The sequence below is a fragment of the Schistocerca serialis genome, chromosome 10 (genome assembly GCF_023864345.2).
Source record: "Schistocerca serialis cubense isolate TAMUIC-IGC-003099 chromosome 10, iqSchSeri2.2, whole genome shotgun sequence".
Classification (NCBI taxonomy): domain Eukaryota; kingdom Metazoa; phylum Arthropoda; class Insecta; order Orthoptera; family Acrididae; genus Schistocerca; species Schistocerca serialis.
This window is the reverse complement of record NC_064647.1, coordinates 197762734-198051091: the sequence shown is the minus strand read 5'-3', so window position 1 is coordinate 198051091 and position 288358 is coordinate 197762734. Positions and strand designations below refer to the sequence as shown.

The following is a 288358-nucleotide window of genomic DNA, read 5'->3' as shown; positions in this document are numbered from 1 at the left end:
GAACCGTGTGCAACACGACCGTACTACTGCCAATGTACACTGAAGACCCAAAGACACTGGTACACCTGCGTAACATCGTGTTGAGGCCCCGCGAGCAAGCAGAAGTGCCGCTACACGACGTGGCATGGACTCGACTAATGTCTGAAGTAGTGCTGGACAGAACTGACACGATGAGTCTTGCAGGGCTGTCCATAAACCCGTACGTGGGGTTGGAGATCTCTTCTGTACAGCAAGGCACCCCAGATGTGGTCAATAATGTTCATGTCTGGCGAGTTTGGTGGCCAGCGGAAGTGTATAAACTCAGAACAGTGTTGCTGGAGTCACTCTGTAGCAATTCTGGACGTCTGGGATGTCACATTGTCGTGCCGAATTTTCCGAAGTCCATCGGAATGCACAATGGACATGAATGGGTGTAGGTGCTCAGACAGGTTATTTACGTACGTGTTACCTGTCAGAATCGTTTCTAGACGTATCAGGAGAGCCATATCACTCCAACTACACACGCCCCACACCATTACAGGGCATCCACCAGTTTGAACAGCTGATTTGCGGGGTCCATGGATTCGCGAGGTTATCTCCATACCATCCACTCGATACAATTTGAAAGGAGACTTGTCCGAGCCGGCCGCAGTGGCCGAGCGGTTCTAGGCGCTTCAGTCAGGAACCGCGCTGCTGCTGCGGTCGCAGGTTCGAGTCCTGCCTCGGGCATGGATGTGTGTGATGTGCTTAGGTTAGTGAGGTTTAAGTACTTCTATGTCTAGGGACTGATGACCTCAGATGTTAAGTCCCATAGCGGTTAGACCCATTTTTTGAGACTTGTCCGATCAGGCGACATTTTTCCAGTCATCAAAAGTCCAATGTCGGTGTTGACGGGCCCGGAGGCGTAAGGCTTTGTGTCGTGCAGTCATCAAGCGTACACGCGTGGGCCTTCGTCTCCGAAAGCCCATACCGATGGTGTTTCCTTGAACGGTTCCCACGCTGACAATTCTTAATGAACCCAGCATTGAAATATGCAGCAATTTCGGGAAGGGTTGCATTTCTGTCACGTTGAACGATTCTCTTAAGTCGTCGTTGGTCCCGTTCTTGCAGGATCTCGTTCGGGCCGCGGCGATGTAGGAGATTTGATGTTTTACCGGATTCCTGATATTCACAGTACACTTTTGAAATGGTCGTAGGGGAAAATACCCACTTCACCGCTACCTCGGGGATACTGTGTCTCATCGCTCGTGCACCGACTATAGCACCACGTTAAAAGTCACTCAAATCTTGATAACTTGCGCCAGACTCTTGTTATCTCATATAAGGCGTTGCCGACCGCAGCGCCGTATTCCGCATCATTACATATCTCTGGATTTGGATAAATGGCAGAATCGATCGTAAACATTTCAATCCTTTATTTTACTTTTTTTTTGGTCGGTTCCGGTCACTGTCTGACCATCTTCAGTGCTAAAAATACATAAGAACAGTCAGACATAAGGATCCAGATACAAATGTGGTCCAATTTATCAGACTGGCACCGCGCGACCGCTACGGTCGCCGGTTCGAATCCTGCCTCGGGCGTGGATGTGTGTGATGTCCTTAGGTTGGTTAGGTTTAAGTAGTTCTACGTTCTAGGGGACTGATGACCTCAGAAGTTAAGTCCCATAGTGCTCAGGGCCATTTGAACCATCTGGCCCAATTTATAACCACCGTCAAAAATACACGTGCAGATAAATTCATAGAAATATACAGATTCTCGTACATATTAAATTATTCGAACCTTGTAGGCGCATATCATAGTAGTACAACATTTTCTATGAAGTGTAACATGTACTTGTGGTGATTACTTTCAGCAGATATCTTCAGTTTTGCTGCATATAACAATTTTAAATTTACAAAGCAGCCTATCTTGTAACCATAGCAGTTAACGTCATCAGTGGCCGATCCAGTGTACAGTGAGTTCGTGGCTTCCACAGCCAAGTAACTAAGCTCAGTATAGCAAAGCGTCATCTTGCCCTCCATATTCCAAAGAGTACAACACGCAGACATCAAATACAACACATACCAGAATGAGATTTTCACTCTGCAGCGGATTGTGCGCTGATATGAAACTTCCTGACAGATTAAAACTGTGTACCGGACCGAGACTCGAACTCTGCACCTTTGCCTTTCGAGGGCAAGTGCTCTACCAGAATTCAAGTCTCGGTCCGGCACACAGTTTTAATCTGTCAGGAAGTTTCACAACACATACCATCAATAGAAAAACCAAATCTTACATAAAGAATAACCTTTAAAATCACATGACAATTTTTTTTACCGTCAGATGTCATAGTGGAACTTTAAAAGTGTATTGCAGGCATAATATAAAAAATATAGTAAACTTATCCCCTCTGTGGTAAAGTACAAATAAAATTTTGTTGGCATGTACCTAACATAAAAGCAGATACTAAATTCTTGAAAACCAATGCAGAAAATTTAACATCAGAGAGCGCCTTTCACATTTCGACAAAATTTTCAATTAAATGTAAAAACGTTAACCCTTTACAACGGTACGTTACGCACTCTTTTATCATATTCAAAGACTTGACCAACCTAATGACTGACATTGTCAGCGTAAATTGTTAACGTGCATTTACAAAATGTAATAAAGAGGCATTAACAAAAATACAGTTATCTCCCAAATGATTTACCAGATCTGTAATACTGCTATTTTTCATATGAGCAGCTGACGCTAAGTTTTAGTAACGACAAAGTGGGCTATTTTGGTAACTGCAATGAATAAACCGGCATATGACAAATATACGTTGCCAATATGGATCAAAAATAAAACTAATATTCACCTTTATGTGTCAGGAAACTTATTAAATACCTCATAGCACAATACTGATGAAGAGGCTTGCCTAAATGCGCACCAAGTTCAAGCTCATATCGTATACTAAAGGATTTCAATATTTACGACCGGTGATGCCATTGATCCAAAATGTGTCTCTTACTAACCTCATAAAGTCATGTGAATTTAATAAAATAGTTAATTTCGTGTTCCAAGGATCGTTTTCGCGATAGATCGTAATGATGTTTAATGAGTCATTTCACTTAATTTGTAAATGTGGCTACGAGCTGAACATGTATTAATTTTTAATTACTTTTATTTTTAAATATATTGAAGTGTGTTATTAATTCTTACGCGACACCTTTTACACATCACAGTAACATAAATGCCTCTACGGATTAGAAGCACTTGTCGAGGTGAAGCATTTTCAGTTCGTTCTTAAATTTTACTGTGCAGTCTGCCAGAGATTTTATATCAGTGCGTAAGTCATCAGAAGTTTTGGTTGCTGCAGTGTGCACTCTATTTTGTGCTAAAGAGAACGGTAATGTGGAGTAATGAATATGTGTTTTTTTTTCTTGTAGCATTGTAATTATACATATCACGTACACGTGTATACAAGGTAATCGTGGGTGAGCACCACATATTACTCTTAAAGGACATGTTTGAGCAGTGAAGACTTTCTTTCTCAAAGATCAGTCACTCCAGAGCATTACTCCGTACTACGTTATGGAATGAAAGAGTGCAAATTATGTTACAATGATTCTATGTGCAAATACGGCTGGACTAACTTGTTTTAGGAGTTCCAAAATGTGCTTTTCCTAGTTTCAATCTCCAAGGCTATACTGGGAACCACGTGCTGAGTTTGAGGGCTGGAGGAGGGGGGGGGGGGGGGAGGAGTAAGGAAGAGCTCTGAGGGGAGGATCCTCCCACCACACACCCACTGCTGCTATACTCCTGCAAATTCTGCATGAAGCATCCATCGCCCTGAGCGCCCCCACCCCCACTCTGCATCCAAATACGCTAAAGTATCTGGCCTGCTGAAAAACTTGGCGATAAGTGATGAAACAGGAATTCGTAATGTTGAACATAAGTTTTATGTTTAACAGTATCCCACAAACCCAGCAAGCGCAAAGTAAAACAAAATTCTATTTTACATCCCAGTTGCTCCTGTCACCAGCAGATGGATGCACTGAAAAATCGACCTTAGTTCAATCTCTGTATCGCACCAACAGATGGTTCTACTGTTAAAATCGTCCTCAGGTGGTCGGTTGTACCATGAGTCAGAAGTTCTCGCTGATACCAACGGGTCTACAGTAAAGAACACAAGAGAACTGTAAATTAATTATTTTCCACTTCTAAGATGTTGCAGTATTCTAAAATGTCTACAAAATATGTCAACAGAGCAACTCGCTGTAAGACTCGAGTGAATTATTGAGATGCCACAATACTGCAAAAATGTGTCCGCAACGTAAAAGGAAGTGTGAATTAGTTTCCACATATTGGCCAAATTAGTGTCCAAAATTCTAAACTATGCATCTTTCTAGTGCTAGAGTTCAACGTTTAATTACAACTAGCATTTCAGAGTGTAGGCCTAATTATTCAGTGTCGTAAAAATATCCCGACCAGGTTTATAACTGCAGAAATTTACGTGTTAGCTAAGCGGGCAAATAGTCTGAATGTAGCTGGTTACCTACTTTTGATGTAAGCTACAACGCAGGCACAGAGTATATAATTCCCCATGCAAATCGTTGTCAATTACTATTTTAAGATGGACAAAGAAAATGCATCATGTTCTTCAGAAAAAAAAAATATAAATGACGATGCTATTTATTGGCAATTACTGGTATTACTACAAATGACACAGGCCTATTGGAAGCTATGTAAATAACAACAGTTTGCTATCAAAAGGGATCCATAAAAGCTTTATAGTCTGTTATTTGTCCATATTATTGCGCATAATAATCTAAAAAAATACATCAGGAACATGAAAAGTACCATGTTTATTTTGTAATGGTATCTAAATGTGTGAAGTGCATATTCAATCTCTGCAGTTGCATTTCCAGAATTTATGACCTGAAATAATAAAACCTGTAACCAACTACACCGCCACAAACAGACACACAACTCAATTGGCTTTTTGTGGAAGGAAGGAAGGAAGGAAGGAAGGAAGGAACGAGTTACGTATCTTTTTATTACCAAATATTACTTAGACTACAGAAGAACACGTACAGCTTGCAAACACACGATCAGAGACAGTCACAGTGAGATATGTTACATTTCTGAAGACAATATCGAAGTCGATATCTCAGAACGATTACTTTCCATATAAGACCTCTCACAATTTGCTAGCACAAATTAAGTACTGTTACATCTAAATTTTCCGTGTAATTCTTTAAAAATACATGTTTATCGTAATATAATTAAAACTGCAACGAAAACTTGATTTCATACGCCTTGCCGGCACAAACAGCCATCATAATACGCCTGATACCAATGCAAGACACTGTATGACGACCATTCATTGCAATAAATGTTAAACCAATGCTGCAGCAAGTCAAGTCCTAATAAAAGAGTAAATGTATTCCACATATTTAAACCAAGCTCCATGATAGACAATATACCTTTAAGTGCAGCTACTGTGGTGTGTGGACGAAAAAGAAAAACTGGAAATGGAAGACATCGAAACCCAAAAACGAAAACTGGAGTATATGGTAAAGACAACTGCAATAAGTGAAGAATATAGACTGCTATTGGAAAAAGAGAAAGCTATTATGTTCAGGCAATGCATAGATATTGCTTCAAACGCACTGCATGGCGAAATATGGCTACGACTGGGGAATATAAAATGTCTGCGTTTACTGGTATTAGCACTGGTATGTGGCCAAAAATGATGAGTGGAGCATTTTAACTACATTAAAGAACATACGGAAAAATCTGTTTACGAAGCTTCATTTGCACCTGGATCTGCTTATAAAGTATGCAGTAATTAGAATAATGTTATCCTGACGATTCCTATGTGTGGGATATGTAGGGGCTTGTAGTATATTCCTAGAGTCAGCATTTAAAGACGGTTCTTGAAATCTTGTTAGTAGACTTTCTCAGGATACTTTACATCTATCTTCAAGAGTCTGCCAGTTCAGTTTTTTCATCATCACTGTAACACATTCCCGAAAGTCAAACAAATCTGTGATTATTTGCGTTGACCTTCACTGTATACGTTCAATATCCCCTACCTGGTCGTGGTCCCACACACTTGAGCAATATTCTACAATGGGTCGCACAAGCGATTTGTAAGAAATCTCTGTTGTAGACTCATTCCACTTCCACAGTATGCTACCAATAAACCGAAGTTTACCAACTGGTTTACCCACAGTAGAGCCCAGGTGATCATTCTATTTCATATCCCTACACTCAGGTATTTGTATGAGTTGGCTAAATATAATAGCGACTCATTGATATAGTCGTAGGATACAACTTTTTTTTGTTTTGTGAATTGCGCAGTTATACGTTTCTAAACATTTAAAGCAAGTTTCCAATCTCCGTCCACTTTGAAATCTTATCAAGATCTGACTGGATATTTATGCAGTTTCTTTCATACAGTACTTCATTATTGACAACTGCATCATCTACAAAAGGTCTGGTGTAGCTATTAATATTATCCACAAGGCTATTAATGAACGAAATTAACAGCCAGGATGCCAATACACCCAAAGTTATTTCTACATCTCACGATGGCTCTCCATTCAAGATAACACGTTGCGTCCTCTCTACCAAAAAGTCCTTAACCTAGTCACAAATTTTACTTTACACTCCGTGTGATCGATCTTTTGACAATATGATGATGAGGTCCCATACTCCGAGGAGCGTAGGGACGATGCGGGAGACCCGCACCGCCGTACTAAATGAGGTCCTAGCGGAGGTGGTTTGCCATTGCCTTCCTCCGACCGAAATGGGGATGAATGATGATTATGAAGACGAGACAACACTCAGTCATCTCGAGGCAGGGAAAAATCCCTGACCCACCGGGAATCGAACCATGGACCCCGTGCGCGGGAAGCGAGAACGCTACCACAAGACCACGAGCTGCGGACTTTTGACAATAAGCGCAGGTGTGGTACTCAGTTATATGCTTTTTGGAAATCAAATAGGTACTACAACTACCTGGTTGCCTTGATCAAAAGCTTTCAGTATGTCATGTGAGAAAAGTGTGAGTTGGGTTTGACATGATCGTTATCTTCGGAACCCATGCTGGTTGGCATCGAGGAGGTCATTCCGTTCAAGAAACCTCATTTTGTTTGAGTTTAGAATATATTCTAATATTGTACAACAAATGAGTGTCTAAGACACTGGACAACAGTTTTGTGGATCACTTCTGCTACCCTTCTTGTAGATGGGTGTTACCTGTGCATCCCCGGGTTCGATTCCCTGTGGGGTCAGGGATTTTCTCTGCCTCGTGATGACTGGGTGTTGTGTGATGTCCTTAGGTTAGTTAGGTTTAAGTAGTTCTAAGTTCTAGGGGACTGATGACCATAGATGTTAAGTCCCATACTGCTCAGAGCCATTTGAACCATTTTTACCTGTGCTTTCTTCCAACTATTGGGCTCGGTTTTTTGTTCAATGGATCTACGATAGATTATAGTTAGAAGAGGGGTCAATTCAATGTTGTTAGTATCTTAAATTAAACTGCTAATCGCATTCTGAACGATTAAGAGCCGTTGGATTCACGCATTTTAGAACTACGGAATCAGCAGCAGAAATTGCTAAAAGTCCCATTTGTAAAATCTAAGTTGATATCTCTGTGATTAATATAACTGTGAAAAGAGATTGTATGTCATTTATTGACTACTTTTCAAAATTTATTGTGTTGGAACAACATGGATGACAGGCTAAAATCGTGTCTCGCTCCCTTCTCAGCCGCTGCTTGAATTTCGTGTCCTTCGAGTCTTATAATAGCCACATAAACGTTCACGGTATGAAATGCTGTCGCTTTACTCAAGTAATGCCAGCCACAGGGGGAGACATCGTGTTTTCTTGGTGAAATGCCGTGCTAATAGCAAGTGTAAACAACCTGTGTTGGCAGGAACGAAGTACTACGCCCATGTGCGAAATTCGTCACAGTGCCGGCCTCTGTGTGACTTGGGCGTAGTGTAAGGGAGTTCACGATATAGGCGAAGGACGGAAGTCCGCGAATCATTTTGTCGAACACACCTGGCTGGCTTTAGAAGCGCTAGGACAGACGACGTCACTGGTAAAGGGTAAAGCTCTGCCGAAAAACCTCTTAGATTCAGCTCTGCATACCATGCGGACTAACGCCATCGTCCCACCTCATAGTTGTTGGTCTCCCATGGAGCATGGCATGGATGTGTGTGATGCCCTTAGGTTAGTTAGGTTTACGTAGTTCTAAGTTCTAGCCGACTGATGACCTCAGATGTTAAGTTGTAAGTAGGCTGTTTGGGTTTTTATGTTGGTAACGTCACGTAGCGCTCTGTATGAAAATCGCTGACTGCGCTGTGTGCAGTCTGCGGCCGGTCTGCATTGTTGGAATATTGTTATTGAAATGTTGGGCAGTTGGATGTGAACAGCGCGTAGCGTTGCGCAGTTGGAGGTGAGCCGCCAGCAGTGGTGGATGTGGGGGGAGAGATGGCGGAGTTTTGAGAGCGGATGATCTGGACGTGTGTCCACTAGAGAGAGTAATTTCGTAAGACTGGATGTCATGAACTGATATATATATATATATATATAATGACTTTTGAACACTATTACGGTAAATACATTGTTTGTTCTCTATCAAAATCTTTCACTTGCTAACTATGCCTATCAGTAGTTAGTGCCTTCAGTAGTTAGAATGTTTTATTTAGCTGGTAGTATTGCAGTAGTTCGAGTAACGAAGATTTTTGTGAGGTAAGTGATTCATGGAAGGTATAGGTTATTGTTAGTCAGGGCCATTCTTTTGTAGGGATTATTGAAAGTCAGATTGGGTTGCGATAAAAATATTGTGTGTCAGTTTAGTGTTGGTCAGAATAAGTAATGAGCGAAATGTCTGAGTAGTTTCAGTTCTGCTCAGCTGTTTGAAAATCAAATAATGCAAGAGGTTTATCAGCACAGTAATTCACTAATTTTTCTAAGGGGATGTTTCAAAGTCCCATAGTGCTCAGAGCCATTTGAACCGTTTTTGAGCTTACAAGGTACTGTTAATAGAAGGTACAGAGAAGATTGAACGAAGAAAACATAATGGATTGCTTGCCGCCTCAGGGTTACGTAGATGCTCGACAAACTTCAGTGGCAGGCGCTACAGGAGAGGCACTGTGCATCATTGGAAATCCAGAGAAGTGCATCTCTGGAAGAATCGGTTTACAAGTCATTTCCACTGATAGAAACCTCGCGTAATGGCCACAATGAGAACCGTCCGAAAAATTGGAGCCACTACATACAGGGCCCGACAAAAATTGTGAAGCGTCCAGAACGGGAGGAAGAAAAAAATGAAACCTTACGTATTGAGACGGTACTTGACACTGTTTTCGTTACTACAAAATCGAGTGATATTTGCTAGCAAATTGGCAGTACAAGCCCCGTTAGGAGTATGATGTTGGAACCGCTCTGGCGTGTACGGAAGTACTGATTCGGTTCAGGAGAGTGTGATGAAGCCGGTTTACCTCTCCTAGGCGAGTTGGCCCGCAGCTGTTGTTTACTGGTTTTCGATATCCTGTATACCAGCCGGTGTGTCTGCTTTAGCACAGACAAAACGCGAACATTATTCGTCAATCTTTGTTGCGAAAATCCAATGAACGAGAACATTGCTGATGTCGACAAAGTAGTCGAAACAAAATGCAATCTAAACAAGAAACTAAGTATGGATACCACTTTGGATCGTGTAACAGAAGAATGACAGAATAAAATGTTTTCCTCAGAAGTCTTTTGCTAGACAAAGTCCGCCAAAGAAAAGACGGAGTCAAAACTACACTCCTGGAAATTGAAATAAGAACACCGTGAATTCATTGTCCCAGGAAGGGGAAACTTTATTGACACATTCCTGGGGTCAGATACATCACATGATCACACTGACACAACCACAGGCACATAGACACAGGCAACAGAGCATGCACAATGTCGGCACTAGTACAGTGTATATCCACCTTTCGCAGCAATGCAGGCTGCTATTCTCCCATGGAGACGATCGTAGAGATGCTGGATGTAGTCCTGTGGAACGGCTTGCCATGCCATTTCCACCTGGCGCCTCAGTTGGACCAGCGTTCGTGCTGGACGTGCAGACCGCGTGAGACGACGCTTCATCCAGTCCCAAACATGCTCAATGGGGGACAGATCCGGAGATCTTGCTGGCCAGGGTAGTTGACTTACACCCTCTAGAGCACGTTGGGTGGCACGGGATACATGCGGACGTGCATTGTCCTGTTGGAACAGCAAGTTCCCTTGCCGGTCTAGGAATGGTAGAACGATGGGTTCGATGACGGTTTGGATGTATCGTGCACTATTCAGTGTCCCCTCGACGATCACCAGTGGTGTACGGCCAGTGTAGGAGATCGCTCCCCACACCATGATGCCGGGTGTTGGCCCTGTGTGCCTCGGTCGTATGCAGTCCTGATTGTGGCGCTCACCTGCACGGTGCCAAACACGCATACGACCATCATTGGCACCAAGTCAGAAGCGACTCTCATCGCTGAAGACGACACGTCTCCATTTGTCCCTCCATTCACGCCTGTCGCGACACCACTGGAGGCGGGCTGCACGATGTTGGGGCGTGAGCGGAAGACGGCCTAACGGTGTGCGGGACCGTAGCCCAGCTTCATGGAGACGGTTGCGAATGGTCCTCGCCGATACCCCAGGAGCAACAGTGTCCCTAATTTGCTGGGAAGTGGCGGTGCGGTCCCCTACGGCACTGCGTAGGATCCTACGGTCTTGGCGTGCATCCGTGCGTCGCTGCGGTCCGGTCCTAGGTTCCGGTGTGTCCGCTGTGCCGTGCGTGTGATCATTGCTTGTATAGCCCTCTCGCAGTGTCCGGAGCAAGTATGGTGGGTCTGACACACCGGTGTCAATGTGTTCTTTTTTCCATTTCCAGGATTGTGTTAGAGAGTGGTTAGTACAGCGTTACAACAAAGTTGTCCAGGGAGGGCAGATCACTGTTACACGACGTTCTTGAGTCACAGTCTGGAGCTACCACTCCTGACGATGCGAGAATACCAGCAGACGTGGATGTTGCGGCCGGGATGGCAGATCCCTATGTCAGGGCGGCATGTCGAACTGCCTTCTGGCATTTTTTTTTTTTTTCATATGCGTTATGTTACAATACAGCATCACCGGTCGTTGGCGGTCTCGTAGGTGAGGCAGTAAATTCATTCACAGGGCAGTGACACTGCGCCACTGCAATACACTTTGCCGGCCGCGGTGGTCTAGCGGTTCTAGGCGCGCAGTCCGGAACCGAGCGACTGCTACGGTCGCAGGTTTGAATCCTGCCTCGGGCATGGATGTGTGTGATGTCCTTAGGTTAGTTAGGTTTAAGTAGTTCTAAGTTCTAGGGGACTGATGACCACAGTAGTTAAGTCCCATAGTGCTCAGAGCCATTGTTTTTGCAATACACTTTGGAGGTGTGGCGGTCGGACATGGAGTCCCGTACCACCCTCGAACGGTGACAGTACTACATCAGTCAGGCAAGCAAACCCAGCCCGACATGGGCAGATGGGGTGGTAAAGTATTGGACGTACACTCGTGCTCATAAATTAAGGTTAATGCTGATACGTGGTGAAACAACGCTCTGGTGGGCGGTTTGCGGATTTAAATCACCTCGGGGTATGACCATGCGGTGCATTTGACCTGCGGTCGTCGCACGGCGGCGCTGGGAGCGGTCCACATATGCAGAGGTGAGCTGGTGCATGTCAGAGTGCGGTGCAGAGAGTAAGTGTGCAGACGTTATCAGACACGCTAATGGTGACTGTGTGTTGAAAATGGCTCATAGAACACATATTGATGACCTTATGAGGGGGCGACTGGAGGCTGGTAAAACACAGCAGGTCGTAGCACGGGCCCTCTGAGTGCCACAACGTGTGATCTCAAGAATATGGCATCGATGCCAGCAGATAGGAAACGTGTCCAGGCGCTACAGTACGGGACGGCCACAGTGTACAACCTCAGAAGAAGACCGATATCTCACCATCAGTGCGCGCAGACGGCCACGGAGTACTGCAGGTAGCCTTGCTCGGGACCTTGCCGCAGCCACTGGAACAGTTGTCTCTAGACACCCAGTCTGCAGACTACTGAACAGATATGGTTCATTCACCAGGAGACCTGCAAGGTGTATTCCACTGGCCCCTGGTCACAGGAGAGCCTGTAAAGCCTGGTGTCAAGAACACAGTACATGGCCATTGGCAAAGTGGTCACAGGGTATGTTCATGGGCGAGTCCAGGTATAGTCTGAACAGTGATTCTCGCCGGGTTTTCATCTGGCGTGAACCAGGAACCAGTTTCCACCCCATTAATGTTCTTGAAAGGGACCTGTATGGAGGTCGTGGTTTGATGGTGTGGGGTGGGATTATGATTGATGCACGTACACCCCTGCATGTCTTTGACAGAGAAACTGTAACAGGTCAGGTGTATCGGGACGTCATTTTGCACCAGTATGTCCGCCTTTTCAGGGGTGCAGTGGGTCCCACTTTACTCCTGATGAATGATTACGCATGGCCCCACCGAGCTGTCATCGTGGAGGAGTACCTTGAAACAGAGGATTTCAGGCGATTGGAGTGGCCTGCCTGTTCTCCAAACATAAACCCCATCGAGCACGTCTGGGATGCTCTCGGTCGACGTATCGCTGCACGTCTTCAAACCCCTACGGCACTTCAGTAACTCCGACAGGCACTGGTGCAAGAATGGCAGGCTATAACTCAGCAGCTGCTCCACCACCTGATCCAGAGTACGCCAACCCGTTGCGCGGCCTGTGTACGTGTGCATGGTGATCATATCCCATATTGATGTCAGGGTACACGCGCAGGACACTGGCGTTCTGTAGCACATGTGTTTCGGGACGGTTTTCTCAACTTATCGCCAATACCGTATGTGTTCCCTACGTGCCTATGCCATTAGCGCCTGTTTTGTGTAGTGTGATGTTGTGTGGCACCACAATCCGCAGTTATCCTTAATTTATAAGCATGAGTGTAGAAGTGGGGGCTAGTCCTGCAAAAGGATGCATCCGTGTTGGGCGTGCCCGGACTATCATTAGTCATGGTCGGAATCCGGTTCCTCTAGGATGGTTAGGGGAACCGGATGTCGATGCCAGCGGCGTGGAATTGCGGTTGCAACGTGGCGTAGCCCATGGACAGTGTCCCGCAGGGCACCCACTTTCTCATAGAGCCGCCACGCGTTGTTGCAGATGGTCGTCTTGAGGGGGATGATATCCGTTTCCTCACGGAGAGTCACAATTCCGTGAGTGCTGGGGCGTGCAGACTCCACGTGAGAGCCTTGTTCTGCAGGCCCTGCAACGTCCTCATCCTGGTGACACTAATCGTGGCACATGCAGCAGATCCATACGTGAGGTCAGGCAGGATAACTGCTCAGTGGATGCGGAGCTCGGTATGAAGGTTAAGTTCCCTACTGCGGAAGAGTGGGTACAAAGCCCTCGTCAGATTTTGCCCCTTGTTGGCGACGTACTCCGCATGACAGTGTAATAGCAACTTGTGGTCTAACTGTACCCCTAGATAGGCGGTCGTCGGGGACCAGGGGACCTGCACACCTGCAATCAAAATATTGCGGCGGAGGACTGGGTGCTGTTTCGTGAAATAGACTGCCATAGTTTTGGCGGCATTAAGAGCTATTTTATCTGTCCGGCACAAGGTGATGGTGACGTCCACCTGTCGTTGGGGGCCGGCCGGTGTGGCCGAGCGGTTCTAGGCGCTTCAGTCTGGAACCGCGCGACCGCTACGGTCGCAGTTTCGAATCCTGCCTCGGGCATGGATGTGTGTGATGTCCTTAGGTTAGTTAGGTTTAAGCAGTTCTAAGTTCTAGGGGACTGATGACCTCAGATGTTGTCCCATAGTGCCCAGAGCCATTTGAACCATTTTTTGTCGCTGGGGGCGGGCGACGACGTCGTCAGGGATAGGGCCAGTGGTATATAGTGCTGTGTCGTCAGCGTATTGTACCAGTTGGTACTCGGGAATGACTGGCATATCAGTCACATAGATATTAAAAAGAACGGGAGACAGCACCGATCCTTGTGGTGCCCGCTGACAATTGGCGAATGCCGGAATGCATTCCCCGTTGAGCCACTAGGAAGGAGGAAGTCATCCACAATCTTGACATTGATAACCGGTGCAGGGGTCTGCGTCAGCATCTTGTGCACGAGGTTGTCGTGCCAGATCTTGTCGTAGGCGTTCTGAACTCCAAAAAAAAAAAAAAAAGCAGCTGTCGACTTGGCGGTGTTGAAGCCTTTGCTGACGTGTTCAGTGATTCGTTGGACTTGAAGTTCGGCAGAGAGGTGCGAAGTAAATCCGAACTGTTCAGGTCGGATCGTCCCAGCCGCCACCAGAGGTTAGGAAAGTCGGTGGAGGATTACAGATTCAAGGACCTCCGCCATGGTATTTAAGAGGCTGATGGACCTGTTGTTGGTGGGGACCGTAGTGTCCTTGAACCGGTTGGGGATCGCAATCAAAAAATTCAAATGGTTCAAATGGCTCTGAGCACTATGGGACTCAACATCTGTGGTCATCAGTCCCCTAGAACTTAGAACTACTTAAACCTAACTAACCAAAGGACATCAAACACATTCATGCCCGAGGCAGGATTCGAACCTGCGACCGTAGCAGTCGCGCGGTTCCGGACTGAGCGCCTAGAACCGCTAGACCACCGCGGCCGGCGGATCGCAATCAACTCGGCTTGCTTGCACTGAGGGGGGGGGGGGGGGGGGGGGAAGCCAGACGTGAGACAACCGTTTAAAATCTTGATAAACAAGAGGAGAGGCGTATGCGGAAGGTGACAGAGGTGTTCATTTATAATTCCGTCCAATCCAGGGACTGTCCGGCCACGTTTCCCTCGTAGGATCCGCTGGACTTCTGCCATGGAAGTAAGGAAGGGGCAGACAGATGTGGATGGTTGAGGAAAGCGACCGCAGCTGTCAGGACATCGTGTTCCTCCTGGATTTCGTCCGGGGAAAGGTCCTGGACAAGGGGGTGGTTTTGGGCCTCAAACACGTCTGCCAGTGTTTCCACAATTTGGTGGGTGCCATTCGACAAGCCCGCTGCCGTGCGAGTCGCCGGCATAGAACGTCGCAGGGCGCGAAGGACAGCCCAGTCAGTCTTGTGTCATAGGAGAAAAGTGGATATGCTGTCCTGCCATTGTTCGGACCTCCAATTCGCGAGCTGGCTGCAATATCCGCGCTGGAGGCGCCTCATTTGGCGTTTGTCGTGAGCATCGCGAAACGGCTTCCACCGCTGGCGGTAGCGGTTCTTTTGCACCTCCAGCTTCCGTAACAGGGGACGCAAATCCTCCAGTGAGTGGTTAAAGCCCGAGGTATAGTGGAGGTGGAGAGCTTCAGCATTTTAGCTGTCAGTTTATCCACGGCACGGCAAGTCGTAGTCGTGTAGAGCGGTGTTATTAAGTACCCTAGCGAACTTGTCCCAATCTGTGAGGGTCACAGTGGAACGCCTTCTGGCAGGTGGTGATCCGCCTTATAAGGGCGGTTGGCGGATGGGTCTTCTGGGAGTATTTTCGGTCACGTAAGTGGCATAGAAAATAGTCCGCTAGTTGATCGCGACCTCTTGTGCTGCTGTCGATCTGCGGTGCTCGGATAACGGCCCTGGCGGCCGTTGGAGAAACACGGGCTGTGTTTTCGTCCCCGGCAGCGGCCGCGGTCGTACCGTAAACATCTGCTTTGGTTTCGCTTGCTGTAATGACGGCATCCCGCATGTCTGTTCTGTCATGCGGGATGCCGATGTCGCAGGAGGGCGGAACGGACGCTGCACTAGCTGGTCCCGCATGCGTTCCACTGGCGAGAGATGTGGAGATTTTCCTGTTCACGGGAGTACTTCAACGTCACGCGCACCGCAGAGATAAGTGCCGAATGTGGACGAGCATTGTCCTGCTGAAAAATGCTACCACGGTGGTGTCATGTGAGAGGAAACACACGAGGGCCCAGGGTGTCAACTGAGGTGCAGTGCTTCACATTGCGCCTATGTTGAGCAAGAGACAGTAGCGGGCAGACAGCTTCAGGCAGTGAGTCACAATTATAACATGATGGATGCACTATGATCGAATACCTAGCTGCAAGTAGTTACCCCTGAAAAGTGTCACCTTCTTACAGACCTTGAAATTATCAAGTTCTTAAAATATATTTTGGAACCAAAACTGTAGTTTTGTGATTATTAAAACTGTCCTTAATTATTTATAATTTGTTTATTAATGTGAATGACGGTGTGGATACAAAGTAAGATATAAAATCAGTATTGTTATCTCTATTGACTGGGTACCCATTAACGTGAAAACTGTGATTGTTCAGAGAAAGTGAATTACACTCTCAGGGGAATTTTAAAATGTATAAGTAGCCGGTTTATGAGACTGGAAAAACAAGAAAGATTTTACAATAATTCTGTTATTTAAAGAGGGACTTATTCTCATATTTGTAGAGTTTCGAAATTTATTCATTTAGTAAGTTGTTCATAAAAGCTATTATGTTGTGACTGGTGAAATGAAAAACACGCATGATTGTGTGGTTTAATACTGATATCTGCGAATGAGAGAACTGTACGTTCGCGCATTTCTTGTATACTAAAGTACTGCTTTGTGAAGTCTAAAGTTTTCTTTGGATGAGAACGTGTGAGAAAAACGAGAGCGTGAAATTCTGATTTTAATATGTAAACTGTGACTTTTGAATAACCAAAATACGTGTGGCATGTTATACAAGCTTTGATCGCTAACTGAACATTCTTAGTGTTCAAATTTTGCAATGTTTGAGCAAACATTCAGTCACAGATGATCCGTTTGGGAATACTTTTGGTAACGGTTTCAGTTAATTGACATTAGCTGGTTATTATGAGTGACTGTGATTTCGTGTGAGTGCCGAAAGCAGAAAATCAACACGGGCCTCGCAATGTTTTTGTATGAAACAAATGACAATATATCGAAGTTTTCACTCACAAGCGGGCCGGAGTGGCCGAGCGGTTCTAGGCGCTACAGTCTGGAGACGCGCGACCGCTACGGTCGCAGGTTCGAATCTTGCCTCGGGTATGGATGTGTGTGATGTCCACAGGTTAATTAGGTTTAAGTAGTTCTAAGTTCTAGGGGACTGATGGCCTCAGAAGTTAAGTCCCATAGTGCTCAGAGCCATTTGAACCAGTTTTCACTCACAAACTACCTATCGATCAATCGCTTCATTAACCTGATACTGAAAACATTTGTTGCACCTGTTGGATTCGTGTAATGTTACTGGTTCCACTTCACCTTTTCCACAGGAGGACCATCATTCGATTTTAACAGGGAAGACGTGTGGAATGAACTGCAGAAGAGGAAACTACCACAAGTTGAGTGAATATTATTTCTGTAGAACGAGCGCACAGAAACAGCGACTTTGCACCATAACGTACCGTCGTGCCGATAGTGTTCCCTCAGTCACCCTCAGCCGTGACATGAAGCCATACTGGATGGTTCGCAAACCATGACATCAGGTGTAACACCTCTGTGCCTCTCTAAAAATGAAAATGAAAAACCCATACCGAGGTCGCCACCATCTCCGCGAAAGGTGGACATTGATGTGGTGGGAACAGTTATTCGTCGCTCAAGAAAATGCGACGCCATTGGTGAGGAGTCCATGCTTCTCAATCACGGCACCACTCCAGACGCAGTAGTTTCAAGTCTTGCATTAGTGGCAGCCTACGTGTGGCATGGCAATTCCCTGGTCTGGCTGGAGCTAGCTTCTGACCAGTGGTGTGGGCTGAGACAGGACGCTGTATCGAGTCCATTATCTGACACGGCAGGGGCAAAGGTGAAGGGGGAAGAATGTGCTCGGTGGACAGCACGACGATCCTGGTTTGCGGTGATCAGATGTCACCGACAAGGACCTCGACGGCGAGTGTACCTGCCCTCTCGTTCCCACCGTTCCCACCTCCTCGGAACTTTCGTACTTCAACTGAAATGTTCGATTCCGTACAAATTCGGACCTGACTTCGGTTAATTTTGTATGAAACAAATGACAATATATCGAAGTTTTCACTCACAAGCGGACCTGACTTCGGTTAATTTTTGTACTGCAATTATACACGTAAGAGCCAAAGCAACTGGTACGCCCGCCTAATATCGCGTAGGGCTCTCCGTGCACGCGGAAGTGCCACAACACGAAGTGGCATGGACTCATGTCTGAAGTCGTGCTGGATGGGACCGACATCATGAATCCTGCACGGCCGTCCATAAATCCGTTATAGTACGAGTAGTTGGAGATCTCTTCTGAACAGCACGTTGTAAGACATTTCACATATGCTCTGGGGAGTTCGGTGGCCAGCGGAAGTGTTTAAACTCAGAAGAGTGTTCCTTGAGCCACTCTGTAGCAATTCTGGACGTGTGGGGTGTTGCATTGTTTTGCTGGAATTGCCTAAGTCCGTGGGAAAGCGCATGTGGACATGAATGGATGCAGGTGATGAGACAGGATGCATACGTACGTCTCATTTGTCAGAGTCGTAACTAGACTATCAGGGGTCCCATATCACACTAACTGCCTACGCCATCTTGAACAGTCCCCTGCTGACGCACAGGGATTCATGAGGTAGTCTCCATACCTGTACACGTCCATCCCCTGGGTACAGCTTGAAACGAGATTTGTCCGACCAGGCAGCATGTTTCCAGTCATCGATAGTCCAATTTCGGTGTTGAGGCACCCAGGCTAAGCGTAAAGCTTTGTGTCGTGCAGTCATCAAGGGTCCACGCGTGGGTCTTCCGCTCCGAAAGCGTGTACCGATGGTGTCTCGTTGAATAGTTCGCATACTGACACTTGTTGATAGCCCAGCATTGAAATCTGCAACAATTTGCGGAAGGGTTGCACTTCTGTCATGCTGAACGATTCTCTTCAGTCGTCGTTGGTCCCGTTATTGCACGATTTTTTTCCGGCCGCAGTGACGTCGGAGATTTGATGTTTTACCGGATTCCTGATATTCACGGAACACTCGTGAAATGGTTGTACGGGAAAATCCCCACTTCATCGCTACCTCGGAAATGCTGTGTCCCATCTCTCGTGCGCCGACTGTAACACCACGTTCAGACTCACTTACTTCTTGATAACTTGCCGTTGTAGCACCAGTAATAGATCTAACAACTGCACCAGACACTTGTATGATAAAGGAGATGTCGACCGCAGCTCCGTATTCCGACTATTTATATATCTCTGTATTTGAATACGCATGCCTATACCAGTTTCTTTGGCACCTGAATTACCATGAAAGGGTACAGTACCGCCCGACATTGAAAATAGGTACAACATTCTTCGTTATTCTTGTCAGTACAACATATTTTTTCTAATAATAACTCAATTTCAATTAATACAGCGACGCCGGATACCAATGTGGGAAAGAATGACAATTTATTTATTTAATTGATCACATGTGCACTCCCACAAAATAAATCCCTACATCCAGTTTGATGAGATCTGTGAAATGAATGAATGTATGGTCGTCTGCTAACCACAGATAGTGAATGTGAATATATGACATCTTTGAGACGGTCCTTTGGCCACCTTTGGTGGAACCAAAGAAATGAAATTTACCAGAGGTTTGAGCGCCTGAAATGTGGCTGACCAATACGGTAGCAAGGTGCTCCCCCACTTCGGCAGAGGTGCGAGAGGACCTGAAGAACGGCCATGTTTCAGCACTCTGCTGCTGGATCTTGTGTTGGTAAGACCTGTCTTAGGTGTGCTCCGTAATGACGAAAGAGTGGAGACATGGTATGCATGTGGAATATTTAAGAGTAGTTTGGAATAATAATTTCTCTATTTCAGGAACTTTTGTGGAGAGAATTAAATGTCAGTCAGGTAATATTAAGGTGGATAGTAGTAATCTTCGGAAGTGACCAACGGTTACAATGAAACCACGTGTAGCAATAAGTTCAAATACTTCCGTGTGCCTAAGTTAAGCTGAATTACTGGCATGTGTATTATAAGTTGGAAATATTTAAGAAATGGCGTGTGCAGGACTTGAAGTTAGAGACGAATACTTCCAGGTGGTGAGTACTGTGTGTGTCTCAATCTGTGTGTGAGACAAAGGATAAAGAGAAGTGCTCGTCCATGGTATCAGTTGAGGACTCGCGTGTGTGACGAATATGTTCTTAATGTTACTTTGCGTGTTATGTTTCCGTGTGACGCTGGATTCAAACTATAATACTCTGAGAGAGAAGCAAGGTGAGTCAGCGGTCTATCCAGCAACGCAACTTGGCTTGCATTGCACAGGAAGATGTGCATATAACCTCCAGAGTCCATAGTAGGAAAGAAAATTACGAAGTGGGGCAGTGTCGTGTGAAATTGGGATAAATAGTAATTGAAGTGGGAAAGCTGAAAGTGATGTGATTATAACGTTGTGACTATTCTTTGTATTGTATGTTGCCATGTATTTCACGAAATTTATGTATGTGTGGTTGGCATGGGAGAGTAACAAGATAGTTTCAGAGGCAGTGGGTTATGCATGTTCCTTTTTGTACGGCTCGGTCTGGAGGAAATTTTCGTAATGATGGGTGTGAGAGTCGAAGTGTGAGATATAGCAAAAGATCCACCATCCTATCCAGAAAGTGCACTGTAGCATTAAATAATTACGAGACCATAAGATAGAGAATCACCTATGTAAAGCCATGCCCACTGGGCGGAATTTCTCATATGTTATTGTTGTAGGTCATAGAATTTGTGTGTTTAGGTTACAGAATTTATCGGAATAAATAAGATAGTGGAAAGAAAAAGATTGGTGGCCTTTTCCTTCGAATAGTATGTTGTCATGATACCCAGAATGTATAATGTGTGCGCCATTCATATTCAGTGCGATGGCCACGGGTTGATCAAAGCCGTTAAATGAGAAAGAAAATGTGGTATTGCCAGTGCGTAGTGAACAGTCAGAGTTGTGTAAATTACTAACAGTCAGATGTGCGTTACCCGTTGCGTAATATTCAAACGGGAGAATAATTTGTAGCTTAATTGTGAGTACTAGAGCTCAGGCTACTTGATAAATAAGAGTGAATCCACTCGCTTGGCAAACCACTCATCTTGCAGGCCTGACTGCTTGATGCCACAGTATGAGCAAGGCATGTGGGTGCCTCTCAACCAAAATAATAGTTTTCTGATAATATATTTTTATTTTTCATATACATCTTTTTTTGGAACATCGATATTGTACCGTGAAAATTACTAATCACAATTATTAACTTAAGTGAGTCAAAAATCACTTTTAAAGTGAAGCTAATATTGTTACTCTTTAGTTTTCATATAAACAAAGTTTTAGTTTTCATTTTTAAATTTTCAAATTACTATCGATAATGCAGTGGACAAAGACAGGAAGCTGATAGTTTCCATATTGTCAACCCTTGAAGCTTTAATTATTAATTGTTAGGCGCATAAATCTTTGTACAAGTAATTATTTCCAGAAAAAATATGTAAATTATATCTAAAAGGTAATTTTCAGTAAGGCAGTCATAATAAAATTCATTTGAAGTACATCCTGTACTAGAAGGATCTGTAAGCTATGGACGTAGTACTTATAGAAAATTTAGGTGCCAGACGCGCGATAATAGTTTGTTGTTGTCGAGGTCGGTCACTGTAACTATCAAATTCTATTGTGTTGTGTTGAAATATTGACAACGCGTTTACTTTACAAGTGGTTTTGTAGAAAATGTCAGGAATTTATGAATTTTTGATGTCAAAAAGCAACAATATTCCAGCTACTCTTACTGAAACAAGAAACCGTGGGCCTATTAATTGGAAAGCATAAACAGGAACCGACAATCTAGACAACGAGACTCTCATTGCAAGATAAGTAACATTTATCTGCTAATATAATATTTCTGTCCTTATAAAATTATATAAATGTTGAGAACACTAGAACATTTAGAGCAATGTAGAATATTTACTTTCTGTACATCTATGTACGTTTTTGTACGGTAGTGAAGCATGGACTATGGAAAAACCGGAACAGAACGGAACTGAAGCATTGGGGTGTGGTGCTACAGACGAATGTTGAAAATTAGGTAGTCTGATAGGGTAAGGAATGAGCAGGTTCTGCACAGAATGGGACAGGAAAGGAATATGTTTAAAACACTGACGAGTAGAAGGTTCAAATGGCTCTGAGCACTATGGGACTTAACATCTATGGTCATCAGTCCCCTAGAACTTAGAACTACTTAAGCCTAACTAACCTGAGGACATCACACACATCCATGCCCAAGGCAGGATTCAAACCTGCGACCGTAGCAGTCGCGCGGTTCCGGACTGAAGCGTCTAGAACCGCTCGGCCACAGCGGGCGGCGACGAAGAGAAGGGACAGGATCATACGACATCTGTTAAGACATCAGGGATTGACTTCCATGGTACCAGAGGGAGTTGTAGGGGCCCAAACTGTAGCGGAAGACAGATATTGAAATATATTCAGCAAATAATTGAGGATGCAGGTTGCAAGTGCTAGTCTGAGATGCAGGGGTTGCCACGGGAGAGGAAGTCGTGACGGGCCACATCAAACCAGTCAGAAGACTGCCACATTGCAGTCTAACATCGGGCAACTATCACACTCGAATGCTCCAGAAACCTGGATACTGCACGACTGGACCAGCCGGACAAATGGAGATCCACAGTGAAGCCACTTTTCAAGTGGCTGAGTTGCTGATAACGATATGTCATATGAGTACGCTGCATCTCCGTGTCCGTCATGGTTATCGCTCAACACCTCCCGCTGTTCACGCCCCTCGTATAGCCTCTCAGGCCTGGTAACAATAGACCATAGACTGAAGCGCCAAAGACACTGGTATACGCATGCGTATTCAAATACAGAGAGATGTAAACTTGCAGAATAATGCCGTCGGCAACGCCTATACAAGACAACAGGTGTCTGGCGCACTTTTTAGAGCGGTTAGTGCTGCTATAATGGCAGGTCATTGAGATTTGAGCGAGTCTGAACGTGGTGTTATAGTCGGCGCATGAGCGATGGGACACAGCATCTCCGGGGTAGCGATAAGGTGGAGATTTTCCCGTACGACAATTTTACGAGTGTAGTGTGAATATCAGGAATCATGTAAAACATGAAATCTCCCACGCAGCTGCTGCCGGAAAAAGATCTTGCAAGAACGGGACCAACTACGACTGAAGATAATCGTTCAACAGAAGTGCCGCCCTTCCGCAAATTGTTGCAGATTTCAATGCTGGGCCATCAAGACAGGGACAGAAAGTTAGCTGAAACCAGACGTAAACAGTAATGAAATCCTAAACTCAGATTGGAATGTATACCGCAGAGACAGGCTGGACAGTGAAGGGGGAGGCGTTTTTATAGCGATAAGAAGTGCTTTAGTATCCAAGGAAATTGACGGAGATCCGAAATATGAAATAATTTGGGTGAAGGTCACGGTTAAAGCAGGCTCAGAAATGGTAATTGGATGTCTCTATAGGTCCCCTGGCTCAGCAGTTGTTGTGGCTAAGCACCTGAAGGATAATTTGGAAAATATTTCGAGTAGATTTCCCCACCATGTTATAGTTCTGGGTGGAGATTTTAATTTGCCGGGTGTAGACTGGGAGACTCAAACGTTCATAACGGGTGGCAGGGACAAAGAATCCAGTGAAATTTTTTAAATTGCTTTATCTGAAAACTACCTTGAGTTGTTAAACATAGAACCGACTCGTGGCGATAACATATTAGACCTTCTGGTGACAAACAGACCCGAACTATTTGAAACAGTTAACGCAGAACGGGCAATCAGCGATCATAAAGCGGTTACTGCATCGATGATTTCAGCCGTAAATAGAAATATTAAAAAAGGTAGGAAGATTTTTCTGTTTAGCAAAAGAGACAAAAAGCAAATTACAGAGTACCTGACGGGTCAACATAAAAGTTTTGTCTCAAGTACAGATAGTGTTGAGGATCAGTGGACAAAGTTCAAAACCATCGTACAATATGCGTTACATGAGTATGTGCCAAGCAAGATCGTAAGAGATGGAAAAGAGTCACTTGGTACAACAATCGAGTTAGAAAACAGCTGCGGAAGCAGAGGGAACTTCACAGCAAATATAAACATAGCCAAAGCCTTGCAGACAAACAAAAATTACGCGAAGCGAAATGTATTGTGATGAGGCGTTCAATGAATTCGAAAGTAAAGTTCTATCTACTGACTTGGCAGAAAATCCTAAGAAATTTTGATCTTATGTCAAAGCGGTAGGTGGATCAAAACAAAATGTCCAGACACTCTGTGACCACAATGGTACTGAAACAGAGGATGACAGACTAAAGGTCGAAATACTAAATGTCTTTTTCCAAAGCTGTTTCACAGAGGAAGACTGCACTGTAGTTCCTTCTGTAGATTGTCGCACAGATGACAAAATGGTAGATATCGAAATAGACGACAGAGGGATAGAGAAACAATTAAAATCGCTCAAAAGAGGAAAGGCCTCTGGACCTGATGGGATACTAGTTCGATTTTACACAGAGTACGTGAAGGAACTTGGCCCCCCTTCTTGCAGCGGTGTACCGTAGGTCTCTAGAAGAGCGTAGCGTTCCAAAGGATTGGAAAAGGGCACAGGTCATCCCCGTTCTGAAGAAGGGACGTCGAACAGATGTGCAGAACTATAGACCTATATCTCTAACGTCGATCAGTTGTAGAATTTTGGAACACGTATTATGTACGAGTATAATGAATTTTCTGGAGACTAGAAATCTACTCTATAGGAATCAGCATGGGTTTCGAAAAAGAAGGTCGTGTGAAACCCAGCTCGCGCTATTCGTCCACGAGACAGAGGGCCATAGACACGGGTTCACAGGGAGATGCCGTGTTTCTTGACTTCCGCAAGGCGTTCGATACAGTTCCCCGCAGTCGTTTAATGAACAAAGTAAGAGCATATGGACTATCAGACCAATTGTGTGATTGGATTGAAGAGTTCCTAGATAACAGAACGCAGCACGTCATTTTCAATGGAGAGAAGTCTTCCGAAGTAAGAGAGATTTCAGGTGTGCCGCAGGGGAGTGTCATAGGACCGTTGCTATTCACAATATACATAAATGACCTTGTGGATGACATCAGAAGTTCACTGAGGCTTTTTGCAGATGATGCTGTGGTGTATCGAGAGGTTGTAACAATGGAAAATTGTACTGAAATGCAGGAGGATCTGCAGCGAATTGACGCATGGTGCAGGGAATGGCAAATTGAATCTCAATGTAGACAAGTGTAATGTGCTGCGAATACATAGAAAGAAAGATCCCTTAACATGTAGCTACAAAATAGCAGGTCAGCAGCTGGAAGCAGTTAATTATCTGGGAGTATGCATTAGGAGTGATTCAAAATGGAATCATCATATAAAATTGATAGTCGGTAAAGCAGATGCCAGACTGAGATTCATTGGAAGAATCCTAAGGAAATGCAATCCGAAAACAAAGGAAGTAGGTTACAGTACGCTTGTTCGCCCACTGCTTGAATACTGCTCAGCTCTGTGAGATCCGTACTAGATAGGGTTGATAGAAGGGATAGAGAAGATCCAACGGAGAGCAGCCCGCTTCGTTACAGGATCATTTAGTAATCGCGAAAGCGTTACGGAGATGATAGATAAACTCCAGTGGAAGACTCTGCAGGAAAGACGTTCGGTAGCTCGGTACGGGCGTTTGTTGAAGTTTCGAGAACATACCTTCTCCGAGGAGTCAAGCAGTATATTGCTCCCTCCTACGTATATCTCGCGAAGAGACCAAGAGGATAAAATCAGAGAGATTAGAGCCCACACAGAAGCATACCGACAATCCTTCTTTCCACGGACAATACGAGCCTGGAATAGAAGGGAGAACCGATAGAGGTGCTCAAGGTACCCTGCGCCACACACTGTCAGGTGGCTTGCGGAGTATGAGATGTAGATGTAGAAGAATTATCAGCGTGCGAACCATTGAACGAAAGATCGTCGATATGGGCTTCCGTAGCCAAAGCTCGCTCATCTACCCGTGATGACTGCACGACACAAAGCTTTACGCTCTGCCTGGTCCCGTCAACACCGACATTTGGCTGGTTGGACGAGTGTCGTTCCAAATTGTGTGGAGCTGATGGACGTGTACGGATATGGAGACAACCTCATGTTTCCATGGACCCAGCATGTCAGCAGGGGACTGTTCAAGCTGGTGGAGACTCTTAGCCGGCCGCGGTGGTCTAGCGGTTCAGGCGCTCAGTCCGGAACCGCACAACTGCTACGGTCGCAGGTTCGAATCCTGCCTCGGGCTTGGATGTGTGTGATGTCCTTAGGTTAGTTAGGTTTAAGTAGTTCTAAGTTCTAGGGGACTGATGACCACAGATGTTAAGTCCCATAGTGCTCAGAACCATTTGAACCATTTTTTTGGAGACTCTTAAGTGTTGTGGGGCGTGTGCAGTTGGAGTGATATGTGTCCGTGATAGGTCTAGATACGACATTGACGGGTGACACGTCACTTTCGCTAGCGTATCTGGCATGCCTTGCAATGTGTTATTTGATCTCCACCCCACGTACTCTTACGGATTTATGGACAGCCCTGCAGGATTCATGGTGTCAATTTCCACCAGCGCTACTTCAGACATTAGTCCAGTCCATGCTACGTCGTGTTGCGGCACTTCCACATGTTCACGGCGGCATGACACGATATTAGGCAGGTGTACCAGTTTCTTTGTCTCTTCACTCACTGTATAAACAACACTAATTTACTTTGCTGACCGTTCTACTTGTCTCAGAGAACTGCAGCTCTGATCATTGACACACCCGCCGATGCTGTGCAGATATCCGAAGTTACATTACCGACCGACCTTGTTTTGCTGTGCAGTGTCGTAGGGAAAACAATTTATCCACAGAAGAAGTGGAATAAAAAAACGCGCGTTAGACCAATTCTTGAGTTCTGTTCAGGATCGTGGGACGCTTATCTAGTGAGAAGAGATGGAGAAGACTCACCCAAGAGCTGGTGTTGTGTCACGGAATTGTTTAGTTGGTGCGAGAGTGGTACAGAAATGCTAAAGAAACTCCAGTGGCAGGCGGTACGAGATAGTGTGTGGTCATATCGAAGAGGTGTACTCTTGAAAATGTGAGAGAGTACATTTGAGAAGAGCCGTGTAACGTAACACATCCCGTGATATAAGCCACGCGAAATGACTACAGCAAGAAAATCAGAGAAATCGAACGCCATTAGGGGCGTTACCGACAGTTGTTCTTCCAACGCGCCATTCGTGAATGGATCAGGTCAGAGGGGAAAAAAGATAGTGGTAAGAGAAGTACTCTCCGCCGCAGGCTTTCAGGTGGCTTGCACAGCTCCTTCACATTTCCGAAAGGGGCTTGACATTGTAAGCGCGTTGTCGACTGATGATCACTATAATAACTGAGGAAGTATCTACGCTAATATGTTGATCGGGTAAAAGAATTTTTGTGGTCATAGAGAGCAGTTTTTTTTTTTTTTTTTTTTCCCATCAGTCTACTGACTGGTTTGAAGCGGCCGGCCACGAATTCCTTTCCTGTGCTAACCTCTTCATCTCAGAGTAGCACTTGCAACCTACGTCCTCAATTATTTGCTTGACGTATTCCAATCTCTGTCTTCCTCTACAGTTTTTACCCTCTACAGCTCCCTCTAGTACCATGGAAGTCATTCCCTCATGTCTTAGCAGATGTCCTATCATCCTGTCCCTTCTCCTTATCAGTGTTTTCCACATATTCCTTTCCTCTCCGATTCTGCGTAGAACCTCCTCATTCCTTACCTTATCAGTCCACCTAATTTTCAATATTCGTCTATAGCACCACATCTCAAATGCTTCGATTCTCTTCTGTTCCGGTTTTCCCACAGTCCATGTTTCACTACCATACAATGCTGTACTCCAGACGTACATCCTCAGAAATGTCTTCCTCAAATTAACGCCGGTATTTGATATTAGTAGACTTCTCTTGGACAGAAATGCCTTTTTTGCCATAGCGAGTCTGCTTTTTATGTCCTCCTTGCTCCGTCCGTCATTGGTTATTTTACTGCGTAGGTAGCAGAATTCCTTAACTTCATTGACTTCGTGACCATCAATCCTGATGTTAAGTTTCTCGCTGTTCTCATTTCTACTACTTCTCATTACCTTCGTCTTTCTCCGATTTACTCTCAAACTAGACTGTGTACTTATTAGACTGTTCATTCCGTTCAGCAGATCATTTAATTCTTCTTCACTTTCACTCAGGATAGCAATGTCATCAGCGAATCGTATCATTGATATCCTTTCACCTTGTATTTTAATTCCACTCCTGAACATTTCTTTTATTTCCATCATTGCTTCCTCGATGTACAGATTGAAAGGTAGGGGCGAAAGGCTAGAGCCTTGTCTTACACCCTTCTTAATACGAGCACTTCGTTCTTGATCGTCCACTCTTATTATTCCCTCTTGGTTGTTGTACATATTGTGTATGACCCGTCTCTCCCTATAGCTTACCCCTACTTTTTTCAGAATCTCGAACAGCTTGCACCATTTTATATTGTCGAACGTTTTTTCCAGGTCGACAAATCCTATGAAAGTGTCTTTATTTGTCTTTAGCCTTGCTTCCATTATTAGCCGTAACGTCAGAATTACCTCTCTCGTCCCTTTACTTTTCCTAAAGCCAAACCGATCGTCACCTAGCGCATTCTCAATTTTCTTTTCCATTCTTCTGTATATTATTCTTGTAAGCAGCTTCGATGCATGAGCTGTTAAGCTGATTGTGCGATAATTCTCGCACTTGTCAGCTCTTGCCGTCTTCATAATTGTGTGGATGATGCTTTTCCGAAAGTCAGATGGTATGTCGGCAGGCTTCTGTTTCTTCTATCACATCAGACAAATCTTCCCCCTCATAGAGGCTTTCAATGTATTCTTTCCACCTATCTACTCTCTCCTCTGCATTTAACAGTGGAATTCCCGTTGCACTCTTAATGTTACCACCGTTGCATTTAATGTCACCAAAGGTTGTTTTGACTTTCCTGTATGCTGAGTCTGTCCTTCCGACAATCATATCTTTTTCGATGTCTTCACATTTTTGCTGCAGCCATTTCGTCTTAGCTTCCCTGCACTTCCTATTTATTTCATTCCTCAGCGACTTTTTGTTAAAAACTGCAAAAACACAAACAGAAATATTAACTTGGATGTTCCGAGATACTGTCATACTATTCGGAACGTTTTAAGTATTCATAAACTGTTTATTACGTAGAATCCGCAGTTTTATTACATTGTTCGCTGACGAAGCTGTTGGGTGCAGGAAAGTTTCATCGCTGTTGTAGAATGAAGGCTTTCACGACCGGGTGAAATGGCTGTTGATATACTTTCCGGGATGTGAGGTCGTGTTCCAAGAACTTTTCTGCTCCTTACGTTTCGTCCAGGACTGCGCTGAACTTCCTCAGAGGTGCTGCTCCGCTGAGTCTTGCCGACTCGGCAAGTTCTTGGAACACGACCTCACATCCCGGAAAGTATATCAACAGCCGTTTCATTGCTGTGTTACTATCGGGACATACAAAAGGAAAAATAGGAAATTTGCGGTAAGTTCTATGGGACCAAACTGCTGAGGTCACCTGTCCCTAGGCTTACACACTACTTAATCTAACTTAACGTACGCTAAGGACAACACACACACACACACACCGATGCCCAAAGGAGGACTCGAATCTCCGACGGGGGGAGGCGCCGAAGACCGCACGGCCATACAAAAGGACATGGACTGTGTCTGGTGTACCGAAGGCAGTTGTTCCTTACATGTGGCCCGCTACAGTGCAATCTGCTTTAAGAAGACACTGAACTGGCAGGTTAGCGGTACGTAGCTCCTTCGCTATCGCAGTTAAGGAATGGCGTATCCGTACCATCTTTTTGTGTACGAGTGTGTCTTTCGCGGTTCTTCTCACAACCAGCCAAATAACAGGCGGTAGTGGAGCAGAGAGGGTCTCATTTTGAGAACAATAGCAGATTTTACAAAAATGGCTCTGAGCACTATGGGACTTAACATCTATGGTCATCAGTCCCCTAGAACTTAGAACTACTTAAACCTAACTAACCTAAGGACATCACACAACACCCAGTCATCACGAGCAGATTTTACAGTTTTGTTTAAAATTGAAATTATGAAATTGTGTATACGATGGAAATGCAATAATTAAAGCGAGAAATTGACGGAGGAATGAAATACTTAGTAAAAGTTTTGTACTTTCTTGACTTTAGGTTGGCATCACTGGGATGAGTTGAGAACAGCTGACAGACGAAATCTATTTTGTTTATAGTCTCGACAATACTGCATTTAACGATGGCGTATCCACATCAGGTTTCCACATTATTTGAACGAAGTTCATCAATCCTCTTTTTGGCTTTGTGAAGGTGAAAATCCGACTACAAGCTTTTCTCGAATGATTTTACAGTACGGTGAAAGTTGCGTGAAACGCGGTAGATTTTATAAGAGGGTAGAAGAGTTCAAAAACAGTTGAATCTCGGTGACTGACGTCAAGGTGTGGCCCTGCCAGTTGAAGTTTCAGTTTCTTGTCTTGATGCCCTCATCGACGAAATTATTCGCTAAGTCCGACGTGTTACATTTGTACCTACAGCAGGAACATTTCCAGCAAGTGTTGACAAAGTTAATAAAGTCGCGGATCGTACTGCTACACGACACTGCTCACGTTCACGCCGTCCAGCTGGCCCAATAAACCATTGAAAAAATGTGGTTAGGAGGCATTACCTCATCGTGCCTACAGTCCAGTTTTGGCTCCCTCGGATTTTCATTTGTTTGGTACATTCAAGGAGGCATTACGTGAAAAAAAAATCAGCAATAGTGAGAAAGTGGCTCAAACAACACGCAAAGCCTTCTTTGGATCAGGTATACGAAACTTATGTCTTAGTTCGGACAGGTATATTAATATTGGTGGGGGTTATGTTAAGACGTAGTAAAAGTCTCGTTTTGTAAACATCCACAGTTTTTTGACATAAATTTGTCTTTTTAATTATTAAATGTCCCTCTTGTATATACCGGTTGCGGCAGTCTGTGAAACTGTCTGCGTCTGACCGTATGCCAAACAGTTTGTGCCAGGTAGAGTTTAAATTATGTCTTCAGCGGGTGTTTATGAGGTTCAGAGTTGGCTGTAATTATCGTATGGCAACAAAACATGGAAAATACGGTAATGCGTTAATGGCGAACCGATTTACACTGGAAAAAATGACTTCTCATTGTGGCCACCACGTACATATATTGCGCTGTAAATGCAAGAAAGCCGCACAGAAATATTTCCATATGTAATGGATTACAAACAGGACGTGGGCAGAAAAGATCAAACAACTGAGAAAGGCGTAATTTTGATTTTATTATTAGCTGCCGCTTACACAGTTGTTCGGTACTAGCAGTAGCGACCTTGGTGGAAGACTGAAGTCCCGTTGAGTGTCATATCCCTATGTGCTACTATGCAGAATATGGGACATTGGGATTTGAAATGGATGTCACGATGTACCTCCTATGTGTATGAGTCTGACTACTGGTGTAATTATGCAAGTTTCTGTAATACACAACTCTGGTGTTTATCAGCTGTTCTCCTGCTCTGTCAAGGTGGTAATCACAGATCTATACAAATATTGTTCTCTATTCGCTGCATTTAAAACAATTCTCATAGGCCGTACAAAGAAAATTTTATTCTTAATTTAGATACATAGTAAGTAATGTGGACTCGAGCGTACCAACGATTTAATATTTTATTATCGTGTTAACAGTAGGACTTGTATAATACCAGGGTCTATCCTGTGTTTCATTTTCATCTTGTTTACTCGTTTTCGTATACTCTGATTGTAAATTTTATTTTATGTCGAAGCAGTCCTTTGTTAGTCCTACATTACATCGTACAAGGGTACGACTTAATTTCTACCCCATTACTTGTCAAAAGCAGTTGTAATATGACATTTCCTGTGATTAATTAGCTGAATGGGCAAGTTCCGAAAGCCAATAACTTTAAAAGAAAGAAAAACAACGCAAGTGGTTTCGTGTCTGATGATGAAGATGAAGTAACTGTTCTCTTGGTCTACGTATTATCTTCATTTTCTCAAGATGCAGAAGGAGCTGCCTAGATTAATGTGTATTTCTCTGTTCTTCCTAGAACAAAGAGTCCAGGCGGAAGTAAAGATGTAGGGGCGGATCATTAGTCGAGGTCGGATAGATCAGTCAGTTCACACGAAGACACAACACAAACTCGGTGTGGGAGGAATATGCAGCGGTAAACTGAACAACAGTCTGGAGAAATATTAGCAATCTTATACTCAATAGTACCCGCACAGCACGACATTGTAAACGCAAAGGCCCCGAAGCGTGCAAACTGCGTAAGATTACATTAGAGCAGTAGTTCTCACCCTGGAGGTATTTACCCTCGGACGGATAAAATGAAATTTTCTGAGGGGCAAAAACTAAACGATTCGATTCTGTTTCAGTCACGAAACTAAATTATTTTTGAGAGACATTACTGTCATCGCAATTCTGTAAGACTAAAATACTGATTATATAAGTTATCAATAATTACTTTTTCTCAATTCACAGTATTAATGCGGTCAATGTTACAGGTTACTCACATAGTCCACCCAGTACACACTTATCTTCTGCTTTTTTCCGTACATCGCTGATGCCAACAGTGACACATATTCGTAACAAACGCTAAATGCCTCAAGAAAATGTCTTCTTCAGGTTGTAGATAATACATACAGTAGTCCAAAAATGGTTCATTACTCACTTCTAAATACATAAATGAATTAATGGACACCACGACACAATAGTAACTACATAAGGGCTACTATAGTGCTGTCATCATCATCAGTTATCTGCTATATTAGTAGGTCCTTTGCCTCTCCATTTTCTGCGATCCATTGCTTCCTTCTTGAGGCTGCTGTATGTTGTACCGTCCATCATGTCATCCAGTATCTGGAATCTCTTCCTTCTTCGCTTCCTTTTCCCTTCTACATAACCTTCTAAAACTGTTTTTATCAGTCCGTCATTCTTTCTTAATATATGCCCAATCCAATTTCTTTTTATTCTCTTTATTACATCTAGTAACTGTCTTTTCTCTCCCACTCTTCTCAGTACCTCTTCATTTTTTACTCTGTCCATCCAACTTATTCTTTCCATCTTCCGCCATGTCCAGATCTCAAAAGCCTCCAGCCTTTCTCTGTCTTTTTTCCTCATAGTCCATGTTTCAGCGCCATATAGAAGAACACTCCATACAAGACATTTTATGAGTCTCTTTCTGAGTTCTGTGTCCAGACCGCTGCAAAAGATTCTCCTTTTCTTATAAAACACCTTTTTGCCATTGCTATCCTTGTTTTAATTTCTGTGGTGCACTTCCAGTCGGTGTCTATCCTGCTTCCAAGATACTTAAAATTTTGCACCTGTTCTAGTGTTTCTCCATTCAGCACAAATTTTATTTCCTTATTTCCTCCTATTGCCAATACTTTTGTTTTATTTGTGTTAATTTTCATTCCATATTTTTTTCCGTTAGTTGCAATGGTGTCCACCAAATCCTGTAATTCTTTTTCCCCTGTGGCTAGAAGGACCATGTCATCAGCAAATCTCAAGCACCCTACTCTTCTTCCTCCAATTTCTACTCCTTTGTCATCTAATGAGCATTGGTCAATCATATTTTCCAAGTACAGGTTGAAAAGAGTAGATGATAAACAGCATCCTTGTCTTACTCCTTTCCCTAGTCCGATCCATTTTGTACTTTCTCATCTCACTGTAACTGAAACTTTTTGATTAAGGTACAATGAGTTTATAAGTCTTCTGGTTTTCCAGTCCACTCTCTTTTCCCTCATAATAGTCGCCAGCTTGTCCCAAACCACATTGTCAAATGCATTACACAGTGTTATTAATCACACAAAGCATTAACGGCCTGATGTCTTCCAATATTTGCCAGTTCAGAAGTAAGGAGTGCATCAATGAAGTGATTTACGAGCAGTAAGTATAGTTCACACATCTGAAATTGTTTGATTTTAAATGGGGTTGCAGTGTGCAGCTCAAGCAAGTGCCGCATTGGAGAAGAGTAATGCAGGCGAAGTATGTTCTGTAACAAGTGTCTACCGTCACATTGAATAGTTAGTTTTCTTATCTGAGAAGGAGTTATGGATAGCAGTTGCGATGCACGACGAATCCCTTCGTCATTCATTCTAACACACACACAAACTAAATATCATTCATCTTTCATCATTTTAAAAATAAAAGTGTTCCAAGGAAAGTCTTTCATTCTAAAGTTTAATTAGATGGTAAAATAGGTTCAAAATGGCTCTGACCACTATGGGACTTAACATCTGAGGTCATAAGTCCCATAGGACTTAGAACCACTTAAACCTAATTAACCTAAGGAGATCACACACATCCGTGCCCGAGGCAAGATTCGAACCTGCGACCGTAGCGGTCGCGCGGTTCCAGACTGAAGCGCCTAGAACCGCTCGGCCACAACGTCCGGCAGAAAGTTGGTGATAATGTTGAGTAGGGGGAGGGGTAACAGACGGCAGGGGAGGGGGGAAAAAGAGCGGGGGTATTAGCAAATGTCTAAGAAAGATTGGGGACCACTGCATTAGAACCTACTCGCCGCTGCCATTACTACCATTTAACAAACTTTGCAAAATCTGCAGAGAGCAATTCTAGACCTGGAATCGATCTAAAAAAAAGCTCGCGACCATTACTAGCACTACAGGTACTACCATAACACTTAAAGACGCACTTCAACCAGACTAGCAGTTTTTCGTGAAACAGAAAACAGCAGCTACGTTCGCATAGTTTTCGCATAGTTTTCTAACGAAGACGACAATACGAATACAAATCAATATGTCTAATAATCGTGTTGACTCCGCGATGATGCTACAAAGATTCAGGGATGATGGAGAAGGGAATATGTATAGATTTGTGATGAATGGGACTTGATTAGGAAACGGCCAAGTCGAAAGTTGTAAGCGGCAATCATTGTGAGGAATACCATGTAACACTACTGTTCTTAAGTTTGTTGGATATGTGACTTTCAGAGGTGGTGGTATGGATCAAAACAAGAAGAAAAATGTCTATCAAACATGGGCTGTGCCGACCGCGGTGGTCTAGCGGTTCAGGCGCTCAGTCCGGAACAGCAGGGACTGCTATGGTCGCAGGTTCGAATCCTGCCTCGGGCATGGATGTGTGTGATGTCCTTAGGTTAGTTAGGTTTAAGTAGTTCTAAGTTCTAGGGGACTGATGACCACAGATGTTAAGTCCCATAGTGCTCAGAGCCATTTTTGAAACATGGGCTGTAATATGCGTACCTTAAGAGCCATCAACACTTACTCATCTTCGGTACTGCGAAACACATCTCTTCTACCGGCCAAGTGCTCATTGTTGTTAAGGTACGCATTTTAGATCCTATTTTTAAAAATGGCTCTGAGCACTATGGGACTTAACATCTATGGTCATCAGTCCCCTAGAACTTAGAACTACTTAAACCTAACTAACCTAAGGACATCACACAACACCCAGTCATCACGAGGCAGAGAAAATCCCTGGCCCCACCGGGAATCGAACCCGGGAACCCAGTCCTATGTTTATTACAAATTTCTGTTTCTTGTTTTGGTCCATATTTCACCCCGTACCTTACAGTCTTAACAACAGCACTGGTACGTGTATCAGAACGATTTTCGCCTATAGCTTTCGACTCGAGCGGTTCTGCATCGGACTCCCTTACCTCAAACTGATACATTTACTCTTCTGCATCATTCCTGAAAGTCTGTAGCATCTTCCGGGAAATATCCTGTATAATAGATGGGCACCATAATGTTTGAAGCAGTACAAAGCACAAATCATTCGTTCAAAATGTTGTGCACTGAACTTTGCCGTAAGGAAGTGACAGTGTTTACCAACAGAGTTGCGAAGAAGTACGCATTTATTTTAATTAATTTGGTATAAAAATTTATGTTTTTGAAAATATTTATCCGGAGCACTCTAATTTCGACAGAAGTTAAATTTTTTTTTAGAAGTGTTGACTTTTTTGGCTTACAATTTTATGCACTTCGTTAAGAAAATAAGATATTTTTTTTGAAATTTAAATTAAAGCGTGAAGAATTTAACCTTTTGGTTGTAGAGAAGGAAAGTAAAGCCATTGAAGCCAGGTCGTGACAGTATGAAAAAACAAGTAGTCTTGGTGCCGTGATTATTTTTATTTATTTCCCGGTGACACGTTTCACCTTTATTTAGGCATTTTCGGATTGGCTGACATTTGGTAGCGATGGGGTACACGCAATTCCGTGCATAAAATATCGCAGTAGTTACATACCCCTCGTCAAAGCTTTACATACTCTGCGTGTCCTCCTCATTACGGCATATGGTGCAGTCCAACGGGATCTGGCCAACACTTAGACTAGTCATGCGGGCCTTGTACGTTTACATATCCAATGTGATGAGTGCAACCAGAACATGCGCTACGTCTGCGGTATGTTTACGATGTAAAAGCGTTACGGTAGGCCTGATCCTGTTTGGTTTGCATTGGACTCCGCCACATGACGTAATGAGGACACCGGACCCCCTTTGAGAAGGGGAATTTACCTGCTGGGACATTTTATGTGCTGTATCTCATGTACCCAACGCTACCAAACATCAGCCAATCCGAAGATGCCTAAATAAAGATGAAATGCGTCATGGGAAACAATTTTAACACTGTAAACAAGACTGATTGTTTCATGAATGAAATATTCATGCTACAGTGGAGTCTGCGCTTATATGAAACATCCTGGCAGATTAAAACTGTGTGCGGGACCGAGACTCGAAATCGGGACCTTTGCCTTTCGCGGGCAAGTGCTCTACCAAGTGAGCTACCCAAGCACGACTCACGCCCCGTCCTCACAGCTTTAATTCCGCCAGTACCTCGTCTCCTACCTTCCAAACTTCACAGAAGCTCTCCTGATTGTTTCTTGTTGCTGTACTAACCCCGTTATGAACTGGAAAAAGGTCGAAAAGGATTTTAAAAAATGCAAACGTGGCAGACCACTGTTCTTGTGATACGCAAAGGACTCAGGTTCGAGTCATGGTTCGGCAAACAGTTTTGATCAACAAACAAGTTTCAGTTTTCACAATTTCCATTTCTGTCTTCCTGCATAATGAGTTTCTATTTTTGGCGACCCTGACAGGAAGCGAGCGTACAATTCCCGATCACACACGGCTGAGTGGTCCTTATCTCCCGGTGCCTTCAGCGCCACGAAGCGTTGTCGCAGAGTTCTTTGCACCGGGATGCGAACCGCGGACCGCCGGCCCCACAGACGGAGACGAGCGCGCCGTGCAGCCGCAGAGACAGGACGGGCGAGCGAGCGAGCCGCCATGTTTAATGCATGAGCCGAGATGGAATCGCGGACCGAGTGCGCGCGCCCTCTCTAAGTGTATTTTAATTCAAATGAAATTCACCGTGAGCGCTTTACATAATAATACGGCGAGTATTACTGAGTAAATGATTAACATCAGCGCGCCGTCACGACGCGCCGGCGCCGCGCGCTGACTGGACACAAACTCGGGGCCCGGTAGTCGCCGGCGGTGGCTGGGGCGCGGGCCGGACGCCTTTCTGGTTCTGCCCGTGCGTGGGAGGGCCGGGTTGCTGACCTGCGGGGCTCTGTCCCTCCCTCTGTCTGTCTGTCTGTCTGACTGTCGCTCATCTCTGCCGTGCTCGTAGACTCTGCGGCAGCGTCGAGATGGGTGAGGGCCAGACTGCGCCGCACCACCACGGTGTCTGCTACCATCTGTGCACCGAAAACGTTCAGTCTGGCAGAAGATGTTCCCAGCTGCGGCACCGACTTTCAGAAACCATCTGTACGGTGATATACGTTAAGGTCCCAGATGTCACACCCTGCAGGCTTGCCCCTGGTGGGCCCTCGTTTGCGAATAGCTAACGAAGCAAATAATGGGAATTTTACGTGGCGTTAAATAGCGTTGAAAAAGTTATGTAATGGATAGGGTAGGGTTCTCGTGTGCAGAAGGTCATGGGTTCGAATATCCTTAGGTATTTTAAATCTTTTTATTTCTAAAAATTTATACAAATGACTTCGATCATTATTTTTATTCAGTTAATTGGTTTAAATGCAATTTTCTATTTCTGTTTCTTTTTTAATAATCGTCGTATGACGAGGAGTGTTGCAATTCGTCGAAATGAGGTAATGTCCATCCGCTCTACCACAACAACTCCATCACAACCTTGTGCCCAGCATAGGAGCACTTTGCAGAGCATCCATTGCCGTCCGTAGTGGTCACGCACCCTAATGAGCACGATGTGCCGCCTCTTGTATTGCCCTGGGCCCGTCATAGATCGCGTGACCTGTCATTGAATAAAAGTGTTATTTCTGTCAGTCTCATTACGTTTCTCTTTCAGTTACTTTATTTACTATACTGTAACAGTTCTTTCTATCTATGGTCCAACTTTCATCGAACTGCACTACTGGCCATTAAAATTGCTACACCATGAAGAAATGCAAATGATAAACGGGTATTCATTGGACAAATATGTTATACTAGAACTGACATCTGATTACATTTTCACTCAATTTGGGTGCATAGATCCTGAGAAATCAGTACCCAGAACAACCACCTCTGGCCGTAACAACAGAGCTTGGATGGCGTGTACAGGTACAGATGCTAATGCAGCTTCAACACGATACCACAGTTCATCGAGAGTAGTGACTGGCGTATTGTGACGAGCCAGTTGGTCGCCCACCATTGACCAGACGTTTTCAATTGGTGAGAGATCTGGAGAATGTGCTGGCCAGGGCATCAGTCGAACATTTTCTGTATCCAGAATGACCCAGACAGGACCTGCAACATGCGGTCGTGCATTATCCTGCTGAAATGTAGAGTTTCGCAGGGATCGAATGAAGGGTAGAGCCACGGATCGTAACCCATCTGAAATGTAACGTCCACTGTTCAAAGTGCCGTCAAAGCGAACAAGAGGTGACCGAGACGTGTAACCAATGACACTCCATACCATCACGCTGGGTGATGCGCCAGTAAGGCGATGACGAATACACGCTGTCAGTGTGCGTTCACCACGATGTCGCCAAATACGGATACTACCATCATGATGCTGTAAACAGAACCTGGATTCATCCGAAAAAATAACGTTTTGCCATTAGTGCACCGAGGTTCGTCGTTGAGTACTCCATCGCAGGCGCTCCTGTCTGTGATGCAGCGTCAAGGGTAACCGCAGCCATGGTCTCCGACCCGATAGTTCATGCTGCTGCAAACGTCGTCGAACTGATCGTGCAGATGGTTGTTGTCTTGCAAACGTCCCCATCTGTTGACCCAGGGATCGAGACGTGGCTGCACGATCCGTTACAGCCATGCGGATAAGATGCCTGTCATCTGGACTGCTAGTGATACGAGGCCGTTGGGATCCAGCACGGCGTTCCGTATTACCCTCCCGAACCCACCGATTCCATATTCTGCGAACAGTCATTGGATCTCGACCAACGCGAGCAGCAATGCCGCGATACGATAAACCGCAATCGCGATAGGCTACAATCCGACCTTTATTAAAGTCTTAAACGTGATGGTACGCATTTCTCCTCCTTACACGAGGCATCACAACAACGTTTCACCAGGCAACGCCGGTCAGCTGCTGTTTGTGTATGAGAAATCGGTTGAAAACTTTCCTCATGTCATCAAGTTGTACGTGTCGCCACCGGCGCCAACCTTGTGTGAATGCTCTGAAAAGCTAATCATTTGCATATCACAGCATCTTCTTCCTGTCGGTTAGATTTCGCGTCTGTAGCACGTCATCTTCATGGTGTAGCAATATTAATGGCCAGTAGTGTACTTCTTTAAATCATTTTTTTTTCACTCTGATTTTTATTTAATGCGAACCAAAGTCCATTTGTTATAATGTTCAAGCATTTGAAAATCCCGATCTATCAGTTAAAAACAAAAGACGAAATAATCTTTTTATACCGACAATGCAGTGGTGTCAAAAATATATGTTACGTTACAAGATGTGATTTTTTAATGGTAATGGTCATAGAAACATTTGAAACATATCGTAAATTCTTTTTGCACTACAGACAAAGTAACGCAGATGAAGATTTAACTAAAAAAGGGATTATAATTAAAACGAAACAAGCAAAATGAGGAATACAAATTATGACTACAATAAATGTTTAAATGTGTGTGAAATCTTATGGGACGTAACTGCTAAGGTCATCAGTCCCTAAGCTTACACACTACTTCACCTAAATTATCCTAAGCACAAACACACACACACCCATGCCCGAGGGAGGACTCGAACCTCCGCCGGGACCAGCCGCACAGTCCATGACTATGGCTGCAATAACACGGATGGAAAAATAGGACGATAAACGAAAGAAATTAGATAAAAATTAATACATAAAATTACTTAATAACACATCAACAAAGATTTCAAGGGGAAAAGAATGACAGGAAGAAGGATGAGAACAAATGAAAAATTTCATATAAAAATGGCGCTGAGCACTATGGGACTCAACATCGGAGGTCATCAGTCCCCTAGAACTTAAAACTACTTAAACCTAACTAACCTAGGGCATCACACACATCCATGACCGGGGCAGGATTCGAACCTGGGACCGTAGCAGCAGCGCGGTTCCGGGCTGAGGCGCCTAGAACCACTCGGCCACAGCGGCCGGCTCTCGTATCGTGTCCCTATTATTTTTTTTATTATGTTTTTAATTGGTCGTTCCACCTTCTATCAATCCTAGGTATTTCACGATAGTCACTCCTCGCAAGGATTCGTCGACATCATTGTCTTCATATAATATTGTAGATTACGTCCCTCGCTGATGCACAGTACATTCATTTACCTTGAGGATCAACACCAGTCTCTGCACCAGTAATCGATCCTCCCTACGGTCTCCTCCAAAAAATCGTAACACCTGACGCACACACAAATGTCATACTAACAAATGTAAATCCACCTGATTATGAGAGGTTTTTTGAAACATGTCGTAGAGATAAATAAACAGTGACTAGTAACTGTAAACTTGTTCCAGAATGAGATTTTCACTCTGCAGCGGAGTGTGCGCTGATATGAAACATCCTGGGAGATTAAAACTATGTGCCGGACCGAGACTCGAACTCGGGACCTCTGCCTTTCGCGGGCAAGTGCTCTACCATCCTTTTTTTTTTGCATTCTGTTCGTTGTTGATCGTTGTGTTTGGCCGTTGCGGACGTCACATGACATCCGGACAAGTTCGTTTGTTGATCCTTCCACTCAGTTTTTTTTTTAATTTTTTTTTTATTACAGAGGCCAACCAGCTCTATGACCGAACACGCTGAGCTACCGTGCCGGCGTCTACCATCTGAGCTACCCAAGCACGACTCATGCCCCGTCCTCACAGCTTTACTTCCGCCAGTTCGAGTCTCGTGCCGGCACACAGTTTTAATCTTCCAGGAAGTTTCAGTAAACTTGTTGTTCCATTTAATGTCAATAACAGTCACGGTAAAGCCTAACCTAAAATGTTCTCATTTAAAGTTCAACCTTCAACTAAGTTTTAAATTGATTTATGATTTTACGGTGTTGGTGCAATTACGTATTACGTTCTTGTATAACGTGTTAAACGAGCTGATTATGTATCATTTACATGCTGCACTCTGCGGTCGGCATGCAATTTCTCATCCCAGTTCAAGACAGAAGTGTATGTAGCAAAATATAGTCCCGTTAGTAGGATTAACAGAAATGTTATTTAAAAAAAGAGGCGCTGGCGACGTTTTGACTGCGTGCATCGTGGCCTAGGACAGGTAACTAGAACGCTGTATTCCATTAGCTCAGTGAGATGAGGCAATGCAGCGGCGAACAGAAACGCAAACTCGCCGATGTTTGACTCGCTTTGGCACCAAATATATATTTTTCCTGTTAAAGCATTAAATTGTATGCAGTTTGCATTATTGTAGTTTATATTATTATCATGTGCAAAGAAATTATGTTGCAGAAAGATGTCGAAGAAATTTTGAAAATTTGTGGCAAGTTCTATGGGCGCAAAACTCTGAGGTCATCGGTACCTAAGCTTACACACTACTTAATCTAACTTAAACTAACTTATGCTAAGGACAACACACACACCCCTGCCCGAGGGAGTACTCGAACCTCCGACGGGGATAGCCGTTACAAGGTGCCGAAGACCACGCGGCTACCCCGCGCGGCGATGTCGAAGATTAAGTGGACTGCCAGGGTAAGGAACGAGGAGATATCCTGCAGAATCGCTAAGGAAAGGAATACATGGAAAACACTGATAAGAAGAATGGACAGGCTGACATGGCATGTCGGCCGCTGTGGCCGAGCGGTTCTAGGAGCTTCACTCCGGAACCGAGCTGCTGCTACGGTCGCAGGTTCGAATCCTGCCTCGGGCATGGATGTGTTTGATATCGTCAGGGCCGCGCGGGATTAGCCGAGCGGTCTTGGGCGCTGCAGTCATGGACTGTGCGGCTGGTCTCGGCGGAGGTTCGAGTGCTCCCTCGGGCATTGATGTGTGTGTGTGTGTGTGTTTGACCTTAGAATAGTTCGGGTTAAGTAGAGTGTAAGCTTAGGGACTGATGACCTTAGCAGTTACGTCCCATAAGATTTCACACACATTTGAACATTTTTTTGATGTCCTTAGCTTAGTTAGGTTTAAGCAGTTCTAAGTTCTAGGGGACTGATGACCGCAGAAGTTAAGTCCCATAGTGCTCAGAGCCATTTGAACCATTTGAAATTCATCGTTTCCATGGTAGATGGGGCTGACAAATGACAGTTCCTGTGACCACGTGCTGTGCGTTCCTTGAGCGTCACAGACCGCGTGATTAACCCAGCGTACTGTAAGCAGCAGATTGGTCCGCTATTCACGTCGGGGAACAAGTCCAGATGGTGTTTTTGTACGGCCAAGAAGATGGAAACGGTCGAGAGACAAACAGCTGTACCAAAACCAGTACCCTCACAGACTCCAAACACGTCACACAAAATTTGTAGCCCTTTTTGGGCGTTTGTGCGACTATCGGTCCTTTCAGAGAGATGTCCAGTGAGGGCTTGAAAAGTTGTGTGATGTGGTTGGTGTCTGTGAGGATACTTGTTTTGGTATGCCTCTCGACAGTTTCCATCTGCTTGGCCATACACAAACACCTTCTCTGCGTGTTCCCGGCATAAACACCGGACCGTTCTGCTGCTTACGATATGCTGCGTCAATCACACAGCCTGCAACACACAGGGAACACAACGGCACGTGGTCGGAAGAAATTTCAGTTTTCAGCGCCATCTACCCCTCTATTTCCAGTTAGCAATCCGTCCCTGCAATCTGCCAGTTTTTTTTAGCCTTCACGCTGTGTACACAGTGATGTGGCAGACAGGGGAATCAGCAGTCTGTGGCTGTTTGCCGATGATGCTGTGGCGTACTGAAAGGTGTCCAAGCTGACTGAGTATAGGAGGATACAATATGTGACTCCGAAGGCTTTCCCGGCGTAATAATTAATAATATTCTTCTCGGGTACGCAGCCGGATCATAACGTCATCTTGACATAATACAGGGAGATTAAAAAAGAATACCACAACTTTAAAAATGTGTATTTAATGAAAGAAACATAATACACTTCTGGAAATGGAAAAAAGAACACATTGACACCGGTGTGCCAGACCCACCATACTTGCTCCGGACACTGCGAGAGGGCTGTACAAGCAATGATCACACGCACGGCACAGCGGACACACCAGGAACCGCGGTGTTGGCCGTCGAATGGCGCTAGCTGCGCAGCATTTGTGCACCGCCGCCGTCAGTGTCAGCCAGTTTGCCGTGGCATACGGAGCTCCATCGCAGTCTTTAACACTGGTAGCATGCCGCGACAGCGTGGACGTGAACCGTATGTGCAGTTGACGGACTTTGAGCGAGGGCGTATAGTGGGCATGCGGGAGGCCGGGTGGACGTACCGCCGAATTGCTCAACACGTGGGGCGTGAGGTCTTCACAGTACATCGATGTTGTCGCCAGTGGTCGGCGGAAGGTGCACGTGTCCGTCGACCTGGGACCGGACCGCAGCGACGCATGGATGCACGCCAAGACCGTAGGATCCTACGCAGTGCCGTAGGGGACCGCACCGCCACTTCCCAGCAAATTAGGGACACTGTTGCTCCTGGGGTATCGGCGAGGACCATTCGCAACCGTCTCCATGAAGCTGGGCTACGGTCCCGCACACCGTTAGTCCATCTTCCGCTCACGCCCCAACATCGTGCAGCCCGCCTCCAGTGGTGTCGCGACAGGCGTGAATGGAGGGACGAATAGAGACGTGTCGTCTTCAGCGATGAGAGTCGCTTCTGCCTTGGTGCCAATGATGGTCGTATGCGTGTTTGGCGCCGTGCAGGTGAGCGCCACAATCAGGACTGCATACGACCGAGGCACACAGGGCCAACACTCGGCATCATGGTGTGGGGAGCGATCTCCTACACTGGCCGTACACCACTGGTGATCGTCGAGGGGACACTGAATAGTGCACGGTACATCCAAACCGTCATCGAACCCATCGTTCTACCATTCCTAGACCGGCAAGGGAACTTGCTGTTCCAACAGGACAATGCACGTCCGCATGTATCCCGTGCCACCCAACGTGCTCTAGAAGGTGTAAGTCAACTACCCTGGCCAGCAAGATCTCCGGATCTGTCCCCCATTGAGTATGTTTGGGACTGGATGAAGCGTCGTCTCACGCGGTCTGCACGTCCAGCACGAACGCTGGTCCAACTGAGGCGCCAGGTGGAAATGGCATGGCAAGCCGTTCCACAGGACTCTACGATCGTCTCCATGGGACAATAGCAGCCTGCATTGCTGCGAAAGGTGGATATACACTGTACTAGTGCCGACATTGTGCATGCTCTGTTGCCTGTGTCTATGTGCCTGTGGTTCTGTCAGTGTGATCATGTGATGTATCTGACCCCAGGAATGTGTCAATAAAGTTTCCCCTTCCTGGGACAATGAATTCACGGTGTTCTTATTTCAATTTCCAGGAGTGTATAACCTTCTGTTATACATCATTACAAAGAGTATTTAAAAAGTTTTTTTTTCACTCAAAAACAAGTTCAGAGATGTTCAATATGGCCCGCTCCAGACACTCGAGCAATATCAACCCGATACTCCAACTCGTTTGGATAGCTGCTGTTATTTCTCGTTTCAAATCATCAATGGTGGCTGGGAGAGGTGGCCGAAACACAATATCCTTAACATACCCCCATAAGAAAAAATCGCAGGGGGTAAGATCAGGGCTTCTTGGAGGCCAGTGATGAAGTGCTCTGTTACGGGCTGCCTGGCGGCCGATCCATCGCCTCGGGTAGTTGACGTTCAGGTAGTTACGGACAGATAAGTGCCAATGTGGTGGCGCTCCATTCTGCTGAAATATGAATTGTTGTGCTTCTTGTTCGAGCTGAGGGAACAGCCAATTCTCTAACATCTCCAGATACTGTAGTCCAGTTACAGTAGCACCTTCGAAGAAAAAGGGACCAAAAACTTTATTGACTGAAATGGCACAGAAAACGTTCACCTTAGGCGAGTCACGTTCATACTGAGTTGTTTCCCGCGGATTCTCAGTGCCTCATATACAGACATTGTGACGGTTGACTTTCCCGTTAGTGTGGAAAGTTGCTTCATCACTAAACACAATCTTTGAAACGAAAGATTCATCTGTTTCCATTTGAGCAAGGATAAAATCACAGAAATCGATTCTTTTAATCTTATCAGCTGCAGACAGTGCTTGAACCACTTCAATAAAATTCTTCAGGGTATCAGACCGCATCGTCATAATTTAAAATGCGCCAACGTTTCGGCCCTGATGAAGGCTAGCTGCAACGCTGGCCGAAACGTTGGCGCATTTTAAATTATGCGGTCTGATACCCTGAAGAATTTTATTGAAGAAGACAACGGCCGCAGAAGCCTACGCTTACAGTGCTTGAACCAATTTCAGACGATAAGGTTTCATAACTAACCTTTTTCGTAGGACTCTCCATACAGTTGATTGTGGAATTTGCAGCTCTCTGCTAGCTCTGCGAGTCGATTTTCCTGGGCTGCTTTTCCCTTTGCACAAACACCCATTCTCTGTAAACTGTTTATACCAACGTTTAATACACCACCTATCAGGAGGTTTAACACCATACTTCGTTCGAAATGCACGCTGAACAACTGTCATCGATTCACTTCTGCCGTACTCAGTAACACAAAAAGCTTTCTGTTGAGCGGTCGCCATCTTAGCATCAACTGACGCTGACGCCTAGTCAACAGCGCCTCAAGCGAACAAATGTACAACTAAATGAAACTTTATAGCTCCCTTAATCCGCCGACAGATAGTGCTTAGCTCTGCCTTTTGTCGTTGCAGAGTTTTAAATTCCTATAGTTGTGGTATTCATTTTGAATCAGCCTGTATTTCAGCGGTCCAACTGGCCGCCATCCTCACGTGAGAGTGTGCTGCTCCGGCGAGATCCTGTACCAGCACTATCACGTGAAGATGGCGGCCAGTTGGACCGCTGAAATATTGTGTCAGGATGACGTTACGATCCGGCTGGACACCCGAGAAGAATAGTATCAGGATACAATATGACTTATGCAAAATTTCTAGTTGGTATCATGAATGGCAGGAGTCTCTAAATGCAGAAGAATGTAAGATAAACCAGATGAGTAGGAAAAACCCTCTTGTAACGCACGAATACACTATTAATGGTGTGCTGCCTGACGCAGTCACGTCTGTTAAAGTTGCAGGCGTAACGTTACAAATGGGACGACCAAATAAGGTTACTTTACAGTCAGTACCGCCATTAGACTGTTGTTTATTTACGATGTTATATTTAAACATACACGATCATGATTTCTGCTTCAAAGTGCCATTATCAAGTGTTTTAAGTGTTATAAATTGCCTGGGATGGCATACTGTAGTAGTTAATACGACAGTAGTAGTTAATACGACAGTATGCCATCACAGGCAATATACGAGGTGTGGCAAGAAAAAAACCGGACTAGTACTGGTGAAACAATAAAACGAATGCAATAAGGCTGAAAGTCGCGTGGCCTGTCACGTGACTCTCGCTCCGCCTACTGCTCGAGTTTCATCTGTCTCCTGCACTCAGTCTGCCCGTGGCGTCTGTTTTCAGTAGTTGACGTTTTGTCTGTGCGTCGGAAAATGTTGAGTGTACAGAAAGAACAGCGTGTTAACATCAAATTTTGTTTCAAACTAGGAAAATCTGCAAGTGAAACGTTTGTAATGTTACAACAAGTGTACGGCGATGATTGTTTATCGCGAACACAAGTGTTTGAGTGGTTTAAACGATTTAAAGATGGCCGCGAAGACACCAGTGATGACACTCGCACTGGCAGACCATTGTCAGCAAAAACTGATGCAAACATTGAAAAAATCGGTAAACTTGTTCGACAAGATCGCCGTTTAACAATCAGAGCAGTGTCTGAGTTAACAGGAGTTGACAAGGAAAGTGTTAGGCAGATTCTTCATGAAAGTTTCAACATGAACAAAGTGTGTTCAAAAATGGTTCCAAAGTGTCTCACAATTGAACAGAAGGAACGCTGAAGAATGATTTGTTCTGACATCCTGGAAAACATTGAAAGTGATCCCGCCTTCTTACAAAATGTTATTACTTGCGATGAATCGTGGTTTTTTACTTGTACGATCCCGAAACTAAACGCCAATCGATGCATTGGAAAACTCCTGGTTCTCCACGACAAAAAAAAGCACGAATGTCAAAATCGAAATTCAAGGCAATGATGATTGTTTTTTTTTTTTTGACATCAAAGGGATTGTGCACATTGATTGGGTACCAGAGGGACAAACAGTGAATCAGCATTACTACATTAGCGTCCTGGCTACCCTACGTGAGCGAGTACGGAGAAAACGGAACGATTTGTGGAGAAAAAAGTCATGGATCCTTCACCAAGACAATGCCCCAGCTCACAGTGCGTTGTCAGTGAAGACGTTTTTGGCAAAACACAACATTCCCATCTTAGATCATCCACCCTACTCACCTGATTTGGCCCCCTGTGACTTTTTTCTTTTCCCTAAAGTCAAGTCAGCTTTGAAAGGAACTAGATTTGAGACTGTTGAAGCAGTAAAAGAAAAAGCGACGGAAGTAATGTATGGACTTACCGAAAATGATCTGCAGCATTGCTATGAACAGTGGAAAATTCGTATGGAGCGGTGTAGAGACCGAGGAGGAGAGTACATTGAAGGAGATAACATGAAATTGTAAATAATTGTAAATAAATGTTTTTTCCAGCATCAGTCCGGTTTTTTTCTAGCCGCAGCTCGTATAACACTTGAAACACTTGACAATGGCACTTTGAAGCAGAAATCATGATTGTGCAAGTGTAATTGTAACACTGTAAATAAAAAAAGTCTAATGGCGGTACTGACTTTAAAGAAATATATTATGACTGTGGCCCCGCATTATGAAAAAATATCAAATAAGGTTGATTGAAGGAAAGCGAATGTTAGATTTCAGTTTGTTGCGAGAGTTGCAGGAAAATGTCGGTCATCTTGTGAAGAATGCAGGGTATAGAACACCAGTGAGACCCACCCTTGAGTATTACTCGACTGTTTGGGACCGCCACCGGGTCGGGTTACAGGGAGACATCGATGGAATTGGAAGGCTGTTGGATTTGTTACCGACAGGATTGACGAACGTGCGAGTATTACAAAGATGATTCGTGAAGTCGAATGGAAAATCCTTTGGGGGAGGAAGCAATTGAGAAACTTAAGAGAACCGAGATTTTCGATGGACTATAGAACGACCATACTGCGACCAATGTACAATGTGCGTAAGAATCGTCAACACAATATAAGCGAAATGAGGATTTGTGCGGGCAGATACAAAAGGCAGTCGTTTTTCCCTCGCTCAGTTTGGGGCTGGAACAGAAAACGGAATGGCTACCAGCAGTACAAGGTACCCTCCGTCAAGCACCGTATTGGGGCTTGTGGAGTATGTATGTGGAAGTATATGTATTGGAATAAAACGAGGATTTTATTCGTCGTCAAACTTTTTTTGTTGCAGTCTGGTAATAGTTCGGACATACAACGAAATATTTGGGATACGATACAGAATATCAAAGTTTATGAAGTGGAAACGAAATACGATCACTAGCAGTGGTGACTGTCGAAAACTTGCTCAGCAAAAATTCGTTCCCACACTTTCTCAGAGCGAGAGCTGTCGTGAAATAGGAGAAATATGTGGTCCGTGTCTCTCAGTGCGAAGTGCACAGTTTCTCGGTGTAAAGTAAACCGCGAAGGGGAGTGACCTGCAGAGAAAATGCCGCCATATTAAGAAAGCTCCATCTACGAGCGCCACCATATTAGCTGCTGTCGCCCAAGCAAGGACGGCTGGAACGCTTCGTGACCAAACAACACAAGGTGTGCTGCATTGAGCCCAAGTTCACCTCGCAGGTGTCTCCAAAAAACAATATTACGTTTCTTAATACCTTAAATCTGACGTGTACTCATTTATAGAAATGCTGCGACCTTGCTTGACGTCTGCAGGAGTAATATTTATTAGCCAGTTAGAAAGAAATACTCCGAATCCAAGTGAGACAACGTTTCAATGATTGAAAATGTAAGTTAGGTAGTCGTTTGTTGCATGGATCCCATTGATATTCAGTTGGATATGTTTGAACGACCAGCTGTTTATTTCAATGTTATTCGCGGTCCATAGTTGTGACTGTATTGGCTATGCAGTAGCCTCTATCTTCAACTAATCGTAATTCGTACAGTCTTTCGAAATCTGTCGGGTGAGTCGTCTAGGGGTGGTAGATTACATCATAGGGAACCTCTATTCTCTCTCTCGAAACATTAACACCGACTGGCGGGGTCTACTTGTTAATAGTAAGTGGCATGTTAATTTTAAGGGATGGCCGGATGCCCTTCAATTAATTGTTTTAAATGTAAATCTTTTTAATTTCTGTTACTTTCTCGCATTATTTTCAGCATCTTAGTGACTTGTTTCATTTTCTTCATTTTTTCTTCGTGTGATTCTTTCCTCGTTTGGAATCTGCATGTACTGCCTGCAACCAAGTGCCAGTGAGGACTGCTCATTGGTTGGTAACAGGGCATTCCGCAGGGGGAGGTAACCGATGACAGCGAGAAATTACAGTCTGCCTTTATCGCTGAAACTGAAATTTTTTTGCAGAAGATGGCTACAGAAACAAACATATTATGGAATTCTGCTGTTTTGAATTTGGTCGTAGAAGTTAGCCTTAAATATTGTAAACAAAGCGATCGTGATTTTAGTTCTGCTGCCTACTGTTGATAACCTTTTTCTCGGATACACTGCACGTCATGATGTCGTTAGCTTAGGAGACGAGTTTAAATTCTGCCTCAGTTCAGTCACTGGTCACTTCAAATGAACTATGGACAGAGCATCTCGCATTTCCGACATACCACGCGGCATTCACGTCCAACATTGCTCCTTGTTACACATTAACAGCGCTTGCGAAGTGACCCGCCGTGTTTGTGTGTATAGTGTCCCTTTCCATATATATGACATGAACGACAAAAGAACTATACGTGCGTAATGTTATGTGAACATTAATGCCTAATTGTGATACGGACAAAGTGAGGAAATAACTTTAAAGACAATTTATCGATTCTGATAATAGAAAAAATACATTATTCTCCGTGATATAAGATCATATGTGTAAACTAAAGAACTGAACACTATAATCTTTGTTATATTATAAAAGGATTCGAAGACAATGAACTTAGTTGTTTTCTGATCTTTCTTGTGTCTTAGCTATTATTTGAGTGCAGAAGGTACGATTGTATTGCTATAGCTTTTGTCTTGCTCTCGTTCAATTCCCAGAACATAATTGATGTGTAAAAGAGTTACGAAAATATAAGAAGCTAATCTGGAGATCAGAGTAATCATTTAAGGAATCCAAGCCACATTTGTTATAACGCAAGAGTTTGTGTAGCAATTTTTGCAGCTGCTGCGGAGCTAGCTGCGATCATCTTTGACTGAGAAAATTGGCCGCCATCACGTGGCGCATTTAAACTTTTTACTTCCACAGGAAATACGACGAAGCCGGAGCAGAAGAACTTATTTAAAAATACTATCGAAATTAATTAGCATCAAATCACAAGATTTATTTTACCAGTGACTAGTTTCAGTGATACAATTTATTATAGGTCAGGTGCCTCTTTGCATAAATTTTATTACGCTAACGCATCTGTTATCATTTGTAAGGAGCCTGGCGCTCGTTTTCAATCAGAATTTAAAGTTTAATTTGGCAACCTGCAAATATAATCTTGCTTATTTGTAATTGTTTCTTAAGAAGTTTTAAGGAGGATAGCTTTACAAAATTTAACTTCACGAACTTAATAGAATCCTCATATAACTTACATGTGTCGCCTATAACAGAGTGGTAGCCGGCAGCCGATGTGGCAACACTGTAGGGGCAAGTGAAAGACGCCAACTGTCAAGTAATTTTAATCAAACAGTAGTATGCCCATGAACTACGTCACGTCGTACTTCTCAGTTCTGAGTGCCCAGTGAGCAAATAATAGAGCTATCTAGAACAACAGCAAATACCGCGAAGTGTGAAATGCGTGCTGTCCTTCACTGAGTAGTTCCGCCTGATTGTATACGACCCGCATAACGTAACTGTCATGCGTGACTGCGAAATGCGGCAAATGCTGCAGGAACTGACTCCAGCCACAACGAAGACGTTCCTGCAGCATTTTGCGGTGGGAAGTGTTTGAGCACCCACCATACAGCGTAGACGTTTCATCTCTTTGTTCTCACATCAACCGCTGGCTGTGACAGTATTTTAGCACAGACAAAGAGCTGCAGACCGACGTAGAGAGTTGGCTGAAAGCATAGCCGGCTGCCTTGTATGACGAAGGTATTGCAAAGTTGGTACCACTGTACGACAAATGTGTAAATCGGAGCGGGGATTATGTAGAAACGTTGCTGAAAGGCGTAGAAAATATATACATATTCTACGCCTTCGAGCAACGTTTATATATGCATATATATATATATACGATTTTCACTGTGCGTCCGATCCGAGATTGGAAAAAAATAGCTCTTGTATTTAGGGAAAGTCACTGTGAAATTAAATTGGTGTGATCCGAAGAGGATTTGAAGCCCGTCTTCCCGAATGAGAGTCCCCTGCGTCCGTCACTTGACTCAGAACGTTGCATCTAGTGCGGAAAGAAACCGAAACAGACCCAGAGAACCGACATATGGAGGGAATAGCAATTGAATCTCAATGCAGACAAGTGTAATGTGCTGCGCATACATAGAAAGAAAGATCCTTTATCATTTAGCTACAGTATACCAGGTCAGCAGCTGGAAGCAGTTAATTCCATAAATTATTTAAAATGCAGTGGTTCAAAAATGGCTCTGAGCACTATGGGACTTAACTGCTGAGGTCATCACTCCCCTAGAACTTAGAACTACTTAAACCTAACTAACCTAACGACATCACACACATCCATGCCCGAGGCAGGATTCGAACCTGCGACCGTAGCGGTCGCGCGGTACCAGACTGTAGCGTCTAGAACCGCTCGGCCACTCCGGCCGGCTAAAATGGAGTGACCATATAAAATTAATCATCGGTAAAGCAGATGCGAGACTGAGATTCATTGGAAGAATCCTGAGGAACTGCAGTCGGAAAACAAAGGAAGTAGTTTCAGCACACTTGTTCGCCCACTGCTTGAATACTGCTCACCAGTGTGGGATGCGTACCCAGATAGGGTTGATAGAAGAGATAGAGAAGATCCAAAGGAGAGCAGCGCGCTTCGTTACAGGATCATTTAGTAATCGCGAAAGCGTTACGGAGATAATAAACTCCAGTGGAAGACTCTGCAAGAGAGACGCTCAGTAGTTCGGTACGGGCTTTTTTTGAAGTTCCGAGAACATACCTCCACCGACGAGTCAAGCAGTATATTGCTCCCCCCTACGTATATCTCGCGAAGAGACCATGAGGATAAAATCAGAGAGATTAGATCCCACACAGAGGCATACCGACAATCTTTCTTTCCACGAACAATAAGAGACTGGAATAGTAGGGAGAACCGATAAGAGGTACTCAAAGTACCCTCCGACACACACCGTCAGGTGGCTTGCGGAGTGTGGATGTAGATGTAGATCACGCACAGCGCGTTTCGATTTTGGAAACTGAAGTTCACAACGAACGCTCTCGCAACGTGTTCTGTGCGACCAAATATACGCAGCAGTTCGTGTGACTGGCTGTTTTTAACACCTGTTCGCGGTTTATGAAACCGGAACTCTGTACCTAATCTCGCCTCACAGACGCGTCGCTGGGTATAAACGTGGACCATTATCTCCGGTAATGCAATATCGGAATCTGTGTAGCTCGCTATTGAGGCGAGGGTCTCTGGAGAAACGATGTCAACAGCACGACAACAAGGGAAAAAAAGGGGAAACACGACGCTGGCCCAGATATGGGCCGCGAGGCGTGTTCACGCACGGAATCGCTTTAACCCCAGTGACACTGAGCGTCCATCATAATGCGCATTCGATATACAGAATGCTGCCTTACAACGCTCCCGAGGAGAAAGCTCGAAAGCTAATAAAATCTCGCATTGTGGACGACGCACGGCTTACTGTAGAGGGAAAAAAATACATCATCCATTTTGCGAGATATTAACTTTCACACTTAAGTCAGAGTTTAACGCCTGTTACGAGTATTGCTTTCGACATCCGAACCCTTTATGCCAGTTCCCTTTATCTGGGTGTAATGGAATTCAATTTTCATACCTTTCTCACTCGAGTTAAATGAGAGTTTTTTCACGCCTGTTACGAGTATTGCTTTCAATTCTCGAACCTTTTACGCGAGCTGTCCGTCTGGGTTTGATGGAATTCAATTTTCATTCCGTCTGTAACGTGTAAAGAGCTTCCTTGCGAACTCTTTTGCCAATAATAATCAAAAAACCTTTTGCTGAATGATGCAACTTATTTTTTGGGCATGTCGATGCAGATAAAAATGCGTAAGTATCCGACAGTTCTCTCAAAATACAGTACTGGCCATTAAAATCGCTACACCACGAAGATGACATGCTACAGACGCGAAATTTAACCGACAAACGTGCTGACATGAGGAAAGTTTCCAACCGATTTCTCATACACAAACACCAGTTGACCGGCGTTGCCTGGTGAAACGTTGTTGTGATGCCTCGTGTAAGGAGGAGAAATGCCTACCATCACGTTTCCGACTTTGATAAAGGTCAGACTGTAGCCTATCGCGATTTCGGTTTATCGTATCGCGACATTGCTGCTCGCGTTCGTCGAGATCCAATGACTGTTAGCAGAAGATGGAATCGGTGCGTTCAGGAGAGTCATACGGAACGCCGTGCTGGATCCCAACAGCCTCGTATCACTAGCAGTCGCATCTTATCCGCATGGCTGCAACGGATCGTGCATCCACATCTCGATCCCTCAGTCAACAGATGGGGACGTTTGCAAGACAACAACCATCTGCACGAATAGTTCGACGAAGTTTGCAGCAGCATGGACTATCAGCTCGGAGACCGTGGCTGCGGTTACCCTGGACGCTGCATCACAGACAGGAGCGCCTGCGATGGCGTGTACTCGACGACGAACCTGGGTGCACGAATGGCAAAACGTCATTTTTTCGGATGAATCCATGTTCTGTTCACAGCATCATGATGTTCGCTTCCGTGTTTGGCGACATCGCGGTGATCGCACACTGGAAGCGTGTATTCGTCATCGCCATACTGGCGTATCACCCGGCGTGATGGTATGGGGTGCCATTGGTTACACGTGTCAGTCACCTCTTGTTCGCATTGGCGGCACTTTGAACAGTGGACGTTACATTTCAGATGTGTTACGACCCGTGGCTCTACCCTTCATTCGACCCCTGTGAAACCCTACATTACAGCAGGATAATGCACGACGGCATGTTGCAGGTCCTGTACGGGTCTTTCTGGATACAGAAAATGTTCGACTGCTGCCCTGGCCAGCACATTCTCCAGATCTCTCACCAACTGAAAACGTCTGGTCACTGGTGGCCGAGCAACTGGCTCGTGACAATACGCCAGTCACTACTCTTGATGGACTGTGGTATCGTGTTGAAGCTGCATGGGCTGCTGTACCTGTACACGACATCCAAGCTGTGTTTTACTCGATGCCCAGGCGTGTCAAGGCCGTTATTAGGACCAGAGGTGGTTGTTCTGGGTACCGATTTCTCAGGATCTATGCACACAAATTGCGATGAAAATGTAATCACATGTCAGTTCTAGTATAATATAGGTCTCCAATGAATACCTGCTTAACATCTTCATTTCTTCTTGGTGTAGCAATTTTAATGGCCAGTAGTGTAAAATAGAGCAAAATGTATAGAATTTCTCAAAAAATGACTTTGTGCAAGAACAGTTATAATATGCAATCTCGTGTTATTACGATATGTTTACGAGTAGTGTTGATCGCAAACATATAGTCAGTGCAACTAATACAGGTTATATTCCGTCTTTTGCGACAGTAGCGAACGTCTTATTTAGACCATATGCGTTTCGCTTCAAACTGTCTTCAATGGTGACTGTAACAATGTCGTTTCTTTTATGGTTCCACTTGTTTGTCAAGATCGTAAACTATCTCATTTTTTATACTACTACCATACAGCAGTATGAAGTTTGGATTTTTTTGCTTCCTGCTGAATCGGTGACGTTCTTCCGTCCATAGCTGCTTCGCGTTAAGGAAAACTAAACTACTGCAGTGACAGAAAAAATTTCAGGTTGGTGCGATGAATGGCAGTTAGCTCTAAATGTAGAAAAAAGTGAGTTAACGCAGATGAATAGGGAAAAAAACTCATAATATTTGGGTACGGCGTTATTAGCGTACGCCTTTAGACAGTCACGTCGTTTGATTATCGGGTCGGAACGTTGCAAAGCCATATGAAATGGAACGAGCATGTGAAAACTGTGGTAGGGAAGGCGAGTGGTCGACTTTGATTAGTTCCAGGAAAGCGTGGCTCCTCTGTAAACGAGACAGCAGATAGGACGCTAGTGCAACCTACTCTTGAATACTGCACGAGTATTTGGGATCCGTACCAGGTCGGGTTGAAGGTAGACTCCGAAGCAATTCAGAGGCGGACTGCTAGATTTGTTACCGGTAGTTTCGATTGGTGTGCAAGTGTTACGGATATGCTTCGAGAGCTGAAATGGGAATCCCTGGAGCGAAGGCAACGTTCTTTTCGAGGAACACTATTGAGAAAATTTAGAGCCTGACATCTGCAAATTGTAAAGAAACTGGAAGTTTTACAGCTTGTAACGTAACGGACTACTGAAATTACCGATACCACCGGCTAGCGAGGTGTGTGGTGCCGTCAATTAACTTGAAGGAGCAAGTGAACTTTAACTACGTAACTGGCTGCAGAACGATTCTACTAACTCCAGCACGCATTTCGCGTAAGGACCACAAATGTAAGATACGCGAAATTAGGGCTTACTCAGAGTCACACAGATAACACTGTTCGACATGAGTTGTATTTCTGATATTAAAGTGTGTGCTTCTAGACCATTTTACCTTGGGAAATTCAAATATGTAAACAAAATATCGTTGTCAGGGATACTTTTTATGTAATATGTATATGTATGTATATTCACAATTGATGGCAAACACACAGATGTTATAGAGAAATACGGGTATGTTGCCGCATCCAGTAGTGATAGAACATGATAATTTCTTGTGCAACAGCAGGTGGGACGAATCAGACATCATTAGGTTATCCCCCGCTACACCTATGTCATTAAGACCACCTTAAACATCTCATTAACTCGAACGGTGACAGCCGGTCGCTGCCTCGGCAGTAAAGCTTCACGCCTCCTAGGGGCAGGTGCATCGAGTTCACAACAGTGGTGTTAGCCGCAATTTGTGTCAGTCTTAACGAGTGAGTGTTTTGGATGCCAAGTAACTGTCTGTCATATTTCCGAGCACGGTTGAATTTTTTAGTTCCTGTGTGTAAACTGATTGAGCCTGGTGCTGAAGGTAAAACGACTGCTTGTTTTTACACATCAGCGTTCCTCTAGTTCCCTACTATTAATTTAATACAGGTGTATCACCAAAGTGGTATTTTTAAATTTGCAGAAATGCCACGTCGTCGTGGATGTCGATATAAGCCGGACAACGTCTGCTACATCTGTGGGAAGTTCACTTTTGCCAGAAATAGGAAGAAAATTTCTTCAGTCATAAAGAAAGCATACAAACATTACTTTGGAGTAGAGGTAGGACACCAAGATAAAGAATGGGCACCACATTTCTGTTGTGCTACATGTTACTGCAAACTAATTCAGTGGTGGAAATCTTCCAGTATCTTCAAGAGCTCGAGGTCAAATTCCGAGTGACAGTGAAATAAGCAGTGCTGAAGAAATCACAGATGATGATTCTTTATATCACTGCACAAGTGAGTCATCACCACATTTGTTAACACAAGCAGATTTAAATGATTTAGTACATGATCTACGACTAAGTAAACAAATGGCGCAACTGCTTGGTTCAAGATTACAAGAGTATAATCTACTGCACCAAAGTACTAAAAACAGTGTGTTCAGGCACAGAGAACATGCCTTTATTTCTTATTTTTCAACTGACGCAGCACTGACATTTTGCAACGACGTTGCTGGCCTGATTTCACAGGAGTGGAGACTTTTCATAGATGCATCGAAAACAAGTCTGAAGGGTATTTTGCTCCATAACGGAAATAAAATACCCTCTGTTCCAGTAGCTTATGCTAGTTTGACAAAAGAAAATTACGAATTCGTACAAAGGATGCTAAATTCATTAAAATACAATGAACACAAATGGAAAATATGTGCAGATTTCAAGGTAATTGCTATGGTACTGGGAATGCAACAAGGCTACACAAAGTATGCCCGTTTCCTTTGCGAGTGGGATAGTCGAGACCGAAATTCTCACTACGTGAAAAAGAAATGGCCTAGGCGAAGATGGAAAGTTGGCGAAAAGAACGTACAACGTGAAAGTCTCGTAGCTCCTGAACATACACTACTTCCACCGCTTCACATCAAACTTGGCCTGATGAAACAATTCGTGAAGGCCATGGATCCAACAGGCTGTCAGTTTGCATATCTAGCTACCAAATTCCCCCGTCTTTCAGCTGCAAAAATAAAGGAAGGTCTATTTGTGGGCCCACAAATCAGGGAGCTGCAGAAAGATGCAAATTTTGAAGCATGTTTAACCGATAAAGAAAAAACCGCATGGGACTGTTTCAAGATGGTGTCAGAAAACTTCCTCAGAAGAAGAAGAGCTACTAACTACAAAGCAATTGTGAAGGACATGATCAAAGCATATCAGGATTTGGGGTGCAATATGTCTTTGAAGGTACATATGATGGACTCTCATCTGGACTACTTCACAGAGAGTTGTAGTGACGTTTCGGATGAACATGGGGAAAGATTCCATAAAGACATTTCTACCATAGAAAGGCGCTATGAAGGGAAGTGGGTACCTTCTATGTTAGCAGATTATTGCTGGAATATCATTCGAGAGAAGAAAGATTCACAATACAAGGCGCTATGAAGGGAAGTGGGTACCTTCTATGTTAGCAGATTATTGCTGGAATATCATTCGAGAGAAGAAAGATTCACAATACAAGAGAAAAAAGTGATGTGCATTACACGGCAGTGGCTCATTGTTTGACAATTTTCTGTAATTTCTCATGTCAAATAAATGCTTCAAAGTGTATACACAAAGGTTACTGTGTTATATGTTAGATCCCACCCTCCATTAATGTGATGAACTTATAACATCATAAAGATGTATATTTGTTTGTCGAATTTCACCTCACGTTTGCTGCACTATTTCAGAAACTGAAAAGAGAAATAAAATTGCGATTACTCATAAACTATCCCTGACAGAAAAAAACCAAAAAACGTTTTCAATTCAGCACTCAAAATACAACTAGGATCACAATATTTTTTATCAGAAATAGAAGAAAAGTTTTTTTTTGTAGAACAGTGTAATCGATTTTCCCCCGCACTGTTTGCGAGCGGAACAGGAAAGTAAATGATTAGTAGTGGTATGGGATACTTTCCGCCACGCGCCTTACGGTGTATCGCGGAGTATCTACGTAGTTTTAGATGTTACCACTGAAGACGCATTTAAATCGAGCGAAACGCGTGCGGTCTACTGACTTGGGTAAAAATATACCGAACAGAAGCAAAAATTGTCAACTGAAACAGGTAGTTTGTGAGACAGTTCTAGAATGGCTCTTGGCGCCGCCACAGCCTTCAGAATCAAATGCTGTGCTCGTTAGGACCCATGTACTTGGAATGTGAGCGTGTTTTTTCGACTAACCGCAGGGTAGGCTACATCACAATATAGAATACTTCAGGTCTGAAACAGCCAATAACATTTTTAATTGGTCAAGGGCTCGAGCACGTACGTGATATTGTAAAGTGACATTCTGACACAGAATAGAGTTGCACTTGTAACTAGCCCTCTGGAGCTGTGAAGATGCCTATGAAATGAATATTTTAACGTAGCACGTGTGTGCTTGAAACGTGGTACCCTTTCCTCCAGATGCATTAATTATATGCTTACTGCCGGCTGCAGTGGCCGAGTGGTTCTAGGCTCTACAGTCTGGAACCGCGCGACCACTACGGTCGCCGGTCCGAAACCTGCCTCGAGCATGGAAGTGTATGATGTCCTTAGGTTAGTTAGGTTTAAGTAGTTCTAAGTTCTAGGGGACTTATGACCTCAGAAGTTAAGCCCCATAGTGCTCAGAGCCATTTGAACCATATGCTTATGGGTAGGAGTGTTAATGAAAATTCTTCTAGAAAAAAGAAATGGACGTGTTAACTGACTGGCAACAATGATATTTGATAAGTCGAAATTGCAGTATTTCCATCTCAAAGAGGACAGCATTGAAACGCCCTTCAGCCCTTCTTTTACAAGTATTTGTTAAAGTTCAATACACGTATACCGGTACTACTGTTGCTAAAATTGCAGGGTAGATGGTAGCATAAACCAAAACAAGAAGAAAAATGTCGAGTAAACATGGGCATAAAATGAATGCTTCGCTGCTGCGAAACAGATCTCTTCTACTGAACAAGTGCTCATAGCTGTTACGGCCGGTGTGGTCATGCGGTTCTAGGCGCTACAGTCTGGAACCGCGCGGCCGCTACGGTCGCAGGTTCGAATCCTGCCTCGGGCATGGATGTGTGTGATGTCCTTAGGTTAGGTTTAAGTAGTTCTAAGTTCTAGGGGACTGATGACCTAAGATGTTGAGTCCCATAGTGCTCAGAGCCATTTGAACCATTTGAACTCATAGCTGTTAAGGTATGCATTTTAGAGCACATGTTACTCGACATTTTCGTCTTGTTTTACTCCATTCTGCAGCCTCCGAAAGTTGCCTACCTGTCAGTCTCAGCAACAACACTACTGATATACCGGGCGATCAAAAAGTTAGTATAAATTTGAAAACTGAATAATCACGGAATAATGTAGATAGAGAGGTACAAATTAACTCACATGCTTGGAATGACATGGGGTTTTATTAGAACCAAAAAAATACAAAAGTTCAAAAAATGTCCGACATATGGCGCTTCATCTGATCAGAATAGCAATAATTAGCATAACAAAGTAAGACAAAGGAAAGATGATGTTCTTGACAGGAAATGCTCAATATGTCCACCATCATTCCTCAACAATAGCTGTAGTCGAGGAATAATATTGTGTACAGCACTGTAAAACATATCCGGAGATATGATGAGGCATTGGCGTCAGATGTTGTCTTTCAGCATCCCTGGAGATGTCGGTCGATCACGATACACTTGCGACTTCAGGTAACCCCAAAGCCAATAATCGCACGGACTGAGGTCTGGGGACCTGGGAGGCCAAGCATGGCGAAAGTGGTGGCTGAGCACACGATCATCACCAGACGACGCGCGCAACAGATCTTTCACGCGCCATCTATCGGGCATTTGGGAACTTCGTTTTTCTCGGTTCTAATAAAACCCCACGTCATTCCAAGCATGTGTGTCAATTTTTACCTCTTTATCTACATTATTCCGTGATTTATTAAGTTTTCAAATTTATACTGACTTTTTGATCACCAAGTACAAGTAATGCACTGTCCGAGGTATCGCAATAATTTTTACTTACAGCTTTTGTCTCGGTCGCTTCCGGGCCAGGCTCCCAAACTTTTACCACTCTCCGTGATCACAGAATAGCCCTGTACAACACGATAGAGAAACGTATCCAAAACGATTTAATTAATATCGTCATTCCAGCGCGAACGAAGCATTTCATCAGGAACTTCCTCTGTGGTAAATGGAACGCGAGTTTAACTCCATGAAAAATTTCTTTGCGTTGATGTACCGCCCTTGGGCTTCTCTATGTCGCAACTCTGAAAAAAGTGGGCGAGGCAAGGGCGAGCTTCAGTTTGTTACTGTGGTGTGGCGGACGAAGCCCAAGGGGGCGAAATGGGCTAACCGTCAAATTATGAAATTACACGCTTTAATACACACATCAAAATAATTTTACATCACCCTGGTTCCCAGAATCCCTAAAGATAGACGTTAACTGTGGATATCGTATCACGGACACAGACCCTTTGACTGTTCAGAGATGTCACTAAACCCGCACATAGATATAAACAACCATGCATGAGCAGCGCCTATTAGACGGAGGGGGTCCGACAGCCGATCAGTTCCAGTCATTCCCCAGGGAAGGAGGTACATGGCTCGTGTAGTCTGTAGTTCAGCCATGCCTTGGCGGTCAATACCGCGGATCGATCACGTTCGCATTGTTACTTTGTGCCAGTAGGGTCCCTCAACAAGGGAAGTGTCCGGGCGTCTCGGAGTGAACCAAGGCAATGTTGTTCGGACATAGGGGAGATATAGACAGGAAGTGTAGATGATATACCTCGATCAGGCCGCCCAAGGGCTTCTACTGCAGTGGATGACCCGCTACCTATGGATTATGGCTCGAAGGAACCCTGACAGCAACGCCACCATGTTGAATTACGCATTTCATGCAGCCAGAGGACGTCGTGTTATGACTCAAACTGTGCTCAATAGGCTGCATGATGCTCAGCTTCACTCCCGATGTCCATGGTGGGCTGCATCTTTGCAACCACGACTCCATGCAGCGCGGTACAGATGTGCCCAACAACATGCCGAATGGACCGCTCAGGATTGGTATCACGTTCTCTTCACTGATGAGTGTCGCATATGCCTTCAACCAGACAATCGTCGGAGACGTATTTGAAGGCAACCCGGCCAGGCTGAACGCCTTAGAATACTGTACAGCGAGTGCAGCAAGGTGGAGGATCCCTGATGTTTTGGGGTGCATTGTGTGGGGCTGACGTAAGCCGCAGGTGGTCATGGAAGGCACCTTAACCGCTGTGCGATACGTGAATGCAATCCTCCGACCGATAGTGCAACCATATCGGCAGCATATTGGCGAGGCATCCGTCTTCATGGACGACAATTCGCGCCCCTGCCGTGCACATCTTATGAATGACTTCCTTCAGGACCGAGCGAGGTGGCGCAGTGGTTAGCACACTGGACTCGCATTCGGGAGGACGACGGTTCAATCCCGTCTCCAGCCATCCTGATTTAGGTTTTCCGTGATTTCCCTAAATCGTTTCAGGCAAATGCCGGGATGGTTCCTCTGAAAGGGCACGGCCGATTTCCTTCCCCATCCTTCCCTAACCCGAGCTTGCGCTCCGTCTCTAATGACCTCGTTGTCGACGGGACGTTAAAAAAACACTAACCTAACCTAACTTCCTTCAGGATAACGACGCTCGATTACAGTGGCCAGCATGTTCTCCCGACATGAACCCTCTCGAACATCCGGTGAAAGATTGAAAAGGGCTGTTTATGGACGACGTGACCGACGAATCGCCTTTGAGGAGTGGGACAATCTGGACCAACAGTGCTTTGATGAACTTGTGGGTAGCATGCCACGACGAATACAGGCATACGTCAGTGCAAGAGGATGTGCTACCACGTCTGAAGGTCTCGCTGTATGGTGGTACAACATGCAATTTGTGGTTTTCATGAGCAATAAAAAGGGCGGAGATGATGTTTATGTTGATCTCTTTCAATTTTCTGTACCGGTTCCGGAACTCTCGGAACCGAGGTGATGCAAGCCTTTTTTCGATGTGTGTACAACAGTTTACGCAGGAACATGACTTACCCTCAAGAAATTCACAGCGACCCGGCAGACATTCATGCAAAACACTAGAATACAAACAGGATAATATTTGCAGGAAATGTGCAAGTGGCTGAATGTCTGGGTATTCTCCCACTCGGTGCTGGCAAAAGTGAAAGACATATTGAAGCAGTCAGAAACCAAAGGACACCAAGAGAGAACTCATGTCCTGTTTTCAGTTACGTATCCATTCCGTTGAACTGCTCTCCCAATTTCTTTTTGGCCTTTCTCTGTCAGAATTACGATGTTATCGACAAGCTTGAAAGTTTTTATTTTTATAACCCACATTTTAATTCTCTTGCCAAATTTCTTCTTGGCTTCCTTTATTGCTTGTTCAGTCTAGAGACTGGATAATGTCGGGGACAGACTTCAATATTCTGTCTCGCTTCTTTCTCCTCTACTACTTCTGTTTCTCCATAGAGTCTGGTTACTGTACAGATTGTACATAACCTTTCGCTCCCTGTATTTTATCCCTACTGCCTAGAGAATTTCAGAGTTTATTCAAATCAACGTTGTCAAAAGCATTCTGTAAATTTAAGTATGATGTAAACGTAGATTTGCCTTTCGTTACTGTATGCTCCAAAATAAGTCACATAGGGTCAGTATTCCTTCTCGGCGTCTTACTTTTCGCCGGAACCGAAATAGTTCAGTAATTTTCACGAACGTCAACATTTCCTTCTTTAGAATTAAATTGGAATTATTGCATTGCTCTTAATGTATACTGTATAAATTGATATCTTACTATTGCTATATTTTTGTTAAGTATTTTTTTAAATATTATTATTTAGAGAACTTTCAGTGTGTTCAATGTATTCGTACGACGTCATTTAGGCGCACATGAGAGTAAGGAAGAGAAAACCGTTGAAACCGATACCGATATTTTAGTTGTGAATAACCGGTATATTTCGGTATTTGTTTGGTCTCAGTTATAACAGGTGTTTTCTATTTTGTAGTAACACCCGAGTAAAAAACCGGAATATCAAATACCAACAGCAGAGTTGAAATTTTTCGTTTTTAAGCAAAACATTTTTTTTAGAAAAAGTAGTACTTTCTGCTCATAAAAATTTGCATTGGTTTGAAGTATTGCGTTATTGTATAAAATTGGAAAAGCGATCAAATAAAAATTGCGACACAAACGAGCAACAAAGACATGGTTTAAGAATTGGTACGGGGTTGCTGACACAGTACTGTCCCTGCTGCCGTGTGCCGTGTCTTAACGGGAGGTTTACTATCCTTCGATTCAAAAAATCGATTTTTTAAAAATTGCATTTTTGCATCCATAAAAGTTTTAGAATCCAACCCTGAAACGGTTTTTCGGAGTACGGAACTGAAACGTTTGTTATTCGCGGTTAAACAAAAAAAAAATGCATCTGCCTGAAATCGGCCTTTTTCACGCACCATTTTCTTTCGGAGGACGAGTTATTGTGCCGGTGCTTTGGAGGAAACACACAAAATTCAAATTAAAGTTTGAACTAGTGTGTTTGGAAGTTAGCCCCCAAGCATTTACATTCTGGTGCAAAAACTGTGGAGACTGCGACTTTCCTGGCAGTGAGCAGCTTCAACGAAGGGTATTCAGCAATTCTGAAGACCATGACAACGATGGACGTCACCCTGGGACTCTATTCGACGCAGTTCGCCAAGTATTCGGACGACCACCGGATTCCAGCGGCCGAAAACCGCTTATCACCGGCCGTACGAGCGGCTCTGGAATAGCGCAGGATGGCCCAGATCGAGCAGAAAGGCCTCTGTGAGGAAAAGAAAGGACTAGTTTATGGATGCGGAATACCAGATTGAACGTATGTTGCATAATATTGTATTTATATGTAGTCAAACCTTCAACCGCGTTTTTCTCGTTATTTTTTTTTTTTTTTTTTTTTTTCGCGCTGTGTGGTAACATCGTTTCTACTTAACCGATTGGCATGATTCTTTGTTTCCGATGAAGCTAACTAAATTGTCTAGGAGTTGTACCACTGTTGTTCCGATCCATCAACTATAAATACGTATTTTTACTTGGTGACGAAGTCGAAAAATCGATGAGAAAACCCTATTTTTTCCAAATGGCCGCCATTTTGTTTCCTATGGTCGAAATAACGTAAGCGAGGTACAGCTCCTAAAGAATCTTATATACTTCGCTAACGTCAACTCAATTTTGATTTCAGACGACCCGGCTGACCTGTGACATACCGCGCGTGGAGGTCTACATCGAAATTTTGTTTCGTTCCGACGGTACTTCCGCCTTTGCTCTTCGACATTTACGGTCGAAAAAATTCCAGTTTGTACAAGAAATATCAATAAACATATTGACCAAATTTGAAATCGGTATCTATAACACATCCCGAGAAAAAAATTCTCAAAGAACCTGCTTTTTTCGGGCCAAAGATGGTAAACCTCCCCTTGAGTACGCGTGTACGTGTAGTGAGCAAGAGTTGGCCCCACCTTGTCTATATGGTAGTTTATCGCTGTCGTTGCTGGACACCCATTGTGTTGCAGAATGTCACCAACCCTAGTCTAGAAATATTTTTACGATGTGACGTAGCAATGAAGTTCAATACTTTATTTTCTTTAAAAGAGTAAATATGTGCTTACCATTATTATGGCATAATAAAAGGAGGGAGGAAATTATGGTAAGAGTAATAAGTTAAAATTAATAAATTAAAAACTCAGTAATTCGTTCATAGCATACAACCAAAAATAGAAAATAGCTGATAAGCTGCCTGTGTCTACATAATATGCCTTTATCTGCTTGTCGCCCTTGGAAACGAACAAATTAACACGAAAAACAGACTTCTCCAAACTCAGTTTTCATCCTTCACCACTGACTATTCGTAACGCCGAAATGGTGGCATGATCCTCGATTACAGTATGATTTTTGAGCAGAGTTTCTATAGTGGTATGATCCTCGATTACAACATGATTTTTGAGCAGAGTTTCAAAATTTAGAACAAATAGTGTAAGTAGGCTGTTTAGGTTTTAATGTTGGTAACGCCACATAGCGGTCTATATGAAAATCACCGACTGTGCTGTGTGCAGTCTGTGGCTGGTTTGCATTGCTGGAATATTTGCTATTGTAGTGTTGGGCAGCTGGATGTGAACAGCGCGTAGCGTTGCGCAGTTGGAGATGAGCCTCCAGCAGTGGTGGATGTGGGGGGAGAGATGGCGGAGTTTTGAGAGCGGACGATCTGGACGTGTGTCCATCAGAAAGAGTAAATTTGTAATATTGGATATCATGAATATATGATGACTTTTGAATATTATTAAGGTAAATACATTGTTTGTTCTCTATCAAAATCTTTCATTTGCTAACTATGCCTATCAGTAGTTAGCGCCTTCAGTAGTTAGAATCCTTTATTTAGCTGGTAGTATTGGCGCTCGCTGTTTTGCAGTAGTTCGAGTAACGAAGATTTTTCTGAGGTAAGGGATTCATGAAAGGTATAGGTTATTGTTAGTCAGGGCCATTCTTTTGTAGGGATTGTTGAAAGTCAGATTGCGTTGCGCTGAAAATATTGTGTGTCAGTTTAGTGTTGATCAGAATAAGTAAAGAGAGAAATGTCCGAGTACGTTCACTTCTGCTCAGCTGTTGAAAATCAACTAACGTAAGAGGTTTAATCAGTACCGTAATTGATAAATTTTTCTAAGGGGATGTTTCAATAGGACAATACTGGTATACTGGTGGTTTTTGTAGTATTCTACCACTTATCACTTTTTGAGAAAAGCAACAAACAGCGCATAAAGTTTTTTTTATTTGCTTATTTAATTTAATAGTTTAATTGTGTGTACCTTGAAACTAAGACAGTCAAAGTTTTCAGTCGTTGTTCGATTTCAACGTTTATTGCTGGGAATAATAGGAATAAAAAACCGGTATCGGTTGTTTCAGAAACTAGTTGTTTTGAACGCTTTTAACACTTAGATTAAACTCGCCTGCGAAAAAAAACACAATATAAAAAACAGGTTTTTTCACTAATAGCGCCATCCGCACAGGATAGTAGGTTGCCATAATGCAATAATTAAATTGACTTTCTTACATTCACTGCGTCCCTCTATTAGGTTGGAACATGACTCACAGCCTAGCGTGTGAGCGGGACCTGAAAGAGGAACAAAGATGTTTGTTTATCAAGCGGACAGAAACACAGAGTTTGTAGCGGGAGAAAAAAAGAAAAAAAAGAAAGATGAAAGAAGAAACGCGAGTCGGCATAACAAGCGAGCTGCATTCGAAGCGGGCAGTGACATCATCTGCAACGTCATCGTGACGTAACGCCCGATGTCAGGTTGGAAAGCGGAGAGCCGCATCTGAAACACAGGGAGCCGTGTGTGCATTGGGCTACCGACGCAAGCGGCTGAAGCACAGGGCGTTTCGAAAGTCTGCAGAGCGGGCCGTGTTTGTCTGCACACACACACACACACACACACACACACACACACACACACAGGGAAAGACAGAGAGGGAGAGAGAGATAGGAACATGGTCGTGTTCTTGTTAAGCGGGCTGGCTTAAATAAAAACTGGCCTTCTTTGAAAGTGCGGTGGGCACAGGAGCTGTGTGTGTGTCTGTGTTGGTTTGTCACGATGCATTGCGCAGTTTAGTTTATACATGCACGAGTCCCGACATACGTCCGAGACTGCCTCGTTGCACAATGTCAGTTCTGATTCCCAGGGATCCGCAGCTCGTGGCCGTGCGGTAGCGTTCTCGCTTCCCGCGCCCGGGTTCCCGGGTTCGATTCCTGGCGGGTCAAGGATTTTCTCTGCCTCGTGATGACTGGGTGTTGTGTGATGTCCTTAGGTTAGTTAGGTTTAAGTAGTTCTAAGTTCTAGGGGACTGATGACCATAGATGTTAAGTCCCATAGTGCTCAGAGCCATTTGAACCCTTTGAATCCCAAGGCAGCTTGGAAGCCACTCGTGTTGTATGGAGAAACGTGTGTGTTTGGCGTACCCGCGGCTAATTAAACTGCGATGTTCTTCGGAGCAATAAGATTCTCTCACAGAATCGGCACGAATTCTTACGTGACACCTCGCAAGCGGCTGTGTTAAGTATTCATTGGGGTACGTCAAATATATTCCCCAAAAAGATGCAAATTGTAACCCTCAAATACTACATAGAGGGAGCCTAACACTTCCCATGAAAAAGATATTTCAGGATTAACAACACGGTGGATTTCAGTAAATAATGTCCGCATCCATGCAACCTGCTTACCACTCGTCTTGTAAAACTGTTTAATACTCTTACCGAAAGTAATGCCTCTAATTTTTTTGTGGTGACTTTGGATGTCAGTGCCAGATGTCGTTCGTGTAGTACTAATGCTTAAACCTTCCTCTTTCATTTCCAGGTGGTTCAGTTGTGCTTCTGTCGTTCGTGCCTGCAGAGGAGTGTTCCAAACTGTAGTATGATATGGACGCACGTATAAAAGAGCGATGTGTGATTGAAATCCATCGTCGCGTGCTAAAGGTGTATGGGGCAATACAGTAGACGTGAGGAATGTGAGGCGATGGGTACGGCGTTTTCAAGGTTGTGAAAAGAGTGTGCATGACAAGCCACCGCCCGGTCGACGCTGCACAGCTGCCATCCCTCGCAATGAAGAGCGTCTTGATCAGAGATTTAAAACTTTCACGGCTTACAAATGGTTCCACAAAATTTCGGGCGAACTGCCGGATGTATGAATGCAGAGTCTCGCGCCGATAACATCGAAAAAAATGTTCTCGGGTTTCCAACCGCGTCAATTGCTTAAAACTACACGAGCTTTCGGCCAAGCACTCCTTGGCCATTGTCAAGTGTTATGACTGCCAGTGGGCTGTTGGTGCGCCCTTATATACGCTAGCTGCCGGCTGTGACGTCACTGCTGCCCGTGACATTGCCATATATATGGGCATGTTTTGAGTCGGCGTTCGATGTGCCCTCTTCAACCGCGCGATCGTTGGATCCCACGCAGCGCTGAGCTGCAAGCCACCTTCTCTATTCAGGGTGTTTGCAGTAATTTTTATTTCAATAGCTTGCTTTATTAAACTGTCCCAAAAGCCGTTAGTGCGAGCCACGACAGAGGTATCGTCAAATTTTATGTGATGACCGTTTTCTAACGCATGCTCAGCTAACGCAGATGTCTCTGGACAGCGTAGGCGATAATACCTCTCATGTTCTTTCCTGCGTTGTTCCACAGTACGCACTGTTTGTCCGATGTACTTCTGGCAACACTCACAAGGTATTTCGTAGACTCCAGGTGTTCTGAGACCTACTGCGTCTTTAACTGGTCTCAGTAATTGACAGATTTTCGTTGGAGGCCTGAAGATTGATTTGATCTTGTGTCTTTTCAACAGGCGGCTTATCTTTCCCGACACAGAGCCACAGAATGGAAGCAAAGCAAGTTTCTTTTCTTGCTCTTCGGCGGTGGTCTTATTCTGATATTTCCCAGAAATCACTCCTTTCACTTGATGGGCGTTGTAGCCGTTATTCCTGAAAACCTTGCGAAGGTGGCTCAGTTCATGGGGCAGGTTATCGTCGTCTGATATTACTCTTGCACGATGCACCAGTGTTTGCAATACTGTGCGCTTCTGTGCTGGATGACGATGGCTATTGGCGTGCAGGTACAGGTCTGTGTGGGTGGGTTTTCTATAGACGCTGTGGCCAAGGCACCCATTTCGTTTACGGTGGACAAGGACGTCGAGGAAATGCAGTGCATTATCTTTTTCCACCTCCATGGTGAACTGGATATTACTGTTGATGCCATTGAGGTGTTCCAAAAACTTGTCTAGTTTCTGGCGTCCGTGTGGCGAAATGACGAACGTGTGGTCAATGTATCGAAAGAAACACTTCGGCTTCAATGGCGCAGTATCTATGGCAATATCCTCAAAATTCTCCCCGAAGATGTTTGCAACAGCTGGAGCCGACGGGCTACCCATTGCTACGCCGTCTGTCTGAACCGAAATAAAATATTCAAACGTATCTACGTTCTGTATTTTAATTTAAAAAACCCACCTGTTACCAACTGTTCGTCTAAAATTGTGAGCCATATGGTTGTGACTATTACAGCGCCATCTATCATAAAGCAAAAAAAGTGGTCCAACTAAAACAGTCATATTTCTTTACGTACTACACGAATATGTAATAAAAAATGGGGGTTCATATTTTTAAAAAAATGCAGTTGATATCCGTGTGACCTATGGCAGCGCCATCTAGCGGGCCAACCATAATTCCATCTGGTTTCCCCATTCAAGCTAGACGAGTTTCGTTCTTTGTAGTTTTTTCGTTTGACGCTTATTTCGTGAGATATTTGGCCTGGTCACTATCATTAGACCACCCTCTATAGGACTTCGAGACCGACGAATCGTATGTAATCACTCTGTTTTGTTTTGTGACCTTATTTGTATCGGCTGTTTGAAAGATGTATGCATCGCGCGGTGTAGCCGCACGGTATGAGGCGCCTTGCCGCGGTTCGCCCGGATCCCCAACGCCGGAGGTTCGAATCCTCCTGCGTGTGTGGGTGTGTGTGTTGTCCTTACCGTAAGTCAGTTTATGTTAGGTTAATTAGTGTGTAAGCCTAGGGACCGATGACCTCAACTGTTTCATCCCAAACGACCTTAGCAAGAAAAAAGTGGATGCTGACGTCTTTCCTGTCTGTCTGTTGCAGGTGAGCAAGTAACACCGTAATGCCGCTACGGCTGTCGGTCAGCGGTTCCTGTCGCTCTTCACGAGGTAGGTCACGCTCGCGCCGGGCCACGTCTGGCAGCGTCGTCCCAGCTATGACGGGCAGAGCCGGAAGCCGCTCCAGACCAGACGAGACCAGGGCTGCGCGGCAGTCGGCTGTCCCACCGCCGACCGGGCGCCGTGATGGATGAGCCGTCAGGAGCGGCCGCCATCAGCCCGCCCTGTGACGTCACCACGCAGAGGCCGAGAGGGCACGGGCGCGGGCGGCGGCGGCGGCCGTGCCAATCACAGCCACCAGTATACGTCCCCCTCCCCCCCCCCCACCCTCTACTCCCTCCCCAGCCACCGACGATAGACGACCACCGCTTCTGTCGTTCTGCGTAATACGTCGTGTCGAAAAAAAGAAAAAAAAAGCACACGTCATCAGCAAGATCCGTATGCGTGCATCGATACTAGCGATCGGACGGACTCCACAATCCTGGATACGGTGGAGCGCTCGATACGGTATCGAGGTAGAGAAAATTTATGAAAATCGACGCTATTTGGCTTTGCTTATCACCATCTTTAGATACTGGCGTGGCTTACATCCCAACAGCTATATCTCGGTAACTGTAGCTGGGCAAACGACCGTTAATAAACCAAGTTACCTTTTCGAATAAGAAATACCTTTTAAGGGGCTCCGGAGAGGCTCAAAATCATGAAAAGTTCAATTTTTACTTTTTTGCGTTTTCTGAATCTGCAGATATAGATATAGATATAGATAATAGATATATAATTTATTCAATTCCGAAGACTACAACTATTTTTAATTTTTTATTTGAAATGTGTTCTACATGGGCGTGACCCGCTGTGGCGCTGTTAAACTGCTGTCAAATGGTGTTATTATTAACGTCCGTGTTCATCAGGTACAGTTTAGTGATGTGAGATAAAGTATGTGTTGTGGCTAACCTGTGATGGTTCAATATATATCGCTGGTGTGATTGTCGATTGTTTCATGTTTATTTACTCTGTCGCTATCTCGAAAATATTCGTAATTAATTCTGTTTCTTGAGTCTCTGTTTTGTTGAAGTATAATAATGAGTAAAAGTAAAGTTATTAGAAATCCTCTGAAGGCTTTTAAGAAAAGGAGAAATGTTGGAAAGCCAAAGGTATGTGTTATTACTGTAAACAATAAAGACGATAACCAAGTGAGTGAACCTAACCTCTCAAGTACACCTGCCCATAGCAGTCAAAGTGGGAAAGAAAATACTTCACAGAAGAAGCTTGGTTCAATGAGTGAAAACTATGAATGTTTTATGGGCGAATCGGACGTGAATGAAATATTTGATATGTCGGTTCTCAAAGGAATTTTTTCAAACTGTGTAAGATGTATTCATTGTAGTGAAGTTGGTCTGGAACTCTCCATAATAAAGCACGTAGGACTTGCTAGTGAAATACAACTGAAATGTGATAAGTGTTCATACATGATCACCTTTTTGGAACAGTGTTGCAGTAACTGCAACTGAAGAAAATGGTAGCAAAATCTACGAACACAACAACGAGCGATGCTTGCTTTAGACAAGGAACGCCTTCGGGCTGCAGACAGGGCTGTAAAGAGTCTAGATATACAAGCAAGAGTAAACAGGAGGAGGAACAAGAGGAAGCTGGAGGAGGAGTTTGCAGAGGATGAAGATAATCCATCCTATGGACCTGGAATGCACTAAAAAGTTAATCCAATCTTTGTCGCTCGATTCCCAAAACTTTTATTTTCTCATACTAATTACATATTTTCTAAGGATCTTCCAAACATGTTTGTTTCAAACTTTCAGTAAATGTTACACAGTACCTTCTGCATAATTTAACACAGCCTTTTTCCAAAAAACTGTATATTTTTGAATATATAAATAAAAAATTGCAAAAAAATGTTGTGAATTTTCATTATAATTGAAAAAAATCATCTTTAATAACTGAACTAAAATTTTGTAAAATCCCTGTGTTAAGTTGTAGCCCATATTCCAATAAATAATCTGTAAAAAGTTCAACTTCCTACCTCAACTACTTTGTGAGGAAAGATGTAATTTATAAGCGTTATTTTAACATTGCAAGTATAGGGCGTTCCGGAGCCCCTTAAGTTAAATTAAAAAAAAAAAAAACGGTAACTGGTTCTTTAACTTCCCTTAAGTTTCTTTGAGCTGGCTGATTTGGGAGACGGGACCAAACAGCGACGTCATCGGTGACATAGGATTGGGAAGAGAAGTCGGCTGTGCTCTTCCAGACGGCCGGAGTGGCCGTGCGGTTCTAGGCACTACAGTCTGGAACCGCGTGACCGCTACGGTCGCAGGTTCGAATCCTGCCTCGGGCATGGATGTGTGTGATGTCCTTAGGTTAGTTAGGTTTAAGTAGTTCTAAGTTCTAGGGGACTGATGACCACAGCAGTTAAGTCCCGTAGTGCTCAGAGCCATTTGAACCATTTTTTGTGCTCTTCCAAAAGAGCTATCCCAGCATTTGCCTAAAGCGATTTATGGAAATGATGGAAAACCTAAATCATGATGGTTGGTTGCGGGTTTGAACCATCGTCGTCCTGAATGCCGAGTCCAGTATGCTAACCACTGCGCCGCCTCGTTCGGTTTACCTTCTGTGAGTCCGTTAATCCTTAGTTAGGCACCTACTATTTACGGAAAAAAATGACGAGCTGCCAACGGAAACGACCTTCTGATAAGTTCGGGTCCTGTGTGTGTGTGTGTGTGTGTGTGTGTGTGTGTGTGTGTGTGTGACTACGCCGAGGTACGGGCGATTGATGTAAACAATGGAGTGCGAGCGAGATTACATAGGGGTGGGCTGTTTATTGTTATTTGTTTATTGAGTTCGCCGTAAGTGCTGACTTTTGTTGCTGGATCGACTGTGGAAACTAAATCATGGTATCGGATTCCCCATTTACAAGTAATGAAGTGTCGTGGGCGCATTTAAGTGAGTACGTTAACTTTATATCCAGATCAGGAGAGCAAATATTTGTAAAGTGAACTTGCTTAAAAAAATCAACAATTAGGGCTCACACTTTGAGCCTCCTTAACAATTTGAAACAAAGACAATTGAAGAAACTGTACTTTTATTTGAAGAATATAAAGGCATGGTTCAAATGGCTCTGAGCACTATGGGACTCAACTGCTGAGGTCACCAGTCCCCTAGAACTTAGAACTACTTAAACCTAACTAACCTAAGGACATCACAAACATCCTTGCCCGAGGCAGGATTCGAACCCGCGACCGTAGCGGTCTTGCGGTTCCAGACTGCAGCGCCTTTAACCGCACGGCCACTTCGGCCGGCTATAAAGGCATGGGGTCTTGTGAATTTGCATGGTTTTAGTCATTGTCATATTAAGTGCCATAGATCAAAGGTTTGGATCTCCATTACACGATGAAGAATGCTAACTTGCTGCTGCCTTTCATTCAAAGCTCCGGCTAACATTCCTGGAAATGTATGATAACCGTCGAGTGGAAGTAAGAAAACGAATGGAAGATGTTGTAGATGAGTCTTTGACGCACGAAGCCGCAGAAGGTACAAAGGACAGAGATACTTTAAATGGCGGTGGTGGAAGCAGCAACAATGAAGACGAAGAGGAAGATTTTTCTCTACATCTGTCGCTGAGTCTAAAGAGAAGCCCCGTAGCAACACATCTGCAAAATGTAAAGACCAGAGTCGGGCCGAAACGTGGCTGGACACGAAATCGAAAGACCCATTTCTTGGGGAATAGGTTTTTGGAAATCTGTTTCTTAAATATAGTACCCATATACCCTCATATGCTACTATCGAATGACTTTTTCCTGTACGCAAATACGTTGTGTCTCCTACACGAGCCTCGTTCTCGTTTGAAAACTTTAACATGTTTATGTTCAACAAGGGAAATATGCACCTTTATCAGATGCTCTCTGATTCTCCCGTATTTTGATAGTTCCTTCATTTAACATTGACAAATAATAATAAAACAAAAATAGTATCTGATTAAACTCTTCATCTAAAGTTTTTCGATGTATTATCTAAACTTCCCAAACCAAAACATGTTTTTAAGCAACGGTAATACGTATGACTCAGTTGCTCATTTAACCCACAAGTTACCATGATACTGCGCATAATCTTCATATATTACGTAAAGTGGACAATGGACACCAAATGGACTTACATGAAGGATTAGAAATATTCAATCAAAGCTCAGTACTTGTAGACATGTTACTAAATAAGGAACTGAAAAGTAATAATATAAATTTCTTTAAAAACTTCTTCAATGTTGAATGCCTACTTCAGTGAAAAAAGAAAAAATCGTGCTGATAAAATATTTGTAACAAGTGTCTCTTTCAGAACACAGTGAAGAGATAAAGAAACTGGTACACCTGCCTAATATCGTGTAGTACCCTCGCGAGCCGCAGTAGTAGTGATGGAAATGGAAATGCCGTGTGGCTAGGGTCTCCCGTCGGGTAGACCCCGCTCGCCTGGTGCAAGTCTTTCGAGTTGACGCCACTTCGGCGACTTCCGTGTCGATGGGGATGAAATGATTATGAGAGACACACACAACACCCAGTCATCGCGAGGCAGAGAAAATCCCTGGCCCCGCCGGGAAACGCCGGCCGCGGTGGTCTAGCGGTTCTAGGCCCGCAGTCCGGAACCGCGCGACTGCTACGGTCGCAGATTCGAATCCTGCCTCGGGCATGGATGTGTGTGATGTCCTTAGGTTAGTTAGGTTTAAGTAGTTCTAAGTTCTAGGGGACTGATGACCACAGATGTTAAGTCCCATAGTGCTCAGAACCATTTTTTTTTGAACCGCCGGGAATCGATCCCTGGACCCCGTGCGCGGGAAGCGGGAACGCTACCGCAAGACCACGAGCTGCGGACAGTAGTAGTGATGTAGTGGTGGAGGGAACTGACAACATGAATGTTACAGGGCTGTCCATAAACCGTAAGAGTACGAGGGGGTGGAGATCTCTCCCGAACAGCACGCTGCAAGGCATCCCAGATATGCTCAATGTTCATGTCTGGGGAGTTTGGTGGCCAGCGGAAGTGTTTAAACTCAGAAGAGTGTTTTTGGAGCCACTCTGTAGCATTTATGGATGTGTGGGGTGTCGCATTGTCCTGATGGAATTGCCCAAGATCGTCGGAGTGCACAGTGGACACGAATGGATGCAGGTGATCAGAAAGCCAGCCGGAGTGGCCGAGCGGTTCTAGGCGCTACAGTCTGGAACCGCGCAACCGCTACGGTCGCAGGTTCGAATCGTGCTCGGGCATGGATGTGTGTGATGTCCCTAGCTTAGTTAGGTTTAATTAGATCTAAGTTCTAGGGGACTGATGACCTGAGAAGTTAAGTCCCATAGTGCTCACAAGGGAACCTCCCCATCGCACCTCCCTCAGATTTAGTTATGAGTTGGCACAGTGGATAGGCCTTGAAAAACTGAACACAGATCAATCGAGAAAACCGGAAGAAGTTGTGTGGAACTATGAAACAAATTAGTAAAATATACAAACTGAGTAGTCCATGCGAAGATAGGCAACACCAAGGACAATGGGTGTCACGGAGCGCCGTGGTCCTGTGGTTAGCGAGAGCAGCTACCAAAAGAGAGGTCCTAGGTTCAAGTCTTCCCTCGAGTGAAAAGTTTAAATTTTTATTTTCAGTTTATGTGACAAACTCTTATGTTTTCATGACTTTTTTCGGAGTGATTATCACATCCACAAGAAAACCTAAATCGGGCAAGGTAGAAGAATCATTTTACCCATTCTCTAAGTGTACAAATTAGGTGGGTCAACAACATACTCCTGTCATGTGACGCACATGCCGTCACTAGTGTCGTATAGAATATATCAGATGTTTTCCTGTGGAGGAATCGGTTGAACTATGACCTTGCGATCAAATGTTTTCGGTTCCCATTGGAGAGGCGCGTCCTTTCGTCTACTAATCGCACGATTTTGCGGTGCGATCGCAAAACACAGACACTAAACTTATTACAGTAAACAGAGACGTCAATGAACGAACGGACAGATCATAACTTTGCGAAAATAAAGAAAGTAAAATTTTCAGTCGAGGCAAGACTTGAACCAAGGACCTTTCGTTCCGCAGCTACTCACGCTAACCACGGGACCACGGCGCTCCTTATGCTGCTCTCCTTGATGTCGCATATGTTGCGCATGGACTACTCAGTTTGTATATTTTATTTTTTCATAGTTCCACACAACTTCTTCCTGTTTTCTCGATTGATCTGTGTTCAGTTTTTCAAGGCCTATCCACTGTGCCAACTTATAACTAAATCTGAGGGGGGTGCGACGGGGAGGTTCGCTTGTAAGAGCCATTTTTAGGTGATCAGAAAAGATGCCTACGTACGTGTCACATGTCCAATTCGTATCTAGACGTATCAGGGGCCCCATATCACACTCCCCACAACATTAAAGAGCCTCCACTAGCTTGAACAGTCCTCTGATGACATGCAGGGTCCACGTCCATCTGCTCAATACAATTTGAAACGAGACGCGTCCGACCAGGAAGCATGTGTCCAGTCATCAACGGTACAGTGTCGGTGTTGACGGACGCAGGCGAGGCGTAAAGCGTTGTTTCGTGCAGTCATCAAGGATACACCAGTGGGCCTTCAGTGTCAAGCCCACATCGACGATATTTCGTTGAATGGCTTGCACGCTGAAATTTTTTGATGGTCCAGCATTGAAATCTGCAGCTATTTGCAGAAAGGGTTGCACTTGTGTCACATTGATCGGTTGTCTTCAGTCGTCGTTGGTCCCGTTCTTGCAGGATCTTTTACCGGCCGCAGCCATGGCGATGTTTCATCGGATTCCTGATACTTACGGTACTCTCGCGAAATGGTCGTAGGGGATATCCACAATTCATCGCTACATTGGAGATGTCCATTCGCTCATGCGCCAACTACAACACCACGTTCAAACTCACTTAAATCTTGATAACCGTCCATTGCAGAGCAGTATCCGATCTAACATCTGCGCCACACACTTGTCTCATATACGCGTTGCCGACCGCAGCGCTGTATTCTGCCTGTCTGCATCTCTCTGTATTTGAATACGCGTGCCTATAATAGTTTGTTTGGCGCTTCAGTATACATTATTTCATAAAAATCTTACAACACAGTTACACCACTCAAATAACATTCGTATAACATTGATAAAGTTAATTGAGAATACCTTGGTAGAAATTCATAGCAAAGAATTCTTTCTTGACGGTTATAAAGACTGGGCTCTGCAGAGAGAAGTGGTTTGAAAGTTCCTGGAAATGCTAGATCTGCAGTGTACAAAGTAAAACACTATTTTTTTATTCGAGTAATCACTTAAAAATGCAATCCCAGCCCAGACATTAGACGACATTCTGCTTATAAGAAGGATGGTTGGAGTTAAATATCCCGTTTGTATCGATATCAAATTTGCAAGGCATGTCTACAGCGAAAATCGGTATCAGTTAAAAAAAAAAAGTTGTTCTGCCATCCATCAAAAGAATGTGTTGGTCGCTACGGTACGGCTGGCCGAGAATCCTACAGTTACTTGGGACCCTTTTGCAATCTGTATTCGTTATGGGGGTCTGGTGTTTGAATCTGTTGAATCTCCTACTGCATGCTAGAATGGTACTATACCAACTGAGCCAAAGCGACCCGCACCTCTGCATGAACTGTTATAGCACTTTTTCTTGTACAAACATCCTTACAATACATCAAAACTGAAGTTTAATGTGTGGCGTCTGGTGTGTGTGTGTGTGTGTGTGTGTGTGTATGTGTGTGTGTGTGTGTGTGTGTGTGTGTGTTTGTGTGTGTGTATGTGTGCGCGCGCAATAAGGATCGCCATGGAGAGTCTATCTACGATGGACATATTTTAACTACTCGCCGATTATGTTGTCATATGAACTGTTATAGCACATTTTCATGTACAATGCCAGTATTCCATAACTTAGAGTCTGACGTCATAGAAAATGTTCCAGTATTTCAAGCCTGGGACAGTATGCCAGAATTCTACACTATTATAAACAGTCCGACAGGTCTGAACTGGATTGTGACGTCATAGAGCTAGTTCCAGCATTCCAAATCTTGGATTCTCACTGCTAGTCGAGCCCTTTTGCTATTCCATCAGCATATGCAGAAACTAGAGAAGGAATATGTGGCTGTACCAAGTAACTTTAAGCATTCACTAGTGGTGAATCTGTGCGACTATTAATCCGAAATATGAATCAGGAAGTGTTTGGTGGTCATATCTCAAATGCTCTTCGATTATGTTTTCAAGTGTTTGTTGGAGCACAAAGTTAGCGATATTGAAGTGCGTGTGTGATTCCGGATTCTGATGCGAAGTCCCTTCTTCAGCCGTTATGAAATACAAGACATGTATTCGCAGTTACGAGTGTGGCCAACCATCAGCTGTGTAATGGATCGATGACAAAGATATTTCATGCCTGATTGGGGCACGAACCTGGATTTTCTGCTTATTGCGAGCAATCGCCTTACCATTTGGCTGTCCGAGCATGACTCACAGCGAGACCCAAACTCCCATACGCCGTCAGCCATGTGTCCACAACCTGTTCTCCAACATATGTCTGTTCCCACACAGGGCAGACACCTTACTTGAAAGTCGCTTGCCCGGTGTCGGCCAATAAATACGGTATTGCACTGATCGTGTTATTCCGAATTACTATGCAAACTTCCTTCAGACATGCATATATGTCCAACATTGCATCGTAACTGAGATACTAGGACAGGTTGTATGACTTCAGAATCCAAGAATTACTGACATTACGATGTCTGATACAAAAGATGTTTGTGCAGGTCAAGCCCTGCCTGCCGACCTACTTGACATGTTTTACTGAGCTGCTTTTCCCTCAGAAATGTGTGGTCAGTGCTAACTAAATGTTTGCTCTTTCCACATTGTATCTGTAACGTCAAACTGGGAGCGAAAGTTTCTCCCTCTGAGGTGCACGAAGAATTCCTGCCTACTGCTTCTCCTGACTGCAGTTCCTCTAACTCCCACAGTAGTCGCACTGGTTACAGATCCGTGCACAGATATGTCACATGCATACTGTTGATTCAACAACCTCATGCAAAGTGCAGGGTATGACTGCAGCCACACTCCCTGTTCTAAGTTGATCTCTGCATGTGCTATGTTTAAAACAACTGCAGGGAGAAGGATAGTAATAATTCATTGTTGCCGGCCGCTGTGGCCGAGCAGTTCTAGGCGCTTCAGTCCGGAACCACGAGGCTGCTGCGGTCGCAGGTTCGATTCCTTCCTCGGGCATGGATGTATGTGAGGTCCTTATGTTAGTTAGGTTTAAGTAGTTCTACGTCTAGGAGACTGTTGACCTCAGATGTTAAGACCCATGGTGTTTAGAGCCATTTGAACCATTTGAAGCCGCGCGGGATTAGCCGAGCGGTCTCAGGCGCTACAATCATGGACTGTGCGGCTGGTCCCGGCGGAGGTTCGAGTCCTCCCTCGGGAATGGGTGTGTGTGTTTGTTCTTAATCTTAGGGACTGACGACCTTAGCAGTTAAGTCCCATAAGATTTCACACACAGAGAACAGAACCATTTGAATTCATTGTTGTAGAAACAAAAATAAATACCAGGTCGAGGTGAAGTCCCTTTTCCGCATTCGCAGGGTCCATTATCGAGACGTCCATCCACGGTTGGTAACCACGAACAACGACCGACATCAGAAGACACAGCCCAAAAGCTTGCCTTGTTGCATAAGCTATGAGGGTGCTGAGTTAAAATGACAGGAAAAATGAAAACACTTGTTCCTTAATCTCAGTGACAGCAGTGGGAATCAGGGAAGATTGCTGGGATTGAGAAGCACTAGAGGGATGTTCCAGCCAAGTCTGACCAGTAAGGAATGTGTTGGGATGGTTACTGTACAGAAGCACTAAGGAACTGCTCCAGCCAAGTCCACTCATTAGGGAATGCTAGGGAAGCCAGCGAGCAGCCGTGATGATCCTTGACCCCCACATGCAAACACACATAGAGACATGTGCATACACTTATTCAAACTGGGTGGAAACTGAAAGTGAAGTGATGCACATTCGCCCTTCTGATGGTGAACGGTTGTGTGTACGCTCTGAACGATATACAGGGTGATCCATTGATCGTGACCGGGCCAAATATCTCACGAAATAAACATCAAACGAGAAAACTACAAAGAACGAAACTTGTCTAGCTTGAAGGGGGAAACCAGATGGCGCTGTGGTTGGACACCTAGATGCCGCTGCCATGGGTCAAACGGATATCAACTGCGTTTTTAAAATAGGAACCCCCATTTTTTATTGCACGTTCGTGAAGTACGTAAAGAAATATGAATATTTTAGTTGGACTACTTTCTTCGCTTTGTGATAGATGGCGCTGTAATAGTCACAAACGTATGGCTCACAATTTTAGACGAACAGTTGGTAACAGGTAGGTTTTTTAAATTGAAATGCAGAACGTAGGTACGTTTGAACATTTTATTTCGGTTGTTCCATTGTGATACATGTACCTTTGTGAACTTATCATTTCTGAGAACGCATGCTGTTACAGCGTGATTACCTGTAAATATCACATTAATGCAACAAATGCTCAAAATTATGTCCGTCAACCTCAATGCATTTGGCAAAACGTGTAACGACATTCTCCTCAACAAAGAGTAGTTCGCCTTCCGTAATGTTCGCACATGCATTGACAATTCGCTGACGCATGTTGTCAGGCGTTGTCGGTGGATTACGACAGCAAATATTCTTCAACTTTCCCCTACAGAAAGAAATCCGGGGACGTCAGATCGGGTGAACGGGCGGGCCACGGTATGGTGCTTCGATGAACAATCCATCTGTCATGAAATATGCTATTCAATACCGCTCCAACCGCACGCAAGCTATGTGCCGGAAATCCGTTACGTTGGAAGTACATCTCCATTCTGTCATGCAGTGAAACATCTTGTAGTAACATCGGTAGAACATTACGTAGTAAATCAGCATACACTGCACCATTTAGACTTCCATCGATAAAATTGGGGCCAATTATCGTTCCTCCCATAATGCAGGACCATACATTAACCTGCCAAGGTCACTGATGTTCCACTTGTCGCAGCCATCGTGGGTTTTCCGTTGCCCAATAGTGCATGTTATGCCGGTTTACGTTACCGCTGTTGGTGAATGACGCTTCGTCGCTAAATAGAACGCGTGCAAAAAATCTGTATCGTACCGTAATTTCTCTTGTGCCCAGTGCCAGAACTGTACACGACGTTCGGAGTCGTCGCCATGCAATTCCTGGTGCATAGAAATATGGTACGGTTGCAACCGATGTTGATGTAGCATTCTCAACACCGACGTTTTTGAGATTCCCGACTCTCGCGCAATTTGTCTGCTACTGATGTGCGGAATAGCCGCGACAGCAGCTAAAACATCTACTTGGGCATCATCATTTGTTGCAGGTCGTGGTTGACGTTTCACATATGGCTGAACGCTTCCTCTTTCCTTAAATAACGTAACTATCCGGCGAACGGTCCGGACACTTGGATGATGTAGTTCAGGATACCGAGCAGCATACATAGCACACGCCCGTCGGGCATTTTGATCACAACAGCCATACATCAACACGATATCGACTTTTTCCGCAATTGGTAAACGGTCCATTTTAACACGGGTGATGTATCACGAAGCAAATACCGTCCGTACTTATACGTTTCTGACTATTACAGTGCCATTGATCACAAAGCGAAAAAAGTGGTCGAACTAAAAGATTCATATGTCTTTACGTACTACACGAATATCTAATAAAAATGGGGGTTGCTATTTTAAAAACCGCAGTTCATATCCGTTTAACCTATAGCAGCGCCATCTAGCGGGCAACCATAGCGCCATCTGGTTTCTCCCTTCAAGCTAGACGAGTTTCGTTCTTTGTGGTTTTTTCGTTTGATTCTTATTTCGTGAGATATTTGGCCCAGTAACTATCAATGAATCACCATGTATGTATAGTGACAATTATTGGACTAAATGAAAAAACGTAAATTAATTACAAACTACGGCGTGCACACACTCCATTCAACGGCACTACAGATATTCGGATTAAGGTTATGACATATTCCATATGCCTGCCATCATTGGCGATGATGTGGCGCAGACGAATAGCGACATTCTGCATGACCCGATGAAGTGTTGGGGCATCGATGCTGTCGATGTCCTCCTGAATGGTTGTTTTCAGCTCAGCACTGGCTTTGGAATTGTTACTGTTACTGTAGCAAGACTACACCATTATTCCAAGTCTTGGGTTTTAATGTCGTCTTAAGACAGCACCAGAATTTCATGTCATAGCCCCTCAAAAAGGAGTCGTATGTGTTTAGATCCGGAGAGTATGGCGGCCAATCGACGCCCACGCCAGTGGCTTCTGGGTACCCCGTACCCATAATGCGGCCCCAAAGTGCGCCTTCAGGACATCGAACACTCTCCTGCTTCGACGGGGTCGAGCTCCGTCTTGCATGAATTATTTCGTGTCGAAATCAGGGTCATTTTGGATAATGTGAATGAAATCATCTTCCAAAACTTTCACGTACCATTCGGTAGTCCCCGTGCTATCAAGGAATATCGCACCGATCGTTCCGTGACTGGACATTGCACACAACGCAGTCCCCTATCGAGGGTGAAGAGACTTCTCGATCGCGAAATGCGGATTCTGAGCCTCCCAAATGCGCCAATTTTGCTTAATGACGAACCCATCCAAATGAAAGCGTGCTTCGTCGCTAAATCAAACCATACGCAAGCACAGACTAATTCCCATCATGCCCCGCGGCCAACAGTGAAATTTGAAGTTTCTAACGCAAATCATTCGGAAATTATGACGATTTTATTTCGTATAGTTCACTAATTGTCATCCCCTACTTAGGCAAGTATGCAGTCTTGGATTTCCTCCCACAGTATTCCAGGATATTCAACTTCCACCACCAACGTCATAGCAAGACTACACCATTATTCCAAGTCTTGGGTTTTGATGTCGTCTTAAGACCGCACCAGAATTTCATGTCAGGCATGTTTTATCCAGGTTGGCCATCTTATGCCAGCCATATTTTATCCAGGTCCGCAGTCTGGCATCGCCGTCTTGTATTGTGATGTCATAGCAAGACTGCGCCAGTATTCTCAGATTCCCTCTCCCAGCATTTCAAGCCAGCCATTATGACAGCGCAACCACTTTTAATTTCCGGCCAGTTTATGCTTACGACAACCAACCTCCTTCCTTTGCAAAAATTTTGAATTTCTCATGAATTATGAATTCCTGCGATTTTATACATAGGGTGATTGGCCTTTCTCAGCCGGCCGGTGTGGCCGAGCGGCTCTAGGCGCTTTAGTCTGGAACCGCGCGACCGCTACGTCGCAGGTTCGAATCCTGCCTTGGGCATGGATGTGTGTGATGGCCTTACATTAGTTAGGTTTAAGAAGTTCCTAGTTCTAGGAATCTGATGACCTCAGATGTTAAGTCCCATAGTGCTCAGAGCCATTTGCCTTTATCAGACGGAGTGGGGTCGGGATGGGGAAAACCCAGGACATCATCGACAACGTCAGCGCACCAGAAAATCACACAGAACTCTCCCTGTTCTACTACTCAAGAGATGTTAGTGATATTAACAAAAGTAAAACAGCTTTGAATTAATCTAAATTGTGTAACAGCATCTTCTTCTGACTTCTGTGAAAAAACAGAAAAGTCGCAAAGAAGTAAGCGATTGATACAAGAAGAACTGAGCTACATCTACGTCTATATCATACTCCTTAAGCCAGCTAATGGTGTGTGGTGGAGGGTACTTCTGCTACCGTAAAGTGATCTCCACTGCCCAGTTTCATTCGCGAATGGCGCGTGGGATGAATGATCGTCGATCAGCCCTTGTATTAACTCTAATTTCTCGAATTTTCTCGTGGAGGTCAGTACGCGAGACGTATGTGCGAGGAAGTAATATGTTGTCAGACTCTTCCCGGAAACAGCTCTCGAAAATTCAATAGTACACCTTTCCGTGATGCACAACGCCTCTTTTGTGACGTCCGCCATTGGAGTTTGTTAAGCATTTCAGTAACGCGCCTGCAACGGCTCAACGATCCCGTGACGAAATGCGCCGCTCTTCGTTGGAACTTCTCTATCTCTCCTATCAGTCCTATTCAGGAAGGCTCCCACACTGATGATCAATGCTCGATAATCGGTCGAACAAGCTAGACCTATCTTTTGTTTTAAAACAGAAACATAACGAAAGTATTGCGCAGAGATTATAATTTCTGCATCATCTCACATCTTTGGAGGCTGTGAATTATTTTTCAGTAGGTTCTATTACAGAATGAAAATCGCGGACAATACTTTTCTGAAGAAAATGTTATCAGTACGAAGCTATCACAAACCACAAAGTGCAGAATGGGTGTTTGATGGCCCGCCAAGACCGAAGAAGGTGGAACTCGAACAACATCCCATACAAGTCCTTTCACATCATTGCGTTTACGTTCTGTGTGCTACATTCAATTGTGGTCAGAAAATGTAGAGAACCTGATGCAGTAAGATCACAGTCTTAACTTTTATCTGCTTTTCATTTACTCAGCCTCGAAACTTTTTGGTTGAAAATAAAAACACGCAATAAACAGATAAAAAGTATCGCCGAAAATAGTTGCAGCGTAACAAAGCGTTTACAACGTAGCTAACTCACAAATTCCCAACTGTTTTCCTACGGACTCAACAAAGAGAAACGTTAAAGTTTACAATTATTTACTAACACACTTATCAGTCCATCCTTGTATCTGTAATCTTACTGCTGATCCATGTATTTATGTTGTTATTAAGAGTTCCAGACTTTATAAAGCGTACCGTGTATTTAAGCAGATAGGAGACCCATTTCGCCACTCCAAATTGTTTTGACAGCTTCGAGACATTGAAGACATTACTTACGGTTGGAGTTAAAATTGCGGGAGACGCTGATGACTTTAGTTCACCTACAGATAAGCCCCTTCCGGCACGTACTAATTGGCCAATACCGAAGCAGAGCACGTAATGGCTTGTGACAATCTTGTCCGCAACAGCGTAAATGTGGACTAAATACCATCCGTACCGCATCCGAATATCTTCCGCTGCCGAATAGCCCGTTATTAGCACAAACATTATACTTGGTGGACATGGCGGTCGCAGTAATTGAGAATCGTGCTTGATCAGAGTTTACGCAGAACATCGGTTCCGCCATATAGCTAATGGAGTCACTTAGTGGTAATTCGCTGCGGTTAGTAAGTACAGGAAAAAAAATTGGCGTCTTAATCTGCTGTACAGTTACGAAATAGAGCCATGAGGACTCAAGCAATTTTTTGTTGTACATTTCAGTCTCGGTTCACACAAATGGTTTGTACACCTTGAACTTAATTCCTCAAACCACTTTATGGTGTTTGACGGACGGTACTTGGAGCAACACTGTCCCGCTTGCGAATAGTTCGACGGATGAGCGAGCGTTGGTAAGCCTCCATGTCAGTTGGATTCTCTCTAATCTTGCCTTCGTGGTCTTTCGCAAGATGGACACTGTTGTGCAAAACTTAAGGGCAGATGTAGGACAAAATTTGCGAAAGATTCGAATTTTGTTGTTGTTGCGTAATTTATTAGACTGATTCTTTAAGAATAACATCCCAAAGTTTCATGTGCGGGTTCCGGCTAGAGATATGTATTAAAAAAGTTTGTTTGGGCGTCTGCTTCTGCCACGCCCCCTCTTTCTATGCTGTGATCCACACATTCTCTACGCTAAAAAATTTTTGTGCGTTAATTTTTCGTTCAGACAATCGAAACGAATTGCAGATGAGTCTAGAAAGCTGTGACAAAGATAATCTACGCTTGTTTATTTATAATGTGCTTTTTTTATTTGTAGTACATGCTACAAACTTATTTCAGTTTTTAGTATTTATGCATCAACCTATTTTGCTCGAGATGGGCCGTAACAGTGGACACACATTCAAGAAAGTGAGAAAATATCGAATTTCTCGTGTAAAAGGTACAGGAAATTTAAATAACTGTGTTACAGATGCTGGTATTACTTGTGAAGAAGAATTTTCGACAAAGTCAAAAAAAAAAAAAAAATGGTTCCAATGGCTCTGAGCACTATGGGACTCAACTGCTGTGGTCATTAGTCCCCTAGAACTTAGAACTACTTAAACCTAACTAACCTAAGGACATCAGACACACCCATGCCCAAGGCAGGATTCGAACCTGCGACCGTAGCAGCAGCGCGGCTCCGGACTGGAGCGCCTAGAACCACACGGCCACCGCGGCCGGCTCGACAAAGTCACTTAGTGAAGGAACTGATGTGCTGTGTACAGTGCCAAAGACGAGTTTCCCAGTGGATTTAGATTAGAACCAATTTTTAGGCTTGGCTCTGAGCACTATGCGACTTAACTTCTGAGGTCATCAGTCGGCTAGAACTTAGAATTAATTAAACCTAACTAACCTACGGACATCACACACATCCATGCCCGAGGCTGGATTCGAACCTGCGACCGTAGCGGTCGCTCGGTTCCAGACTGTATCGCCTAGAACCGCACGGCCACTCCGGCCGGCCCAACTTTTAGGTACCTAGCCAATCCTGAACTGCTGAAAAAATGTCTACATGGGAAAACAGATAATGCAAATAAGAGCTACAATCACGTTGTCCAAAGCCAATGTTTGTGTCCTCAATTGTTGTGCAGAAAGCTGGATGTGATGCCTGTCTAGTGTTCAGTACTGGAAATGTGGGTAGGATTAAGTGCTTGCAGAGACTAGGCATCCATCCAGGTGCATTCACACTGAAGATACTCAGTAGCATCACTTAAGTGCGACTGGACAAAGCTCAGGCAGCAGAAGAACAGAAATGTAAAAGTTGGCTAGGCAAAGGAGCCAGGAGAAGAGGTTACTCCAGGAAGACGAAGAAAAGAATAAAGATTTGGGGATATGGACAGCATTAGTCACTAGAGGTACAGCAATACTGTCAAAAATTGAAATAAAAACCTTAACACTAATTGCTGTAATGTACCATTTCTCAGGAAATATGAAAGGTAACTTCCTAAAACTTGGTACTGTTCTTAAGAATTACTTAAGGAATAGTCCTGTGCAGCACGTTATCTTTTTCCTGCGAAAAGTTCTCCTTTACAATTTGGGAAAAACACAACTGTCCAGGGTAACACAAAACTGAAAAATTAATTTCAGAGCAATCTGTTCCACACGTTTAAGCATCCTCTCATCCAGATGTAAACTGTGAAATTCCAGTTTTCTTGCTTGATTAGTTTACGACGAAAGTTAAATTACAGAAACAAACGTAATTAGAAAGTCAAAGTCTTATAAAATGTATGTCGATGCGCATTTTCAAACTTCAGTTGCACCGAATATCAAGCAGTATGTTCCACATAATAGCGTCAATTTTTCCTATTTTAGCTTTAATCTCTTGCAGACATATTTGTTTAACACAAGAATGTATTTTCCTCCACATTTGTCCTTGGACGAAAGTAAGTTTCGCGTGATGTGTCACAGCCAAATAACATAGCTCGATGAAACTTAGACCGTACATACATTACTGGCCATTAAAATTGCTACACCAAGAAGAATGCAGATGATAAACGAGTATTCACTGGACAAATATATTATACTAGAACTGACATGTGATTACATTTTAACACAATTTGGGTGCATAGATCCTGAGAAATCAGTACCCAGAACAACCACCTCTGGCCGTAATAACGGCCTCGATACACCTGGGCATTGAGTCAAACAGAGCTTGGATGGTGTGTACAGGTACAGCTGCCCATGCAGATTCAACACGATACCACAGTTCATCAGGAGTAGTGACTGGCGTATTGTGACGAGCCAGTTGCTCGGCCACCATTGACCAGACGTTTCAATTGGTGAGAGGTGTGGAGAAAGTGTTGGCCAGGGCAGCAGACGAACAATTTTCTGTATCCGGAAAGGCCCGTACAGGACCTGCAACATGCGGTAGTGCATTATCCTGCTGAAATGTAGGGTTTCGCAGGGATCGAATGAAGGGTAGAGCCACTGGTCGTAACACATCTGAAATGTAGCGTCCACTGTTCAAAGTGCCGTCAATGCGAACAAGAGGTGACTGAGTCGCGTAACCAGTGGCACCCCATACCATCACGCCGTGTGATACGCCAGTATGGCGATGACGAATACACGCTTCCGATGTGCGTTCACTGCGATGTCGGCAAACAGGGATGCGAACATCATGATGCTGTAAACGGAACCTAGATTCATCCGAAAAAATGACGTTTTGCCATTCATGCACCCAGGTTGCGTCGTTGAGTACACCATCGCAGGCGCTCCTGTCTGTGATGCAGCGTCAAGGGTAACTGCAGCCATTGTCTCCGAGCTGATAGTCCATGCTGCTGCGAACGTCGTCGAACTGTTCGTGAGGATGGTTGTTGTCTTGCAAACGTTCCCATCTGTTGACTCATGGATCGAGACGTGGCAGCACGATCCGTTACAGCCATGCTGATAAGATGCCCGTCATCTCGACTGCTAGTGATACGAGGCCGTTGGGATCCAGCACGGCGTTCCTCCTGAAGCCACCGATTCCATATTCTGCTAACAGTCATTGGATCTCGATTAACGCGAGCAGCAATGTCTCGATACGATAAATCGCAAGCGCGATAGGCTACAATCCGACCTTTATCAAAGTCGGAAACGTGATGGTACACATTTCTCCTCCTTACTCGAGGCATCACAACAACTTTCCACCAGGCAACGCCGGTCAACTGCTGATTTTGTATGAGAAATCGGTTGGAAACTTTCCTCACGTCAGCACGTTGTAGGTGTCGCCACCGGCGCCAACCTTGTGTGAATGCTCTGAAAAGCTAATCATTTGCATATCACAGCATCTTCTTCCTTTATGTTAAGTTTCGCGTCTGTAGCACGTCATCTTCGTGGTGTAGCAATTTTAATGGCCAGTAGTGTATAATGAGCTGCTACAGAATATTAAAGAAGGTAACTGAAACAAATACGCCATGAGGTGAACAGGAAAGTCTCTTTTATTGAAGGACAAGAATTATACCGAAATCACCGCGATTCATGATGGCACACGGGACATTACAAATCGCGGAACATGGTTCTTAATAGTGTGTGTGATCAGCACCAACGGCAAGTTACCCCCATACTGGATATATTTTCTAAGTGTCCTGCCAATAAAACGCAGCCATTGGTTAGCCTTCTCTACAACATTTTCTATGTGTTCCTTCAAAGTTGTTCGTAATTGTAATTCCTAGGTATTTGGTGGATTTTACGGCCTTTAGATTTGACTCATTAATCGTATAACCGGATTCCTTTTAGCATTCATGTGGATGACCTCACACTTTTCGTTATTTAGGGTCAACTGCCACTTTTTGCACCATTCAGATAGGTTTTCCCAATCGTTTTGCAATTTGTTCTGATCTTGTGATGACTTTATTAGTCGATAAACGACAGCGTCATCCGCAAACAACCTAAGTTGACTGCTCAGATTTTCTCCCAAATCATTCATATACATAAGGAACAGCAAAGGGCCTGTAACACTACCTTGGGGAACGCCAGAAATCACTTCTATTTTAATCTATGACTTTCCGTCAATTACTACGAACTGCGACCTCTCTGGCGGGAAATCGCAGAGCTAGTCACATAACTGAGATGATATTCCGTAAGCACGCAATTTTTCTACAAGCTGCTTGTGTGGTACAGTGTCAAAAGCCTTCCGGAAATACAGGAATACGGAATCGATCTGAAATCCCTTGTCGATAGCACACAGCACTTCATGTGAATAAACAGCTAGTTATGTTTCACAGGAACGATGTTTTCGAAACCCATGTTGACTGTGTGTCAATAGGCCGTTTCCTTCGAGGTAGTTTATAATGTTCGAACACAGTATATGTTCTAAAATCCTGCTGCATATCGACGTTAACGATATGGGCCTGTAATTTAGTGGATTACTCCTACTACCTTTCTTGAATATTTGGTGTGACCTGTGCAGCTTTCCAGTCTTTGGGTGCGGATAGTTCGTCGAGCGAACGGTTATATACGATTGTCAGGTATGGAGCTAATGCACCAGTATACTCTCAAAGGAACCTAATCGGTATACAGTCTGGACAAGGAGACTTGCTTTTGTTAAGTGATTTAAGTTGCTTCACTACTCCGAGGATATTTACTTCTACGTTACTCATTTTGGCAGCTGTTCTTGAGTCGACTTCTGAAATATTTACTCCGTCTTCTTTTGTGAAGGCATTCCGAAAGGATGTGTTTAGTAACTGTGCTTTGACACCACTGTTGTAAGTAAGCTGTTTAGGGTTTTAGCTTGGTAACACCGCGTAGCGCTTTGTATGAAAATCGCTGACTGCACTGTGTGTGGCTGGTTGGATTCATTGTTGGAATATTGGCTATTGTAGAGTTGGGCTGTTGGATGTGAACAGCGCGTAGCGTTGGGTAGTTGTAGGTGAGCCGCCAGCAGTGGCGGATGTGGGGAGAGAGATGCCAGAATTTTGAGCGGACGATGTGGACGTATGTCCGTCAGAAAAAGGAAATTTGTTTAATTGGATGTCACAAATATATATATATATATATATATATATATATATAAAACACAAAGCAATTAGAAATGCCCCCATAATTTGTACATTTGTAGATTTTAAGAAAGCCTATGACTCAATTGACCGGCAATCTTTGTTTAACATTTTAGAGGAACTTGGACTTGACTCCAAAACGCTAAGGCTTATCAAAGAATCACTGACAGACACTGTATCTAAAGTTAAATTCAGGGGAGAAATCTCTGAACCTTTTCTCATAAAAACTGGAGTACGTCAAGGTGACGGGCTATCTCCACTTCTGTTTAATATAGTCCTGGATAAAGTCATTAAGGAATGGGAAAAAGAATTAAAAAATCAATCCTACTGGAAACCAATCCATGTTGGTAGAACCAAAGACAACGTGGAGATATCTTGTTTAGCATTCGCGGACGACTTGGCCATACTTGCAGATGATGAAGAAATCGCCACCAAACAAATAGAGATCCTTAAGAAATGCGCGGATAAAGTAGGTTTACAAATTTCGTTTCAAAAGACAGAATTTTTCTGTACGAAATTCCATATACATAGTTTGAACACAAAATATGGAAAAATAAATAGAGTAAAACATTTTAAATACCTAGGTGAAATTTTGGAGCCAACCGGAGGAGAGAAAGTCGCACAGAAGATCAGACAACAGAAAATGAAGAGAGCATATGGTATGACACATGAAATATACAATAAAAAATGCATCTTCTCGAACACAAAAATCAGACACTACTGCGCAGTAATTAAGCCAGCAGCACTATATGCTAGTGAAACGCTCACACTCCACACAAAATGTGATTTAGAAAAAATACTAAAAGAAGAACGCAAAATTATGAGAAAGATTTTAGTTCCAAAATTAACAGAATAAGGATACCGGATACCACAGAAACTATATCAAACCTGGCAGCAGACATAAGAAGGCGAAGATTAAAATTTTATGGACATGTCACTAGACTTCCCCCCACACGACTCACCAACAGAATTCTCACTTACATAGAAAAAGTCAAATCAACAACACCATGGATTAGCCAAGTAAAATTAGATTTACAAAAAGCAAATATTGAACTTAAAGATGTCAAAGATAGAAAAACTTTTAGAAATAAGGTGGAAAAGTGGATTGTATTGTCGGAGAAGGAAGCACTAAAGAGACCAGGAACAAAATGGACAGAAGAAAGAAAAAGAAAACATGGAGAACGAATGAAAGAAGTATGGAAGAAACGACGTCAGAAAGCTTTGCGTGATCCTTCTGGGTCCATTCGCGATAAGTAAGTATATATAAAATTACTTTTGAACGCTCTTAAAGTAAATACATTGTTTGTTCTCTATCAAAATCTTTCGTTTGCTAACTATTCCCATCAGTAGTTAGTGCCTTCAGTAGTTAGAATCTTTTATTTAGCTGCCAATATTGGCGCTCGCTGTATTGCAGTAGTTCGAGTAACGAAGATTTTTCATGAAAGGTATAGGTTATTGTTAGTCAGGGCCATTCTTTTCTAGGGATTATTGAAAGTCAGATTGCGTTGCGCTAAAAATATTGTGTATAAGTAAAGAGAGAAATGTCTGAGTACGTTCAGTTTTGCTCAGCTGTTCGAAAATCAAATAAAGTAGGAGTCATTCCTAATTTTTCGAAGGGGACGTTTCACTGTCTTCGATAATATCTCCATTGCTATCGCGCAGGGAAGACATTGATTGTGTCTTGCCGCTAACATACTTCACATACGACCAGAATCTCTTTGGATTTTCTGCCAGGTTTCGAGACAATGTTTCGTTGTGGAAACTGTTATAAGCATCTCGCATATCTAGTATGGATTCCGCACAACGCAGCACTACTCCAAAAGATGACTAACAAGCGTAGCAGAGGCAGTCTCTTTAGTAGATGTGTTGCATCTTCTAAGTGTTCTGCCCATAAATCGCATTCTTTGGTTCGCCTTGCCTACAACATTTTCTATGTGTTCTTTCCAATTTAAGCTACTCGTAATTGTAATTCTTAGGTATGTAGTTGCATTTACGGCTTTTAGATTTTTCCTATTTATCGTGTAAGCGAAGGTTAAAGGATTCCTCTTAGCACTCATGCGGATGACCGCACACTTTTTATTTAGGGTCAATTGCCCATTTTATCATCACACAGATATCTTCTCTAGACCGTTTTGAAATTTGTTTTAATGTTCTGATGACTTTACTGGGCGATAAAGGACAGAATCGTCTGCAAACAACGTAAAGCGTCTGCTCAGAGTGTCTCCTAAATCGTTTATACAGATAAGGAGCAGCAGAGGGCCTGTAACATTGTCTTGTGGAACGCCTGAATTTACTTCTGTTCTAGTCGGTGACTACTATCCAACAATCATTACAGGAAATCACTAATCTAGTCACAGACTGAGACGATATTCCATAAGCACACAATTTGACTACAAGCCGCTTGTGGAGTACGGTGTCAAAAGCCTTCTGGAAATCTAGAAATACGGAATCAGTTTGAAATCTCTTGTCAATAGCACAAGAAATATATTTTCTAAATCCGTTTTGATAGTTTCCTTCCAGATAATTCGTAATATTCGAACACAGTACTTGCTCCAAAATCCTGCTGCATATCGACGTTATATCGATATGGGCCTGTAATTTACTGGATTACTCGTACTGTCCTCCTTGAACATTGTTGTGACCCGTGCAATTCTGATTTTTCGTCGAGCTAGCGGTTGTATGAGATTGTTAGCGAGTGGTTGTATGTGATTGTTAAGTATGGTTCTATTGCATCAGCATTTAAGTTGCTTCACTGCCAGTCCCTGCACCAGACGTCCATACTCTGTGGTAGAAACATTACTGTGCAGCGTTTTCAAGGACGTAACGTTATGTAGAGAAGTTGATTTGATTTGTTATTTAGTTTCCAAGTATTCCATTACCCACCTCTTTGTCTTTTCTTTTAAACAGATCGTCTTATGGTGCAATAAGTCTCAACCGATAATGTAACCACTTATGCATCCTGGGGTTGAACTATGTAATTACAAAAAGTGGAGAAAGCTATTTGGGACATACATTGAACGCTAAACGATTAGCTGAGAACAGTATCTATTTTCTTTAATTTAATAAAAGTCTTTGATTGTATGGACTATACAATACTTTTGCAGAAGTTGGGACATTATGGGAAAATCTTGGGCTGGGTGTGTCTCGTGGTTCTGTTCCGGATTCATTGCGTTTTTTAGTACAAATTAGTGATCTCCCATTAAACATCACAGCAGATGACTCAAGAATTGTTGTTTGTAGGTGATCAAAATTATCCGGACAGCACCAAAAACATAGGTTAGTTTCATTGTGCTGCCACCTACTGCCATATCAGCGACCACAGTAGTCATTAGATACCGTGAGAGAGCAGAATGGGGCGGTCCGCGGAACTCACGGACTTCGAACGTGGTCAGGTGATTGGGTGTCACTTGTGTCATACGTCTGTACGAGAGATTTCCACACTCCTAAACATCACTAATTCCACTGTTTCCGATGTGATAGTGAAGTGGAAACGTGAAGGGACATGTACAGCATAAAAGCTTATAGGCCGACCTCGTCCGTTGACTGACAGAGACCGTTTAAAAGGGTCGTAATGTGCAATAGGCAGACATCTATCCAGACCATTACACAGAAATTCCAAACTGCATCAGGATCCACGGCAAATACTATGACAGTTGCGCGGGAGGTGAGAAAATTTGGATTTCATGGCCGAGTGGCTACTCATAAGCAACAAATCACGCCGGTAAACGCAAAACGAGGCCTCGCTTGGTGTAAGGAACGTAAACATTGCAGGATGGAACAGTGGAAAAACGTTGTGTGGCGTAACGAATCACGGTACACAACGTGGCGATCCGATGGCAGGGTGTGGGTATGGCGAACGCCCGGTGAACGGCATGTGTCAGCGTGTCTGGTGCCAACAGTAATATTCGGATGCGGCGGTGTTATGGTGTGGTCGTGGTTTTCATGGAGAGGCCTTGAACCCCTTGTTGTTTTGCATGGCACTATCAGAGCACAGGCCTACATCCATGTTTTAAGGACCTTCTTGCTTCCCACTGTTGAAGAGCAGTTCGGGGATGGCGAATACACCTTTTAACACGATCGAGCACCTGTTCATGATGAACGGCCTGTGGCGGAGTGGTTACACGACAATAACAGCCCTGTAGTGGACTGGCCTGCACGGAGTCGTGTCCTGAATCCTATAGAACACCTTTGGGATGTTTTGGAACGCCGACTTTGTGCGAGGCCTCACCGACCGACATCGATACCTCTCTCAGTGCAGCACTCCGTGAAGAATGGGCTGCAATTCCCCAAGAAACATTCCAGCACCTCACTGAACATATGTATGCGAAAGTGGAAGCTGTTATCAAGGCTAAGGGTGGACCAGCACGATATTGAAATCCAGCATTACCGATGGAGGCCGCCACGAACTTTCCTGCCAGGTGTCCGGATACTTTTGATCACGTTGTGTAGGTATAATTGTGTCGGCAAGACTCACCGGAGGAGAAACACCCCTCTGAAGATGTCCAGCGCAGTTCTGGACGAAACGTTAGGAGCTGAATTCATGGACCGCGACGTTACATCCCGGAAGGTTTACCAGAAGATATGTCATCCGGTCGTGAAAGCCTTCATACTATAATTGTGTTACTGTGAAAGACGTGATGTGAAATACAAATGATGTAGACTGTGTTACACCTGAAATGTGGTATTCTCGACTCACTCTTGCCACTGTGGGTCTCACAAGATAGAATACCCTAATGATTTCATAAATGGAATGTTCCATGCGACTAGCTCCACCATTCGCGTTGAAAGCCTGATAATTTCTGTCGTGTGGCCATAATAACATCGGAAATCTTTTCGCCGCGCAGTATTAGGCGAGCGGTCTAAGGCGCTGCAGTCATGGACTGTGCGGCTGGTCCCGGCGGAGGTTCGAGTCCTCCCTCGGGCATGGATATGTTGTGTGTTTGGCTTTAGGATAATTTAGGTTAAGTAGTGTGTAAGCTAGACTGACGCGCTTGGCAGTTAAGTCCCATAAGATTTCACACACATTTGAACATTTTTTTTTTGAAACCTTTTCACATGAGTCACCTGGGAACAAGGGACAGCTCCGTCAATGCAGTGCCCTTTTTATACCTTGTCTACGCGATACTACTGCTATCTGTATATGTGCATATCGCTATCCCATTACTTTTGTCAGGTAAGAGTATTTCTTCTAGATGATAATTAAAATTATATGACTATAGCATAATGTGGCAACGGCCTTGAGGCAGTGGTTACACCGGTTCCCGTGAGATCACCGAAATTAAGCGCTGTCGGGCGTGGTCGGCACTTGGATGGGTGACCATCCAGGCCGCCATGCGCTGTAGCCATTTTTCGGGGTGCACTCAGCCTCGTGACGCCAGTTGAGGAGCTACTCGACCGAATAGTAGCGGCTTCGGTCAAGAATACCACCATAACGACCGGGAGAGCGGTGTGCTGACCCCACGCCCCTCCTCTCCGCATCCTCCACGGAGGATGACACGGCGGTCGGATGGTCCCGGTAGGCCACTCGTGGCCTGACTACGGAGTGCTAATAGCATAATGTACCAGAGCAGGTCATGACCTCACTACGTGTTAACCTCCTCTGATCTTCATGCCCTCCTCGTTTTGCACTGCGAAAATGGCTCTCCTTAACGAACACAGGCAACGCGTGCGTAATACGGCTGATCTTTGATCCCCACGCAGCCTGCCATAAAGAAAGAAATTGAATAAAAATTATCCGTAGGCACCGCCATGAGGCGGCGGCCCGTGTGTCTCACAGAGGAGACAGCGGCCTGCCGCTAACCCTTTTGATCTTCTCGAGAGACTAAACGCTATGTATAAATTAATTACCATTTGCTAATTACACTGTCACCTCGTCTTTACTACCTACAGTGTCCACCTAAATTTAGATTGCCTTACCCTTCTTGGCGACTTGTATTCCCTGTCAGAGCGTAACAACCGTCCTTCCCGTTCACTGAGTGTCCCTAAAAGGTGAATAGTATCCACTCAAGCAATGACGACTTGAGAAGTTGTGAGTCCAGTTCCACAAACACCGATCGTGAACGAGGTGCAGAAGGCTGCACGTAGCGCCGGGCATTTTCATGTCACATTTGCAGATTACTTGAAGCCCTCTAACATCTTTTAAACTAAATACCCTTACCTGCTTACCAGAATACTTTAACCCTTTTATAGGGTAAAACTTTTTTTTTCAAATGCCAGCATTGAAATGAAATTTTTTTATCACTTATATACCCAGATGCACAAAAAATATTTAAGATCTAAAAAATCTTGTGTACTAATTATTATAAATTTCTGCCGTTGGCAAAATACCGACCACAGTCCATTATGTGGAAGCGCTAATTTTGTGGTCGATAACAGGTACAGAGATAAAACTTGGTGGACCTAACTAATTTGGATTTTCTGAATCTGAAAATGCAGTTATATTTTCGCCGTCACCCACCAATTTTTTGTTACGGAGGTTTTCAAATGCGTGTATGTAAAAACAGAGACTTGGTGGTGTACACTAAATTTATACAATATATAACAGACTTTTTTTGAAAAGAAGAGAATAGAAGCTTTCGAAATGAGGTGTTACAGAAGAATGCTGAAGATTAGAATGGGTAGATCACATAACTAATGAGGAGGTATTGAAAAGAATTGGGGAGAAGAGAAAGTTGTGGCACTACTTGACTAGAAGCAGGGATCGGTTGGTAGGGCATATTCTGAGGCATCAGGGGATCACCAGTTTAGTATTGGAGGACACTGTGGAGGGTAAATATAGTAGAGGGAGACCAAGATATGCATACACTAAACAGATTCAGAAGGATGTAGGTTGCAGTAGGTACTGGGAGATGAAGAAGCGTGCACAGGATAGAGTAGCATGGAGAGCTGCATCAAACCAGTCTCTGGACTGAAGACCACAACAACAACATAACAGACTTAATGCCATAAAACTATCTTACTCTAATGTACTGGGCGTAATGTACATTTTTACGAGAAAAATGGCAACATTCATTTGCTCGATGAGCATGTTGATGGTGGAGGGATGAGTCTTGATGATGAAGTGTTCCTTGTGTGGGATATATATCCTTGAAGCTTGAAAAACCAACAGTAGTCACTTCACATTGAAGGGTTCCATCTACGTTTATAGTGGCTTTCCATTCGCAAAATGTCCTGATAGAACCTTACTCCGTGTTCGTCACTAACCGCTCCCAAATCGGCAGGGAAGACATATAAATGAGAATGAAGGAAGTGCATTTTTAGTGACATTCTGCACCCAAGATTTTTATAGTTCTCTAAAAGACTTCCCACTAATATGTCACTATTTTCTGCTCTTGTATTCTCTAGGGAACCTTCAACAACATCCTTAAAAGAACGCCAGGCTGCAAGTCCTAACTGACTTAATTTTTCTTCGAAGACAAAGGAAACAGCAATACTCTGGAAATCACTTTGGGGACCAGTTAGTAAACCAGTCACCTTAACACTACCACATATTTTCCAGTTTTCGTCCTTATACTTTAGAGCTTCAAGTATCTCTGACAAATTTACGTAGTTCTGTTTCATAGTCACAGAGTACCCTATAGGTACAGATGGAAACGTATTATTGTGCAATAGTACAGCCTTCAGACTTGTCTTGGAAGCGTCAATAAACAAGCGCCACTCAGCGACATCGTTGTTGTTGTTGTGGTCTTCAGTCCTGAGACTGGTTTGATGCAGCTCTCCATGCTACTCTATCCTGTGCAAGCTTCTTCATCTCCCAGTACCTACTGCAACCTACATCCTTCTGAATCTGTTTAGTGTATTCATCTCATGGTCTCCCTCTACGATTTTTACCCTCCACGCAGCCCTCCAATACTAAATTGGTGACCCCTTGATGCCTCAGAATGTGCTCTACCAACCGATCCCTTCTTCCAGTCAAGTTGTGCCACAAATTTCTCTTCTCCCCAATCCTATTCAATACATCCTCATTAGTTATGTGATCTTTCCATCTAATCTCAGCATTCTTCTGTAGCACCACATTTCGAAATCTTCTATTCTCTTCTTGTCCAAACTGTTTATCGTCCATGTTTCACTTCCATACATGGCTACGCTCCATACAATTACTTTCAGAAACGACTTCCTGACACTTAAATCTATACTCGATGTTAACAAATTTCTCTTCGTCAGTAACACTTTCCTTGCCATTGCCAGTCTACATTTGACATCCTCTCTACTTCGAACATCATCAGTTATTTTGCTCCCCAAATAGCAAAACTCCTTTACTACTTTAACTGCTTTAAGTGTCTCATTTCCTAATCTAATTCCCTCAGCAGCACCCGACTTAATTCGACTACATTCCATTTTCCTCGTTTTGCTATTGTTGATGTTCATCTTATATCCTCCTTTCATCACACTGTCCATTTCGTTCAACTGCTCTTCCAAGTCCTTTGCTGTCTCTGACAGAATTACAATGTCATCGGCGAGCCTCAAAGTTTTTATATCTTCTCCATGGATTTTAATACCTACTCCGAATTTTTCTTTTGTTTCCTTCACTGCTTGCTCAATATACAGATTGAATATCATCGGGGATAGGCTACAACCTTGTCTCATTCCCTTTCCAACCACTGCTTCCCTTTCGTGCCCGTCGACTCTTATAACTGCCATCTGCTTTCTTCAAATGGTTCAAATGGCTCTGAGCACTATGGGACTTAACAGCTGTGGTCATCAGTCCCCTAGAACTTAGAACTACTTAAACCTAACTAACCTAAGGACATCACACACATCCATGCCCGAGGCAGGATTCGAACCTGCGACCGTAGCAGTCGCACGGTTCCGGACTGCGCGCCTAGAACCGGGAGACCACCGCGGCCGGCATCTGCTATCTGTAGAAATTGTAAATAGCCTTTTGCTCCCTGTATTTTACCCCTGCCACCTTCAGATTTTGAAAGAGAGTATTCCAGTCAACATTGTCAAAAGCTTTCTCTTAGTCTACAAATGCTAGAAACGTAGGTTTGCCTTTACTTAATCCTGATCTTCCCCGAGGTCAGCTTCTACCAGTTTTTCCATTCGTCTGTAGAGAATACGCGTTAGTATTTTGCATCCGTGACTTATTAAACTGAATGTTCGGTAATTTTCACATCTGTCAGCACCTGCTTTCTTTGGGATTGGAATTATTATATTCTTCTTGAAGTCTGAGGGTATTTCGCCTGTCTCGTACATCTTGCTCACCAGATGGTAGAGTTTTGTCAGGACTGGCTCTCCCAAGGCCGTCAGTAGTTCTAATGAAATGCTGTCTACTCCCGGGGCCTTGTTTCGACTCAGGTCTTTCAGTGCTCTGTCAAACTCTTCACGCAGTATCGTATCTGCCATTTCATCTTCATCTACATCCTCTTCCATTTCCATAATATTGTCCTCAAGTACAGCGGCATCGTATGGTATGTTTAATTGTTTCATTAGTTCTACTACATCACTACAAGCACAAACGTTGCCCACCATACGGTAATACGTCATTAGACCTTTATTACGTCCTAAAGAGAGTAATTCTTGTTTCTTCATGAAGTAAGTTCCATTCCTTAAGACGTAAAGGAAAAATTTCTGCGTGCTCCTTGGATAAGTATAAATCTCGAACTAGGTCATTCAAGTCTGCTTGTGTAATTAAATGTGTTCTTTGTCCTGCAAAGTGCTCCTCTTCACTTGATTGACATTGTGCTTCCTCAGCGTTTGTAGATTCATATGAGAATTTCTTCCCACACTAGTGGAGGAGTTGGAACTGGCAGATCTTCAGCGTGGAGAACAGGTCTAATTGCTGCGGGCAGGTTAGGGTTCTTAATATTCTTCTTATTCTTTGATGAAAAACCAGTTATATGAGTCAAACAGAAGTACCAATCATCAACATGATTTTGAGGCACTCGCCAGATCATTGGTATGCCAAATGGTAAGTCGTCTTTCTTTCATTTCAACCACTGTGTTAATTTAGAATTGAACCTGGTGCAAGTTATGTGAGGTGCCCAATCTTTATCCTGATCTCCCAGTTGGCATATGAAGTATAAATGATACGACGTCTTCAGTAAGTTAGAAATTGGTCATTTTCTTTCCTTGTCGTGCATTCACCACATGTATGGCAAAATGAATCGGGATTGTTTGCATATCCATGTTTTGATTTCAACGCCTACAAAACACTTTTCTGTCGAATGAACTTAGTCAAATCAATTCCTGAAAAAGAAAAGAAAAATTCAATGACTTGAGATAATATAGAAGAAAGAGTAAGCAAATGTATGTGACTGGAGGGTTTAGATACACAATGTCAAATACACTAATGTTACATATTACATTTAAGAAGTAGTTCACATTAAAGTTGTGAACAAAAAAGGTCACTGCACTAAGTGACACATTCCTTTCAAATACAAAGCACAGTAAATTCAGCTGTGTTATATAACTCACAGGCCGTAACTTTTAATCCTGACGTGATCGAAACTTTCTGATTTCTCATTTTATGTCACATTACAATATAGAATTACGTTTTATATGTACTTTGCCTGTACCAAAACCACTGTTGGCTAGGGTATTTTAACCACATTGCGAAAATGTTTACTTTAAATTAAGATAATAGTAAATAGAAGAAGTCAAACCTTTATTGGTTGTTATCTGTTATTATTTTTCTACATACATAAAATACATACAAAATATGCACACATAAATCATAAAGCAGATTTGTTCTGTTCCTTAGTTCTGCTGGTGGAAGCGTCCAAATCATTGTCTGCACGAAGCTACATTGCAAGTAGTACTTACTGACTTGCCGTCATGAAGTTTGCTTCATGTGTAGCAAAATCAGTGCGTGCCCCTTGATGACTTGGTGTAGGCATAGGCTCAGTCACATACCTGAACTGCGTTCCTTGGTACCCTATATCTCTTTTCTAAAAAGATATACGATAAACATGCAATAATTCAATTAAAACCACGTATTAAGTGCAATGTTACAATTTTAAAACTGTTTCTTAAAATGTCAAGTAAATACTGAGATACCATTATAACACAAAATAAATTGTACAGGTGTATTTATGTGCTATTGAAATATTACGCTAAATTCCCTGTAAATGATGACTATGTACGAAACAAAAAAATCTAATTTCACAGTGATTTGCACTAGATACAGGGTGTTTCAAAAATGACTGGTATATTTGAAACGGCAATAAAAACTAAACGAGCAGCGATAGAATTACACCGTTTGTTGCAATATGCTTGGGACAACAGTACATTTTCAGGCGGACAAACTTTCGAAATTACAGTAGTTACAATTTTCAACAACAGATGGCGCTGCAAGTGATGTGAAAGATATAGAAGACAACGCAGTCTGTGGGTGCGCCATTCTGTACGTCGTCTTTCTGCTGTAAGCGTGTGCTGTTCACAACGTGCAAGTGTGCTGTAGACAACATGGTTTATTCCTTAGAACAGAGGATTTTTCTGGTGTTGGAATTCCACTGCCTAGAACACAGTGTTGTTGCAACAAGACGAAGTTTTCAACGGAGGTTTAATGTAACCAAAGGACCGAAAAGCGATACAATAAAGGATCTGTTTGAAAAATTTCAACGGACTGGGAACGTGACGGATGAACGTGCTGGAAAGGTAGGGCGACCGCGTACGGCAACCACAGAGGGCAACGCGCAGCTAGTGCAGCAGGTGATCCAACAGCGGCCTCGGGTTTCCGTTCCTCGTGTTGCAGCTGCGGTCCAAATGACGCCAACGTCCACGTATCGTCTCATGCGCCAGAGTTTACACCTCCATCCATACAAAATTCAAACGCGGCAACCCCTCAGCGCCGCTACCATTGCTGCACGAGAGACATTCGCTAACGATATAGTGCACAGGATTGATGACGGCGATATGCATGTGGGCAGCATTTGGTTTACTGACGAAGCTTATTTTTACTTGGACGGCTTCTTCAATAAACAGAACTGGCGCATATGGGGAACCGAAAAGCCCCATGTTGCAGTCCCATCGTCCCTGCATCCTCAAAAAGTACTGGTCTGGGCCGCCATTTCTTCCAAAGGAATCATTGGCCCATTTTTCAGATCCGAAACGATTACTGCATCACGCTATCTGGACATTCTTCGTGAATTTGTGGCGGTACAAACTGCCTTAGACGACACTGCGAACACCTCGTGGTTTATGCAAGATGGTGCCCGGCCACATCGCACGGCCGACGTCTTTAATTTCCTGAATGAATATTTCGATGATCGTGTGATTGCTTTGGGCTATCCGAAACATACAGGAGGCGGCGTGGATTGGCCTCCCAATTCGCCAGACATGAACCCCTGTGACTTCTTTCTGTGGGGACACTTGAAATACCAGGTGTACCGCCAGAATCCAGAAACAATTGAAGCAGTACATCTCATCTGCATGTGAAGCCATTCCGCCAGACACGTTGTCAAAGGTTTCGGGTAATTTCATTCAGAGACTACGCCATATTATTGCTACGTATGGTGGATATGTGGAAAATATCGTACTATAGAGTTTCCCAGACCGCAGCGCCATCTGTTGTTGAAAATTGTAACTACTGTAATTTCGAAAGTTTGTCTGCCTGAAAATGTACTGTTGTCCCAAGCATATTGCAACAAACGGTGTATTTCTATCGCTGCTCGTTTAGTTTTTATTGCCGTTTCAAATATACCGGTCATTTTTGAAACACTCTATATAATGAAAAAGGAGGCAGATTACTGTTAACGTACCTATAGGGAGTTTCTGTAAGAGCATTCAAAAATGTAACAGGACTGAGAGAATGCTCCACTGAAAAATATGAGGTAGGGAACGTCGGGTCGGAGATGTCAGCTTAAGGAGACATGGAAGTAAACTTGTCTACCGCTTTATCTGACTTCACTGATTTCCAGCTTATTTACAACTGACATGCGTACAAGTTTACACGCACTGTGCTGTTTATTTAAACGTACATTCTTTATTTCCTGCAAGGAAGAGAGGAGGACGATCCGGCCGGAGTGGCCGAGCGGTTCTAGGCGCTACAGTCTGGAACTGCGTGACCGCTACGGTCGCAGGTTCGAATACCGCCTCTGGCATGGATGTGTGTGATGTCCTTGGGTTAGTTAGGTTTAAGTAGTTCTAAGTTCTAGGGGACTGATGACCTCAGAAGTTAAGTCCCATAGTGCTCAGAGCCATTTGAACTATTTGAGGAAGACGAGCGTGATTACTAGGAAGTATCTCCAGGTCGCTAGATGGGAAAGGGAGGTCCTTTTCCATAGCCAGCGGGGTCACCTGATCTGAATGCCATTGATTATTTCCTATGGGAGTGTCTGAAGTCACTTGTGTATGAGACACCAGTGAATACGGAGATGGAATTAGCTGCCAGAATTGAAGCTGCCTGTGATGTCATTCGAAACACGCCAATGATATTTATCACGGTGCATCAGAATCCTGTTCGCCGATGTCATACTTGCATTGAGGTTGATGGCCGTCAGTTTCAGCACATTTTGTAAGAGACACTACAAACGGCAAGTTCATTGTGTCAGTGATTGTATTTGCAGTTAACTGTAATTAATGTAAATGAAAAAGTACACAGTGCTGTGATTTTATTCCTGTTATCTCCTTAAGCTGGCTTCTCCGACTCCGAGTTTCCACCTCAGATTGTTGAGTGGAGCATCCTCTACATCCTGTTCAATTTTTTCACGCTCTTATGGAAACACCGTGTATATTACACTGTGGTATCATAATAAACCTCCCAGCTCACAAAAATTTGACCTCGCCCTACTGACGTAAGAGTCAGCTGGACTGGCTATAGCATCTGAGTGCAAAGCTATGTTTTATTAAGTGTTTGATAAAAGTGACCACTAAATACTGATGTATTATAATAACATTGTATAACTTGAGCAGGAGTAATTATTTACAATTGAAATATTATGTAAAATCAACGAAAATTGAGATTATGTGCATTTTCTTGCACACTCGAGACAAAAATATTCAAGCAATTTGTACTAGGTACAATTAAACTGGACGTAGATTACTGTCAACATATGTATAGTATACTATTAAATAGTAATGAATCGACTTAGTTTTGTAAACGTAAACACTTAGCAGCAAAACTACGATGCAGTCTGTGCACTGAAAATTCAGACTACTTTGTGGCTACTTTACCGACCATAAAGTACGAATGCTACCATCTGTTGACAAAACATTCATTATGAATGCTTTGTTTACCACAGGCCGTTCCCGCCTGAATGCGATAGGGTCGTTTACAGGCATCAGATTACAGAGATTTTGAACCTTACATTGTGTGGTTAAAATATCAAGCACAAACATTTAAACGCTTAACAAGTATGCGATTTAGGAAACTTTAAGTAAGTTGAATGAATCAAAAGAAAATCTTTGAGATTTTCCTGTAACACTGTATTTCTGTTAAAGGCGGGAAAGCACATGAAAGATCAGTTGAACATAATGGATAGTATCTTGAAGAGGGTTATAAAGAGCACATCAACACAAGTAAAACGAAGATAATAGATTTCTCTTCGTTGTTTTTTGACCTCTTTTTCCCGCAGTTGCACACTTAATAGCTGTTTAGGTTAACTGCCGTTTTCTGCAACTCTGATGAAAGTGTTAGTAAGTCTTAAAAAGACTTTTACTACCGTTGCAGAAGACGGCAGTTAACTCGTACAACTCGTAAAGGTAATGGAATGTTGTCGAATTAAATCAGGTACTACTGAGGGAATTAGAACAGGGGAATTTCTCCCTATTTAGGTGGATGCCAACAGAATATTACGGTTTTATACGCAGACGCCGGCGCACAGTGTACCAGAAAGGCTGACCGCGGTACTTTTAACTACCTTCTCGCTCGATTCGTCGATTTCGTCGGACTCCTGACGAGCGGTTTCCGCACACGCAGGAACCCTCTCTCCTGTTTTCATCCACATCTACATCTACATCATTACTCTGCTATTCACAATAAAGTGCCTGGCAGAGGGTTCAATGAACCACCTTCATGCTGTCCCTCTACCGTTCCACTCTCGAACGGCACGCGGGAAAAACGAGCGCTTAAATTTTTCCGTGCGAGCCCTGATTTCTCTTATTTTATCGTGATGATCATTTCTCGCTATTTAGGTGGATGCCAACAGAATATTTTCGCAATCGGAGGTGAAAACTGGTGATTGAAATTTCATGAGAAGATCCTGTCGCAACTGAAAACACCTTTGTCTTAATGATTGCCTCTCCAATTCACGTATCATGTCTGTGATACTATCTCCCCTATTTCGCGATAATAAAATACGAGCTGCCCTTCTTTGTACTTTTTCTTCATAAGCGACCAGTCTCAGAAAAATGTGTTGTACAACCCACAGACTGCTTTGTCTGTAGAAACTTTTACCTGATACCTGGCACGAAACGGTCCCTGAACCGTCACCACTCACTCACAGTTAGCCAATTCGGGTACTCGAGACGCCACATTCCTCTATTAGTCGCCATTTTATGACACGCCTGCCCCCTAGTGATGCGCTGCGCAACTACGCTACGGCAAGTAACAGGAACCGAAGCTTGAAGAGACTTTCTATCCTCTAATGGTGACAGTTATTGAACTATATGAAGCTACAATCTACGGCGTGCACACACACCCTTTATTCAACACGTAAACGCCACTACAGCAATTCGAATTTAGGTTATGACACGTTCGATATGCTTACCATCATTGGCGATGACGTGATGCAGACGAATAGCCAAATTCTGCATGAACCGCTCAAGTGTCGGAACATCGATGTTGTCGATTATCTCCTGAATGGCTGTTTTCAGCTCAGCAATGGTTTTGGGGTTATTGCTGTACACCTTGTCTTTTACGAGGGTTGGCACTTTAATAGTGGCAACTAATTATTTACAGCTCGTACAAAATAGATACGTGTTTCAAAGTTTTACTGACCTTCAAAGTAGTCATCAGCATTGTGTTTAACCCGTTGCCAGCGATGTGGAGGTCGTAGGATACTCTTAGCAGTGCCAGTTGTGTTGACAGTTCGACCAGCGCGGTCTATTGCCCAACGAATTTGTAGCAGTTCTGAAGCGAATGCCGTGAAGTGTTTCCTTCAGTTTAGAAATCGAGTTGAACTCACGAGGGCTTAAGTCAGGGTAATGCAGTAGATGGTATAGCACTTAGCAGCCCCAGCAGTCAAACAAATCAGTAACAGCTTGCACTGTACGTGCTTGAGCATTGTCCTGCAAAATGATGGTCAGGTCCTGCAGAAAGTGTCATCACTTCTGTCTCTAAGCTGGTAGTAAAATGGTTCAAATGGCTCTGAGCACTATGGGACTCAACTACTGTGGTCATCAGTCCCCTAGAACTTAGAACTACTTAAACCTAACTAACCTAAGGACATCACACACATCCATGCCCGAGGCAGGATTCGAACCTGCGACCGTAGCAGTCGCGCGGTTCCGGACTGCGCGCCTAGAACCGCTAGACCACCGCGGCCGGCGAAGCTGGTAGTAGATTGTGTTCCAAAAATGAACGGCATGCCGGAGTGGTGGCCTGTTCTCAATTTGTTCCTCAACCCTATACAATACCTCGACGTTTAACGCTACATTTCTAGTGCACCTAATATATAAAGGATGTAATGGGTGTAAGCGCACCTATTTCCACTGGTGACCGAGGACGGTGAACGAAACAACATTACATTAGTCTTACTTCATTTGTAGACTAATGTTTATAAATATTACGAGTAGTATGTTTTAGGTTGGTTAGAACCTCCAAGTATATGTGAGAAGATGAAGCCATTAATGCCTATTTTCCCGTGGGCAGGAGCTCAGGTGTTGAAGTGTGAACACGTGGACACGAAACGGTTAGTCTATAATAAGACGTGCAGTCAGTGGTGAACTTATGCCCCAGCAGAAAACATCATGATGCAAAGTGTATGACGTGTTTGCGGGAAGACTGACCCACGCAGAGAAGAAACAACCAAGACAGTGATATGTGTACATATTATGATACTACACAGAAACGTATCTGAAGTTGTACCCTTCACACCCTGTGTAACAGTATATTAAAATATGTTGGAATAGCAGACGTTGAAAATACCACTTCAGTTGTAAATTACGTTATTTTCACACGACATCCTCAGGTGTCGTAGCCGTGCTGTGGTCCCCGAGCGCCGCGTATACCAGGAGCGATGTGCTGCCTATGAGCGCAGAACAGGGACCACAGCACAGCTACGACTCCTGAGGATGGACTTATAACAGTCCGAAACCGGTCGTGTGAAAATAAAGTAATTTACAACTGAAGCGGTATTCTCAACCTCTGCCATTAATGCTCAGTCGCGGATGTTCTTCCAACAGGATTGTTTGGTGTTCGAATAGACTTACTCTGAGCGTTTTTTATGGTCAATTGCATGTTGCCCTTTTACGAGTAGAAAGCTCAGAAAAGCAGTTCGTATTCATAGTACACCGTATCCAGACAACGAAAAATGTATATTTTCATGTTTTGTACAATGTTTTTTAAAAATCTTAAAGTCAATAAAAACAACAAACGAAAACAAAGGAGTATACAGGATGATTTACGAAGATATGCAAATATTTTAATATATTATTCTACAACTAAAACTAAAGAAAAAAGTTCATATAAACATACGTCCGCAAATGTTTAGCTACGGAGTTAACAGTAATGAAAGATTTTACCTGAAATTTATCTACTTTGCTAATATGAAGCGATCGCAAAACTGGACGTGGTTGAAGTAAAGCACGATTTAAGAGGTGCATTCAAGTTCTAAGGCCTCCGATTTTTTTTTCCGGACTGGAAAGAGATAGAAACATGCGCATTGTTTTAAAATGAGGCCGCATTCATTGTCAGTATGTCCCAGAGATGGCAGCACCGTATGGCAGATGGAATTTTACCGCCAGCGGCGAGAATGACAACTGTTTTAAATACTTAAAATGGCGATGTTGTCCTTACTTGAACAGCGTGCAATCATTCGTTTTCTGAATTTGTGTGGTGTGAAACCAATTCATCTTCAGTTGAAGGAGACATGTGGTGATGGAGTTATGGATGTGTCGAAAGTGCGTTCGTGGGTGCGACAGTTTAATGAAGGCAGAACATCTTGTCACAACAAACCGAAACAACCTCGGGCTCGCACAAGCCGGTCTGACGACATGATTGAGAAAGTGGAGAGAATTGTTTTGGGGGACCGCCGAATGACTATTGAAAACAGATCGCCTCCAGAGTTGGCATTTCTGTGGGTTCTGTGCACAGAATCCTGCGTGACGACCTGAAAATGCGAAAAGTGTCATCCAGGTGGGTGCCACGACTGCTGACGGACGACCACATGGCTGCCTGTGCGGCATGTTGCCAAGCAATGTTGAAGCGCAACGACAGCATGAATGTGACTTTCTTTTCGTTGGTTGTGACAATGGATGAGACGTGGATGCCATTTTTCAATCCAGAAACAAAGCGCCAGTCAGCTCAATGGAAGCACACAGATTCACCACCAGCAAAAAAATTTCGGGTAACCGCCAGTGCTGAAAAAATGATGGTGTCCATGTTCTGGGACAGCGAGGGCGTAATCCTTACCCATTGCATTCCAAAGAACACTACGGTAACAGGTGCATCCTACTAAAATGTTTTGAAGAACAAATTCCTTCCTGCACTGCAACAAAAACGTCCGGGAAGGGCTGCGCGTGTGCTGTTTCACCAAGACAACGCACCCGCACATTGAGCTAACGTTACGCAACAGTTTCTTCGTGATAACAATTTTGAAGTGATTCCTCATGCTCCCTACTAACCTGACCTGGCTCCTAGTGACTTTTGGCTTTTTCCAAGAATGAAAGACACACTCTGTGGCCGCACATTCACCAGCCGTGTTGCTATTGCCTCAGCGATTTTCCAGTGGTCAAAACAGACTCCTAAAGAAGCCTTCGCCGCTGCCATGGAATCATGGCGTCAGCGTTGTGAAAAATGTGTACGTCTGCAGGGCGATTACGTCGAGAAGTAACGCCAATTTCATCGATTTCTGGTGAGTAGCTAATTAGAAAAAGAATCGGAGGCCTTAGAACTTGAATGCACCTCGTACATTTATTTTGTTCTTATTGGTCTAGTGAATCTAATAAAACATGTCTCAGACGTGTTTCCAGAACATCCAGAGAAGCAAAGACGTAAATTTGTGAAATTTTTAATTTATTTATTACTTGGCCCAATTTTTTTTAATCCAGACAACTGCACAAAGTTTTCAACAGAAGTTGTACGGAATTTAATTTTGGCAAAATGATGGTAATAACGTTAACTTAAATTGTTTGAATGTGTTAGATAATTTGCTTTTATTAATACAGTAGCACACATGAATTCGTGTTAAACCGGAAAATCAAAGCTCACCGTTAAGGAAGTTGTTCAGTGTACAAACAATTTCAGAATAATAGCTCAGTTGGTAGAGCACTTGCCGCGAAAGGCAAAGGTCCCGAGTTCGAGTCTCGGTCGGACACACAGTTTTAATCTGCCAGGAAGTTTCATATCAGCGCACACTCCGCTGCAGAGTGAAAATCTCATTCTGGAAACATCCCCCAGGCTGTGGCTAAGCGATGTCTCCGCAATATCCTTTCTTTCAGGAGTGCTAGTTCTGCAAGGTTCGCAGGAGAGCTTCTGTAAAGTTTGGAAGGTAGGAGACGAGGTACTGGCAGAAGTAAAAGCTGTGAGTACCGGACGTGAGTCGTGCTTCGGTAGCTCAGTTGGTAGAGCACTTGCCCGCGAAAGGCAAAGGTCCCGAGTTCGAGTCTCGGTCGGACACACAGTTTTAATCTGCCAGGAAGTTTCATATCAGCGCACACTCCGCTGCAGAGTGAAAATCTCATTCTGGAAACATCCCCCAGGCTGTGGCTAAGCGATGTCTCCGCAATATCCTTTCTTTCAGGAGTGCTAGTTCTGCAAGGTTCGCAGGAGAGCTTCTGTAAAGTTTGGAAGGTAGGAGACGAGGTACTGGCAGAAGTAAAAGCTGTGAGTACCGGACGTGAGTCGTGCTTCGGTAGCTCAGTTGGTAGAGCACTTGCCCGCGAAAGGCAAAGGTCCCGAGTTCGAGTCTCGGTCGGACACACAGTTTTAATCTGCCAGGAAGTTTCATATCAGCGCACACTCCGCTGCAGAGTGAAAATCTTATTCCTGAATTTCAGAATGAGTTCAAAATAAATGTTAAAAAGTGCCTCCACCGAGTTCAGTGCATTTAGCTGCACGTGTATGAGCAGATATTGTTGTTTGTTACAGTCTCACAGGGATGTTCTTAATTTCAAATACAACAGTTACTATGTGGTTTCACTTAAATACACTGTTGTTATTATGTTGTTTCACTGAACAATACAGAAAACTAACTCGTTTCAAGATTAGGAAGCGACTGAAACAACTGACTAACTGTTACAAACAACAACATAAACGTTTCTACATTATTAATGGAAAGTAAAGAAATTTACTTGTTTAATAATGTTTGCTTCACTGGATGTTCTGGAAAACTACTGCAGATACACGTCGGGGACATGTTTTATTTGATTCACCAGACCAAAACAACAAAATAAATGGAAATCGTGCTGCACTTTAACCTCGTAAGTTTAGCGATGGCTTCACACTAGCGAAGTTGCTAAATTTCAGGCGAAATCTTCTATTAATCGTAACTCCCGTTACTAAACATTTGCGGACCTAATGTTTATATGAACTTTTTTCTTTAGTTTTAGTTGTAGAATAACATATCAAAATGTTTACATATCTTCGTGAATCACTCTGTATTTTATTCATATTCTATATGGTTTATTATAATTTAGAATTTCTCAGCTTGAAAATCGGCGAGGACGCAACGAGGAGCCAGAATTTGAATCTTAACATAATTTCCAAGGATACACCACATTAGGATGTATATCAAGTTACCATACATATTTAGCAACTGCGAAGCATTTCGGGGGTTCACTACTCACTTTATAAATCCAAACATCTTTTTCTTGTTGCGGTATGTCGTTTGGTTACGTTCCAGGCGAGTTTCGCATTTTTGTGTTAAAGCCACCTCCAGTGCTTCTTCTACTACTTTCTAGAACATTGCAGTTTTGCGTTCAATTCACACAACACTTCTATCGGGTATAGAATATTACAGCTAGTCATGTATCCTTGCAAAATCTGTTTCCTTTCTCATCTGGTCATACACTAGAGGGTCTGCTGTGATCGATTCTGTAGGCAACATTTATGTTTGACGTGTGCTCTAAAATTTTTCAATTTTTATGTCTCCGTACCTCAGTCGATAAAGACGGAACCCATATAGAATCGCTTTGTGTCCTTCTTTTTGTCTTTCCGTTAAAAAAAAAAAAAATATATCTCCCTTTCATGCGACGATACGTTCTTCAAAGGTTGAATGTTCGAAAGTTAAATGTCTAACAAAGGAGGGACACATTACTTAGTCGTGAAGTAAATGGAGATGTTTTGCTGCTAAATTGAGTGGTATGGCGGGAGTTTAAGTGTATGTTTAGTGACGCAAGGTAACTTTTCTTTTCGGCACGTTGAAACTATCATAGGCAGTGGCGGTAGCTGGAAAACAGTAAGGTTGGTGACGTCAGCCCGTGTAGTTATGACGGTTAACACAAAAAGTCAGCTTTACATGAAAAGGGTAATTATAATCGGACTTCATTAAAATTGCAATCTGCAGGGTCGGATGGTGTACGCTGTAATTTTGAAAAGACAGCGCGCTTATTGCACATAACAGATTTTTGATCAGTGGAGTGTGGTAGTAAATACTGAATAAAATATAATGCATTGAATTATAAAATTACGCTAACAAAATAAATGGGACCTTCTCATGTTGAAAGTTATCTAAATGAATAAAAATATGAGTAACGTACTGCTTCTGATTGTAAGGTCTGATCTTTAATAACAAATGAACTATTGTAATGAAACTTGTTCTGTCGTAATGTGAAGGCAAAACTGCACATTGTAATAATAACCAATTGTCGTAATTAAAAGGGAAGTATTTCATACTGTAAAAGTTATCAATCTGACTGCAGAATTTTGAACAGTATAAACTGCCGAAATAATGAACTCTGACATAAAACGTACAATAATTAGTTTTGCAAAACTGACGTAGGTTGCAAGTGCTATTCCGAGGTGAAGAAGTTGGCACGGGAGAGGTATTCGTGGAAAAAAATCACAGAGATCGGCCTACATCAGATAAGTTTTGCAGGACTTTACATGAAGCCGAATATTTGAAGGCTGTAATTCGTCATTGCTGCAGGGGTACTGTTATGACTTAGCAAGACAGCCAAGTCACAACGAGAGGAAGCCGAAAGGCACGCGTTAAGCTCACGCAGATTGGCGTGAGGTCTGGAACAGTTAAAAGGAAATGAGAACTTAGAAAATGGACGCAGTTGCTGTAATACTTAACTTTAATCCACATTTGTAGAACATCGCTCTTGATGATACATGCTTCACAATATTAATTATCAAAGCTATGGCGCCTTGCTAGGTCGTAGCCAATGACTTAGCTGAAGGCTATGCTAACTATCGTCTCGGCAAATGAGAGCGTATTTTTCAGTGAACCATTGCTATGAACGTCGGCTGTACAACTGGGGCGAGTGCCAGTACGTCTCTCTAGACCTGCCGTGTGGTGGCGCTCGGTCTGCTATCACTGACAGTGGCGACACGTGGGTCCGGCGTATACTAACGGACCGCAGCCGATTTAAAGGCTACCACCTAGCAAGTGTGGTGTCTGGCGTTGACACCACATTCCTCCCCCGCAAATCGGCGAACGGTTGTGTTATAAGGCTTCCGCCCGCCGTGGGGAGGACCCCATGTTGACGTATGCGACGAGGTGGGGAGCCTAACAACAGGCGAGGCTGTGCCACCCGCACCCTGCCATTCGGTCCTAGGGGAGCTAGGAAACGCCTGAAAACCTAGTCCAGGGTGCACGCCAACATGCGGTGTATGCGCCCGTAAAGAGACAGGAGGGGCCGAAGATTCGACCTCCATCGGGGCGGGGCAGCCGACGGGCGAAGACGACATCTGGTCCGGAGCGGGCAAGAGGTCCATGTCGGATAACAGCTGGACACGGGAAGCGATTGGCGACGGGTGACCCAGGGAGGCGCTTGGCGGCTGCAGCGAAGCGTCCACTGCGGGCGGCGCCGGCGGGAGAACAGGCGGCGGCGGCGGCGCGTCACCACGGGGCAAAATGGAAGGCAGCGTCGGTAACACCTGTGGATGAGGCGAGCCAGGAGATGGGTCCCCAGGGCGCTGACCGGACGGCACCGTCGCTGAAAGCAGACGGGGAGCGGCAGAACCCGTGCGACTACAGAGGCGCAGCTGATTGAGATGCCGACGCACCTCACCAGAGGCCCCCAAAACCAGATACGTAGCGCGGCCGAGGCAGCGAAGATTGCGCCCTGCGAGCCAACGCCGTGAACCGCGATAGTTGCAATAGTTTACAACGTCGCCTGGAGCAAAAGCAGGCGTCTGCCGCTGCACAGGAACTTCATGCGGCGGATGCAGCAAAGACATCAAGGTTCGATGAGGACGACCGTGTAGTAACTCAGCCGGCGAGCGACCATCTCGGGGCTGAGAGCGGTACGAGGACAAAAAGAGCAACAACGCGTCCTCCCGAGAATGCGACTCTTTCAACTTCAACATCTGTGACTTGAAAGTCCGGACCAATCGTTCAGCGGCACTGTTTGACTGAGGCGAAAACGGCGCGGAGTCAGATGTTGAATACCATTGGCCTGGCAGAATGACTGAAATTCTGCGGACTTGAATTGTGGGCCATTGTCGGAAACAATAGTCTGTGGAAGACCTTCAATGCAAAAGATAGCGGATAACGCTTGGATGATGGCAGATGACGTCGTGGAAGACATCCTGACAACAAAAGGAAAATTACTGAAAGAATCGACCACAACCAACCATCGAGCATTCCAGAATGGACCAGCAAAATCGATGTGTAAGCGTTGCCAAGGGGAAGTGGCTTTCGGCCATGCAAAGAATTTCCGCGGAGGTGCGGATTGTTGTTCGGCACACGCCATGCAAGAAGAGCACATATTCGTAATCGCAGCATCGATTCCGAACCAAGTACAGTGCTGACGAGCAAGTTGTTTCGTTCGCACTATACCCCAATGTCCTTGGTGGGGAAGCCGTAAAACAGAGGACTGTAACGAACGTGGGACCACGACTCTGGACTGATCATTATCAGAACGCAACAGCAAAACACCACGTCGTACAAAAAGTCTCTCCTTGAGAGCAAAAAATCGGCGAACCAACGGATCCTCGATCCGTGACTTTGACAAGGGCCATTGCGTAGCAACAAAACGCAGAACGGTAGCAAGGACAGGGTCAGCAGCTGTAGCTGTAGCTACACGACGAAAATCAATCGGAAACGATTCGACCACGTCATCGTTTTCCGTATCAATGAACATGCAAGCAAGTTCGGAAGAATCGAATGCTCTATCCTCAGCAACAGGCAAACGGGACAACGCATCGGCGTTTCCATGCTGAGCAGTGGACCGATACAAGATATCGTAGCGGTACTGCGAGAGGAAAATTGACCAGCGAATGAATTTCTGCGCCGTACGTGGAGGTACAGGCTTGTTCGGATGAAAAAGCGATGTCAAAGGTTTGTGGTCTGTGATGATGGTAAAGTGACGACCATACAAGAAATCATGAAACTTAGTAACACCAAATACGAGAGCCAAAGCTTCTTTCTCGATCTGTGAATAATGTCTTTGCGCAGACGAGAGCAATTTGGACGCAAAGGCAATAGGGCGATCATGCGATCCATCTTTGTGCGCAAGCACAGCACCGATCCCGAAATCCGATGCATCTACCATCAACAAAAGGGGTTTCTGGGGATCGAATGGCGTAAGGCAAGTATTTGAAAGCAACGCCGATTTCAACTGGCGAAAGGCGCGTTCGCATTCCGTCGTCCAGATGAACGGAACACCTTTACGGCGTAAGCGATGAAGCGGAGCTGAAATGGAAGAGGCATTGCGCACATAGCGATGGTAGTAATTTATTTTACCCAGCACACTCTGTAGCTGCTTCAAATTCTGTGGCGAAGGCAAGTCTTGTATGGCACGGAGGTGCTCTGGACTAGGATGTATGCCTTGTGCATGTCCCAAATATGGTAAGTCACGAGCAAAAAACACACATTTGTCCTTCCGCAAGCGAAGACCATTTTGGCGCAAGACCTGAAATAATGTCCTGAGATTGGCTAAATGTTCTTCTTCCGTCTTTCCGGAGATCACAATATCGTCCAGATAGTTCGCTGCAGTAGGAACCGATGCACAAACAGTTTGCAGATATTGCTGAAACAAAGCAGGGGCGGATGCACACCCGAATGGTAGTCTTTTGAATCGATACAAACCAAGATGCATGTTAACCACCAAAACGCGCTGGGATTCGTCGTCCACTGGTATTTGAAAGTACGCATCTGCTAGGTCCGACTTCGAAAAATCTGGTACAGAATCACTTGCTAAGTGACGTGATTTCCGGCGACCTCGACGCACGCTTTTTGTGGGACGAACACAGTCACTGATAGAGAAAGTGGCACTGGGCGGAGTGGAATTAACTACATGAATGTCCACGGGCGAAGGTTCATGAGCCTGAGTATTCTCGGTTCAATTCCAATTCCGGCGCGAAGCAAAGGGCCTGGAATGGTTGTGAGTGTCCGATTTGAACTTTTTCTGGCAAACACTCTGAACATGTCCTTTTTTATTACAGAAAAAGCAAATAGCTTGGCGTGACGGGCAATTCTCATGCGAATGTCTGGTAGCACACCGTGGGCATGATTTCACTGCATTTGCGTGCTTGCGCGGCAAACGTAGCGGAGAGCTTGGCGGCAGCTCTGCGACGGGCGCGAGGGCTGTTTACAGTTCCGTGCAGCTCGCCCGGCGGGCCGGTTAACGTGACACATGGCTGGTGAACTTGCAAATGATTCCTGAGCAAAGTCAAGTGTGTCTTGCCTATCCAATATGTCCATCACTTGTTGAAGGGAGGGATTGACTAGTTTTAAAATTTTCTCCCGTATACGAACATCAGAAACGTTCTGTGCAAGTGCATCACGTACCATAGTATCTGAATAAGGGAGGCCACATTCACACTCAAAAGCACAATCCCTTGTAAGGCCTTGCAAAGTGGCAACCCACTCCCGATTAGTTTGACCGGCTGTACATTTTGTACGAAAGAACATATACCTTTTTGCAACTACATTGACTGATTCCTTGAAATATGCATCTAATGCCAACAAAATTTCTTCGTAGGACAGAGTTGCTATGTCGCGGCGGGGAAATAATTTCACTATCACACGGTATGTCTGCACCCCTACACACGCCAGTAAGTGAGGCTGCCGCTCATTACCTTGAATTCTGTAGGCGGCGAGATGGAATCCAAATTGGCGTGACCACTCCGTCCAGCTCTCCAGTGCCGCATCGAAATGACGAAAAGGTGGTGCAACTGCGTGTTGTGGCTTCGGTAGCGGTGGAGCGGCGGCTGCCGCATCGTTTTGCATTGCACGTTGACCCTGGACGAGCTGTCCAAGGGCATCCAATAAGGCCTGCGTCTGCTGATTCTGCAAGCGATAAAATTCGGACCGTACATCTGGAGATTGTGGCGAAGCCATGACACAAGTAAATCAGGGCAATACGAACGCTAAATCCTCTTTTGAGACTCGTCGCCAAATATGTTGTGACTTAGCAAGACAGCCAAGTCACAACGAGAGGAAGCCGAAAGGCACGCGTTTAGCTCACGCAGATTGGCGTGAGGTCTGGAACAGTTAAAAGGAAATGAGAACTTAGAAAATGGACGCAGTTGCTGTAATACTTAACTTTAATCCACATTTTCAGAACATCGCTTTTGATGATACATGCTTCACAATATTAATTATCAAAGCTATGGTGCCTTGCTAGGTCGTAGCCAATGACTTAGCTGAAGGCTATGCTAACTCTCGTCTCGGCAAATGAGAGCGTATTTGTCAGTGAACCATTGCTATGAACGTCGGCTGTACAACTGGGGCGAGTGCTAGGAAGTCTCTCTAGACCTGCCGTGTGGCGGCGCTCGGTCTGCAATCACTGACAGTGGCGGCACGCGGGTCCGGCGTATACTAATGGACCGCGGCCGATTTAAAGGCTACCACCTAGCAAGTGTGGTGTCTGGCGGTGACACCACAGGGTACCACACACATAAAGGTAACAACTTTAACCAGCGTACTGTCGTACCACCGTGGTTAGCTCAATAAGCTGTTGTGTAGAAGGTCATGGGTTCTGTTTGTAAATCTAATCAAAATACTTTCATTATTATTTTTATTCAGTTAACTGATTTAAATGTATTTTTTTATTTCTAATGCTTTGTGCGTCATTTTCATTATAGTATTGACTTTTTTGTTTGCTCTTCGTCTATAATAAACAGACAAGTGCCAACTAGGACTGCTGATCCATCGGAATAGCGGCAGTTCGTGTAGCTAGTGGGAGGATAATTCAGGGAAACAATAGTAACAGCGAGAAATGGCAGTTCGTTTTTAGGCGCTCAAACTGACATTTTTCTGAATTTTATCCATAGTGTACGCTGTGCGCTTGCTATGGCTGTTTGACCATAACCTAGGTGTTTCTCTATGAGCAACATCTTTGCACCTTCTATGTCTGCGGCTCCTCCGTCGGAGGTTCGAGTCCTCCCTTGGGCATAGGTGTGTGTGTTGTCCTCAGTTTAAGTTAGTTTAAGTTAAATTAAGTAGTGCGTAAGCCTGGTGACCGATGACAGCAGTCTGGCCCCATAGTCCTTACCACTAATTTCCAATTTTTTCCCTCCTATGTCTAAGTTCTTTGACTATAGCCTACATGTTTGTATGTAAACACAGTGTATTTCAAAAGTGCCCGTTGTAATAGTGAAATATGCAGCCAACTTTTATAAAACTGGAATGTGGACGTCAATATGACAACAAATGTGCAACTAAATGGAAAAACTGTCATCACAGCGTAATTCTAATAATGATGTTTCATCTTTATGTAAGTACAGATACATTTTCGACAAATGCTGCCTTGCCACTTACAACTGTTCCACTTGTTTCTGTTTAGTCACCAGCAAATAATTTTTTTGTATTTATACAGTGATCTCCAGCAATATAAACATGTACATGAATGTATAAACTCCTGAGGATGAGCACAAGCCCGAAACCGGCCGTGTGACCAATAAAAAATGTTTTATTGTGACTGGTAGCGGCAATTTTTCTACACACTATGAAATTTTTCTGTCTTGAGTTTGCTGGTAGAGGTTAGCTTTAATGGCTGTGAACAAAGAGACTGTGATTTTAATTCTGCCACTGATTGTTGGTCGCCGTTTCCTCGGATACATTGCAAATCACGAGTTTTTAGTTATGTTAGGACACGAGTTTAAATTCATAACGCATAGTCTGCCGCTGCCGCTGTTAAGTCATTGGTCACTTAGAATCAGCTGTCGACAGAGCATTTTGCAAAAACAGACATAATGTCTGATGGGATACCGCAATCCCTGGTTATACAATGTTACTTATAATCCGTCTTGATTGCAAAATGTTTATTCACATGACCGGTTTCGGTTCATCTAGAACCATCTTCAGATAAAAGTGACGCAACTTGTGAAGGTTGCTGTGTGTGGATGGGTTACTCCGGCAACCGAAATTGCGGGTCTGAAGATGGTTCTAGATGAACCGAAACCGGTCATGTGAATAAACATTTTTGCAACCAAGACGGATTATAAGTAACATTGACAGAGCATTTCGCATTTCCGTCATATCTCGCGACGTCCGCTCCGCGTTACACGTTAACAGCTTTTGTGTAGTGACCCGCCGTATTTGTCTGTCGCCTGTAACCGAGCGGTAGCGGGCAGCCGATGTGGCAACACTGTAGTGGCAAGTGACAGACAACGACATTCAAGTAATTCTAATCGGACTACAGTAGGGGTCGGGAAAAAGTGCGAGTGTAGGGCAAAGGTGTCGCTGACGAAAAAATTTGAGGAGTCTCGGCCTATAGGCCTGAGTTAACGGCCCCTCCGTCGTTTTTTGGAGCAGCAAGTTTAGTGCAGAACGGTTCGGTGCTCGCACTGTTCCCACGGCCAGATAGCTGCCCAGTACACAGAGGTTGCGTCGGCAGAGACGACTGCGACGTTGCTTTGGTGGCTTCGCCGCCTGGGGCTCTTAACAACCTAACTGTGGCCAATTAGCTGCCGTCTGGCTGAAGTGCGTGCTGCTGCGCAAGCCAAGGGGGCCGACACAGGGTTCTAATGAGACCCTCTGCGGCTACAGGTTAAAAGTTCCCATGCATCACGTCGTGCAACCATTCATCCTGAGATACCATCGACTGCGAAAAATTTCGGAATTTTGCGTGACAGTAGCATTAAAAAAAATAGTATGCAGGCTGTTTGTGTTCTGTAACGAGTAGGGTAAGACATTCATACATAGAACATTATGGGTTCAGATCCCCTCAGCCAGTTTAACTACCGAGCGAGATGGTGCAGTGGTTAGCACACTGGGCTCGCATTCGGGAGGACGACTGTTCCGTGATTTCCCTAAATCGCTTCAGGCAAATGCTGGGATGGTTCCATTGAAAGGGCACGGCCGACTTCCTTCCGAATCCGATTGGACTGATGACCTCGCTGTTTGGTCTCCTCCCCTAAATCAATCAACCAACCACTTGAACTTTTTAAAATTTTTATCGAAATTACTTTGATCATTATTTTTCTTCAGTTAGTTCATTTAAACGTAATTTTTTTTATTTTTGTTACTTTGGCACATCATTTTAATCACCATATCAGCTTCTCAAAAAAAATGGCTCTGAGCACTATGGGACTTAACATCTTAGGTCACAGTCCCCTAGAACTTAGAACTACTGAAACCTAACTAACCTAAGGACATCACACACATCCATGCCCGAGGCAGAATTCGAACCTGCGACCGTAGCAGTCCAGCGGTTCCAGACTGCAGCGCCTAGAACCGCACGGCCACCGCGGCCGGCCTCAACTTCTCAGTTTGCTCACATTTTTCTTTCTATCACCCATTTTGCGCTCGAAATCATTGTTCATGTGACTGTAATTAATTGTATGTATTAATTTCGATTTAGGTTCTTTCGTTTTTTCATCTTATTTTCTCATCCACGGTATTGCATTAGTTATTTCTGTTGTTCATTTTCCTTGAATTTCGTTTTCCTTGCAGTCGCTTCTTTGGTTTAAATCTTCATCTGCGTTATTTTGTCCATAGTACAATAGGAACTTAGGCTATGTCATATATGTTGATGGTTGATGGTGTTAGGACAGCAACCAGCCACAAATTTACTTTCAGTTCCTTTATTCAAAGGGCACCATTACCGGTTTCGAATCGTCGTGATTCATCCCCTCAGACGCCGTTTCACGAAAATTAATCTGTAAAAAACACACCACATGTCATAAAGAAAGCGTGTAAACCGTCTGAGGATGAATCACAACGATGCGAAACCGGTAACGGTGCCCTTTGAATAAAGGAACTGAAAGTAAATTTGTGGCTGGTTGCTGTCCGAACACCATCAACATTTGTCCTCATCAACAGCCACGGTCTCCACCATGTCATCATATGACAAAATTGTATATGTAATGTGTGTTTATATGAAGACTGCCATCAAAAACAGATGCATATCTTGCCTCGAAAAATACGTTTCTGGCACCACTGCACAGTCGTTATGAACTGATCACTTCGTCTTTTGTTTTTCAACCGAAAAATCGGCGTTTTCAAATACATAAATGTTATACTAGACAAATATAATTAAATACACATTCACAAAAATTGCGAATCGGAAAGGATGATATACAGAAAAATGGCAACAAATGAAATATTTCGTACCATCATTAGAATGATGTGACAAAGGAATCGTAAAAATTACATTTAAACCAGTTCATTGACTAATTATAATGATCAAAGCTTTTGGGATAAATATTTAAAGATAAATAATAGAAGTACCTGACGAAACTGAAACCCACGAACTTCTTCACGTGAAGGCTTTAACCTGCCCATTGTACGACGCAAACAGACTCTACTATGTCACTTTCTTAACTCTACTGAGAGTCGCGCAAAATTCCGAATTTTTTTCGTCAATTAGTTGCAAACGAGGGCCCATCAGGATGAATCGCTGCGGGGTGTGATTACCTGCGATCCTACCCTGCATCACTGGGCAGATGGTTTCAAAAAGTCGATCCAACCGCTGGGGACCTTTCCCTGCTAGGTCTGCCAACGTGAGTAATACGGAAGTCTCGCTGTCCGCACGTAACCCTGTCTCGAAATCTTACAGGAAATCAAAAGTGTACCAGTAGCAAGACACAATCAACACATTCACTATACGACAGAAGCGCCAATGTTACGCTACTAAAGTGGATTTACATGGTCTTCCGTAACTCCTTCGCTAAAGAAGATGCAGTAAATATTCTACAATAAGAGCTAACACTCTGTCCACAATGTGGATCGGAAGGACGTTAACAACAAGGTCGGGTGGAATCCCACCCACTGTAATACATTTGTATTTTTAAGCATAATTTAATGTACCGTAATTGATATTCATAAATCAAATGTTTATAGAGATTGTTGGGAAAAAAGAAATAACAGAGACTCGATCTCGGGACCTTTGCAGTTATCTCGCTCCGGCACACAGTTTTAATCTACCAGGAATTTTCATATCAGCGCACACTATGCAGCAGAGTGAAAAATTTCGTTCCAGAACATTAACGAGATCCGGTTGAGGCCGCTATGATTTTTGCGTTTGGTGCATATTACGTAATATGTTGCTGCATATAAAATTTAGCTAACATACTGATTTTTTTCTTTATACATGGGTAGAACTATCTATTCGTCACCAATTTCGAGAAAAGTGATCTGATGTATCACACTCATTTGCGATCGCCCCACGCCAGCTATAAAACCTGAGTGAAATATCCACATCATTCCTCATATTTCATAAACGGTTTCAGATATCAAAATGAAAGTTTATCAAATGATAGTGCAGGAGAGGAGAGTATTTTACCACATTGTTGTTATGTAAAACTTCATTATTCCAATAACTATTTCTTCGGTGCAAGAATGTAAATGCTATGGGTTTTGGAACAGCATATGTGAAGACGCTACACTTTTTTTTTTTTTTTTTTTTTTGCCAAGGATGTACTTTATCATAAGGTACTGACTTTATGTTTCCTCAGTTGCTCACTCAATAAACTTAGTAATCCACCATTTTAGAATTTTCTCGCAGTTGTGCCTGCATTACTTGTTTGTGAGGTGAGACAGAGTAAACTCTGCTGTATTTTGGCAAAAGAAGAAAATTTTGACATGACAACCAGGAATTATGTAGGTTTTACTCAAAATTAACAACTTTAAAACTTCATTGTCTGCCGAAGAATATTGCACTCCACTTATTTAATTTATCTTCATCTTCCTGAATGCGGACATCAAAATGCTAAATATGCGATATATTTTTGTGTAGTAAAATGAAATTACTATTTAGTTCACAATAAAGTGAATCACAGTTTAATGATCAAGAGTGAAAGTTAAAGTCACACACAATGGTGAACAATAACTTAGTCTCTCTTACGACCCACTCTTCCACGAAATGTCAACATATCAGCCAGTGGCCATTTCTTGTATTGACTAGAGGTAGAAGATCAGACATATAATTTTTTGTCGTTTTTGTCACGTATCTTTAATATTCCTCCATTTTATCTTACAATCTTCACCTGCGATGCGTCAATGTTGATTATTAACGAATGATTACGTCGCATCATATTCTAAAGTAGACAGTGCAGTTATGTATACGTTTTAACCCCATGTGCATCTCGATCGTGTTTTCTGAATTTTTTTTTATTTTTATTTTTTTTGTGTGTGGGGGGGGGGGGTTATGGCAACAGGAGAATCATTTGTCTTCGTTCAGGATATGGCGCAGTTACATCAGCAAAATAGTAAAAAGATTTCGAAAGAAGTCAGTGCCTCTGATTCTGCAGCCATCCTCATCTGATGATTTGAAGACGAAGTATCAGGAATTTGAACATAAATGGAAATTCCGAAATTCTGTTGGAGCTATCGATGGAAAGCATGTGCGGTTTTTTCCCCGTATAGTTGTGGCACCCTATGCTATAATTACAAACATTTTTTGTCCATTCTGCTGCATGGTATCGTTGGTGCTAACTACTGTACAAGCTAATGCTCAGTCATGTTGTCTCCTACCGAAAGAAAGGTGACAGTGGAATTTTTGCCAAGAGTAATATACGGCACCATTTCAGCGTTGACACTCTGGAAAAATTTGGAAATTTGTTGTAAGGTTTTACGGGAGCAAACTGCAGAGGTCATCGGTCCCTAAGCTTACACACTACTTAATCTGACTTACAGTAACTTGCGCTAAGGACAACACACACACCCATGCCTGACGGAGGACTCGAACCTCCGACGGGAGGAGGAGCCGAACGAACCGTGCAAGACGCCCGAGACCACGCGGCTACCCGCGCGGCGTTGGCACACTGTTTCCACCTCATTGTAAACTGCCCAATTCCGACAACTTTGTGTCACATGTTCTTGGAGTGGATGAGGCATTTAGATTGAGTGTAATCATGATGAAACCCTATTTTTGGCCAGCTACAAGCTTGGACAACCAATTTTAATTACCATTTCTGTCGAGCACGTAGAGTACCTGAAAAACGCCTTTGCGTTGTTAAGTAACAAATTTCGCATTTTTTGTAGGCCAGTTGCCGGACAGCCAGCTACAACAGTGGATTTAATCGCTGTAATGTGTTGTCTGCACAATCTCTTAAGGGTCGCTTTCTTGGAGAGCACCAACAAACCACACGATGACACAGACCAAACTGAACCACCACTATCTAAAAATCTTATTTCACTTGTTAGGCGCTGTTATTGTACCAGTACAGAAGGCTTCCCTGTGCGACATTCGTACATGAACAGCAGCATGACCAAAAAAAACCGGGTTACTGGTACCCATTAGAACAGCTAATTCCCGTTGTATGATATTTGATGTAACTGTAGTACACGTTACTAATGTATCACAAAAATGCAGTGAATACAATATTATTCCTTCTTGATGTCTGAAATCATTCTCCGGTCCCCCTCCACGCACTGTCTTCCACGTTTTTTCCCTTTATACACAGCATTGGCTACTTGAAAAATAGCCGACCGGTGTGGCCGAGCGGTTCTAGGCGCGTCAGTCCGGAACCGCGCGAGCGCTACGGTCGCAGGTTCGAATCCTGCCTCGGGCATGGATGTGTGTGATGTCCTTAGGTTAGTTAGGTTTAAGTAGTTTTAAGTTCTAGGGGACTGATGACCTCAGATGTTGAGTCCCATAGTGCTCAGAGCCATTTGAACCATTTGAACTTGAAAAATACATTTTTCGTCTTGCACAACAGCAAACGACACTTTTGTAGCAGACGTTTTCCGAACCGTTAAGTGGTATAAAATGTGTGTGGGCAGCTGTCGAACTATTGGGTAAACATCCCCCGCCTTTCCGGGGCCTCTTCGCCTTTTCCCTCCTTCTACCTTTCAGTTACAATGCTGGCTTCTCCCTGTGAAGTTGGGGTTGTCGATAGTACTCACTGAGTTTTAGTAAATCTACAGTAATGTCACCTTGACGTTTCACAGACGTGCATTACCAGTTGCGAAAGTTATTATTTTTAAGACTTGTTTATTAATATTTCGTGTGTACTACGACAATTGTGGTGTAGTATACTGTGGCTATTAATAACAGCGTCTCGTAATTTATTTTCACAATACGGAACCTCTACCAGGTTCCGCTGACTATTCAAAACAAGCTGAACAGACCGGTTATTCTCAACGAGTTCTGAGAAAAAAACAACCAAACTTCGAAATGCGATTGCAACAAATGATTAATGAAATTTTATTCGACAGTCATACTGATTCAGATTACGTGACAGAAAGCGATACGAATTCAAAACAGGAAGTGGATTATGGCGATGACGATGCTCGAATGGAGGACATACAAAAAGATGATCTGAGTAACAACCAGTCATATCTGTTATGGTAGCAGCTATGGAGGAGTGTTAAGGTGCCGGGCTAACATTAATTCAACCACCATTAAAAAAAAAAATCAAACAACTCTTCCTCAACAGATATTAAAAACATATTGTCCCACCCCTTTCATTTTTTCCTTCTTTTAAAGGATAGCCATTACAAGGCTCTTAATTGCTAATATTTACACTGATCCAATATCAAGGGAAATACACCAGAGATACAGTAGTGTCAAAATTGAGCCCAAAGCAATTACAACGTCAGTTAAAAGCTTCAACTCAATCTCGATAACTACTTGTGATAAAAGATTCAAATTGACCTAGTAGATAGTGTCGGAAGTTCCATGCGGTTTTTCGCGGATGATGCTGTAGTATACAGAGAAGTTGCAGCATTAGAAAATTGTAGCGAAATGCAGGAAGATCTGCAGCGGATAGGCACTTGGTGCAGGGAGTGGCAACTGACCCTTAACATAGACAAATGTAATGTATTGCGAATACATAGAAAGAAGGATCCTCTATTGTATGATTATATGATAGCGGAACAAACACTGGTAGCAGTTACTTCTGTAAAATATCTGGGTGTATGCATGCGGAACGATTTGAAGTGGAATGATCATATAAAATTAATTGTTGGTAAGGCGGGTACCAGGTTGAGATTCATTGGGAGAGTGCTTAGAAAATGTAGTCCATCAACAAAGGAGGTGGCTTACAAAACACTCGTTCGACCTATACTTGAGTATTGCTCATCAGTGTGGGATCCGTACCAGATCGGTTTGACGGAGGAGATAGAGAAGATCCAAAGAAGAGCGGCGCGTTTCGTCACAGCGTTATTTGGTAACCGTGATAGCGTTACGGAGATGTTTAATAAACTCAAGTGGCAGACTCTGCAAGAGAGGCGCTCTGCATCGCGGTGTAGCTTGCTCGCCAGGTTTCGAGAGGGTGCGTTTCTGGATGAGGTATCGAATATATTGCTTCCCCCTACTTATACCTCCCGAGGAGATCACGAATGTAAAATTAGAGAGATTAGCGCGCGCACGGAGGCTTTCACACAGTCGTTCTTCCCGCGAACCATACGCGACTGGAACAGGAAAGGGAGGTAACGACAGTGGCACGTAAAGTGCCCTCCGCCACACACCGTTGGGTGGCTTGCGGAGTATAAATGTAGATGTAGATGTAGATCCGCAATGCTGTCTCAAAAACGCATGTAGTAACCCATTAACAAATTTTTAATTACAAATAGACAGCAATACAAACCTAAAAACAATAGTCCTATAAACTCAATTTAGCAAAAGCAATGTACATCAACAAATTAGAGCGGGACCCCCTGATCAAGAGTTCTGTGCACACCACTTTTCCTCTTGCCAAAATTTCAGATTTGTTCAATTTACTGTCCAGGAGGACCGAACAATTTCAATACAAGTTTAGGTGCCAAACTTCTTCAGAAGGCACCCAAATTAAGAGACGTGAACTGTTCATTTTGAAAAGAATAAATCTGCAGCATTATAACTCATCTGCTGCTGCCTCAATGGGATTATTTCACATGTCAGTCTTCCGCACATTTGCCTGGCAGTACATTACACCTATCATTGAATTGGATGACAAGCCCTGAAAAACAAAATCAGTTACCACTGGTCCCACACATGTATAAAAAATAATGGCCCCTACCAGGGCAAATTCAATAACCTTGTAAAGCCGGCGACCGAGGTTCTAGGCGCTTCAGACTGGAACCGCGCGACCGCTACGGTCGCAGGTTCGAATCCTGCCTCGAGCATGGATGTGTGTGATATCCTTCGGTTTAAGTAGTTCTAGGGGAGTGATGACCTCAGAAGTTCAGTCCCATAGTGCTCAGAGACATTTAAACCAGTTTTTTGGTTTCTGATTCGCGGAAGCGCTTGGCGCGCCCGCGCGAGATTTGTAACGGTCGGTGGGACGCTTCCGGTGGCCACGTGGCCCGCAGCTCGGGGCATTGTCTGGTTTTTCGCGCATTACACGAAAACTATGTAACTTACGGTTAAGAGCGTTGCGGCAGTGGATTGTGGTCAGCAATATGCACCTTCTGAAAGGTCGATCTTTATTTCAAGTCACGATACGCAAAAGTTATAGTAACCTCAAAATCCGTTAATATCACGAATACTGATAGATTAATAAAAATAGTAAATAACAACTTACAGGGATGAGCGAACACTCATTAAAAACGTCTCGTCATAGCGGATCGAGTGCCGTAGTCATATATTAAGATTCATAAGTAATTAAGCCCGTAAAGAGCAATAAACAAAATTTTCGGGAAAATGGTTTATAAAATTCAATAGAAAATTCATGACGCAAAGAACGGCAATATATAATATTCTGGGTGGCATCACACGTATTTTAAACTAGTTAAGTTATACTATACACTTAACTTGCAATAGCTTTCATTGTTTGCAAATTATTATTAATATTTATCGACTGTAATTAATTAATTATTGTAGATATGAAGATTTTGAGCAGCGCAGTGTGTAGATCGCTACAGGTTACGTCTAAGAACGGTGCTATATGCAGTTCTACGTTAAAAAAAAGTGGCGAAATTTTGCATAAACTAAAACTTGATTTAGTTTCTAGAAATTAATGTAACATAGTAAATGTAATTTTTAGCGCGGTTCAGGTGGTGTATTTATTTCTGTCGAGGGGTGCTCAAATTTTCAAAATTTGTAACCTTAACTGGTGAGATTGGTACTTGCATAACCAGGGGGTGGACATCCGAGACTATATAAGCGAGCGGCCATCTTGTCCAGGGGTCAGTCGTTCGTCAGTCATTTGGAGGGTGGGTGGCGAGCATGTCCCACATGAGGGTGGCCCATGTGGTCGTTTGAGAATTCTTTTTCGCGCAGATTTATTTCGACAAAGAGTATTGTTTAGTTGTCCAAGTGTGCAAGCATATATTTGGTGAACAGGAAGTGCTACGATTATTTGTGTGAGTATGATTTACGAGGTATACATCGTCGTAAGTGAACACGTGGCGAACTGTGATTTCGTGCCAAAACTGTTAGAACAAAGAGGACAGTGGGACTTGTGGTTCTGTTCGAATTGATTGAGTAATTTTCGTTTATAGCATCCTACATTACTGCTATTGGGGGCTCGGAGTCAAATTATTATTAAAGTAAAGCTGTAAACCGTCTCACCAGTGCTAATTTCACTGTGTGAAAGAAAAGGACAACGCCAGTAAATAGTGATTGAATTGTGTCGTGAAAAACTGATTTTAATATAATAATCACCTAATTCTTGTTCCCTAGCATAAACTGTACTTATGTCTGAGTGAATAATTAATTCAAAAACTATAACAAATGCGCGGGTGTGGAAGTGTACTAACGCACCAAGTGTGGAAATCATCCCCTGAGACTTACGTGAGAGCCAAAATTTGTATATGCACATTCGTAAGAACTCGCTGCAAGCGCACTTCTCTATTTACCGCCCCGTCGCATAAGACAGTACTGTATAATAACATCTGCAGTGTGAGAGACAGAATGACACCAGTTACATTACAGAATCGTATTGTACAGATTGTTTCAAAAATGACCGGTATATTTGAAACGGCAATAAAAATACACCGTTTGTTGCAATATGCTTGGGACAACAGTACATTTTCAGGCGGACAAACTTTCGAAATCACAGTAGTTACAATTTTGAACAACAGATGGCGCTGCAAGTGATGTGAAAGATAGAGAAGACAACGCAGTCTGTGGGTGCGCCATTCTGTACGTCGTCTTTCTGCTGTAAGTGTGTGCTGTCCACAACGTACAAGTGTGCTGTAGACAACACGGTTTATTCCTTAGAACAGAGGATTTTTCTGGTGTTGGAATTCCACCGCCCAGAACACAGTGTTGTTGCAACAAGACGAAGTTTTCAACGGAGGTTTAATGTAACCAAATGACCGAAAAGCGATACAATAAAGGATCTGTTTGAAAAATTGCAACAGACTGGGAACGTGACGGATGAACGTGCTGGAAAGGTAGGGCGACCGCATACGGCAACCACAGAGGGCAACGCGCAGCTAGTGCAGCAGGTGATCCAACAGCGGCCTCGGGTTTCCGTTCGCCGTGTTGCAGCTGCGGTCCAAATGACGCCAACGTCCACGTATCGTCTCATGCGCCAGAGTTTACACCTTTATCCATACAAAATTCAAACGCGGCAACCCCTCAGCGCCGCTACCATTGCTGCACGAGAGACATTTGCTAACGATATAGTGCACAGGATTGATGATGGCGATATGCATGTGGGCAGCATTTGGTTTACTGACGAAGCTTATTTTTACCTGGACAGCTTCTTCAATAAACAGAACTGGCGCATATGGGGAACCGAAAAGCCCCATGTTGCAGTCCCATCGTCCCTGCATCCTCAAAAAGTACTGGTCTGGGCCGCCATTTCTTCCAAAGGAATCATTGGCCCATTTTTCAGATCCGAAACGATTACTGCATCACGCTATCTGGACATACTTTGTGAATTTGTGGCGGTACAAACTGCCTTAGACGACACTGCGAACACCTCGTGGTTTATGCAAGATGGTGCCCGGCCACATCGCACGGCCGACGTCTTTAATTTCCTGAATGAATATTTCGATGATCGTGTGATTGCTTTGGGCTATCCGAAACATACAGGAGGCGGCGTGGATTGGCCTCCCTATTCGCCAGACATAAACCCCTGTGACTTCTTTCTGTGGGGACACTTGAAATACCAGGTGTACCGCCAGAATCCAGAAACAATTGAACAGCTGAAGCAGTACATCTCATCTGCATGTGAAGCCATTCCGCCAGACACGTTGTCAAAGGTTTCGGGTAATTTCATTCAGAGACTACGCCATATTATTGCTACGCATGGTGGATATGTGGAAAATATCGTACTATAGAGTTTCCCAGACCGCAGCGCCATCTGTTGTTGAAAATTGTAACTACTGTCATTTCGAAAGTTTGTCCCAAGCATATTGCAACAAACGGTGTATTTCTATCGCTGCTCGTTTAGTTTTTATTGCCGTTTCAAATATACCGGTCATTTTTGAAACACCCTGTACCAACTGAAGTTTAACTAGGCGGGGGACACATGTGGAGAGACAAGCGCAGGGGCTCTCTCGGCGCAGGAAAAGAAATATGTAAGCACTAGCTAAACAGCGAGGAATGTCCTGGTTGTGGAAAGTATCGTACTATAGAGTTTCCCAGACCGCAGCGCCATCTGTTGTTGAAAATTGTAACTACTGTAATTTCGAAAGTTTGTCCGCCTGAAAATGTACTGTTGTCCCAAGCATATTGCAACAAACGGTGTATTTCTATCGCTGCTCGTTTAGTTTTTATTGCCGTTTCAAATATACCGGTCATTTTTGAAACACCCTGTACCAACTGAAGTTTAACTAGGCGGGGGACACATGTGGAGAGACAAGCGCAGGGGCTCTCTCGGCGCAGGAAAAGAAATATGTGAACACTAGCTAAACAGCGAGAAATGTCCGGGTCTACCCGGATACTCTCATTTATCCGTTCTGGGTCGTCGCCCCGATCCGGTGAGTCGCGAGAGCTTCCCATTCGACGGCTGGACAGTGGGGAGTGGAGGTAACGACCGGTGGGAGAGAGGCCACTATGACGCGTTGCAAACATTCATGTCACTCCGCTCGTGCAATAAAAATTTGTCCGCTATCACGACAGTCTGCGGTCTGAGGTGGCGTCGCTCGTGTGTTGGCGCAGTTCCACTGCTGTTGTCCGAGATAGGCCCGCGTGGCGAGATCGAGACGTACTCCTCGCAGCTAACGAGATCCGACCGACTGCCCAGTTGCCCTGTCAACGTTGCAGGCTTTCGGTGCAGCGAGCAGATCGGAGCTGCATATTGCTACAGTCTCGTTTGTGTGTGTGTGTGTGTGTGTGTGTGTCTGTGTGTGTGTATGTGTGTGTGCAGACTTGAGACAAATGGTCACTTCTGCAGTGGCTGACAGCGTGAATACCAGCTGCTCACTGGTGTTATTCAGGACGAGGAGCTGCAAGACCAGAGGTTGACGTCCTGTCCAGATCTACATCTACATCTACACGATTACTCTGCAATTCAAAATTATTTGCCTGGCAGAGGGTTCATCGAACCACCTTTGCGCAACTTTACCGTTACACTCTCGAACAACGCACGGGAGAAACGAACGCTTAAATCTTTCCGTGCGAGCTCTGATTTCTCTTATTTCTTAATAGTGATCATTCCTCCCCATCCAGGTGAGCGCCAACAAAATATTTTCATATTTCTAAGGAGAAATTTGGTGCTGCAACGAACCGCCTTTTGTTGTCACTGATTGCCACTTTAATTCGTATATCATATCTGTGCCACTCTCCTCCCACTTTCACGATACTAGAAAGCTACTTGGCCTTCTGTAAACTTTTTCGATGTCATCCGTCAGTCCCATCTGATGCGGATCCCACACCGCACAGCAGTACTCCAGAGGGGGGCGGACAAGCGTGGTGTAAGCAATATTTTTTTGCTGACATTTTCTCAGTGTTCTGCCAACAAACCATAGTGTTTAGTTCGCTTTCCCCACAACATGAGATCATTTAGTCGAGCTTAGAACCTCTATACGAAGGCTATTGGGAAAGTAAGGTCCGACTGGATGCGAAATCGAAACCAGTGTGAAAATTCACTGAAGCTTTGCACAGATACGAGGGTAAGTCAGTTATTATCCGCAAAGTAGTTAGAAAATGTTGTTGTAATGAAATAGGAACCTAACAAGAACGTCATTTTTGACATAATCTCCTTGTGTTTCAACGCAGTTGGTCTATCGTTGTACAAGCTTCCTGATGCCCTCATAAAAGAAGGTTCTTGGTTGAGCTGCAAGCCAGGAATGCACCGCTTCTTTGACTGCTTCGTCCTAGGCAAATCTACGGCTCCTTAATGCCTGTTTGAGTGGACCAAACAAGCGATAGAAGAGGCAAGATCGGGACTGTATGGAAGATGGTCCAGTGCTTCAAATTTGAGTTTCTGGAGCGTTACAGCAGTGTGGGCAGCAGAACGCGGACTGGAATTGTCGTGCAACAACGCAACACCTTTTGACAGCAATCCCCAACGTTTGCTTCGAATCGCAGGCTTTAGCCTGGCAGTAAGCATCTCACTGAAAAAATGGTTCAAATGGCTCTGAGCACTATGGGACTTAACATCTGTGGTCATCAGTCCCCTAGAACTACTTAAACCTAACTAACCTAAGGACATCACACACATCCATGCCCGAGGCAGGATTCGAACCTGCGACCGTAGCGGTCACGCGGTTCCAGACTGAAGCGCCTAGAACCGGACGGCCACACCGGCTGGCATCTCACTGTAACGTACACTGTTTATTGTTGTGCCCCTTTCCCATAATGTTCCAGTACTGGACCTTGTGAGTCCTAAAAAAACCGTAAGCATCAGTTTTCCTGCGGACGGTTGGGTCTTGAACTTTTTCTTGCACGGCGAATGTGGATGTTTCCATTCCATACTCTACCGTCTGCTCTCTGGCTCGTAATCATGGATCCATGTTTCGTTACCAGTAATGATCCAGTCTAAGAAGTTGTCCCCTTAGTTACCACAGCGATCCAAATGTCTTTTGCAGATGCCCAAACGCGTTTGTTTATGCAACTATGTGAGTTGTTTTGGAACCCATTTTGCTCAAATTTTAAGAAACCCAAGGCTGTTGTGGATGATTTCGTAGGCAAAACAGTGATTAATTTGCAGACGATGAGCCACTTGGTCAATAGTTAATCGTCTGTCTAAGAGAATCATTTCACGTGAACGCTCAATGGTTTCTTCATTTGTGGCGGAAATCGGTCGTCCGGCTCCTTCATCGTGCGTAACACTTGTGCGACCATTTCGGAATTTTTCAATCTCTTCGTAGACACTCCGATGTGCAAAACACTGTTCCCGTACTTTACCGAAAGTTTTTGATAAATTTCGGCCTCTGGTACGCCTCCAGACCACAAAAAACGGATCACTGAAGGTTGCTCTTTTTTGGTGCAAATAGACAGCGGAGCAGCCATGATTAACAGTACCGCAGCGATAACGAAACTAACCTAGAGCTTGATAATTGCAAAGATATTACAACAAATAAACAAAGCACGCGTCATCAACGTAAAACGACAGTACTACCAAAATAAACAAAAATATAACTAAATTGCGGATAATAATTGGCTTACCCTCGTATGTCGGGCATGCCTTCCATCACGTCACGTCACTCTTTTCAATTCTGAGCGAACAGCGAGCACGTAAAGATGATTAGAATGATAGTGTCTCCCGCCAAATATGACGGGCCGGTGAGAGATTGCGCCTGATGTCATGCAACCCACATAACATAACTGTCATACGTTTCCTTCTGCAAGATAATCCTTAGCCGCGCTCTGAAGGGTCAATGAAGATGCTGCTGCAGCGTTTTCGATTGGAAGTGTTTGATCACCCACAATACTGCCCGTAATTGACTCTCTCTGAGTTTCATCTCTGCTCAGATGAGCAGCTAACTATGAAGACAGCGTTCTGGCACAGACAACGAGTTCCAGACCACCGTAGAGAATTGGCAGGAAGGACAGGCGGCTTGCTTCTATGACGAGGGTATTGGAAAGTTGGTTCAAAGCTACGACAAATGTCTAAACCGGAGCTGCGACTATGTAGAGAAGTAGCTGGAAGGTGCAGCTAACTGTTCCAAATAAAACATTTTAGGTTTGCACAGTGGTTTCCATTTTGCGACCGATCGGATCTTACTTTCCGAATAGGCCTCGTATTTGTGTGATTTACTGTGTAACCGAAATTTGGCAGATACTACTTAGCGCTCATGTAGATGGCTTCACACTTTTCATGATTTAGAGTGAACTGAAACTTCCTGCATAACGCAGATATCTTGTCTAAATCATTCTGCAATTTGTTTCTATCATCTAATGAGTTTACGTAAGGGTAAATGACAGCACTGTATGCAAACGATGTAAGAGGACTGCACCGATTGTCTATTAAATGTTCTATGTAGATCAGCAGCAACAGGGAGCCTATAAAAATTCCTTGGGGAACGCTGGATATAACTTCTGTTTTACTCGATGACTTTGTAAGTAGGCTGTTTAGGTTTTTATATTGGTAACGCCACGTAGCGCTCTGTATGAAAACCACTGGCTGTGCTGTGTACAGTCTGTGGCTGGTTGGCATTGTTGGAATATTCGCTATTGTAGAGTTCGGCAGTAGGATGTGAACAGCGCATAGCGTTGTGCAGTTGGAGGTACGCCGCCAGCAGTGGTGGATATGGGGAGAGATATGCCAGAGTTTTGAGAGGTTACTTTGAGCGGACGATCTGGACGTGCGTCCGTCAGAAAAAGGAAATTTTGTAAGACTGGATGTCATGAACTGATAGATATATATTATGACTTTGGAACACTATTAAGGTAAATACATTGTTTGTTCTTTGTCAAAATCTTTCATTTCCTAACTATGCCTATCAGTAGTTAGTGCCTTCATTAGAATCTTTTATTTAGCTGGCAGTATTGGCGCTCGCTGTATTGAAGTAGTTCGAGTAACGAAGATTTTTGTGAGGTAAGTGATTCATGGAAGGTATAGGTTACTGTTAGTCAGGGCCATTCTTTTGTAGGGATTATTGAAAGTCAGATTGCGTTGCGCTAAAAATATTGTGTGTCAGTTTAGTGTTGATCAGAATAGGTAAAGAGAGAAATGTCCGAGTACGTTCAGTTTTGCTTAGCTGTTTGACAATCAAATAACGTAAGGGGTTTAACCAGTACAATAATTCGCTAATTTTTCAAAGGGGACGTTTCAACTTCACGTCAGTTATTACGACAGCAAATCACGAGTCCAGTCACACAACTAAGAGGATTCCCCATATGCACACACATTGTTTAGAAGTCGCATGTGAGGAACCGTGTCAAAAGCCTTCCGTAAATCTAAAAATGTGAAACCGATTTGATGGACCATATCGACAGCACTCAGTATTTCTCGTGTTTCACAAGGACGAATTTTTTCTGAATACGTCTTGGCTATTTGTCAATAAATGTTTTTTTTTAGGTGATTCACAATGATAGAGCACTATGTATGTTCCAAAATCCTACTGCAAACCGATATTTGTGATACGGGTCTGTAATTCAGCTGATTACTCCTATTACTTTTCTTAGGTATTGGTGTGACGTGTGCATCTTTCCAGACTTGGGTACGGATCTTTCTACAAGCGAGGCTTTGCATATGATTCCTAAGTATGGAGCTGTTGTATCAGCATACTCTGAAAGGAACCTCACTATTACACAATCTGGACCGGAAGCGGTGCCTTTCTTAAACGGTGGCCGCTATGGCCGAGCGGTTCTAGGCGCTTCAGTCCGGAACCGCGCTGCCGCTACGGTCGCAGGTTCGAATCATGCCTCGGGCATGGATGTGTGTGATCTCCTTAGGTTAGTTAGGTTTAAGTAGTTCTGATGACCTCGACAGTTAAGTCCCATAGTGCTCAGAGCCATTTTGATGACCTTAGACGTTAAGTCCCATAGTGCTTAGAGCCATTTACATTTCTTTCTTAAGTGTTTTAAGCTGATTCGCTGCACCGAGGATGTTTACTTCTAAGTTACTGATGTTGGCAGTTGCTCTTGATTCTAATGTTGAGGTATTTAGTTCTTCTTTTGTGAAGCAACTTCGGAAAATGGTGTTTAGTAACTCTATTTTAGTGAAGATGTCATGAATAACATCGCCTTTGTCATCGCGTAGTGGTCTTGATTGCATCTTCCCACCGGTGTACTCCACATACGATCAGACTATCATTTGGGTGTTCTGCCAGATTTCGAGACAGAGCTTCGTTTTGGAAACAGTTAAAAGAATCTCGCATCGAACTTCGCACAAAATTCGAGTTGTAGTAAAACTTCGCCAGTCAAGGGGATTTGCATTCTTTTAAATTTGGGATGCTTCTTTCGTTGATTCTGCAGTAGTGTTCTGACCTGTTTTGTGAAACATGGTGGATCAGTACTGCCCTTATATAAGATCGTTTTCAAGCGCTAACCTGAGATGAAGGCATGTTGTATAGTCACAGGCAGCAGATAAGCTTCTTTCTATTGTTTCTGTAAACCTTAAGTTCTTATACACACATCAAAAAAAGTTTTGCACTACCCTGATTCCTAAAACTCCTGAAGATAGACGTTGACTCTGGATATTGTATCACAGACACAGTCCCTTTGACTGTTCAGAGAGGTTACTAAACCCTCCAAAAGATGTAACCAACCATGTATGAGCAGCGCCTATTAGATGGAAGGGGTCAGAGAGCCGTTCAGTTCCAGTCATGCCACCACGAAGGAGGTACACGGCTCGTGTTGTCCGTAGTTCAGCAATGCCTAGATGGTAAATACCGTGGTTCAATCGCGTCCTCATTGTTACTTTGTGCCCGGAAGGGCTCTCAACAAGGGAAGTGTCCAGGCGTCTCGGAGTGAACCAAAGCTTATGTTGTTGGGACATGGAGGAGATACAGAGAGACAGGAGTTGTCGCCTAGCTCAGGCCGCCCGAGGGCTAATACCGCTACCTACGGATTATGGTTCGGAGAACCCTGACAGCAACGCCACCACGCTGAATAGTGCTTTCTGTGCGTAATACACTGCATGATGCGCAACTTTACTCCCAAAATCCATGGCAAGGTTCATCTTTGCAACCACGACACCATGCAGCTCAGGATTGGCATCACATTCTCTTCACCGATGACTGTCGCATATGCCTTCAACCAGACAATCGCAGGGTCTGTGTTTGGAGGCAACCCGGTCAGGCTGAACGCCTTAGACGCACTGTTCAGTGAGTGCAGCAAGGTGGAGGTTCCCTGCTGTTTTGGGGTGGCACTATGTGGGGCGGACGTACGCCGCTGGTCGCCATGGACGGCGCCGTAACGGCTGTACGATACGTGAATGCCATCCAACGAACGATAGTGCAACAATACCGGCAGCATATTGGCGAGGCATTCGTCTTCATGGACGACAATTCGCACCCCCATTGTGCACATCTTGTGAATGACTTCCTTCAGGATAACGGCATCGCTCGACTAGAGTGGCCAGCATGTTCCTCAGACATGAACCCTATCGAACATGCCTGCGATAGGTTGAAAAGGGCTGTTTATGGACGACGTGACCCACCAACGACTCTGAGGGATCTACACCGAATCGCTGTTGAGGAGTGGGACAATTTGGACCAACAGTGCCTTGATGAACTTGTGCGTTGTATGCCACGACGAATACAGGCATGAATCAATGCAAGAGGACGTGCTACTGGGTATTAGAGGTACCGGTGTGTACAGCTATCTAGATCACTATGTCCGAAGGTGTTGGTGTACGGTGGGTCCGCAGCTTGTGGTCGTGCGGTAGCGTTCTCGCTTCCCGCGCCCAGGTTCCCGGGTTCGATTCCCGGCGGGGTCAGGGATTTTCTCTGCCTCGTGATGACTGGGTGTTGTGTGATGTCCTTAGGTTAGTTAGGTTTACGTAGTTCTAAGTTCAAGGGGACTGATGACCATAGCTGTTAAGTCCCATAGTGCTCAGAGCCATTTGAACCGTGTACGGTGGTACAACATGCAATGTGTGGTTTGCATGAGCAGTAAACAGGGCGGAAATGATGTTTGTGTTGATCTCTATTGCAATTTTCTGTACAGGTTCCGAACTCTAGGAACCGAGGTGATGCAAAACTTTTTTTGATGTGTGTATTATGTCGCAAATTTTTTGTAGCTCTTCCCGTTTTTAACCTTTTAAAGCAAATGGAACATTGCACTTCATTGATACCGCGCTTCGTAATACAACTAATGTCCGACGAAGGCAATAAGAGGCTACCATATGGACGAGACGGAGTACGTCTTCCACACTGGATTTATACGTGTACCATCTAGTAGGCCATGTCACATGGTAACAAATACACTATTGTCTCAGCAAAGCTGTACCAATTGTTACACCATGTGTTTGATGCTCGTTCTGTCGTCATTGGTATTAAAATAGCACTTATCGCGTTTCCAATTTTCCATAATAACGCAATATTTCAAAGCAGTGGAAATCTTACGAACAAGAATTACTTGTTCTTTAAATAAGGTTTATTTAAAAACGAAAATGGTTAATTAATATTTTGGTTTTTTGTCCCGATAGTACTAAATTATAGAAACACCTATTGTAACTGAGACCGAACAAACATCGGTTATTCAGAACTGAAATACCGGTATCGGTTTTAACTGGTCGGTTTTCCTCGTCCCTGCTGTTAACTGCTGCCGCTGATCGGCCCCGCATTCCCCACATCTCACACTCGTCCGCAACAGGCGATTAGTGGCGCCCCCTATATAAGGAGGCCGCTGTTGGGTGTTCAGGCAGGCGGGGCGCGCGCGCTATCGCGCCACATCGCCAGTCACGGAGCCCGTGATCCTCTCCACTCCAGAGGCCCCCCTCCCTATCTGGTCCCGGATCGCCGCCTCCCCGGCTACTGTTCGCACCGAGCACTGCGGACCTTTATCAGATCGCCAGTAACACGGCGGACGACGAGTCAATACTAGTAGCTACCGCAGTGCCCACCTCGCAGGGCCACCAGGAGCTGCCCCGCAAACAACGGCAGCGTAGAAGCGGGAGCTCACGTTTCCTTGTCGCCCCTCAGCTAATTACATCGGCGCCCATACATATTAGCCTTTACCCTAATAGTGTCTCACCTGGAGAGAGTGTGTGTCTGGTCGACCTGTAGAGTGCCCGCAGAATAATATGGTCCGTAGATGCACGATCGGCAGGGCACGCGTGGGATGAGCGGTAGTGGTGGGGGTTGTGGGCAGGCGCTGTAGGGGAAATGCTGAGCACTGGAGGGGAAGGGCTCTTCTAACCTGCAGACAACTCTCACATTTTTTATAAATATTAAGTGGGCCCCCTTCACGCCTACACTTGCATGGTGACCATTTAAAAACATCTGTCACCGCTTCTTTGTTTAGTACCTAAAAAGAATGCCGCCGAAAATACAGTGATTTATTTTCGCCTGGCTTTTTAACCACTTGTAACTCTCACAGGAGTGTCATGAGTGGCGAATTATGCGTAAACGTTATAAATTACTGGCCATTAAAATTGCTACACCAAGAAGAAATGCAGATCATAAACGGGTATTCATTGGACAAGTATATTATACTAGATCTGACATGTGATTACATTTTCACGCAATTTGGGTGCATAGATCCTGGGAAATCAGTGCCCAGAACAACCACCTCTGGCTGTAATAACGGCCTTGACACGCCTGGGCATTGAGTAAAACAGAGCTTGGATGGCGTGTACAGGTACAGCTGCCAATGCAGCTTCAACACGATACCACAGTTCATCATGAGTAGTGACTGGCGTATTGTGACGAGCAGTTGCTCTGCCACCATTGACCAGACGTTTTCAATTGGTGAGAGATCTGGAGAATGTGCTGGCCAGAGCAGTAGTCGAACATTTTCTGTATGCAGAAAGACCCGTACAGGATGTGCAACATGCGGTCGCGCATTATCCTTCTGAAATGTAGTTCGCAGGGATCGAATGAAGGACAGAGCCACGGGTCGTAACACGTCTGAAATGTTACGTCCACTGTTCAAAGTGCCGTCAATGCGAACAAGAGGCGACCGAGACGCATAACCAATGGCACCCCATACCATCATACCAGGTGATACGCCAGTATGGCGATGACGAATACACACTTCCAATGTGCGTTCACTACGATGTCGCCAAACACGGATGCGACCATCATGATGCTGTAAACGGAACCTGGATTCATCCGAAAAAATAACGTTTTGCCATTTGTGCACCCAGGTTCGTTGTTGAGTACACCATCACAGGTGCTCCTGTCTGTGATGCAGCTTCAAGACTAACCGCAGCCATAGTCTCCGAGCTGATAGTCCATGCTGCTGCAAACGCCCCCATCTGTTGACTCGGGGATCGAGACGTGGCTGTACGATCCGTTACAGCCAAACGGATAAGATGCTTGTCATCTCGGCTGCTAGTGATACGAGGCCGTTGAGATCCAGCACAGCGTTCCGTATTACACTCCTGAACCCACCGGTTCCATATTCTGCTAACAGTCATTGGATCTCGACCAACGCGAGCAGCAATGTCGCGATACGATAAACTGCAATCGCGATAGGCTACAATCCGACCTTTATCAAAGTCGGAAACGTGATGGTACGCATTTCTCCTCCTTACACGAGGCATCACAATAACGTTTCACCAGGCAACGCCGGTCAACTGCTGTTTGTGTGAGAGAAATCGGTTGGCAACTTTCCTCTTGTCAGCACGTTGTAGCACCGGCGCCAACTGTGTGTGAATGCTCTGAAAAGCTAATCATTTGCATAGCACAGCATCTTCTTCCTGTCGGTTAAGTTTCGCGTGTGTAGCACGTCATCTTCGTGGTGTAGCAATTTTAATGGCCAGTAGTGTATTTCTCTTGTTGGCATGTTAAAATTTGCTTCTTTTGCCAATACAGTGTCACCTCACTAACATGGTGTGCAGAAGCAATTGGGAGAAATTCTGAAATAGTGCATTATTAAGTTTCTTAAGTGAGTAAGTGAGGAACAGTAAGGCCAATAGCTTATGAGAAAGCACATCCTCGGTACAAAGCTATATGTGTAGCGTCTTCACTTACGTTGCTTCACAATCCACAGAATTTATCTTTCCACCAGCTTTCGATAACCCTTTCATCGAAAATGTCTCTAGTTAGTGGAATAACACGGCAACTAATGAAGTTCTGCACAACAACCATATGGCAAAATACACTTCTCTCTGCATGCCAAATTTTCATTTAAATACCTCAAACCGATTATGAGATTTCAGGAATGCCTATGAACTTGGACAACCTTCATTTATTTAATCATTTTGCTGAAAAATGTCTCTTTCTCTGCAAAATATCATTAATAAGAGAGAAAAAGTGTTGAGCAGTAATTGCTGATATCTCCACCTTTATATCCGTCTGCCTGCTAGGCATTCCTCCCATTGTGGTAACTCTTCAGAGCGTCAGATGGACGTAGGTGCCAGCCTGGTATTCACTTAGTGCAATGTGGAAAATCGCCTAAATACCACATCGTTTTATCACTGGCACAATACGATCGCAAATGAGTGCTCTATGTCAGATCAGTTTTCTCGAGATTGCGAACAAATACAGACCTCCACCAAAGTCTAAAGAAAAATTCAATATGTTAGCTAAATATCATAAGCAGCAACATATCCTGCAATATGCACCAAACGCAAAATCATAACTTTTTCGAATTTCGCGTGGTGTCTTACTCGCAAGCAGATATCACAATAACTATGACTATTAACGAAATGATGGATACGTCATTATGAGCCTGACATATAAACATTTAAGTAATGCCAAAGTAAATTGTTTTTACCGAGTAGTTCGTCTGAGAAAGACTGCAGGGCATCCACCTCGATTCTGCCATCGCAGCGCATCGCCAACTGGCCAAAAGTTTTCTAACAATGTCGGCCTCCCATTCCGTAAAGAACGAATGAACTCGCCCAGCGCTTTGGATGAAGACCGGTCTCTGCACGTCAGCCACTGTAACCTGTGCAGACTTTTTCTTTATAAATTACACTTCGACGATAAAGCAGCGAAAAATTGAGTCTAGAAAATTCCCCACAAGATTGAAACTGTGTGCCAGATTGGATTCTAACTGCAGTTGGCGGGCAGTGCTCTTTTGTTGTTGTTATTGTTGTTGTTGTTGTCGTCGTCGTCATGCTCTTCAGACCTGAGCCTGCTCTGATGCAGCGCCCCATGCTAGTCTCTTCATCTCTGCATAACTATTGCAACCTACACTGACTTAACGTCGTGGGATATGCAGGTAATATCGCCTGGGGCCTCTTATGGCCCTGTGAACTGCAGTGAGACGCCATGGAAGTGAGTCTACAATTTACTGGTGCTCCTCTGGAAACAGTTGACACCAAATCGTTGGCTGATCGGTAGGCAATTCTGCTCTGTCAGTTTATGCAGGATCCACGGAACGACGCCTGCGTCCATTATATCCGACATATGCTGTATTGAGTTTAGGGCTCTGCGGTGGCTGTCTTTTGGACCTCCCCTGCACGTTACTGCAACCATTCTTGGAGACGTGGGAATGATGTGGAAGCATCATCTTGAAACACGGCAATCCCATCAGGGTCTTGGAAGGCCAAAAATGGGTGAAGATGGTCCTCGAGCAGCTCAGCATACTGTCCCTGCCACAACAAATGGGGGTACATTTCGTACCAAGAAAATACGCCCCACACTGTAATAGAGGCACCACTGCCTCGTAATACCTCTTCTTGGCTGGCAGGATCCATCGATTCGTGTGGTCTGCACCACACACAGTGCCTGCCACACTTGAATTCGTGGTTCGTCCGACTATGTCATTGTTCCAGTATCCATCCCTGGTGCTGATACCCGTCTTCCGACGTGTCTAGCACATCCCGTGTTTGGATTGAACTGTGATTTGCTGCACTGTTGCCCTTCTGTCACTACTGACGATCCGTCTCAGATGTCACCGTTCACAGTTATCGTGGATGGCTGGACGGGCTGTAGTACGAGATGCGGCTAGAAAAAAACCGGACTGATGCTGGAAAAAACATTTATTTACAATTATTTACAATTTCATGTTATCTCCTTCAATGTACTCTCCTCCTCGGTCTCTACACCACTCCATACGAATTTTCCACTGTTCATAGCAATGCTGCAGATCATTTTCGGTAAGTCCATACATTACTTCCGTCGCTTTTTCTTTTACTGCTTCAACAGTCTCAAATCTAGTTCCTTTCAAAGCTGACTTGACTTTAGGGAAAAGAAAAAAGTCACAGGGGGCCAAATCAGGTGAGTAGGGTGGATGATCTAAGATGGGAATGTTGTGTTTTGCCAAAAACGTCTTCACTGACAACGCACTGTGAGCTGGGGCATTGTCTTGGTGAAGGATCCATGACTTTTTTCTCCACAAATCGTTCCGTTTTCTCCGTACTCGCTCACGTAGGGTAGCCAGGACGCTAATGTAGTAATGCTGATTCACTGTTTGTCCCTCTGGTACCCAATCAATGTGCACAATCCCTTTGTTGTCAAAAAAAAAAAATCATCATTGCCTTGAATTTCGATTTTGACATTCGTGCTTTTTTTTTGTCGCGGAGAACCAGGAGTTTTCCAATGCATCGATTGGCGTTTAGTTTCGGGATCGTACGAGTAAGTAAAAAACCACGATTCATCGCAAGTAGTAACATTTTGTAAGAAGATGGGATCACTTTCAATGTTTTTCAGGATGTCAGAACAAATCATTCTTCGGCGTTCCTTCTGTTCAATTGTGAGACACTTTGGAACCATTTTTGAGCACACTTCGTTCATGTTGAAACTTTCATGAAGAAGCTGCCTAACACTTTCCTTGTCAATTCCTGTTAACTCAGACACTGCTCTGATTGTTAAACGGCTATCTTGTCGAACAAGTTTACCGATTTTTTCAATGTTTGCATCAGTTTTTGCTGACAATGGTCTGCCAGTGCGAGTGTCATCACTGGTGTCTTCGTGGCCATCTTTAAATCGTTTAAACCACTCAGACACTTGTGTTCGCGATAAACAATCATCGCCGTACACTTGTTGTAACATTACAAACGTTTCACTTGCAGATTTTCCTAGTTTGAAACAAAATTTGATGTTAACACGCTGTTCTTTCTGTACACTCAACATTTTCCGACGCACAGACAAAACGTCAACTACTTAAAACAGACGCCACGGGCAGACTGAGTGCAGGAGGCAGATGAAACTCGAGCAGTAGGCGGAGCGAGAGTCACGTGACAGGCCACGCGACTTTCAGCCTTATTGCATTCGTTTTATTGTTTCACCAGTACTAGTCCGGTTTTTTTCTAGCCACACCTCGTACGTCTGTTGTGGACTATGACACCCTCATCAGGATACACCCCTGATATGGCTGATCGTGTAAAGCTGAATTCGTGCACCATTGTCGAAATCAGAATTCCCATACATTGGACACCAACCAGCATACCCCATCCGAACGGCGCCAGTTCATGATGACGTTGCATGTTGCACAAATCACTTGCACAACTTCTCAGAAGGCCTCCTGCACAACTGCAGCTGACACATCGGGCGTGTGGTGTGCATACAAGACAACTGCGCCATCTGTGCCCCTTAATCTCATGACATTTGCTAAGTCGTGATGACTGGGTGTTGTGTGTTGTCCTTAGGTTAGTTAGGTTTAAGTAGTTCTAAGTTCTAGGGGACTGATGACCATAGATTAAAAGTCCCATGTTGTTGTTGTTGTGGTCTTCAGTCCTGAGACTGGTTTGATGCAGCTCTCCATGCTACTCTATCCTGTGCAAGCTTTCTCATCTCCCAGTACCTACTGCAGCCTACATCCTTCTAAATCTGCTTGGTGTATTCATCTCTTGGTCTCCCCCTACGATTTTTACCCTCCACGCTGCCCTCCAATACTAAATTGGTGATCCCTTGATGCCTCAGAACATATCCTACCAACCGATCCCTTCTTCTGGTCAAGTTGTGCCACAAACTTCTCTTCTCCCCAATCCTATTCAATACTTCCTTATGTGATCTACCCATCTAATCTTCAGCATTCTTCTGTAGCACCACATTTCGAAAGCTTCTATTCTCTTCTTGTCCAAACTATTTATCGTCCATGTTTCACTTCCATACGTGGCTACACTCCATACGAATACTTTCAGAAATGACTTCCTGACACTTAAAGCAATACTCGATGTTAACAAATTTCTCTTCTTCAGAAACGCTTTCCTTGCCATTGCCAGCCTACATTTTATATCCTCTCTACTTCGACCATCATCAGTTATTTTGCTCCCCAAATAGCAAAACTCCTTTACTACTTTAAGTGCCTCATTTCCTAATCTAATTCCCTCAGCATCACCCGACTTAATTAGACTACATTCCATTATCCTTGTTTTGCTTTTGTTGATGTTCATGTCCTCCTTTCAAGACACTGTCCATTCCATTCAACTGCTCTTCCAAGTCCTTTGCTGTCTCTGACAGAATTACAATGTCATCGGCGAACCTCAAAGTTTTTATTTCTTCTCCATGAATTTTAATACCAGTCCGAATTTTTCTTTTGTTTCCTTTACTGCTTGCTCAATATACAGATTGAACAACATCGGGGAGAGGCTACAACCCTGTCTTACTCCCTTCCCAACCACTGCTTTCCTTTCATGTCCCTCGACTCTTATAACTGCCATCTGGTTTCTGTACAAATTGTAAATAGCCTTTCGCTCCCTGTATTTTACCCCTGCCACCACCCATAGTGCTCAGATTTTTTTTAACCATTTGCTAAGTCAGTGTATTTCCACTTGAGCCTCCTCACTGTATTCAAGCCTAGATCTTCCTCTACTATATTTCTGCTCTCTCCCACTGATACATACTTCCTGCCAACAATAAACTACCGATAGAGCTGACGCAGTGGTTAGCACACTGGACTCGTATTCGGGAAGACGATGGTTTAAACCTGCGTTCAGGCATTCTGATTTATGTTCCGCTTGATTTCCCTAAATCAATTGAGGAAAATGCCGGGATGTTTCCCTCCAAAGGACACGGCTGACTTGCTTCCCCATCCTTCCTTAATTCGATGGGATCGATGACCTCGCTCTTTGGTCTCCTCACCCAAATCAAGCAACCAACCATACATCTTCAAACTGACGATTCCTTGATCTCTCTGGATTTGTCCTGTCACCTATCACTTGATGTGGTCCAATTATGCCATTAATATATTCTTTCCCCAATTTGTTTCAGTATCTCCTCGCTATTTGTCGTATCTACATATCCATTCTTCAGCGTGCTTGTATGGCAGGTCATTTCAGAACCTGTCATTCTCTTCTTATGTGAATTGTTCACATGCCCCAAACAACCCCCAATTTATAGTTATATTAGAGGTATGACAAATTCGTCTTTTTCAGAAGCGCTTTTCTGTGTATTGGCTGACTACATTTTAAACCTTCAATACTTCGGCCTTCACCACTTTACAGATAATTTTAAAGCTGGAGCAACAACAGTGAAGATAGTTATATATGATTGTTTGACAATTCAAACAGTGAACAATTTTTATACAATACAGGTGTTAAAACTATTAAAATGTGACTTAATGAAATATCCGATGGTCCGCTATAGCTGTATTATTTATAAGGGGCTCTTTGTCGGTTGACATAGGCTGACAAGAGCATATTTTAATCGGAAAGTGTACAGTTCGCGACGTAACATAGACCTGACGTTCACCATTCACATTGAACCTTTTATCAATTGCGGAGGGCTGGATACTTTACCTAGCTACGCCAATTGTAACTCTGCGCCATTCTATGACGTATAGTTGGTTGGTTGATTTGGGGGAGGTCATGAGTCCCTTCGGATTAGGGAAAGGTGGGAAAAGAACTCGGCCGTGCTCTTTCAAAGGAACCATCCCGGTATTTGCCTGAAGTGATTTGCGGAAATCACGGAAAACCTAAGTCAGGACGGCCGGACGTGGGTGTGAACCGTCGTCCTCCCGAATGCGAGTCCAGTGTCTAACCACTGCGCCACCTCGCTAGGTGTGACGTAAGACATAGCATTTGTATTTGCACCGGAAGATGGAACTAGAGCGGAACCGGTTGTGTGGGTTTATAAGTGGCCTGAACAAATACAGCTAAAGCGGACCATTGGATATTTCATTCAGCTCCATTTTAATAGTTTTAACACCTGTACTTTAGAAAAAAATTTCATTGCTTGAACTCTCAAGCAACCAATTTCTTTCGTAATAAATGCCGTCACCAGTGCTTGTATTTTCCCCATTAAATTTCGTGTTCCTGTATCCAAAGGTCAGACTTCTTTCTCTCAACTCATTGCTCTTGAAACATAAATTCTTGGAAAGAAAATTTTTCTCGCCCATCGCCTAGTGCGTCCGTCAGCATTTATTTTAACTCTGAAATGCACTGTAAGTACAGAACTTTGGCACGGACTTCAATGCGAGATGCCTTTAATATGTTCCACAACGAAACATTGTCTCCAAAATTTGGTAGAAAATCCGAAGAAATTCTGGTCGTATGTAAAGTACACAAGCGGCAAGACGCAGTCAATACCTTCGCTGCGCAGTGCCGATGGTACTGTTACCGACGACTGTGCCGCTAAAGCGGAGTTATTGAACGCAGTTTTCCGAAATCCCTTCACCAGGGAAGACGAATGGAATATTCCAGAATTTGAAACACGAACAGCTGCTAGCATGAGTTTCTTAGAAGTAGATACCTTAGGGGTTGCGGAGCAATTCAAATCGCTTGATACGGGCAAGTCTCCAGGTCCAGATTGTATACCGATTAGGTTCCTTTCAGATTGCGCTGATACAATAGCTCCCTACTTAGCAATCATATACAACCGCTCGCTCACCGATAGATCTGTACCTGCAGATTCGAAAATTGCGTAGGTCGCACCAGTGGTTAAGAAGGGTAGTAGGAGTAATCCATCGAACTACAGAGCTATATCATTGACGTCGGTTTGCAGTAGGGTTTTGGAGCATATACTGTATTCAAACATTATGAATCACCTCGAAGGGAACGATCTATTGATACGTAATCAGCATGGTTTCAGAAAACATCGTTCTTGTGCAACGCAGCTAGCACGAAGTAATGGCCGCTATCGACAGGGGATCTCAAAATGATTCCGTATTTCTAGATTTCCGGAAAGCTTTTGACACCGTTCCTCACGAGCGACTTCTAATCAAGCTGTGGGCCTATGGGGTATCGTCTCAGTTGTGCAACTGGATTCGTGATTTCCTGTCAGGAAGGTCGCAGTTCATAGTAATAGACGGCAAATCATCGACTAAAACTGAAGTGATATCAGGTGTTTCCCAGGGAAGCGTCCAAACTGAAGTGATATCAGGTGTTCCCCAGGGAAGCGTCCTGGGACCTCTGCTGTTCCTGATCTACACTCCTGGAAATGGAAAAAAGAACACATTGACACCGGTGTGTCAGACCCACCATACTTGCTCCGGACACTGCGAGAGGGCTGTACAAGCAATGATCACACGCACGGCACAGCGGACACACCAGGAACCGCGGTGTTGGCCGTCGAATGGCGCTAGCTGCGCAGCATTTGTGCACCGCCGCCGTCAGTGTCAGCCAGTTTGCCGTGGCATACGGAGCTCCATCGCAGTCTTTAACACTGGTAGCATGCCGCGACAGCGTGGACGTGAACCGTATGTGCAGTTGACGGACTTTGAGCGAGGGCGTATAGTGGGCATGCGGGAGGCCGGGTGGACGTACCGCCGAATTGCTCAACACGTGGGGCGTGAGGTCTCCACAGTACATCGATGTTGTCGCCAGTGGTCGGCGGAAGGTGCACGTGCCCGTCGACCTGGGACCGGACCGCAGCGACGCACGGATGCACGCCAAGACCGTAGGATCCTACGCAGTGCCGTAGGGGACCGCACCGCCACTTCCCAGCAAATTAGGGACACTGTTGCTCCTGGAGTATCGGCGAGGACCATTCGCAACCGTCTCCATGAAGCTGGGCTACGGTCCCTCACACCGTTAGGCCGTCTTCCGCTCACGCCCCAACATCGTGCAGCCCGCCTCCAGTGGTGTCGCGACAGGCGTGAATGGAGGGACGAATGGAGACGTGTCGTCTTCAGCGATGAGAGTCGCTTCTGCCTTGGTGCCACTGATGGTCGTATGCGTGTTTGGCGCCGTGCAGGTGAGCGCCACAATCAGGACTGCATACGACCGAGGCACACAGGGCCAACACCCGGCATCATGGTGTGGGGAGCGATCTCCTACACTGGCCGTACACCACTGGTGATCGTCGAGGGGACACTGAATAGTGCACGGTACATCCAAACCGTCATCGAACCCATCGTTCTACCATTCCTAGACCGGCAAAGGAACTTGCTGTTCCAACAGGACAATGCACGTCCGCATGTATCCCGTGCCACCCAACGTGCTCTAGAAGGTGTAAGTGAACTACCCTGGCCAGCAAGATCTCCGGATCTGTCCCCCATTGAGCATGTTTGGGACTGGATGAAGCGTCGTCTCACGCGGTCTGCACGTCCAGCACGAACGCTGGTCCAACTGAGGCGCCAGGTGGAAATGGCATGGCAAGCCGTTCCACAGGGCTACATCCAGCATCTCTACGATCGTCTCCATGGGAGAATAGCAGCCTGCATTGCTGCGAAAGGTGGATATACACTGTACTAGTGCCGACATTGTGCATGCTCTGTTGCCTGTGTCTATGTGCCTGTGGTTCTGTCAGTGTGATCATGTGATGTATCTGACCCCAGGAATGTGTCAATAAAGTTTCCCCTTCCTGGGACAATGAATTCACGGTGTTCTTATTTCAATTTCCAGGAGTGTATATAAATGACCTGGGTGACAATCTGAGCAGTTCTCTTAGGTTGTCCGCAGATGATGCTGTAATTTACCGTCTAGTAAGGTCATCCGAAGACCAGTATCAGTTGCAAAGCGATTTAGAAAAGATTGCTGTATGGTGTGGCAGATGGCAGTTGACGCTAAATAACGAAAAGTGTGAGGTGATCCACATTAGTTCCAAAAGAAATCCGTTGGAATTCGATTACTCGATAAATAGTACAATTCTCAAGGCTGTCAATTCAACTAAGTACAACGAACAACTTCAGTTGGAAAGACCACATAGACAATATCGTGGGGAAGGCGAGTCACAGGTTGCGTTTCATTGGCAGGACACTTACAAGATGCAACAAGTCCACTAGAGAGACAGCTTACACTACACTCGTTCGTCCTGTGTTAGAATAGTGCTGCGCGGTGTGGGATCCTTACCAGGTGGGATTGACGGAGGACATCGAAAGCGTGCAAAAAAGGGCAGCTCGTTTTGTATTATCACGTAATAGGGGAGAGAGAGTGGCAGATATGATACGCGAGTTGGGATGGATGTCATTAAAGCAAAGACGTATTTCGTCGCGTCGTGATCTATTTACGAAATTTTAGTCACCAACTTTCTCTTCCGAATGCGAAAATATTTTGTTGAGCCGAACCTACATAGGTAGGAATGACCATCAAAATAAAATAAGAGAAATCAGAGCTCGAACAGAAAGGTTTAGGTGTTCGTTTTTCCCGCGCGCTGTTCGGGAGTGGAATGATAGAGAGATAGTATGATTGTGGTTCGATGAACCCTCTGCCAAGCACTTAAATGTGAATTGCAGAGTAATCATGTAGATGCAGATGTAGATGGGATGTAGTAAATTCTATATATCACTCCTTTGCTGTTTTTTGGCATGTCTTTGGTCCAAACTACGCTCCTAAAACTTCGCACGAATGCTTCTGCCTCTCTGCCACGTCACTGATTCTCTTTCTCATTTCTTCCATTTTCCTCTATCACACTTCACAATACTCGACCTTCTTCCGCTGTTCCTCCAATCCTCGTTCCGCTGGTTGCTCTATCTTTCTGTATAGTTGCAATCAGGATCTCATATTTGTTACATTATCTTACATCCTGTACTGTCTCAGAGAGTCTTCCCAATCATCCAGCTGTTCCTGAATCTCCTCCTCCCTATTTCCCCAGATCATCAGGTTATCTGCGAACATCATTGCTTTCATCTTACTTTCTCCAGGATTTATTTGTGTTGCTGATTTTGACAGATTGAACTTATTATCTTGAAGTGGGAAGCGTTATAAAAATTATAAACAATCGTTCTTAGAAAAATCCAGAATCTCCATGAATTGAACTTTCAACAGTTGGGGTCAGCTACGAATTTTAACTTGTAAGTCCAGGGAGTCAGACTAATACTTTTGTCAGGGTTATACTAACTATTAATCCTTGGGTATTGTCGGGGAATAGATCTTAGGCCCCTGTACTAGGCGCTGCACCTGGATCAGGTTCTACACTCCTGGAAATTGAAATAAGAACACCGTGAATTCATTGTCCCAGGAAGGGGAAACTTTATTGACACATTCCTGGGGTCAGATACATCACATGATCACACTGACAGAACCACAGGCACATAGACACAGGCAACAGAGCATGCACAATGTCGGCACTAGTACAGTGTATATCCACCTTTCGCAGCAAAGCAGGCTGCTATTCTCCCATGGAGACGATCGTAGAGATGCTGGATGTAGTCCTGTGGAACGGCTTGCCATGCCATTTCCACCTGGCGCCTCAGTTGGACCAGCGTTCGTGCTGGACGTGCAGACCGCGTGAGACGACGCTTCATCCAGTCCCAAACATGCTCAATGGGGGACAGATCCGGAGATCTTGCTGGCCAGGGTAGTTCACTTACACCGTCTAGAGCACGTTGGGTGGCACGGGATACATGCGGACGTGCATTGTCCTGTTGGAACAGCAAGTTCCCTTGCCGGTCTAGGAATGGCAGAACGATGGGTTCGATGACGGTTTGGATGTACCGTGCACTATTCAGTGTCCCCTCGACGATCACCAGTGGTGTACGGCCAGTGTAGGAGATCGCTCCCCACACCATGATGCCGGGTGTTGGCCCTGTGTGCCTCGGTCGTATGCAGTCCTGATTGTGGCGCTCACCTGCACGGCGCCAAACACGCATACGACCATCATTGGCACCAAGGCAGAAGCGACTCTCATCGCTGAAGACGACACGTCTCCATTCGTCCCTCCATTCACGCCTGTTGCGACACCACTGGAGGCGGGCTGCACGATGTTGGGGCGTGATCGGAAGACGGCCTATCGGTGTGCGGGACCGTAGCCCAGCTTCATGGAGACGGTTGCGAATGGTCCTCGCCGATACCCCAGGAGCAACAGTGTTCCTAATTTGCTGGGAAGTGGCGGTGCGGTCCCCTACGGCACTGCGTAGGATCCTACGGTCTTGGCGTGCATCCGTGCGTCGCTGCGGTCCGGTCCCAGGTCGACGGGCACGTGCACCTTCCGCCGACCACTGGCGACAACATCGATGTACTGTGGAGACCTCATGCCCCACGTGTTGAGCAATTCGGCGGTACGTCCACCCGGCCTCCCGCATGCCCACTATACGCCCTCGCTCAAAGTCCGTCAACTGCACATACGGTTCACGTCCACGCTGTCGCGGCATGCTACCAGTGTTAAAGACTGCGATGGAGCTCCGTATTCCACGGCAAACTGGCTGACACTGACGGCGGCGGTGCACAAATGCTGCGCAGCTAGCTCCATTTGACGGCCAACACCGCGGTTCCTGGTGTGTCCGCTGTGCCGTGCGTGTGATCATTGCTTGTACAGCCCTCTCGCAGTGTCCGGAGCAAGTATGGTGGGTCTGACACACCGGTGTCAATGTGTTCTTTTTTCCATTTCCAGGAGTGTAGAATTCTTGTGCGGCACCTTAGAGAAGGCTGTAGAACTGGCTAGCAACACCGATTATGGGAGTAATACTGACCTCTCAATAGCCAGAAGGCCATACGTTCTTAATCTGGCATGCCTGCTGCAACGGCGCGGATACTATGTGTTCGTCCTACAGAAAGAATGTTCACTCTCCTTGCGGTGATTTCTTCTTCTGCACTCCGGTCCATATGCCTGCCCTGTTAAAAACGAATTATGTGACTCTGCTGGGAAAACTGTAATAGAACCAGTAGCAATGTACGAGTCCCTCGAGTGCAATAAATGTTTTGTTGGTATCTGGTTAGCTGACCTGTTAAACGACGGATAGTTTGTGAGTGAAAACTTCAATTTATTGGCATTTGAGTGTTACAAAACACCGTTCTAATCTGATGTTACACTTTCGACACACCAACACGCGATCACAGTCACTCGTAAGAGCCAGCTTATGATAATTAATCCAACTCGTTCCAAAAAGTATTACCAAACGGATTATCTGCGACAGGATGCTCGTCATATATCACACAATTTGACCACTGCGAATATTCCGTTTGCGGTCACAGCTTATCTAGAACGCCGTGCGAGTTTTAATTATACAAAAGTCACAGTCTATATATTATGATCGGAATTTCACGAGTTAGTTTTTCGCATACGTTCTCACCCGCTTTGCGGCACTCCACGGTCAAGTTTTAATCTTTATTCCGCAAAACTATTACACCTATTCAGAGCTCCTTATATCTGCATCCAAATATGATGATGGCTGAGCTCCAAACTGCACTCTTTAGAGTTCACAAAGCAATTATTTAGCCCACAGAATACTCGCGAACCTACTGTCCTCTGATTCGCTGATACACATCACAGCCAATCCGATATTGGTACTAAAGCACTCAATTCCACTTCTTTTACATTTGATCCACCACAAAAACAGCTTTTATGAACAATATACTAAAGGAACAAACTTAGAAATTCCACATATATCAAAGCAACTCCCTCTTTAAATAACAGTATTATTATAAATTGTTTCTTGTTTTGTCAGTCCCATAAATTGGCTAGTTGTACATAGCAAAATTCCCCTGAGACTATAATTCGGTTTCTCTGTACAGCTGTAGTTGTCACGCTAAAGTGTACTCAGTTAATGGGCATAACAATATTCAAAAAATGGTTCAAATGGCTCTGAGCACTATGGGATTAAACATCTGAGGTCATCAGTCCCCTAGAACTTAGAACTACTTAAACATAACTAACCTAAGGACATGACACACATCCATGCCCGAGGCAGGATTGGAACCTGCGACCGCAGCGGTCGCGCGGTTCCAGACTGTAGCTACTAGAACGGCTCGGCCACTCCGGCCTGCTAACAATACTCATTTAATATGTTTTTGCCATTCACATCACCATTCAAGTTAGTAAACAAATTAGCAATAATTAATGACAGTAGTGATAGTCACAATAATTACAGTTTTTTCCAAAATATGTTTTAATTACTTGATAATTTTTTGTTCCGTAAGGGGCTGACACCTTTCGGCCATAGTGGTAACTGCTCGCAGCTAGCTACTGGAGTAGGCCGCCTCTGTCACGCGATAACCGTGACTCACTGTCTCGAACTGTTTGTCCGTTGCTTTCTCTTACTTAACGTAGGCGCGATATGCAGCACTACGCCTCATTATCATTGCCAATTAAATTAATTAATTACAAGAAAAGCCCTTTTTCTGACAACTAAGAAGGAAGGTAAAGGAACTGAAACCAGTATTTCCATTTCTAGTTATTAAAGTAAATTGCTCGAGCTACACACTCACGACTCGCCTTGACAGCCTTACTTCAACTAGCAGTTCATCGCCTGCCTTCTAACCTTCACGAAATCTTCTCCTGCATACCTTGTGGGACTAGCACTCCTTGTGGTACTAGCACTCCTTGTGGTACCAGCACTCCTTGTGGTACCAGCACTCCTTGTGGTACCAGCACTCCTCGTGGTACCAGCACTCCTTGTGGTACCAGCACTCCTTAGGTACCAGCACTCCTTGAGGTACTAGCACTCCTTGTGGTACTAGCACTCCTTGTGGTACTAGCACTCTTTGTGGTACTAGCACTCTTTGTGGTACTAGCACTCCTTGTGGTACTAGCACTCCTTGTGGTACCTGCACTTCTTTTGGTACTAGCACTCCTTGTGGTACCACCACTCCTTGTGGTACCAGCACTCTTTGTGGTACTAGCACTCTTTGTGGTACTAGCACTCTTTGTGGTACTAGCACTCCTTGTGGTACTAGCACTCCTTGTGGTACCTGCACTCCTTTTGGTACTAGCACTCCTTGTGGTACCACCACTCCTTGTGATACCAGCACTCCTTGTGGTACCAGCACTCCTTGTGGTACCAGCACTCCTTGTGGTACCAGCACTCCTTGTGGTACCAGCACTCCTTGTGGTACCAGCACTCCTTGTGGTACCTGCACTCCTTGTGGTACCTGCACTACTTGTGGTACTAGCACTCTTTGTGGTAGCAGCACTCCTTGTGGTACTAGCACTCCTTGTGGTACCTGCACTCCTTGTGGTACCAGCACTCCTTGTGGTACCACCACTCCTTGTGGTACCAGCACTCCTTGTGGTACCAGCACTTCTTGTGGTACCAGCACTCCTTGTGGTACGAGCACTCTTTGTGGTACTAGTACTCCTTGTGGTACTAGCACTCCTTGTGGTACTAGCACTCCTTCTGGTTCTAGCACTCCTTGTGGTACTAGCACTCCTAGTGGTACTAGCTCTTCTTGCGGTACCTGCACTCCTTTTGGTACCGGCACTCCTTGTGGTACCGGCACTCCTTGTGGTACCGGCACTCCTTGTGGTACCGGCAGTCCTTGTGGTACTGGCACTCCTTGTGGTACTAGGACTCCTTGTGGTACTAGCACTCCTTGTGGTACTAGCACTCCTTGTGGTAGCTGCACTCCTTTTGGTACTAGCACTCCTTTTGGTACTAGCACTCCTTGTGGTACTAGCACTCCTTGTGGTACTAGCACTCCTTGTGGTACCAGCACTCCTTGTGGTACTAGCACTCTTTGTGGTACTAGCACTCCTTGTGGTACTAGCACTCTTTGTGGTACTAGCACTCTTTGTGGTACTAGCACTCTTTGTGGTACTAGCACTCTATGTGGTACTAGCACTCCTTGTGGTACTAGCACTGCTTTTGGTAATAGCACTCCTTTTGGTAATAGCACTCCTTGTGGTACCAGCACTCCTTGTGGCACCAGCACTCCTCGTGGTACCAGCACTCCTTGTGGTACCAGTACTCCTTGTGGTACCAGCACTCCTTGTGGTACCAGCACTCCTTGTGGTACCAGCACTCCTTGTGGTACCAGCACTCCTTGTGGTACCAGCACTCCTTGTGGTACCAGCACTCCTTGTGGTACCAGCACTCCTTGTGGTACCAGCACTCCTTGTGGTACCAGCACTCCTTGTGGTACTAGCACTCCTTGTGGTACCAGCACTCCTTGTGGTACCAGCACTCCTTGTGGTACCAGCACTCCTTGTGGTACCAGCACTTCTTGTGGTACCAGCACTCCTTGTGGTACGAGCACTCTTTGTGGTACTAGTACTCCTTGTGGTACTAGCACTCCTTGTGGTACTAGCACTCCTTCTGGTTCTAGCACTCCTTGTGGTACTAGCACTCCTAGTGGTACTAGCTCTTCTTGCGGTACCTGCACTCCTTTTGGTACCGGCACTCCTTGTGGTACCGGCACTCCTTGTGGTACCGGCACTCCTTGTGGTACCGGCAGTCCTTGTGGTACTGGCACTCCTTGTGGTACTAGGACTCCTTGTGGTACTAGCACTCCTTGTGGTACTAGCACTCCTTGTGGTACCTGCACTCCTTTTGGTACTAGCACTCCTTTTGGTACTAGCACTCCTTGTGGTACTAGCACTCTTTGTGGTACTAGCACTCCTTGTGGTACCAGCACTCCTTGTGGTACTAGCACTCCTTGTGGTACTAGCACTCCTTGTGGTACTAGCACTCTTTGTGGTACTAGCACTCTTTGTGGTACTAGCACTCTTTGTGGTACTAGCACTCTATGTGGTACTAGCACTCCTTGTGGTACTAGCACTGCTTTTGGTAATAGCACTCCTTTTGGTAATAGCACTCCTTGTGGTACCAGCACTCCTTGTGGCACCAGCACTCCTCGTGGTACCAGCACTCCTTGTGGTACCAGTACTCCTTGTGGTACCAGCACTCCTTGTGGTACCAGCACTCCTTGTGGTACCAGCACTCCTTGTGGTACCAGCACTCCTTGTGGTACCAGCACTCCTTGTGGTACCAGCACTCCTTGTGGTACCAGCACTCCTTGTGGTACCAGCACTCCTTGTGGTACCAGCACTCCTTGTGGTACCAGCACTCCTTGTGGTACTAGCACTCCTTGTGGTACTAGCACTCCTTGCGGTACCAGCACTCCTTGTGGTACCAGCACTCCTTGTGGAACCAGCACTCCTTGTGGTACCAGCACTCCCTGTGGTACCAGCACTCCCTGTGGTACCAGCACTCCTTGTGGTGCCAGCACTGCTTGTGGTACCAGCACTCCTTGTGGTACCAGCACTCCTTTTGGTACCAGCACTCCTTGTGGTACCAGCACTCCTTGTGGTACCAGCACTCCTTGTGGTACCAGCACTCCTTGTGGTACCAGCACTCCTTGTGGTACCAGCACTCCTTGTGGTACTAGCACTCCTTGTGGTACTAGCACTCTTTGTGGTACTAGCACTCTTTGTGGTACTAGCACTCTTTGTGGTACCTGCACTCCTTTTGGTACCACCACTCCTTGTGGTACCAGCACTCCTTGTGGTACCAGCACTCCTTGTGGTACCAGCACTCCTTGTGGTGCCAGCACTCCTTGTGGTACCAGCACTCCTTGTGGTACCAGCACTCCTTGTGGTACCAGCACTCCTTGTGGTACCAGCACTCCTTGTGGTAACAGCACTCGTTGTGGTACCAGCACTCCTTGTGGTACCAGCACTCCTTGTGGTACCAGCACTCCTTGTGGTACCAGCACTCCTTGTGGTACCAGTACTCCTTGTGGTACTAGCACTCCTTGTGGTACTAGCACTCCTTGTGGTACCAGCACTCCTTGTGGTACCAGCACTCTTTGTGGTACTAGCACTCTGTGTGGTACTAGCACTCTTTGTGGTACTAGCACTCCTTGTGGTACTAGCACTCCTTTTGGTAATAGCACTCCTTGTGGTACCAGCACTCCTTGTGGTACCAGCACTCCTTGTGGTACCAGCACTCCTTGTGGTACCAGCACTCCTTGTGGTACCAGCACTCCTTGTGGTACCAGCACTCCTTGTGGTACCAGCACTCCTTGTGGTACCAGCACTCCTTGTGGTACCAGCACTCCTTGTGGTACTAGCACTCCTTGTGGTACTAGCACTCTTTGTGGTACCAGCACTCCTTGTGGTACCAGCATTCCTTGTGGTACCAGCACTCCTTGTGGTACCAGCACTCCTTGTGGTACCAGCACTCTTTGTGGTACCAGCACTCTTTGTGGTACTAGCACTCCTTGTGGTACCACCACTCCTTGTGGTACCACCACTCCTTGTGGTACCACCACTCCTTTTGGTACCAGCACTCCTTGTGGTACCAGCACTCCTTGTGGTACCAGCAGTCCTTGTGGTTCCAGCACTCCTTGTGGTACCAGCACTCCTTGTGGTACCAGCACTCCTTGTGGTACCAGCACTCCTTGTGGTACCAGCACTCCTTGTGGTACCAGCACTCCTTGTGGTACCAGCACTCCTTGTGGTACCACCACTCCTTGTGGTACCACCACTCCTTGTGGTACCACCACTCCTTTTGATACTAGCACTCCTTGTGGTACCAGCACTCCTTGTGGTACCAGCACTCCTTTTGGTACCAGCACTCCTTGTGGTACCAGCACTCCTTGTGGTACTAGCACTCCTTGTGGTACTAGCAGTCTTTGTGGTACTAGCACTCTTTGTGGTACTAGCACTCCTTGTGGTACTAGCACTCCTTGTGGTACCTGCACTCCTTTTGGTACTAGCACTCGTTGTGGTACCAGCAGTCGTTGTGGTACCAGCACTCGTTGTGGTACCAGCACTCCTTGTGGTACCAGCACTCCTTGTGGTACCAGCACTCCTGGAAGACAGGATGTAGCGGAGACACGGCTTAGGCCAGAGCCTGGGAGTCCAGCGTCTGCAACCAACGTTTCAGTCTGCAGCGGAATATCGCTTGCTTGTCAGTAGAAAGAGCTTGATCAGTCAGTGGGAACACTGACAGAGGACTTAATGGTCCTCAACACATACTTCTAAAAATGGAGACTGAAGCCCAGTAGCAGTAACAGCGAGGTTTGTGCATTTCACCTCAACAACAAACAATCTAACACTGACGTCAAGGTGCAATTTGATGCCAGTATTCTCCGTCACAAAATGTACGCCAGGTATCTTGGCACTCGACTGCACTCTGTCTTATAACAATCATCTGGAAAACACGTCACAGCCAAAATAAAAAATCCCAACAACATGATTCATAGGCTATCTGCTCGATCGTGTTGAAACATGCAATCGCCGTCCCCGAATTGCTCTTCAACAGTGGGAAGCAAGAAGTTGCTTAAATCATCAATGTAGGTCTGTGCTGTGATAGTGCCACGCAAAACAACAAGGGGTGCAAAAAAATGGTTCAAATGGCTCTGAGCACTATGCGACTTAACTTCTGAGGTCATCAGTCGCCTAGAACTTAGAACTACTTAAACCTAACTAACCTAAGGACATCACACACATCCATGCCCGAGGTAGGATTCGAACCTGCGGCCGTAGCGGTCGCTCGGTTCCAGACTGTGGCGCCTAGAACCACTCGGCCACTCCGCCCGGCACAAGGGGTGCAAGCCCCCTCCATGAAAAACACGACCACACCATAACACCAGCACCTCCGAATTTACTTTTGGCACTGCACACGCTGGCAGAAGACGTTCGCCGGGTATTCGCAATTCCACTGTTCAGTCATCCAATGTTTACGCTCCTTATACCAAGCGAAGCGTCGTTTGGCACTTACCGGCGTCATGTGTGAAACCCAAGTTTTCTCGCCTCCCACCTAACTGTCATAGTACTTGCAGTGGATTCTGATACAGTTTGGAATTCCTGTGTGATGGTCTGGATAGATGTCTGCCTATTACACATTACGACCCTTTTCAACTGTCGGCGGTCTCTGTCAGTCAACAGACGACGTCGGCCTGTACGCTGTTGTGCTGTTCGTGCTCCTTCACGTTTCCACTTCACTTCCACATCGGAAACAATGGACCTAGGGATATGTAGGAGTGTTGAAATTTCGCGTGCAGACGTATGAGATAAGTGACACCCAATCACCAACCACATTCGAAGTCCGTGAGTTCCGCGGACCGCCCTATTCTGCTGTCTCAAGATGTATAATGACTACTGAGGTCGCTGATATGAAGGACCTGGCAGTAAATGGCAACACAACACACCTAATATGAAAAACATGTGGTTTGGAGGTGTCCGGATAATTTTGATCACACAGTGTATTCTTACTACATGACTCCTCTAACCAGTGTATAGCATGGCAATTGTGAAGACTACAGAAGGAGAACAGACACGTAAATGACCAGCGGAAAGTTATAAATTTGTGTGCATACTAAAGCGCCAAAGAAACTGGTATAGGGATGATTATTCAAATACAGACAAACAGGCAGAACACGGCGCTGCGGTCGGCTGAGCCTATAGAAGACATCAAGTGTCTGGTGCAGTTGTTAGATCGGTTACTGCTGCTACAATGGCAGATTATCAAGATTTAAGTCTACATCTACATCGTCCTTTTTGCAGGGTACTGCAAACTATTGTTTTCGAGCGCGAAATGCTTGAAAACGAACGTCCCAAGGAAAGGGGTGGTTTCATTGACGTCCTTCATGTCACCTCCTGACGCCTTCTCGTGCCGATTCATCTACATCTACATTTATACTCCGCAAGCCACCCAACGCTGTGTGGCGGAGGGCACTTTACGTACCACTGTCATTACCTCCCTTTCCTGTTCCAGTCGCCTATAGTTCGCGGGAAGAGCGATTGCCGGAAAGCCTCCGTGCGCGCACGAATCTCTCTAATTTTACATTCGTGATCTCCTCTGGAAGTATAAGTAGGGGGAAGCAATATATTCGATACCTCATCCAGAAACGCACCCTCTCGAAACCTGGACAGCAAGCTACACCGCGATGCAGAGCGCCTCTCTTGCAGAGTCTGCCACTTGAGTTTGCTAAACATCTCCGTAACACTATCACGGTTACCAAATAACCCTGTGACGAAACGCACCGAACTTCTTTGGGTCTTCTCTATCTCCTCCGTCAACCCGATCTGGTACGGATCCCACACTGATGAGCAATCCTCAAGTATAGGTCGAACGAGTGTTTTGTAAGCCACCTCCTTTGTTGATGGAGTACATTTCTAAGGAATCTTCCAATGAATCTCAACCTGGTACCCGCCTTACCAACAATTAATTTTATATGATCATTCCACTTCAAATCGTTCCGCACGCATACTCCCAGATATTTTACAGAAGTAACTGCTACCAGTGTTTGTTCTGCTATCATATAATCATACAATAGAGGATCCTTCTTTCTATGTATTCGCAATACATTACATTTGTCTATTTTAAGGGTCAGTCGCCACTCCCAGCACCAAGTGCCTATCAGCTGCAGATCTTCCTGCATTTCGCTGCAATTTTCTAAAGCTGTACTTCTCTGTATACTGCAGAATCATCCGCGAAAAGCCGCATGGAACTTCCGACACTATCTACTAGGTCATTTATATATATTGTGAAAAGTAATGGTCCCATAACACTCCCCTGTGGCACGCCAGAGGTTACTTTAACGTCTGTAGACGTCTCTCCATTGATAACAACATGCTGTGTTCTGTTTGCTAAAAGCTCTTCAATCCAGCCACACAGCTGGTCTGATATTCCGTAGGCTCTTACTTTGTTTATCAGGCGACAGTGCGGAATTGTACCGAACGCTTTCCGGAAGTCAAGGAAAATAGCATCTACCTGGGAGCCTGTATCTAATATTTTCTGGGTCTCATGAACATATAAAGCGAGTTGGGTCTCACACGATCGCTGTTTCCGGAATCCATGTTGATTTCTACAGAGTAGATTCTGGGTTTCCAGAAACGACATGATACGCGAGCAAAAACCATGTTCTAAAATTCTACAACAGATCGACGTCAGAGATATAGGTCTATAGTTTTGCGCATCTGCTCGACGACCCTTCTTGAAGACTAGGACTACCTGTGCTCTTTTCCATTCATTTGGAACCTTCCGTTCCTCTAGACACTTGCGGTACACGGCTGTTAGAAGGGGGGGGGGGGGGGGGCAAGTTTTTTCGCGTACTCTGTGTAGAATCGAATTGGTATCCCGTCAGGTCCAGTGGACTTTCCTCTGTTGAATGATTCCAGTTGCTTTTCTATTGCGTGGACACTTATTTCGATGTCAGCCATTTTTTCGTTTGTGCGAGGATTTAGAGAAGGAACTGTAATGCGGTCTTCCTCTGTGAAACAGCTTTGGAGAAAGGTGTTTAGTATTTCAGATTTACGCGTGTCATCCTCTGTTTCAATGCCATCATCATCCCGGCGTGTCTGGATATGCTGTTTCGAGCCACTTACTGATTTAACGTAAGACCAGAACTTTCTAAGATTTTCTGTCAAGTGAGTTTGAAGGTGGTGTTATAGCCGGCGCACGAGCGATGGGGCAAAGTATCTCCGATGTCGTGATGAAGTGGGGGATTTTTCCGTACTACAATTTCACAAATGTACCGTGAATATCAGGAATACGGTAAAACACCAAATCTGCAACATTGCTGCGGACTTAAATAGATCCAGCAGGAAAGGGACCAATGGAAAAGAATCGTTCAACGTGTCAGTAGTGCAACCCTTCCGTCTGTTTCCCAAAGGGAATTGTTTCATAGCTCTGCTGAGAAGTGTCAATATATGCGGGAACGTCCCCTGTCTCGGATGCAGACTTGAATCCGTCGAGTCACACCATCGATGAGATCATCAAGCAAAGCCTGGTGCAAGTTGTCCCAGCCTTCAGCAGAGATTATGCAGAAGTAACGCTACAGCACGTAGTTGTGGTCGATGTCCGATAATAGCGCGCTTCAGCAACACCAACTCAAAGGAAGGCCTCGGCGCTTGTTGGTGACGTCACGCCAGCTAGGCACGGCGAACGCCAGGTCTGTTGCAGGTAGAAACGCCTGTGCGTGCTTATCACTATAAATCTCTTATTTTTGGACAAACTGTTTGGTATTGTTTTGGATTCTGCAGTTTTATTTAGATCAAAGATTTTATTACTATCGTAAAGCTACAAATGAAGATCAGACTTCTGTATTACTGAATCCTGTCGAAACAAACGCAGAAAAATATGAGAAGATGCTTTGCCCCATTGCAAGCTTCGGAAATTTTACATTCAAGTAACTATATTTACTCGATCCATTTTGTTATCGAAACTTACCCCAACCCCCTTACAATGAACTCATTTCTTTTATTTATTTTCGTTTGACATCGTCACTGGAAATGTGAAGTAATGTACATGTGTAAAAGTCCAACTGTTACCAGTCATTAGATTACAGTCGTTTTCAACGAAAGGAATTCTAAGCAGGAAACAAAATAGGTTCATACATCGAAAATACTGCTGAGCTTAAACTTTTTTAAACATGCACATTAGAAAAGATAAATATTCCCATCTTGCAACTGAAAGGAGAAACTTTATAAGATAAATAAATTTTATTTGATAAAACAAGTATCTCTCTTTTGCCCCTTCTTCTGTCCCCCACCCCCTCCCCCAACGTGTACAATCGCAAGATATTCCATTAACATTCAGTGCTCCTCACCCCATAGTCAACTAAGATACCTAAAGAAGAGCACCAATATGTTCACAGTTTCTTGTAAAAGCAACCAAGTACAAACGTAACTTCCTCAGATTTACAACTAAGGTAAAGAAGCACGAATTCTGATGCTGCTGGACCATGAAGTTGTTTTTGTACATGAATCCTTAAAACAGGTGGAAATTTAAGTTCAGGAGTACACTATTTGTTAAGAAGTGTAATGAATTGCACAATTAATTGATTGCAGAAATCTCTCAGAACAATGTGTGTTGGTCAACTACCGCCAATAGTTTCACTTTTTCCTGTGTCAGAGAGGGAGACACCACCATTATGACTACACTCAGTCGCAAAAGTATCGGGAGAGCACGTAACGGCGCATGAACAAATACAGAATTTGCACTTTGTAATGTATTATTGTGGCCAAGATAGATACGAAGCCCACACCTACTACAGTAGTACAAGTTTATATGCCAACTAGCTCTGCAGATGACGAAGAAATTGAAGAAATGTATGATGAAATAAAAGAAATTATTCAGATTGTGAAGGGAGATGAAAATTTAATAGTTATGGGTGACTGGAATTCGAGTGTAGGAAAAGGGAGAGAAGGAAACATAGTAGGTGAATATGGATTGGGGGACAGAAATGAAAGAGGAAGCCGCCTGGTAGAATTTTGCACACAGCACAACATAATCATAACTAACACTTGGTTTAAGAATCATGAAAGAAGGTTGTATACATGGAAGAACCCTGGAGATACTAAAAGGTATCAGATAGATTATATAATGGTAAGACAGAGATTTAGGAACCAGGTTTTAAATTGTAAGACATTTCCAGGGGCAGATGTGGACTCTGGTTATTGGTTATGACCTGTAGATTAAAACTGAAGAAACTGCTAAAAGGTGGGAATTTAAGGAGATGGGACCTGGATAAACTGAAAGAACCAGAGGTTGTACAGAGATTCAGGGAGAGCATAAGGGAGCAATTGACAGGAATGGGGGAAATAAATACAGTAGAAGAAGAATGGGTAGCTTTGAGGGATGAAGTAGTGAAGGCAGCAGAGGATCAAGTAGGTAAGAAGACGAGGGCTAGTAGAAATCCTTGGGTAACAGAAGAAATATTGAATTTAATTGATGAAAGGAGAAAATATAAAAATGCAGTAAGTGAAACAGGCAAAAAGGAATACAAACGTCTCAAAAATGAGATCGACAGGAAGTGCAAAATGGCTAAGCAGGGATGGCTAGAGGACAAATGTAAGGATGTAGAGGCCTATCTCACTAGGGGTAATATAGATACCGCCTACAGGAAAATTAAAGAGACCTTTGGAGATAAGAGAACGACTCGTATGAATATCAAGAGCTCAGATGGAAACCCAGTTCTAAGCAAAGAAGGGAAAGCAGAAAGGTGGAAGGAGTATATAGAGGGTCTATACAAGGGCGATGTACTTGAGGACAATATTATGGAAATGGAAGAGGATGTAGATGAAGATGAAATGGGAGATACGATACTGCGTGAAGAGTTTGACAGAGCACTGAAAGACCTGAGTAGAAACAAGGCCCCCGGAGTAGACAATATTCCATTGGAACTACTGACGGCCGTGGGAGAGCCAGTCCTGACAAAACTCTACCATCTGGTGAGCAAGATGTATGAAACAGGCGAAATACCCTCAGACTTCAAGAAGAATATAATAATTCCAATCCCAAACAAAGCAGGTGTTGACAGATGTGAAAATTACCGAACTATCAGCTTAATAAGTCACAGCTGCAAAATACTAACACGAATTCTTTACAGACGAATGGAAAAACTAGTAGAAGCCGACCTCGGGGAAGATCAGTTTGGATTCCGTAGAAACACTGGAACACGCGAGGCAATACTGACCTTACGACTTATCTTAGAAGAAAGATTAAGGAAAGACAAACCTACGTTTCTAGCATTTGTAGACTTAGAGAAAGCTTTTGACAATGTGGACTGGAATACTCTCTTTCAAATTCTGAAGGTGGCAGGGGTAAAATACAGGGAGCGAAAGGCTAATTACAATTTGTACAGAAACCAGATGGCAGTTATAAGAGTCGAGGGACATGGAAGGGAAGCAGTGGTTGGGAAGGGAGTAAGACAGGGTTGTAGCCTCTCCCCGATGTTGTTCAATCTGTATATTGAGCAAGCAGTAAAGGAAACAAAAGAAAAATTCGGAGTAGGTATTAAAATTCATGGAGAAGAAATAAAAACTTTGAGGTTCGCCGATGACATTGTAATTCTGTCAGAGACAGCAAAGGACTTGGAAGAGCAGTTGAATGGAATGGACAGTGTCTTGAAAGGAGGATATAAGATGAACATCAAAAAAAGCAAAACAAGGCTAATGGAATGTAGTCTAATTAAGTCGGGTGATGCTGAGGGAATTAGATTAGGAAATGAGGCACTTAAAGTAGTAAAGGAGTTTTGCTATTTGGGGAGCAAAATAACTGATGATGGTCGAAGTAGAGAGGATATAAAATGTAGGCTGGCAATGGCAAGGAAAGCGTTTCTGAACAAGAGAAATTTGTTAACATCCAGTATTGATTTAAATGTTAGGAAGTCAGTTCTGAAAGTATTTGTATGGATTGTAGCCATGTATGGAAGTGAAACATGGACGATAAATAGTTTGGACAAGAAGAGAATAGAAGCTTTCGAAATGTGGTGCTACAGAAGAATGCTGAAGATTAGATGGGTAGATCACATAACTAACGAGGAAGTATTGAATAGGATTGGGGAGAAGAGAAGTTTGTGGCACAACTTGACCAGAAGAAGGGATCGGTTGGTAGGACATGTTCTGAGGCATCAAGGGATCACCAATTTAGTATTGGAGGGCAGCGTGGAGGGTAAAAATCGTAGAGGGAGACCAAGAGATGAATACACTAAGCAGATTCAGAAGGATGTAGGTTGCAGTAGGTACTGGGAGATGAAAAAGCTTGCACAGGATAGAGTGGCATGGAGAGCTGCATCAAACCAGTCTCAGGACTGAAGACCACAACAACAACAACAATGTATTTGGGACTCTGGGAACGATGTCGCAACGTGAAACACGCGTCAAATACGAAGAATTGTTGTCGAACATGTGTCTGTTACGTAATATTTCCTGAAAACGGCTTGGGAAGGTGCAACAAAAGTATTCGGACAAAGGCGGACAACGTGAGAGAATAGTTCATTCCGAGACGTACACAGGGTGAAGCGACTCCAGTGTATCCCGTATTTCCGCGAGACGATAGCGATGATTAGTAAACACGTATCGCGAGCCTGTGCAGGTCGACGGTGGGACGCAGAGGGAAGTGTTCTACGTTCGAGCAAAGGCAACTTGTAGTTTATCATCACGCGAAGGGGAAAACCTGCAAGGAAATTACCGCAGTAGTGAACATGAAGAAAAGTACAGTTAACGACATTATTAAACGGTTCGAGAAAGAAGACCGATTGGAATTCCGTTGCAGTACAGGACGGCAACGGACATTTTCACAGAGAGATGAACGTGTGATTGTGCGAAAGGTACAACAGAATCCGAAAATATCTGCCACACGAATTGCAGGTGAGGTGGAGGGAGAGCTTGGTATAAAAGTTCATCCCGAAACCGTGCGGAGAGTACTACGACGATCGCAGTACCGTGGTCGAGTGGCACTGCGAAAGCCATTCATAAATGCAGTGTGCCAGAAGAAACGTATGCAGTTTGCGAGGGAATACACCGAATACGATCAGGCTTGGTGGAATATGGTGATATTTTGCGACGAATCTAAATTTACACTATGGCAAAGCGACGGAAAGGCAAACGTGTGGCGAAAGACCAATGAAGAGCTGAATCCCAGGAACCTCAAACCAACAGTAAAGTTTGGAGGTGGGAGCATCATTGTGTGGGGATGCATGCCCGGAAATGGTGTGGGTGATTTAGTGTTCATTGATGATACGATGAACAAGGAAGCGTATTTGAATATACCGCGAGGACATTTGAAGCAGAGTGCACGACATCTAGGTATTGCGAACAACTTTCATTTTTATCAGGATAATGATCCCAAGCTTACCGCGCATATTGTACAATTGTGGTTGCTCTTCAATTGCCCGAAAGTATTGCACCCCCCTCCCCAATCGCCACATCTTAACCCAATCGAACATTTGTGGGATATACCGAGCGAGGTGGCGCAGTGGTTAGCACACTGGACTCGCATTCGGGAGGACGACGGTTCAATCCCGTCTCCGGCCATCCTGATTTAGGTTTTCCGTGATTTCCCTAAATCGCTTCAGGCAAATGCCGGGATGGTTCCTTTGAAAGGGCACGGCCGATTTCCTTCCCCATCCTTCCCTCACCCGAGCTTGCGCTCCGTCTCTAATGACCTCGTTGTCGACGGGACGTTAAACACTAATATCCTCCTCCATTTGTGGGATAAATTGAAACGGAATCTCCGCACGTACATCTATACGAAGGAGACCATGGAAGAGAAACTACGCGAAGAATGGGCAAATATAGGCCCAGATTTCACGAAAAAAACTCGTGGAAAGTATGCCTAGTAGATTGGAGGAGGTATTGAAAACGAAAGGTGGACCCACAAGGTATTGACATTTTCGTCGTACAACTTACGAACGTTTATTGGACAGTGTCCGAATACTTTTGTAGCAGCAGGGTGTGCAGGATGTTTCATTTTTGTTGTTAATTTTTCTGTTATTTATGTTTTGGAAACGAAATAATACAATAATTCTTTTGTAATTATTGTTGTTACTCATATATAACTCTAATAAATATGTTTGGGTTTCATAGTCAGTGTTTCTCGAGTACTCATTGTGATACTTCCCACTGTCCGAACACTTTTGCGACTGAGCGTATGCCTGCAACAGACGTGGCGTTCGCCGTGCCTGACTGACGTGACGTCACGAACAAGCGCCGAGGCCTTCCTTGGTGTTGGCTTCAGTCGACCCCACTGCTCCCGGGAACAGGTAGCAAGGTGACGGTCGTAGCAAGGTGACGGAACGTGTTCACGAGAACAGCACATCTGCAAGCGACTTATTATCCATTACTGTACCACATCACTGTGAATCAGGTGTACATGTCGGTCAGCTTCCCTGGTTGACAAGCTGTCTGCGTGTAACGTGATGACACGGACCTGCTCATTCGCTGCTGCTGTCCTTCGTGCCACGATGGATGTTAACTCCAATGTCCCACAGATATCTCTGGTTCTTCCTTACTTGTATTTCATTTCAACTGAAATGTTGCGATCTCTTCGAGTGTGGTGTTCTACAGGCAAGCAGTGCTCATGATACCTGTGTGTGTGTGTGTGTGTGTGTGTGTGTGTGTGTGTGTGTGTTTACAGTCGTCAGGGAAGACCTTCTGCCCGGTACAGGAACAGCCACATTAGCAACACACCTGCGCGGCGTTTTTGTTGCTGTGTATACGTTTATGTTGAGAGGCACCCACTTTGCCTTGCTCATACAGTGGCATCAAGCAGTCAGGCCTGCAAGATGAGTGGTCTGCTAAGCGAGTGGATTCATTCTTGATTTATCGAGTAACATGAACTCTCGTACTCACAATTTAAGTTACAAGTTATCCTCCTATATGATTAATACGCAACGGAAACACGCATCTGACTATCAATAATTTACAGAACTCTGACTGTACACTACGCACTGGCAATACCACATTTTCTTTTTTGTCTTTTATTTAACGGCTTTTGTCAACACGTGGCCACCGCACACATTATAAATTCGGGACATTATGACAACATACAATTCGAAGTAAAAGTCCATCAATCTTTTTCTTTTCAGTATCTTATTTATTCCGATAAATTCTCTAACCTAAACACACAAATTCTACAACCTACAACAATAACACATAAGAAATTCCGCCCAGTGGGCATGGCTTTACAATGGTGAATCTCTATATTATGGTCTCGTAATTACTTTTAACGCTACAGTGCACTTTCTGGATAGGATGGTGGATCTTTTATTATACCTCACACTTCGACTCTCACAATCATCATCACTAAACTTTCCTCCAGACCGAGCGGTACCGAAGGAACAAGCATAACCCACTAATCTTTTGAAACTACCTCGCTACTCTCCCATGCAAACCACACATACCCAAATTACATGACATACACCACACTACAACATGAAATACTACACAGAGAATAGTCACAACATTACCACTTTCAGCTTTACCACTTCAATTAATATTTATCCCAGTTTCACACGACACTGCCCCACTTTGTAATTCTACTTTCCTACTATGAACTCTGGAGATATTTGCACGTCTTCCTGTGCAATGCAAGCCAAGTGGCGTTGCTGGATAGACGGCCGACTCACCTTGCTTCTCTCTCAGAGTTTGAATCAAGCGTCACACGGAATCATATCACGCAAAGCAATATTAAGAACATCACACACGCGGGTCCTCAACTGATACCATGGACGAGTACTTCTCTTTATCTTTTGTCTCATACACAGTTTGAGACTCACACAGTACTCACCACGTGTAAGTACTCGTCTCTAATTTCAAGTCCTGCACACGCCATTTCTTAAATATTTCAACTTATGGTACACACGCTATTTCTTAAATATTTCAACTTATTGTACACACGCTAGTAATTCAGCTTAACTTAAGCACACGGAAGTATTTCAACTTAATGCTACACGTGGTTTCATTGTGACCGTTAGTCACTCCCGAAGATTCCTACAATCCCATTAATATTACCTGCCTGACATTTAATTCTCCCCACAAAAGTTCCTGAAATAGAGAAATTAATATTTCAAACTACTCTTAAATATTCCACATGCATACCATGTCTCCACTCTTTCGTCATTACGGAGCACAACTAAAACAGGTCTTAACAGCACAAGATCCAGCGGCAGAGTGCTGAAATATGGCCGTTCTCGAGGTGCTCTCGCACCTCTGTCGAAGTGGGGGGAGCACCTTCTTACCGTATTGGTCAGCCACATTTCAAGCACTCAAAGCTCTGGTAAATTTCATCTCTTTGGTCCCACCAAAGGTGGCCAAAGGATCGACTCAAAGATGATCATATATTCACATTCACTATCTGCGGTTAGCAGACGACCATGCATTCATTCATTTCACAGATCTCACCAAACTGGATGTAGGGATTTACTTTGTGGGAGTGCACATGTGATCAATTAAATAAATAAATTGTCATTTTTTCCCACACTGGTATCTGGCTTCGCTGTATTAATTGAAATTGAGTTATTTTACAAACAAAATGTGTTGTTCTGACAAAAATAATGAAGTATTTCGTACCTATTTTCAATGTCGGGCGGTACTGTACCCTTTCAATGTGACCCACCACCAGTACCGTTCAGCACCTGGAGTCATCCATCAGCCTCCTCTTTTGCGTCGTCGTTCCGTGCCTGCATCATCTCGTCTCACCACCCACGCCGGCGCTTTCGTTCAACACCCACGTTGCCTCCGCGTTCGTCGTCGACGCCTTTCGTCACTCACCTCGCCATTGTTTTTTTTTCTCCGCGCCTGTGTCAGCTCCTACCTTCGCCGGTAAACTGCTACAGGCGTTGTTCTCCGTCACCTGCTGCCATCGTCGACAGAGCAAGGACCACCCCCAGCACAGTCATCCTCGATTCTCCTTCAGCTGCACAGTCGCCACAGTAGACTCTGCTCTTCCAGAACCAGACGAAAGTCGAAAACGTTAAGAATGTTGCGCTAGAGGATGAAAACGTGCCCGATCACTGTAAACGACTCTGTCCACAAAGCAGAATTGCATTTTCTGTACCTAAATTACTGACCGATTATAAAAAATGGTCACCCGGTCACTCAGCTGCTGCAGTACGTCACCTATCTAAGGGCTTCCAGGAGCAGCAGAAATTTGATTCTCAGAATTTAATACACAGTAATTATTGAGCGAATTCAAATATTTAAAGAGCTGTAGTAATCTACTCACTTAGAGGTTTAACCCAATAAGTCAAGTAAAATAGTTACCAGTAGTAATACGCTAATGTCGGAGCACAAAAAGGGGGAATATATGTTTTTCTACAAGACTGACAGAGAAGTAGGGAACCAGCTGCCTCTGTCCTCATTCCACCCTCCTCACCAAGCCACGCGGGATTAGCCGAGCGGTCTAGGGCGCTGCAGTCATGGACTGTGAGGCTGGTCCCGGCGGAGGTTCGAGTCCTCCCTCGGGCATGGGTGTGTGTGTTTGTCCTTAGGATAATTTAGGTTAAGTAGTGTGTAAGCTTAGGGACTGATGACCTTAGCAGTTAAGTCCCATAAGATTTCACGCACATTTGAACATTTCCTCCTCACCAAAAATGTTGGCATGCGAACACATTGGCGCTCTTTTATCACATAAAATTTTAAATGTCTCCAACTGTCTCCCTTTTCTCCGGCTGATTTACAGTAACCCCATAGCCCTGGCTTCTCCCCTCTCACTTTACACTATCTCCTTTTATCTTTCTTTCCCATTGCCATTGTTTCCACCCTAATTCGGCGGCTCAACTATTGTGGAGGTAACTTATATATACTTTCCCCTATACCCAAATGTTTAAAATTTCTGTCCATAATGCGCCCTCTCCTATACCTACGTATTTAAGGACCCAGACCCTCAAGCCTATGTATCGCCTTTCCTCATCAGTATTTTTCATTTCCACAGTCTTCTCTCTCTTTTGCTCGCATTGCTTCTCTCTCTCTTCATCTTCTAGTGCCATTCACTGACCATCAATATCTTGTCCTTCTTTGGCTCCCTCTGCTTCTGTTTCACTCTCTTACCATCTCCCTTCCTCTCTCTCCCACCCTCCCTCTCTCTCTCTCTGTCTCTCTCTCTCTCTCACCCTCTGTGTCTCTCTCTCTCATCTTCTTCCTCTCTCCCACCTTCCCTCTCTCTCACCATTCCTCTCTCGCTCTCTGCCACATTCTCTTTCCCACCACCACTGTCTCCTCTCTGACTCCCACTGTCACTGTCTCCTCTCTCTTCCTCCGTCACTCTTTCTCTGCTACTCTCTTTTACAACAAAACTGCTCGAATATGTTTACATGTCATAATGTTTGGTTAAGATGGTGGAATGAGGATTGAGACAGCTGGTTCTCTTGTTTTCGCTGCTACAGACGGGTATGCTGCCTATATAAAGCGAATTCTACAGGTGAGTACAGTTCTGAGTGTTTATTTGTATACTTCGACTCAGTTATGTCCTTTGTATATATTAACAACAAACAGGTACACGTAATTAAGGTTAACACAAAATCGTTTGCTTTCAATTTTTTCTGGATACTTCACTCATCGATTACAATTAATCCAAAATGCTCGTGTTATGATTTACATCTTAAAAAGTGAAAAATGCTTTTAGATGTATTTCAATGAACTTTCCAATCCTCCAATTCTACATAATTTTTGACAGCCATTTTAAGTTTCAGCCATATCAAGGCCCTCTTTAGCCCATTATTTTTCACTCCGGTACCACGTACGGAATATTTGTATAGGCGTGAAGTGTGAATTGTACAGAACAGCGCGTCGTAAAGTTTTATTGGCCTAAAAATACTGCCTAAAAACATAATGTCAGAACTCTTTCGCTGTCCCTAGAACCCTAGCCATACGTTCGTTACGTCACTTAAAACTAGATTTATGCTTCAAACTGTACATGACGTGCATATTTTACGTGCGTAAGTACGATACTTTGAACTTCTGGATCGCTGTAACGGATAATGATATCGAAGCAGTTTTCGGTTTTCTCTGAGAATATCATCTTAAGAACATATGGCAAAAAGTTTCGACGATCGGATGTGAGTAGAAATTTTGGAAGTGGTCATTCCCGCAATTCATACCCAAAAATTATGATTTCCGGGATTTTCTCAGGAGCTATCCGTGAACATATGGTGCTTTCGTAACGCGCCTAAGATCCACCTAGACCCCACTGATGCAAAACAACCAACCGGTTTCTTTAAATTTTCTGGACCAGTGGAGTTGTGTTACGTTTAAATTTTGACCCTTGTTCTTCCGATAGGTATACAAATGGTCACTAGGTCAAGGATTACTCAAAACATTTAACCCCTTGTCTCTGTGATCAATAGAACCCTAGATATGACTCCCTGAAAAAACAGAAGCATGTCGCACATAAATTAAGAGCGGCAACAGAAAAGTCATAATATTAATCCTTAATTTTAATACTTAATCTTTCATTTTTGTTCAGGTGTTGACTATGAGTTGAGTAACGATTTCGCTGCAGACTACATTTTCCAAGTTTTTTTTTATGTGGGACGTTTTTGCAACAAACTCATGGCATGTAATTGCATTTTAATGAATATTTAGCATTTTTCCAAGTACGAAACATATACGAGTTATCTCATATTTGCTCTGAAACGGACTTTCTGACACTAACAAATAACTAACTAATTAACTTTCGAGGTCTGATGCCTTTCTATTCATACACTGATGACATATGAATCAGTAAAATAATTATTGAAATTGCAGTTTTAAAAAATTTCATAATAACGGTATTTGATATTGAATATTTTACTACCAGTACAGTGTATTACACCACTGTGTGTTTCGAATGGTGTGCATTTATTCGTCAAAAAATACTCGTGAACAGAAAATGTTTATATGTCTAACTAGTAAATGTACAAGTAATTAACGTAGATAAATGGATACATTCAAGATATTGAATTTTGATGTAACGGAAGTGAAAGTGGATGACGATGTTTAGTGACCACTGTATCGGTCAGTACTATATAGTGTCTCTTGGTCCGCCCCATTGAAAAAGTTGCGGGAATGTACACTGCAACCTGTCACTCTATTGGTGCTTTTATGTTAATTACTGGTCTGTTGATCGCAGCAGAAACCTTGTAATAAAATGTAAACATATTATCTACCTAGATGAGACTATCAAAAATAATTATTGAAATAAAAATTATTTCTCCAGGCCCCATTCAGTTGGTCCAGAACATTTGTGATTGTGAATTGTTTGTACACACATCACAAAAAGTTCTGCATCACCTCGGTTCCTCCGGAACCGCGCGGCTGCTACGGTTGCAGGTTCGATTTCTGCCTCGGGCATGGATGTGTGTGATGTCCTTACGTTAGTTAGGTTTAAGTTGTTGTAAGTACTCGGGGACTGATGACCTCAGATGTTTAGTCCCATAGTGCTCAATGCCAACCTCGGTACCCAGAGTTCCGGAAACTGCACAGAAAATTGGAATATAGATCAACACAAAGATAATTTCCGTCCTTTTTATTGCTCATCAAAACCATACATTACATGTTGTACCACCATACTGTGACACCTTCAGAGGTGCTGTACACACTGGTACCTCTAATACCCAGCAGCACGTCCTCTTGCATTCATGCACACCAGTATTCGTCGTGACATACTATCCACAAGTTCATCAAGGCGCTGTTGGCCCAGATTGTCCCACTCCTCAACGGCGATTCGACGCAGATCCGTCAGTGGTTGGTGGGTCACGTCGTCCATAAATAGCCCTTTTCAATCTATCCCGGGCATGCTGAAGAGGGTTCATATCTGGAGAACATGCTGGCCACTCAAATCGAGCGATGCCGTTATCCTGAAGGAAGTCATTCATAAGATGTGCACAATGGTGGTGCGAATTGTGGGTCATGAAGACGAATACCTCGCCAATATGCTGCCGATATGGTTGCACTATCGGTCGGAGGATGGCATTCAGTTATTGTACAACCGTTGCAGCGCCTTCCATGACCACCAACGGCGTACGCGCGGCCCCACATAATGCCACCCCAAAACAGCAGGGAACCTCCACCGTGGTGCAGTCGCTAAACAGTGTGTCTAAGGCGTTCAGCCTGGCCGGGTTGCCTCCAAACACGTCTCCGACGATTGTCTGGTGGAAGGCATATGCGACACTCATCGTTGAAGAGAACGTGATGCCAATCCCGAGCGGTCCATTCGGCATGTTGTTGGGCCCGTCTGTACCGCGCTGCACGGTGTCGTGGTTGCAAAGGTGGACCTCGCCATGGACGTCGGCAGTGAAGTTGCGCATCATGCAGCCTATTGCCCACAGTTTGAGTCGTAACACGACGTCGTTTGGCTGCGCAAAAAGCATTATTCAACATTCCTCCGAGCCATAATCCGTAGGTAGCGGTCATCCACTGCAGTAGTAGCCCTTGGACGGCCTGAGCGAGGCATGTCATCGGCAGTCCCTGTCTCTCTGTATCTCCTCCATGTCCGAACAACATCGCTTTGGTTCACTCAGAGACGCCTGGACACTTCCCTTGTTGAGAGCCCTTCCTGGTACAAACTAACAATGCGGACGCGATTGAACCGCGGTATTTACCATCCAGGCATGGCTGAACTACAGACAACACGAGGTGTATACCTCCTTCCTGGTGGAATGACTGGAAATGATCGACTGTCGGACTCCCTCCGTCTAAAAGGCGCTGCCCATGCATGGTTGTTTTTATCTTTCAGTGGCATCTCTGAACAGTCAAAGGGACTGTCTCTGTGATAAAATATCCACAGTCAAAGTTCTGGGAACCGGGCTGATGCAAAACGTTTTTTTGATGTGTGTATTATTCCGATTTTTTCCTGTTCTTTGATATTTTGTTCTCTTATACAAGTTACATGTTTCTTGTTTTAATATCGATTATACAAGGTATATAACTCTGCTTCCGCCCTTTGCAGATAGGTAGCGACAACGGTAAGTAGCGGTCGAAAGAAACAGATCGCAGACGTCAGGCAGTTAGCTTGGACCTCGGTCAACATAACCTCGTTCAAACATTAGTCGATTTGTATCTGCATCTTAAAGTTATTCTTGATTGAAAATTTCAGTTTACGAGCCTAGTTCTCGTCATTTGCGGGAGGTGTTACTGTTTCGTTTGACTAAGAAGAAAACAGCGGCTGAGTCTCATCGAATGCTCTCAAGTACGTATGGTAAGGACGCTATTAGTGAAAGAACGTGTCGGGAGTTGTTTAAACGCTTCAAGAACGGTGATTTTAACGTCGAAGACCAGCATAGTGGTGGAAGAGGGAATGTCTTCGAAGATGCAGAATTGGAGACATTGCTGAGTGAAGACTCGCGTCATACTCAAGAAGAATTGGCACGATTAGTGGGAGTGACACAGCAAGCTATTTCGAAACGTCTAAAGGCTATGGGCACGATTCAGAAAGAATGAACTTGAGTACCGTGTGAGCTGAAACCAAGAGACTTTGAACGGCGTTTGTGTGTTTCTGAACAGTTGCTTCAGAGGCAAAAACGGAAGGGATTTCTGCATCGCATTGTGATCGGGCACGAAAAATGGGTTCCTTGCGATAAGCTTAAACGCAAAATTCATGGGGATACCCGGCCATGTTTCCACGTCGACGGCCAAACCGAATATTCACGGCTCCAAGATCATGCTGTGCATTTGGTGGGACCAGCTCGGCTTCGTGTATTATGATGTGTTAAAACCAAGTGAAACAATCACAGGTGCTCGTTATCAAACACAATTAATGCGTCTGAGCAGAGCATTAAAAGAGAAACGGCCGCAATACAGCGAAAGGCACGATAAAGTGATTTTGCAGCACGACAACGCTCGACCCCACGCTGCAAAAGAGGTCAAAACGTACTTGGAAACGTTAGAATGGGAAGTCCTACCCCAGACGCCGTATTCTCCAGACATTGCTCCCACTGACTATCACCTGTTTAGATCAATGCCGCATGGTCTGGCTGACCAACACTTCCGATTTCATGAAGAAGTCACACATTGGATCGATTCGTGGATCGCTTCAAAAGATGAACAATTTTGTCGATGCAGGATTCGTACACTGCTTAAAAGATGGGAGAAAGTAGTGGCCAGCGATGGAAAATAGTTTGAACGATACATGTATAACCAATTTGTTTCATTAAAGCGTCAAATTTGGGGAAAAACGGCGGAAGAAAAGTTGTACACCTCTTATTTAAGTACATACTTACCTAATTAGGGAACATAAGCAGTGGCGATAATTTAAAATCCAGACGGAAGAAATTGGACTGCCTCTCCGCGCTATTGCAGTAGCCTTCCTAAAGTCATTTGATTTAGTACTGCCCTGTAGACCTCAAAAAGAACTGCGAAAAAGGCTGCGAGAGCATATGTTAATCTTTTACAGTTGAATCACAATGAGCCTTTTTCTGCTTTGTAGGTGCCTGTACAGCTGTGACAGAATACGAGAGACGTTTCCCTGATGAACGAACACCGTGTGCCAGGGTGTTTCCCAGGGGTTTTCAAACGTTATCTGAATGCGGAACACGACCCAGTGAACACGAACATCAGAACGTGAGGCCATCAACTCAGCTGAGGAAGGGGAAGACATTATTGCAGTGGTACAACTGAGTCTTCCCACCACTAAACGGCACATTATGTGTGAGCTCGATATTCCAGAGACGTGCGTGTGGCATACGTTACACCGCGAGGGCTTGTGCCCATTCTATGTGCTACCCGTGCAAGACCTGCAGCCAGGTGACTCAGTAGCACTCCGTCTTCAGGCCACAAGTGGTCCATCGGTGCCATCCGACCGCCGTGTCATCCTCAGACGAGGATGCGGATAGGAGCGCGTGTGGTCAGCACGACACTCTCCCAGTCGTTATGATGGTTTTCTGTGACTAGAGCCGCTACTATTCCGTCGAATTAGCATCACGAGGCTGAGTGCACCCCGAAAAACGGCAACAGCGCATGGCGGTCAGGATGGTCACCCATCCAAGTGCCGGCCATGGACGACAGCGCTTAACTTCGGTGATCTGACGGGAACCGGTGTATCCACTGCGGCAAGGCCGTCGTCAGGTGATTCAGTAAGCAGACAATAATTTTGTGAACGGTTAGTTGTATACAGAGACGTCGTACAGACCGGCAATTATTGAACTATTTTAAAAAAACAAATTAATTACAAACTACAGCGTGCACAGACTTCATTCAACACGTAAATGTCAATGCAGGTATTCGAATTTAGGTTATTACATGTTCTATATGCCTGCCATTATTTGTAATGATTTGAGGCAGACAAACAGTAAAATTCGGCATGACCCGCTAAAGTGTCCGAATATCGATTTTGTGGATGACCTCCAAATGGCTGTTTTCAACTCAGTCATGGTTTTGGAGTTATTGCTGTATACCCTGTTGAAACGTGGGGGTAGTTACGGAAGGCAGGAAAAGGTGTGGACGGAGCCTTACTCACTTACCTTTGGCTGGTCAGTAAACAAGTACACTTTATTTAAGGAAATAATTTTTTTAAAACAATCATTTAAAAAAAAATTGACTGTAACACAAGCTACAATGACGGCTGAAAACCTTATTAAGAAAGAATTCAAAATTATTTGTCGACTGAAGGCCACAAGCTACAGGAATAATTTAAACAAAATATTATTTTTAAACAATTGACACAATCAGACCAAAGAAAGAAGGGAGCGATCCACAGACAGTGCTCCAAGGATTGACCTGGGAAAGTTCCTCAGACGTAAGTAAGGTGAGACAGGCAGCCCAGTGTTATGAAACTTCCTGACAGATTAAGACTGTGTGCCGGACCGAGACTCAAACTCGGGACCTTTGCCTTTCGCGGGCAAGTGCTCTACCATCTGAGCTACCCACGTCCCGTCCTCACAACTTTACTTCTACCAGTACCTCGTCTCCTACCCTCCAAACTTTACAGAAGCTCTCCTGCGAACCATGCAGAACTAGCACTTCTTAAAGAAAGGATATTACGGACACTTGCCTTACCCACAGCCTAGGGGATGTTTACAGAATGAGATTTTCACTCTGCACCGGAGGCTGTGGCTAAGCCATGTTTCAGCAATATACTTTCTTCCACGAGTGCTAGTTCTGCATGATTCGCAGGAGAACTTCTGTAAAGTTTGGAGGGTAGGAGACGAGGTACTGGCGGAAGTAAAGCTGTGAGGGCGGGACGTGAGTTGTGCTTGGGTAGCTCAGGTGGTAGAGCACTTGCCCGCGAAAGGCAAAGGGCCCGAGTTCGAGTCTCGGTCCGGCACACAGTTTTAATCTGCCAGGAAGTTTCATATCAGCGCACACTCCGCTGCAGAGTGAAAATCTCATTCTGGAGCCCAGTGTTATACTCACTCAACAGCATGGCAACTCAAACCAGTCACAGTTAAACGCAAGACCAGCACTCTCGCAAAATCTACCCAACGTCCAAAGCCCAATACACGATAGAATAACCCATGCCAGGCAGACGGACGGACTACACTCGTGAGATAGTAAAACGACAAACATGATAGAAGAGAATATGTTCAAACGTAAGAATAATCCAAGGTAAACAAGTTGTCTCCACGAATCCAGTACGCAGACAGACAGCGTTAAAATGACTGCTCATTCTAAACCACACCTAGATACACACGGATCCGCCAAAACAATTCCACAAACAACTCAAACAATACTAAAACCATTCACTGTGGAGCAACAAGGACGAATTACAAGTCGACACGAGCACCCAGAAGCCGTCGGAAGACCACTCTCGCGACCACATCCTTCCATCGGGTAGTGCATGTCTCGTATTGCCAGTTGTCCCGGCGAGTCCTGGGGCTGTGCGGACCTCACTGGTCCTCCGTCCCAAGTGAACTGCCTGACACACGACGACCCGGAAATACTAGAGGTCGCTATCGATAAACGCCGCTGCTGCCACTCACGGACAGACAAAGCGAGCAATCGTAGTGGCGCCAGTGAACGCACTAATAAAACGAGACGTCACAATCCGAATACGCGACGCCAAATTGTCAACGGCACAAACGCGAGCCGGAACACGGCTCAACTGTGTTTAATATAGCTCTGTAAGAAGGAGTCGCATGTCTTCACATCCGAAGAATATGGCGGCCAATCGAGGCTCATGCCAGTGGCCTCTGGGTACCCCATAGTCAGAAAGCGGTCCTCAAAGTGCTCCTCCAGGACGTGAAACTCTCTCCGATGGGGTCGAGATCCGTCTCGAATGAGCCATACCTTAGTCACTTTGAATACTGGGATGAAATCATCTTCCAAAACCATCACGTACCATTCAGTAGTCACCGTGCCATCAAGGAATACCGCACTAATTATTCCGCGACTGGACATTGCATACCACACAGTCATCCGTCGAGGGTGAAGAGACTTCTAGATCGCAAAATGCGGATTCTCAGTCCCCCAAATTTGCCAGTTTTGCTTATTAACAAACCCATCCAAATGAAAGTGGGCTTCGTCGCTAAGCCAAACCGTACATGCGCATACTAATTTCCATCATGTCCTGAGGCGAACGTGCTAACGCAAACCGTTCAGAAGTTACGACGCTTTCGTATAGTTTAATAACTGTCAACCTGTACTTTATCAGCAGATGAGGCTACATTTCCACGCAATGGTATCGTGAAGGCCTGCAGTTGTCATACATGGGCGATGGAGAACCCACATGACACTAGGGAAACAAGATTCCTAGTTAGGTTCTCACACGGAAACCTCCCCATCGCACCCCCCTCAGATATAGTTATACGTTGGCACAGTGGATAGGCCTTGAAAAACTGAACACAGATCAATCGAGAAAACAGGAAGAAGTTGTGAAGAACTATGAAAAAAATAATCAAAATATACGAACTAAGTAGTCCATGTGCAAGATAAGCAACATCAACGATGGCCTGAGCTCAGGAGCGCCGTGGTCCCGTGGTTAGCGTGAGCAGCTGCGGAACGAGAGGTCTTTGGTTCAAGTCTTCCCTCGAGTGAAAAGTTTACTTTCTTTATTTTCGCAAAGTTATGATCTGTCACTTCGTTTATTGACGTCTCTGTTCACTGTAATAAGTTTAGTGTCTGTGTTTTGCGACAGCACCGCAAAACCGTGCGATTAGTAGACGAAAGGACCTGCCTCTCCAATGGGAACCGAAAACATTTGATCGCAAGGTCATAGATCACCCGATTCTTCCACAGGGAAACACATCTGATATATTCTATACGACACTGGTGACGGCATGTGCGTCACATGACAGGAATATGTTGTCGACCCACCTAACTTGTACACTTGGCGAATGGGTAAAAAGATTCTTCTATCTTGCCCGATTTAGGTTTTCTTGTGGATGTGATAATCACTCCCAAAAAACTGATGAAAACATAAGAGTTTGTCACATAAACTGAAAATAAAAAATTAAACTTTTCACTCGTTCCGCAGCTGCTCACGCTAACCACGGGACCACGACGCTCCTGAGATCCTATTATCCATGATGTTGCCTATCTTGGGCATGGACTACTCAGTTTGTATATTTTGTTTATTTTTTTCATAGTTCCACACAACTTCTTCCTGTTTTCTCGATTGATCTGTGTTCAGTTTTCCAAGGCCTATCCACTGTGCCAACTTACAACTAAATCTGAGGGGAAGGGTGCGATAGGGAGGTTCCCTTGTCAGTGAACGGTGTTATGAAATCATTGATGATGTGGTTACTCTGTTCCTGCTAAATCTCAAGATAGCTACAGAATATGCACATTTCCTGATGCAAAACCTTTTTGCAATTTTGGAAGACATGACACTGGAGCAACGACGGCAAATGTAAGTGCAACATGATGGATCACAGATTTGCGGTACCAGTATAGGAATAATACATTTGAAATGATAATGCGATCGACACCCTAGCTGCAAACAGACTCGAACCCAGGATCTCCTGCTTACATGGCACACGCTCTATCCATCTGAGGCACAGAGGGCACAGAGCATAGTGCCCTTGCAGGGACTTGTCCCTTGAATTATTCCAGTGAGACCCACATTCCCAACATGTCCACACCACTACATTCGTAGTGCGCCTAATAGATGTTTGCCAATCGCACTCATTACTCGTGGCAAATTAATCTACCCAATACCCGTACGAGTTGGGGCAAAGGGTGTGCGTTCGCACAAGAAGGTCAATGGCCGCCTATTTGCAGCTAGGGTGTCGATCTAGTTACCATTTCATTCTAGAGAAGCTACACGGTCATCAATGGTAACTGTTCTTTCGGGAACAGATACCAAATAATTTTATTTAAAAAAGCGGATAAAGTGTCACTAGAAGCTTTCCTAAGAGACAATCTCCATTCCTTCCGAACTGACTATGCAAATGTAGACGAGATGTGGCTCAAATTCAAAGATATAGTAGCAAGAGCAATTGAGAGATTCATACCTCATAAATTGGTAGGAGATGGAACTGATCCCCCATGGTACACAAAACAGGTCCGAACGCTGTTGCAGAGGCAACGGAAAAAGCATGCGAAGTTCAGAAGACCGCGAAATCCCGAAGATTGGCTAAAATTTACATACGTGCGAAATGCGAGATGCCTTTAATAGGTTCCACAACGAAACACTGTCTCGAAATTTGGTAGAAAATCCGAAGAAATTCTGGTCGTATGTAAAGTACACAAGCGGCAAGACGCAGTCAATACCTTCGCTGCGCAGTGCCGATGGTACTGTTACCGACGGCTGTGCCGCTAAAGCGGAGTTATTGAACGCAGTTTTCCGAAATTCCTTCACCAGGGAAGACGAATGGAATATTCCAGAATTTGAGACACGAACAGCTGCTAGCATGAGTTTCTTAGAAGTAGATACCTTAGGGGTTGCGAAGAAACTCAAATCGCTTGATACGAGCAAGTCTTCAGGTCCAGATTTTATACCGATTAGGTTCCTTTCAGAATACGCTAATACAATAGCTCCCTACTTAGCAATCATATACAACCGCTCGCTCACCGATAGATCTGTACCTACAGATTGAAAAATTGCGCAAGTCACACCAGTGTTTAAGAAGGGTAGTAGGAGTAATCCATCGAACTACAGACCTATATCATTGACGTCGGTTTGCATATAATGAATTCAAACATTATGAATCACCTCTAAGTGAACGATCTATTGATACGTAATCAGCATGGTTTCAGAAAACATCGTTCTTGTGCAACGCAGCTAGCTCTTTATTCGCACGAAGTAATGGCCGCTATCGACAGGGGATCTCAAGTTGATTCCGTATTTCTAGATTTCCGGAAAGCTTTTGACACCGTTCCTCACAAGCGACTTCTAATCAAGCTGCGGGCCTATGGGATATCGTCTCAGTTGTGCGACTGGCTTCGTGATTTCCTGTCAGGAAGGTCGCAGTTCGTAGTAATAGACGGCAAATCATCGAGTAAAACTGAAGTGATACCAGGTGTTCCCCAGGGAAGCGTCCTGGTACCTCTGCTGTTCCTGATCTATATAAATGACCTGGGTGACAATCTGAGCAGCTCTCTTAGGTTGTTCGCAGATGATGCTGTAATTTACCGTCTAGTAAGGTCATCCGAAGACCAGTATCAGTTGCAAAGTGATTTAGAAAAGATTGTTGTATGGTGTGGCAGGTGGCAGTTGACGCCAAATAACGAAAAGTGTGAGGTGATCCACATGAGTTCCAAAAGAAATCCGTTGGAATTCGATTACTCGATAAATAGTACAATTCTCAAGGCCGTCAGTTCAACTAAGAACAACGAACAACTTCAGTTGGAAAGACCATATAGACAATATCGTGGGGAAGGCGAGCCAAAGGTTGCGTTTCATTGGCAGGACACTTAGAAGATGCAACAAGTCCACTAAAGAGACAGGTTACACTACACTGCGCGGTGTGGGATCCTTACCAGGTGGGATTGACGGAGGACATCGAAAGGGTGCAAAAAAGGGCAGCTCGTTTTGTATTATCACGTAATAGGGGAGAGAGTGTGGCAGATATGATACGCGAGTTGGGATGTAAGTCATTAAAGCAAAGACGTTTTTCGTCACGGCGAGATCTATTTACGAAATTTCAGTCACCAACTTTCTCTTCCGAATGCGAAAATATTTTGTTGAACTCAACCTACATAGGTAGGAATGATCATCAAAATAAAATAAGAGAAATCAGAGCTCGAAAAGAAAGGTTTAGGTGTTCGTTTTCCCCGCGCGCTGTTCGGGAGTGGAACCCTCTGCCAAGCACTTGAATGTGAATTGCAGAGTAATCATGTAGATGCAGATGTACTTAAATAAATAATACAGTTCCTCAACGGTGGATTGGACCCATCGACTGGCCTGCCACATCACCCAACGTAACCCCAGTAGACACCTGTTTATGGGGTTGTTTAAAGACGGACTTTTATGCTACGGAGGTAGATACACTCGTCCAACTTGTGTCACGTATCACCGATGTTGCCCGCACTGTAGCCCACCTAGACGACGTTCGAGATGCAACACAACACACCCTCCGACGTGTTGACAAATGTACAGTGTCGCCTTGGGGACTTTTTGAACTCCTCTTGTACGGTGGATCAGTGACCTTTTCCACCCTCATTCGGTCCACCACAGCGCCTACACAGTATAAGTAATCTTTACACTTGATAATCATTCGTGAATGTGTACGGTTTTCACCCCCTCCAGTTCTGTAATGATGGAAAATCGAACACATCTTTCTTTTCTTTCTTTTGCTTGTGTCTTTTTTCCCGCGGATACGTAGGGTGGGAATGGTTAATCGGATGTGGAAATGGCAGTTGAAGGGGTGGCCGGATGCCCATCCTGCCGCCACCCCGTACTCCCTGGGACGGAATGAGTGTACCCCAACTGTCTGCGACTAGTGTAATCCATGGAATAGTGCGAAAGTGTTCAGATGTCTGCGAGCCGTGTAACTGAGGCGAGACGTGGGAAACAGCCCGGTATTCACCTAGGGGGATGTGGAAAACCGCCTAAAACCACATCCAGGCTGGCCGGCACACCGGCCCTCGTCATTAATCCGCCTGGAGGATTCAATCTGGGGCCGGCGTGCCTACCCGAGTCCAGGAAGCAGCGCGTTAGCGCGCTCGGCTAACCTGGCGGGTGATGGAAAATCGAACACACATCCACACGAATGTTTCGGTTTATTTTCACATGTAGAATCACCTCACCAGTTATGTGACGCTCCTCCTGCGTCACCCTGTATGTAGCGTGTTATTTGGCCACAATAACTGACTCACAGTAAACCAACAACATTTTTCAGATTTGATCAGCTAGTTAGCCAGAAATTGGTTCTAGCCCCACGACAGCGCACCGTCGCGGTATAAAAAACGTTTTACAACAGTTGCCTTACCGCTGATGAGTTCAGGGAGGCTGTCATGCTGATCGATGCCGGCCATCTCTCGGACTCACCTGGGAGACGGCGCAGAAGTGGGAGCTCGGTCTACCTTGCCATCAGCCGTCCGGTCGGAACCCGACGAGATCGATGCAGCTGGCCGCCGCTTAGCGTCCGGGCACCCGCGGCTTCAGTTGCAGACAAATCTCCCCGAGGAACCTCATTTCACGCGGCCAAGCAATTATGCCCCCCCCCCTCTCTCTCTCTCTCTTTCTCGCTGTGGTAGGGTGGGCGTTGATCAACACACACACACACACACACACACACACACACACACACACACACACACACACACACTTTCTCCCTTTCTTTCTGTGCCTGTAGGGTTCTCCGCCCATTTCAAATGTAAGCTGTACACACTGATCAGCACGAACATTGCGATTATCGATTCGAAACCGTCCAGGTGATAGCAGCGTAACCTAACGACGAATGACGGCTAGTCAGACACCCGCACGGTGCATGTACTATCCGTGAGCGTACTGTGTGCTAGCCATTGCGCCACCTCGTTCGGTTCTGTGTGTAGGTGCCCTACTATTTTTTGAGCATTCATCACGTCCAGTCTTACACTTTGACAGTGTGAAGCAATTATACACTCCTGGAAATGGAAAAAAGAACACATTGACACCGGTGTGTCAGACCCACCATACTTGCTCCGGACACTGCGAGAGGACTGTACAAGCAATGATCACACGCACGGCACAGCGGACACACCAGGAACCGCGGTGTTGGCCGTCGAATGGCGCTAGCTGCGCAGCATTTGTCCACCGCCGCCGTCAGTGTCAGCCAGTTTGCCGTGGCATACGGAGCTCCATCGCAGTCTTTAACACTGGTAGCATGCCGCGACAGCGTGGACGTGAACCGTATGTGCAGTTGACGGACTTTGAGCGAGGGCGTATAGTGGGCATGCGGGAGGCCGGGTGGACGTACCGCCGAATTGCTCAACACGTGGGGCGTGAGGTCTCCACAGTACATCGATGTTGTCGCCAGTGGTCGGCGGAAGGTGCACGTGCCCGTCGACCTGGGACCGGACCGCAGCGACGCACGGATGCACGCCAAGACCGTAGGATCCTACGCAGTGCCGTAGGGGACCGCACCGCCACTTCCCAGCAAATTAGGGACACTGTTGCTCCTGGGGTATCGGCGAGGACCATTCGCAACCGTCTCCATGAAGTTGGGCTACGGTCCCGCACACCGTTAGGCCGTCTTCCGCTCACGCCCCAACATCGTGCAGCCCGCCTCCAGTGGTGTCGCGACAGGCGTGAATGGAGGGACGAATGGAGACGTGTCGTCTTCAGCGATGAGAGTCGCTTCTGCCTTGGTGCCAATGATGGTCGTATGCGTGTTTGGAGCCGTGCAGGTGAGCGCCACAATCAGGACTGCATACGACCGAGGCACACAGGGCCAACACCCGGCATCATGGTGTGGGGAGCGATCTCCTACACTGGCTGTACACCACTGGTGATCGTCGAGGGGACACTGAATAGTGCACGGTACATCCAAACCGTCATCGAACCCATCGTTCTACCATTCCTAGACCGGCAAGGGAACTTGCTGTTCCAACAGGACAATGCACGTCCGCATGTATCCCGTGCCACCCAACGTGCTCTAGAAGGTGTACGTCAACTACCCTGGCCAGCAAGATCTCCGGATCTGTCCCCCATTGAGCATGTTTGGGACTGGATGAAGCGTCGTCTCACGCGGTCTGCACGTCCAGCACGAACGCTGGTCCAACTGAGGCGCCAGGTGGAAATGACATGGCAAGCCGTTCCACAGGACTACATCCAGCATCTCTACGATCGTCTCCATGGGAGAATAGCAGCCTGCATTGCTGCGAAAGGTGGATGTACACTGTACTAGTGCCGACATTGTGCATGCTCTGTTGCCTGTGTCTATGTGCCTGTGGTTCTGTCAGTGTGTTCATGTGATGTATCTGACCCCAGGAATGTGTCAATAAAGTTTCCCCTTCCTGGGACAATGAATTCACGGTGTTCTTATTTCAATTTCCAGGAGTGTATGTGGCACAAAAGAAGAAGAAGTCCTTTTGCACTGGCGGGTGGCGGTGTGAAGAGAATAACAAGATTTCCGCTGTGAAGACATAGCACACTAGTGACGTCAAAAAAAACAATTTTTAACGCGACTAGTCTAATATTTCTCCACATCGCCATTCTTCGAGAAAACAGGTGCTGAAAATGATGAACAAAATTCTAAGTAACAAAATTTGTCTGTGTGTGGGGGGGGGGGGGGGGGGGAAGGGGAGACGTATGAGGGGACATGCTGACGTAACCTGCGCTCGGCACTACCAGCAGAGGCTCCAACGTTTAACTTCCTCACGCAATTTTGACACTACAACTCCTAGGCGGCTGGCCTTGGCAGGAATGGACAAATCCGATATGTGACTAAACCGAACGACAGACGCATCGAACACCAGCCACTTACCATTGTTAGCGTCCGCCCCGATAGCTGAGTGGTCAGCGTGACGGATTACCGTCCTACGGGCCCGGGTTCGATTCCCGGCTGGGTCATTTTCTCCGCTCAGGGACTGGGTGTTGTGCTATCATCATTTCGTCCCCATCCGGCGGGCAGGTCTCCCAATGTGGCGTCGAAAGTAATAAGGCGGCCGGACCTGCACCGCAAGGGGCCTCCCTGCCAATGACGCCAAACGCTCATTTCTATTTTTACCATTGTTAGCAAAGTGGTTACCGCCAAGCGTGAAAAAAGCTTGCTCTAACGGAAATAAACAGGTTGATAGCTTGTTGATGTAGCGGTGGCAATACCGATTCCCGTCACATCACAGAAGGTAAGCGCTGTCGGGCTGGGCTAGCACTTGGATGGGTGGCCGTCCGGTCTGCCGAGCGCTGTTGGCAAGCGGGGTGCTCTCAGCCCTTGTGAGGCAAACTGAGGAGCTACTTGATGGAGAAGTAGCGGCTCCGGTCTCGGAAACTGACAATGGCGAGGAGAGCGGTGTGCTGGCCTCCGTATCCCCATCCACTGACGCCCCTGGGCTAAGAGGAAGACACGGCGGCCGGTCGGTACCGTTGGGCCTTCAAAGACCTGTCCGGATGGAGTTGAGTTTTTAGTTTTGTTTTTAGCTTGTTGATGTACAGAATATCTAGTAATAAATCAATACTTAAATATACAGCTCTAAAACTGGCAGTGTATTTACAATGTGCAGCCGACATTTTTGTAGGCACGTTATTCGATACTTTTCCCGTCAATATATCGACACATTTTTTCGATATATCATTACGCGACAATGATATTTTTAAACATCGATATATTTGATTCCCGATATTTTTAAAAATATCAGTAGTCCTAGCACATAGCATGTCTTATGGTCAGCTTCTAAATCAGGCATGGACAGCCTTTGGTGACCCGTGGGTCTGAGGCTCATACTTAAGTCTCACGGATCACCTCGACACGTGACGCAACAGCAGTGCTCTTAGCGCATGAAGTGAAGACTATACTGTCAATGACAATTTTAATGCGGTAACACGCAACTGGCTGCCATGTGAATAACCTGAATTCGATTTCTTGGTGGGAAAACTGGGAAGTGCTATACTCTCAATCAACAACTAACTGAGGGGCTACTTGACCAAGAAGAAGCCATTCCCAGGTCAAAAAACCCAACAACGACTGGATGAGTGGAGTGCTGACGACACACCCCTCCGTGCCGTATCCAGTGACGTCACAGGCAGAGGATGATACGGCGGTCGGTCGGGACCAGAATGTGGAACCTCACCTTGTTTATCGATATGAGTGGCATTCCTTTCCCGATGCATCACACCAACTAATTGTGTGCGAGAAAACGTATTCTCGACAGTAGAGTCATTTTATGTTTACCCCATTTCCAGTTCTTTACATTTATTTACACATCTTGGAGACAGTTTCTTTACTTACAATGTTTTAGAATAGCTCTCTTAAAAACTTCCGTGGCGTTATTGTGGAGTGATCTGGCTCCCAGAAATTTCCTTCGCTGGCCGGAATGAAACCAACTGCGGGTCAGATCATACTCACTGGCAGCAGTTATCCAGGGCATCGGAATGAAACCAACTGCGGGTCGGATCATACTCACTGGCAGCAGTTATCCAGGGCAGGTATAAGTCAAGATAACGATCTTATCGCATCTGGTGCCATGTTACAAATGTGGTGTCAGATTACACACTGGGGCTCTCTAGTGTCCCAACTTCCTGCCTCCTGAGGAACCTCTGGGAGGTCACTCAGGGGAATTACCCAGGCAATTGTGCTAGTTATATTCAAAGTCATGACATCAAGTAACAAAAATGGTTGGAGCGCCTCTGGTCCAATGTGGATCACACAGCCCTTACTCCTCCCCCCATTTCTTTTATAACTGGGACACTTGGGTTGGAGGGTTTGCTCTGCAGCTGGGTAACATAGGCTGAGTATCAGTCTGTGTCTACTTGTTACAAATTACTTAAGTCACGTGAAATGATTTCCCTTTGTTGACACCAATATTACGTGGCACCAGCAGAGACCACAACCAGACAGATATGTAAGAACTCTCATTACCATATTGTTCACCCATTTTCCTGTTTTATCACTGGAGGAACTATGGAGCATAGGGAGAGGTGCTGTCTATAACAAATATATATCACTCTAGCTCTATTTGTTAATAATAATATTTCGTGGCACCAGGAGAGACATAACCTAAGCAGATATGAAAATACTCTCAGTTCACATATTTTCCTCAATTTTACCCCTTTTTACCGGGTTTTCGACAATTTTCGTGTTGTGTCCAATGAAGTAACGGCTGTTCCCAATTGTCGACGGCGTCATGCTCTCCGGCTATCACAATGGAGAATTACATATCACTCACACTGAGGCACACCTCCCAATCCCCACTTTTGTAACTGATCACTCTGGATCTGGGCAGCGTAGCTACAGTCCGAGTCTTTTCGTTAGTAAGAAATTACCTCACTCAAGTTATATTTCGTAATAACTGTTTAATATGTCGAGGCACCAGCAGACGCCACACCAAGACATAATATATTCACTACTCTGTTTTACTTATTTTCGACAGTTTTGCGCAGTGTAACAAATTCGGCAAGTTACGCTACGCGATCAAAAGCATCCGGACACCCCCCAAAACATAGGTTTTTCACATTAGGTGCACTGTGCTGCCATTTACTGCAAGGTCCCCATATCGGTCATTAGACATCATGAGAGAGCAGAATTGGGGGCTCTGCAGAACTCAGTGACTTTGAAAGTGGTCAGGTGATTGGGTCTTACTTGTCTCATACGTCTGTACGCGATATTTCCACTCTCCTTAACAACCCTAAGTCCGCTATTTCCGATGTGACAGTGAAGTGGAAACGTGAACGTACAGCACAAAACCGTGCAGGCCGACCTCGTCTGTAGACTGACAGTTGAAGAGGTTCGTAATCTGCAATAGGCAGACATATATCCACACAGGGATTCCAAACTGCTTCAGGATACACTGCGAGTAATATGACAGTGAGGCGGGAGGTGAGAAAACTTGGATTTCATGGTCGAGCGGCTGCTCATAAGCCACACATCACGTCGGTATATGCCAAACGACGCCTCGCTTGGTTAAGGTGTGTAAACATTGGACGATTGAACAGTGAAAAAACGTTGTGTGGAGTGACGAATCACGGTACACAATGTGGCGATCCGACGGAAGGGTGTAGGTATGACGAATGCCCGGTGAAGTTCATCTGCTAGTGTGTGTAGTGCCAACAGTAAAATTCGGAGGCGGTGGTGTTATGCACCCCTCGTTGTTTTGCGTGGCACTACCACAGCACAGGCCTAGATTCATGTTTTAATCACCTTCTTGCTTCCCTCTGCTGAAGACCAATTCGAGGGTGGCGATTGCAACTTTAAACACGATCGAACACCTGTTCTTAATGCACGACCTGTGGCTGAGTGGTTACACGATAATAATATCCCTGTAATGGACTGGTCTGCACAGAGTCCTGACCTGAATCCTATAGAGCACCTTCGTGCTAGGCGTCACCGACTTCGATACCTCTCCACAGTTCAGCACACCGTGAAGAATGGGCTGCCATTCCCCAGGAAACCTTCCAACACCTAGTTGAACGTATGCCAGCGAGTGTGGAAGCTGTCATCAAGGCTAAGGGTGGGCCAACACCATACTGAATTCCAGCATCACCTATGGAGGGCGCCACGAACTTGTGATTTTCAGCCAGGTGTCCGCATACTTTTGATCACATAGTGTATGTGCCGACACTGCGTCGTGCCGTGTCGCGACTTCGCGTCACAGCAACGCCTCGTGTCATGTTGCTTGCTTGATGCCATAACGTTGCATCACGTCCGGTCGACATCACGACGTTGTTAGCTTTGCTCTCGATTTAAGAGTGTGTATCATTGCTAAGCCACCACTCCATTACTAGTGTGTGACGTCATAGTGTTAGAAACGAACACGTGGGTAGGAACAGTGAAGTCATAGAGAATTCTGTAAGCCAAAGGCATTGTATGCCAAACACTAGCTTAAATGACTGGAGTATGTGACGTCATAGTAAAATTCTGATGCTCCGACCAAAGACACTGTATTTGTAGCACACCTCTAGAGAGAGTAGTCCAGTATCTTTGACAACCCCAGCGAGAGTCATGCCGTCTGCTGGATCACCCAGCCTCACACTCCGACGTCTGGGTGTGTAGCCGCGAACGCCGAAGGTCGGGGACACAGTGGCCAGCAATTGCCGAGAAAGTTATGGTTGGTACCTAATATGACCGCTATATCAGTTGTGGCCGAGAGATCTCCCACCGGTGGTAATAACGGCAAATAGATCCCGAGACTTAGGTGTAAACATCAAAGACTGATGCATAAAGACATAGCTCTCCCCCCTGTATTCGCCGTACAAAGCCGGTACAGTATGGAACTCCTTGGTAGCGTCTTAGCCACCAAATGCGAAAGGAAGCGCTCCGCGTGTCTGCCTAACACTATGTCACATCATCTCACCAGGCGTGGCAGAGAAATTTGCACAGTGTGTTTATAATCACCTCCAACCTAGTAGCTGACGCAAATTACGCTCAATTGTCCAGGGAGAGGGCGTCCCGCCACAGCAAAACCTGTCGTAATTCGCCGACGCGTTCGTAGAAAAACGTGACAGTTTAAGCGCCAAGCACTCCCCTCCATGAGCCTCCATAATTAATCTATGGAACAGCTGGATAAACCAGTTGTAACTCTCAGACACCTACACGCACACCAGAGGAGACCATTTGAGGATAAACGTTGCTAACACTTCAAGCGACAAGCACATCGCTCCACACCACCCTCTCTTTCTGGACCAACCAGAAACATTCTCCCCTCCTCCTCGCACGCAACCTTATGCTTTTAAAACTAGCGTGGGTGACGCCGTTTCCAGCTATGCGGCCTCCCAAGAGGAATTAAGACTCGTAATGTAGTAAAGCCTACAAGTGTAAGCGACATTACTGTAAACCTAGTATATTAAGCACGGGGAAATCCGAGTATGGTACGTAATTTGGACTGATCCACAGAATTCCAACGACACACTCTTGTATTTGGCACGGAAACGTATCTCTGCATTAATAACGTGTATCCCTCAAACGTGAGCAGAACTGGTGCAGCAGACATTCCCTTTACCGTGCGTGACCAATGGCTGGTCTGGGGGGAAAAATTTAGAGAGATAAAATACCATCCTAGCACCAGTCCGACGGTGGCTGTTGTATATTCCCAGAGTTATCATTTAAAGTCGATTCTTAAAACTTCGTAACTAGGTTTTCTCGGGAATGTTTACGTCTATCTTCATGAGTCTGCCAGTTTAGTATCTTCAGTATCTCTGTGAAATGAACCGGTAACTATTCGTGCTGCCCATCTCTGTATACAAATAAACCCTCTTAGTCCTGTCTGGTACGTGTCCCACACACTTGAACAACATTCTAGGATGCGTCGCACGAGTGATTCTTTTAATCAGTCTCCCTTGTACACTGAAGCGGCTGGATGTCGGAGCTCATTTGACATCTCACGCTGTAGCGCGCGCGCGCGCGCGCGCGCGCGCGCACACACACACACACACACACACATACACACACACACACACACACATTGTAAAATAAAGTGCTATGTAAAAAATAGGTTTTGGATTAATATTTATATATTGTAATCACCATTAAACGTAAGATATATTTTATATTTTATTTTTGATACAATCCCCTTTTGTCGACAATACTGAAAATAAAAGATTTTCCAGAACCTCTTATTAGTACATATAGATTCTATACGTAAATACAAAAAATAGTTGTACGTTCAGGACTGAAAATGTCAGACGAAATTTTAATAAACCAAGGTGTTCAACAAGAGTGCAATTCAACACCAACTTCATTTAATTTATGTATTGACGACCTAGTTACGAAGTGGAAAGATGAAATACAGTTAGCAATTGAAACAGGATTCACCACACCACTAAATACTCTGTTATATGGTGATGACCGGATAATTGTACAGAAAACAGGAGATAATCTACAAAGAGCAGTATAGAGATTGAGCCAAAATTTAATATACTACAACTTAATTCTATCTGCTAACAAGACAAAGGTAATAGCTTTGAGAGGAAAGAATCCAGTCAGATCAAAAATAATTTGAGAAAACTTTAGAAGAAGTATCCCACTTCAATTATCTAGAATATGACACTAGTTTTAACTGTGGTAAAGGCATTGAGACGGAGGTTAACAACAGTCAAGTTTTCTGCGGATTAACTGGAAGAACGTTGGGAAGAAAAACCAGAAAAGAAACACAAATTAAATTGTACAAAGTTCTGGCTGTACCCACTTTTGTATATGGTCCAAATCATGGACAGAAAAAAAAAAGAAAAATGACGTATACAAGCAGCAGAGATGAAGTTCATGACATACATAAGAGGCTGTAATAAAATGGATAAAATAAAGATTGAAACAATAAGTTCAGATTTAAAACTCTGTTCCGTTAATTGCAAGATAGTAGGGAACATAATGAAATGGAAGTATCATGTTGGTAGAATGACAGAAAGTAGTTTAACGAAAAGGATAATCAATTATCGGCCACCTGGAAAAAGAGAAATAGGTAACCACCTTTTCCAGTCTCTAGCCTTCATCCATCCACCTCTTACGAGGTCTACTTAGTTCTCTCTTTCCAGCCGGCCGATAAGTCATTATCTTTCCTTGTTGGTGAAACGGCCTTTTTGCCAGTGTTTCACACTGAAGTACCAAAGAAACTGTTATAGGCATGCATATTCAAATGCAGAGATATGTAAATAGGCAAAATGCGGCGCTGCGATAGGCAACACCTGTGTAAGACAAGAAGTGTCTGGCGCACTTGTGAGATTGGTTACTGCTGATACAATAGCAGGTTATCAAGATACAAGTGAGTTGCACGTGGTCTTATAGTCGGCGCTCGAGCGATGGGATAGTGCCTCTCAGAGGTAGCGATGAAGTGGGGATTTTCCATCACGACCATTTCACGAATGTACCGTGAATATCAGGAATCCGGTAAAACATCAAATCTCCGACATCGCTGCGGCCGGTAAAAGATTCGGCAAGAACGGGACCGACGATGACTGAAGAGAATCGTTTAACGTGGCAGAAGTACAACCCTCCCACAAACTGCTGCATATTTCAATGCTGGGCCGTCAACAAGTGTCAGCGTGCGAACCATTCAACGGAACATGATCGATACGGGCTTTCGGAGCCGAAGGCCCGCTCGTGTACTCTTTAATAACTACACAACACAAAGCTTTACGCATCGCCTGGGTCCGTCAACACCGACATTGGACTGTTGATGACAGGAGAAATGTTGTCTGGTCGGACGAGTCTCACTTCATATTGTATCGAGCGGATGGACTATACAGGTATGGAGACAACCTCATGAATCCATGGGCCCTGCATGTCAGTATGGGACTGTTAAGGCTGATGAAGGCTCTGTAATGGTGTGTGGCGTGTTCAGTTGGAGTGATGTGGGACCCCCTGATACCTCTATATACGACCCTGACAGGTGACACGTGCGTAAGTATCCATTATTCACGTCCATTGTGCATTCACATCGGATTTGGACAATTCCAGCATGACAATGTAACACGTAGCACGTCCAGAATTGCTAAAGAGTGGCTCCGAGAACACTCTTCTGAGTTTTAAACAATTCCGCTGACCACCAGACGCTCCAGACATGAACATTATTGCCCATATCTGGAATGCCTTGCAACGTGCTGTTCAGAAGAGATCTCCACCCACTTCTACTCTTACGGGTTTATCGACAGCCCTGCAGGATTCATGGTGTCAGTTCCCTCCAGCACTACTTCGGATAGTAGTAGAGTCCATGCCACGTTGTGTTTCTGCACTTCAGCTTGCTCACAGGGGCCCTACACGATATTAGGTAGGTGTACCAGTTTCTTCAGTGTATAACTGTATATAAGAAACTGATTGTTAGACGCCATACAATAAATAAAGGAATAAGCAGTACCTACTAACAATGACGCACTGTAGACTGTTGTTGGTCCCTTGGCGGAAGAAAGTGTTCACCAATCACGGTGTGTTGGTTTCTAGACGTTGGAAAGTTCTTTAGTGTAGGCCTGTTTGGAATAAAGTTTTGTGCACGTCTTGGGTGCAGCGCCGTAGGCGGTAGTTTTGTTCGCAAAACGGCCCTAGAATGATCTGGCGGTGCCTTCTCCGCCGGGAGTGCCGGGGGGGGGGGGGGGGGGGGGGGAGGCGTATCGCAAGATCTCGCTACTGGCCGCACGCAGAGGGAAAGAACCGCAATCCACTGACAGCCTCATGCCTTGACTGGCGGTCGACCGCTTCGGGGATACCCCATCTGAGGTCGCACAACCCGCGCAAGATTGGTATCGATTAATCGATTGTCACGTCACCGCGCGCGCCCGCCCTCCGGAAGATTAATGGAACATTCTCGAGGACCGGCTATAAAACCCGACGAAGCCCGCCAGCACCGAGAAAAGTTCTGCGACTGCCTCTGTCTTTCAGTTTCGCAGTCTCCCTGTCCGACCATTTCACAGGTGGCCGGTTATTTCCATCGGCGCTTTCGACATCTCGAGATGACTATCGTGGCAGTTGCCTGTCGACCGGCGGTTCTGACGTCGACCTCAGCGCATACAGTCGCACACGCAATCGACCCTGTCGATCCCACGACCTTTGCTGTCATTCCGACAAGAGGTCTGACTTACGAGGTGCGCCGCCAGCTGCCTCGAGAAAACACAGTGCCACCTCACGGTTTTAATTCGTAGTCGTAATGCGGTCTCGCAACGGAAAATTCAGGGTGTTTCAAAAAGAATGACCTCATTTCAGACTTCCCTATTTACTGATAATAACAAATTACGAGGGGCGTTTGAAAAGTCCGTGCAAAATTAAAAACTACTTCTGTGTCTGGGGTAAACCTTTTTTATTTTTCAACATAGTCTCCTTTTAGACTTATACATTTCGTCCAACGCTGTTCTAGTTGTTGATCACTTCCGAATAATAGGAATTCTCCGAGTCTGCAAAATAGCTATTAGTTGCTGCAGTAATCTCCTCGTTTGAATAAAACCTTTGTCCAACCAGCCATTTCTTCAAATTGTGGAACAAATAGTAGTCCGAGGGAGCCACGTCTGGAGAATAGGGGGGATGTGCAAAGAGTTAAAATCCTATTTCCATTAAATATGCGACCACAACTGCTGAGGTGTGTGCTGGTGAGCCGGCCGAAGTGGCCGTGCGGTTAAAGGCGCTGCAGTCTGGAACCGCAAGACCGCCACGGTCGCAGGTTCGAATCCTGCCTCGGGCATGGATGTTTGTGATGTCCTTAGGTTAGTTAGGTTTAACTAGTTCTAAGTTCTAGGGGACTAATGACCTCAGCAGTTGAGTCCCATAGTGCTCAGAGCCATTTGAACCATTTTTTGTGCTGGTGCATTGTCGTGATGGAAGACATTTTTGCGGTCCAATCGCTGGCGTTTTTCTTGCAGCTCGGTTTTCAGACGGTCCAATAACGATGAATAATATGCACCTGTAATAGTTTTACCCTTTTCCAGATAGTCGATGAGGATTATCCCTTGCGAATCCCAAATGGCAGTCGCTATAACTTTTCTGGCCGAAGGAATGGTCTTCACCTTTTTTGTGGTGCAGATTGTTCCTTGGTAACCCATTGTTTAGATTGTTGTTTGGTCTCAGGTGTATAATAATGTATCCATGTTTCATCCACAGTGACGAAACGTCGCTATTAGTTCTAGTTGCTGCAATCCTGCGGATTCTTCCTGAACAGATGCAACCCATCCTTGCAACACTTCACACGATTCCGTTTTTGGTCAAGTGTGAGCAATCGCGGAACCCATCTTGCGGGCAGGTTTCTCATGTTCAAATGTTTATGCAAAATATTGTGGACCCGTTCATTCGAGATGCCCACAGCACCAGCAACCTCACACACCTTAACTTTTCTGTCATTCATCACCATATCATGGATTTTATCAATGATTTCTGGAGTCGTAACCTCCACAGGGCGTCCAGAACTTTGAGCATCACTTGTACCCATATGGCCACTCCGAAAACTTTGAAACCACTTATAAACTGTTCTAATCGAAGGTGCAGAGTCACCGCAATGTTTATCAAGCTTCTCTTTAGTCTCCTGAGGCCTTTTGCCTTTCATAAAGTAATGTTTAATCACCACACGAAATTCTTATTCGTCCATTTTTTGACAATCACTCGACTTCCTTGATTCACACAAATGCCAAACACCAATATGGCTGAAACTTGGTGTGCGTTCTTTCCAAGGATGCTACTAACTAAACATGACCTCGATACGCGCCGGTAGTGCCATCTCTTGGACTTTGCACAGACTTTTCAAAGGCCCCCTCGTACAAACATGGGATCAATTGCCAATTACAAAATCTTTAGGTTTTAGCTGTGCTGTTAACAAATGCTCTATGTTCCCACCAGCAGCAGCACGGACAACTTCTAGACGACAGCTAGATTTTCCATAAACTTTACACGATGTATCTTCTTTTACAGAGGCTATGGCCAATTTACGGGAACTCTAGGCGACGCCCGCTCGGACAGCGCACATTCCCTACCCGGCACGTTCCAGTTTCGTAATTATTACCATACAGCATCAGGTCACTCTTTTTGAAACACCGTGTATTATGTTTTGAATCGTTTAAAATGGGCATTTTAGAGAGTCTGCACGCAAGCCTGCAGCTTAGATCGGTCAATATTTGAAGTGGACTGCGAGAAAATTAAATGTGTCAAAACAAAATGTGATGATCTGTTTTTAGTATAACTTTCTTGAACACTTGCTATGTAGAGCAGACGGTGTGGAATGTGATATTATACCACTCCAGGATCTTTGATACTGTTTCGTCCCAGCATCAGCACCAATTACGGCAAATTTATAAGAAAAACTATTCCAACACGAGAGGAGCGCAAAGGGAAGGGACACTACTGGCCATTAGAATTGCTACACCAAGAAGAAATGCAGATGATAAACGGGTATTCATTGGACAAATATATTATACTAGAACTCAAACGTGATTACATTTTCACGCAAATTGGGTGCATAGATCCTGAGAAATCAGTACCCAGAACAACCACCTCTGGCCGTAATAACGGCATTGATACGCCTGGGCATTGAGTCAAACAGATCTTAGATGGCGTGTACAGGTACAGCTGCCCATGCAGCTTCAACACGATACCACAGTTCATCAATAGTGACTGGCGTATTGTGACGAGCCAGTTGCTCGGGCACCATTGACCAGACGTTTTCAGATCTGGAGAATGTGCTGGCCATAGCAGCAGTCGAACATCTTCTGTATCCAGAAAGGCCAGTACAGGACCTGCAACATGTGGTGGTGCATTATCCTGCTGAAATGTAGGGTTTCACAGGGATCGAATGAAGGGTAGATCCACGGGTCGTAACACATCTGAAATGTAACGTCCACTGTTCAAAGTGCCGTCAATGCGAACAAGAGGTGAGCGAGACGTGTAACCAATGGCACCCCAAACCATCACGCCGGGTGATACACCAGTATGGCGATGACGAATCCATGCTTCTAATGTGCGTTCACGGCGATGTCGCCAAACACAGATGCGACCATCCTGATGCTGTAAACAGAAGCTGGATTCATCCGAAAATATTACGTTTTGCCATTCGTGCACCCAGGTTCGTCGTTGAGTATACCATCGCTGGCGCTCCTGTCTGTGATGCAGCGTCAACGGTAACCGCAGTCATGGCCTCCGAGCTGCTGGAAACGTCGTCGAACTGTTCGTACAGATGGTTGTTGTCTTGCAAACGTCCCCATCTATTGACTCAGGGATCGAAACGTGGCTGCACGATCCGTTACAGCCATGCGGATAAGATGCCTGTCATCTCGACTGCTAGTGATACGAGGCCGTTGGGATCCAGCACGGCGTTCCGTGTTACCCTCCTGAACCCACCGATTCCATGTTCTGCTGACAGTCATTGGATCTCGACCAACGCGAATAGCAATGTCGTGATACGATAAACCGCAATCGCGATAGGCTACAATCCGACCTTTATCAAAGTCGGAAACGTGATGGTACGCATTTCTCCTCCTTTCACGAGGCATCACAACAACGTTTCACCAAGCAACGCTGGTCAACTGCTGTTTGTGTATGAGAAATCGGTTGGAAACTTTCCTCATGTGAACACGTTGTAGGTGTCGCCACCGGCTCCAACCATGTGTGAATGCTCTGAAAATCGAATCATTTGCGTATCACAGCATCTTCTTCCTGTCGGTTGAATTTCGCGTCTGCAGCACGCCATCTTCGTGGTGTAGCAATTTTAATGGCCAGTAGTGTAGAATGTAGTCGAATTAAATCGCATGATGTTGAGGGAATTATATTAGGAAAGAAGACACTTGAAATCGTAGATGAGTTTTGCTATTTGGGCAGCAAAATAACTGACGTTCGCCTAACTCCATAGGATATGAATTGTAGGCTGGCATAACAAGAAAAGCGTTTGTGAAGAAGAGACATTTGTCACCATCCAATAGAGATTTAATTGTTAGCAAGCCTTCTCTGAGGCAACGGCCATGCCGCAGTAGCTACTCTGGTTCCCGTCAGATCACCGAAGTTAAGCGCTGTCGGGCGCGGCTGGCACTTGGATGGGTGACCATCCGGACCGCCATGCGCTGTTGCCATTTTTCGGGGTGCACTCAGCCTCGTGATGCCGAGTGAGCAGCTACTCGACCGAATAGTAGCGGCTCCGGTCAAGAATACCATCGTAACGACTGGGAGAGCGGTGTGCTGACCACACGCCCCTCCTATCCGCATCCTTATCTGAGGGTTACACGGCGGTCGGATGGTCCCGATCGGCCACTTGTGGCCTGAAGGAGTGCAAGTCTTTTCTGAAGGTATTTGTCTGGAGCTCAGCCATGTGTGGGAGTGTAACATGAACGATAGACATGAAAAGAATAGAAGCTTTCGAAATGACCTGGTACAGACCAATGCGAAAGATTAGATGGGTAGATCACATAACTAATGAGCAGGCACTGAATAGAACTGGGAAGAAAATAAATTTGTGCCGCAACCTGACTAGAAGAAGCAATCAGTTGTTAGAGCACATTCTGAGACATCAAGAGATGACCAATTTAGTACTGGATGGAAGTGTGGATGGGTAAAAATCGTAGAGGGAGACAAAGAGATGACTGCAGTAAGGATATTACGAAAGATGTAGCTTGCAGCAGTTATTCAGAGATGAAGAGGCTCGGAGAGGAAGAAGTATGGTGGAGAGCTGCGTCAAACCAGTCTTCAGACAGAGGACCACATCACCAAGAGCAACTATCGTGATTTCATGATCACAAATCGCTGTGTCTGTACTGACACCATCGATAAGATTTGCCTGAAAATTCCTGGCAGATTAAAACTGTGTGCAGACTGATACTCGAACTCGGGTAGCTCAGATGGTAGGCCTTTCGTGGGCAAGTGCTCTACCATCTGAGCTACCCAAGCACGATTCACGCCCCGTCCTCACAGCTTTACTTCCAGAATATTTTCACTCTGCAGCGTGTAATGGTACTTGAATTACGTATCCATTACGGCACCTCAACTGAACCTCTCGATATCAGCAATATTCTACTGTGTTTCTGTAGAATAGTTAACATATTTCTGAGACAACATTCAGATTTGATTTAATTAATGTAGAGGTACTTTGATACATCGATATGTTTGTATTGCAATGATATTATTCTTATGTGTATTCTTTCTTTTGTCACTATGATCTTTGACGTACTTGTAACTCTGATTTTTGGGCGCGTAAGCGATTATTAGTTGGTTGTTAGAGAGTCGGACTTTGAAAAAGTCAAGTCTTGGATGACATGTTGGAAAGACACTTATTGTCTTCAGCTTATAAAATGTGAACTTTAACAGTGAGGAAGATGTTTTCAAGTATGTTTTGTATTGTGAAGTGATGTTTTGTGTGTTACGTGATGTTGCAGCAAAAGTAATAAAAAAGAAGTGTAACTTAAATTCGGAGCGCTGATTAGTTTTTTACATCACCATTGTGCTAACTTTCAAATGATTAATCTTCAAGAATGGTTTGTGAAACACATCTATAAAACTTCAGAATATCGCATAATAAAACCTAGGCCTCTTTGCATCCGAGCTTGGAATCATCACCACCTAGATTTTCGACGACCGAGCCATGATTTTACAAGACCAGCGTGGGAAACACGAAAAGATGAGTGCCTAGTTTATTCATTATTACATGAAATGACTTTATTAACTGTGCTCTAATGACACCTGCCACACAATAACTTTGTTGTTGCCCGAAAATGCAGTGTTTAGCAGCGTGAGCAACACCACAATCATTATTAAATTTTGACCTTTGTTGTGGTAGGGTTGTTAAAAAAGGAGTGTGCACTGATGTGAAACTTCCTAGCAGATTAAAACTGTGTGCGGACCGAGACTCGAACTCGGGACCTTTGTCTTTCGTGGCCAAGTGCTCTACCAACTGAGTTACCCAAGCACGACTCACGCCCCGTCCTCACAGCTTTATTTCCGCCAATACCTTGTCTCCTATCTTCCAAACTTTACAGAAGCTCTCCTGCGAACGCAGGTACTGGCAGAAGTAAAGCTGTGAGGACGAGGCGTGAGCCGTGCTTGGGTAGCTCAAATGGTAGAGCAATTGCCTGCGAAAGGCAAAGGTTCCGAGTTCGAGTCTCGGTCCGGCACACAGTTTTAATCTGCCAGGAAGTTTCATATCAGCGCTCACTCTGCTGCAGAGTGAAAATCTCATTCTGGAAGATTAGCCTGTTTAAAACAACAAGAGCTGAAATACGAGGGCTGTCCAGAAAGTGAGTTACGATTGATTGCGGAATGGAAACCACATTGAATATCAGAAATGTTTTATTTGTAATAGATAACTACACCTTCCAGATACTTCTCTACGTAGTCGCCGTTCTCACTGAGACATCTGTCGTAGCGTTGTACCAACTTTCCAATGTCCTCATCATAGAAGGCAGCCGCCAGTGCTTTCCGCCAATTCTCTACGCTGGCCTACAGCTCGTTGTCTGTGCCAAAATGTTGTCGTCATAGCCAGTGGTTCATATGAGCAGAGATGACAATCAGAGGGAGACAATTACGGGCTGTACTGTGGGTAATCAACCATTTCCAATTGGAAACGATGCAGGAGCATCTTTATTGCCCCTGCAGAATCTGGCTCAGAATTGTCTTGAAGAAGAAACAGCACGACAGTTATGTAATGTTAGCTGCATAGCTTCAGGCGAAATTTCTCACCAGGCCCTCGTACTTGGCGGCAGACACTATTTTCTAGACATCTTTACGCACTCACTGCGAGCTCAGAAATGAGAAGAGCGACGTGATGCTAACTGGGGTTATACTAGAGACACTGCCCAACACAAGTGTGCAAAGCTTTATCGGATTTTCATAGTCGTTTCCATTTCGCGACCGATCGTAACTTACTTTCTGGACAGCCCTCGTATTTCCATAGCTTGTGGCGTTAGAGGGAACATAAAAAAGAAGATTGGAATGTACGCTGATATATCTGGGCAGGTACGAAATGAAGAAGTGCGGCCACGCCACAGGGACTGGAGGGGGTGTGGGAGGGAGCAGCACTCGAGTGACGGCCGCGGACGTGGAACACGGCTGGCCCGGCCGGCTTTGATGTCGCCGCCAGCTGCGGTGCAGAGCTGGAGTGGGCGCGGCGCTGTTTGATTGCGTTCACAGCGGGCGGCCGGCGACCCGCGTCCACCAGCGCAGCCCGTCTCGCCGACTCTGCCGAATCCAATCGGCGGGCCGTCTCAATTTGGGCGTCGACAGCTCCTCACCGGCCGGCAGACACAGCAGTCGCACGCATTCGGCTTCATCACACCTGGTGCCACCAACGTTATAACATTTCTTTTCGGGTGTCGTAGGTTGCTGGCGAGAATGATAGACACAAGAATGGCAGAGTAAATTCCCCACTGGAAGGGGAATTCTGCCTGATGCAAAAAATGGTTCAAATGGCTCTGAGCACTATGGGACTCAACTGCTGAGGTCATCAGTCCCCTAGACCTTAGAACTACTTAAACCTATGAAACTTCCTGGCAGATTAAAACTGTGTGCCCGACCGAGACTCGAACTCGGGACCTTTGCCTTTCGCGGGCAAGTGCTCTACCATCTGAGCTACCCAAGCACGATTCACGCTGTGAGTACCGGGCGTGAGTCGTGCTTCGGTAGCTCAGGTGGTAGAGCACTTGCCCGCGAAAGGCAAAGGTCCCGAGTTCGAGTCTCGGTCGGGCACACAGTTTTAATCTGCCAGGAAGTTTCATATCAGCGCACACTCCGCTGCAGAGTGGAAATCTCATTCTGGAAACATCCCCCAGGCTGTGGCTAAGCCATGTCTCCGCAATATCCTTTCTTTCAGGAGTGCTAGTTCTGCAAGGTTCGCAGGAGAGCTTCTGTAAAGTTTGGAAGGTAGGAGACGAGGTACTGGCAGAAGTAAAGCTGTGAGTACCGGGCGTGAGTCGTGCTTCGGTAGCTCAGGTGGTAGAGCACTTGCCCGCGAAAGGCAAAGGTCCCGAGTTCGAGTCTCGGTCGGGCGCACAGTTTTAATCTGCCAGGAAGTTTCATATCAGCGCACACTCCGCTGCAGAGTGGAAATCTCATTCTACTTAAACCTAACTAACCTAAGGACATCACACACATCCATGCCCGAGGCAGGATTCGAACCTGCGACCGTAGCGGTCGCGCAGTTCCAGACTGGAGCGCCTAGAACCGCTCGGCCACTCCGGCCGGCCGCCTGATACAAGACACCTTTGGAGTTTTGCTTTACTCAGACATGTTTCACCACTTTCTGTGCTATCTTCAGTGGGTTACTTCATATCCTTTCTGCAAAACTGTTATTACATATTAACATTTTGAAAAAAGTTTGTTACAAAATATTTACATTTGTGAAGAGATGGTTCTTGTCGCATATTCTACATGGTTTGTTTACAATTCACAGTTCAGATACATATTGCTGGGCTGATGCAAAGCGTGTTGTTTAATACAAGGTGCGTCAATAAAGTAATGAGACCGATGTGAAAAAAAAAATGTTGCTTACCGTTTTAGTCAAGTTTAGTGTTGTCTCCTTCAGTGTAGTTCCCTTCTGATCGCGCGCTCTTCTTCCAGCGCTTCTGCCATTGATGGTAACATCTCTGGAACTCATCTTCTGTAATATCCTCCAAGACCCTCGTCACAGCTTTTTGGACATCGTGTGTTATTTGAAAGTGGTGTTCCTTGACCGCCGTTTTCACTCTGGGAAATAGAAAAAAGTCGCATGGAGCGATATGTGGTGAATAAGGCGGCTGTGGTAGAACTGAAATTTGTTTTGAGGTTAAAAATTGCTGTACTGACAGAGCAGTATGGGATGGCGCATTATCGTGATGCCGAGATCTTCAGTTATTATTAGATGAAACGTTTCTCGATTGATGTTCAGTTCTTCTGCAATCATTTTCACCGGTAATCTCCGATCAGATCGTAAGAGTTCACGCACCCTGGACAAGTTGACATTCGTGGGTGGTCCACTGCGGTCTTCATCTTCAACATTCATTCTGCCTTCACTAAACATTTTATGCCAAAGAAAAACTTGAGCTTTAGATATAACCTCTTCTCCAAAAGCCTTCTGAAGCTTACCGTAAGTTGCCGTCGCGTTTTCACCCAATGTAATGCAAAAAGAAATGGCGTACCATTGCGCAATATTATCTGGTTCCATTTCCGTGACGAGAGACACATCGTAACTTATAACAGCACAACTAACGACTGAGCAGTTGCATCAATGTGCCGCTTGGGCTAGAAGCAGCTTATAGACCAAGGTCAAAGATATTGTGCCTATGCAAGCCTGCAGGGTTGCCACATCTTGCAAAGAAAATCATTCTCATTAATTTATTGTTGCACCTCGTATGTGTAAAGTTCTGGTTTTATAGCTCATTTGGGAAGAGGGCGGATGCATGCCTTAGTTTACATACCATACATGAAACTACTGAATATTTATGGTAGTACAGAATCTATAGCTCGTTATCTGCAAATAGCAAAACCGAATTTTATTGTGCATTTCTGAACGAAAATGAGTATGTATCGCGTTATTTTGCATCTTAATTACGGCTTTCTATCACTTTTGTCGTTTCACAGGCATTTTCTTCGATTTTTCGAACCTGCAGAGTGTTTTCGCTGCAATTACGTGTTGTTGTGGCTGTGTAGTATTCATCTGTTACGTGGCGTGTTTGTCAGTGTGAGGAGTGCAGATTTGAAGTGTTGTTGGTGTTTATGGTGTTTGGTCTGTGTGTGTGTGTGTGTGTGTGTGTGTGTGCGTGTATGTGTGTTTTGGGCTGGGACGGAGAGGGAGATTCCACCTCCCCTTTTTCTCTCTCTCTCTCTCTCTCTCTCTCTCACTCTCTCTCTCCCCCCCCCCCCTTCCTCCTCCGAGCCCTCAAACCAAACAACATAAACGCCAACAACACTTAACACTTCAGATCTGCGCGTCTCACTCTGACAAATATGCCACGAGACAAATGAACACAAATGGCTCTGAGCATTATAGGACTTAACATCTGAGGTCATCAGTCCCCTAGAACTAATAACTACTTAAACCTAACTAACCTAAGGACATCACACATCCACAGCCGAGGCAGGATTCGAACCTGCGACCGTAGCGGTCGCGCGGTTCCATACTGAAGCACCTAGAACCGCACGGCCACTGCGGCCAGCAAAATGAACACAAATGAGAGACAAATGAACACAACACACTGGCGTTCCCCAAGGTAGTCTTAGAGGCCCTTTCCTGTTCCTTATCTACACTCCTGGAAATGGAAAAAAGAACACATTGACACCGGTGTGTCAGACCCACCATACTTGCTCCGGACACTGCGAGAGGGCTGTACAAGCAATGATCACACGCACGGCACAGCGGACACACCAGGAACCGCGGTGTTGGCCGTCGAATGGCGCTAGCTGCGCAGCATTTGTGCACCGCCACCGTCAGTGTCAGCCAGTTTGCCGTGGCATACGGAGCTCCATCGCAGTCTTTAACACTGGTAGCATGCCGCGACAGCGTGGACGTGAACCGTATGTGCAGTTGACGGACTTTGAGCGAGGGCGTATAGTGGGCATGCGGGAGGCCGGGTGGACGTACCGCCGAATTGCTCAACACGTGGGGCGTGAGGTCTCCACAGTACATCGATGTTGTCGCCAGTGGTCGGCGGAAGGTGCACGTGCCCGTCGACCTGGGACCGGACCGCAGCGACGCACGGATGCACGCCAAGACCGTAGGATCCTACGCAGTGCCGTAGGGGACCGCACCGCCACTTCCCGGCAAATTAGGGACACTGTTGCTCCTGGGGTATCGGCGAGGACCATTCGCAACCGTCTCCATGAAGCTGGGCTACGGTCCCGCACACCGTTAGGCCGTCTTCCGCTCACGCCCCAACATCGTGCAGCCCGCCTCCAGTGGAGTCGCGACAGGCGTGAATGGAGGGACGAATGGAGACGTGTCGTCTTCAGCGATGAGAGTCGCTTCTGCCTTGGTGCCAATGATGGTCGTATGCGTGTTTGGCGCCGTGCAGGTGAGCGCCACAATCAGGACTGCATACGACCGAGGCACACAGGGCCAACACCCGGCATCATGGTGTGGGGAGCGATCTCCTACACTGGCCGTACACCACTGGTGATCGTCGAGGCGACACTGAATAGTGCACGGTACATCCAAACCGTCATCGAACCCATCGTTCTGCCATTCCTAGACCGGCAAGGGAACTTGCTGTTCCAACAGGACAATGCACGTCCGCATGTATCCCGTGCCACCCAACGTGCTCTAGAAGGTGTAAGTCAACTACCCTGGCCAGCAAGATCTCCGGATCTGTCCCCCATTGATCATGTTTGGGACTGGATGAAGCGTCGTCTCACGCGGTCTGCACGTCCAGCACGAACGCTGGTCCAACTGAGGCGCCAGGTGGAAATGGCATGGCAAGCCGTTCCACAGGACTACATCCAGCATCTCTACGATCGTCTCCATGGGAGAATAGCAGCCTGCATTGCTGCGAAAGGTGGATATACACTGTACTAGTGCCGACATTGTGCATGCTCTGTTGCCTGTGTCTATGTGCCTGTGGTTCTGTCAGTGTGATCATGTGATGTATCTGACCCGAGGAATGTGTCAATAAAGTTTCCCCTTCCTGGGACAATGAATTCACGGTGTTCTTATTTCAATTTCCAGGAGTGTATATAAACGATTTGGGAGACAATCTGAGCAGCCGTCTTAGGTTGTTTGCAGATGGCGCTGTCGTTTATCAATGAAGTCATCAGAAGATCAAAGCAAACCGCAAAACGATTTAGAAAAGATATCTGAATGGCGCGAAAATTGGCAGTTGACCCTGAATAACGAAAAGTGTGAGGTCATCCACATAACTGCTAAAAGGAATCCGTTAGACTACGTTTACATGATAAATCAGTCTAATATAAAAGCCATAAATTCAACTAAATACCTAGGAATTACAGTTACGAACAACATAAACTGGAAGGAACACATATAGAATGTTGTGGGGAAGGCTAACCAAAGACTGCGTTTTACTGGCGGGACACTTAGAAAATGTAACAGATCTACTAAGCAGACTGCCTACTCTACGCTTGTCCGTACTCTTTTAGAATACTGCTGCGTGGTGTGGGATCCTCACCAGGTAGGACTGACGGAGTACATCGAAAACGTTCAAAGAAGGGTTGCGCGTTTTGTATTATCGCGAAATATGGGAGAGTGTCACTGAAATGATACAGGATTTGGGCTGGACATCGTTAAAAGAAAGGCGTTTTTCGTTGCGACTTAATCTTCTCACGAATTTCTAGTCACCAACTTTCTCTTCCGAATGCGAAAAAATTTTGTTGACGCCGATCTACATAGGGAGAAACTGTCACCACAATAAAATAAGGGAAATCAGAGATCGTACGGAAAAATATAGGTGTTCATTCTTTCCGCGCGCTATACGAGATTGGAATAATACAGAATTGTGAAGGTGGTTCTATGAACCCTCTGCCAGGCACTTAAATGTGATCTGCAGAATATCCATGTAGATGTAGATGTACATGTAGCCACAACATCACGTAATGGCGGCGAAAACTCTGTCCAAGTCCGAAAAATCACAGAAAATGCCTGTGGAACGACAGTAGTTGTATTACTCAGCGAGTTAGCACAACACAAATAAAGCAGACAAACACCACGACATCAAAGCCGAAAGTACCACGCAAAATAATGCTATACATACTCATTGACGATCGGAAACGCATGATAATCAAAAAGAAAAATTACATTTTGCCGTTTGCAAATGACAAGTCGTAGATTCTGTAACAGGCTCACAGCTACTAACATAAACATTCAATAGCTTCCTGTCAGGTATGCAAACTAATGCGTACATCCATAATTTTTTCAAATAAGCTATAAAGCCAGAACTTAAGACTTATTATAATAATCAACTGACAGTACATCAGCCCAGTAATACATATATCAAGTGTGAATTGTAAGCAAACCGTGTATAACATTTGACAACAATCCCTTCATTCACAACTGTAAATATTCTGTAGCAAATGTTTTCTCTGTCCGTTAATATGCAAGAACATTTTTATAGACTGGAAATAAAGTAACCCACTCAAGATAGCACAAACTGTGCTGAAACATGTTTGGGTAAAACAAAACTCGAAATGTGTCTTCCAATTTTCTTAGCAAGAACAAAAATGCGAACTGTAACACCACAGCATGATAAATTCCTCGTGTCTTGCGCTTTAGGAAACGTGGAGGAAAGCTGCCTAATGCATGTTAAAGGCAAACAATCAAATGCTGTAATATTTTTTGTCATGTTGACTGGAATACTCTCTTTCAAATTCTAAAGGTGGCAGGGGTAAAATACAGGGAGCGAAAGGCTATTTACAATTTGTACAGAAACCAGATGGCAGTTATAAGAGTCGAGGGACATGAAAGGGAAGCAGTGGTTGGGAAGGGAGTAAGACAGGGTTGTAGCCTCTCCCCGATGTTGTTCAATCTGTATATTGAGCAAGCAGTAAAGGAAACAAAAGAAAAATTCGGAGTAGGTATTAAAATTCATGGAGAAGAAATAAAAACTTTGAGGTTCGCCGATGACATTGTAATTCTGTCAGAGACAGCAAAGGACTTGGAAGAGCAGTTGAATGGAATGGACAGTGTCTTGAAAGGAGGATATAAGATGAACATCAACAAAAGCAAAACAAGGATAATGGAATGTAATCTAATTAAGTCGGGTGATGCTGAGGGAATTAGATTAGGAAATGAGGCACTTAAAGTAGTAAAGGAGTTTTGCTATTTGGGGAGCAAAATAACTGATGATGGTCGAAGTAGAGAGGATATAAAATGTAAGCTGGCAATGGCAAGGAAAGCGTTTCTGAAGAAGAGAAATTTGTTAACATCCAGTATAGATTTAAGTGTCAGGAAGTCATATCTGGAAGTATTCGTATGGAGTGTAGCCATGTATGGAAGTGAAACATGGACGATAAATAGTTTGGACAGGAAGAGAATAGAAGCTTTCGAAATGTGGTGCTACAGAAGAATGCTGAAGATTAGATGGGTAGATCACATAACTAATGAGGAAGTATTGAATAGGATTGGGGAGAAGAGAAGTTTGTGGCACAACTTGACCAGAAGAAGGAATCGGTTGGTAGGACATGTTCTGAGGCATCAAGGGATCACCAATTTAGTATTGGAGGGCAGCGTGGAGGGTAAAAATCGTAGAGGGAGACCAAGAGATGAATACACTAAGCAGATTCAGAAGGATGTAGGTTGCAGTAGGTACTGGGAGATGAAAAAGCTTGCACAGGATAGAGTAGCATGGAGAGCTGCATCAAACCAGTCTCAGGACTGAAGACCACAACAACAACAATGGTAATAATATCTTGCACTATTTAACTTTACCATACATTGATCGTATCTGCAATAATAAACATTCAGTGTGATTAATCAGTCTTCACAAACAAGGCATTTCATAGTGGTGAGGTAAAGATTTCCTAATATGAGATACTAAACATATTTTATTACTGAATAATATGGCATATGAACATCCACTTTTTACATCTTCATTGATTTCTGTTACCCTTCACTCATTTCACTCTACGTTTGTTTGTGGCCATACAAAATTGTCATTTTGGAATCCACAATCTTCGTGGGGCCATCGCTAACATTTCGTGCACTGTGCCCATTTTTTCGCGTTGTTCGTCGTCAGGAAAGAGCCGTCTACATAACCGGCAAGCCACATCATCGTCATCGCTGCAGTCTGAGTCACTACTCTCATCAAGACAGGCATCTGATGCAGAGCTCAAAAGACCACTCTCCACTTTACCTTCTGAAGATTTTCCGCTCTTCCGGAATAAATTTTTGACTGCTTCCTTCTTAAATTCAGCTGCTGATTTCTTCTGTTTATATTCTTGTAATCACTGCACCGAAGCTGATGCTGTTATTAACTCAGCAGAGTGCGAATGCGATTTTACTTGAACGGCTGGACCTCTAGATGGCTTTGCGATCTGGGGGAGATGTCCTGTACTGCTGACAGCTTGAACAACATCCTCACTTTCTTGAGGAGGCTCAGCTTGGTGATGAACTGAAAAATCATGCACGGGATAGGACTTGTATTTCCGAAGGCAGTCCATTGTTGCTGCTCGATATGTAAGCTGCCCCAAATCAGCGGGCTATTAACAATGCCGACCATGTTTTCATTTCTCGGGCATAATAGGTTTTACAGGGTTCTATAAAACTCATAAATTCCATCAGAAATACCTTCAGGACGCTCCAAGTTTTCTGATTTTGTTTGCTAAATTATTAGCACTGAATAAATTCTCAGCTGCCAAGATCGCACAAATGATTTACTCATAAGGATGACCGGTTTCGGCAAATCTCTGTTACCATCTTCGAATCTACAAAAAATATGACTGAAAATGGTAGGATACAACTGCCTATATAACAGTGCACATAATTATGTCCAAAATTTACAATATGTAGTACGCTTATGTTTACATCGTTAGATAATATCCTCTATCATTTCAGTAAGTGGTGCTGTACAATACATGTCGGTGTTCGTGTCATAAGCTTCTCTTGAGGTCGGCATGTCAATTTTAAAGTAACAGCTGTCTACACACGTATTATTGCACCGATTATAAGTGCTCACATTCAGCACCATTTTACAACTGATAGATCCTACCGTAAACATTCTTAGCAATACACAGGTCGAAGAAAAATTCACGCACTCGGACTTGGCCGTGCGATTCCTCACATACTGGCAATACAAAAAGTCATTCACAAACTTTCGTTTTCCGCATATTTCCGGCAGTAAATGGACGTTAAATATTGGCAGTCTGGAAACACTGTAATTGTGGTGTCACCGCCAGACACCACACTTGCTAGATGGTAGCTTTAAATCGGCCGCGGTCCATTAGTACATGTCGGACCCGCGTGTCGCCACTGTCAGTGATCGCAGACCGAGCGCCACCACACGGCAGGTCTCGAGAGACTTACTAGCACTCGTCCCAGTTGTACGGACGACTTAGCTAGCGATGCAACACTGTCGAAGCCTCGCTCCTGTGCAGAGAAGATAGTTAGAATAGCATTCAGCAAAGTCAATGGCTACGACCTAGCAAGGCGCCATAGCAATTGATAGTTATCGTATGAAGCATGTCTCATCAAGCACGATGTATACAAATGATGGATTAAAGTTGAGTATTCCAGAAGCTACGTACTTTTCTTTATAGCATTCATTACGTATCCTGTTTCAGACCTCACGCCATCCTGCGTGAGCTTATAGCGTGCATTTCGGTCTCCTCAAACCACACTGTGTCGGCACTTCTGTCGACACATCAGTAATCACATATACAGTAACTACTTCTGTGAGCACATAGACGCAGTGCTGTACAGGTGGTGCACTGGATAGCGCCGGCACGGTAGCTCAGCGTGTTCGGTCAGAGAGCTGGTTGGCCTCTGTAATAAAAGTCTGAGTGGAAGGATCAACAAAAACGAACTTGAACGGATGTCATTTGACGTCCGCAACGACCAGACACAAAGATCAACAATGAAAAAAAAAATAGCGTGTTGGGTTAGCATACAGGAGGTCGAGGGTTCGATTAGGGGTCAAGGTGATTTTTTTTTATTTGCCAATTTCATCCTGCCACATAATAGTGCAGTATACAATTTTCCTTAAGCCACCCGTATGCCACATTTACATAGTGTATTCCTGACGAAATATAATACTCCAGAACGTGACAATAGTAGTAGTTTGTACTAATCGATGGGGCCACTGAGGGTGGGTACACAGAAAACAGGGTTGGGATCCAGTAGATGCAGTGGTGCGAAGCAATTCGTGTCCACGACGTGCAGAAGGCTTCTTTAAAAGCTGACCAATAAAAAAGATCGTACTTTCACTTCTGTGTTCGTAGTACGTAAGTGCAAATGTTTTGTAGGAGACTGCCCGTAATCACAGTAAGACGATTAAGGCACAAGCGTTCACACGGCGCCACATTGCAGCTGCCGTGATCACAGTGTCGCCAGATTGGCAGTCTTACTGCCGGAAACGCGCAGGACGAAATTTTGTGATGGACCTTTTTGTATTGCCAGTAGCGTTGCGAAGTCCGAGTGCGTCAATATTTTTTCTTCACCCTGTAGAAGTACTTATGACGACTAGTGGTAGTACAAATTGACATTGTCACTCATATCAGATTAGGGCAAGAATCTAGTGTTCCATGTAACTACATATGCCTAAATTATCATCGGAACATATAGCCAAGTCAGTATTCTACAGTTTAAAAAAACTGTCTGTAAAACAGTGTGCAACATTAATAACGTAATTTATACAAAAACCTTTGTATATCATTTTAGAAAATTTCTAAAATTATTTTGTAAACATTCTTAATATTTCTTCAGCAATGTTCCTTTACACAAAATCAAAACCGATACGACAATCTATAACCACTTAAAAACTAATGTACCGTACAGCTAATGGTATCACACGTACCTTGATTTTATTCATCCAGGAATAGCTCTATATCTACAGGCACAGATAAAATTTCATCAAGAATGTATTCAAGGTATGACCAACAATGGAGCTATTTCATCTTTGTGCTTTTGTTGTCAGTTCCGATGTTTACATGACCTCGTGCAAGACAACACGTTACTCGAGGTCTAGGTGGAATCTCGGTACCTGTGCTGGTAATACACTGAAACACGAAAACAAGTGGTATAGGCATGGGTATTCAAATACAGGGATATGTAAACAGAAAGAACACGGGGCTGCGCCTTATGAGACAACAAGTGTCTGACGCAGTTGTTAGATCGGTTACTGCTGCTAAAATGGACGTTTATAAAGATTTAAGGGGATACGGAATCACCTATCCCCGCAATGTTAATATATGCCTACTATAGGGAACATTTTCTCACAAACTACTGGAGACAGAGAGGTAAAAATTTTACTGTATGTGCATTCATATGTTACAACAATACTGAAACAACAGTTTATTGTCAAAGTATTTTCTTACAGAGATATTGTACATTTATTTTTAAGTAAATTTTTTCCATCGCTTTTTACTAGACTATCACCCCTAAGTCTTTTGTAAATCAAGTAATTAAAAAATCGTTGTTTCAGTATGTAATAGGGACCTATGTCACTACGTCATAAAAATTTCAGACTTCTAGGTTGACCAGTACCTGAGATAATGTTCCTAGATGAAGTAAAAAGTAAACTTACGGGAAACGGAGAAAGAAGATTAAAACATTCCTGATCCGTAGCTAATACCCCCTTCACAGTCTTCATAATCATCTTCAAGTCTTCTTTTGGCACCCCTCTGCACCTGTCTTGCTTTTTTCACTAATGTCTTGATTATATTATCAGCATGCCTTAGTCTGTGCTGATCTAAAAAGAACATAGCACGTACCGTACGGGAACCAACACACATACCCAACTTTTGAAGGACCTGGCATTTAGTTATATTTCGAAGATTGAAGGTTGCCACAGCATCATACACACCAAAATGTAGTGTATTAATTCCGACAAACACTGTTTTTGGGAGACGATGCCATATCACACTATTCAAGCACTCGTTGGGGTTCTGCGTTTTTCCGTGAAGACATTTCATCAGAAGACTTCTGTCAGCCAGATCTCTGAAAATGGGCTTTATTTCTTCCATGATGGCTGATGGTAGACTGTGGTGGTGAATGTATTTCTCTCCTGTTGTTAGTCCCCTATTGTATTTACACCAGCTGTTTTCACCTTTGGGGCACAAACCATGTTGTGGATGCTCATCCGTGGATGCGGTGTGGAAATATAAAGCCCATATAGCTCTCCTCATTTCTTCAAGATTGCCTGTATTTTGCCTGATTGCAAGGCCATAGCAGTTCTGAATGTGGTCTATTATGGAATCAGTCAATCTTCCTCTGCCATCCAAGGTTTTCCCATCATCTAGTTTTTTCCCTTTCATAACTGATTTTAACCTTCTCAGCCTGGCACCCATTCTCTTCTGCACATGTCCTATACATTCAAGTTTGCTTATATTTACACTGTTCCCATATGGTTTGCTTTCCAAAACTTCTTTGAATGCTTTAGAGTCACCATCTCCCAGATATTTGACATAGCGAACATTATACCACTGTGAAGAGCGATGAAAAATTTTCTTCACCCCAGCAACCTCCATGCCACCACTACTACCATAATAATTAGCAATACAGTCATCACTGTGTTCATTTTTCAGCCTGCCTGTGCACCTACAGTATTTAGACATTATTGCAACATCAATAACCTTGCCAGTATCAACACTAGTTGCTGTTACAACACCATTGTTGGAGGTGTGGCCCCTTTTCTGCCACGTGCCATCAAACGCCACTGTGAGGTCACGACTGCCGTCATTTTCTTCCACTGCTTCTTCCACAGCAACCTGCATTGACTTCTGTGCTACATCTTCAACTGCAGATCCTAGTACATAATTGTAAGCTTCAAACTTTGAAGGTGCACTTGGAAGATTTAGAACACCACATAGCATATCACCAGCTGCTTTGCCCTTACCAATTGCTCGCAATCCATAAACTAACCTAATATTTACACTATAAAGTTCAGTTTTCTTGTATCCATTATTTACAGTTACTGAAACCGAACTTGGAAACTTACAGCTGTATTTACAAACACTGCATATTAAATTAAACTGGGCAGCCAGGCCAACATGGGATTCTACTTTCAGAGAAACGTTTCCATGACATTTTTTGCAGCACAAACTGTTTTCAAGAGCTTCACACAATATATTCGTATCAATGAGTTCAAAAACTTCATTCCCTCTATCAAGTAAATTATATTTCTCTTCCAAATCTCTTAGTTTTTTATGAGAAGCACTGTTTTCATTTGGTGTAAGTTCGTTCGGCAAATCAGTAATAAGTGGATTCACATTTTCCAACAGTGATGATGATGAACTGCTTTGCTTTGCTAATGAATCATTATTTCTTTTCTTTTGCCAGTTCACACGCTTTTTAAATACTTTTGCTTTAGCTCTAGGCATTTTCACTGCGAAAAATGAAGCACTAAATACGAAATAACTCAACAACAACTACTTTCTTATATCACACTGTTTACAAAACAGTCCCGCCACAAAGTCAAAGAGTAACTTGAGGAAACCAGAGAGAAACATTTTCGGGCAACTAGTGTATAAATAGTCGCTGGAAACCGGGATATTTGAATTCATGTCACTTTAAAGGTACTGCCAAAAAGTTCATGGTCAGCCACGAGAGACGTGTATAACTAAAGCGCAATACCCGATCTCACAAATATATAAAAATAAAATAGTTATAATTGTAGTAGAGCTATGTATGATACGTCATTTTAAAGAGGAAACATGGCAGAATATAATACGCCAATAAAAAAAAATTCGATTTTTTAACCCAAAATCCGATTCCGTATCCCCTTAAGTGAGCTTGAACGTGGTGTTATAGTCGGCGCAGGAGCGATGGGACGCAGCATCTCCGAGGTAGCGATGAAGTGGGGACTTTCCCGTACAACCATTTTACTAGTGTACCGTGAATATCAGGAATCCAGTAAAACATCAAATCTCCGACATCGCTGCAGCCGAAAGAAGATCCTGCAAGAACGGGACCGACTGGAACTGAATAGAAACGTCCAACGTGATAGAAACGCAACGCTCCTGTGAAGTGATGCAGATTTCTGTGTCGGGTCATCAACGTCAGCGTGCGAACCATTAGACGAAACGTCATCGATATGGTCTTTCGGAGTCGAAGGTCCACTCGTGTACCCTTGACGACTGCACGACACAAAGCTTTACGCTTCGCCTGAGGCTGTCGACACCGACATTGGACTGTTGATGAATGAAACGTGTTGTCTGGTTAGACGAGTCTCGTTTCAAACTGTATCGAGCGGATTGGCGCGTACGGTTGCGGATACCACCTCATGAGTACATGGACCCTGAATGTCAGCAGGGACTGTTCGAGCTGGTGCAGGTTCTGTAATGGTGTTGGGAGTGTGCAGTAGGAGTGATATGGGACTCCTGCTACGTCTACACACGACTCTGACAGGTGGCACGTACGTAAGCACCCTGCTGATCACCTGCTTCCATTGATGTCCATGTGCATTCCGACAGACTTGGGCAATTCCAGCAGGACAATGCGACACCCCACGTGGAATTGCTACAGAGTGGCTCCAGGTACACTCTTCTGAGTTTAAACACTTCCGCAGACCACAAGACTCCCCAGAAATAAAGTTTATTGAGAATATGTGGGGCCAGCCGGAGTGGCCGAGCGGTTCTAGGCGCTACAGTCTGGAACCGCGCGACCGCTACGGTCGCAGGTTCGAATCCTGCCTCTGGCATGGATGTGTGTGATGTCCTTAGGTTAGTTAGGTTTAAGTAGTTCTAAGTTCTAGGGGACTGATGGCCTCAGATGTTAAGGCCCATAGTGCTCAGAGCCATTTGAGAACATGTGGGATGCCTTGCGACGTGCTGTTCAGAAGAGATATGCACCCCTTCGTAGCACTACTTCACACATTAGTCGAGTCCATGCCACGTCGTGTTGCGGCACTTCTGCGTGCTCTCGGGGGCACTATAAGGTATTAGCCAGGTGTACAAGTTTCTTTGGGTCTTCATTGTATTCACAACAGCAGAAAACATATGAAAACTTTATAACTGTGTTCATGTTTTTAAAATAGCTCTCCTGTAGAATTTGTCATGTCGATGTACGACACTGTTGTTGCTTTCTTCGGAGCGGCCACCCACTAATGGTCGTGTTTCTGGCTGTCTTTTTGTTGCAGGTAAGCGCCCAGCCCACGGCCCCTGCAGCTCGGAGCGCTCCGCCTACGGCGGCAGGCAGGTAGGTCACTCGCCATCACAGAGCAGCAGCCGTCTGTCCCGGCCCAGACGCCAGCGGGCCGCAGGTAGGAACCAGACGCTGGCCCCGGCTGGCCCGTGCCTGACGGATGGCCGTCGTTATGTCTGCCGGCGCACCCATCAATCCCCGATGACGTCACCAGGGACGCGCCGAGGAACCGCTACGCCACGCCGTTCCGTCTGGTGCGTCCTCCCTCTCTCCACGAGCGGTCCTCGTTCCCAATCCCAGATGCGTGGGCCTGCTAGAATGGACTGGCTGGGACTGCAAATCCCCACACAATCCTGCCCTAATGAAAGTTTTCACTCTTTGCTACAAGTACCAGGTGATCAAAAAGTCAGTATAAATTTGAAAACTGAATAAATCACGGAATGATGTAGATAGAGAGGTACAAATTGACACACATGCTTGGAGTGACATGGGGTTTTATTAGAACCAAATAAATACAAAAGTTCAGAAAAATGTCCTACAGATGGCGCTTCATCTGATCAGAATAGCAATAATTAGCATAACAAAGTAAGACAAAGCAAAGATGATGTTCTTCACAGGAAATGCTCAATATGGTTACCATCATTCCTCAACAATAGCTGTAGTCAAAGAATAATATTGTGAACAGCACTGTAAAGCATGTCCAGAGTTATGGTGAGGCACTGGCGTCGGATGTTGTCTTTCAACATCCCTAGAGATGTCGGTGATCACGATACACTTGTGACTACAGGTAACCCCAAAGCACGGACTGAGGTCTGGTGACCTGGGTGGCCAAGCATGACGAAAGTGGCCGCTGAACTAACGATCGTCACCAAACCACGCGCGCAAGAGATCTTTCACGCGTCTAGCAATATGGGGTGGAGCGCCATCCTGCATTAACATCGTACGTTCCAGCAGCCAGGCTGGGATGATGCGATTCTGTAACATATCGGCGTACCTCTCACCCGTCACGGTAGCAGTTACAAAACCAGAATCACGCATTTCCTCGAAGAAAAAACGCCCGATAATTGTAGATGTGGTAAATCCAAACCATACCGTGACTTTCTCGTCGTGCAGTGGAGTTTCCACGACAGTTATAGGATTTTCGGTAGCCCAAATTGTGCAGTTGTGGGCATTGACAGACCCTCGGAGCGTGAAATGAGCTTCGTCGGTCCACAACACGTTACTCAACCAATCTTCTGAAACGCCCACACTGCAAATGCCCTCCACTTCACTAAATCGCCAGGTAACAGTTCATGATGCCGATGGATTTTGTACGGACAGCATCGGAGGGTACGCCTCAGTGCCAACCAAACAGTAGTGTATGGAATGCCGGTGCGACGTGCGACTGCACGAGCGCTGATTTCCCCGTGCATAGACGAACCCGCTACAGTCTCCATTTCTTGCTGAACTGTCTCAGCAGCATTACGCCTTGTGGTCTGTCGGCCACTACGGGGTCTATCGTCTGAACAACCCGTGGTTTTTCGCCACAGCTGCATTTGTCAACGGACCTTTACCCGTTCGAATCCCCTTCCTAAGGCGATAGGATCGCAACGCTGAACTAGCACATTCCCCATTCTGATAATACAGCTTCATTAAAAGCGCCTTTTCAGGTAACGTCAACATGATGCGTTTGCTGGCGCATCTGATTCTCTCTCTCATTACAGCTCCTTTTATACACGACTGCCATGCGCACTCACTGACGTTTTGCTGTCCAGCTCCATCTGTCGGACATTTTATGAAGTTTGTTTTCTTCGGTTCTAATAAAACCCCATGGCATTCCAAGCATGTGCATTTTTACCTCTCTATCTACATTATCCTGTGGTTTATTAAGTTTTCAAATTTATACTGACTTTTTTATCACCCGCAATGTACACCCATAAGATAATATCATAACGCGATCTCGAAAGATGGCTGGTTTAGGTAGTCATCTTTCGTATCTTCCATTTATTTACATGTCGATTGCTAGTAAACACTTTTGCCTTTGTATAGGTAACAAACTGATCGGTTTTTGCGTTTTCTCTGCTGCATCAGCTACACTTAGGGCTTTGGCTGAGGTATTTTGTTCGAGTTTCACTCGGAGAATGAATAGCTGCTTAGACATGCTAGTTTTTTAAATGAGGATGTGGCAGTTGGAAATTAGCAGTCAGCTGGAGTCTAGCAGTCAGCTCGAGGATAACAGTCAGCTAGACTGTAACAGTCAGCTAGAATGTAGCAGTGAGTTGCAGTATAACAGTCAGCTGGAGCATAGCAGTCAGTTGGAGTGTAGCAGTCAGTTGGAGCATAGCAGTCAGCTGGAGCATAGCAGTCAGCTGGAGCATAGCAGTCTGTTGGAGTGTAGCAGTCAGTTGAAGTGTAGAGTCAATTGGAGTGTAGAGTCAGTTGGAGTGTAGAGTCAGTTGGAGTGTAGAGTCAGTTGGAGTGTAGAGTCAGTTGGAGTGTAGAGTCAGTTGGAGTGTAGAGTCAGTTGGAGTGTAGCAGTCATTGGAGTGTAGAGTCAGTTGGAGTGTTGCAGTTAGTTGGAGTGTTGCAGTTAGTTGGAGCATAGCAGTTAGTTGGAGCATAGCAGTCAGTTGGAGTGTAGCGGCCAGTTGGAATGCAGCGGTCAGTTGGAGTGTAGCAGTCAGTTGGAGTGTAGCGGTCAGTTGGAGTGTAGCGGTCAGTTGGAGTGTAGCGGTCAGTTGGAGTGTAGCGGTCAGTTGGAGTGTAGCGGTCAGTTGGAGTGTAGCAGTCAGTTGGAGCGTAGCAGTCAGCTGGAGTGTAGAATCAGCTGGAGCGTAGCAGTCAGTTGGAGCGTAGTTGTCAGTTGGAGCGTAGTTGTCAGTTGGAGGATAGCAGTCAGCTGGAGCATAGCAGTCATTGGAGTGTAGAGTCAGTTGCAGTGTAGAGTCAGTTGGAGTGTAGAGTCAGTTGGAGTGTAGCAGTCATTGGAGTGTAGAGTCAGTTGAAGTGGCAATGAGTTGGAGTGTAGCAGTGAGTTGGAGTGTAGCAGTGAGTTGCAGTGTAGCAGTGAGTTGCAGTGTAGCAGTCAGTTGGAGTGTAGCAGTCAGTTGGAGTGTAGCAGTCAGTTGGAACATAGCAGTCAGTTCAGTTGGAACATAGCAGTCAGTTGGAACATAGCAGTCAGTTGGAGCATAGCAGTCAGTTGGAGCATAGCAGTCAGTTGGAGCATAGCAGTCAGTTGGAGTCAGTCGGAGTGTAGAGTCAGTTGGAGCATAGCAGTCTGTTGGAGTGTAGCAGTCTGTTGGAGTGTAGCAGTCAGTTGGAGTGTAGCAGTCAGTTGGAGTGTAGCAGTCAGTTGGAGTGTGTTTGTTGATGTGGTTGTGAGCAGCCAGACAGTGACAGCCAGGAAGTGGTCGCCACAAGTCATATATGATGGTCATACAGTTGCCTGATGTACTGTGGTTTGACACTTCTGTGGATAGAATGCGTGATGATATTAAGAAGCACTGAATGGGGGGAGGGGAGAGACAGCTATGTGTGAGTTCTTATTGAGGATGTGAAAACATCCACCACTCCTATTTGCCAGCTCAGCAACTGGTCGCCATGCTCCAGCTTACTGCTACACTCCAACAATCTAGTACATTCTAGCTCAGTGTGTACTTTTTCTTTACGACTTGTCGTATTACCTGGAGCTTCCCTTGTCGAGTGTGTAGCAGATTGACGATAAAAGCTATGATCAATATGTCGCGGATATTGATCCGTGTATGAACTGAATTTAACTAGCGATCAGGTTTAGTAAGGCAGTAATCCATTCACCACATACATCTTGCATTTCTCATACCATTCTCAAACGTGAATTACTGAATCGATCATTATACAACTATACTGAGATGTGTTTGTACATTATCCAGGTGGCCTGTTTGAGGGTTCCTTGAATTCTGAAGTACAACAATAATCATATTTAGCGCAAATCTCATTTGAGCATTTCAAATTCGCACTTTTCCTAAATTTAATTAACCGAACCATCAGTTTCACCAGGTAGTAAAAGAGAGCAAGCGTTAGGCGTAGCCCAGTGGCTACGTGAAAATACTTCAACTAAATATTCTCGTACACAGTCGAAGTCAGTTTTATCAATCAAAACCGTTTGTGCTCGTTATACGTGCTTACAAACCCATTTATAGATCACTAAATTATTTTAAAGTCATATAAATTAAATCGCATTGGGTGATCGACATTTTATTCTCTTCTTTTGTGGTGTTGCGTGGTCTTTTCCATAAATATAACATTTTTGTATATGAACGCGTAAATTTGAGTTTCTGTCTTCGTAATCTAGATGATACTAAATGAAACATAATGTTCTGATGTTCTGTGTAGTTAGGGGCGTTTAGAACCACAAGTTAGAATAGTCGGAGCGTTTCCCAAAGAGATGATACTCACATGGAGCCAGGTCAGGACTGTAAGGCGGGTGTTTCAGTGTTGTCCACCCGAGTTTTGTGATTGCTTCCATGGTTTTTAGACTGACATGTGGCCGTGGATTGTTGTGCAACAGCAAAACATCCTGCTTTTGGCGATGTGGTCAAACACGACTCAGTCGAGCTTGAAGTTTCTTCAGTGTCATCACATTGGCATCAGAATTTATGGTGGTTCCACTTGGCATGATGTCCACGAGCAAGAGTCCTTCGGATTCGACAAACACTATAGCCATAACTTTTCCAGCAGAAGGTGTGGTTTAGAAATTTTCTTTTCTTGGGTGAATTTGCATGATGCCACTCCATTGATTGCCTCTTCGTCTCTGGTGCAAAATGATGAAGCCATGTCTCAGCACCTGTCACAATTCTTCCAAGAAATTTATCTCTACCATTCTCGTACTGTTCCAAACGTTCGCTGCATACCGTTTTTCTTCTTTCTTTGTGAGCCACTGTCAACATCCAGGGAACCCACCTGGCACAAACCTTTTTTAACGTCAACACTTTCAGTATTCTGCAAACACTTCCGTCCCCTATCCCAACGTAGCGTGACAATTGGTTCACTGTGATACGTCTGTCAGCAGTCACCAATTCGCTAACTCTCTGCACATTGTCTGGAGTGTGTGCAGTACGAGGCCTGGCGCTGCGAGGACAATCCTCAATATTGCCGTGCCCGCTTTTATAAGGTAACCTGCTTGCCCACCGACTAACTGTACTGCGATCGACAGTAGCATCTCCATACGCCTTTTTCAACCTCTTGCGGATGTTTCCCACTGTCTCGTTTTCACAGCACAGGAATTCTATGACAGGACGTTGCTTCTGACGAACGTCAAGTGTAGCAGCCATCTTGAAGACATGCTGTGACGGCGCCACTCACGGGAACAGGTTGAACTAAGTTTGAAGACAAGCGGGAAGGATGTATCTACGCACTCTAAAACTTTCACACATGCAGAATGAAAACTGTATTTTTACAAAAATAGTGTGCATTTCTTTTGGAGTGACTCTAGTAATTTAAAGAATTTCGCATTTTCACTGGTTTCTAGATGCAGTTTTTTTCCGCTCGGTTTTAGACGAGCGGTCTGAGGTGCTGCAGTCATGGACTGTGCGGCTGGTCCCGGCGGAGGTTCGAGTCCTCCCACGGGCATGGGTGTGTGTGCTTTTCCTTAGGATAATTTCGATTAAGTAGTTGAACATTTTTGGAAAGTAATTATTTTACCGCAGGTCTCTGTCGTGTATTAAGACGTTTATTTAAACCCTGGTACGCAGTTCGTTAATTTGACACTGAATTACTTGCGCCTTAAGCCGTCGGCACACGGACCGTGCATCCGAACGTTGAGCGTTGAGCGTGCCGAGTTTCTGACGTCATAGCGTGGAATAGCACGTTCGGGGGTCTTTCCGAAAGTGCAGAGTAATATGTGGCATGTCAGATATTCTGAGCGTGCGTCTGAGCGTTGACCAATGAGATGTGACAACGCCACCTACGTCACACGCACGCCATCTCCCTTGAGTACAGAGTTGTGAGGCGCCATATTGGCATTCATTTCAAGCCTATATGTATATATGCCGTTTCTGAGCACCAGCAAAGTAAGAATCACTGGAAAACCAGTTGTTAACTGCGTTATTCGTTCCAATAAAATAATGAGAAACATCATATTCGTGACAAAAGAATTGTTGAAACTTGGGTATTATGAGAGTAGGATATTTGAAGGCATCGACACAATGAAGATCCACCCAAAACGCATTGTTCTTAGTACAATTTGTTATAACTAAATTTCAATAAGTAACATATCTACGATTAAGGTTTTCAGCATAGGGTAACATAATGTGATTAGAGACACTAGATTTGTTGTTGGTTTAGCGTTATGAGTAGCGTCAGTCTCCCACAACAAGAATTTTATTGACGGCGCTGGTTCGCTACTTGACACTCCCAATTTTTTTTCCTTAACATTCGCGTTTTTATTAGGTTCTGACACTTTATTATTAGTTTAATATAAGTATATACTATAATATTTGATGCTATGTAAATATAAATACCTTTTTTTTTTAGGGGTGACTTTATTCAATTGGCTTAATCTACAGGACAGCTTGCGTTACTTGTATAAAGATATTTTGCTCCTTTTTCTTTTACACTTCGTAATTCACATGTTGCAAAGATTCTGCTACTGGGTAGGAACAGTGATCAAGTGAGACTGACCTTGTGATTTTAGTAAAATGTGGGAATGATGAAATAATGTTCATCTTATGTGGAGAAGCATTCCAAATTTGTACCGCACTGTTTGTAATGGAACTTTTATGTGCCTGTGTCCTTATTGGCTGGACATGGTACTTTCCTTTTCGTGGACGAAGGAGGAAATGTGGATTTTAATAGAGCTCACGTGGGAATTTTACGATCGCCCGTTGAGTAATCAGTGTGATTTACGAACTAGAAACATCCCTCAACTGCCGCTGGAGTGCGTTGCGATCGCGTTTACCACGTTGTGGCCCACGTACCGTATGTACAAGTCGCATCGTTCCTGAGCGTTCAGCAGAACGTTGAACTCGGCACGCTCAACGTTAACGTTCGACAGCACGGTCCGTGTGCCGACGGCTTTACCGCTGGAAAGCGTACCGTGAGGAAATTCTACCTCCAGCGGCAAATTTCGTTCCCACTTTGCCCGCAGCCGAGAGCAAAGCAAACAGTCGCAGCCGCCGGCCGGCGGTTCCCGCCGGTGTTTATACAGCGCAGTACGGCAGAACGGAGCAGGACGGGCCAGCTGGCTTAATATGGCAGCGCGGCTGCCCCGGTGGCAAATGGAGCGGTCAGCTCTTAATTGACTCCGCGGTTTCGTTCCAGAGCAAGCAAGCGGCGGCGCCGTCTGAAATACTCATAGGGGACGGACCCGCAGTTACAGGCCCGGCGAATGCCTGCTCCCCAAGGACAGGTCCGGACTGCGTTCTGCGAATGGAGGTCCAACAAGGCAACGGTGCGTGCGACAAACGGTCATAAAGTTCTAATTATCACAGCGAAAAAATAAAGTCACGTAATTAATTGTTTGTTTGTCTGCAGGAACGTGTGTGCAGACACGGTGCACACTGAAATTCCCGAGCCGCAAAAGGGAGAGAGAATTGGAGTAGACCGTCCGTAAAGTGGAGCGTCGTGCTATAACTACACTACTGGCCATTGAAATTGCTACACCAAAAAGATGACGTGCTACCGACGCGAAATTTAGCCTACAGGAAGAAGATGCTGTGATATGCAAATGATTAGGTTTCAGAGTATTCACACAAGGTTGGCGCCGGTTGCGACTCCTACAACGTGCTGACATGAGGAAAGTTTGGAAACACAAACAGCAGTTGACCGGCGTTGCCTGGTGAAATGTTGTTGTGATGCCTCGTGTAAGGAGGAGAAATGCGTACCACCACGTTTCCGACTCTGGTAAAGGTCGGATTGTAGCCTATCGCGATTGCGGGATATCGTATCGCGACATTGCTGCTCGCGTTGGTCGAGATCCAATGACTATTAGCAGAATATGGAATCGGTGGGTTCAGGAGGGTTATACGGAACGCCGTGCTGGATCCCAACGGCCTCGTATCACTAGCAGTAGAGATGACAGGCATTTTATCCGCATGGCTGTAACAGATCGTGCAGCCACGTCTCGATCCCTGAGTTGACAGATCGGGACGTTTGCAAGAAAACAACCATCTGCACGAACAGTTCGACGACGTTTGCAGCAGCATGGACTATCAGCTCGCAGACCAGGGCTGCGGTTACACGTGACACTGCATCACAGACAGGAGCGCGTGCGATGGTGTATTCAACGACGAATGACAAAACGTCATTTTTTCGGATGAATACAGGTTCTGTTTACAGCATCATGATGGTTGCATCCGTGTTTGGCGACATGACGGTGAACGCACATTAGAAGCGTGTATTCCTCATTGCCATACTGGCGTATCACCCGCACGATGGTATGGGGTGCCATTGGTTACACGTCTCGGTCACCTCTTGTTCGCATTGACGGCACTTTGAACAGTGGACGTTACATTTCAGATGTGTTACCACCCGTCGCTCTACCCTTCATTCGATTCCTGCGAAACCCTACATTTCAGCAGGATAATGCGCGACCGCATGTTACAGGTCTTGCACGGGCCTTTCTGGATACAGAAAATGTTCGACTGCTGCCCTGGCCAGCACATTCTCCAGATTTCTCCACCAATTGAAAACGTCTGGTCAATGGTGGCCGAGCAAATGGTTCGTCACAATACGCCAGTCACTACTCTTGAACTGTGGTATCGTGTTGAATCTGCATGGGCAGCTGTACCTGTACACGACATCAAAGTTCTGTTTGACTCAATGGCCAGGCGTATCAAGGCCGTCATAATCGCCAGAGGTGGTTGCTATGGATACTGATTCCTCAGGATCCATGCATCCAAATTGCGTGAAAATGTAATCAGATGTCAGTTCTGGTATAATATGTTTGTCTAATGAATACCCGTTTATCATATGCAATTGCTCCTGGCGTAGCAATTTTAATGCGCAGTAGTGTACTTTTCTGGACTCTAAAGCGAGCAACTAGGGATGGGAAAAATTGACCGGTTAAAACCAACACCTGTATTTTAGCTGTGAATAACCGGTATTTTTCGGTGTTTGTTTGGTCTCGGTTTTTATTTTTTACTATTAACCGAGTAAAAGAATCGAAATATGAATTAGCCATAGCAGCAGTCCTAAAATTACTCGTTTTTACGTTTTTAAAAATGATTAATTTTTATTAATAAAATTTGCATTGGTGTTGTTTTAATAGCAAATGCGGACAGAAAAAAGGAAAACACACGCCGGCATAAGAATCGCCACGGAATTGGAGTGTGTCGTGGCTTAAGGTACGCATGTATGTGCAGTGGCTAGACGTGCTTAATGGCCAACACAAAATGTCTGCTGCCATCTCTGAATATTGGTTAATTTTCATTAAGTGAGGTCTCACAGGATATGGGCAAAGCGATGTTAGCGTACGTCTGGTTATGATTAGCTAGTAATACGCGCTCATCTGGAGATAGATTGGGTCCAAAGATGAACGAAGGGTAGCGGTTTGAAGGGCAAGTGCCAATGCAAGAGCCATGAGAAAAAATCCTCTGCTGTAGTTGGGGAGGGTAGTAAGTAGCGGATGTCTTGCTGCCTGCGACAAATCCATACAAGGGTAGGTTTTGTTAGTACTGGGTATAATGCAGGTGGACACCTTTGAGGTTGTGTTTTATAAAGTAGCAATGAGGTACAATCCTTTAATCGCGGTAAAACATGTCTCTCCCATTTCTATTACATAATACAAGACGGGTGGAAATTGCGGTAACAGTAATACATTAAAAACTTAACAACAATTCATTTGTAAAACTAGGAAGTAGCTGACGTGCTGCCTTTCTCTACGTAATATGCCTTTATCTACTTTTAGTCGTAGAAAACGGACAAATTAACAAGAAAAACAGAGTTCTTCATCCTCAGTTACGAGGGTCACTCCAAAAGAAATGCACACTATTTTTGTAAAAATACAGTTTTCATTCTGCATGTGTGAAAGTTTTATAGTGTGTAGATACATCCTTCCCGCATGTTTTCAAACTTAGTTCAACCTGTTCCCGTGAGTGGCGCCGTCACAGCATGTCTTCGAGATGGCTGCTACACTTGACGTTCGTCAGAAGCAACGTGCTGTCATAGAATTCCTGTGCAGTGAAAACGAGACAGTGGGAAACATCCACAAGAGGTCGAAAAAGGTGTATGGAGATGCTGCTGTCAATCGCAGTACAGTTAGTCGGTGGGCAAGCAGGTTACGCGGTGAAGGCGGGCAGGGCAATATTAAGGATTGTCCTCGCAGCGGCAGGCCTCCTACTGCACACACTCCACACAATGTGCAGAGGGTTAACGAATTGGTGACTGCTGACAGACGCATCACAGTGAACCAATTGTCACGCTACGTTGGGATAGGGGAAGGAAGTGTTTGCAGAATACTGAAAGTGTTGGCGTTAATTAAAGGTTTGTGCCAGGTGGGTTCTCAGGATGTTCACAGTGGCTCACAAAGAAACAATAAAAACGGTATGCAGCGAACATTTGGAACAGTACGAGAATGGTGGAGATGAATATCTTGGAAGAATTGTGACAGGTGATGAAACATGGCTCCATCATTTTTCACCAGAGACGAAGAGGCAATCAATGGAGCGACATCATGCAAATTCACTCAAGGAAAAAAAAAAAAAAATCAGAACGACACTGTCTGCTGCAAAAGTTATGTCTACAGCGTTTTTCGATTCCGAAGGAGTCTTGCTCGTGTACATCATGCCAAGTGGAACCACCATAAATTCTGATGAATATGTGACGACGCTGAGGAAACTTCAAGCTCGACTGAGTCGTGTTCGACCACATGGGCAAAAGCAGGATGTTTTCCTGTTGCACGACAATGCACGGCCACATGTCAGTCAAAAAACCACGGAAGCGATCACAAAACTCGAATGGATAACACTGAAACACCCCCCTGACCTGTCTCCATGTGACTATCATCTCTTTGGGAAACTGAAAGACTCTCTTCGTGGAACAAGGTTTGGAGATCATGATTCCCTTATGCACACTGGCAAACAGTGGCTCCAACAGGTTGGTCCACAATTTTACCGTGCGGGTATACAGGTGCTGGTTCCAATATGGCGTAAGGCAGTTGAGAGGGATGGAAATATGTAGATAAATGAAAATATTGTTCCTAAAGGATGTATCTACACACTGTAAAATTTTCAAACATGTAGAATAAAAGACGGATTTAAAAAAAATGTGTGCATTTGTTTTGGAGTGACCCTCACAACAACATGATTTAAATTCAACTGTAGAAAAACGTTTCCAAAAGTACCCTCATCTGGTTCAAGATCTGATGAAAACGAACGGATAACAGCAGGTTTTTCAAGTTATGAGTGCAGTCGGCAGAGGATATCAAATTAATACCATATTTTTAGGGTTCCAGAATGCTTCTGACACCATTTCTCACAAGCGGATTCTAAATAAACTACGTGCAATGGAGTATCGTCTCACTTGTGTGATTGGATTCGTGATTTCTTGGCAGAAAGGTCGCAATTCGTAATAACTGACGGGAAGTCGTCGAGTAAAACAGAAGCGATATCTGGCATTCTACATGGAAGTGTTGTAAGTTCTCTATTGTTCCTGATCGAAATAATTGGTTTGGAGACAATCTGAGCAATCGTCTTAGACTGCTTGCAGGTGCCGCTTTCATTCACCGCCATGTAATGTCATCAGGTGATCAAAACGAATTGCAAAATGATTTAGACAAGATATCTTTGTGACACAAAAAGTGGCAACCGACTCTGTATCACGAAAAGTGTGAAGTCAAGGCTGTAAATTCAAGTATATACCGGGTGATCAAAAAGTCAGTATAAATTTGAAAACTTAATAAACCACGGGATAATGTAGATAGAGAGGTAAAAGTTGACACACATGACATGGGGTTTTATTAGAACAACAAAAAAGTTCGCAAAGTGTCCGACAGCTGGCGCTGGACAGCAAAACGTCAGTGACTGCGCATGACACTCGTGTATAAAAGGAGCTGTAATGAGAGAGAGAATCAGATGCGCCAGCAGTCGCAGCATGTTGACGTTACCTGAAAAGGCGCTTTTAGTGAAGCTGTATTATCAGAATGGGGAATGTGCTAGTTCAGCGTTACGATCCTATCGCCATAGGAAGGGGATTCGAACTGGTCAAGGTCCGTTGACAAATGCAGCTGTGGCGAGAATGATTTCGAAGTTCGAAGCCACGGGTTGTTTAGACTATAGACCCCGTAGTGGCCGACCGAGCACGAGGCGTAATGCTGCTGAGATAGTTCAGCAAGAAATGGAGACTGTAGCGGGTTCGTCTATGCACCGGGAAGTCAGCGCTCGTGCAGTCGCACGTCGCACCGGCATTCCATACACTACTGTTTGTTTGGCACTGAGGCGTACCCTCCGATGCTATCCGTACAAAATCCATCGGCATCATGAACTGTTATCTGGCGATTTAGTGAAGTGGAGGGCATTTGCAGTGTGGGCGTTTCAGAAGATTGGTTGAGTAACGTGTTGTGGACCGACGAAGCTCATTTCACGCTCCGAGGGTCTGTCAACGCCCACAACTGCAGAATTTGGGCTACCGAAATTCCAAGAACTGTCGTGGAAACTTCATTGCACGACGAGAAAGTCACGGTATGGGTTGGATTTACCACATCTACCGTTACCGGTCCTTTTTTCTTCGAGGAAATACGTGATTCTGGTTTTGTAACTGCTACCGTGATGGGTGAGAGGTACGCCGATATGTTACAGAATCGCATCATCCCCAACCTGGCTGATAAACACCTGCTGGAACGTACGATGTTTATGCACCCCATATTGCTAGTCGCGTCAAAGATTTCTCGCGCGCGTCGTTTGGTGATGATCGTATGCTCAGCCGCCGCTTTCGTCATGCTTGGCCTCCCAGGTCCCCAGACCTCAGTCCGTGCGATTGTTGGCTTTGGCGTTACCTGAAGTCGCAAGTGTATCGTGATCGACCGACATCTCTAGGGATGCTCAAAGACAACATCCGACGCCAATGCCTCACCATAACTCCGGACATGCTTTACAGTGCTGTTCACAACATTATTCCACGACTGCAGCTATTGTTGAGGAATGATGGTGGACATATTGAGCATTTCCTGTAAAGAACATCATCTTTGCTTTGTCTTCCTTTGTTATGCTGATTATTGCTATTCGGATCAGATGAAGCGTCATCTGTCGGACATTTTTTGTACTTTTGTATTTTTTTGGTTCTAATAAAACCCCATGTCATTCCAAGCGTGTGTGTCAATTTGTACCTCTCTATCTACATTATTCCGTGAATTATTCAGTTTTCAAATTTATACTGAATTTTTGATAACCCAGTACTTAGGGACTGCAGTTGCGAATAACTTAAACTGCAATGATCACATAGGTAATGTTGTGGAGAAAGTGAAGCAAAGACTGCAATTTACTGATAGAATGCTTAGAAAATGCAACAGGTTTACTAAAGAGAGTACTTACACTACATTTGTCCGACCTCTTCTGGAGTACTACAGTGCGGTGTGGGATCCACGTCAGATTCGCTTGACAGAGGACACAGAAAAAGTTCCAAAGAAGGGCAACTCGTTTTCTACTATCGCGAAACAGGCGGAGAGCGTGCCATGGATATGCTAAATGGATTGATGTGGCAGTTATTAAAACATTCGTTTTTCGCAGCGGCAACACCTTCTCGTGAAATTTTAATCTCCAATTCCCTCCTCAGAGTGTGAAAATATTTTGTTGGCGCTCTCATACATACCGAGAAATGATCATCATAACAAAATAAGAGAAATCAGAGCGCGCACGGGAAGATTTAAGTGTTCATTTCTCGCACGAGTGGTTCGAAAGTAGAACGTAAGAGAAGTAGCTTAAAGGTGATTCGATGAATCCTCTGCCAGGTACGTAATTGTGTATTGCGGAGTAATCATGTAGATGTAGATGTAGATGTTGTCCCAAATCCTAAAGTACGTCAGTCCAGTGAAAAAAAGAGTCATAATGAGCTAGAATTCTTACATTTGTATCGTAGGTACAAAATTGTGTCTAGGAAAGTGCTGGTTACTGTCAAAAAATCCAATGTAATGCAAAGACTTAAAGCAAAGCAGTGTGGAAGTCGTTAAAGAGGAAAGATGAAGAAGTAAAAAAAGGCATCATAATATGCGCATAGCGGAGAGAATTAAAATAATAAACGACGCACATCAAGTATGATAATGAACGTTTTTGAAGTGTTGCAGAGAAATTACGGCAGAAACGACCAAAAATGAACACACCGCCTATAAATAATTATGTATTAAGTGCTATGATGTTACTACCACCACACACTATGAATTACACTATTTTTGTTGTTATTAAGAAGGCAATCGAACATCCAAGTAAAAATGATCCGCAGAAGATTACTACTACTACTAGTTTTTAAACCGGAGTAAAAATTAAAAAGTAATTTCTCCTGGCCCCATACGCATTCCTAACCTCCTCCAGATAGTCCAGAACATTTGTGGTTCAAATGGCTCTGAGCACTATGGGACAACATCTGAGATCATCAGTCCCCTAGAACTTAGAACTACTTAAACCTAACTAACCTAAGGACATCACACACATCCATGCCCGAGTCAGGATTCGAACCTGTGACCGCAGCAGCCGCGTGGTTCCGGACTGAAGCGCCTAGAACAGCTCGGCCACAGCGACCGGCGAACATTTGTGACTGAGAATTTTAATAGCTATGAAAATACTTGCAAGTTTTAAAACTAAAAACGTGGGACGCGTACAACCGATAATAGGAAAAAAGTGAGCTATTCATGCTTCAGTTATATATTGCATGCACTTCATGTTTTTCGTCATAAATCTTAAACTATTTTCATAGCTAATAAAAACTTACAGTCAAAGATGGAGTATTGGCTTAAGAGTCAGTGATACAGTACGATGAATTATTTTATACTATTTAGGCCGATTTAAAAATGCAGTATATTAAGCATTAATTTTTATTTGAATAATTATTTTATGCTTTTTCTTCCTTTGTGCGTGAAATTTTTGAGCCCATTTCAAATATTTTGTTGCGATTTCGTCAGAGTCGTGTGGTAAGTTTCAGGTTTATTTCAGTTTCTCTTCACCTGAGTCAACCAGCATATTGCATTCTAGTACACGCATATCGCGAAAACGACAGCGAAAGTAAACATCAGACCCTATCGAGCTCCATGCAGAATTACCTGCAGTCATTCTTTCCCCCAACCATGCGGGACTGGAACAAGACAAAGAAGGAAAATGACAGCGATACACAGAGAAATAAATACCCTCTGGCGCTCAGCTGACGTCAGCGTGATCCCAACCACCACTCAGCAGCTCGCATTCGCATAACGTATTGTGTTGTAATTGCGTTTACCAGTGAAAACAAGGCTGTTTGCTTCAGTGTGCATTTTTATTAGTAATTGGCGATTGACTATAGAATTACGCCGTAGGTATGAGTGTATGGAGGTTTTTTTTAAAGTAAGTTTTTAAGGGAAAAATAATGGTTTGTTACAAGATCGACAGTTATACTAAACCACAGCAGACAAATAAATGTTACGAATCAAGTTTCATACATTTCCTAAAAACAGTGAGGCGAAACGGAAATGGATAAATGCATGTAAACATGGAGACCCGTTTTCAGTTGAAAATGCTCACGTCTAGCTGAAAATGTGTGCACGTGCGGGGAGAGGGTAGAAGATTGTAGCATCTCGTTTCTGAGGACGCAGCAGAAGTGGAAGAGCGGTCAGGACTTGCCGTGTGGGTATCCAGAGCGGACGTTAAATGATAAAACTGGAAATTTGGTCGAAGAAAGAGAGTATATTTCAGCGTGTGGGATGAAAAGGCCGCACCTAGGAAAGAAGCTGCCAGGTGTAGGGCAGCTTAGGAGATCGAAGAGAGTGAAGCAACTGCGATGTATTCAGCACAACCCTCCAGGGTCCACACAAGTGATCTGCAGTCCACACACGCTATTGGCTAAAATCCATTCCGTGAATTCGCTAGCAATTTTAGCAGAGGGCTGAAGGTATCTTTCGTCAGCAGCTTTAACTGGACAGAACTGCCTCAGTTCTGAAAAGCAGGTAACTTGTGTACTGTCTTGTACCATGGGAAGCAAGGGAGAGGATGTTGTTTGGTTGTTGGTACTCTCTTTCTACAACACAACTGCACACATGTATTATCAAGGTTCTTTATTCACATAAACGGGAAGCTACTCAACTTTAAGAGACCATGTGTTATGGTACAAGCTCTTTCGAAATAGTCCACGTTAGCTTCACTGCTGGCGAAGTCCCGCTGTGCAATAAATGACGGACGTCAAGCTGGAGTAGTTACTGAGCTAGTGAGTGAGCGACTGCACTAGTAACTTGAGAATATACAGCTAGTAACTGAGACTGAAACTGAGCTAGTGACTGAGCCCTCCAGTTAACGGCGGCGATTTGAATGCTTGTGGTCGAGAGGGCGTTGCCGGCGCATTGCTTGCGAGTCTGTCTGTGGCCTCTCTCCTGATAGGCGTTCTTGATCCAGCACCTACTATCGATCTTCTTGCTACGTCTTTACCAGCTGGTCTGCTAGTGACTGCTTACTCCAGCATAACTTGTGTCACGTAAGCACAGAGGAAGCGGCTCTAAAAAATAAAATTAAACTGGTAATGATTTGACTGTGCCTCTGAAACAAAAATTTTTAAACCAGTTGACTGGCTGCCACCCTGTCCAAATGTTTTACATCTACATCTGCGTGATTACTCTGGTATTCACAATAAAGTGCCTGGCAGAGGGTTCAACGAACCACCTTGATGCAGTCTCTTTACCGTTCCACTCTCGAATGGCATGCGGGAAAAACGAGCACTTAAATTTTTCTGTGGGAGCCCTGATTTCTCTTATTTTATCGTGATGATCATTTCTCCCTATGTAGGTGGGTGCCAACAGAATGTTTTCGCAATCGGGGGAGAAAACTGGTGATTGAAATTTCATGAGAAGATCCCGTCGCAACTAAAAACGCCTTTGTTTTAAAGATTGCCACTCCAATTCACGTATCACGTCTGTGGCACTATCTCCCCTACTTCGCGATAATACAAAACGAGCTGCCCTTCTTTGTACTTTTTCGATGTCATCCGTCAGTCCCACCTGATGCGGATCCTACACTGTACAGCAGTACTCCAGAATAGGGCGGACAAGCGTAGTGTAAGCAGTCTCTTTGGTAGACCTGTCGCACCTTCTAAGTGTTCTGCCAATGAATCGAAGTCTTTGGTTTGCTCTACCCACAATGTAATCTATGTGATCGTTCCAATTTAGGTTATTTGTAATTGCAATCCGTAAGTATTTAGTTGAATTTACAGCCCTCAGATTTGTGTGTCTTATTGCGTAATCGAAATTTAGCTGATTTCTTTTAGTACTCATGTGAATAACTTCACACTTTCCTTTATTCAGGGTCAACTGCCACTTTTCGCACCATACAGATATCTTATCTAAATCATTTTGCAAGCCGTTTTGATCATCTGCTGACTTTACAAGACGGTGAATAACAGCATCATCTGCAAACAATCTAAGACGACTACTCATGTTGTCTCCTATGTCGTTAATATAGATCAAGAACAATAGATAGCCTATAAACTTCCTTGCGGAAAGCCGGATATTACTTCCGTTTTACTCGATGACGTTCCGTCTATTACTACGAACCGCGACCTGCCTGACAGAAAATCATGAATCCAGTCGCACAACTGAGGCGATACTCCGTAGGCACGCAGTTTGGTTAGAAGACGCTTGTGACGGTGTCGGAAGCCTTCTGGAAATCTAAAAATATGGAATCAATTTGACATCCCCTGTCGATAGCACTCATTACTTCATGAGTATAAAGAGCTAGTTGTGTTTCACAAGAACGATATTTTCTGAATCCGTGCTTACTATGTGTCAATAAATCGTTTTCTTCGAGGTACTTCATAATATTGGAATACATTATATGTTCTAAAACCCTACTGCAAATCGACGTTAGTGATATAGACCTGTAATTCAGCGGATTACTCCTACTCCCCTTTTTCGGTACTGATGTGGCTTGACCAATTTCCCAGTCTTAAGGTACGGATCTTTCTGTGAGCGAGTGGTTGTATATAATTGCTAAATATGGAGCTATTTTATCAGCATACTCTAAGAGGAACCGGACTGGTATAGAATGTGTTCGTGTCTGTTCAACATATTTTACTGATTCGGATTATAAAAGGGATTTAAGAAGCGAACAGTTGATTCTTCACTCGAAATGCAAATTGCTGTTTCATTTCTAAATATACCATCCTCCGGTGCCGTGAGAGAAATATTCGGGCTCAAGAACGAGGCTACTGCAAAGAAGTAGAATACATATTTCAGGTAACTACACTAGTGGCTAACGAGACAAAAGGTTAACCGTGGAAACAAACACAGCTGTGAATGCGACAAGGCGTGATTACGCCAACAGCTGGAAATTGTAGAAACAAATAAATTACCTTAGGCAAAAGAATGCTCTCCCGGTGTAGCGCTGAGTTACTGAAATTAAAACATGTTCAGAATGTGATTCAGGCTCTTTTTCTCTCAATAGCTAATGCGTATGCAAGGAGGGCGTACTAACTGGTCATCTGCAGATATTTGCAAAGGCTGTGACTTTACGTTGGCTATCTTATAAAGCGTAATCTTTTGTCAGGACTTTGGTGTAATGTGTTTCATAAGGACACGCTCTTTCTATCAAAAAATATTCAAACGTGTGTGAATTCCTAAGGGACCAAACTGCTGAGGTCATCGGTCCCTAGACTTACACACTACTTAAACTAACTTGTGCTAAGAACAACACACACACCCATGCCCGAGGGAGGACTCGAACCTCCGGCGGGAGGGGCCGCGCAATCCGTAACATGGCGCCTCTAACCGCACTGCCACTCCGCGCGGCTTAAAGCTACCACAAGGCAAAAAAATGCGAAGGTAGTAAGCGAATAGAAAGAGAACAACGACAAAAACTGAAAAAAGCTGTAACATAACTTTCCAGAATAGAAAACGAAAACCTTTTAATGGAGTTACAGAGTTTAAAACGATATTACAAAGGATTTCTCCTTACTACACGTCTAGGAGGTCTGGGCCTGTGTGGGTTTCTTTTCCCAGGAAAAAGGCGGTGCCCTCCGAGATGATGAAAGAGGCTTTACACTAGCATTTCACCGACCGTATAAAAAGTTGTATAGCTGATATAGCTTAACAATAATAACAGTAAATACTACAAAATATAAAATATCTCGGTTACATTAATACCTGCATGTCAGTTAAACACGTATGTCAGTACGCTGCAGAGCAGTGTGGAGAGGCAGAGGGTTCATGGTGACGTCACGGCTCACAGCCTGAACCTAGGTAGGGTTGCCACATCGAACTGGAACCTCGTCTGGACGCTCTGAGATTGGGGTGTAGAAATAAAGTAAAAAATTACTTAATATAATTACTTTTTACATAGTATACAACTACATGGAACTCGTTGCGGCAGAAGAAGTTAGTACACCATATTTTTCGAAAGATTTGACCTTTTTCAGCAAGTCTTCTTTCCCTTTTACGTATTTACAAAACCCCATGCAAGTCAGCTTGTAGTTAAACTGGCACGGTGAGATTGATTCCACAGTCCCTGGCAGCAGCTGATTTCTTCCATCAGTCTACTGGGCCGACATCAGTCAAAATGCTCTTTCCACAGTAGTGTTGTGTGTGGGAATAGAAAACAAATATTCCCATAAATTTAGCAGTCGGCATTTGCGTTCAGGATTTTCGGTTTCCTTGAGAAACTAAATCCACCATTCTTTCATGGAGGGTTCCATTCGGACCGAATCACGCTTACTTTCTAATACGCTCTTCAGACACATTGCCGGCAGCGGTGGCCGAGCGGTTTTAGGCGCTTTAGTCCGGAGCCGTGTGACTGCTACGGTCGCAGGATCGAATCCTGACTCGGGCATGGATGTGTGTGATGGCCTTAGGTTAGTTAGGTTTAAGTAGTTCTAAGTTCTTCAGCCATTTGAACAATTTTTTTCAGATACATGTATTCCTGAAAACACCTGTCGCCTGAAATCTTCACACCATTTTTAGTCACGTTTACACTAATAATGGTTCCTAGAATTACCCACTCTGGGGCTCCAGATAGCGTCTTCCAATCAAATACTTGATATTTATTAAAAGAAATAGCCCATTTCTATAAGTAATCAAACGCTATAGGTATAGAAAACCGTTGACTCTTCCTCAAATTTCGAAAGCACATTAATCATTTCTTGGTTAGGGCTGTCATTCTTTAATTAGTTCAAATTCGTCTTCGTTTGTGTTGCAATAAAATTGGCGGTCTTCCTTTCATTCAGGCATCTTTGAGTGTCGATTAATTTCAATTATCGACCCCTTATTTTGTCCACGCTTTTAAATTTTTTTTCGAACAGAGCCAGGTTTGACTGCAGAAATATGAAGTAAATTTCACTGATCGGACTACTGAAAAAATCCTAAATTATTTTAGGTACACTGGCTTCGACGTCAAAGAACTTTTCTCATCGAATCGAAAACTTAAGAATTCTCTTCACTGCAGGCATCTGTGTGACTACATTGTCAACATAAACTTGACATAAATAAAAATAACTGAGACTGCATTTACATGATGCGTTAGCAGATGGCTTTACTTCAGCACTAGAGCCAAGCTCGTGACAGTATTTTGCAAAATCTGGACAAAACGGTGACAGTCCCGATACATTGGGACGGATGGCAAGCGTACCTTTACCGTGTATTCTACACCGAAGAGCCAACGAAGCTGCTAGGACCCACGCGAGCACGCGGAAGTGTCGCAACACTACGTGGCACGGACTCATCTAAGAAGAAGTGCTGGAGGGAATTGACACCATCAGTCCTGCAGGGCTGTCCATAAATCCATAATACACTCCTGGAAATTGAAATAAGAACACCGTGAATTCATTGTCCCAGGAAGGGGAAACTTTATTGACACATTCCTGGGGTCAGATACATCACATGATCACACTGACAGAACCACAGGCACATAGACACAGGCAACAGAGCATGCACAATGTCGGCACTAGTACAGTGTATATCCACCTTTCGCAGCAATGCAGGCTGCTATTCTCCCATGGAGACGATCGTAGAGATGCTGGATGTAGTCCTGTGGAACGGCTCGCCATGCCATTTCCATCTGGCGCCTCAGTTGGACCAGCGTTCGTGCTGGACGTGCAGACCGCGTGAGACGACGCTTCATCCAGTCCCAAACATGCTCAATGGGGGACAGATCCGGAGATCTTGCTGGCCAGGGTAGTTGACGTACACCTTCTAGAGCACGTTGGGTGGCACGGGATACATGCGGACATGCATTGTCCTGTTGGAACAGCAAGTTCCCTTGCCGGTCTAGGAATGGTAGAACGATGGGTTCGATGACGGTTTGGATGTACCGTGCACTATTCATTGTCCCCTCGACGATCACCAGTGGTGTACGGCCAGTGTAGGAGATCGCTCCCCACACCATGATGCCGGGTGTTGGCCCTGTGTGCCTCGGTCGTATGCAGTCCTGATTGTGGCGCTCACCTGCACGGCGCCAAACACGCATACGACCATCATTGTCACCAAGGCAGAAGCGACTCTCATCGCTGAAGACGACACGTCTCCATTCGTCCCTCCATTCACGCCTGTCGCGACACCACTGGAGGCGGGCTGCACGATGTTGGGGCGTGAGCGGAAGACGGCCTAACGGTGTGCGGGACCGTAGCCCAGCTTCATGGAGACGGTTGCGAATGGTCCTCGCCGATACCCCAGGAGCAACAGTGTCCCTAATTTGCTGGGAAGTGGCGGTGCGGTCCCCTACGGCACTGCGTAGGATCCTACGGTCTTGGCGTGCATCCGTGCGTCGCTGCGGTCCGGTCCCAGGTCGACGGGCACGTGCACCTTCCGCCGACCACTGGCGACAACATCGATGTACTGTGGAGAGCTCACGCCCCACGTGTTGAGCAATTCGGCGGTACGTCCACCCGGCCTCCCGCATGCCCACTATACGCCCTCGCTCAAAGTCCGTCAACTGCACATACGGTTCACGTCCACGCTGTCGCGGCATGCTACCAGTGTTAAAGACTGCGATGGAGCTCCGTATGCCACGGCAAACTGACTGACACTGACGGCGGCGGTGCACAAATGCTGCGCAGCCAGCGCCATTCGACGGCCAACACCGCGGTTCCTGGTGTGTCCGCTGTGCCGTGCGTGTGATCATTGCTTGTACAGCCCTCTCGCAGAGTCCGGAGCAAGTATGGTGGGTCTGACACACCGGTGTCAATGTGTTCTTTTTTCCATTTTCAGGAGTGTAGTACGTGGGGGTGGAGATCTCTTCCGAACAGCACGTTGCAAGGCCCCCCAGGTATCCTAAATAATGTTCATGTCTAGGGACTTTGGTGGCCAGCGGAAGTGTTTTAACTCAGAACAGTGTTCCTGGAGCCACTCTGTACCAATTCAAGACGTGTGGGGTGTCACAATGTCCTGCTGCAACTGACCGAGTCCGTCGGAATGCACAGTGGACATGAATGGACGCAACTGATCAGACAGGATGCTTATGTACGTGTCTCTTGTCAGAGTCGTATCGAGACGTATCAGGGGTCCCATATCACTCCAACTACACAAAATCCACACCATTACAGAGCGTCCAACAGCTTGAACAGTCCCCTGCTGGCATCAGGGTCCATGGATCCATGAGGTTGTCTCCATACCCATACACGTCCATCCGCTCAATACAATTTGAAACGGGACTCGTCCGACCATGCAACATGTTTCCAGTGATCAACAGTCCAATATCGGTGTTAATAGGCCCAGCCAAGCCGTAAAGCCTTGTGTCGTGGAGTCATCAAGGGTAGACGAGTGGGCCTTCAGCTCCGAAAGCCCATGCCGACTATGTTTGGTTGAATGGTTCGCACGGTGACACTTGTTTATGGGCCAACTCTGAAATCTGCAGCAATTTGCGGAAGGGTTGCACTTCTGTCACGTTGAATGTTCCGCAGCGATGTCGGATTCCTGATATTCACGGTACACTCGTAAAATGGTTGTACGGGAATATCCCCACTTCATCGCTGTCTCGGAGATGTTGTGTCCCAGCGCTCGTGCGCCGACGTTGAAACTCACTTAAATCATGATAGTAGCAGCAGTGACAAATCTAACAAATGCGCCAGACACTTGTTTTCTTACAAAGCATCGCCGTATTCTGCCTGTTCATATATCTCTGTATTTGAATCCTCTTTGCCGCTTCAGAGTAGTACCCATGGATAACATATACACTACTGGCCATTAAAATTGCTACACCAAGAAGAAGTGCAGATAATAAACGGGTATTCATTGGACAAATATATTATACTATAACTGACATGTGATTGCATTTTCACTCAGTTTGGGTGCATAGATCCTGAGAAATCAGTACCCTGAACAACCATCTCTGGCCGTAATAACGGCCTTGATACACGTGCACAGGTACAGCTCCCTATGCAGCTTCAACACGATACCACAGTTCATCAAGAGTAGTGACTGGCGTATTGTGATGAGCCAGTTGCTCGGCCACCATTGACCAGACGTTTTCAATTGGTGGAGAAATCTGGAGAATGTGCTGGCCAGGGCAGCAGTCGAACATTTTCTGTATCCAGAAAGGCCCGTACAGGACCTGCAACATGCGGTCGTGCATTATCCTGCTGAAATGTAGGGTTTCGCAGGGATCGAATGAAGGGTAGAGCCACGGGTCGTAACACATCTGAATGTAACGTCCACTGTTCAAAGTACCGTCAATGCGAACAAGAGGAGTCGGTGATGTGTAACCAATGGCACCCCATATCATCACGCCGGGTGATCGCCAGCATGGCGATGACCAATACACGCTTCCAATGTGCGTTCACCGCGATGGCGCCAAACACGGATTCGACCATCGTGTTGCTGTAAACAGAATCTGGATCATCCGAAAAAGTGACGTTTTGCCATTCGTGCACCCAGATTAGTCGTCGAGTACACCATCGCAGGCGTTCCTGTCTGTGATGCAGCGTCAAGGGTAACCGCAGCCACGGTGTCCGAGCTGATAGTCCATGCTGCTGCAAACGTCGTCGAACTGTTCGTGCAGATGGTTGTTGTCGTGCAAACGTCCGCATCTGTTGACTCAGGGACCGAGACGTGGCTGCACGATCCGTTAAAGCCATGCGGATAAGATGGCTGTCATCTCGACTGCTAGTGATGCGAGGCCGTTGGGATCCAGCACGGCGTTCCGTATTATCCTCCTGAACCAACCGATTCCATATTCTGCTAACAGTCATTGGATGTCGACCAACGCGACCAGCAATGTCGCGATACGGTAAACCGCAATCGCGATAGGCTACAATCCGACCTTTATCAGAATCGGAAACGTGATGGTACGGATTTCTCCTCCTTACACGAGGTATCACAACAACGTTTCACCAGGCAACCCCGGTCAACTGCTGTTTTTGTATGAGAAATCGGTAGGTAACTTTCCTCATGTTAGCACGTTGTAGGTGTCGCCACTGGCGGCAACCTTGTGTGAATGCTCTGAAAAGCTAATAATTTGCATATCACAGCATCTTCTTCCTGTCGGTTAAATTTCGCGTCTGTAGCATGTCATCTTCGTGGTGTAGCAATTTTAATGGCCAGTAGGGTATTAATTTTTTTTAGCTGACACTGTAATAAGTAATTAAATTCTTCAAAGGCGTGAATAAATTGACAGATACGAACAGTCGTCGTTGCCAGGTATGGCGGCGGAAGATACTGCAGAGGGAGACGTGCGGAGCTCGTCATGTATACATTGTTTTTGTGTGGAGGGTGAGGGAGGGAAGGGGGAGGTGGAATATGTGCCGCGTTTCGCAGTGCGGCCAGTCGCCGGCCCCAGAAGGAATGTCATCTAGTACTCGTTACCTGGCGTACAGCGCACGCGACCCAGCAGCGTAGACGTCGTGGGGAGGCGGGCGGTGGGCTGGCTTGTACGGCATTCCGTGGTGCTAGGAGAGCTCACATCGGTTACGTCACAGCAGGTGGAGGCACTGTCTGCGGCAGTCTGTGTGCGCCGAGGTTCGCTCAACGCGAACTCTGCATCTAAAATTTCGGAGTTGGGCCATAAACAAGTGTCACCGTGCGAACCATTCAACCAAACATCGTCGGCATGGGCTTTCGGAGCTGAAGGCCCACTCGTCTACCCTTGATGACTCCACGACACAAAGCTTTACGGCTCGGCTGGGCCTATTGACACCGATATTGGACTGTTGATCACTGGAAACATGTTGCATGGTCGGACGAGTCCCGTTTCAAATTGTATTGAGCGGATGGACGTGTATGGGTATGGAGACAACCTCATGGATCCATGGACCCTGATGCCAGCAGGGGACTGTTCAAGCTGTTGGACGCTCTGTAATGGTGTGGATTTTGTGTAGTTGGAGTGATATGGGACCCCTGATACGTCTCGATACGACTCTGACAAGAGACACGGCGGGATGGCCTGGATTCTCGCTATGCTTTAATCAGTCCAGCTACCTGGATGGGTTTCAGGTTGGCTGCCCCTTCACTCTGTGATCGTAGATACTGATTTAACCGACCAAAGTAGCGTCGACGAAACTGCGACTAAATACCTAGCACGGAAAGGCCACATAACTCCAGTCCATGGGCAGTAGCTGAAAGTTAGTTCTACGTATACATCTACATATATACTCCGCTAGCCACCAAGCGGTGGGTGGCGCAGGGCACAATTCGCGCTAAAGTCATATTTCCCCCCCTCCTCTGTTCCACTGGCGGATCGCGCGAGGGAAAAACGACTGTCCGAACGCCTCAGTACGAGCTCTTATTTCCCTTATCTTGGAATGATGATCATTACGCGATTTGAAACTTGGTGGTAATAATATATCCTCTACATCCTCGCTGAAGATCGGATTTCGGAATTTAGTGAGCAGCCCCTTCCGTTTCGCGCATCGTCTATCTGCAAGTGTGTCCCACTTCAAACTTTCTTTGAGATTTGTAATGGTCTCGCGATGCTAGATGTACCAGTCACGAATCTTGCCGCTCTTGGTTCAAATGGTTCTATGCTACTTAACTTCTGAGGTCATCAGTCGCCTAGAACTTAGAACTAATTAAACCTAACTAAGGACATCACACACATCCATGCCCGAGGCATGATCTTGCCGCTCTTCTTTGGACCTTCTCAATCTCTCGAATCAGACCCAGATGGTAAGGGTCCCATACAGACGAACAATTGGCCGGCCGAAGTGGCCGAGCGGTTCTAGGCGCTGCAGTCTGGAACCGCGCGACCGCTACGGTCGCAGGTTCGAATCCTGTCTCGGGCATGGATGTGTGTGATGTACTTAGGTTAGTTAGGTTTAAGTGGTTCTAAGTTCTAGGGGACTGATGACCTCCGCTGTTAAGTCCCATAGTGCTCAGAGCCATTTTTTTAGACGAACAATTAAGACTGGACGAACTAACGTATTATAAGCTATTTCCTTTGTTGAAACGACTGCATCGCTTCAGGATTCTACCAATAAACCGCAATCTAGAGTTCACCTTACCCGTTACTTGTGTAATCTGGTCATTCCATTTGAGATCATTTTGAATGGTCACACCCAGATATTTGACTGATGTTACCGCTTCCAAAGACTGATCAGTTATTTTGTACTCATACATTAATGGAGATTTTCGCCTTGTTATACGCAGTAGGTTACTAATATTGAGAGCTAACTGCCAGTCATTACACCACGCATTTATTTTCTGCAAATCCTCATTGATTTATTCACAACTCTCAAGTGATACTACTTTCCTGCAGACTACAGCATCATCGGCAAACAGTCTAAGGCCGCTGTCAATACCATCAACCAGATCGTTTATGTAAAGCGTAAAAGCAGAGGACCTATTACGCTGCCCTAGGGCACACCTGAAGTTACGCTTGTTTCTGTTGAAGTCACTCCGTTCAGGACGACATAGTGCTGCCTGTCTGTTAGAAAACTTTCTATCCACCCGCATATCCCACTGGACAGACAGTACGCGCGCACTTTTTGTAGTAAGCGAAAGTTGAGAAATATGGGATCAACCTGGGAGCCGGTATCTAGAGCCTGTTGTATATCATGCACAAACAGGGACAGCTGTGTCTCGCATGACCGCTGTTTCCTAATACCGTGCTGGTTTCTGCAGATGAGCTTCTCAGAGTCTAGAAAGGTCATTATGTCTGAACAAAAAATATGTTCCACGATGCTACAACAAATCGATGTCAGTGAAATTGGCCGGTAATTAAGTGCATCCGATTTTCTACCCTTTTTATAGATTGCTATGACCTGGGCCTTCTTCCAGTCCCTGGAACTTTCCGCCGTTCCAATGATCTCTGATATATGACGGATAAGAATGATGCTATATTTGTAGCATAGTCAACATAAAACCTTACGTAGATACCGTTCGGGCCAGATGCCTTTCTGGCGTCTAAGGATCTTAAACCACCGAGCGGTCAGGATTGTCGCATGACTCGTTCGAAAAAAATGTCTAGAATTTCCTTTAACTTGTGTCTATAAAGAACGTAAAATGGCTATCAGGTCGGTGTTTAATATCCCGACATCAATCATTCAATGTTACTCACCGTGTAACAAGTTCACACCCGAAAGGAGCCAGAGGACATTTGATTCGACCCGATATTTTAAACGTCCTAAACCATCACTCACCCACGACTACTTGCTAGTTAACATTTTCAGTCGTTCAGTAGACTTCTTGTAACGAATTTCTCTCGATAATGTCTCGTTGTGTGCACGAAACATGCCACGCGGACGACATGAAATGTTCACACGCGAATATCTCCTAAAATAAACCACTCACAAAGCTCAAACTTTCAGAAAATACTCAATACTGTAGTCGCTGCTTCCCGTCAACGACACGAGAACCGACCAAACGCGCCAGTTTCTTAATTTTGGTAGAAATTTGATCAGCGCGTTTTAACGTAGGTGTTTACCAGAAGACGGCTTCCGAACGACTATCTCGACTCACAGAGCTGAAGGACAAAGCCCTACTCAAACGTGCCGGAAATGCTGAATTTCTACTGGTTAGCATGTTCAGCAGACAATTAGATGATGTTGAGCACTTCTGTACTCGCGATATTTATAATGTCAGCCAATCAGGTTACCACAAGTAATTTAGACTACAAACCTTGTAATTCAGAAACTAAATAAAATTTAACGAAAACCAAATACGATTCCTTTCCACAAAACAAATTACTAATAATTTTTAATGCTCAACGCCCCTTCTGGCTGCCTTCGACAAAATCAAGCTCAGTCGGACATGCATCACAAATTCCACCACTGCACAATATATACAGGGTGTTTCAAAAATGACCGGTATATTTGAAACGGCAATAAAAACTAAACGAGCAGCGATAGAAATACACCGTTTGTTGCAATATGCTTGGGACAGCAGTACATTTTCAGGCAGAGAAACTTTCGAAATTACAGTAGTTACAATTTTCAACAACAGATGGCGCTGCGGTCTGGAAAACTCTATAGTACGATATTTTCCACATAACCACCATGCGTAGCAATAATATGGCGTAGTCTCTGAATGAAATTACCCGAAACCTTTGACAACGTGTCTGGCGGAATGGCTTCACATGCAGATGAGATGTACTGCTTCAGCTGTTCAATTGTTTCTGGATTCTGGCGGTACACCTGGTCTTTCAACTGTCCCCACAGAAAGAAGTCACAGGGGTTCATGTCTGGGGAATAGGGAGGCCAATCCACGCCGCCTCCTGTATGTTTCGGATAGCCCAAAGCAATCACACGATCATCGAAATATTCATTCTGGAAATTAAAGACGTCGGCCGTGCGATGTGGCCGGGCACCATCTTGCATAAACCACGAGGTGTTCGCAGTGTCGTCTAAGGCAGTTTGTACCGCCACAAATTCACGAAGAATGTTCAGATAGCGTGATGCAGTAATCGTTTCGGATCTGAAAAACGGGCCAATGATTCCTTTGGAAGAAATGGCGGCCCAGACCAGTACTTTTTGAGGATGCAGGGACGATGTGACTGCAACATGGGGCTTTTCGGTTCCCCATATGCGCCAGTTCTGTTTATTGACGAAGCCGTCCAGGTAAAAATAAGCTTCGTCAGTAAACCAAATGCTGCCCACATGCATATCGCCGTCAACAATCCTGTGCACTATATCGTTAGCGAATGTCTCTCGTGCAGCAATGGTAGCGGCGCTGAGGGGTTGCCGCGTTTGAATTTTGTATGGATAGAGGTGTAAACTCTGGCGCATGAGACGATACGTGGACGTTGGCGTCATTTGGACCGCAGCTGCAACACGGCGAACGGAAACCCGAGGCCGCTGTTGGATAACCTGCTGCACTAGCTGCGCGTTGCCCTCTGTGGTTGCCGTACGCGGTCGCCCTACCTTTCCAGCACGTTCATCCGTCTCGTTCCCAGTCCGTTGAAATTTTTCAAACAGATCCTTTATTGTATCGCTTTTCGGTCCTTTGGTTACATTAAACCTCCGTTGAAAACTTCGTCTTGTTGCAACAACACTGTGTTCTAGGCGGTGGAATTCCTACACCAGAAAAATCCTCTGTTCTAAGGAATAAACCATGTTGTCTACAGCACACTTGCACGTTGTGAACAGCGCACGCTTACAGCAGAAAGACGACGTACAGAATGGCGCACCCACAGACTGCGTTGTCTTCTATATCTTTCACATCACTTGCAGCGCCATCTGTTGTTGAAAATTGTAACTACTGTAATTTCGAAAGTTTGTCTGCCGGAAAATGTACTGTTGTCCCAAGCATATTGCAACAAACGGTGTATTTGTATCGCTGCTCGTTTAGTTTTTATTGCCGTTTCAAATATACCGGTCATTTTTGAAACACCCTGTATTTTCATACTTTTATTAAAATATCACATTCTGACTTTACGTATGTCCTCCATTCACTCTCTCGGTCTCTCCAAAACACTCACACAACCGAAACACGGTGGAATAATAATTTTCCAAAGTACTTTTAATTACTTCAGGAATCTGTGGTGATGAAACTAAAGAAAATTCCAGAAAATTAGATTATATCAACAATTTCAGTTCATACTATAGACGAATACATTACAGTCCCTAACTCAGTTTCCCTATACCAGCAGGGTTATTGTATGTTTTAGGTAAAAGTTTATATCTCTGTAAGTACTGAAGTTATTGATTTGAAATTTTAACAGTATGGTTATATTATACGTAGAATTTGGTATATTAAATATGAGAAAAGTCGATTAACATTTAACAACTTCAGATTCATAGAGAATATGTGTAACGTATTTCACGCAGCGTTAGAGAATTACGCTGCTCGCTTAGCCCAGTAGCCGCCGTGAGGACCAAAATCTGCTCTTCTCCTGACTCCATGGCATGCTTCGCTTTCAATGCAAGATGACCGCACGTAATAATTTGCTACTCTACAGTGGCTCGTTACGGAATAATATGGCTCTTCGCTCGATTTCCTACTCAGATACACGCTGATTGGGCCAAACCATTACGACCGCCGCCCACCGTGAGACTTGAGTGCCACATGGTGACGGTGCGGCCGGGCGATACTTTAAGGAAGGTATGCAGAGTGATTCTAAAGAAAGTGAACTCATAGTGAGAGTGTAATGCATGTATCAAAATAAGAAAGAATAAAACTGATGTCTGAATCGCTTTTCTTCCGAGGTATGCAGTAGAGTAGGGATCGCAAATGCAGCACAAACAACAAAAAATGTGAGGCGGAAAGTAGAAAGGGATCTCTTGTCGGCAAAGTCAGTTGTTCAGTATCGTCGAAAAAAGTGGTTTGCCTCAAAACTATCGATTTTAGTTTTTTTCCAATTTAATACACCTTACTTTGCCCTGTAAAAGCTGCAGTCGATAATAGAACAATTTCGAATGGATAACACTGTCACAACCGTCGCTTAAGGGGGGTAGGACGTCAAACGGGCCGGCTTGGAGCAGGAGAGGCATCACAGAACATTTTAATTTCCAGTGTCTATACTTTCACAAATAAATTCATAAAACCTTGTCAGCATCATGAGGAAGGATTCAGGATTCACACTCATTGCAGTGGAAGTTCGAAAACATAACAAAATAATTTTTTGTTTTACGTGTGAAATTTCGTCATTTTTTCACTTACTAATGGCTGCATTTGTTGCTATAGGTACACTTTTCTTTATAAGTTAGAGAGATTCTTCGATGAATTTTGCACAGCATACATACCATACTTACAGGTGTATGAAACTCTAGAATTTATCTAATTTATGAAAAAAAACGAATGAGCTGTTATATTTTAAACTTCATGTTTAGAAAAAAAAAACAAATTTTATAGTTAATTACCTCAATTTTTACCACAGTTTTTAATAGATGTGGAAAGTTCTAGAGTTTCATACACCTTTAAGAGTGGTTTGTATGCTGTGCAAAATTCATCGAAGAATTTCTCTTACTTATGAAGAAAAGTGTACCTATAGCAACAAATGTTGCCATTAGTAAGTGAAAAAAATGATGAAATTTCACATGTACAGAAAATTATTTCGTTGTGTTTTCGAACTTCCACAGCTATGAGTGTGAATTCTGAATCCTTCCTGGTTATGCTGACAAAGTTTTATGAATTTATTTGTAAAAGTATAGACAGTGGAAATTAAAATGTCCTGTGGTGCCTTTCCTGCTCCAAGTCGGTCCGTTTGACGTCCTACCCCCCTTAAATAGTGAATGTTGAGCCTAGAAATAGATACCTCTTGTCCGCTAGTGGTGAGATAAAACGATCCGACAAGACGTTCCTTTTCAGTAATACACTTGGCTAATTCGCATCACGTACCACCCTGCGTGAGGTCTCATGCAGGAACGACTACAATCAATTATATGGAATATTAGCCATTGACACATAACACGGTTTCAGAAAATATCATTCTGGTGAAACACAACTAGCTCTTTATGCTCATGAAGTAATAAGTGCTATTGACAGAGGCTGTCAAGTTGATTCCACATTTTTAGATTTCCAGAAGGCTTTCGACACCGTTCCTCACAAGCGTCTTCTAATCAAACTGCGTGCCTACAAAGTATCGCCTCAGTTGTGCGACTGGATACGCGATTTCCTGTCAGAAAGATCACAGTTCCTAGTAATAGACGGAAAGTCATCGAGTAAAACAGAAGTAATATCCGGCGTTCCCCAAGGAAGTGTTATAGGTCCTCTATTGTTCCTGATTTATATTAACGACATAGAAGACAATCTGAGTAGCCGTCTTAGATTGTTCGCAAATGACGCTGTCATTTACCGTCTTGTAAAGTCATCAGATGATCATAAGTAAGAGAGATTCTTCGATGAACACTTGCAAAATGATTTAGATAAGATATCTGTGTGGTGCGAAAAGTGGCAGTTGACCTTGAATAAGGAAAATTGCGAAGTTATTCACTTGAGTTCTAAAAGAAATTAGCTAGATTTCGATTACGCGATAGGTCACACAAATCTGAAGGCTGTAAATTCAACTAATTACTTAGGGATTACAATTACAAATAACCTATATTGGAACGATCACATAGATAATAATATTGTGGGTAGATCAAACCAAAGACTGCGATTCATTGGCAGAACACTTAGAAGGTACAACAGATCTACTAAAGAGACTGCTTACACCACGCTTGTCCGCCCTATTCTGGAGTACTGCTGTGCGGTGTGGGATCTGCTTCACGTGGGACTGACGGATGTCATCGAAAAAGTACAAAGAAGAGCAGCTTGTTTTGTATTAACAGCTTGTTTTGTATTATCGCGAAATAGGGGAGATTGTGTCACAGACATGATACGTGAATTGGAGTGGCAATCATTATAACAAAGGCGTTTTTCGTTGCGACGGACCTTCTCAAGCTTCAATCACCAGTTTTCTCCTCCGATTGTGAAAACATTCTGTTGGCACCCACCTACATAGCGAGGAATGATCATCACGATAAAATAAGAGAAATCAGGGCTCGCACAGAAAAATGTAAGTGCTCGTTTCTCCTGCGTGCCGTTCAAGAGTGGCACGGTAGAGAGACAGCATGAAGGTGGTTCACTGAACCCTCTGCCAGGCACTTTATTGTGAACAGCAGAGTAATCACGTAGATGTAGATTCTACGAGTTTTTATAACCCCCAAACGAATTTCTGTACGTAAATAGTGAACTACCGGTTGTAGCTTTGTCTTCAGTGCAGTCTTATTGATGGTCCAGAATTATCCCCAAGTTGTTTGCTCAAGGACAAAAACTTATTTCTGTGTCGTTTATCATTAAGAGTGGAAGAGAAACTGATGCGTAACACACTCAAACACCAAAGAACCTAGTACAGGCATGCGTATTCAGATACAGAGATTAGTAAACACGGGGAATAGGGCGCTGCAGTCAAGATTGAAGTCAGTTTGAACGTGGTGTCGAAGCATAAATGATGGGACACAGCGTCTCCGAGGTAGCGCCTATTCCCGTACGACTATTTCACGAGTGTACCGTGAATATCAGGAATCATGTAAAACATGAAATCTTCGACATCGCTGCTGCCGCAATATGAAGCTTCAAGAACGGGACCAACCGAAGAGAGCCGTACGACGTGACACAAGTGCAACCCTTCTGCAAATTGCTACAGATTTCAATGCTGGGCCACCAGCAAGTGTCAGCGTGCGAAGCATTCAACGAAACGTGGAGACCTACTTGTGTACCCTTGACGAGTATAAGAAACAAAGCTTTCGCATCGCCTGAGCCCGTCAACACCGACATTGGACTGTTGATGACTGGAAACATGTTGCCCGGTCGGAAGAGTCTCGTTTCACATTGTATCGAGCGGATGGACGTGTACGGGTATGGAGGCAGCCACATGGATGCATGGTCCCTGCATGTCAGCAGGAGACTGTTCAAGCTGGTGAAGCCTCTGTAATAGTGTGGTGCGAGTCATATGCGACCCCTGATACATCTAGATTCGGCTGTGACACGTAAGTAAGCATCCTGTCCGATCACCTGCATCCATTCATGCCCATTGTGCAGTCGGACGGACTTGAGCAATTCCAGCAGGACAATGCGGCAGCCCACACGTCCAGAATTGCTACATAGTGGCTCCAGGAACCCTCTTCTGAGTTTAAACACTTCCGCTGGCCACCAAACTCCCCAGACATGAACATTATTGAGCATATCTGGAATGCCTTGCAACGTGATGCACAGAAGAGATCTCCACCCCCTCGCACTCTTACTGATTTACGGACAGCCCTGCAGGATTCATGGTGTGAATTCCCTCCAGCACTACTTCAGACATTAGTCGAGTCCACGCCATGTCGTACTGTGGCGTGTCTGGGGGCGCTATACGATATTAGGCAGGTGTACCAGATTATTTCACTCTGCCCCCCCCCCCCTCGCCCCCGGCTCGTGGGCTAGAGCTATGCGAGGCCATAGGGTACCCCTTTTAACTCCCTGGCTCACGTCACTGACAGTTTTAAAAATATTGCTCCAGCTGTATGGTGAACTATCGGATTATTCGTATCAGTGTAAATGTCACGCTTCCATAACAAAATTATAATCCTTCTCTTGCAGTCGCATGTCAAATGGCTCTGCGTAAGCTGTGTGCCAATTTTTCTGGTGGGTATTCTTGTCAAGTTTGCAGGACTTTTGGGAATAAGAGCACATGAGTAAGATTTTTCGTCAGTTGCGCATAACTGGCTCCTGTACGTTCAGCATCGCACACAACTTTGTATCACGTTCATGTCATCACGTCATCTGAGGATGACATTTCGGACGTCTCAGCCGACAAGATATCACAGATTGTACACTTCTTGCGTCACCTTTCATACTGCAACAGCCTGTTTCTTTTCTGACGAAATGTCGTTGATAAAACTGTCGTAAAGGCCTTTTATCAGAACCATCGTGGGCTACGTGAGATGCACGTTTGAAAGAGCGCTACCTCTCTTGTACGCCAAAAGAGGACTCAAGCTGTGGTATCGGCTACTGCGGTGAACCGCAGTACTGTCTGCAACGTTTTTACGAGTTCCGGACGCGCTTTCCATGCGAAATGAGCGGCGGGAAACAGCGAAGTGTTAACCATTTCACAGCGGGCAGCTGCACATCTCCACCTCACATCGTCGGTACGCGTTCCCTGAATATTCCGGGTCAGCCGCCCACTTCAGCACCAAGTACACTACCTGCTTTATTTGCGGCTGAGACCGTGCAATCGTTCCATTTAATTTGTACAGTCAACGGATTGCAGTTGTGACTGAATCATACTGCAATGATGAGGTACTACTTTACTTTTGTTCGTCGTAAGGGCTTATGGGAGCAAACTGTTGAAGTCATCGGTGCCTAAGCTTACGAAGTACTTAATCTACGAAGAGTGTTTTTTAAGTAAGTACCGTTTTGAAATTAAGAAAGGGGTGCTAAGATATCTCAATAGTTTTATTTTTGCATGAAAGCCTGTACCTTAATCTACTTTTCTACATAATTTCCGTCAATATTGAGGGCCTTGTCATTGCGTTGTACCAGTTTTTGAAAACCCTCCTCATAGAAGTCTGCCGCCTCACTTGTTAACCACTGCATCACCACTGTTTTGACTCGTCTTGAAGGCGCTGACCGCCCAGGTGTTTCTTCAAATGCAGGAACAGATGGCAGTCACTGGGCGTAAGATCGGGGCTGTACGGAGGATGATCTAGAGTTTCGCATCGAAAAGATGTGATGAGATCTTTGGTCTAATTCGCCACATGCGGACGGGCATTGTCTTGCAGCAAAATGAAGCTTCTTAACTTCCATGGACTGTTGCTTTGATTCTGGTGTGACGTAGGCCACCCATGTTTCATCGCCAGTAACAATTTGGCTTAAGAAATCATCACCGTCGTTGTGGTACCGCTCAAGGAAAGTCAATGCACTATCTAAACGTTTGGCTTTGTGCACATCCCTCAACATTTTCGGTACCCAACGTGCGCACAATTTTCGGTTATTCAAGTGCTCGGTCACAATGCCATACAAAACACTACGAGAAACATTAGGAAAGTCATCCCGCAAGGAGGAAGTCCTAAAGCGTCTGTTTTCTCTCACAGATCAAAACGAAAATTTCTGTTCCGACACTGACAATGTTGAGTGTTTATGGAAAAACTTCAAAGCAATCGTAAAATGCGTTTTAGACAGGTACGTGCCGAGTAAAACTGTGAGGGACGGGAAAAACCCACCGTGGTACAACAACAAAGTTAGGAAACTACTGCGAAAGCAAAGAGAGCTTCACTCCAAGTTTAAACGCAGCCAAAACCTCTCAGACAAACAGAAGCTAAACGATGTCAAAGTTAGCGTAAGGAGGGCTATGCGTGAAGCGTTCAGTGAATTCGAAAGTAAAGTTCTATGTACCGACTTGACAGAAAATCCTCGGAAGTTCTGTTCTTACGTTAAATCAGTAAGTGGCTCGAAACAGCATATCCAGACACTCTGGGATGATGATGGCATTGAAACAGAGGATGACACGCGCAAAACTGAAATACTAAACACCTTTTTCCAAAGCTGTTTCACAGAGGAAGACCGCACTGCTGTTCCTTCTCTAAATCCTTGCACAAACGAAAAAATGGCTGACATCGAAATAAGTGTCCAAGGAATAGAAAAGCAACTGGAATCACTCAACAGAGGAAAGTCCACTGGACCTGACGGGATACCAATTCGGTTCTACACAGAGTACGCGAAAGAATTTGCCCCCCTTCTAACAGCCGTGTACCGCAAGTCTCTAGAGGAACGGAAGGTTCCAAATGATTGGAAAAGAGCACAGGTAGTCCCAGTCTTCAAGAAAGGTCGTCGAGCAGATGCGCAAAACTATAGACCTATATCTCTGACGTCGATCTGTTGTAGAATTTTAGAACATGTTTTTTGCTCGAGTATCATGTCGTTTTTGGAAATCCAGAATCTACTATGTAGGAATCAACATGGATTCCGGAAACAGCGATCGTGAGAGACCCAACTCGCTTTATTTGTTCATGAGACCCAGAAAATATTAGATACAGGCTCCCAGGTACATGCTATTTTCCTTGACTTTCGGAAGGCGTTCCATACAATTCCGCACTGTTACCTCATAAACAAAGTAAGAGCCTACGGAATATCAGACCAGCTGTGTGGCTGGATTGAAGAGTTTTTAGCAAACAGAACACAGCATGTTGTTATCAATGGAGAGACGTCTACAGACGTTAAAGTAACCTCTGGCGTGCCACAGGGGAGTGTTATGGGACCATTGCTTTTCACAATATATATATAAATGACCTAGTAGATAGTGTCGGAAGTCCCATGCGGCTTTTCGCGGATGATGCTGTAGTATACAGAGAAGTTGCAGCATTTGAAAATTGTAACGAAATGCAGGAAGATCTGCAGCGGATAGGGAATTGGTGCAGGGAGTAGCAACTGACCCTTAACATAGGTAAATGTAATGTATTGAGAATACATAGAAAGAAGGATCCTTTATTGTATGATTATATGATAGCGGAACAAACACTGGTAGCAGTTACTTCTGTAAAATATCTGGGAGTATGCGTGCGGAACGATTTGAAGTGGAATGATCATATAAAATTAATTGTTGGTAAGGCGGGTACCAGGTTGAGATTCATTGGGAGAGTCCTTAGAAAATGTAGTCCATCAACAAAGGAGGTGGCTTACAAAACACTCGTTCGACCTATACTTGAGTATTGCTCATCAGTGTGGGATCCGTACCAGATCGAGTTGACGGAGGAGATAGAGAAGATCCAAAGAAGAGCGGCGCGTTCCGTCACAGGGTTATTTGGTAACCTTGATAGCGTTACGGAGATGTTTAAGAAACTCAAGTGGCAGACTCTGCAAGAGAGGCGCTCTGCATCGCGGTGTAGCTTGCTTGCCAGGTTTCGAGAGGGTGCGTTTCTGGATGAGGTATCGAATATATTGCTTCCCCCTACTTATACCTCCCGAGGAGATCACGAATGTAAAATTAGAGAGATTAGAGCGCGCACGGAGGCTTTCAGACAGTCGTTCTTCCCGCGAACCATACGCGACTGGAACAGGAAAGGGAGGTAATGACAGTGGCACGTAAAGTGCCCTCCACCACACAACGTTGGGTGGCTTGCGGAGTATAAATGTAGATGTAGATGTAGACCTTATTGTCCACTTCCTGCACCAAACTTTCATTAACGACCGAAGGACGCCCACTCCGTTGTCATGCACATTTGTGCGGTCATCTTTAAATGCTCTCTCCCACTTTCTTACCATTCCATCACTCATAATGTTTCCTCCGTAAACAGCACAGATCTCAAGATGAATATCGATCGCTTTTAGGCCTTTAGCACTAAGAAATCTTATACCAGCCCGTACTTCACAGTCGGCGGGACTCACGATTATCTCAGGCATCTTAAACACCCAGTACACAGCGTAAACAAGGAAGAATCACACTGTAACGGCGTCAGTGCGTAGATTAAGGTACAGGCTTTCGTGTAAAAATAAAATTATTGAGATATCTTAACACGTTTTTTTTAAATTTCAAAACGGTACTTACTTAAGAAACACGCCTCGTAATTTAAGCTAACTGACACTAAAGGACAACACACAGCCAAGCCCGAGGGAGGACTCGAACCTCCGACGGGGAGGGGAGGCGCGTACTGCTTTACTGTCATCTGCACAGTTATACACTTCAGAACATTCAAGAGAACTTGTCAGTCTTTGCACCACTGTTAGACCTTATCAATATCCGACTGAGTATTTGTGCGGCTTCTTCTCGGACTGACTTCATTATAGATAACAGCATGATCTTCGAAAATCCTGAGGTTACTATTAATATTGCCTGGATCGCCTCTCATGACAATGCTTAAGAAAGAAAAATACGAGGACAGACTTCCCAAAAAGCAGACAGGTTCCCTCTGAACGAAGGAGAGGGAAGACATACACAGACACAGGATGGACAACTACTGGTCGAACATCAGAAGTCACGCCAAATACAACAGTTGCATATCGTGGTGCTTAGCTGGCCTATACGGACAAGAAGTAGAACACTGTCTGCAAGGTCATTAACGTACAACATCAGTAGCAAGGCTCTTAACACATTTCCCAAGGACGTTGCAACTCCGTCTATGGATGACTCTCAAAACCAAGCTAACATGCTGTTCCTAGTAATAGACGGAAAGTCATCGAGTAAAACAGAAGTAATATCCGGCGTTCCCCAAGGAAGTGTTATAGGCCCTCTATTGTTCCTGATCTATATTAACGACATAGGAGACAATCTGAGTAGCCGTCTTAGATTGTTTGCAGATGACGCTGTCATTTACCGTCTTGTAAAGTCATCAGATGATCAAAACACTTGCAAAATGATTTAGATAAGATATCTGTGTGGTGCGAAAAGTGGCAGTTGACCTTGAATAAGGAAAATTGCGAAGTTATCCACTTGAGTACTAAAAGAAATCAGCTAGATTTCGATTACGCGATAGGTCACACAAATCTGAAGGCTGTAAATTCAGCTAATTACTTAGGGCTTACAATTACAAATAACCTATATTGGAACGATCACATAGATAATAATATTGTGGGTAGATCAAACCAAAGACTGCGATTCATTGGCAGAAGACTTAGAAGGTGCAACAGATCTACTAAAGAGACTGCTTACACCACGCTTGTCCGCCCTATTCTGGAGTACTGCTGTGCGGTGTGGGATCTGCTTCACCACCCAGGCACAAATTTCACTCGAAAACCGACGCTATGAAACTTTCGATAAGAAAGGTATATGAGCTAGACAAGAGAGTTCTACCTGGAGGGTAATGTACCTAGGAACACAAGATTTTTTCTGGTTGGTGTTTCAAGCTAGTGACCGATTTTAGGAGTACATGAAGAAAAGCACATGGGAGACCGCCATAAACAGTTTTCGACATTTTCTGTTTTGTGAGAGATAAGGTTGTGTTTGGCGAAGCCTTTGTAATTATTATGAGCTCTACATACTCAGGTGCTATATATAAATTAAAGCTATTTTGAAGATACTGCTAATTATAGAATTACAGAGTTTTGTAGTCAGTAAATTTCCGTATATTTTTAAAACTACAGATACCACATAACGCGGGCACAGTTAAGCCATATTTTGTGAACATCTTAGATTCTGAAATTGAGGGTATCTTCGCGAAGGAACACGTGATAGTTGTAAGTGAATTAAGTTCCTTTAATATCTTCATAATTTGCCCTGTCTCGAAAACGCAAATTTTATATTTGTTGCCAGTTGCTTCTATGGGATTAGTCAGCATTATCTGACGTTTTTCACTCGAGTAGTAGCGGATGAGTCAGCGTAGTGGAGGAGCATGTTTCCACTCATTGTGTTCCCCTACAGCAACAGTTTAGTTACAATGGAAGGGAGGATAGTGCAACACCGTCTATTCACCGTACAGACTTTTTTTTTTAAAAAAGTAATGCAGAATCTGTGACCAGCACTCAGAGACAGTTTAGTCTCCAATTCAATGTTCCGCAAAATGGTGCAATTGCAAACTGCAATACTGTTCTGCTGTGAGCTAAGAACTTTCCTGAGGCTGGTTCAGCATTGAAAGAATAACCGGGAGACAGAAGAAAGACGGTCACATCATCTGAAAACGTTGAAGTTGTGCGTCATGCAATTCGACAGAAACCTGACTGATCTGCAAGAAGACAAGCACAGTCTTTCGGGTTATCGAATTCGTCCGTTCGACGAATTTTGCGCTGCCTAAACTTCCATCCCTATGATATTGCGATTGTTCACAGCTGAAGCCTCAAGATTTTGTGAGAAGGAGACTTTTGCTGATGATATGAGACGTTGGAAGAGGTGCGTCAGCTCACACTTTCAATTTGTGTATGTCTGAAGTAAGGAAGTTGTTTCCAGGAAAAGTGATATTCAGCAGGGGAGATGTTGACTGGCTGCCCCCATTCTCCCGACCTTACTTGACGACACTTTCTTGTGGGGCTTCCTCAAGGACAAAGTGTTCATCAGTAAGTCACCGTGACTTTCTTGTGAGGCTTCCTCAAGAACAAAGTGTTCATCAATAAGTGACATACTGTACATTATTTAAAGGACACCATTGAGCGAGAGATTTGTGCTATGCCCTGTAACATGATGAGAGAGTGAAGGCAAACTTCGCGCAAAGGGTCTATAAGTGTGCCAAAAAAGAGAGCCAGTACATAAAGGACAATATCTGTCAAAAATAATTAATTTCTGTCAAAATTATTACGTAACATGTAAACTGTTATTCATTATGTATTTTTTTAAATAAAATAGAGTGCTATAGCTCAGAACGTCACTGGATATTATACAGGGTGTTTCAAAAATGACCGGTACATTTGAAACGGCAATAAAAACTAAACGAGCAGCGATAGAAATACACCGTTTGTTGCAATATGCTTGGGACAACAGTACATTTTCAGGCGGACAAACTTTCGAAATTACAGTAGTTACAATTTTCAACAACAGATGGTGCTGCAAGTGATGTGAAAGATATAGAAGACAACGCAGTCTGTGGGTGCGCCATTCTGTACGTCGTCTTTCTGCTGTAAGCGTGTGCTGTTCACAACGTGCAAGTGTGCTGTAGACAACATGGTTTATTCCTTAGAACAGAGGATTTTTCTGGTGTTGGAATTCCACCGCCTAGAACACAGTGTTGTTGCAACAAGACGAAGTTTTCAACGGAGGTTTAATGTAACCAAAAGACCGAAAAGCGATACTATAAAGGATCTGTATGAGAAATTTCAACGGACTGGGAACGTGACGGATGAACGTGCTGGAAAGGTAGGGCGACTGCGTACGGCAACCACAGAGGGCAACGCGCAGCTAGTGCAGCAGGTGATCCAACAGCGGCCTCGGGTTTCCGTTCGCTGTGTTGCAGCTGTGGTCCAAATGACGCCAACGTCCACGTATCGTCTCATGCGCCAGAGTTTACACCTCTATCCATACAAAATTCAAACGCGGCAACCCCTCAGCGCCGCTACCATTGCTGCACGAGAGACATTCGCTAACGATACAGTGCACAGGATTGATGACGGCGATATGCATGTGGGCAGCATTTGGTTTACTGACGAAGCTTATTTTTACCTGGACGGCTTCGTCAATAAACAGAACTGGCGCATATGGGGAACCGGAAAGCCGCATGTTGCAGTCCCATCGTCCCTGCATCCTCAAAAAGTACTGGTCTGGGCCGACATTTCTTCCAAAGGAATCATTGGCCCATTTTTCAGATCCGAAACGATTACTGCATCATTCTATCTGGACATTCTTCGTGAATTTGGGGCGGTACAAACTGCCTTAGACGACACTGCGAACAGCTCGTGGTTTATGCAAGATGGTGCCCGGCCACATCGCACGGCCGATGTCTTTAATTTCTTGAATGAATATTTCGATGATCGTGTGATTGCTTTGGGCTATCCGAAACATACAGGAGGCGTCGTGGATTAGCCTCCCTATTGGCCAGACATGAACCCCTGTGACTTCTTTCTGTGGGGACACTTGAAAGACCAGGTGTACCGCCAGAATCCAGAAACAATTGAACAGTTGAAGCAGTACATCTCATCTGCATGTGAAGCCATTCCGCCAGACACGTTGTCAAAGGTTTCGGGTAATTTCATTCAGAGACTACGCCATATTATTGCTACGCATGGTGGATATGTGGAAAATATCGTACTATAGAGTTTCCCAGACCGCAGCGCCATCTGTTGTTGAAAATTGTAACTAATGTAATTTCGAAAGTTTGTCTGCCTGAAAATGTACTGTTGTTCCAAAAATATTGTAACAAACGGTGTATTTCTATCGCTGCTCGTTTAGTTTTTATTGCCGTTTCATATATACCGGTCATTTTTGAAACACCCTGTATTAGGCCTACTCGGAAAGTAAGGTCCAATGGTGTGTGAAACAGAAACCACAGTAAAAAAATGATAAAGTTTTGCACAGGTGTGTTGAGCAGTGTGTCAAGTATGGCCACCGATCGCGTCACGTCGCTCTTTTCAGTTATGAGCGCACAGTGATCACGTAAAGATGCTTAGAACAAGTCTCCCGCGAAGTACTGGCGCCTGATGTGAGATTACTCCTGATGTCATGCAACCCACATAACGTAACTGTCATACGTTTCCTTCTGCATGACAATCCTTAGCCGCACTCTGAAGGGGCAATGAATATGCTCCTGCAGCGTTTTCGGTAGGAATTGTTTGGTCACCGATAATACAGCTCCTAATTGACTCTCCTTGAGTTTCATCTCTGCTCGCATGAACAGCGTTCTGGCACAAATCAGCGTAGAGAATCGGCAGAAAGCACAGGCGTCGTTATTCTATGACGAGGGTATTGGAAAGTTGTTACAACGCTATGACAAATCTCTAAACAGGAGCGGCGACTATTTAAAGAGGTGGCTTGAAGGTGTAACTAACTGTTGATTTTCGCAGTGGTTTCCATTTTGCGACCGATCGGACCTTACTTTCCTAATAGGTCTCGTAAATTCGAAAACTGTCAGTGCTGACTCACCCGGTACTTCAAAGTTTTTTTAACTTGTAACTGGTTCCTGACAATACTTCTTATTTTTCCTGGCTGATTATTGGTACATACTGGAGCAACAATGTAACACAGAGACTATTAAACACAGTATTGGTAATATTTTCTGGATTGCAACATTTTAAAATTTGAATACACTATTCCTTCTTAGGTACATGACCAGTCGGAATAGTTTTTCATATCTTGAAAAACGTTACTTTTCCAGAGCATTTTTTTTTTAATTTATGAAAAAGACTGCAGCACACATAAAGTGAATGTTACCATTTGCCGGCCGTTGTGGCGGAACGGTTCTAGGCGCTTCAGTTTGGAACCGCGTGACCGCTACGGTCGCAGGTTCGAATCCTGCCAGGGGCATGGATGTGTGTGATGTCCTTAGGTTAGTTATGTTTAATTAGTTCAAAGTTCTAGGGAACTGATGACCTCAGATGTTAAGTCCCATAGTGCTCAGAGCCATTTGAACCATTTTGTTACCACTTGAAAACGGAAAAAGAAAATATGATGAACTTCCATTATAGGGCCAATGTCTGAAACGTGTACAAGGCGGAATTGAAGCTGTGAGGACGGGTCTTGAGTCGTGCTTGGTTAGCTCAGTGGTAGAGCACTTGCCCGCAAACGGTAAAGGTCCCGAGTTCGAGTCTCGATCAGGCACACAGTTTTAATCTGCAAGAAAGTTTCACAACAGCACTCTTCCCTACTAGTTTTCAGAAGGAATTCTGCATCCATCTGAGAACCTCGATGCTCTCAGGATGCGATGCGAGAAACGCTTCAGAGGATGAGGAAAATTAATCGAGATGCGAGTACACAGAGGTAACGGCTTCTTCGTAAGTATTAAAAAATTGCAGGGCGCTGAGAGAAATATGAGCTTTCCTTGCCCGAAACAACCGGAATAATTTCTCCGGGCCGCTCTCTCTGCCTCTTGGTTTTATCTTGGGTGCGTGTCAGTTTAAAACTGTTTTCGTGTCCCCCGCGTAGCCGAATAACTGCGAGTACGTGCGCCCGCCGCGGCTGGCCCGGAGCGGCCTGACGTTTGCGCCAGCCTGTCTGCCGAGGTGGATGAGCCAAGACGTTATTCAGCGCGGACTGAGCGCCGCGACTTAATGCGAAAGCCGTGTAGTCGCGGCGGCAGCGGCCACGTGTCGTCCCCGGCGGTCAGTGTGTGGTCTCTGTCCCTTCCAGCGGGTAGGACGACCTCCAGGGTACAGGGAGAACCACCTAAAACTTGCGCCGCAAATACTGCTGAAGTGCAAGTGCCACTGATGTGCTATTTTCGCAGAAAGCATTGGTAATCAGGGTCTGATATTATTAGTCTATCATCGGATTGTTATAATGTTTATAAAGAATATTTTTGTTGGAGCATACACTTTTCAAACGCAATAGTGCCAATAGAAATTACAAAATTAAAAGTAGGGTGTATTACATTGAAGGGTCGAAGAAACTGTTCAAATACAGAGATAATGTAAACAGGCAGAATACGGCGCTGCGGTCGACAACGCCTATATAAGACGACAAGTGTCTGGCGAGGTTGTTAGATCGGTTACTGCTGCTACAATGGCAGGTTCTCAACGTTTAAGTGAGCGATGGGACACAGCATTTCCGAGCTAGCGATGACATGGGGATTTTTCCTTACGGCCATTTCACGAGTATAGCGAGAACATCAGGAAACTGGTAAAATATCAAATCTCCAACATCGCTGTGGCTGGAAAAAGATCCTGCAAGAAAGTGACCAACGACGACTGAAGAGAATCGTTCAACGTAACAGAGGTGCAGCCCTTCCGGAAATTGTTGCAGATTTCAATGGAGAATAACTCTGCATGTCCCATACCTGGCCAGCCGGGTGGCCGAGTGGTTCTAGGCCCTACAGTCTGGAGCCGAGCGACCGCTACGGTCGCAGGTTCGAATCGTGCCTCGGACATGGATGTGTGTGATGTCCTTAGGTTTAAATATTTCTAAGTTCTAGGGGACTGATGACCTCAGAAGTTAACTACCATAGTGCTCAGAGACATTTGAACCATCCCACACCTTCCTGCATTGCAAAACGAAATGCGGAAAATACTTTTTCATATAGTTACTTCTATGATATTAATTAAAATAAACATTCATTGATGACTTTTAAACCGAAGGCAAATGGTAGTGAAGTGGTTAAGCGGCAAAGCGGTAACAGCCGCCTTCACCGGGGGAGCGTGGGGGGGGGGGGGGGGGGGGGAGGCGCGCATAGGAACATCTGTGCGTTCCTACTGTTTGTTCAGCCTTATCCGTTTGCGGTTCTGGTTTCACCTGGCGGCTTTTCTCACATATACAAGATAGTGTCCCTTTTTTTTGCGGTTCGATAAACGTAATAGAAACATAAGGTAAATCTCGCGATGCTGACGATCATGTTCTCTTTAAAATTTGTCTACTTTATCAGCAGCATTCCGAGCGCGTCTCTCAAATGCAGCGGAAAAGCGTCGAGCCACGAGTTGCAAATAAACCTACCGAACGGATAGACTTCTATTTTGTGTACAGCAAAGTAAGACACATATTTTTTAAACTTGCCCATAAGGCCGTTAAGTGGGAGAAACATCCGCTTGAAAAAACTGAGTTTCTCAATGAATACCGTTGCAACAGTAGGAGACATAAGAAGAACTTCAAATTAAAGTTCTATCGTTTCTAATGTGCGTTACAACGGTGCACCCAGATTTGCGGAAAAAGTCATTTTTTCCAAAATCCTGTGTGCTCGGTACGCATAATCAAAGTTCATTCGGCATTTTTTGACCTGAACAATTGCACACTTGCTCATTATTGTAAGGATTTACGATAACGTTACAAAGAATGTACGAACAATATCAAATATAAAATAATTAAATCTGAAAATGCTAAAATTTGAAAAAAAAAGAAAATACGGCAAATGAAAACAGAACACACAAATGAGAAACAAGATTATTTCAAGGTGTGGTATCGATGGTTAGGATGCCACGGCGTAGCTGCCAGTTAAGTTGGCACTACGACAGACAATGACGACAGCACCCTCTATCAGGCGCTGTTCAGTTTGTAACCTCCCCGTTGAAATTTAAAAAGTCAATATTAGTGAAATTGTAACCTCCCAGCAAGAATAAGAAAGTCAATGTTAAGTGAAATGATGTCTTCCCACAAAACTGAATAATAATAAATGAGTTAAGCGTAACCTCCTTGCAAAATTAAAGAATAATAATGGCCCAAATGTAAACTCCCCACAAAATTAACGTTAAGATGAACCTGATAAATTTTATAAGGGCAACTGCGCTGACCTTCGGCCCTGCGCAATAATTAAACCTGAACACAAAAACCAAAATTTTTACCTCAGTAAACTGCATCTATATCTGTTCTTATTTTCGGCACAGCCCCGTGCAATGCTGGCCCATGTTTAATTTTGATTCTTGAAGGGAATGCATAGGAAATATTATTTAACTTGAAATGAATCTTTTTCTTTAAAAAGGTTACTTTGTAGAAAAATTATTATTGGGGCAATTCTTGAACAAATTAATTACAGTTAACATATGTTATTAGCTGAGCGCAATGCTGCTTCATTACCTTCGATAACAATATACCTGTGACCAGAGATGTAAGGAGAGCACGCCGCCGACCCATGTCGACGCCCGCTCAGTACAACCATCCACTCGCTACTAGTACTGCCGACAGAGTGCAACTCGCAACTGACAACTCACTCTGCCGTCTCCTCACACACAACTGAACTCTCGCGCGGTCAAGCGCAGACTAGCAAAGATAAATAACTCTCTGGTCAGAGATTCTGTCATGCCTCGCCATCGCTGTTAATGAATACACTGAATACATACGTGTTTCAAGCTCTACGAGCACCACTGGAGATTCAGCCCATTTGATCAAGAGCAGACGGCCGGGACACTTCGCTTCAGCTTCACTTCACTTACGACGGGTCTCAGGCTTTCGCACCTCAGTGCAGAGTTATGTATTACTCTTCTTGCACCAGGAAACCACTTTTACCTTCTTGCAGTACCGACGTGTATTACCTTTTCCTGCTCCTGCTCCTACCGACTCGCCGCTTTTCAGGCGCGATACAAAATAAGGTTTTTTTTGTATCTGTTACCGTTTCAACGGTATTCGTTCAGGAACTCAGTTTTGTTTAAAGAGGTGTTTCACCCCCTCAATAGCCGTATGGCCTCGTATATAATTTATATTTTCCTCTACACTGCAGCATATTCGAAGCCGATCAAAATCAAAGTATATCCTTTGCCTAGGTTTACTTGTGAGTCCACTGACTTAGCAAACGCCATGGGGTAGTGGGGAACGGATGGCACAGGTGTGCTGTATGCGCACCCCATGCCCCGTGTGTCCGCTGCAGCGTGTAGGAGACCTTCTGAGAACTGGTTGTGCAAGTGATTTGTGTAACACGCATCGTCGTCGCTAGCGGACTCTGTTCGAAAGGGGTACGTTGGTCCGTCCTCAACGGTGGGAATCTCGACTTCGGCAGTGGTGCACGAATTCTGCTTCGCAAGGTCGACGGGTCCAGGGTGTATCGCGATTGGTTGAATGTGAGGGAGTCACAGTCCATAAGAGACCAACTACCGGCCGTCCAGCCACCCTCGATGACCCTGACCAGCGACATCTGAAACGGTTCGTCAGTACCGACAGAAGGACAACAGTCCAACAAATCACGACCCAATTCAACAAAGGACGTGCTAGACATGCCTTACCGTACCCCGTGGAACAATGCTTCCAAGGGGTACGAGAGCTAGCACCGCACACGGATGCCCCAGTTAACGCCACATTATCCGGCACAACAGCTTGCATTTGTTGCAAGTCACTCGAGATGGTCACTGGAACAAAAATGGCTCTGAGCACTATGGGACTTAACTTCTGAGGTCATCAGTCCCCTAGAATTAGAACCTTAAACCTAAAGACATCACACACATCCATGCCCGAGGCAGGATTCGAACGTGCGATCGTAGCGGTCACGCGGTTCCAGACTGTAGCGCCTAGAACCGCACGACCACACCGGCCGGCTCTGAGCACTATGGGACTTAACTTCTGAGGTCATCAGTCCCCTAGAATTAGAACCTTAAACCTAAAGACATCACACACATCCATGCCCGAGGCAGGATTCGAACGTGCGATCGTAGCGGTCACGCGGTTCCAGACTGTAGCGCCTAGAACCGCACGACCACACCGGCCGGCTCTGAGCACTATGGGACTTAACTTCTGAGGTCATCAGTCCCCTAGAATTAGAACCTTAAACCTAAAGACATCACACACATCCATGCCCGAGGCAGGATTCGAACGTGCGATCGTAGCGGTCACGCGGTTCCAGACTGTAGCGCCTAGAACCGCACGACCACACCGGCCGGCTCTGAGCACTATGGGACTTAACTTCTGAGGTCATCAGTCCCCTAGAATTAGAACCTTAAACCTAAAGACATCACACACATCCATGCCCGAGGCAGGATTCGAACGTGCGATCGTAGCGGTCACGCGGTTCCAGACTGTAGCGCCTAGAACCGCACGACCACACCGGCCGGCTCTGAGCACTATGGGACTTAACTTCTGAGGTCATCAGTCCCCTAGAATTAGAACCTTAAACCTAAAGACATCACACACATCCATGCCCGAGGCAGGATTCGAACGTGCGATCGTAGCGGTCACGCGGTTCCAGACTGTAGCGCCTAGAACCGCACGACCACACCGGCCGGCTCTGAGCACTATGGGACTTAACTTCTGAGGTCATCAGTCCCCTAGAATTAGAACCTTAAACCTAAAGACATCACACACATCCATGCCCGAGGCAGGATTCGAACGTGCGATCGTAGCGGTCACGCGGTTCCAGACTATAGCGCCTAGAACCGCACGACCACACCGGCCGGCTCTGAGCACTATGGGACTTAACTTCTGAGTTCATCAGTCCCCTAGAATTAGAACCTTAAACCTAAAGACATCACACACATCCATGCCCGAGGCAGGATTCGAACGTGCGATCGTAGCGGTCACGCGGTTCCAGACTGTAGCGCCTAGAACCGCACGACCACACCGGCCGGCTCTGAGCACTATGGGACTTAACTTCTGAGGTCATCAGTCCCCTAGAATTAGAACCTTAAACCTAAAGACATCACACACATCCATGCCCGAGGCAGGATTCGAACGTGCGATCGTAGCGGTCACGCGGTTCCAGACTGTAGCGCCTAGAACCGCACGACCACACCGGCCGGCTCTGAGCACTATGGGACTTAACTTCTGAGGTCATCAGTCCCCTAGAATTAGAACCTTAAACCTAAAGACATCACACACATCCATGCCCGAGGCAGGATTCGAACGTGCGATCGTAGCGGTCACGCGGTTCCAGACTGTAGCGCCTAGAACCGCACGACCACACCGGCCGGCTCTGAGCACTATGGGACTTAACTTCTGAGGTCATCAGTCCCCTAGAATTAGAACCTTAAACCTAAAGACATCACACACATCCATGCCCGAGGCAGGATTCGAACGTGCGATCGTAGCGGTCACGCGGTTCCAGACTGTAGCGCCTAGAACCGCACGACCACACCGGCCGGCTCTGAGCACTATGGGACTTAACTTCTGAGGTCATCAGTCCCCTAGAATTAGAACCTTAAACCTAAAGACATCACACACATCCATGCCCGAGGCAGGATTCGAACGTGCGATCGTAGCGGTCACGCGGTTCCAGACTGTAGCGCCTAGAACCGCACGACCACACCGGCCGGCTCTGAGCACTATGGGACTTAACTTCTGAGGTCATCAGTCCCCTAGAATTAGAACCTTAAACCTAAAGACATCACACACATCCATGCCCGAGGCAGGATTCGAACGTGCGATCGTAGCGGTCACGCGGTTCCAGACTGTAGCGCCTAGAACCGCACGACCACACCGGCCGGCTCTGAGCACTATGGGACTTAACTTCTGAGGTCATCAGTCCCCTAGAATTAGAACCTTAAACCTAAAGACATCACACACATCCATGCCCGAGGCAGGATTCGAACGTGCGATCGTAGCGGTCACGCGGTTCCAGACTGTAGCGCCTAGAACCGCACGACCACACCGGCCGGCTCTGAGCACTATGGGACTTAACTTCTGAGGTCATCAGTCCCCTAGAATTAGAACCTTAAACCTAAAGACATCACACACATCCATGCCCGAGGCAAGATTCGAACGTGCGATCGTAGCGGTCACGCGGTTCCAGACTGTAGCGCCTAGAACCGCACGACCACACCGGCCGGCTCTGAGCACTATGGGACTTAACTTCTGAGGTCATCAGTCCCCTAGAATTAGAACCTTAAACCTAAAGACATCACACACATCCATGCCCGAGGCAGGATTCGAACGTGCGATCGTAGCGGTCACGCGGTTCCAGACTGTAGCGCCTAGAACCGCACGGCCACACCGGCCGGCGGACACTGGAACAATGGCATAACGTACTCAGACAAATCACTATTTCAGCTGCGTCATGCCAGCGGGACCGTGCGAGGTGGCGCAGTGGTCAGCACACTGGACTCTCATTCAGGAGGACGACGGTTCAATCTCACGTCCGGCCATCCTGATTTAGATTTTCCGTGATTTACCTAAATCGCTCCAGGCAAATGCCCGGAACGGTTCCTCTGAAAAGACACGGCCGACTTCCTTCCCCATCCTTCCCTACTCCGATGAGACCGATGACCTCGCTGTTTGGTCTCTTTCCCTCCAACAACCCAACCCAACCCAGGCCAGTGGGAGTCACCGCGTGTGGCGCAAACCACACATATCGGAGGAGTACACTTGCCAAGAAGGTGTGGTCCAAGGCGGTGGTGTCTCCGTTATGGTCTGGGGTGCCATTTTCTAGTACTGAATGGGCTCCCTAGTTGTGCTGGACGGGACACTGAATAGTCTGCAATTATACTGAGCTGCTCAGGGACCATCTCCACCCATTTTTGGCCTTCGAACACGCTTACGATTCTGCAGCATTTCAAGATGACAACGCGTCGCCACATCGCTCCCACGTCGCCCGGGAACGGTTCCAGGAACATGCAGGAGAGGTCCAAAGCCTGAGTTGCCCACTTGGGCGCCCAGATTTGAACCCCATCGAGCATATCTGGGATGTCACAGAACGCAGGCTCCGTGCCGTGGATGAGAAGAGACAAGAACTGGCTGCCGCTCTGAAAACGATTTGGTGTCAGCTGCTTCCAGAGGAGTACCAGGGTCTTGTAGACTCAGATTTTTGGACAACATGGTTGTGGAGATGAAGCAGCGATTAGTATGATTAATCAATAATTCAAAAACACTCTTCATGGGATTTATTGTTATTATTATACCGCCAACCTGTTTCAACCCGACGTAGGGGGTCATCTTCTGGGCGTTTACACCATTGTTCGACTGGTGGTGGTGTCACTCCTGTCTACATAACGGCAGGAAACTACACTCCTGGAAATTGAAATAAGAACACCGTGAATTCATTGTTCCAGGAAGGGGAAACTTTATTGACACATTCCTGGGGTCAGATAAATCACATGATCACACTGACAGAACCACAGGCACATAGACGCAGGCAACAGAGCATGCACAATGTCGGCACTAGTACAGTGTATATCCACCTTTCGCAGCAATGCAGGCTGCTATTATCCCATGGAGACGATCGTAGAGATGCTGGCTGTAGTCCTGTGGAACGGCTTGCCATGCCATTTCCACCTGGCGCCTCAGTTGGACCAGCGTTCGTGCTGGACGTGCAGACCGCGTGAGACGACGCTTCATCCAGTCCCAAACATGCTCAATGGGGGACAGATCCGGAGATCTTGCTGGCCAGGGTAGTTGACTTACACCTTCTAGAGCACGTTGGGTGGCACGGGATACATGCGGACGTGCATTGTCCTGTTGGAACAGCAAGTTCCCTTGCCGGTCTAGGAATGGTAGAACGATGGGTTCGATGACGGTTTGGATGTACCGTGCACTATTCAGTGTCCCCTCGACGATCACCAGTGGTGTACGGCCAGTGTAGGAGATCGCTCCCCACACCATGATGCCAGGTGTTGGCCCTGTGTGCCTCGGTCGTATGCAGTCCTGATTGTGGCGCTCACCTGCACGGCGCCAAACACGCATACGACCATCATTGGCACCAAGGCAGAAGCGACTCTCATCGCTGAAGACGACACATCTCCATTCGCCCCTCCATTCACGCCTGTCGCGACACCACTGGAGGCGGACTGCACGATGTTGGGGCGTGAGCGGAAGACGGCCTAACGGTGTGCGGGACCGTAGCCCAGCTTCATGGAGACGGTTGCGAATGGTCCTCGCCGATACCCCAGGAGCAACAGTGTCCCTAATTTGCTGGGAAGTGGCGGTGCGGTCCCCTACGGCACTGCGTAGGATCCTACGGTCTTGGCGTGCATCCGTGCGTCGCTGCGGTCCGGTCCCAGGTCGACGGGCACGTGCACCTTCCGCCGACCACTGGCGACAACATCGATGTACTGTGGAGACCTCACGCCCCACGTGTTGAGCAATTCGGCGGTACGTCCACCCGGCCTCCCGCATGCCCACTATACGCCCTCGCTCAAAGTCCGTCAACTGCACATACGGTTCACGTCCACGCTGTCGCGGCATGCTACCAGTGTTAAAGACTGCGATGGAGCTCCGTATGCCACGGCAAACTGGCTGACACTGGCGGCGGCGGTGCACAAATGCTGCGCAGCTAGCGCCATTCGGCGGCCAACACCGCGGTTCCTGGTGTGTCCGCTGTGCCGTGCGTGTGATCATTGCTTGTACAGCCCTCTCGCAGTGTCCGGAGCAAGTGTGGTGGGTCTGACACACCGGTGTCAATGTGTTCTGTTTTCCATTTCCAGGAGTGTATCTAGACAGGAGTGACACCACCACCAGTCGACCAATGGTGTAAACGCCCGGAAGATGACCCCCTACGTCGGGTTGAAACCGGTTGGCGGTATAATAATAATAAATGCGATTGAGACTGTTTTTGAATTCTTGTTGATCCACGGCATCTCACTGAAATCGGCAGGGCCAGAAGAGGCCCCACGCGATATTACGTGCCTATCCCATGACATCTGCTAAGTTAGTGTGTAACGTGCAGGAGTAGGAGCCAGATGGAGGTGACGCGACGTCTCGCAAAGAACGGAAACCACGGGACAGAGGAGAGGAGGTGGAAGCCGTAAACACGGCGTTGCGAGTTGAGTTTCCACCGCAATTAGCAGCCGCTCGCCGCATCCGACTACCTGGGCGTTGGTTTACGGTCGCCGCTGCTGCTGACACGTTGCCGACTCCCATCTTGATGCCGCGGCCAGCCTGCGAGGACCCGCCGCGGTCTGGACTTGAAAGACTGCCACCGCCGTCGCCGCCACCCTGAGCCCCTGTTGCTGGGCTTATCACGGCCGCTGCTGAAAGCCGAGAAGGCGACCCGTCGCGGCCGGCGAGCGCTCGCATCTCGTAATTAGAGCCGCACCTCGCCTGCGTTATCAGCTAGCCAGGATCTGCCGTGCGTGCCGACGACCGCGGTCTGCTTCGAGATTTTTGGGTGTGCGCACTGCCTCGTGTGGTGCAGCCCAACACCTCGCTCGCAGGTAAGCAGGTAGGGACACACAGAGAGAGAGAGAAAGAGAGAGAAATGGAATGGAAGAAGGCGGGGGGAAAGAGAGGACACACAGATAGAGAAAGACAGCTAAACCTTCAGCAATCCTAAGACAGAGCGAGAATGAAAGAGAGTAAGAGACTGACAGAGATACACACTGATGTGAAAAAAGGTATCAGATAGCGATATATACATATATACACTACTGGCCATTAAAATTGCTATACCACGACGTGCTACAGACGCGAAATTTAACCGACTGGAAGAAGATGCTGTGATATGCAAATGATTAGCTTTTCAGAGCATTCACACAAGGATGGCGCCGATGGCGACACCTACAACGTGCGGACATGAGGAAAGTTTCCAACCGATTTCTCATACACAAACAGAAGCTGACCGGCGTTGCCTGGTGAAACGTTGTTGTGATGCCTCGTGTAAAGAGGAGAAATGCGTACCATCACGTTTTCGACTTTGATAAGGGCTTATCGCGATAGCGGTTTATCGTATCGCGACATAGCTGCTGGCGTTGGTCGAGATCCAATGACTGTTAGCAGAATATGGAATCGGTGGGTTCAAGAGGGTAATACGGAACGCCGTGCTGGATCCCAACGGCCTCGTACCACTAGCAGTCGAGATGACAGCCATCTTATCCGCATAGCTGTAACGGATTGTGCAGCCACGTCTCGATCCCTGAGTCAACAGATGGGGACGTTTGCAAGACAACAACCATCTGCACGAACAGTTCGACGACGTTTGCAGCAGTATGGACCGTCAGCTCGGAGACCATGGCTGCGGTTACCCTTGACGCTGTATCACAGACAGGAGCGCTTGCGATGGTATACTCGACGACGAACCTGGGTGCACGAATGGCAAAACGTCATTTTTTCGGACGAATCCAGGCTCTGTTTACAACATCATGATGGTCACATCCGTGTTTGGCGACATCGCGGTGAACGCACATTGGAAGCGTGTATTCGTCATCGCCATACTGGCGTATCACCCTGCCATTGGTTACACGTCTCCGTCACCTCTTGTTCGGATTGACGGCACTTTGAACAGTGGACGTTACCTTTCGGATGTATTACGACCTGTGGCTCTACCCTTCATTCGATCCCTGCGAAACCCTACATTTCAGCAGGATAATGCATGACCGCGTGTTTCAGGTCCTGTACGGGCCTTTCTGGATACAGATAATGTTCGACTGCTGCCCTGGCCAGCACATTCTCCAGATCTCTCACCAATTGAAAACGTCTGGTCAATGGTTGCCGAGCAACTGGTTGGTCACAATACGCCAGTCACTACTCTTGACGAACTGTGGTATCGTGTTGAAGCTGCATGGGCAGTTGTACCTGTACACGCCACCCAAGCTCTGTTTGACATAATGCCCAGGCGCATCAAGGCTGTTATTACGGCCAGAGGTGGTTGTTCTGGGTACTGATTACTCAGGATCTATGCACCCAAATTGCGTGAAAATGTAATCACATGTCAGTTCTAGTATAATATATTTGTCCAATGAATACCCGTGTATAATCTGCATTTCTTCTTGGTGTAGTAATTTTAATGGCCAGTAGTGTACATACTATCGCGTATACAGGGTATAAATGGGCAGTAGATTGGTGGAGCTGTGATTTCGACTCACATGTTTCATGTCAAAAGGTTTCCGACGTGGTCATCGCCGAACGACGAGAGATAACAGACTTTGGACGTGGAATGGTATATGGAGCTACATAATTGTAGAATACGGCTTCAGTCGGCAACGCTTACATAAGACAAGTCTATGGTCGGTCACAGCCGCTACAGTGGTAGGTTATCAAGATTGTAGTGAGTTTGAACGTAGTATTATAATCGGCACACGAGCGATGGTACACAGCATATCCGAGGTAGCGATGAAGTGGGGATTTTCCCGTAGGAGTGTACCATGCAAATCAGGAATCCAGTAAAACATCTAATCTCCGACATCGCTGCGGCCGGAAAAAGATCCTGCAAGAACGACCAACGACGACTGAAGAGAATCAATCGTTCAGCGTGACAGAAGTGCAACCCTTCTGCAAATTGCTGCAGATTTCAATGCTGGGCCATCAAGAATTGTCAGCGTGCGAACCATTGAACGAAACATCATCGGTATGGGCTCACTCCGGTACCCTTCATGAGTTCATGACACAAAACTTTATACCTCGTCAGGGATTCGGGAGGACGACGGTTCAATCCCGCGTCCGGCCATCCTGATTTAGGTTTTCCGTGATTTCCCTAAATCGCTCCAGGGAAATGCCGGGATGGTTCCTTTGAAAGGGCACGGCCGACTTCCTTCTCCGTCCTTCCCTAATCCGATGAGACCGATGACCTTGCTGTTTGGTCTCTTCCCCCAAACAACGCAACCCTCGTCAGGGCCTGCCAACACCGACGTAGGACTGTTGATGACATGTTGCATAGTCCGACGAGTCTCGTTTCAAATTGTATCGAGCAGATGGACGTGTACGAGTATGGAGACAACTTCATGTCAGCAGGGGACTGTTCGAGCTGGTGGAGGCTCTGTAATGGTGTGGAGCGTGTGCAGTTGGAGTGATATGGGACCCGTGATACGTCCAGATACGACTCTGGCAGGTGACACGTACTTAAGTATCATGTCTGATCACCTGCATCCATTCATGACCACTGTGCCTTACGACGGACTTGGGAAATTCCAACTGGACAATGCGGAATCCCACACGTCCAGAATTGCTACACAGTGGCTCCAGGAACGCTCTTCTTAGTTTAAATACTTCCGCTGGCACCCAAACCCCCAGACATCATCGAGCATATCTGGGATGCTTTGGAATGTGCTGTTCAGAAGACATCTTCTACCCCTTATACTCTTAAGGATTTATGGACAGCCCTGCACGAATCATGGTGTCAGTTCCTCCAGCACTCCTTCAGACATTAGTCGAGTCCATGCCACGTCGTGTTGCGCTATTAAGCACGTGTACCAGTTTCCACATGATTTGCATTTGATGCCATGAGTTTCATCCTGCCTCGAGACGCAGCTGAAGTAGAAACGATAAGCAATCACTTTTAACTCGTGCGTATATCTCTGCAAGAATTTTCAAGGTGGTTTGCTGCATAGCTTCGAGTAATGGTTTGATTCAAAATTCTTCCTTTTTGAAAACAAGTGTCCAATCATTCCTGCGTACTTCATCAGTGAGAAAACTCAAATCAATTTTGAGATTACGTAATGACAAGTGACAAGTATTATTTAATTCGCAGTAGTTAGACATAAATAAATACTCTCAAACACAAGGCTGTTCGGATCTGCTCAGTAACGATAAGTTTCCTGTAAACCCACCGACCCAATCTCGAAAAATGTGTTCAATTTTTTTATATTTTTTTAAAAAAAACGTCACTTGCGAAACGAAACGTTGTTGTCTTTTTCATATCTTTCTATGCAAACAGACACTGCTCTAAATACTACCGTACTACCGTATTAATGTTTGGCGGAGTGAAAGAGATACATGTGTAGTTAACATAATACCCATACGTGAAAACGAAAATGGAAGTACCGATTTCTAACATTTATTGCAGGCGGCCAATGAAACTAGTGAAGTTTGAAAGGTACTTTGCCATATATATGCACAAAGAGAAAAAATCATGTGTGTGTACGCAGTCGTTAAGAGTGGTAAAAATAGCTGCCTTCAGAATCATAACTGCGATAGTACCTTCCCTATCACGCATTAAAATCTCCAATAGCTGAACTTCGAAAACTGTAGTACTGCTAATTTCTGCCCTGCCTACCGATCAGGTTCTACGGTGGAAATGGCATGAAAGTAACAACATTTCGTCGGCCGGGGTGCCGAGCGCTTCTAGGAATCGCGCGACCGCTACGGTCGCAGGTTCGAGTCCTGCCTCGGACATGGATGTGTGTGATGTCCTTAGGTAGAGAGAAGTCTTCCGAAGTAAGAGTGATTTCAGGTGTGCCGCAGGGGAGTGTGATAGGACCGTTGCTATTCACAGTATACATAAATGACCTCGTGGATGACATCGGAAGTTCACTGAGGCTTTTTGCGGATGGTGCTGCGGTATATCGAGAGGTTATAACAATGGAAAATTATACTGAAATGCAGGAGGATCTGCAGCGAATTGACGCATGGTGCAGGGAGTGGCAATTCAATCTCAATGTAGACAAGTGTAATGTACTGCGAATACATAGAAAGGAAGACCCCATATCATTTAGCTACAATATAGCAGGTCTGCAACTGGAAGCAGTTATTCCATAAATTATCTGGGAGTACGCATTAGGAGTGATTTAAAGTGGAATGATGATATAAAGTTGATCGTCGGTAATGCAAATGGGAGACTGAGATTCGTTGGAATAATCCTAAGGAAATTCAATCCGAAAACAAAGGAAGTAGGTTACAATACCCTTGTTCGCCCACTGATGAATACTGCTCAGCAGTGTGGGATCCGTACCAGATAGGATTGATAGAAGAGATAGAGAAGATCCAACGGAGAGCAGCGCGCTTCGTTAAAGGATCATTTAGTAATCGCAAAGCGTTACGGAGATGATAGATAAACTCCAGTGGAAGACTCTGCGGGAGAGACACTCAGTAGCTCGGTACGGGCTTTTGTTGAAGTTTCGAGAACATACCTTCACCGAGGAGTCAAGCAGTATATTGCTCCCTCCTAGGTATATCTCGCGAAGAGACCATGAGGATAAAATCAGAGAGATTAGAGCCCACACAGAGCAATCCTTCTTTCCACGAACAATACGAGACTGGAATAGAAAGGAGAACCGATAGAGGTACTCAAGGTACCCTCCGCCACACACCGTCAGGTGGCTTGCGGAGTATGTATGTAGATGTAGGTTAGTTAGGTTCAAGTAGTTCTAACTTCTAGGGGACTGATGACCTCAGATGTTAAGTCCCATAGTGCTTAGAGACATATGAATCAAGACAAGAGCCTCTACCTGCGGACATTTACTAGTGACCATTCATCCTGAAGTACGACATATGTAATCTGGCTGCTATCTAAAGCCATGGCTTGGCATGATTCTTGTTTTGTCAATTTTGTACACTCCTGGAAATGGAAAAAAGAACACATTGACACCGGTGTGTCAGACCCACCATACTTGCTCCGGACACTGCGAGAGGGCTGTACAAGGAATGATCACACGCACGGCACAGCGGACACACCAGGAACCGCGGTGTTGGCAGTCGAATGGCGCTAGCTGCGCAGCATTTGTGCACCGCCACCGTCAGTGTCAGCCAGTTTGCCGTGGCATACGGAGCTCCATCGCAGTCTTTAACACTGGTAGCATGCCGCGACAGGTGGACGTGAACCGTATGTGCAGTTGACGGACTTTGAGCGAGGGCGTATAGTGGGTATGCGGGAGGCCAGGTGGACGTACCGCCGAATTGCTCAACACGTGGGCCGTGAGGTCTCCACAGTACATCGATGTTGTCGCCAGTGGTCGGCGGAAGGTGCACGTGCCCGTCGACCTGGGACCGGACCGCATCGACGCACGGATGCACGCCAAGACCGTAGGATCCTACGCAGTGCCGTAGGGGACCGCACCACCACTTCCCAGCAAATTAGGGACACTGTTGCTCCTGGGGTATCGGCGAGGACCATTCGCAACCGTCTCCATGAATCTGGGCTACGGTCCCGCACACCGTTAGGCCGTCTTCCGCTCACGCCCCAACATCGTGCAGCCCGCCTCCAGTGGTGTCGCGACAGGCGTGAATGGAGGGACGAATGGAGACGTGTCGTCTTCAGCGATGAGAGTCGCTTCTGCCTTGGTGCCAATGATGGTCGTATGCGTGTTTGGCGCCACAATCAGGACTGCATACGACCGAGGCACACAGGGCCAACACCCGGCATCATGGCGTGGGGAGCGATCTCCTACACTGGCCGTACACCACTGGTGATCGTCGAGGGGACACTGAATAGTGCACGGTACATCCAAACCGTCATCGAACCCATCGTTCTACCATTCCTAGACCGGCAAGGGAACTTGCTGTTCCAACAGGACAATGCACGTCCGCATGTATCCCGTGCCACCCAACGTGCTCTAGAAGGTGTAAGTCAACTACCCTGGCCAGCAAGATCTCCGGATCTGTCCCCCATTGAGCATGTTTGGGACTGGATGAAGCGTCGTCTCACGCGGTCTGCACGTCCAGCACGAACGCTGGTCCAACTGAGGCGCCAGGTGGAAATGGCATGGCAAGCCGTTCCACTGGTCTACATCCAGCATCTCTACGATCGTCTCCATGGGAGAATAGCAGCCTGCATTGCTGCGAAAGGTGGATATACACTGTACTAGTGCCGACATTGTGCATGCTCTGTTGCCTGTGTCTATGTGCCTGTGGGTCTGTCAGTGTGATCATGTGATGTATCTGACCCCAGGAATGTGTCAATAAAGTTTCCCCTTCCTGGGACAATGAATTCACGGTGTTCTTATTTCAATTTCCAGGAGTGTATATGACAAAACCTGTCCGGTTTCATCTACTGTAATGTACCATCATGCGATGTAACAAGGCCCACTACTTCTCAAGCAGATATTTTTACAAATATCGCAACCTTGGGCAAGGACTAATTAATCCTTTCTTTGCAACCGGTCGGCTGCTTTTCGACCTCTTCATATATACACAGTTGCTGCCTCGCTGTCATGTTCAAGAAAAGATCGCCTTAGCGTGACCGTGGACGTAATAGCATACTAATTTGTAAATGTAGGCCGTCACCGGCCGATGTTGGTCGTCGGCGGAACCCACCGATATCGCATGGCCTGTGTCGGCACCCTTAAGCCGTCGGCACACGGACCGTGCATCCAAACGTTGAGCGTTGAGCGTGCCCAGTTTCTGACGTCATATCGGGGAACAGCACGTTCGGGAGTCTTTCCGAACGTGCAGAGCAATATCTGGCATGTCAGATGTTCTGAGCGTGCGTCTGAGCGTTGACCAATCAGATGACATGACGTCACCTACGTCGCACGCACGCCGTCTCCCTTCAGTACAGAGTTGTGAGGCGCCATATTGGCATTCATTTCGAGCCTATATGTATATATGCCGTTTCTGAGCACTAACAAGTTGAGAATCACTGGAAACCCCGTTGTTAATTGTGTGATTCGTTCCAATACAATAATGAGAAACATCATATTCGTGGCAAAATAATCATTGTAATTGCGTTTATGAGAGTAGGCTATTTGAAGACAGAGACACACTGAAGATCCACCCAAAACGCATTGTTCTTAGTACAATTTGTTATAATTTAATTTCAATTAGTAACATAATTATCTACGATTAACGTTTTTAGCAAGGGGTAAGACAATATGATTAAGCCGCGCGGGATTAGCCGAGCGGTCTCAGGCGCTGCAGTCATGGACTGTGCGGCTGGTCCCGGCGGAGGTTCGAGTCCTCCCTCGGGAATGGGTGTGTGTGTTTGTCCTTAGATAATTTAGGTTAAGTAGTGTGTAAGCTTAAGGACTGATGACCTTAGCAGTTAAGTCCCATAAGTTTTGACACACATTTGAACTTTTTTTTTTGGTAAGACAGTATTAATATATACGAAGGATAGGTTATTGTTTTAGCTTAGTGAGTAGCATCTTTGCCCTGTCGTGAGTTTTTGTTGAGACGGTGGTTCGCGTCTCAATCCTTCCAAATTTTTTTACCTAACATCCGGCTTTATATTAGGTTCTGATACTTTATTATTAGTTTAATATAGGTATATGCTATAATATTTGATGTTATGTAACTATAAATTCACCTCTTTTTGAGGTGTCACTTTGTTCGATTGGCTTAATCTACATGACAGCTTGCGCTACTTATATAAAGGTATTTTGTTCCTTTTTCTTTTACGCTTCGTAATTCACATGTTGCAAAGATTCTGCTACTCTGTAGGAACAGCGATCAAGTAAGACTGGGTTTTCCCACAATGTGGGAATGATGAAATATTGCTTATCTTATGGGGAGAAGTATTCCAAATTTGTACCGCACTGTTTGTAATGGAACTTTTATAAGCCTGTGTCCTTATTGATTGGACATGGTACTTTTCGTGGACGATGGAGGAAATGTGCGTTTTAATAGAGCTAACATGGGATAGAGAGCCTGTATACAGAGAGAGAGAGTGGCCATAGGTGAAGTTGCCCGTGATTGTTTGATTAGCTTTGGCGCCATTTTTCTGCCAAACGTCCCTCACGCTTCCTATGTTCGCCGTGCTTTTGAGTTGAATTGAAGTTCAGAGGACTTCTGGAAACGATTAAAAGGTATTTGAATTATTGAGAGACTTGTTATGCGTTGTGCATGCATCTTCGATTTAGTTGCACATCGTTTGTAGTACGTAATTAGCGTTTGCGTGCATACTGGTAGCATCACAAGCTTTTATGAAGCCAATGTCTGACAGTCCTTGCTGGAAACGGGAAGTTCCTGTAATTGTTGTGCCATGCTCATTCGACTTTATAGCGTCAAACTGTATTTCGTTCCGAATCAGAACACTAGGTATTATTCTGGTTTCAGTATTATTGCCTGACTGTTCTCGCAGGCAAGTTGTAAGCACGTTTTCCGCATTTGTCGTGGTTGCTGAAACATTATTCGTAGTAAATAATTGTAGCTACTGTTGAAGTTTTTAATAGGCCAACTTACTGTGGGGTAGAAGGGATACCGTAGTTTTCTTGTTATATTTGGTCGCTATTACAGCAGCCTACATTTAACATTACCTGATTTTTGTAATCTTTTTCGTTTGTTATCTGCGAGAGGTATTCAGTATATAAGAAAGTCGTAAGCAGTTGTTTACTTGTGACATGAAAAAAGTTGTGACAAGAAGTACTAATACGTCTCACACTTTTTGCACGCCGGCCGATGTGGCCGAGCGGGTCTAGGCGCTTCAGTCTGGAACCGCGCGACCGCTACGGTCGCAGGTTCGAATCCTGCCTCGGGCTCGGATGTGTGTGATGTCCTTAGGTTAGTTAAGTTTAACCAGTTCTAAGTTCTAGGCGACTGATGACCTCAGAAGTTAAGTCGCATAGTGCTCAGAGCCATTTGAACCATTTTTTTTTTTTTTTCATGTCACAAGTAAACAACTGCTTACGACTTTCATTCATCTGACGTAATACAGGTACGTTAAATCTTTTGCGTTATGCACTTCCGATGCAAAACAAATGCTATACACTATATTTTTTTATTTACGTTACTTTCGATGCAATATGTCTACTAAACTTTAAAGGAGATAAATGCAAGTAACGATTAATTTTTACAGACACTGTATCAAATTTTCCTGTACTGTACGTAGTAGGCTACTATGAGTATGTTATAGCTGTAAAACAATGGCATTTAACGAATGATTTGGCCATATTGTCTTGTGCTTTTGATTCGGTGAGTGTGCACTCCACTACTGCCCATTCAAAAGTCCCGCCCGCAGTTTGGCAGAAAAATGGCCGCCGTATCGTCCGGCTGGCCACTCTCTCTCTCTCCCTATACAGGCTCTCTAACGTGGGAATTTTACGCGCGCCCGTTGAGTAAACAGGGTAATTTACGAACTACAAATATCCCTCAACTGCCGCTGGAGTGCGTTGCGATCGCGTCTACCACGTTGGGTCCCACGTACCGTATGCACAAGTCGCATCGCTCCTGAGCGTTCAGCAGCACGTCGAACTCGGCACGCTCAACGTTAACGTTCGACAGCAAGGTCCGTGTGCCGACGGCTTTATGTTGTTGTTGTTGTTGTGTTCTTCAGTCCTGAGACTGGTTTGATGCAGCTCTCCATGCTACTCTATCCTGTGCAAGCTTCTTCATCTCCCAGTACCTACTGCAGCCTACATCCTTCTGAATCTGCTTAGTGTATTCATCTCTTGGTCTCCCTCTACGATTTTTACCCCCACGCTGCCCTCCAATGCTAAATTGGTGATCCCTTGATGCCTCAGAACATGTCCTACCAACCGATCCCTTCTTCTTGTCAAGTTGTGCCACAAACTCCTCTTCTCCCCAATTCGATTCAATACCTCCTCATAAGTTATGTGATCTACCCATCTAATCTTCAGCATTCTTCTGTAGCACCACATTTCGAAAGCTTCTATTCTCTTCTTCTCCAAACTATTTATTGTCCATGTTTCACTTCCATACGTGGCTACACTCCATACAAATACTATCAGAAACGATTTCCTGACACTTAAATCTATACTCGATGTTAACAAATTTCTCTTCTTCAGAAACGCTTTCCTCGCCATTGCCAGCCTACATTTTATATCCTCTCTACTTCGACCATCATCAGTTATTTTGCTCCCTAAATAGCAAAGCTCCTTTACTACTTTAAGTGTCTCATTTCCTAATCTAATTCCCTCAGCATCACCCGACTTAATTTGACTACATTCCATTATCCTCGTTTTGCTTTTGTTGACGTTCATCTTATATCCTCCTTTCAAGACACTGTACATTCCGTTCACCTGCTCTTCCAAATCCTTTGCTGTCTCTGACAGAATTACAATGTCATCGGCGAACCTCAACGTTTTTATTTCTTCTCCATGGACTTTAATAACTACTCTGAACATTTCTTTTGTTTCCTTTACTGCTTGCTCAATATACAGATTGAATAACATCGGGGACAGGCTACAATCCTGTCTCACTCCCTTCCCAACCGCTGCTTCCCTTTCATGCCCCCTCGACTCTTATAACTGCCATCTGGTTTCTGTACAAATTGTAAATAGCCTTTCGCTCCCTGTATTTTACCCCTGCCAACTTTAGAATTTGAAAGAGAGTATTCCAGTCAACATTGTCAAAAGCTTTCTCTAAGTCCAGAAATGCTAGAAATGTAGGTTTGCCTTTCCTTAATCTATTTTCTAAGATAAGTCGTAGGGTCAGTATTGCCTCACGTGTTCCAACATTTCTGCGGAATCGAAACTGATCTCTGTCGGTAAACTGAAGGGCGAGTGAGAGAGTCCCCACTCTGCCAACGCAGCTACGTCACAAGGCGCTTCTACAGGCTGTTCCTCAACTTAGTACCGGCCCTGCAGCAGCGCGCTTCAAATCTGTGGCGACGCCGTGCACAGATACGTCCCGGCTGCGTTTATTTTTAGACAAATGCATGAAGAGGAAAAGGAATAAAAAAACGATAGCTTTTTCCGAAACACAACATTATAAATATTATTAACATAAGAACGGAAGTCAAGATTGTACTACAAACATAGAACCAAATGCCTTTTCATGTGAATGTATGTCCCTCTATTGCTATTCGTAAAACGAAACCCATATAATGCAGTCAGTCTGTAGAATTGAAGGCTTGTTCATATTTTGTGTTCCTACTAAAAGGTAGAAGTTTTCCTTGAAGGACTGCATTGAAACTTCACAATTCTTGCAACACGAAGAGTGTTTAAAAAGTGAGCAGAAACTTATAATTTTGTGTGTTGTATTAGTCCGATTTGCACTACTTTTTTGTCACTGTCTTTGTAAACATGCCTCAAAAGTATGTGTACAATGTTATGCATATTGGGTATTCACTCTTTTGTCAGCTGTCAGAAAGGTTACATGTGTTTTGGTAGCATCAACGATTATTTGCTTTGTATAAAAATAAATTAGAAAATCTGTATTAAATTTTGTTATAAGAATGGAATAAAGTGTATGAAATTTTTAGATATGATAAATATTGTTTTTGGTGAGCCTGTTATGAGTAAACCAAGGGCAGATAAGTGGTATAGACATTTCAAAGCAGGCCTTAAAAGACAGCGGTTTTACAAGCATGAATGAGATTAGAAGTGCACAGTTAAGAGAGCTATAAACTGTCCCGAAGAAACAGCTCCTAAAGTGTTTCGGGAATTGAAGAAAGCACTGCTATAGTATGTATTGGGAAATATTTGAAAGAGGATAACACTGCTGTAGATTAACAAATAAAGTTATTACAAAAAAATAAAAATGAATATGTGAACGTACCTCGAATGTCAAACTTTTTTCTTAGAAGTCTGGAATCGGTGTACATGTTTCGAAGGAAATTTCATCAGTGTTTGCCGCGCGGGATTAGCCGAACGGTCTTAGGCGCTGCAGTCATGGACTGTGCGGCTGGTCCCGGCGGAGATTCGAGTCCTCCCTCGGGCATGGGTGTGTGTATTTGTCCTTAGGATAATTTAGGTTACGTAGTGTGTAAGCTTAGGGACCGATAACCTTAGCAGTTAAGTCTCATAAGATTTCACACACATTTGAACATTTTTTTCCATCAGTATTTAGAATATGACTCTGAGCACTATGGGACTTAACTTCTGAGGTCATCAGTCCCCTAGAACTTAGAACTACTTAAACCTAACTAACCTAAGGACATCACACCCACCCATGTCCAAGACAGGATTCGAACCTGCGACCGTAGCGGTCACGCAGCTCCAGACTGTAGCGCCTAGAATCGCTCGGCCACACCGGCCGGCAGTGTTTAGAATAGCTACTGCGTACGTGTTTTAAGCAATACGTCTTAGAATTAAGTGAATAGTGACCGAGATACAGATTTAGTGTTCCATAAGCATCAAAGGTTTTACGTGATTTTGAAACTGTCTATAACGATGGATTTCCTCCCAAAATTGTTAGTTTTTCTTCGTGACGATTCCAGTAAACGATGGGGCTTATTTTTCCGTTCCTTACTTACATGTCCTACTGGGTGAGGCTGACGTTTGCATAGATTGCAGCCCTTTAATTGGGACTGGTAATATTAGCCAACGTTCTTTTTGGGCCGCCTCTTTAATACACGCTGTAATAACATTAGAGACGATCGAACGCTCGTTACTCCACAAATACCTCCACTTCTTCGAATTCTGCACAATGTTCAATTGGCTCTGAGCACTATGGGACTTAACATCTATGGTCATCAGTCGCCTAGAACTTGGAACTACTTAAACCTAACTAACCTAAGGACAGCACACAACACCCAGTCATCACGAGGCAGAGAAAATCCCTGACCCCGTCGGGAATCGAACCCGGGAACCCGGGCGTGGGTAGCGATTTTCTCTGCCTCGGGATGACTGGGTGTTGTGTGATGTCCTTAGGTTAGTTAGGTTTAAGTAGTTCTAAGTTCTAGGGGACTGATGACCATAGATGTTAAGTCCCATAGTGCTCAGAACCATTTGAACAATAACGTTGGAAAAGGGTATGAAATGGAATAGCCTTGTTACCGAAGACGAATGGTCGACCTTGATTTATTGAGAGAACTCTAGGAAACTATTGTACATCTGTATGGCGCTAGTACGACCTGTTAGTCCCCTAGAACTTAGAACTACTTAAACCTAACTAAGCACATCACACACATCCATGCCCGAGGCAGGATTCGAACCTGCGACCGTAGCGGTGACGCGGTTCCAGATTGAAGCTCCTAGAACCGCACGGCCACACCGGCCGGCCGGCTCCCACAAACAGAAAGGACGTATATCACTGCACGCCGATCTACACCGCTAGACCGGTAACAGGCAACAGATTTTAAGAAGCTTCAACAGGACTGGCATTTTACGGCAGGATTTACCTATGAAACAACAATTTCAGAGTAGCCTATTCTACTAATAATAGTTTACATAGGAGTTTAATCCACTCTTTGCACAATAAGAGCGATAAACTTTCCCAATCAGAAGTATATAAAATTACATGCGGGGATTGTCCAAAATTTTACATCGGGCAAACGGGACGAGCTCTAGGTCTCAGGTATAAAGAGCATATTCCTACTAGAAGCGGTGACGGTACTAAGGGCTCTACTTACGCGGAACACCTTGTGCAAACGGCTCATGCGCCCAGCCCCCAGTTAATATCGAGTTACTTCATGCCGAGGTTAAGGGCTTTAAACTGGTTGTTTTGGAAGAAATGCAGATCTTTAAGCATCTGCAACATGATAAAGCCAATATCCTTAACGACCAACTCCTACTAAGAAACAGAAAATTTTTTGAAGGTTTCGCACCTTTAATTTGTTCCTCATGCTAGTAAATCTGATGATCTGCGGATTATCACATGCGCGCTCTGATTGGCGGCGGCTGTTCATCTTTTTTTCTTTTTTCCTCATTTCATTTACGATGAAGGTGATTTTAGCCCGTTGAACACCTCACGTTTTATCCCTATATCTTTATTACCACGACGTCTTTAGATTTACGTCCACTCAACCACCTTCCCCCCCCCCCCTCCCCCCCCCCCCCCCTCCAGGCTAACTATTGGCTTTAGGAATAGTTTTTAAGAGTTCCTCCTGCTGTCACAGACAGCTTCATATATGTTTCTTTCCTAGCATAAGTAACCGTGTGCGGTTAGTTTTAGGTTTCATCTCCTATTTAGCTCGTCACTTATTCTATCCATTCTATTTTTTGATATATTCCACGGTGGGGAATATATGGGGTATTTTTTTTTCTTTATTGTAATTTGAACACCCCATACAAGGTGGGCTGGCAGCGGAAAAGTGTACTCCGCTCTTCAGCCATAAGTAGTACAATAAAAGTGAAATGGAGACAGAAAAGTAACAGACTGGCGGCTTAAAAAACAGTAGATACAATAATTAAAAAACGTGAAGCCGTTTACACTCGACGAAACAAACAAGAAAACTGTCGGCACTATGCACAAACACTGACGAGTTAGACGACACATGTGAACGAAGGAGCGTGGACGGCGAAAAACACTGATGCACAAACACGACGGCACAGACACTAAACCGAGGGCGATGATCTCCGGCGCGCGAATGTTCACAATGCGTGTGCGAGTCCGGGGACCTGCCAAGAGAGGAGGAGGACGAGGACGAGGAGGAGGAGGAGGAGGAGGAGGAGGGGCAGGGGGAGAGCGAGAGGGGAGAGCAGAGACGCTACAGGCAGGGGAGAGAGGGGGGAGAGAGGAAGGGGAGGGGAAGCCCGGGGGAAGAGGGGTGGAGGGAGGGGACGGGGGAAATGGAAAGAGAAGGGAGGGGAAGAGAAGGGAGGGAGGGTGCCTAAGGGAAAGGACACCGGAAGTGGGGGGGAGCAGGGTCAAAGTTGATAGGAGGGGTAGATGGAGGGGAGGAGGACATCATCAGGGAGGGGGAGCTGGCGGAAGCCACCTTGGGAGAGAGTAAGGAGGGTGGAGAGATGGAGACCGGGCGGGACGTGGGAATACAGGCGCGGCAGCGGGCGGGGATGGGAGAGGATCGCGGATACGAGCGGGTGAGGAGGATCAAGTTTACGGGAGGTGTACAGGATCCGTATCCTTTCAAGGAAAAGGAGGAGGTGGGGGAAGGGGATTAGATCATACAGGATCCGCGTGGGGGAGGGGAGACGGATGCGATAGGCAAGGCGGAGAGCATGGCATTCAAGGATTTGGAGGGATTTATAAAATGTAGGGGGGGCGGAGATCCAGGCTGGA

At 44.8% G+C, this 288358-nt stretch overlaps 1 protein-coding gene and 1 pseudogene across 1 annotated transcript; one reads left to right on the top strand and one right to left on the bottom strand.

Moving 5' to 3' along the window:
* Nucleotides 1-102053: 102053 nt before the first annotated feature.
* Nucleotides 102054-272926, bottom strand: LOC126424681 (collagen alpha-2(I) chain-like). Its single transcript, XM_050087409.1, has 3 exons — nucleotides 272719-272926; nucleotides 155588-159573; nucleotides 102054-102182 (listed from the first exon to the last, which is right to left on the bottom strand). Exons 1-3 carry the CDS (start codon nucleotides 272924-272926, stop codon nucleotides 102054-102056), a joined length of 4323 nt encoding a protein of 1440 aa, XP_049943366.1.
* LOC126425379 (5S ribosomal RNA) lies at nucleotides 201327-201444 on the top strand (annotated as a pseudogene).
* Nucleotides 272927-288358: the final 15432 nt, after the last annotated feature.

What these genes read in the sequence shown, in the direction of transcription:
- LOC126424681 (XM_050087409.1), bottom strand. Translation starts at nt 272,926, where the DNA reads ATGCGAGCGCTCGCCGGCCGCGACGGGTCGCCTTCTCGGCTTTCAGCA. An exon ending in GACCGTAAACCAACGCCCAG is followed by an intron (nt 159,574 to 272,718) that starts GTAGTCGGATGC and finishes CCTGTCTTCCAG; the next exon opens with GAGTGCTGGTACCACAAGGA. An exon ending in TAGTACCAAAAGAAGTGCAG is followed by an intron (nt 102,183 to 155,587) that starts GTACCACAAGGA and finishes ATATCTTTTTAG; the next exon opens with AAAAGAGATATAGGGTACCA.